A 288,358-nucleotide genomic window follows, 5' to 3' on the forward strand; every position below is an offset into this window, starting at 1 on the left:
ATATATATATATATATATAGGCCATCCTTGATCGATAGACTAATGTGGTTGGAGGAATTAGCAGATGCTGAGCTTGCCTCTCGTGGCCTGACTGAATTAGCACTTGCACTCGATATGTACTACCTCACTTCAGTGCATAATCCCACATGAGATGCTTGACTGTATAGTACCATCACAGACTTCTGATGCAACTGATTTCTCAAATGTACACAACCACAACAAATGTACAGATCTTAATTTTATGCTCTCCAGTCTTTAGTTATTTTCATAAATATATCTAACTTCCGTACATTAACATCAAATAATTGTTCCAAACAGGAAATTAACATATTCAATACTAAATATTGAGATACCTGATTGAAAGTGATTAGAATGTATACACTTATTGAATGTCAAGGAATAGTTTACCCAAAAATGAAAATTATCTCATCATTAACTTACGCTCGTACCATCCCAGATGTGTATGACTTTCTTTCATCTGCTGAACACAAATTAAGATTTTTAGAAGAATATTTCAGCTCTGTAGGTCCATACAATGCACATGAATGGTGACCAGAACTTTGAAGCTCCAAAATCCACATAAGGGTAACATAAAAGTAATTCATACGACTCCAGTGGTTAAATCAATGTCTTCTGAAGCGATACGATAGGTGTGGGTGAGAAACAGATCAATATTTTAGTCCTTTTTTACTATAAATTCTCCTCCATGCACAGTCAATCTCCACTTCAGTTTCACTTTCATTTTCTTCTTGTGTTTTTGGTGATTCACAGTCTTAACGCATTTTGCCCCCTACTGGGCAGAGAGGATAATTTATGATAAAAATGAGGTGTGATCTGTTTCTCACCCACACCTATCATATCATGTTGAAACACATGGATTTAACCACTGGAGTCATATGGATTACATTTATGCTCCCTTTATGTGGATTGTGGAGCTACAATAGTTTGGCATACATTCACTTCCATTGTGAGGGCCTACAGAGCTGAAATATTCTTCTTAATTTGTGTTCTGCAGTAGAAAGAAAGTCATACAAATCTGGGATGCCAGGAGGGTGAGTAAATCATGAGAGAATTTTCATTTTTGGGTGAACTATCCCTTTAAGCAATAATGAGAAACATTTGGTTACCCAGAGCTACATTCCAAGAAGTAAACAACAACAAAAAAAAAACAAACAAACTGGTAAGCACATGTATAACTACATATATGAAGCCTTGACTTGACAACCCCAAAAGCATGTCATTCAAGTTTATAGTCCTGAGGAGAAATTAAGCCTGAATGCGGCCAAATCCAGCAGGCAGCTATGTAATGGGCAGCGCCACAATACGTATATAGACAACTGTTATTTGGAAAATTATCAACTACTTTGGTCTTTAGACCACCACATTTAAATTCTTACAGGCTGCTTTTACCAACAATACAGTAATAGACAAATAGATAGATAGATAGATAGATAGATAGATAGATAGATAGATAGATAGATAGATAGATAGATAGATGAGGATATTAAAGCCATATCTTTAAGCAAGGTACCACCATATAGTTTACTTTAATAGAGTTAGACAATCTGCAACAGTAGTTACTTTTTCAGTTTTTCTGTCTATCTGTCTATCTATCTATCTATCTATCTATCTATCTATCTATCTATCTGTCTGTCTGTCTGTCTGTCTGTCTTTAATAGGGGGTTGGTGAAATTGTTTATTGAATGAGAGAATCATTTTTCATTTGCACAGTGTCTGAACTCTGAAGGTCATTACATTATTTGTGCTGGTCATAAAGTCATTTAATTCCACAATGTACCTGTGGGCAACTTGGGTGACACCTTATTATGCAATGCAATGACATTTAAAACAAAATAAAAAGAGTCAGTGCCCAGACACAGGCGGTTTGAGAAATGTTGTACTATGATTAGAATGAAAGTTAGATAACTTGCTGATTGAATGACCAACTGTTTATTATTGTTATAATTTATTTGATTTATTTTATATGCTGTAATATTCCAAAATATAATAACATGTATGCTTGACCTTTCATTGAAACCTGCACATTTTATGTGCAATAATGTAACTTCATACATTTTACAAAGCCATGAATGCTGTTTATGGTCAACCCTCTTGAGTTTGTGTTGTAGTTAAGTGATTTCCAGTAACCCTAAATGCCCAGCATTGCAATTTTGCAGTGTTTTTTCCCAAATTCAACCCAAAACAAAATATGCATAACATATAATTTTTATAATAAGTGGCTTCCTAAAAACACTTTCAATGAGGAGACTTTTTCTCATCATTATAAATATGTGTGTCCCTGAGGGTTCAGTTCTGTTTTTCAAGAACAATAGCAACTGTTTTCCGTTTACAAGTGAATAATTTCATGACCATAGTAACAATCTTATTAAGGAAGGAAAACATTTCTGGCCACGTTTGGTATCATTGAAGGGGTGCTCTGCTTGAACCTTAATGATAGGGTTGTGATAGTACATTAAACATACAGCAAAAAGGTAGGGAAGCACGCTGTTCAAAATACATAGTATAGCCTTATCTAAATACAGTCACCATTTCCTGTTTAAAAGTTCAACTGACAAAAGAGGGCCTTTGAAAATGGTGGGAAGACCAGCTATCTCTGAAGTGCCTAATGCAAAATAGTGCAGCTAACAGTTTCAGGGTGCCATGGAATCAGATACAACAACAGCTCAGTATACTGAGGATAGTGTCTGATCAACTTACCCACTTATCCGTCTTATGGATAACAAACGGCTTCAGGTCACCTTGAGCAATGATTTACCCAAAGAGGCCCTCAGATACACTTATAGTTCTATGATTTTCTTTAAGTAAAATTTGTAAGAAAGTTAACTAATTAATATGTATTTGGGTCTTGTGTTCATTTTATGTAAAAAGCCTGTAGGGCTTTATTCTTTGCCAATTATTCTATACAGGAAGTCAAGTATAAAGGCTTGCTACCATAATAATAATTCCAGCACAAAAAAATCTTAATAACTGATGAATCTGGGTACAGTGTAATAACCTTAAGACACACACTGGAGGAAAGAATGATCAGAGGTTAGGCAATATTAGTTGACCCTTTAGGGCTTTGAATTTAGTTTTTGCAGTTAAAGGTATAATTCACCCAAAAATTAACAGTCTGCCATCATTTATTCAACCTCATGTTGTTCCAAACCATATGACTTACTTTATTCCAAGGAACACAAAAGGAGATATTAAGCAAAACGACAGCCTCAGTCACTATTCACTTTCACTGAATGGAACAAAAATGCATTGAAAGTTTTCTGTAATGATTTCAATGTTTTTAATGTGTCTGCTGTGTCTGTAGAAATGGTGTGTTTTTGCAGTTGTGTTTCCAAATATACTCTGCGTACACACGAGTACAAACGAGACTTGTTTGGTGCAAGCATTTGGTACAACGCTACAACGCTGTTTTTAATGTATTAATTTTTGTTTATGTGTGTAACAGAAGGATATAAAATTTCAGATTTAGCCTAATCTTCGAATCCTCATTGCTAATTATCTACACAGTAGAGTGTACTGCTCCCCAAAGACTGTAGAAATAGGCATCGGTCAGTGAGGGACAGAGTCAGTGAACAAGAAGATCAAGGGAATAATGCCCTGCAGTGTATTTACTGCACCGAAGACAGAAAGGTCTGCAGACAACAGAAGGCTACAAACCTCACTATGAGTTTGAACCCATCATTAATGGGTCTCTTGCGAGATGTTCAAAGGGCTGACCATGTAAACAGAAGTCAAGATATTATAACATACAATAAGCCTATCAGTATCACTAGCCTATAGTTCACAGCAATCCATTCTGCAATCATGTTCTTGCAATCCGTCTGCACTATTTTTAATTATTGGACTAGGTAAACATGAATCATGATTCACTGCTTATAGACTTCTGTTGGGTTCAAAAAATTTCAACTTTAAAAAACTTTGAACTTTGAAAAATTATTATTTTCAATTATAATATTAGGAAATTATTTATGACAAATACAGTTTTTAAGTCATTATTTATAATTAATTGTACAAAAATAATTAAATAAATTGACTGTCCTAATATACATTGTAGCAACTTGCTATATGTAATTCGTTTTGGAATTTCCTGTGTTCCTCCACCATTATATATATGGAATTAGTGACTTTGTGACAGGGTATATTTACAGCTGCCAGCATTCATCACTAATAGATGCATAATGGTTAGCTCATGACTTTAAGCTTATGCCTGCATCATTCTCCAGCCATTAATGAAAGAAATTTAGCTCAATAAGGGAATTAACAAGTAATTTGGAGAATATTAAAAGGATTAATGTTTACCTTCGATCAAAGTCTTCGGACAGCGATGAGTTGATCGGAACGTAAGATTAATTCTTACTGTAATACTACTTTTGTGGCCATTGAAAATAATATCACAAATAGATTGAAATACTGTTTATTAGCATGCAGCTTTTAAGATCGACAGATTTCTAGGGACCGATATGATCAAATACATAGCAACTTCTCTTTGAACACAAATAAGACTTTATTAACTAATTATCTACAACATACAGTAAAACTAAGCTAACACAAATAGACAAACATAAACACAGGTTGATGAGTGAGTTTTAACAGAAGATGAATGGAAATGATCTGTAACAGAAAAAAATGAACTTTATGGAGTCTACAGACCATGCCTTCAGAACCATCAATACTTAATTTAGTATGCCTCGATTTGAGATCGGGTTACCCAATTATCTAATAAAACACAAGCCCTTTCAGTGAAAGTTTGGAGGTTTGTACTTGTGTAAGTTGGGTTGTGTTGCTTTGGTTCTTTGGCTGGGTCTGTAGTCTTTGTTTGTTCCGTTGATGTTTTGGAATTCTGTTGAAGATTATGGATGCCGGATGGGTGATGGAATGACCAGGCGGAGACCCGGAAGTGAGGACTCCCACAAGGGAGAACTCAGGACTCCCTGGAAAAGAAATCAACAGTGTGAGTAAGAAGAAGAGCTTCAGGAAGAGTTGTTAAGGCTGGTCTTTTAACCCATTCTGTTTGGTCAAACCCTGAAGAGGCTCTAAGCCAATCAGAGTCAGCTTTTGAGATAGCGTGCAGTCATCTCTCTCCTTCCCTCAAGATAATTAATTTACAACCCTTTGTTTTCTGTTTCACACTCAAAATGTTTCTATTTTAGTAATGAACTTTATATCTTAAGTACAACAGAATATATCAAGAAAATGAATTAACCCAACATTCTTCTCATGGAAAGACAAACCTTTACCAATCAGACACAATATATTTGCTCTGAATAATAGTTAACTAACTATTTCAACATGGATAATACAAGATTAAAAATCATAATCATCAGTTTGTCAGTTGTAAAAGTGATTGCAAGTCATAACACATATTTTAAAGGTTACAGTCAGGTTAAACTTTGTGAGTTTCCCACACTTTTGCATGTCCATACAGTACACATGGTTGTGTATTTGTTCAGTGTAAAATGATCATAACACAAGTCTTATGATTGTGTCAAAGTTCATAGCTTGTGTCGAAGTCCATAGCTTAAGCTGACATATCCTACTTAGATGTGTTATACAAAATTCAAATATAAGTTCAGTCTGTGGACTTGGGAAGTGGGAATGAGAAAATCAATCTGTTTCTCCCACTGATATGGGGAGCACTTTCTGGTAACACTTTAGAATAATGGTCCGTCATTAATAGGTAATTATGCAGGAACTAATACAGGATTAATGAATAGTACTACATTAACACTTTAGTTACTACTATTAACTAATATGGAAACATGATTAACCAATCAGTAAGTAATAGTGAACTGATGACTGAGGTAGTTCACTGTTAGATAATCAATAATTACTGAATTTTATCTGCCTCATTGAGAACTATCTACTAACTATGGCTAATTTAAACTACTATATTTTATAACTACTATTTAATTACTAATCAAAACATTAACATGTGTCTAAAATGTGAATGATTATATTGTTATTGTGAAGAAGATCATGCATGGGTTCTTTGTTGGAATTAATTTATGAATGTAACAGGTCGCTAAATCAAGGCTACAGTGTCTAGTAGAGTATCATAGTCAAGGATGTAACCAAATATTCAGGATTGATCCACGATCATAGTCAGCTTACTTTTCAGAAATATAGGGATGTATGTGCCCAACCTGTGTATTCCTTGGGATATCTCTTCTGTTCATTAAAAATGATTAAATTCTGCATGTTTGATATTGCTGAAGGTCTTTTTTTAAATAATTCTGGTAACCCATAAGTAATGATTCAAGTGTTACCACATTAGTATGAAGGAATTACTAATGATCTGGACCATTATTCTAAAGTGAGGGACATGGTAACGCATTATTAATTAATGAGATCTTACTGTTTCCTTCCTTGGGAGTTAAAGGTTATCTGGACCATTATTCTAAAGTGAAAACACATTATAAACCATTAATTGTAACTGAGGTGTTACTTGTCAGTTAGTAATGAATACTCAAGTGTTTGTTCCCACATGTTATTCATTTAATCAAACAGATCAAACAAACATTCACAGACATTCAAAAAAACAATTCTGGCATTGAATTATGAATCATTGAATTAAAAATCATTGCATTATGAATCATTTAAATAATTGAACATAATTGCTTAGGCTATAAACCTTTAGCAGGATATTGCTTTTAATTGCTGGTGCTCACGGTTACTACATGTTTTAAAAGTCTTATATCTTAACATAAAGTAAAATAATAAAATGATGTGTCCAAAGGACAAGTGTGTTGATCTCCACAAGACTTCAACAGATAACAGAGAGAAAACCGGCATGCAGCATGAGGCTGATTCCACATGTGTACTTCTGCCCTTGACAGCCCACTCTGTAAATACGTACAGTTCTTGTCAAATTAATTTGACATGTTTCTTCCTTTGCCTATGTTCGGTATGAACAGAACAGAAAGTATGTTAATGTTTACCACGTGCAGGCAGATTGACGGGAGGGTAGAGCAAAATCGCACTCGATCGTCTTTCAGTTTCAGCACGAGCAGTGAATATGGCAAACCCTGATTGGATTAGAAGCTTGATGGACGTGACACTCATTCTTTCCTTTAAGTTACGCAGAAAAAAAAAGCATTTTACATCAAATTAAACACTTCTTGTAATATTAATCTACAGAATCTATGAATAAAAAGTTTTTAAAAATGTTTTGTAAAAAAAAAAAAAAAAAAAAAAAATGTATTAATTAATTAATAATGCGTTACCATGACCCTCAATTTTTGTACGATACCTTCGTGTTTATGTGGTAACACTTCACTCATTACTTATGGGTTACCAGAATTATTAAAAAAAGACCTCCAGCAATACCTGCCAAAGTTAATAATTTGTAATGAACATAGATATCCCAAGGAATACACATGTTGGGCACATACGTCTGTAAGCTGACTATGATACTCTACCAGACACTGTAGCCATGATTTAGCGAGCTGTTACATTCATAAATTAATTCCCACAAAGAACACACGTCAGGTGCATGTTTCTCTGAAGGCGCATTTCATGATCATGTTCACAATAAAAACATAATCATTCACATTTTAGACACTGTTTATGTTTTGATTAATAATTAACAAATAGTTATTTTAAATTAGCCATAGTTAGTAGATAGTTCTCAATGAGGAAAATCAAATTCAGTAATTAGTGATTACCTAACAGTGAACTACCTCAGTCATCAGTTCACTATTACTTACTGATTGGTTAATTAGTTTCCATATTAGTCAATAGTAGTAACTAAAGTGTTAATGTAGTACTACTCATTAATCCTGTATTAATTCCTGCATAATTACCTATTAATGACGGACCATTATTCTGAAGTGTTTCTTTGTTCAGAACCCCAAGTTTTAGTGCGGTGTTTGCAGAAGATGGTCAACAGGAAAGATGTCTCATGCCCTCTTATTAGTCAAATATTTTAAGTGTAGCAAATTGGTTATATCCGAGAACAAAGAATGTCTTGGTTCTGAAATTTCCATGGCAACCATGGGGGAGTTTCTTCAGCAAATGTCCTTATCAGCCATGTGATGAGTTGGGAGTTTATTTGATTAACAACAAAGACAATAGAGTTTTGTTGTGCTTCCTCCGATCTACCTTTGTTTTCAAGGCAGTTAACATTAGCCAGATGTGCGCTTTAATTTACGCCATGTTGTCCTAGACGTTATGGAGCTCAGGGGGTCCATCCCACTGGGGAGTCTGCTTTAGCTCTGTTTGTCGTATGGAATGCATTTCTGCATGGCTGCTCAGATCCAGCAACATATAACATTTAAATGTAACATCTATGCTTAGATCTAATATTTGTTTTTACTCACAGTGTTATTTTAAATAAAATAAAAAAAATCACAATATTGTTTAATACATTTTGAGATAAATGTTGAATAATTGGGAAGTTATATACTATTTACTATTTGTTTATGGATTTTTTTTATTTTTATTTACTTTGCAATGTGAATAACTTTCCAGTCAGCTAAATGTATAGTTCTTTTGTGATTAGAACTGTGCAAGTTGTATTTGAAAACATGACAAGCTTTCTATAAAAGATTTAAAGCTGTCAAGACAAAGAAAAGTTCTGGAAAGAGGTGCGATTTGTTTGGAATGGACGGATAATTTATTGACATTTGCCAGAAACCTTTACTGTGTAACTTAAAGGGGTCATGACATGCTTTTTTATTATTTTAAAATGTTGCTTGAGGTTCACTTATAAATGTAGTAAATTATTATTATTATTATTTTTTTTTATTTTTATTTTTTATTTTTTGCACAAAAACAGTCATATAATAGAAAACATGATTATATCCTCTCTCAATCTCACCCTCTGTCAGAAACGTTATGTTTTGGTGCTGCTTCTCCTTTAAGACTTGACAGGAAACTCCAACTGTTATAATTGGCTCTCTGCTCTTGTCTGACCTGCTCTCTCCTTGTCATCTCACTGATCACCACTACTGGGTGGAGCTATGGAGGTGATAAGGTGAAGTCAGCGTTGATGTGTTGTTGTGGAGGTGGTCAGATGTAAATTTCTACCACAGTGTGACTTCAAAATGTAGAGGAAGTAAAGAACAAGTCATTTTGGCAGCTTGGTTTAAATTTTTTTTTTTTTTTTTATTGTATTTTTTGCAGTGAGGAGGAAGTTTTTAGTTCTGAAACTTACAGTATGTTTTTACAGTACAATGACCTCTTATATGTCAAAAGATCAAGGAAAGTTTGATTCCTCGTGTAATGACCCCTTTAAATCCTTTCCACCAAACAAAGTTTTTGTTCATGAAATTTTCAGTGGCAGAGCAAAAGTCAAGTCAGGACATGTGTGGGTTTGTATACATTTACTGCTACACTGGAACAAGGAAACTAATCTAAATAACAGATGGCTTTTACCTTGATGATGTCTCCATAATGATAAAACATTCTCTGTTTAAACTGTGGGTGGACAAAACAATTTTCCATTTAGGGAATAATAATGTAAGGTTATAGAAAGGGTGACTTTCATATACCTTGATAGTCTTAAGAAGATTACCAAAGATATAAACACTAAAATGTTGACTAATGGGGGTAAATAATAGGCAAAACATAACTGTCATTATGTTGAGCTGATAGACACTGAGCTCCATTTAGTAGAAAGATATTCTGGATGCCTGATTACTTACGCCAGGTGCTGCAGTTGATGAATTTAATAATGCTTTGCTTCAACGGTGCATGTCATCCCATAAAATGAAAGACAATCTTACAGCTAGACTTTTCAGATATTCAAAAGGAAATGTGAGTGGGGCTTGCAAACCTCGCCACCATGATGATTACACTAATTATGGTTAACCTTTTTGTAGCCGGTGGCCTGCAAATAACCACACTGGACACAAAACTATTTTGGGGGAGTTTTATCTGACAGCTGTTAAAAAAAGACAAGAAAAAGTGGTAACTGGGGTGATATTTGAAAAATGAATTACAAAAAATGGAATACAGAACTGAAATACAGTAATGATATACGGTAGAGGCTAAAGTCAAAAGAAAATATAAACAGGGCATTAGCCTACAAATATGCTTCAGCATGCATCACCTTAACATATGCTTATAACATCCACAGCATTTTATGCATTTAAGTACTTGCTTAAATCACTCAAAGCATTCTATGCATTTAACACATGCTTAAACAGTCACATTATTTTACTTATTTTTTACCAGGCTTTTAGGACATGTATTGCTGTTTAAAACAATAGAATTCTCATTACACAAGTTCTCATTACACATGTTTTCACATATGACATGTATTACAGTTATTCACTAAACTGGAAAACATTCTGGGCTATAAATCATGAAATGAGATATGATTACTACCAAATAACCCAGTCATTACATGTGTGCACAGAACGTGGTCAAACTCCACACATGCAATCCATATGCATCCCTCAAAAATGATCCACAACAAACACTCAATCTTAACATACGACACTTGTGAACACATTTTAAATGCAATTTATAAGCATTTTGTGGAAAATTTGATATATATATATATACAGTACTGTGCAAAAGTTTTATTCACTTTTGAAATATGTTGCATATTGAGGATGTCTTCAAAACTAATGCCAGAAATAGTTTGCATTGATCAGTTAACATCATACAAATCCCAGTAAACAACAACAACAACAAAAAAGGCTAAATCAATATTTGGTGTGACTACCTTTGCCTTCAAAACAGCCCCAACTCTCCTAGGTACACCTGGACACAGTTTGTTTTGGTTGCTGGCAGATAGGATGCTCCAAGCTTCTTGGAGAATTCACCACAGTTCTTCAATCTATTTAGGCTGGCTCAATTGCTTCTGTCTCTTCATGTAATCCCAGACTGACTCAATGTTCAGTGGGGGTCTCTGTGGAGGCCATGACATCTGTTGCAGGACTCCCTGTTCTTCTGTATATATATATATATATATATATATATATATACAGGATAGATAGATAGATAGATAGATAGATAGATAGATAGATAGATAGATAGATAGATGACAGACTGACTGACTGGCTGATTGATTGATTGATTGATTGATTGATTTTAAAAATGTATTAATGTATGTTGAAATAAACATTAAATAAGATTAATACACGCTGTAAAAAGTAATGTTAATCACGTTAGTTCGTGTTAACTAATGTTAACAAATGGAACTTTATAGTAAAGTGTTATCACTAAAATGAATAGACTCATTGCCACATGATTTATATTAATAAAACAAACTGTCATAGTTGTGGACAACAACGGCTTTTGGTTTGTCTCAGTGATGTTCAAAAGTCTGAGACCACATCGAAAAGCTGACATTAAAAGTTTAATTTAAACCTGGAAATAAATAGAAAGGTTTACGATTTTGAAACATTTTTAAACAAATAAACATTATGATGTAAAACGAAGAAGAAATAGACATTTCTAGGTCACTAATCAAATGTTGGCAAATTTGTGACACTGGCCATGTTAACTCATTGCACAAAAGGTCAGATTTGCTTGCTTCCGTTGAAGCACACAAGATGCTCTTTGGAATATTCTCAGATCATGCTGGATAAAATGGATCTTGAGGTTTTGCACAAATTTGTGGAGTCCGAGCTCGAGTACATGCTATCACTAAAACAAAAGGAGGACATACCAAATACCAAAAATTACATTTTATATAAAAATTATGTATTATTTTTTATAATTAGTACTTTTATCATTTTATATTTAATTAACATAAAAATATGCAGTACTAATTGACTCATTTTGTTCTTCCATTAAAATAATTTGTAATGAAAACATTTGTAGGAAAATAGAGAAATGTTTTCTCTTTACTTTTGGACCCCACTGTAATTTCCTTTTTTAATATTATTATTATTATTTTTTTTTTTTCAAATTCCCTTAAAACAGAGTTTGTTTACAATTACTACATTTTTACCATGATCAGCTCTGTAATTAGAGATTGTTTGAGCATTCAGAACAACCTCAAGTTCAAGTAAATGTCATTTCCACTCAAAGAAAAAAAGCCTATTGACACATTTTATCATAAGCACATTTTTCCCATAAACCAGACATCTCATTCCTCTTGTATGTGCTGGACTTAGACGGGAAGTCCAAAGAGGTCACAGTCCTGGCAGAAAAGTCAATGCTGGGGCACAACGCCAGCAGGCCAGAATAAAATGCTCTTGTGAGATTAAAAACTGCCCAAGGAAATACAGATTACATTTTTAATAATTAAAATCGTGAAAAAGTAAAAGATATTGTGAGCAGTTACAGCACCTGCAATATTTCCCTTGTGCACTGCATTCATAATCTAATGCCTACCTAAATTCTTGATATTTTAACAAATATGTTGATGGACAAATCAGCTTTCCAGATACAAATATACAAATCAATCCACTTTAATTACAACTGATACATGTGTTTGCTGTCGTTCTCCCTCAAAGCTGCACTGAGAGTTTTCACTCACAGTTTTTTTAGTAGAGCATGTCTGTCTTACATGAGTCTTCAGGTAGTGCTCAGCCACAGCCAAAAGAGAGCAACTTCAGAATCTTATTACTGAGCTGTATCAAGGTTGTGGTCTTCTGTGATGAGTGATGTGCTGTCCTGTAACTCAGTTAGATGAGACACAGTCTAAAGATTTTTTTTTCCTCTTCGTTAATCATTTTCTAATTCAGTTTATTAATCTGCAAAGACATCCTGAGCTGTTAGACTGGAGAATACTTATTATTCAATACACCTGAGGTAAGTGACAGGGCCTGTAATAAGATTCTCACTCAATGCTTTTGCTGTGCCATACTAAACAGCACAGGCCACAGCAGAGTAACTCTCTAGAACAAAAGCATGTAAAAGAATCAAGAGATGTGATTAAATTAAGTTGATTCGAGATTGATGCTCTAGATGGCGGATGACGGATTTCTCAATTGCCCTATTGATGCCGTTACAGCCTCACAAAAGTTAGAGACCTGAATTATGTATCTGTTTTAATGGCATGGCCATTAAAGTTTTTATCACTCTATAACATGCATGTGAATTAGCTGGACCAGTCAGATAAAATCAGTTTAGCTTAAGATGCAACTTTTATAATATTTTATTCCAATAGACTCTCATAATGATACATCCCTCTATTGCGATTTTTTACCCGCACCACCAAAATATCCTCCTTGGTTTGTTGCCTGTGTAACGGAAGCCAGCTGGTATGTGATAGCTGTGCTGTATGTGTAAACCTCACTCCCCTGGCCTCAAGAGGTGCACTAGCGACTGACACTAGAGGCTGTAGCCTTTAGCTTCCTTGTTAGCGCGCCTGCCTCCCATGCTGGCTGACACCAGTCCGAATTCCGCTCTGAGCTGGTCGAGCAGGACCGGTTACACCTGCATCACTAAAACATTTCCTTTTTGTTTAGGAGATTTATACCTTTCATTCAAGTAGATAGGATCAGTATTTGAATGCCAATTGCCTACTACATAGAATGCCTGTTACATAGAAAATAGCTGTCTGGGGGAATTGTTAAAATGACCAACTAGTGAACTGGCTAGCCTTAAAGGGACTTTGCTTCTATTTAAATACTTCTTGGAGGGGTGTTATTCCTTGTTTTGGAGTTTATTTGAAGTTGAGCTTAAGGTATTAAGAGTCTGCCTTCTGGGTTTAAGGTGTTGACAGGTGCTTTTTCCTTTTAAGTGGCTCGTTATCAGAACAGACATTTTGTTCATGGTCTTAAAGGGATAGTTCACCCAAAAAAGAAAATTCTCTCATTATTTACTCACCCTCATGCCATCCCAGATATGTTTGACTTTCTTTCTTCTAAAGAGCACAAATTATGATTTTTAGAATAATTTTTCAGCTCTGTAGGTCCATACAATGCATTTGAATGGGTGCCAAAATTTTTACGCTGCAAAAAACACATAAAGGCATCTTAAAAGTAATCCATACGACTCCAGTATTTTAATCCACATTTTCAGTAGTGATATGGTAGGTGTAGGTGAGAAACAGATCAATATTTAAGTCATTTTTTGCTTGAAATTCTTCTCCCTGCCCAGTAGGTGGTGGTATGCACTAAAAGCTGCCAGGTCAGCATATTTGAGCAAACTCATAGAAAATAACCACAACAATAATAGGTGTTTCAGTACTGTGGCTAAATTGGTTAGGAATAAAGCCTCAACTGAACCAGATATTCCATTGCAGCACAAGAATAATGACTTCATGAATTTCTTTACTGAAAAAATGTTAATAATCAGAAATAAAATTGGAATTTTGTAATCATCTGTCATAGTACCTCAGAAAACAGTGTCTCATAATTTTCCTCATGTGCAACTTCAATTCCTTCGCTGTCATAGGTCATGAAGAGCTAACAAAACTTATCGAAACATCAAAAGCCACAACATGTATGTTAGATCCAATACCAACTAAACTCTTAAAAGAGGTATTCTCTGTAATCTCAGAACCTCTTCTTAATATTATTAACTCCTCACTATCCTTTGGACATGTCCCAAGAAACTTTAAAATGACAGTTATCAAACCGCTTATAAAGAAGCCACAACTTGACCCTGGAGAACTGGCTAGTTATAGACCAATTTCAAATCTCCTGTTTATGTCAAAAATACTAGAAAATGTAGTATCCTCCCAACTATGTTCATTTCTACAGAGAAATAGTACATATGAATAATTTCAGTCAGGATTTAGGCCCCATCACAGTACAGAGACTGCACTTATCAGTGTTACAAATGACTTGCTCTTATCACCAGATTGCTGCTGCATTTCACTTCTAGTGCTTTTAGATCTTAGTGCTGCATTCGACACAATAGATCACAACATTCTCTTGAATAGGCTGGAGAATAATGTTGGCATTTGTGGACTTGCATTAGCATGGTTTAGGTCCTATTTAGCAGACCGCTACCACTTTGTCTGTGTAAATGAGGAATTGTCAAACCAAACAAAATTAAAGTATGGAGTGCCACAGGGATCAGTTTAGGGCCTCTGCTTTTCTTCTTGTATATGCTTCTCCTGGGAGATATTATCAGGAATTGTGGAATAAGTTTCCACTGTTATGCCAACGATACTGAACTTTATATTTCTTCAAAACCTGATGAAATTTCACAATTCTCCAAATTAGCATATCAATGAAATAAAAGATTGGATGTCCAGAAATTTCCTTCTACTCAATTCCGACAAAACAGAGGTACTAATTATTGGCCCCAAAACCTCTAAAAACAAGCCGCTAAAATATCATTTGACTCTTGATGAATGTACTGTTACATCGTCTTCAACAGCGAAGAACTTAGGTGTTATATTTGATACCAGTCTGTCCTTTGAAAATCAAATTACCTATGTTTGTAGAACAGCATTCTTCCACCTAAGAAATATTGCTAAATTGGTTCAAAATGCAGCAGCCAGATTGTGGACTAGAACCAAGGAATATGATCATATTAGCCCCATTTCATCGTTGTTACATCGAAACGATGTGTGTTGTGAAAGTGCTATACAAATAAAAATGACTTGACTTGACTATGCATGAAGAATGTGATTCAACAAATACACGAGAAGAAGAATGTAAAAGTGATCTGTTTCTCACCCACAACTATCATATCGCTTCTGAAGATATTTATTTAACCACTGGAGTCTTATGGATTACTTTTATGCTGACTTAAATGATTTTTGGAGCTTCAAAATTCTGGCACCCATTCCTTGCATTGTATGGACCAAAAGAGCTGAGAAATTCTTCTAAAAAAGCTTCATTTGAGTTCAGCAGATGAAAGAAAGTCATACACATCTGGAATGACATAAGGATGAGTAAATGATGAGAGAATTTTCATTTTTGGGTGAACTATTCCTTTAAACTGGCTCCACACTAGCAGATTTTTCCAGTGATTTTCAGGTATGAGCTTCATTAACATAATCTACGGCCAGGCGGCTGGAGACTAAGTGCTCATTAGCGTCTCTCAGCTGGAGGTCTTTCATCACTTGACCGTCAGGACTACCTGATGAGTTAATAGTTACAGCAATGGAAAAGCACATCAAAACTGTAAGAATCGTGTGTTCTTGTCAAGTGACCAATGAACTTCTTCTGAAGAACTGAAAAGACATCTGAATGTTTTCATTGCACTCAGCTGCATATCATCACAAACACTGATTGCAATACTCTTTTCCTGCCTTTTTTCCTACACTAAAATGTCATCAGAAAGCGGATACACAGTCTGTTTTTATTTAACGTCATTTCTTTACTCACTGAAACCTACAAATGTACATATGCATTCTACAGCAAGCCTTGATATGATAAATACACATTTTTGCACTTTCACAAGGTATGTTACTACATGAATCGCACACCTGGCTCTTTTGGAGCATTTCTTTCAGAATCTGGTGCATTTTCTTCCTTGGTTCGGTTTGTATGGGCATACAGGTGCATCTCAATAAATTAGAATGTCGTGGAAAAGTTCATTTATTTCAGTAATTCAACTCAAATTGTGAAACTCATGTATTAAATAAATTCAATGCACACTGACTGAAGTAGTTTAAGTCTTTGGTTCTTTTAATTGTGATGATTTTGGCTCACATTTAACAAAAACCCACCAATTCACTATCTCAAAATATTAGAATATGGTGACATGCCAATCAGCTAATCAACTCAAAACACCTGCAAAGATTTCCTGAGCCTTCAAAATGGTCTCTCAGTTTGGTTCACTAGGCTACACAATCATGGGGAAGACTGCTGATCTGACAGTTGTCCAGAAGACAATCATTGACACCCTTCACAAGGAGGGTAAGCCACAAACATTCATTGCCAAAGAAGCTGGCTGTTCACAGAGTGCTGTATCCAAGCATGTTAACAGAAAGTTGAGTGGAAGGAAAAAGTGTGGAAGAAAAAGATGCACAACCAACCGAGAGAACCGCAGCCTTATGAGGATTGTCAAGCAAAATCGATTCAAGAATTTGGGTGAACTTCACAAGGAATGGACTGAGGCTGGGGTCAAGGCATCAAGAGCCAGCACACACAGACGTGTCAAGGAATTTGGCTACAGTTGTCGTATTCCTCTTGTTACGCCTCTGACGTTGTCTGTGGTTCAGGAGTGGCTTACCTGGGCTAAGGAGAAGAAGAACTGGACTGTTGCCCAGTGGTCCAAAGTCCTCTTTTCAGATGAGAGCAAGTTTTGTATTTCATTTGGAAACCAAGGTCCTAGAGTCTGGAGGAAGGGTGGAGAAGCTCATAGCCCAAGTTGCTTGAAGTTCAGTGTTAAGTTTCCACAGTCTGTGATGATTTGGGGTGCAATGTCATCTGCTGGTGTTGGTCCATTGTGTTTTTTGAAAACCAAAGTCACTGCACCCGTTTACCAAGAAATTTTGGAGCACTTCATGCTTCCTTCTGCTGACCAGCTTTTTAAAGATGCTGATTTCATTTTCCAGCAGGATTTGGCACCTGCCCACACTGCCAAAAGCACCAAAAGCTGGTTAAACGACCATGGTGTTGGTGTGCTTGACTGGCCAGCAAACTCACCAGACCTGAACCCCATAGAGAATCTATGGGGTATTGTCAAGAGGAAAATGAAAAACAAGAGACCAAAAAATGCAGATGAGCTGAAGGCCACTGTCAAAGAAACCTGCGCTTCCATACCACCTCAGCAGTGCCACAAACTGATCACCTCCATGCCACGCCGAATTGAGGCAGTAATTAAAGCAAAAGGAGCCCCTACCAAGTATTGAGTACATATACAGTAAATGAACATACTTTCCAGAAGGCCAACAATTCACTAAAAATGTTTTTTTTTATTGGTCTTATGATGTATTCTAATTTTTTGAGATAGTGAATTGGTGGGTTTTTGTTAAATGTGAGCCAAAATCATCACAATTAAAAGAACCAAAGACTTAAACTACTTCAGTCTGTGTGCATTGAATTTATTTAATACACGAGTTTCACAATTTGAGTTGAATTACTGAAATAAATGAACTTGTGCATGACATTCTAATTTATTGAGATGCACCTGTATATGAACATGGCAATCACACTCAGATCCACACCAAAAAAATCCGTCCGAGACCACCTGGATGAGGTGGTCTCAGTCCGATCGCAAACAAACTCTGTCCCTATAAAAACAATCAATAATAAACAATATCCCTATAAAAACCTTGAACATCAGCATCAAAACATGGTTATAGCCTTTTGGTAACTATATCAGATATAGTTGCACTGTATATCTTCTTTACCATGCAGTGACGTTTTGCATAACTGTGATATAAACAATACTCTAATATTTGTTCCCGTTGACATGTATTTTTACAGGTATATCATTTCAATTGATATTATGATGTATAGGCTAAATCTTCTAAACAAAGAAAATGCAACATTGTAACTATTTTAGCTCCTGTTTCAGAACAAATCAAGCAAGCTACAGGTCTGAAAATGCCCTAAATCATTCTATTACAACTTTTTATGCTTAAGCAGTACTCCTGTTGTAATTTCGGCTAGCTCCATGTTACAGGGAATAACCTGTTTATGATATTTCCCCCTTTCTTGCTACATATCTCACTTGAAATGGTGAATGTTAAAAGAAATGCATTATGCTATTGTCTCTGATGGTATTGTAAAAAAATATAATAATGATAAAAAAAATGCCGTAACATAACAGAATGGCACCAAAAATGAAAGTTGTTTTAGAGGTGGAGATATTACATTTTGATAAATGGATTTAAAGACAAATTTTAAATTTTAGGAGCATTTAATCCAGCTGCTCCTGATAAGAAATAGAGACTGCCCTCAATTCTGGTTGAAAAATGGTATTTTTAAACTGAACCTGATGCATCATGACAGAATCTCTCCATCATCTGTGACATTCTGCCAAGGTTAAGAATTTTGTTTACGAGTCAAATTAATAATGCCACAGTTCTCATCGTTTCTGTCATTTTATAGCCACTCACTCAATTTATAAAACTAGAGATGAAGTTGGAAATTCGACAAGAAGCAGACAGACCTCTCTTTCTTTGTAGATTGGATAGCAAAAGCCTCAGATAAGCTCGTCACATTCATTTTCCATTTGTTTTCCACAGTCTTCTTTTCAAATTGTTAAAGCTGAAGTGTGTGACTTTTTCACTGTTAAAATATTTTCTCCTAGCCCAGCATAATATGCAGAGACAACTGTAAGATTGTAGGATGATTTGCTTGACAACTTTAAGTACTATGTCTCAGCACTCAATCAATAGCATGAGTTTGGTGCAGGACTGTCTGTTTGTTCAACCAATGGCAGATGGGGGGAGTATTCGGAAGAAGGCTGTTTGAAAACAATTTTTTATTTTAGCAATTCCGTTTGGTGCTAGTGGCTAAGAAATTACATGCTTTAACCGTAAATTTGAAGTGTGTATTTTCTGCCCCACTAGTGGCACCAAACGGAATTGCAAAAATAATTGATATTTAAACTCGTAAAGCTTCTATTCTTAATAATTATATTTTATATTGGGGTTCTCTTTTAATGTAAACAATATAGCAAAATAACCTTTTGGTGTATTATCATTCATTTAATCTCAAGGGTGACGTAGCATTTACATAGCAAATGACTTCCTCAAACAGTTTATTGATTAAATATTTGATTAAATATTTTTGGATGTTTACCAGCTAATGCGGCATGTAATGTAATATAATGCTCCTGCACCTTTTATATACATCTACTGCCCTGTAAAACAGTTTTGTTGCTTTATACTTTTACTCCTGAAACATTTACTCCTTTCATTGGCTTACCAGTATAGACTGATTGTGTGGGGCTCAACCACTCACATTTACAGTAAGTGCTTGATTAATGCATGACAATATATTGAATGTGGACCACTTACCATATACTGTATACAAACTCATTCTCTGTGAGATGCATTAAATTTGCATTTGTGCAGATTATCCTGAGACTATGCAAAAAGACTCTTCCTCACCTTTAGTATATATCAGGCAGCAGTGAGCTGCATATTTTGCTGCAGCAACAACAACAACAACAATAATAATAATAATAATTATTATTATTATTATTATTATTATTATTATTATTATTATTGCTGGGACCATTCTTGGATTTTAGTCTCAGTCTCTTAACAGATGTGCTGTGCCACTCTAGGTAAATACTGTATGTCGCCTTTGCCAGGATCCACCAGTGATTAAAGGAAGGAGAAAGCTTTATATAACCAACTTTTTAATGATTGGTGATTCAAAGTGAAATATCATAAAATATAGCGTACTACTTATAGTTTATATTAAAATAAATTATGAAGGCTAAGTTCAGAACTTCTTACTTCTATTCTACTTATGCTTATAATGCAGTACATATATGCCAGAAAAGAGTAGTGTGGTAGTATCCAAGAGGGCTGAGACTAAACTCTGCTGTCAGCTAGATCTCCTGCAGGATTGTGTACCATCAGAGTTTACTTTATTCTGCTCCACTGAATAATCTGATTTGCATGTTGTGTTGAAATACACCCATTCCAAACAGAGATGTTTATTGCTCCAGACAAAATAAGCAAGATGGATGTTGGTGCGGCATTCCATATGAGGACTAGTCTCTACAGACATAATATTTTTTATACTGTACGAACTATAGATTCTATCCCCTAACCCTGCCCCTAAACCTAACCCTCACAAAAAAAACTTTCTGCATTTTAACATTTTCAAAAAAGCATCGTTTAGTATGTTTTTTTAAGCGATTTGAATTATGGGGACACTAGAAATGTCCTCATAAACCACATTTATAGCATAATACCCTTTTAACTGCCAGTTTGTAACCTAAAAAAATTTCCTCATAAACAACCCAAACCCACCCGCCCGCGCGTGCGCGCGCACGCGCACACACACACACACACACACACACACACACACACACACACCTGTATCTGATATTTACCCGTTTCTTGCTACATACTGTATCTGACTTGAAATGGTGAATGTTAAAAGAAATGCATTGTGCTATTGTCTCTGATGGTTTTGTAACAAAAAAATAAAATAAATAAAAAATTTAAAAAAATAAAAATTGGCATAACATAACAGAATGGCACCAAACATGAAAGCTGTTTTAGAGGTGGAGATATTACATTTTGATAAATGGTTTTAAAGACAAACATGAATAACATGCATGGATAAATTTTGCACAATATGACCAACATGCATTAAGGAAGTAAGAAGGTTCAAGTTTGATTTCATGTTGCAAATATAGTGTTTTAGGCCTGTACATTAAGATTTTCCAATTAAAAACTCAATCATTAAAGGTGCACTCGGTTTTATTTATGTTGTCTTGGACTTACACAGACACCCAGGGGCCTGGATGCAGCATCATTCAAACGCAAACGTTCTCAGTTATAGATGCCATTGTAGAAATTCACAGTAAGCCATGATTAATTTAACTGACAAGTGAAAAATTCTAATAACAGGGCGGTTCCTGAGATTAAGATTATGTAATCCTAACATTGCAGGCCCAATGAGGGGATCCTCTCCATGTAAAATAAAACAGCTTTTAGAATGTTACTGATAAGACTGGAGCCTTAATCTCATGTGAGTCATCATGATTATATACACGTTTCAAAATCACAATTACTTTCTTTAGGTGTAAAACTTTTTTAATGAGGAAACAATTGCTGAGTGCACCTTTTAATGTGCAGGTGCTGGACCTGGCTGGACGTTTTGGTAAAACGCTAAATTCATAATTGATTGGAATGAGGCTCATTTGATATGTTTAAATGGAAGTCTTAAATCTTTTGCAAGGTTCAAGCATGGCAGATAAGCAATAGCCAAGCCCTTGATAAAAAAATAAAAAAAAATGCAATAAGCAATTTATGCATTAACAGATCTCGTTTTGCGTATTCGGGTTTGTTGACATGCCTTTGGAGGGTTGGGTTTTAGAGAGAGGGCATCTGGTTGTAGTTGTCAAAGTGGTGGAAGTTAGATAAAAAGGCTAAAATCACTTTCAACGCCATTAAACATCAATTCAAAAATGGTCAGAAAGTAATTTAAAGACTACAGATTGTAAAGCGAATATCTAAGTTCTGATGTGAAAATCCACAATCTCAATGTTTTGAGCAATGTGCATTTGGAGGAATTGGATTTTAGAGTATATCATTGCATTTACTCATCTTATCTGACCTTCCTGGGGTCTCTGTAACAGAGAGAGAGAGAGAGAGAGAATAATAGATAGAGATACTGTACAACATAATTCCCTGTCATTATAAATGTCATTGCAGCATGTCCTTACTGTTCATTAAGACATCTCTGTTTGCCATTCTATTTAAGTTAAATATTAAGACACACAGAAGGGAAAAAAACACTGTATATTAAGGATTAACTGAACTCAAAGCATCCATAAAAGCAGCAGGTCCAAAGCCTGATGCTGTGCTGTCTGCCTGGATGGAGCTCCCTGTCACTCTGCAGGACGTCTGCATTGGCCTGTAGAAAAATAGACCAGATAAAATAGACAGTTCAGCTGTAGGGCTTAAACAAGGATTGCAAGGTATGCATCTGTACGACTCTGCAGTCATTTATTTTTATTCCAAAGTGTACTGGATGTTAGAGCCCAATGAAGTTTAATGGACTTTATGGACTTTATGCATGGGCATGCTTTTAGTCATCTCAAATTGGAGAGATTATAGTACTAGAGTTTTAAAAGAAGCATGTAATTGGCCATTCCTTGTGTAAACAAGTCTCTAACCCAGGAGACGCTTTGACCTCAATTACTGCCATGTTCCATCCGTGAAGAGAGTGGGCAGTCCTTGCTGGTTTTTCTGTGTCACTCCCTCAAAGACTTGAGCTGGTAACTGTTTTCCTGACGAGATCACATTCTGGCACATTTTAGTGCTGGTTCCTTGCATGCTAAATGAAACACAAAGGTGATGAAGCTTATCTTGGGTCATCAACAGCAAATTCGTCCCTGTTGGTCATCTAAGTGAGCCTTGCAAAATTAGATTGCTAAAAATGATATCCTGACTTTTGCCTGGCAGTTCACCAAAGCCCCTGCAGGTATAGCCTATTCCCAGTGGGCTTCAAACGTAGCACAGAAATGTTTTTTTAAGACAGAATATATTTCTGGGAGGGAGGATGTTCAAGAAAACAGGCTATGAAGGCCATTACGATAACCAGCATATAGATGAATGGTACTTGTTCCTGCCCTGTGTGTGAGAGAATATGCAGCAAAGCTTTTTGAGGAACTGTGAAAAAATACTTATCGCAATGTTTTCATCTTACCACCTACAGATGCACCTGCTTGGCATATTGCTAAAACCATTTGCTGTATGGAGAAAAATAAGATCGCCTTCTAAAGGCTTACCAAGCAGTCATAAAGTCATTTTCTTTTTAATTGTACTGTACATTGACACCTGAGTGAGCCATCACTGCAGTGCTTTGTTGAAAATATTCAGAACTTACAGAAATATTTCTGTAATAACAGAAATATTACTCACAGTTTAGTTTGTGTCATTTTGCAGCTTTCAACTGCAGAATTAGTAATATGTCTATACTCAAAGTCCCAGTGTGTTAATTTACACTTAGGGGTGTTTGGATCTCATATTACTGTAGCATACCAACATCGGCTCACATTATTTAACGGCATGTTCAGAAACCCATTTAACTTTTATTACTTTTATCGCTATGTTAGAGTTAGTTTGGATATTTTTTTTCTTGTACTAACTAACTACCGGAGTGCAAATAGCATCTAACACTGTGTGTACTCAGTGCAAGGAAGATGCTTTATGTTGCTTTATATTGCCGTGTGTTTCACAAGATTTGCAGAGAGTCAGGACCCAAACGCAGAGTGAAAAAACTAAAAGATTTATTTATACAAAAATAAACAAAACCAAACAAAAACTACCCCGTAAGGGGGAAAAACACAATCCAGGCTTGGAGCCCACTGAAGCTGGGCTGCGGCGAACGAGCTGGGTACAGGACCAACCAGAACCGACTAGGAACAGGGACACTAACAACACCGACGTGGACATGAAACAAGACGAACTGGCACTGGACAGCACACATGAAGAGACTAAAATAGGGAAGGAAATCAAACAGGTTAAATGGCAGGGCAGGTGTAACAAAAGAACTAATAATGGGCAAACAAGGAGGCGGGGTATCATGCAAGACTGAGAGACATGTGGCAATACAGAAACAAAACAAAGCCACATGCTCTCACAAGACACAGACACCCGAATGGCACGAGCGCATATCGCCAAGACAACAGGCAACATGCGCTCATGCCAACTGACAGATAAGACGAGAGAATGCATGGCAACGCTAACAAAGCAGTGCCATGCATTCTCACACTAGACAAAGCCTGAGCATACATCGCGAGGCCAACACCATGCGATGCACACAACAGATGACAAAACGAGACAGGACAACTGTGCAAGAGTTCGGCCACACACGAACCTGACACCTCAGACCCAAGTGACCAAACCTCAGCACAACATGAAGACAGCTCACGACCCGGGTGCGCAGCGCAACACGAGCGCAATGCAAAATGCGTCCGTGGTCACGAGAGACAGACATAAATGACTGACTTGAGTGCACACCACCAAAATGACATAAGTGCAATGCACTCACGCCAATAACAGACAGAATATGGAGTATGCATGTCCGGATCCCGACACCAACCAAAACCGAACCAGACAGGGAAGTCAGGATCCAGACACCATGCTCCGAACATGAAACATGAGGACAACCGAAGCTGTGCGCTCACACAAAGATAGAAAACTAAACACAAGACAGACATAGAACAATGATGTCACGGTCCTGCCACACAAAAACCCAGACTGACAGAGTGACAGGACCGTGACAATGTGGGGTCTATTAGTGCAAATAGCCTCTGCCTTTATAAAATGGATAATTCCGACTTTGAAATCTGATCGGATGAGCCACATTTGAAGGTGTTGTAACATGACTATAAACGCACAACTGTGACTATACATTGATTCTACATTAATTTGCAACTAATACATTGCTTGCGATTGCCAAAAAATGTAGGGCCTATTAGTTGCTACGTTGTTTGGCAACCGCAAACAGCCTAAAGTTAGGCAAATTCACGATATGATGGTGGTAGAATTGTTTATTCCAATAATTATTAATGTATTTATATACATTTACATTTAGTCATTAAACAGATGCTTTTATCCAAAGCGACACACAAATGAGGAACATAAGGGTAGCCAAGTGGAGAAATTTCATGTAATTTAACTCATCATAAAATGGACGTGTCCCCTTTAAGAACTGGAATTTTGCGACACCTGCTTTCCAGCACTCTCTCATGTTAGAAACGTGAGAACATTGTGCAAGAGAGCTTCAGCTTCGGTTTTGTTCATATGTTAATAATTAATTGGGTAGATATACAATTTTACACAAAATGTTAAATTGCACAAGAGTCATATGTTAAAGTTGAGTGTTTGTTGTGGGTTATTTTTGAAGGATGCATATGGATTTCATGTGTGGAGTTTGACCACTTTTTGGTGCACATGCAAGGACTGTATTTGTAAATTTTGAATTCATCATATCTTATTTAATAACTTATAGTCCAGAGTGTTTTTCTATTAAGTGAACATGTGTAATGACAATTTTATTGTTTTAAACTGTTATACATGTCCTTAAAGCCTGGTTAAAAACACATAAAATGCTTTGAGTGATTTAATCATGTGTTAAATGCATAACATACTATGAATGTTTAAGTATGTGTTAAATGCATAGAATGCTGTGAGTGATTTAAGCAAGTACTCAAATGTATAAAATGCTAGGAATGATATAAGCATGTATTAAGGTGATGTATGCTGAAGCATACATGTGGGCCAATGCCCTGTTTGTATTTTAATTTGACATTAGCCTCAACCGTATTTCATTTTCTGTATTTCATTTTCCGTATTTCGTTGAACCATATTTCATTTTTGTATTTAATTTCCGCTCTCTCTCTCTCGTTTTTTTTTTTTTTTTTTTTTTTTTTAAACATATACGCCCCATCGACCGCTGTTTTTTTCTTTCTTTTCAGCAGCTGTCAGAATAAAACCCCAAAAATATATTTTTGGACATAGAACTGGAGGAGTGAATTGAAGTATAAGGGTGCGGTTCCTTTGGCTGTCCATTCAAAGTCTTGAATTTGATGTGGACAGCTACAGGTGTACAGCCTTTTTGTGGATTATTATTTTGATGTACATCAGTCTTTCAGACAAAAAAAAAAAAAAACTCCACCTGCAAAAAGTTAAAATTCAAGCAACAGTTCAACAAATCACAGAGCTTAGCAAACTCCTTAAATCTTAACTCTCTTATGTTAATCATTAGCAACATGACTTCATCCTTTCTTTCCTCCTAATTAACCACACGTTTGTTACTGTGTGCCCATGCCTCAGTCTTGCTCTGGTTTGCTGTGGGTAGAAGCAATAGTGAGGTTTGAAATTCAGAGCCAGTCTGACCAAACTGTGATCGCCTTATCAGTCGACCATTTTTAATGGGATTTTCTGCTCTACCCACCAGTGCTGTTTTGCTGTACTGTCTTTGTGTCTCAACAGCTGCTAACATACAAAGTTTGTACCTTGAGAAAGAGAAAAGATTGAAGCAAACAACACAGTTCAGGCAGGTTCTTGGTCCCCACCATATCTTGCTGCATAAACAGGCAAGGCCTATAAGTTCAGGTGGTGACATAAGGTGGCATGCAATATATTTAGAAATTTCTCATTCTCATATGCACTGATTGCAGCAAAGCATCTTATAAAGGATTATTTGATAAATAATAAATTATTGTTCAGTTACAGGTTTTATTCTGACTGTGTTATTAAATGTATGCTTACAAGGTAAAGCAAAAGTTTAATGAATGCTCAGACTGCTTGTTACTGAGATAATGTAGTGCATTGTTAACTCATCTCATGATAGGCAACCCATTTGGGCTCACTAATAATTTTTCCAATTTGAAATAAAAATACAGTTCTGAAACTGAACAGGCATCAAAGATAACTATCAAGTCTAGCTGGATAGCTGCATGTAAAGTACAGTAAATTAATAGAAAAGTTAAAAGTAATCAAAATAATTTAAGTTAACAAAAATATAACTTGTTTGATGATGTCACGTAATAAGTGTACATGCCTATCATTAAGAATAAAGAGTACATTTACTTACCTTTCTGGACATCAAAACACCAGACTTCTTTCTTGACAGACATGTGCTCCACTAGGATCTCAAGTTACCATGGCTACCAAGTAAACTTAATGTTGAGAAAAAAAAAAAAGAAAAATGTCAGTGCATTATGTGGATTATGTTGGTAATGACAGATACATTAAGGGACAGGTATAAATTAAAGGAAATAAAGAACAAAATCCAGATGTACACTTACAATTTGCTAATAATATGCTAGCTTAAACAAAGTTTAATTAAAATACAATAAAACTTTTCTTTTTTTTTTTTACATTTAAATATGGCATTATATTTGAAACTCAGGGTTGGGGACAGCACCAAAACAGGCATTTTCTACCATAAAACACAAATCTTACAAAAACAGCTAGATCTGTCTGTGTCTAAACTGACTATGGACATTTAAAATAGTTGTGTGAAATGTGTTTTTCCTAGAAAATACATCCCAGGGACAGAAATATGCCTGTAATCTGAGAATGTATTCTGTATATGTGTAACATACTCAGACTCGAGGATGATGTTTGAACCCAAGCAGGTATTTATTGACACACAAATAAACACAGCAGGTAAGTGATGATGTGACAGTACTGGGTTGCAATGGTGATAGTTTACGTGATGAAGACTAATGCTGATAGAGATAGTGACTTTCCTTGGTGGAGGGTTTGCAACAATGAAGCTTGTGTTGAGGAGATGGACACTGGAGAGGAAACATTTGGAGTAGACGAGCCACTTGCGAGGTGGGGAATCATGACGGCATTTACCGCTGGAAATACAGGTAAGGGAGTCTGTACACAAAGTTGAATGGAAGGGGAGTAAGGTTTATATAGAGTGGTTGATTGATGCAATGATTGGAGGCAGGTGCAGGTGATCAGTACTCAGGAGAGTGAGAGGGTTGAGTGAAATTGGTAGGTGGGTCAGAAGGATCCGTGACAATATGCAGTTTAAGATACAGTATGTATTTTTATTTCAAATAGGAAAAATTATTAGACAGCCTGTGATGAACAGAAATATGATGCAGTGTGTGCATTTTTGCTTTGATTATTTGCATGCAACAAATGCAATTTATTTATTTACTTTCATTTCCAAACCATATTTTCAGATTGGGTGGGCCTGTTGTTAATCTTTGTGGACCTTGGACTTTATATGGCTTTAATTGCTTATGAAATCTTATGCCTACTCATCTTTGGAATAATGCTATTGTGTAAAAAAAAAATAAAAAAATCCTCCTTTGAAGATCATCTGCACTTCCTCATTTCAGGCACAAATTTCATTATTATGGTATCATTTTAAAATTATGCTGCAAATTGCTCCAAAAACAGACAAGCACAGACAAACAAAGAGACAAAGTCCCATACAAAACGCACAAAACCTATTACGGTTTGGGGCCCCCAAGTGGTTGAAGGGCCCTGGGCACATACAGTACTTGTTGCAGCAAACAGGTCTTTTAAATAATTACCAACATAACATTTACTTCATTATTGCTTATTTAATCACTCATGTTTGATTAAAGGCTCTCTAATGCACAAGGAATATTCATGCATTTGATCCCAATGTGCAGAGATTACTTTGAGTACTGATATGCTCACTAAAATCTTTAATACCTGTCTCTCTTCATTTGCTATTCACAATATTTCATTTTAGATCTGGCCCATTTTGTAAATACTGACAGGATTGGGAACAATGAGTTCAAGGATTGTTAAATTAGTTGCTATGAATAGATTAATTATTCTCCATTTCCAAATAGCACAAAATTGTATGTTTAATGACTGGTCGAAAAGAATCCTCCTGCATCAAAAGATATGGGCTTAATTGGAAAAAAGTTTGTTTGAAAGGTTGGTTGAAAAGAGGTTGTTTGATGTGCTTGTTTAGCTTTCATTGCAGTGAATACCTGTCCCTGTTTACATCTGTTCGTCAGATCTTAGTGAGTTCATGAAAAGATAGGAGACTGAAAATGATTATGAATCTTGCTTTAGAGGTATATTCAGGACTTCTGGCCAGCAAGCAGTTTTCAAAGTATTAATTCCAGCCAAGTATGTCCAAGCACACAGTATAAGCCTTTTATATACTGTGATAAGGCTTCGAGTTCCTAAGCGCTGCGTAAATATAGATTATAGTATTCAATGTTCTATGAATGGATTAATGTCCACATTAATCCTTAGTTGTCCTGAAAATCTATACAGTATTTTGTTCCATTGTTTTAAGTATTCCATCCAAGCATACACTCCAAATCTCCTCAAAACACCAGTTTTAGCCATGCAGGGTCATGGTCAGTAGGGGTGTAACTATATGTATCTTTACACAGCCAAGTGTATGGGTGGAGCCCACGCATGAAAATTCTGGAGCCCCATGAATTCAAGAGTCATAATGCACATTCTTTGCATTAAATCCTTACATTCACATGCGCTTAGTGGTATAATTTTAGCCCATTTTATTATTTATTTTTTCCTCTGTAAAGCTTTTGTTCTTGGGATTATCTAATGGACTATAAAAAGCAAGCATCTCTGAAGGAAAGTATTTCATGGCTTGCAGCTAGATAACTAGGCTATGTATAAGTGTCTTCATTAGAGAGAGTGAATTATCTTTAAAAAGGCTTATTGTACAAAATGATTGATAGCTTTCAGATTCTTAGATGTGATCTCTGTATACCTGCTCTCTTGTATGAGGTGTAAGTCCTGACATAAAGTACAGATGATGCTTCCTCAATCATTCAAGTTCATTCCTTATATGATATACCTCCTATATTAGAGGGATATAGTAGACATGGAAGTATGTACACAATGAACTGTGAGATATGTGTGATATGCAATTTAAGATGATGTTTCAATGTTATTATTATTTTCTTTTCATTTTATAGCATTTCATATAGATTCATTCATTTTTAAGTTTCTGAGGACAATCCTGTAAATTTAACCTGAAAGGACAGTGGTTACATTCACATTTTGTCATTTTGGTGCTCAGAGATTCATATTTCCAAGGTTTACCTCTGAATATTGTAATCAGTGTGATTAAAGCAGTGTTTCTCTTGTACACTTTTACAATGATATTAATTAATCTACAGCTCCAGCATTTTATGTTCACTCTTAGCCAGCCAAAACAAATGTCTTAAACCTTCCTTACACTTTGTCCCTGCACCGCTTGGCTGCAACTGAGCTAAAAAAATCAGCATGATCTCTTTGTGAAAGCTCCTTTTGTAATGCTGTGGCACTATTCTCCCTGGATTCTGTGTCTCCCACCTGAGCATGCCACACATCAGCTTTTCAATGACAGATGATGGGAGGCCTTTTTATAGTACTGTTGGCCATTTTGTAATGATGATGGATCTGTCCATGTGCAGGCCTATCACTTTGAAAGTGTCACATAACTGTTGAACTGCTTATTAACTTGCAACCCAAAGACCAAATGAACAGATACATTTTATGACTACATATGTGGGTCAAATATACAATTAGTTGCATATCTTTAAAAAAAAAACTACTTGTTTTGTGAAAGAAAATACATTTGAACTATAATTGAGAGTTTGTTTGTTAATGTGCATGTGACCGTGCTTACCTTTAGTTTGGGGGCAAATTTGTCCTCAGGTTGTAGCTAAATCTGAATTTGGGGGACATCCTCAATACAAGTCATATATATATATTTATACACAAAACCGTGGCATGATTGTTGATACCAGTTGTATTTTGAGTATTTCTGTAACTGCTGATCTCCTGGGATTTTCATGCACAACAGTCTCTAGAGTGTAAAGGGAATGGTGCGAAAAACTAAAAACATCCAACGAGCGGCAGTTCTGTGGGTGAAAACGGCTTGATAATGACAGAGGTCAGAGGAGAATGGCCAGACTGGTCCAAGCTGACAGGAAGGTGACAGTAACCCAAATAAACATGTGTTACAACAGTGCTATGTAGAAAAGCATTTATGAACATACAACACGTTGAAGGTGGATTGGCTACAGCACAAAAGACACCTCCAGGTACCACTACTGTCAGCTTAGAACAGGAAACTGAGGCTGCAGTATGCACAGGCTCACCAAAACTGGACAGTAGACGATTGGAAAAACATCGCCTGGTCTGACAAATCTGGATTTCTGCTGATGTACACAAATGGTAGGCCCACTAGAGTCTCATTTTTCTGTTCTTGGCAGAAAGAAGTGGAACCTAACATGGCCTGCTGTTGTAGCCCATCCGCCTCAAGGTTCGACATGTGCATTCTAAGATGTTATTCTGCTCACTACAATTGTACAGTGGGGTTATCTGAATTACCTTAGCCTTTCTGTCAGCTTGAACCAGTCTGGATATTCTCCGTCATCAACAAGGCATTTTTGTCCACAGAACTGCCGCTCATTGGTTGTTTTTTGTTTTTCACACCATTCTCTATACACTCTAGAGACTTGTGCGTGAAAATCCCAGGATATCAGCAGTTACAGAAATACTCAAACCAGCCCGTCTGGCACCAACAATCATGCCATGGTCTAATGGTGTTTTCACACTTGAATCCTCTTTAAAAGAACCAAACTCAAACCGCTTTAAGTGGACCAAAATGTGGACTGAGTGAAAAAGGACCCAGTTCTCTTTGCGTTCACACTGTATGAGACATTGTAAGTGGGCTCAGATCTCTTTTTGGTCCACTTTACCAGTTACGGGGTCTCAGTCCTTTTGCATTCACACTCACTCCGTGTCATTTGTGGGACCGAGCCCTCTTTAAAAATATAGTATTGTCAGGATTTAGGACTTCTTGTTCTTTGTTTTAGCCACTTGATGGCCTCAGTGGTCTCTCTTATGTTGTATTTTCCCTGTGTGTCATTATCATTATTGCTGTCACTTGTCTTGTTCCCCTGTGTGTATTTAAGTGGGTTTATTCCCTAGCTTCAGTGCTTGGTATTTTGTTCATTCGAAGACAAGCTTCCTTTGTTACTGTTCCTGTATTTTTGCCCTGTGGATTTTTCAATGCAAGTTCTCTCTGTGGATTATATTTTTTCTCTGTTGGATTATTTCTGTGGATATATATGATTACTCGTTGCCCTACTTCTCTTTTGGATTATATTTTTGTTTTTTACCTACTTGGATTTTATTAATAAAATTGCAAGTAGGGTTTATTGCCTTTCCTATGGTTACTGGTAGTGTATCTGGCTTCTGCGCTGCTGACATGGGCTAAAGCACCGGCCTGACAAGTATTTATTGTAATTATTAAGGTTATATTTAATGTTAAGAGTACAAATAGCTCTACATATTAACTTATAAGATAGAATAAACATGTTTAATGCTCTAAAAATGAATAAGCAGTATAAGAATGTGTCTGTTCAATAAAACTTATTGATGTTTGGTATCAATATTATGTAATTCTGTGTTATTACATTGTTATATACATTGAAAGAGAAAAGTAATGCAACATGCATTGTACTTTTAAATTAAAAAAAAAGGCTGGACACTGGATTTTCAATTGTAGTAAATTAGTCTTATTGATGACAAACAATAAGATTAATCACACTTTTATATTTAATCTACTGACAGCCTCGGGTTACTTCCATTCATTGAATACAATAAATATTCCATTCATCTGTCTTTCAAGGTGTCCGGTTAAACCCTCAAATATTAATTTGCACAGAACACTAAAAAAAAAAAAACCTTTTTGAGTTCGTTTCGTGTGAGGTTTACAATAGTTTTAATATGCTTCTCCCTCTATCATTTATCCATAGATGCAAAACAAGCGGCTCTTCTTCTCTCCCGTGCTCGTGTTATCAATTCCTGAGTATGGGAACTTTTAGGGCCAAATGCCTGATGTGAATGGGAAAATCAGGCGAGCCCAGCGCACTTTTTGTTCACAATGCACATTATTAGCGAACCGAACCACAGGCTACAAGCGAACTGTCCTCATACCACCTCCCGAGATGGTCTCAGCTCGGTTCGCTTTAAAGGGGTCAGATCGTTTGGAGCGTTCACACATGGGTGCTTTCACACTGGCAGCTTAGTTCGAAACAGAGCACGGTTCGCATGAAAAATTGGTAATGTGAAAGCTGTCATGCGGACCGGGGAGCGCACCGCGGTACCGAACCCGTAGGAGGTGGTCTGAGATCGGTTGCAATGGAACTGTAGCGTGATTCGCATGAATAACAGAAAGCAACTCAATCTCGTGTGCGCACTCCTTCAGGAAGTAACGTAACCTGCGCATGCGTTTTTCATACCTGAAAGTCCCAAAAAAGTAATGACACCACAATGACATACAAGTACAATCAACACTATAAATATGATCTATCTTATAAATACATTTACGTTTATGCATTTGGTAGACACTTTTATCCAAAGCAACTTACAGTGCACTTATAACAGGGACAATCCCCCTGGAGCAACCTGGAGTTAAGTGCCTTGCTCAAAGACACAACAGTGGTAGCTGTGGGGATTGAACCAACAACCTTCTACTTACTAGTTCAGTGCTTTAGTCCACTACACTGCCACCATAATTATAAATATAGGGTATAATAGGAGATGACAGTGGTAATAACTTCACCTTGGACACGAGCGTAAGCATGCAGTGTAAACAAAGTTGCAAATGAATTCCTTGCAATCAGATGTCTCCTCAAAAAACGCTGTTTGCCAGAGGCAGCAAGCTGCCTTCCCCTGGACATCTGATGAGTTACGCCATGAAGTGCACATATACTTAGTTGTTGTTCACTCTGCTGTGCATAATGGCACCAAAATAACAAACAACAACAAAAAAAAAAGTATGATGTTGTGTTCTCCATGCGTGTTTGTGATGACGTAAGATGAACGCAAATGGACCGGGGTTCGATAGAATCAAGTGAGTGTGAAACCAGACCAACGCGCTCGGAATCGGACCGCAGCAAATGTGCCCAGTGTGAAAGCCCCATGGGCCAAATATCCCGAGAACCGTACACAGACCTCTTAAATGGACCAAGTGCAAAAACACCCTAAATCACTGAGATCACATTTGTTTTCTTCCCCATTCTGATGGTTGATGTGAACATTAACTGAAGCTCCTGACTCATAATTGCATGATTTTATACATTATACTACTACCAGTTCTAAAAGTAAAATGGCAATTTTCTTTTAGGGGAACGATCCAGGTTAAAGTTAGACGATACTTGTATTTAGAAAAAAAAAAAGAAAAAAAAAAAAGTTGACATGAAAATATATAACTAATGGAGTAATTTGAGGACCACGTCTTTTTATCAGACTTTTTATCAGACTATATATATATATATATATATATATATATATATATATATATATATATATATATATATATATATATATATATATATATATATATATATATATATATATATATATATATATATATATATATATATATATATATATATATATATATATATATATATATATATATATATAAATTACTCCGTTAGTTATATATATATATATATATATATATATATATATATATATATATATATATATATATATATATATACACACACACACACACACATATATATATATATATATATATATATATATATATATATATATATATATATATATATATATATATATTTATGTATATAAAATAAATAAATGGACGCCCAGTTGCACATTTGCATTTAACATCTGTAGTTGGTTACTGCAAAGAGCAATATTACATTTATTTTTTATTTTTTTACATAACTTTATAAAATTTTTATAATTTATTTTTAAATAGCCTATTATTGGTCAAAAATAAATAATAAAAGTCGTGTCTATTCTGAATTAAAAATGTAAATTACCACATATATTTATACAGTATCTAAGAAATGCAGCAGTAAGACATAGGGAGTTTGTTTGATTGAGTTGGGACTTTGCAGTTAATTTATAGCGGACAGGAGAGAAACGATCACTTGCATTCTTGGGGCACGCATCACCCAGTCTGGCCCTTTAAACCTCCAGCTGGTTGGCGCGACTCCTGCGGTGGCATTTAACGGAGTGGGCTGACGTCACTAAACTTTTCCAGTGGCGTGTGTGTGTGTGTTTGTGTGTGGATTATGAGAGAGTGAGTGTGTGGAAGACAGTCCACTGCTCAGGACGGGCAAAGGATTCCTGTTGTTTCGATAAGTGCGCTCGGAAAGTAAACGCTTTGAGTCAAGACTGAGAACATCGTGGATTGTTTTTGTACATCTCTTCCCTGTGGAAAAGAAACTTCAAGCCCTGAAAAGTGAGTGCATCCTTGTATAAAAGTTTCTGCAATTTATTTTTCATTTCTGTTTGTTAGATTCCCTAAAACAGTTTTAAGGAATGGCGAAAACGGCGTTTGTTTATTGAAATGAACTGTCACTGTATGTTTCGTAACGATGGAATGTGCACGAGCAGGTTCATCATTTTGCCATCATGGATGCAAGAATGCCAGGCGGGAAGTCTCTCTGCTCTTCTACTTTGAGGTTGAAGAAATATTAACAAGTGGATTAGGTGTTGTTTGAGATGTCTAGCGTTTCATAGGTTTAAAAATGCCGGGGAAAAATGGATTAACTGGTGCGTCAGACAACTGTACAGTTCTGGTGTTTACATCCAGACTGATAGGCTACTATGTCGCGGTTGTCAAGTAAGCTAGTATTGATGCAATGGACCATTGGTTTAAAATGCACCATTGGTTTAAAACTGGGTTTCCATCCAACCACCAACCCACCCACCCACCGATACACAGTTTTGTTTTCTATAGCTTGCAGAAAGGTTTGATGCCCTGTGGTTAGTTCAGCTTCTCATTGTTGAAATCCCTCTGTTTGGCCATGTGGCACCCCTGGGAAGGACTGGCACAGTCTGTCCGTGGATACCTCTCTAGGACATTTCCAGTCTGTAATCTGCATTACAATGCCTTTTCCTTTTGTAAGAGCCTGCAGATTTACAGGACAGTCTTGAGAAAAGCAAACTGATCACTGAATCTTAGAAAGTCCTCGACCGTTGCAAACATATCTGATATTCTGCAAATATTGGGCTTCAGTGAATTCCTCCTGCCATGCATTCTCTGTCTGCTCAGTCATTTGTGCATCAAGAGGTGTTGATGTGTGACTTTTTGATATATGTATTTGGTCAGTGTGTTTAATGAGTGGAAGAAAAATTGCTGCAAGGCAGTGTGCTTTTAATAGCTTGAATGTGCTTTTAATAGCTTGAAATTCACTATCATATATTTTTTAAGGACACGAAAATCAGTTTGAACACAGTACATATTTTGAACTTTATTTCAAATTTCCAAATTTAATGTAAGATAATGATAGCAGAACATGCAGTTACACCCCACCTCCAACCCCACACACAATTATAAACATGCAGTTATATCCTTGCCTTTGAATAATAAACAGAAATAAAGCATGGAATATATATATATATATATATATATATATATATATTCATCTCATTTTTAGCCCATTTTAGCAATATAATGGTTCTGATCTATTTGATTTGCCCTCACGTGAAGACGTACTTTTCATGGCTCTCTTTCTCGTGTGTGTGTGTGTGTGTGTGTGTGTACATATGCCACAGTGCAGTGTTTTGTTTGTGTGATGGAACGTATTATCCAGAGATATAGTTGTCCTAAATTTATGTGTAATGATACATTTCCTTTCAGCCTGAAACATTTAAAATATTTTGCTATTGATTGGATTTGATGTATTGCTGACGAATGCATGTTTATATAATATGTATACACACACACACACACACGCACGCACACACACACACACACACATTTTATTTAAATTTTGAATGTTTGAATGAGACTCCAAAGCACCTTTAAATTACAAATGCCTGATTTTGATCATTATTCAAGAGATATTCCTTTTGATATAAATTTCATGAAAGAGTTGATAAGTACTATATGTTTTATGCTTGAAAGCACTGTTTTTAAAATCTGCTCAATAATGGGACAAAGTTTATAAAAGTGTGCATGCAGTTCATTTTCAATGATTTGCTGATTTGCAAGTTTCATAGCTTCAAAGAAGTGAAGGTTATCAATGTTGACACACACACACACACACACACACACACTCTAACTTAGCTAAAGTAAGTCTAAAGGCATCTTTACACAAGTTAATCCTGCTCTGTGCCTGCTTAAAATTCTGTGTAAAGACGCAATGCAGCATAAAAGCAGTCTAAATTAAGCCTGCTCTACCCCACCTCAGAGCAACCTTAAACTTTTTAACCACCACCACTGCATAAACACACACATAAGCCTTGCAGTCAGAGTGGCATATTAAAAATCATGAGAAAAAGGATCAAATTAAAGATCTGTTAATTGGCCTAACACATCTTTTAATATAAAACAACAACATTTGTAATTGCATCACAAATTGATTATTTCTTGGGTGCTCTTCTCTCCTGTCCTTCCCTCTCTTTCATGATGTAATGCTTAGCAGATGCTTTTAGCAGTAATATCGTACTTGAGTATTCAACTTGTCAAACCCACTACTATTCATGACATAACTCTACACTTGATTTTATCAATTAATAAAGAAAAAAAATTCTCTGTGTGCATATAGTCTTAGCATATGCAAGACAGTAGTTCAGTTGAAAGAGATAACTAGAAGCGGACAGTTCACACTATGTCTGTTTAGAATGCAATGGATACTTGCGTTATGTTATGAATTGCGGTCTGACACATTTTGAAACGCACAAAAAATGAACTTGTGTAGATGGAAGCGCATGCGTTCACATACTCGTGTAAAATTTTAGCCTAATTAAAATAAAAACAAAAACAGTAGAAATCAAAAGGTTCTAAATGCTTAGATGACCAAAATAGCTCTCCAACTATCCAATGTAAAAAAAAAAAAAAAAAAAAGAAAAGCAACTGCCTGCACATACGTAATTACATAAAATATTAATTAATTGAAATTATGCTGTAAACTAACTTCACAATTGTGGATGATGACTGTGTACATCAGCCACCACCAAAGACCATTTCTGACCCAGGAAAAACCCTGAAACTCTAAATAATTGCGAATGAGAGCATGCATTGAGAAAAATGAGGCAAACATCCAGTGACCTCATTACTGGTACAGACAGTGAATTGTTTGAATATAATGGCACTGTCATGAGTGGCATACATTTTTACTCCATCATACTTTTTTACAACTACAATGACTTGATCAAATCCAGAATGGAGAAAAACAAAATGTTAGAAGTGCAAATTTGCATGAATTGCAGAAACTATCATCCTAGTTATTATTAAAGGAATAGTTAACCCAAAAATGAAAATTCTCATTTCATCTCATTCATCATTTACTCACCCTCATGCCATCCCAGATGTGTATGACTTTCTTCTGCTGAACACAATCGAAGATTTTTAGAAGAATATCTCAGCTCTGTAGGTCCATACAATGCAAGTGAATGAGTGCCAACATTTTTAAGCTCCAAGATTAACATAAGGGCAACATAAAAGTAATCCAGACGACTCTGGTGGTTAAATCCATATCTTCTGAAGCGATATGATAGGTGTGGCTGAGAAACAGATTAATATTTAATTCATTTTTTTTTTTACAATAAATTCTCCCTGCTCTGTCAATCTCCACTTTAATTTCACTTTCGCATTCTTCTTCTTCTTTTTTGGTGATTCACATCCTACATACCTGTCATCCCCTACTGGGCAGGGAGGAGAATTTATGATAAAAAATGACTTAAATATTGATCTGTTTCTCACCCACAACTATCATATTATGTCTGAACACATGGATTTAACCACTGGAGTCAAATGGATTAGTTTTATGCTGCCTTAATGTAGATTTTGGAGCTTCAAGAAATTGGCACCCATTTACTTGCATTGTATGGACCTACAGAGCTGAAATATTCTTCTAAAAATCTTCATTTGTGTTCTGCAGAAGAAAGAAAGTCATGCACATATCTGGGATGCCAGGAGGTTGAGTAAATCATGATTGAGATCCCTCGAAATTTTCATTTCATATTGGGTTAACTATCGCTTTAAATGTGTGGTTTTAGCTTTTCTCTTGTATTTTCAGAAAATTGGATTAACTCACCCTTTAATTTTTTCCATTTCGATTTTCCACTGAACATTGGAAATTGCAGACTCTGTGACACATTTGTTTTCATTGCATTTTTTTCTATAAATCCATCATGTCTTAATAAGGTTGTTACGTTTAACGACCTCAGAGGAAATGCACCCCTGAGGAAAAACTGGATGTATTTTTGGTGATCATTATGGCCACAGAAGTGTTCTAATTTTGTTGTGGCTCTTATCAAATGACTATGGAGGTTTGAATTTCCTGACCTCCAGCACTTGGTTGTACCTCTGAACTTTTGGAGGCCATAAGACATTGCTCAAGGGAGGAAAATCTTATTACATCGGAGGCTATAGGTGCCCCACTGTTTGGAAGTTCAGGATTTATACTACTTTGAGATTGCTAACCACTAGGGACTGTTTATTCTGCACCTTTTGTCCCTTAAAATACTGTGTCTAAAAAAACTTTTAATTTGACTGATAATCATTTTATTTGTTTTTTATAAAGATGGAAACATACATACACTTCCTCTCTGTGTGTTGGAGTTAAACGAGAGCACCTGGTAGTTTGTAAATTAGTTTGTAAACCTTTCTTCCATGTACTTTCCACCTAAATTGACAAGTGATGTTTTGCTGACATTTCCCAAAGAGCAACTTCGCCAACAGTCTGCGTTTGACCTTATTGCTGTGAATAAAAATACAATGGTTCCCTTTTTTCCACTAATAGCAGTATTTATTATTTGCCATATAAAAATAACTGGAGTTTTTAAATGAAAGGGTTAGGTCATCCAAAAATGAAATTTCTGTCATTTACTCACCCTCATGTTGTTCCAATGTAATTGTTTTTTGCACCCTGAGTCATCATTTACTTTCATGAATCTTTTTTTTTCTCTCCATACTATGAAAATTAATGGTGACTAAGGCTGTCAGTCCCAAACATTCTACCAAAAATCTTCTTTTGTGTTTCACGGAATAAGATTATACATGTTTGGAACAAAATGAAGGTGAGTAAATGATGATAGAATTTTTCATTTTGGAGTGAACTGATCCTTAAATTTTATGAAACATCTAGATTAACAGATTATATTTTTTTTACCATCCAGTGCCTGTCTGCGGTCACATTAATGAAGCTCCCATTAGAGTTTAGTTTTCTAAAGAAGTTCTTTAAAAAGAATAAGTAGCCTACTATATATTATTTTAAATTTGCAGTATCGTTCCCATTGCAATTCCAAGATCTCTACATTTTTTTTAAACAAAACCCTTGGTTTTTAAGTATAATTAACTTGATTTAAAGTTGTTTTTGTGGTTGCCCTAATCAGTATGTGCCAGGTTGTTACCCAGCTAGATCCATAAAATCATTGTCATTAAACCCAATGGGATTTATTTTTCACCATTGACAACACCAGTGGAACAGGATTTGCACCAATTTTATGCAGCTGTTGATGCCCGGTCTTGAGATGTCAACACGAAGTAATTTACCTTCACTGTTTTAATGCATTATAGAGATGATGGGTGCACCTTTAGATGCCATTATTGTGATGCATGGCAGCTTAGTCCATCCAATTTTATGTTATATATTGATTTAGATTGTTTCGAGTCATAGGCTAATTTCTATCCTATTTAATCATTTTACAGCATGTTTAATGTGTCCATACAGATAGTCGTCTTAAGGCAGGTGCTTTTCAGTGCATGAAACTGGTTCCTAAAATGGAACAATTCACATTATTAGCAACCATGTACAGGTATCTCTAGAAGAACATGAAATTTCCAGTCATTTTATCACCTCTCTTAACCCGACTCTGCATAATTCACATGGCACTGTGATTTTACCTGAGTGCCTTTTCAGTGCCACATAATTTTTAATAACCAGTGAATCCATTATCATGTCTGATGTCATGCTAACAATAAAAGGCCAGATTCCATAAAAGCACCGCTGATTGGTTCACAGTGCTGAGATGTACACTTGTTGCCAGAGAGGTTCTAATTTACATTTTTGAAAGTGCCTTTTTAAATTGAGCCTTTTGCATAAGCAAGCACGCCATTTTAGTGTTTGATTAAGGTCAAGTTGAAGTAAAAAAAATTTTTTTTGTGTGAAACACAATCTGTAAAGGGTTTATGAATTGTGTGAGCTTAAAAGGGATAGTTTACCCAAAAATGAAAATTGTCATTATTTACTCACCATCAAATTGTTTCAAACCAGTATGACTTTCTGTCTTCTGTGGAACAAAAGGAGATGTTAGAAAGAATGTTAGGAACTATCCTCATTCTTGCAGTCCCTAATTCCATAATAATGACAGCCTCAGTCACATTCACTTTCATTGTATGGAAAAAAAGATGCAATTGAAGCAAATGTTGATTGAGGGTGTCACTTGGTCTGTTGTCTCTTTTTTTACTCCACAGAGGAAAGCAAGTCATACAGGTTTGGATAAACATGAGGGTAAGTAAATGATGACTGAATTTTCATTTTTGGGTGAACTGTCCCTTTAAAGGTATAGTTCACCCAAAAATAAAAATTCTCTAATCATTTACTCACCCTCATGCCATCTCAGATGTGTATGACTTTCTTCTGCAGAACACAAATTAGGATTTTTAGAAGAATATTTAATCCCTGTTGGTCCTCACAATGCAAGTGAATGGGTGCCAACATTTTGAAACTCCAAAATCCAAATAAAGGGAGCATAAAAGTAATCCATATGACTCCAGTGGCTAAATCTATGTGTTCAGACACAATATGATAGGTGTGGGTGAGAAACAGATCAATATTTAAGTCATTTTTTGTCATAAATTCTCCTCCCTACCCATTAGGGGGTGATATGCAAGAAGGATGAGAAAGTGAAAGTAAAGTGGAAATTGACTGAGGAGATCTGTTGATCTGTTTCTCACCCACACCTATCATATCGCTTCAGAATATGTGGATTTAACCACCAGAGTTGTCTGGAGTACTTTTATTCTGTCCTTATGTGGATTTTGGAGCTTCCGAATTTTGGCACCCATTTACTTACATTGTATGGACCTACAGAGCTGAGAAATACTTCTAAAAATATTTGATTGCCTTCAGCAGAACTCACACACACCTGGAATGGCATGAGGGTGAGTAAATGACGAGAGAATTTCCATGTTTGAGTGATCTATTACTTTAAATGAAACACCGATATACAGAAGATCTTCCCCAATGCTTTTAAGTGTAGGATATACCATGTCCTGGAATGTTATAAATAGTGCATAAATATAATTGGTTGAACTACAAGAGGCCTGTACATTTGACACCTATTATCAGACAGCAATCAGCCTGTTACTGGCTGTTCTCTCAATGCCAAAGTGTTTAGTGCTGCATGGTCTTTTACTACCTTTTGACACAGGTTATATGCTGTCAGAAAATCAGATCACTTATTGCCTATGGAATTCTCGTTTCTTTATTGCAGTGTCAAGATAAAGAAACCCATCACCACCCACTGTTGCTTTCATCTCTCTTCCGACCCTGTGTTCTTTTTAGATGGCCTGGCTTGGTCTCTCTTCTTTTGTTTTGTGAGCCAGGACATCATTCAATATACCTTGGTTTCTCTTTGTGAAACAGGTTGGAAACATGGTTTGAAAAGCAGTACATGCTTAAGCTTGGATAATAGACATGGATCATGGAATTTAGGCTAATGATTTTTTCCTCTCTCCCAGTATCAAGGTCAAAGAAATATTTCCTTACAAGGTCGGCATTTTCTGACGGTGTTTGAAAGATACTAAATGAGAGCAGAGGACGAAAAGGACCCATGACTGCAAAATTTATTTTTTATTTATTCATTTATTTATTTTGTTTGTTTTGTCTTTGTTATATTTTGTTTTTGTTATCTCTTTTTTCTTTCTGTCATACTCTAATTAAATTTTGTAAGAGACTTGATAACTTCAGTGTTGTTGACTGTGTAACTGGTCCTGCTCGACCTGCTCCTAGCAGGATTCGAACCAGCATCAGCCGGCATGGGAGGCGGGCGCGTTAACGAGGAGGCAAAAGGCTACAGCCTCTAGCATCAGTTGCTAGTGCACCTCTTGTGGCCAGGGGCCGGATTCATGAAAATGTTCTTAAGAAAAAAAATTAAGAAAGATCTTAGGATAAATTATAAGAAGTTAGTAAGAACGTTCCTAAGTGCAGTTCTTGAAAAATTCTTAAGAAATTCTCAAAGATTTTCTTAAAAACATCTTAAAGGGGTCATGAATTGGAAAATCAAACTTGCCATGATATCTTGACATATGAGTTCATAGCACTATAAAAACATACTGTAAATTTCAGAACCGAAAATTCTTCGTTAGTCCAAAAAAAGGCTTTATTGAAACCAAGGTGCCAAAATGGCTTGTCCTCTACTTCCTCCTCACTAATACGTCATATTGAGGCATTACATCAGCACAGGCCAGCCCCTTCATAAACAGATCAATGCCTACTTTATCATCGACACTGCTTAGGCCCGCCCACCGGTCTTGCGGTTAGATTAGAGCGGTGAGATTATTTTTGGAGCAACAGGAGGTGTCACGATGGCCACGAAGATGTGAAAACGTTGCAGTGCCAGGTTGTGGGAAACTAGATCGCTTGCATTTGCTTCGTAAGGATCCCAACTTTAAGAAAGAGTGGCTGACGTTTATTTTTAATGAAGTCCCGGATCATGTCGGTAAGAACGTGTTTGTTTGCTCGCTTCATTTTACCGAAGTTTCTTTCACAAACAAGACACAGTTCGAAGCAGGCTTTGCAGAGAGACTTAAATTAAAAGTTGATGCAGTGCCAACTACATTGGACCCGACAGTGATGTCGCAACAAACACCGATCCATGTTAATTGTTTTGCTTCGTATGTTACAGACTGTTAGATGTGTACTGAGTATTTGATTTTGATCCTAGTGATTTTAGATGCTCGTGTATTAGTTTTAATGCACAGGGATCTCTAAGCAGCATATATTTTCTTGTTCTTCTGGCATGATGGCACAATTGCCACAGATGCACCTAAAGAGTATTGATATCAGTATATTTAGACAATCTCTTTCCTTTTTAATGAAAACATGACTCATTGAAATGAACAACATATGCGTTTGTCACTAAACTGAATATATGATAAAAGATGATTATATGACGAACGACATTGCGACAAATACCGGTGAATGTATCATGTATACGTTTACATGTTGCACAGTAAGTGTATCCTTTCACAGTTATAAATGTGATAGCACCATGTATTTACACTTTATTTGGTACTGTCATGCGTTACTCAGCATTTGTAAAACACGGAAATGTTTCACCGTTGAAAAATGCCCTAACTATGTAACATGATACACACCGTTGTGTCGCGTCTTGGTTTAAACAAGAATAAAAGTAATACCTGTTACACAAATAAACAAGTAAATTGCAGTGATTACTTACCACACTGTCACAGACTGCAGTATCTGTGGTGTTTGTGTAGGGGGTTAATTCGGGATCAGACTCTGGCTCAAACATATATGGATGAATTCCTCCGGTTGTCATTTTTTTAACCATCCGAAGTTTTCAAAACAACCCCACAGGCGCGTAATGGCGGGGGCGTTTACACTTATCCACATGCAAAGATGTTACCCAATCACAGCAGTGGGTGTTTACACTGAAGTCTTCAAGAACACACGCCCCAAAAATCAGAGGCACAAAATCTAGATAGAAAATGACCAATTTTTCCTAAATTATGACTACTTTTAATGAAAAAATCACACTAACATTATAAGTGGACCTCAAGGATCATTATAAAATAAAATAAAATAAAATAAAAATCCAATTCATGACACCTTTAAGAATAAAAAGACAGGCTTTGACATTGTCTGATCAGCCTGCTCATGGGCTTGCCTTGTCTAATGGCCTACAACAAATTCAGTACTTCAACACTGGTAAAACGTAACAATATATTTATCTATTAACCTTTTTTTTCTTTTTTTTACATTTACATTTATGCATTTAGCAGACGCTTTTATTCAAAGCAACTTACAGTGCACCTATTACAGGGACAATCCCCCCGGAGCAACCTGGAGATAAGTGCCTTGCTCAAGGACACAATGGTGGTGGCTGTGGGGATTGAACCAACAACCTTCAGTCCCCAAAGTTATGTGCTTTAGCCCACTACACCACCACAACACCAGTTTTTAAGTAGCAAGCACCTCGCAATCATTTTTTTGAATGTAAACTGCATGAGATGTGTTAGTTTCACGACACTACCCGTCATAGGAGAATTTACTTGCTGTTAACCATTTGATAACTTTTAATTTGACATGGAGGAAAAGAAAAGAAACAAAAACTTCAGTAGACAAGAGCTGAGGAAATTACTGCAAGGAAAAAGTTCTCCTTGGGAAGCTTGATAATAATATCACGTCGGAAATTACGAGGCGGGTAAATGGGAAAGGGTGGCAGAGGCTGTCTCCGCTGTGGCCAACTTCGATAGGGATGTGGATGAGGGGGTGAAAAAGAAAGTCTCAACTCTCTAATGTTATAATTATTATGTTTCTGTGAACTCTAAAGATTGCGGAGAGACCTATATGCAGAACATCCGTTTGAATTAGCATGATTGGTCACCACATTAATAAGCTTCAAACATTTATTGTTTGAATTTGGTGATGACATTTACATGGTTTACAAGCTGAAAATAAAAATATAATTAAACACATAACAGTCAAAAACGTTTTTTTGGTCTAAAATAAAATTTCTACGTAAACAGCCCATTGCGACTTCAGACTCGACATGATAAACGCAGTAAATTCATTAAACATCTTACCTTTTAGAATTGAAGACAACTGTGAGGTTATCCTAACTTTAAGATTTTATTTATGACGCTATTTAAGAAAAAAAAAATCGAGAATTTGAATGCTTAAGAACAATCTTAAGAAAAAAGATAAAAACTTTAAGAAGTTTATTTGGGAATACAAAATATTCTTAAATTTTCTTAAGTTACAAATTAAGAAGAAAATGGTAGTTAAGAAGAAATTTCTTTTTAAGAACATTTCGTGAATCCGGCCCCAGGGGAGTGAGGTTTACACATACCGCACAGCTATCTTGTAACAGCTGGCTCACGTTACACTAGTATAAAACTGGATATGTTTAAAGAAGGTGTTCTCTGTAGGCATGTCGAAGTCGTATAATTTTCTGAATGCAGAACCACATTTAAAAAATACATACTGCATGGAGATTTTCAAAATAATTTCTAGAAGTAGCCGCCTTTGTCATTTTCTCATTTTGTGCAATTGATTTTTTTTCTTAATTTCCAAAATAATGCTCTAAGAAAATCTTGAAAGATTCTTCATGTTCCAGTCAATACTGTAGATTTCAAAACTGTAGAGTCGTGCTATGATTATTTGCTGAATGTCCTGTATTCTCCAAAGGTGCACATTTAGCCCATTGATGCTCATATGAAGCAATTCAATAAATGCAATTTACAGATAAATCCTGTTCTTATTGAACAACCCTATTATTATTTAACTGGTCTCCCAGCCTGACCAGCAGACAAGTATCCCAGACCAGCCTTCAGCATTCTAACTGAAAAGGAAACTTCTGAATAGCCGATTTGGAACACTGCACCAACATCTTCAAGTCATGTTGGAATTACCGTAATTACGAGATTCCGACTTGTAAAAAGCAGTCATGTCTTCAATAACAACTTTCGAGGTCCGAGGACGTGAACAGCTCCGAGTAGAATCTCTGAGTTGCCACTGTATAGCGTCTACATAGCATGGAACAAAATATTGGGTAAAATAGTCAATAATTAATTAGATGGAGATATTTATAAATATTTCCATCTTATTATGTAAGATATAATATACATTTAAAATATAAATTAAAATATTTTTGAATTGATTTCAATATGTAAGTTTGTTGTTAGCATGTCGCTAAGGTAACAATGCTATATTTTATTCCATCTACACACAAAATGCATAGCATGGAAAAAATATTGGGTAGAATAGTCAATATTTAATTAGATGGAATTAAGTGTTGTATATTATACATACTGCAGATTCCTCACTAGGTTTTGGAACAGACCCATTAACAGCATTTTTTTAAATATATATATATATATTTTTTTTATGATATTATTTTCTGTTGTATGTTACAACTAATGTTTGAACCCTTTGGTATTATGCACCTAATCTCTCCCACCAGTTGTAGATCTTTGCACTCTCATGTTTTGACCTTGAGTGTTTTCTGCAGCCGTGGAGACTCACAGCAACTGTTAGACATCTTGGCAGCCTCTGGTTTTATCTTGTACTTTATAAGCTGTGGTGCGCTTTTCACTTATTGCCAGCCAGGGCTATGTGGCTCTCATTATCATCCTCTTCATCTGTCAGAGCTCTACCAGTGTCTAGATAAAAGACTGTGATTGATGTTAATAATTCTGTTCATGTGATCTTGCAACTATTGCCCAGCACATGTCTTTAGCTCTAGCAACACAGTGAGGTGACCTTAGTTCTCAGTTAGTTCTTAGTTCTTAGATCTTAGTTCTCTTAGTTAAGGTGACCACACAAAAATTGTATTATGTCTCTCTGATTACTTTTTAAATGACTGTGGTCATGTTGCACAGATTATTACATGTTGATATAATTAAGGCAGAGGCTATTTGCACAAAGTTCAAATAGCAATAGTAGTTATTTACACGAAGTGTAAATAGCAACCAAAGCATCTTCTTTGCACTAAGTGTAAATAGCACCTGCCACACAGCGCAGCTGTTTGAACTCAATTAGTCTGGTGGAAACACTGAAATTGTACCCCCAAGTGTCACTTCAGTGGCGTGGTGCATGTATTCAGATGCTGTGGATGTGTTTTTCTCTTGCGGATGACATGGGTTTGACTCCCCCTTTTGCCCATGTTTTTCCAATTCTGTTTCCTGTCTCCACGCTGTAATGTGGTGTTTATATAGTAACCATGTTTAATTGTGTGGTTAGAGTTACATTGTGATACTATGGTCACTGTAGTAAAACCATGAATCATTTTTGTAAGATAAGGTTAGGGTTAGGTTTGGGGGAAGGGGTTGGTGTAGGATGTCTGTGGGACTCTAAATAAACACAATAAACATGCTGTAGTGATGCCCCTATACTGTATGTTAGTATTTAATTAGGGGTGTAAATAGCATCTAACACTATTTGGACCTAGTGCAAATAGTCACTCTTTATAATTAAAGGTGCAGTGGGTCATTTTAATGCCTAGTGGAAGCAAACAGAAAACTAGGGGAAAAGGCAGACCTAAAAAGTGGAATATGCGACCATCCTCCATAGCGTACTCGCTCCAATGTTTATCTCTTACGCTGTCGCCAACTGATGTATTTGTTACCTACACTTAAGCACCACAGTGGAAAAAGAAACTGTAACCATGCAAACTGGCCTGGATCAGCACAGTGTGGCATAGTTTCGCAACAGCTGGCACAATTTGTGCCAGCAGCCTGATATCCTGTAGCTCTCACCTGGTTACCTACCGAAGCTAAGCAGGGTTGAGCCTGGTCATTACCTTGATGGGAGACCTCCTAGGGAAGAATAAGGTTGCTGCTGGAAGAGGTGTTAGTGAGGCTAACAGAAGGTGCTCACCCTGTGGTCTGTGTGGGTCCTAACTCCCCAGTACAGTGACGGAGACACTGTACTGTCAAAAAAGGCACCATCTTTGGATGAGGCATTAAACCGAGGTCCTGACTCTCTGTGATCATTAAAAAACCCAGGGCACTTATTGTAAAGAGTAGGTGTATAACCCCGGGGTCCTGGCCAAATTCTCCCCATTGGACCTTATCAGTCTTGGCCTCCTAATAATCCAAATCCATTAATTGGCTGTATCTCTCTACTCTCTCCTCTCCAGCAGCAGCTGGTGTGTGGTGAGTGTACTGGCACTGCACTTGAGGAGAGTCCCCTGTACATAATGTAAAGTGTGTATGATCTTCTAAGAGTACACTCAAAAAGTGAAAACCGCTATATAAGTCTGTCTGTCCATCCATCCATTCATCCATCCAGTGGAAAAGCGGCTTTTGGCTCAACCAACCCCTACAATTCTGTGATTGTTCTAAATCCCTAATGTTATAATTAAAAAAAAAAAAAAAATTTACTCACTCAATGTCATTGTTGTTCCAAAGCCATATGACTCAGCGGAATTTGTGAACAGTCGTTGCATCTACTTAAACATTGAATTGTGATTAGTCTGGTTTTCTTTTCATAGGCCTATACCATTTATAGTCACCTTTACACTGCACAAAGATTATGTATAGAGATACGGCAGAAATAGTAAGCATAGTATGATAGTAAGCAATTTCAAAAATAGTATGTTGATTTTTCTGTGCAGCTGACTGCATTCTGAGTGTCATGACAATGGCATTACAGCTTTGAAGCAGCATTTTATTTATAAGCAGTTCCAAAGCAGAGAACTAAGTTTACCAGAAAAAAGTTTATAATTGCTTAGCAATGCTCAGATTTACTCCATCACTTTATGGCATACATGGACATCTACTTAAGTGCTAGTTCAGAATAATTGTGCAAACTGTAACAAGTCTGGTGCCATTAATACACATAAGTGAACTCTTCTCAGTTAAAGGAATAGTTCACCCAAAAATGAAAATTTGCTGATAATTTACTCACACTCAGGCCATCCAAGACGTATCTGAGTTTCTTTCTTCATCAAAATAGAATTTAAGATTTTTTAGGATTTCATTTCAGGCCTCCTCCTTTAAACAATGTAAGTGAATGTAGCTCGTTGGTAAGGTCACACGTGGAGGAGGAGGCAGGAAGCGTGTCATTGTTTACAAGAGAAACTTGCAAAGAGCACAGACCAAGTGCCGTTCACAAACCAAAACAGTCCAAAACAATTTCAAAACAATATAAAATAAAAAATAATTTCCAAATAATAATAAAAAATAAAAAATAAATAAAACAATTACCGCAGTAAACAACCATCCTTTATTTCGGAGCAATGCCGTTGCGTTATCTACTTGTGCTTTTTCTTTAGCAGAAATATATAGGCTATATGACTGTCAGGAATTCAAGCCACACAAGTTGTAGTTAGTGAAACCAAGTGCGAGAGCATTCTGAGATTCACAGGATATACACAGTGAGATCAATGGTACAGGTGATATCTCACAGAAGAGAAGCTTCACAAACTGAAGGGAGTGAATTGAGTGCAGGTGCGGTGAATTAGAAATTGGGTGATGAGGAGCGGAGCGCTGAGAGAGGTGCAGAGCCCGAGGGAGGCATGACAATGACAAAGTTTTCACGCATACCTGAGTTTGCTGGATAAACAGCACGGGCACAGCCAATGAATTCAGATATCGACCCTTTGTTTCTTTTGATGGTCTGAATCCCCGGGTAAAATATTCACTGCACACCCTCCAATATTTGAGAGAATGTAGGGGTGTACTGATATCCAGGTTCAGCGTGATAAGTCAGAACTTCAATCGCTCATGATCATGTATAGGCAATTGATGAAAAGTTTATGTTTATCCCGGCGTGCATTGTCTTTGGGGTTTCTGTAGGTTGAAGCATCCAGGATACACACGCCAAATGACTATTTTGAACAATACACTTATACAAATACAAATCTACACAAAGACAATAAAATGTTTACACAGCGCTCCTCTTGTAAACAATGACGCACTTCCTGACTCCTCCTCCACGTGACGCGTGACCTTACCAACGAGCTTATGTCATCTCTCTCATGAGCGCATGTCACAGAGATGTACGGAAGCTAACATTTGTTGTTAAAAGTATATAACTATTGTTTTGTTTCTAAAAATAATCAATAGTTTGGGTTCAGAAGAACTTTATTTGTCGACTGGAGTTGTGTGGATTGGAGTTGTGTGGATTTGATGCACACTAAATATGCATTGTGGACCGTCAAAAAATGGAGTACGTTCACTTGCATTATTTAAAAGAGGAGGCCTGAAATGAAATCCTAAAAGTCTTAAATTCTGTTTTGAAGAAGAAAGAAACTCAGATACATCTTGGATGGCCTGAGTAAATTATCAGCAAATGTTCATTTTTGGGTGAACTATTCCTTTAATTTTCAAGTGGATTCCTTATCTTGTCTGTGTCAGCTCTGTCTCTGTCTTTTCATCTCTTGGTGTCGTTTCTTTCTTTGCCATGTGATTTATATATTGATTTCAGAATTATGCAGTCTGTGCCCTTGCCTGTCTTTGTAGTTTATACCAGAGTATTTTGAGGAATGCGGTAGGATAAAAAGAGTGCTCATCTCATGTGTTGTTTGTGCTTGAGCCTTTATGCTGAATCTCACCATGAATCTAGACCTTTTTGGTACATCAAAAAGTGAGAGTGAGGGACAGATTCACTAAACATATTTAAAAAACACGAGTAATATTAAAGAAAAATGTACATTAAAGAAATATAAATAGTATTGTCATTGCCAACTGCTTGTCATCAGCAGTCTCCTTGGTGATCATGATTTCAAGCTCGATTACACTTCCTAGAGTCATCTAGTGTTCTGAGCATGTGTCAAGCACTAGGAAGTGTAATCAAGCTTGATGTCATGATTGTGCCTAGAGACTGTAATGGCAAGATGTACAGTGAAAAATAGTTATATTTTGGTCTGTTCTCACCCAGAATCTTTTGGGTCACTTCTGAGATTTAACCACTGGAGTCTTATGGATTACTTTTATGCTGTTTTTTTTTTTTTTTTTGCTTATGAGCTTCAATGCTTTGGTCACCATTCACTTGCATTGTATGGATGTTCAGAGCTGAGATATTCTTCTAAAAATCTTAATTTGTGTTCTGCAGAAGAAGGAAATACATACATATTTGGCATGGCATGGGGGTGAATAAATGATGAAAGAATTTTCCTTTTTAGGTGAACATTTCCTTGAATCAAGCTGAAACAATGAAGACCTGTGGGTGCAGTTCATTCTTAGTGAATTCCCCCTTGAGGGTCTTCATATGTAAATCAGAACTGGTTTTATGGAATATGGTGTCGGTTCTATAGCATGTTATGAAAAGTAACTTATGAAAAGAGCTGTATCTGGACCAGTAGACTCCTGTATACACCGCTGAATTTTGGACATATTCAGAAAATAACTGGCCGGGAGTGTCAAATTCCAAAGATATCAGATTTATATACCATTTTGGATGTATAGTGACTGACGATTCCTTCCGTGTTATGGCCATTTTATTGCCATGGTAAGTAATCCCCTTAAATTGTCTGTTACACCTGAGTTACATTTGCATTTCTCTTATGGATTACTTCTAGATGAAATGGTCACACCTATTATTTCAAACTGGATTCGCTGCCCTTAAACTTAACCTACCCCTAAATCTTGACAACTATTGGCCCAATTCATGCATTGGCTTTAATTCTATTGGTTAAACATAACATTTTGCTCAACCCAATCCCAAACAGCATTTAGCTTATGCCTCTTAAGACTTTAATCAATGTTGATACAACATAAAGGATGTGATATAATCATATAACCAATAATTTGGTTTAAATGTCTTTTATTGAAATAAAACATCTGAAACACAGTGTGAAGCTTCAATTTGCTGTTGTCTGACTCTGTGCCACTTGCCATTACACGAAAATGATTAGTCCCAGTATAGTGTTGGTCTTCATCAATTCTGGTTGCTATTATTATTTACTACTTTGTCATTTAGCTTGCGCTTTTATCCAGAGCAACTTGCAGTACACAGACAGTAAACCTGGAGTAACCTGGGGTTAAGTGCCTTGCTCAAGGGCATAATGGTGACAAGCACAACGCATTTATTGATCATCCCTAGTGGGCAATTAATCTACAACCTTTCAGTTACTAGCTGATATATTTAACCTCTATGCCATAACACCAGTATTAGTGCACACTTAAAAGGATAGTTCACTCCAAAATGAAAATTCTGTCATCATTTACTCACTCTAAGTATGTTGTTCCAAAATCTGTGTGACTTTCTTTCTTAGAACACAAAAGGAAGATGAACTAACCCTTTTAGATCAAATAAATAATTATTTTCCACTAGTTACAGACCCAAATTAATATAATTACTGCTCTAATTGATCTTAACTGAGCCTTTCACATCAAATAATTTACTTAAGGAAATTAATCTTTTCTAACTAAATTAAGACCAAGCATATTTGGAGTAACAAAATTGGGAAATATTACATGCTGTTTATGCAATTCATTGCCTTAAAATCAGCTTGACAAAGTTGCCTTCAGCAAGAATTATACCAAAGGGCTTTTTCTAAGGCAAAACATCACAGGAGATGTGGGTGATGAGAAGAGGCCATGCACTGGTGTCAGGACTGTCTTTCTGGAAAACTAAAATGCCACTCTTGGGAAAAAAAAAGAAAAGAAAAAACATGAAGGAATCAATTTGGAAAATTTAGATTATAAATGAATCACTTGTCAAATTGAAATAAGAAAACACACTCAAGATTATTTTTGTACAATTAAAAATATTTAAGTGATGTTTAAAAATTTTTTACATTCACAATTTTTTAACTTTTAAATTGCATAAAAAAAAAGCATTTGTCAAATGCTTTTATTTACTAATTGAGTTAAAATGCCATTAAATGGTTCACACATAGTTCAAAGTATGTCTACTTATTTTTCCATTTGAAAATTATTTATTTATATTTTTATTTTGAATTAATACATTTATAATTGATTCCTTTCTAATGTTCCTTATAATTGTGGCACTAATAGTCCTCCTTGTCTTTCGTTGGTAATGTGGTCATTTTGATGATTTTTTTAATGTGGAGAAAATATGAGAGGTCTTAATATCTCAAGATTGATAGCCCTAGCACTACAGAATATTGCAATGCTTGTGTTTCAAAGTGCACAGTAACACAAGATAAAGAACCTTTCGGAGAAATGACCCTCGGCTACAATTTTTTCTTTTCACTAGTTCCCATTGAGCAAAGTGACATCTGAATTAAGAAAATGGTTAAACACCTGGTGTGCATGTAAAACAGAAATTATTATAGATTCACACATCTGAGTGGTTGATTTACACAAGTTAATATATTTGGTTGCCAGGACCCTATGTACAGTATGTGAGAAATTGCTCTAATGCAAGCTTTATAAGGCTTTTAGTAATAATAGACATGATTTCTAGGTGAATGACCTTCAACACACTTCAAATGGAGTCGAATACAGGTGACAATGATTTATTTATTTATTTATTTTAAAGGCTTTTCTGTTGGAAAGGATATTTATAGATGTTAGAGTTGCACTGGATTTGCCAAATGAATCTGAATAATTTGCATTTTCCCTTCCGTTTGGTGAACACTTGCTGTGAATGAGCAGACAGACATACAGCAGAAGGGATTTAACAGAGCCCATTTCGGCTTATCTGTAGGGACATAAAGTGAATTATTTACATTCTTTGTGCTAACCCGGGTTCACTTGCACTCTAAACGTAAACTGTACCACTGAGCTAGTGCATCATAATAATTTTTATTATATTTTTGTCTTTGGTCATGCCCAATCTTACCTAGGGTTCCAAGAAAGTCAGGACTGCCACTGGTGCCCGTGCCCCCTCCAAAAGATAGGTGTATGACACCTCTGCACTCATATGAATAATTTCAGAGTGCCAAGAGAAAGGATAATCAGGATTTTCCAGACAATGAAGGTAGATCATTCTCTAAATGAGAGAAAATAGAAAAGAGTATTCCAAGCCTTTGATGGCTACATTTTTTTGCTTTTATTCCTAAAGGACCTTAATTACTTTAACAATTCCTTTACATTCTATCTGTGAAGAATTATTTTTTTATTATTCTTATCTGATGGATGAGAGAAACCCACCTTAGGTGAAATGCTGCAATTCAGGTACGGTTTAATCAATAACGTGAATGTCCCTGTCTTTAGCTGTGCATTTTCAGCCAGAGGTCTCCCTGCATGTCTGCGGCTCAGGGTTGAAGCCTGATTAATTCCATTCTGCTTCCTTGGAATTACTGCTCAACTTAACCTGACTCAGTTGACACATGAAATCAATTATTCTAACTGGGTCAGGCAAGTAATGCAGCCCCTACCTCTGTTGCCATCCTCCCTCTTTCTCTGCACTCTAGAGTTATTAGCTTTGACTTGAAAAGAACAATAATAGAGTAGGGCCTCTTGGAATATTAAGGTTCAGACTGATTTGTTTCCCTCTCAGTCTGAAGCTGTTTACAGTCAGACAACTCCATATTGTGCTTCTAAAGAATATCACAGTGGGGGGATGGTTGTTCGGATCTGTTGACCTATGATTTTAACAAGCATTTGTAACTGGTTTAATAGATGGAAAGGTTGTGTCTGGTTCTTGGAAGCTTGGCTCCAGCAGCTCCCAGAGTTTTCTACTGGAGACTCTGTGACTGGGTTTGAGGCTCTTATCTTCCCATGGCAGAACATTGGCATTGAAAATGTGGAAGAAATGTGGCCTGGAGCTCTTAGTAGGGTTAAAGGGCTGTACTTTGTCCATCATCCATTAGAGGAAGAAAGGTGGATTTGAAATCCCTTTAAAGTAGTTTGAATAAAAACATGTTTTTCATTTAAAACCTTATGGCAGTTCTGACCTTTCTTTAACTTTATTTTTTATTTTCTTATTTATTAATTTTTTTTCAAAAGTTTGGCACTTCTTAACCTTTTTACAGAAGCAAGTGGCGAGTTCATCATCCACTGAATCCATTAGTTTCCTTTCAAGAGTTTGCTGGAAGTCTAGTCCACTGAACATGAATTATGGATTTTTTTTCCTGTTAAAATAATTTCTCCTATCCTATCTCAAAATGCAGAGACAACTATAAGTAATAAATTTTTTGCATAATTAGTGACGACGAGTTCACCTGGAAAATGGAGCTCACACGTGCTCATACGCCCAACAACAGTAACCGCTTTGGCCACTGATGGCAGTGTTTTGCATTTCTGTAAGCAAAGACTGATTTCAGCTTAAGAAAAGTCAACCTACTGTTTCAGATTTTACTGTGAGATCAGTCTGCAACCAATAGCATGAGTTTGGGGCAGGATTATCTGTTTTTTCAACTAATGGCAGGTGGGGGAGTTTTTGGAAAACCTGATTGACAACAATCATTTTTTGTTCAATTCTATTTGCTGTCCATAGAGGCCCAGAAATTACACACTTCAGCTTTAAAATTACTACTTTTAACACAGCATGTGGCAAGGCCATCATTCACTGAATCGGTTCTTTTCAAGTGTTTGCACAAAGCCTTGTCCATTTTAAAAGGTCGGAAAGACGATTTGCCTCTGCCCAAAATGTCACATATTTCTTTCTGTTCATAAGTATAGATATCTTGAAGTGCCAGAGATTCTTGATCTCTTTGCAAAAGTGCTGATATCTTCAAGTAGAAATTTTATAAAAGGCTCTCTCAACATTCTGTTTGTGTTTGAAAAGCCCTCAGATGACTTCATGGGAAAGTAAATGAAGACATATCCTATGGCCTATACTGCTGAAGACAGCAGAAAGACCAATCTGTCTGGAACAGTCCTCAGGGCAGTACCTGTATCATAGCAGGGAGGCCTGTCATTCAGTCTTCTCCCCTTTCAGCCATTTCATGTGCCTTCTTGACCTGTAGACCTTGTTAACACCTGGTATTAAAGGCATAGTTCACCCAAAAATGAAAATTCTCTCATCATTTCCTCACCCCCATATTAATCCATATCTTCAGAAGTGATATGATAGGTGTGGGTGAGAAACACATCAATTATTTTAAATTTTTTCAAAACTTTTATTTATTTATTTTTTTGATCTTATTATAAATTCTTCTCTCTACCCAGTAGGGGGACAGTATGCATAAAGAATGTGAATTACCAAAAACACAAGAAGAAGAATGTGAAAGTTGAAGTGGAGATTGACTGAGCAGGGAGGAGAATTTTTAGTAAAAAAGGACAAAATAATTGATCTGTTTCTCACCCACACCTATCATATCGCTTCTGAAGATATTGATTTAACCACTGAAGTCGTATGGATTACTTTTATGCTGACTTATGTGATTTTTTTTTTTTGGAGCTTAAAATTTTTGCCACCAATTCACTTGCGGTATATGGACCAAAAGAGCTGAGAAATCCTTCTAAATATTTTCATTTGAGTTCAGCAGTTGAATGAAAGTCATATACATCTGGGATGACATAAGGGTTAGTAAATGATGAGAGAATTTTCATTTTTGGGTGAACTATTCCTTTAAGATGAGTTTTGGGTGATCTGATCACAAGTGGTCAATACTAAATAAAGGTGAAAACGGGCTCTTAAATGCTTTGTGATCGGATCACAAAAACCTTATACAAAGTTAGCCAAAAACGCAAGTGACAACATCACATTTGAGGTGTAAACACTATTCGTCTTAAAAGCATTCCAGACAGCAGTATAATGCAGCCCCTCCCCTGTCAATCAACCAGTGTGCCTGCGAAAAACAAGAGTTTAAACTTGCTGTTTATAAGCGGCTTTAAAGGAAATAACCACCCAATCAGAAAATTTCTAAAAGTGGATTAATACACAAGCATGAGAACTTCACGGATCTTTTTCAGTGTGTCTGGTATCAACACGCAGGGACACAGATGACAAGCACACACATCTGAAGCTCAGGTTAAAACAGAAAATCTACATTAACGGATAATTGTACATCCAGAGAAACAAAGCGCCTTTTTTTTTTTTTTTTTTTTTTGCTTTCTTTGTATTTTCTCTCTTTGTTGCACTTTAACATCATGCAGTAACACAGTCGCATAGTGATTGATGCATGCCGTCATGAAATCAGAGACCCTCCCCTCGAAGTCATCATAGGAGACACATTTAGGCAACCAGGTGCAAACAGCGATGTGTCTCGCCTGACCACATATGATCGGATCACTCGAGATGCATCTTAATACCAGGAGAAAACAGGTTCATAGAGATGTCCTGTTTGTTTTTAGCGGCCCAATGTTTTAGTGGCATGAGTTTGGGAAAGACCACCTGTTTGACCGAACCCTAGCGGTGGAAATGTTTGAAATTTGTATGAAATGCGTCACTAGTGGTGTAGAAATTACACAGTTCACATTTAATCTAAAGGAACCCGGAAGTAACCCACTTCCCTCACTTAGAGACATGCAGTCTCTGTAACTTTAAGTTCTCTACATAAAGGCTTCAACTCTGTGTGTTGTGGCTTGCACTTTCTTATTTTTTTTGTATGAGTTGGATGTACATATTTTGAATTTAGGATTATGGTTGGTCTCAAAAATCCTAATCGCAACAATGATTCTCCACTGGTATTTTCTTTAATTAGTCAAGAAAAGGTAATTTACTGTAGCGGCTCAGCTAACTTCTGTGGATTACTGTAATTGTTCAGTGCTGGGTGGATTACTTGTGAATTGTAATCAGGTATCGATTACAAATTACATAACACAAAATGCAATCAGTAATGTAATCTTGTAGATTACATTTTGGGGTAATCTAATATGATTACGTTTGGATTACTTTCAACCTAATTCAATTATATTTTATGTCACATGCATTTGAGTAGGATAATAATGTTAACATAAAAGTTCAAAGAGGAAGGAAGTGTTTTCCATTCTTTATTACTAGCAAAAAAGAGCCTCACAAAAAGAGCTCCTTTTGACATTTTAAAAAAGTACATTAAACATTACATAAATTAAATAAACAATAAATCTAACAGCAATGACAGTGCATGGCCAAAGTTTATATATCAAAACACTGAGACATCAAGTTCATTTTAAGTGCATTAAACAATAGCAACATATCGTAAATTAATTACCATAAAACCAACAGCAGTGACGTTGCTAGGTCAAAGCTTTCATCTAAAAACACTGAAACACTTTTAACCCTTACTGCTTGATGATAGTCCATTACCTATTCCACAGCTGAGATGCAAGATATTTTCTTTTGAACAGCAATAATATTCTAAAAGAGAAGAATATTTTAAAACAACAGATTTCCACCGAGTCACGCGAGGAATAATTGTGTCAAGTTTTATGTAACTTTTCATGAAGTGGACTCCATCAGCAGCAACAGTAGAGCGATGGGCTTTGTTCCATATTTCTGCACATTTTGTAGTTGAACTATCATGTACCCTGCGGGCAGGACCCTTAGAGATGGCATCCACTAGATCCTTTGAAGCAGTTAAGTTCAATATGTGAGCTGCACACCACTGGTATATTTTAATTCTTAAAAATGAAATGATCTCTATAGATCTAGTGGTTAAATGCTGAGGTAGACCGCTCCATCTTCACCTGGCTGGCTAGTAGCGGGTATCAGTTCTGAGTGCAATACACACAACCCTCCCCCTCCCGCTCTCTTCCAAAAACACTCGAAGACTTACTGAATGTATATTAGCGATGTGCTGATTTAGAATGAAAAATGTAAAAGATTTAAAAAAAAGAGAGAGAATGATTAGGATGATCAATAAATGAACAATTTACTGCCATTGCCTTGATAATATGCAATCATGTAATCTATAAAAAGTAACTGTAATCCATTTATGAGTATTTTAAAATGTAATTTGATCAAATTACAAGTACTTGATTTTTGTAATCTGATTACATAATCCAGATTACATGAAATCCATTACTACCCAGCACTGTTAATGTTAAACATGCTCGGTCTCTCATATTCTTTCTTATGAAAAACCTTCTGCCCTTTCCCAAGAGATCTTCATTTCAGGTGGATGTGTATGGTTTCACCAAATGTGTGGGGAATGTTGGGTTTCTGTGGACAGGAAGTAAAAATGGTTTGGTCAACAAGTCACAGTTGTATTGTTTTGCATTCTTCTGGATTCTTACAGTATGTGCACACTATTGTTTGCCTGTCTTGAGGTTAATGTGTAATTAAGAACATATATACTGTGTGTGTGTGTGTGTGTGTGTGTGTGTGTGTGTTTTAATCATATATATTTTAATTATATAGACTGTGGCCAAAAGTTTGGAATAATGTACAGATTTTGCTGTTTCAGAAGGGAATTGGTACTTTAATTCACCAAATTGGCATTCAACTGATCACAAAACTTGCCATTATATCAAACACAGTTGAAAGCTATTTGGTTTGTTAAATGAAGCTTAACATTGTCTTTGTGTTTGTTTTTGAGTTGCCACAGTATGCAATAGACTGGCATGTCTTAAAGTCAATATTTTGTCAAAAATGGCAAAAAAGAAACGGCTTTCTCTAGAAACTCGTCAGTCAATCATTGTTTTGAGGAATGAAGGCTATACAATGCTTGAAATTGCCAAAAAAACTAAAGATTTCATACAAAAGTGTACATTTCAGTCTTCAAAGACAAAGGACAGCTGGCTCTAACAAGGACAGAAAGAGATGTGGAAGGCCAGATGTTCAACTAAACAAGAGGATAAGTACATCAGAGTCTCTAGTTTGAGAAATAGATGCCTCACATGTCCTCAGCTGACAGCTTCATTGAATTCTACCCGCTCAACACCAGTTTCGTGTACAACAGTAAAGAGAAGACTCATGGATGCAGGCCTTATGGGAAGAATTGCAAAGAAAAAGCCACTTTTGAAGCAGAAATAAAAAAGAAAAGGTTAGAGTGGGCAAAGAAACACAGACGTTGGACAACAGATAATTGGAAAAGAGTGTTATGGATCTTAACCCCATTGAGCTTTTGTGGGATCAGTTAGACTGTAAAGTGTGTGAGAAGTGCTCGAAAAGACAGACACATCTATGGCAAGTGCTACAGGAAGTGTGGGGTGAAATGTCACCTGAGTATCTGGACAAACTGACAGCTAGAATGCCAAGGATCTGCAAAGCTGTCATTGCTGCATGTGGAGGATTTTTGGATGAGAAATCTTTGAAGTAGTTTAAGAAGTTCTGAACATTTTTTTCAAATTGTAATAGTTATTAATGTCCTGACTATACATTGTGATCAGTTGAATGCCACTTTGTTGAATAAAAGTACCAATTTCTTTCCATAAGAGCAAAATCTGTACATTATTCCAAACTTTTGACCGCCAGTGTATATATAGATTTCCTGAACATTGTTCCGCCCCCAAACTGACACCTTTGGTTGAGGCAATGTTGCGATGTCAGTCTGGGGTGCAATTTCTGTATAACAACGTAACTCACTGCTTAACTACCATAGTATGATGCATAGTTTGAGAAATTAACTAGTTAGTCACACACGGTCGAACCACGTTGGTTAGAGCTGTCGTTAATGACATTACGCGATGAGTAGAGTAATAATTTATTTGGAGATTGAATGGATGTCAAATCATATCACGTTTTCATGGACACCAGAAAGTCATTTATTGCAAAAAAGCTGCTTAAGACACGAAAGCAGCATCTGTGCTTGTATACACTGTGTAATCAGCATTCTTAACCCCCATATACAGTACATGTGGCTCGGTAAGTTTCGCCTTTTACGTCATACTCCGGGGTTCCCCCGGTGCATTTGAGCACATACAGTACACACATGTGTGCTTTTCAAAAAACTAAAAGAACAGCACTTATGTGCTTAAAGGGCCACATAAGCCGCGACCTCCGAGAGAAACCTAGGTGTGTTTAATCGCTTTCTCTTAATCCCTTTATTGCCGTATGGAAACTGGCCACACAAGCATGATGTTTCAGAACGCTGCTTTCTGCAGAAGCCATGGTTGGGATGATCGAACAAATGGAGCAATGTTTTGATAGTGCCACAGAGCAATAGCTTGTGCACTTTTCAGGGAAATTATATTACATACAATTACATAAAAATGTATTTATGTAATTTACTTATAGTTAGTATAATTAAAATGACACTTTTCAGTGCAAACTTTGAAATATTCAGTTACATTTTTAATGAGATGACTGTTTTAAAAGAATTATCAACAGCAAATTTTATTGCATATAGTGGTGTTGGGCTTGGCTTGAAGTTTTGAAATATCTTGGTGTTTGTTGCTGAGGAGATTTATGCATAACTTAAGGAGAAAATATATTAAACATTTTCTCACTTGGGGTGCGAGTTGCCTGCTTTGCTCTCAAGACCATGAAATCCCATCTCAGGCTTAATTATGGCTTTTATGTTGTTCGTGGTAATGTACTTTCTGACTCAAGCTTCTGGTAGTTACACGATGCCCCCACAGTTTACTGCCATGCTGTATACTGTCATAGATTTATTTGTCACCTATCAGACAATTTGGATCTTGCTTAGATTAGATTAAGACTTTACCCTATTACGCTGCATTGAGTCGTACTGTTACTTTTAGACCATATATCATGCATGTGCCAAAGTTGTTTTAGAATTTTAACATTGAAAAAATGACACACATCAGCTAGAATTTAAGAATTACCAAAGTATTGTCTAGGCTGTTTTCCTAAGAACAAATTGAGGTCTGTGTCCAACGTAACATTTAACATTGCTTGCGAGTCCATTTTCATTATCTGGGTTACACATGACCTCTTGTTACGTGATGCATTAGATCTTTTTTGCCAGTTATTTTTCTTTTATGGACCCTTTGGGATAAACACAGAGCTTGTTTGTAGTTGGCAATGTTTGTCTTCACAACGGCTGCACTATTTGATTATCTTCTACATGTGGTGTCTTCAGTGTTGTGGCCCATAAAGCTACTTCTTTGCACTGATAACAACATAAAAAGTTGTTTTCATGTCATGCACTTTGTTGAAGTGATGCAAACGTTCAGTTTTACTAGGTTTTGTCCATGGTGGCTAGGACAATGCAGTGTTGCCATTTTCAGCATCGGTTGTGAAATAGCATTTTAAGTTAGTCTTTTATGTTGCATAATTTTTTCAGCGATGTGGCATCTGAAATGAAATGTGTTATTCTGCATGTTTGTCCCATGGGAAATATGTGCCATCAACTTTTGAATATGACAAATTCTGGCCTATATCTGCCATCACCACAGTCAGGAGCAATACTGCTGCCATTCACACTTCCAATTTTATCACTGAAATGGTGTTTAAACTAGTGTCAATTTCAGCCACAAATAAAAGGTAATGCAATATCATAAAAGGAAATGCTACTATGATCAATCAGAAAGGGATAGAAAATGCCATTACATCTGCTGAAAGGTCCCTCCAGTGTTTGCAACACAAGATCTGTCTGTGGTTCCACAGCAAACTGTCTCTAATTGGCAATTAGGTCTCCTTGGTGCAGTGTTTACAGAACCTAAATTCCTCTCTCATTAGTGTTAATGGCTTTCAAATGCAGAATATTCCCATCTGTGGTCTAAATAGAAATGTTTGTTAGGAAGAGAGTGGGTAACACGTTGGTTTTAGTGTTTGGAATCAGCAGAGTCCTGGCAATACGATATTATGTCCATACAATAATATTGTGATTCTTTGTTTGGTGTATTGTGATTCAGAATTGTGACAGACTTTATTGGACTTTGCTGCTATGCACAATGAGTACAGATGTTCCTGTTTAACTGTATATAAAACATATATAGCAAAGGCAGGTCAGTGTCATAAAATAAATAAATAAATAAAAATAAAAAAGGGAGGTAATTGCATACCTTGGTTCCAGCATGTTTATCATAACACAAAAACCCTGTATGGGGTGGATATGAAAGCATGGGCAGCAATATGGTTGGGCCACCAGGGCATAAGCCTAGGGCTGGGCAGTTTTTTTTTTTTTTTATTTATTTTTTTATTTTCCTGATTAATTTGAATTTCCATTTTGACACAATTTTTTTTAGATTTTTAAATTGAGGAATTGAAATTATGTATAAAAACATTGCAAACACTACAGATACGTTGTAAATATACCAAAGGCTGAATAAGGAAGAGAGAGAGAGAGAGAGAGAGAGAGAGAGAGAGAAAAAACTCTCTGCTCAAATTGGAAAGCCAAAAAACTTATGGTATACAAGTTTCATATGTTCATGGCACCATCTGGATCTATTTAAATTGTGACGTCATCTTACCATAAGTTCCAGAGACCCAACGAAAAAAGTTTGACAATTTCCCTTTTTTAAATGTCAATATAGTGTTTGGTGCATAAAATACATATGATAAAAATAATATTTCATTAATATTGTATTTGATGTGCTGAATTGAATTGTGATACATTTCAGTCTATATTTATAGACCAAGGAGAGGAAGTTGTCATGGCCAAACTCTCAAAAATTTGGTATCACTGAAAAGCACAAGGAATCCTCTGATAATGCCCCAAAATGTACCACTGTATGTATGGGCTAAGAAAAACTTAAATAACAAATGTTCTATACAAAAATGAATTGCTGGGCCTTAGAGGGATAATGACCTTTAAAGCCTAATGTATCAAATATGATAAATCTTTTTTTTTATTTTATTTTATTTTTTTTTTTTTTTTTAATAGTTTTTCTAATGGTACTAAAAACAGTTAAATGTCAAAAAATTTGAATTGTCTGAGAATTATTTCATATGTCAGGGATTAAGGAAGAATTATTTAGAAATGGGAAATTCAATTCTTATTGGATTTACTGACCTCTGCAGACTTTTTAGAGACATAAATGCAATCCAATTATTGATCCTAACTAAATTTTAAATAAAAAATCTGAACAAACAAGAAATGTGATGGCATACTTCATTCATTTATTCTTCTAATTCCACTTATTACAACAAAACTTGTGTATCTTTAACTGCACATTGTTATATGAACAAGTCAGTAAATGCACTGCTTGATTAAAGTCTCACAGGTCTGAAGTAACTTTACATAAGTTACAGTTTCAGAGACCGTCTAGACTGTGTCATGTAGTCCAAGGTTGTACTTAAGGCTTGTTAGACTTCAACAGCTCTTATTTCATTTCGAGTTGGACATTCATAACTTTCGCATCAGTGTACAATTAACACTAGCCTATACCAGACTATACCAGAAGCGTCATATGTTTCGCACTGTAGATTCAAAAGAACCAGCTCATTAGAAATATTCATTTGTGAATCTGACTATAGCGGAAGAGCTGCATGTTTTGTGCAAAAGATTCAAAAGAACCGGCTCAAAAGAGTCATTCGTTCTGGTATCAATGCTATAGACCTAGTAGGGGGCAGCGCTGCTGCTGAAATGCACTGCTGGAAACACTGTCAGAGTATTTTTGTACAGTGTGTTCCATCCGCATCAGTGGAAAATTTCACGTAGGGGAAACCTTAACGGAACTGCAAGTCATATAGATCAAACGCTTCTGGTATTTTTTAAAGAATCGAATGGGTTCTGAACAAGAACCGGATCTCGGTTCTCAACCCTTCTTGATTTCTTGAATGAATTAGGTTAATTCAGTTTCCCTGGAAAATACTGCTTCAGACTAGGGTGGGACACTGAATAATAGCTGAAGAAAAATCATATGTTGATATTTTTCAGCCTTTTGTTGATATATGATATATATTCCATCTACTGTATATGTTCAATACTCAATATTTATAGATTTCCTCAGAAGAACCATTATTGTGACAGACAAACAATGTTGCCAGGAAGTTCAAATCCTTTAAGAATTAAAATACAGTAAAAATCTAGTCACAAACAAACAAGGAATGTTTTCTATAGTTTTTCTACTAATGCACACAAGAACTAAAATGTTCTAATTTTCATTAATATGCACCAATATAACAAGACATAATAATAAACAACAATACTGGCCATCATTTACTTTTAACTTAAAGATTTTTATAAATGAATTGTCACTTTGAGACTTCTGTGAACATTTCTGAGTGATGACGCACATTGAATATTTCGAAACTGGCAGTTAATCTTACAAAACTTTCAAAGTCATGAAACAAAGAATAATCATGAAACTAGTACAAAGACATAGTCTTTAGAAAACCTAATGGCCAAATAAAATGAATGAAAAGTATTGTGGTATTAACAAAGTTGCTTTATTTTTATATTGAGAACAATTAAGAGAACAAACCCTTAAAACACAAGTCACAAAGTTCTAAGTAGAGCTCAACATTTAATTTAAATAAAATCAAAATTGCGATATGACGTAGTGTGATTTATTAAACCGCAAGGGCTGCAATTGAATAAATACATAGTCTATGCACGCTGCATGCTGTGCTTACTGTATGTGCTCAGGTCTGTTCTCTGTTACACATTCACAAAGCACACGTGAGGCTAATGAGCTGAGCTCATTTTTGAAATTCCAAATATGCTTGGCCGCTAAAAGTTACTATTTAAATCTAAATATTTAAACTACATCAACATTTATTCATATAGCAGACGCTTTTATCAAAAGTGACTTACAAAATGAGGAAGGATACAACATAAGCAATAAATCTTAAGGAGACAGTAACACGAAAAGTGTTGCATGACAAATTTTCAATTGCATTAGAAAAGTACTAGCCAAGACAGAGATTACAGTGCAACAAGCATGTTTTTATTGTATTTGTATATTTTTGGTGTCGATTTTTAAAGACAGAGAGGAAGTCAGCTTCACGGAGGGATTTGGGAAGGTTGTTCCACCATCGGTACAGTGCAGCCAAAAGTCTGGTAAAGTGATTTGGTGCCTCTATGTGTTGGTATCACAAGATGTTGCTCATTTGCAGACTGCAGCCTTCTGGTGGGAATGTAGCTCTGCAGTAATGCTTGTAGGTAAGCTGGCGCAGACCAAGTGACTGTTCTGTATCCCCGCATCAGAGCCTTGAACTTGATACGTGCAGCAACTGGCAGCCATTGACCAGGAGGGGTGTAAAATGCGCTGTCTTGGGTTCGTTGAAGACTAGCCGTGCTGCTGCATTCTGTATCATTTGCAGAGGCCTGATTACACATGCAGGAGGGCCAGCTAAAAGAGCATTACAGTAATCCCATCTAGATATGACAAGAGACTGAACAAGGAGTTGTGTGGCATGTTCAGAGAGAAAGGGTCTTATCATCTTGATGTAGAATGCAAATCTACAGTACATGATCGAGCTGTTTTTGAGTTGTGATCGATGAAGTTGAGTTGACCCCTAGGTTTCTGACCATTTTGGATGGTGTTATTGTAGTTGAACCCAGCTCAACATTGATGTTGTGCTCAACAGCAGGGCTGACTAGAAACTCGAGGAGCTCGGTCTTTTTAGGTTGAGTTGAAGGTGGTGTTCCTTCATCCAGGCCGAGATGTCTGCCAGGCAGGCCGAAATCTGAGCAGTCACCGTGGGGTTGTCAGGCTGGAAAGACAGTGGTAAGAAAACCTGTGTGCATGAATAATGGGTCCAAGTGATGTTGTGTATGTAGAGAAGAGAAGTAGGCCAAGCACTGAGCCCTGAGGTACCCCAGTAAGTAGCTGATATGACTGGATTTGTGGACTGAAGAGTGGATGAGAGCATTTCTCTGCAGTAAAAGGCAATTGTCAACTCAACTACAAACAAACTTCACCCTTCTGTGTTCTGTCAAAATAAAAGCTTCTGCCAAAATAAAGGCTTAAGTTTTAAACCAGACCGCATATCTATGTTGCATGCAAGTGTAAATTAGTACATGAAATTAATACATACATATGCTGCTGTTTTATTATAATAATAATAGTAATGATGATGATGATGATGATGATGATATACAAAATATATTTCCTTAATAATTTCTTCATAATAACTTGTTATTGTGTTCCAAAAAATAATAATGAAAAGTGGGCTGAGATTCTATCACAAAGTGGACAAATACAAGTACACAGTGAACAGATACATTGTGAAGGTTATGTGAATCATATTGCAGTTCAAATCACAATCGTAATATTTGTCCAAAAAATCTCATATAGATTTTTTGTCCAAATCGTACGGCCCTAATTATAAACATATTGTTATTAAAATATGGGATCAATTTTAAGAGGGTTAAACTTGAAGGAACCATTGCAAACATCCTCTAGCTAACAATACAAGCTGACAGCCCTCAAAATCTCATAGTCCGTAACTCACTCTCCAGCAAGGTCATATACTGTGGTCCATCTGCTCTGAAAAAAAAAACGGAATTACAGCTGGTTCACTCTATCAAGCTCAGTGTACCTGCGCAACACAGCCAATGGATCATGATCAAGTGTACTTGGAGCAACAAAATACCCAGCAACTAGAGATGGGGTGGGGATCCATTTTTGAAAGTATGATAATATTTAAACTCACAATATTGATATCCTAACAACAAGAATCAATATTTTAGGAACATTTTTCACATTATACATTTTCACACTATATTAGTGCAATAATAATAATAAAAAATTGTCCACCACTTATAGCAAGTGCCTACACACTTATTTCTATGAAATGAAAATGCACTCTCAGAAGGGGGTAAGAATAAACATATATATATATATATATATATATATATATATATATATATATATATATATACTATATGTGTGTATATATATATATATATATATATATATATATATATATATATATATGTATATATATATATATATATATATATATGTATATAATATACTATATGTATATATATATATATATATGTATATATACATATATGTGTATATATATATGTATATATATATATATATGTATATATATATATATATATATATATATATGTATATATATATATATGTATATATATATATATGTATATATATATATATGTATATATATATATATATATATGTATATATATATATATATATATATATATATATATATATATATATATATATATATATATATATATATATACTATATGTATGTATATATATATATATATATACTATATGTATGTATATATATATATATATATACTATATGTATGTATATATATATATATATATATACTATATGTATATATATATATATATATATATATATATATATATATATATATATATACTATATGTGTATATATATATATATATATATATATACTATATGTATGTATATATATATATATATATATATACTATATGTATATATATATATATATATATATATATATATATATATATATATATATATAGTATATATATATATATATATATACTATATGTGTATATATATATATATATATATATATATGTATATATATATATATATACATATGTGTATATATATATATATATATATATATATATATATATACATATATGTATATATATATATATATATATATATATATATATATATATATATATATATATATATATATATATATATATGTATATATATATATATATATATATATATATATATATATATATATATATATATGTATGTATATATGTGTATGTATGTGTGTGTGTATATATATATATATATATATATAGATATACTATACTATGTACTTCATAATGAATGTTTAAATGTTACATCTGTAATATGTAATTTATATACTAAATCTTGATATATTACTAAAACTAAAAGGTCCCACAAACTTTTGTCTCAGCCTCGGATACACCTGAAGATCAGGTACTGCATGCTTTTAAACATGTACTTTAAAAATATGAAACAAAAAAAAAAAACAAAAAACTATATTGTCCCTTTTGGCTTTCCGTAGTATGCATATTATGCACAATTTTCAGTTTTATATAATTGATTCGTCAGGTGTTTTAAGATAGTTAAGAAGATAGCAGGCTGTAAATAGACTAGGTCACTTGAACTCATGCGTTTTTGCTGATAGGATTGTTATCCAATCATGAAAAGGCTAATGAAGATCGGATTTAGATCTTTTTGGCGGTGACACATTGATGTGGCCAAGTGCATATAGAAAATGTTTATTCAATCGGATAGCAATCCGGTCAGTAAAAACGCATGTAGTGAATTGTAAAACCCCCCAAAAAGACCAAGTGTAAATGGCCTCCAAGTGTGATGACCTCCGGAGTTTGTTTGAGATGCATTCCATTCGAAACGTGGTCAAGTGTAAATGCATCTGAACTGGTTCCATTCTTTAAAATACTGGAATCGTTTGATCTTCATGACTTTCTGTCCCGTTAACAGTTCTCCTACGTGTAATTTTCCGCCGATGCGTATGGAACACGGTACTAAAATATTATATTGTTTCTAGCAGCACATTTCAGAGGCAGCGCTGCCCCCTACTGGGTATTCACACAGTGCTACCAGTGTGTTCTCATTCCCGAGCGAATGACTCTTACGAGCCGACTCTTTTTAATCTACTGCACGAAACATGCAGCTCTTTCGGTATAGTCAGATTTCCAAACAAATATCTCAAATGAGCCGGTTCTTTTAAATCTACAGCGTGAAACATATGACGCTTCTGGTATAGTCTGGTATAGGCTAGTATTAATCTTACTGATGCGTATATTTTGAATGTCCAACTCGAAATGAAATAAGAGCTGTTGAAGTCTCAAAAGCCTTAAGTACAACATTAGACTACATGACACAGCGTTTATGTCTCTAAAAAGTCTGCAGAGGGCAGTAAATCCTATATGAATCTAATTTCTCATTTCCAAATAATTCCTCTAAATTATTAAAAGAATAAAAGAACTACTGGAATTTTACTGGAACCGTTAAGGAACCGGAATCGATAAATTCCTTATGATTCCCATCCCTTGCATCAAGCATTCAGTTTATATGATGCATATCCACACAGGCAATTTTAAAAGCTCAAATGTTTATTGAAAGAAATCACAGCAGTGTCAGCTATTCAAAGCAAACATTACCTACTTTATATTGAGTGTGTGGGCTATTTAAGTTAAATGAATGGGGGACTTCATTTCAAGCTAGCTATAGGCAGAATGTGTTGAGAGGTCAGCTAGATTTTCTTGCTCTCAGGTGCAATAATTTGTAAGTGTATCATTGAGACAGTATGCTACATTTCCTGCTTATGGTCCATGAGTGGTGGTTGCAAAACACATGTTCTGGATTGAAGTACAAACAGCTGAGGCCTTTGCTTGAAGACCATCATGTGCTTACTCCAGAAGGTCATGCTTTGGTGGTTTTGGTGAAGGACCTAGGGATGTGGGAAAGAAAGTTCCAAATGACCCCTTTAGTAACATTTAGTAACACCCCTTTTATAAACATTAATCTTTTGTGAAAAGCGTTCATTGGGTCTGTTCCAAAACCTAGTGAGCTGCTTAGCTATCTCCTGCTTACATAGGCAGCTGACTTAATTGGCAGCAACTCCACTGCCGGATGTTTCATAGACGTTTTGTAGACTTTTTGTCGGGCTTCTCAACTTTTAGTTTAACATTTGACGATCCACCCTTGGAAACTCTCTTATTATGAAACAGTCAGGCTTTTCTGTAGCAAAGTGGCTCTGATAGTCCTGAATGATCTGTAAATTGTTCTTTTTAGGGCTCCTTTTGTGTGAAACCAGATGAGTGACTAGAAACATATCGAGAAACATCAATAGACTCTGGCCTTTCAGACTGTCAGGAATAATCGTGGTGAACTACCTTAAACCCCCAATTATTAAAGTGTGTGGACAACCCTTTCTTTGTTGATCTCACCTTTTGTATGACAACAAGCTCTGTTCTATTTATTTTAATTGTTTCTGTGTTGGTTGCCTCTGTTTCTTGAATCAGCATCAAATGTCAAATGCTGACCTATTGAAATCGCTCTATTGCTCGACCTCAGTGTTGTGCTATTTGTTAATTGTATGGTTTGCCTTGAAGAGTGCTTGCTTCTGTAATTATGGTTGATCAATCTGGTCTTTAAATGCATGAATAGTAGGGTCTGTTCGAAAATCTAGCCTATAGTGAGCTGCCTTGTTGTCTTCGGCCTTCATAGGCAGCTTTCTGTCAGCATGCTAACTAAAATAGAACTTCATAAGTGGTGGATTTGGAACACTCTAGGCTGGCAGCAACTCATTATACAAGTAGCGCTTGTCACGTAAAGCATATTACAATTTATTTCAATTGAGTTTGCCGTTAGCATGTTGCTAAGCTGACAGTGTGATACTCTAAGCATAAAAATGCACAACACACAAATATTGTTTGAAATAAAACAATTATGCTGCCTACCTTCTGTTTTGAACAGCCTTTGTTTTGCGAGTACAACAATTAAAATGTTGCCTATATAAGCAGCTCACTAGTAAGAACAGAGCTGTATTGTACCCTTTTTTTCTGCCATGATTAGATGCAGATACGAGTACATTCTTGGTAAAGGAAGACTAGTAAATATAAAAATAGAAATACAGACTTGTACCTCAGCTTGCTTCTCTATCCTTCTGACTTTGAACAAGATGTGCTCTTTTTTCCCAGCCAAGATCTCTCAGTTCCTTAGTTACAGTCACAGTTAAAAGTCTCTGCATTCACATAAGGGAAATCTGGAGATGTCCTAAATATTGTAAATATTGCAACTTCATGCACCACACTGTGAATATCAAGGCCCCTCCTTGACTTGTGTAATTTACCCAGTTTGTTGTTTAGATGCAAATGTCTCAGAGGGTATGACATTTGAGGTTAGGGGTTGGGTTGCAGTTAAGTGTAATAAAATTCATTTTATAAATTGGAAGAGGACAGCTGTTGTAAAATTCAGATAAATGCACACGTGACCACAAATTCTTTATTAATTCAGCAAGTTGAGGCATTGCTTAGCAACCATAAAAAATCCTCCAGTAAGGCTAACGAACTGTATTACTTAGTTATTGGTGAAATAATTCTTTACTGCACTTATTAACATTAATTAGGGGTGGGTAAATATATTGATTTTTCGATGCATCGTGATCTTCATTTGAACGATATCGATTCATAAATCCCAAGATCAAACATTTACTCTGGAGCACAACCCTCCACTTCAGTGTGAGGAAATCACTTGCATTTCCAACCAATTTCACGCTATGCGGCTAAAATGTATATATTTGGCAACTGGACAGGTAAATGTTTAGATATCTCTCACCAGTAATTGTGTAGTGTAGTGGTAGAGCATTCAGCAGTGAAAACTTTGCACTGCATGTTGAGAGTAAAAGTTGTTCCATGTAATGCGTGTCTAAAGATGAGAACCACGCGACCCATTTGTCATTGAATAATGTCTCTTTTAATGTCCTTTCTGTTTTCAACTGTCATTTGTTGATCAAAAACAACAAAATATGAACAGTTAATTCTAATCATGCATTGCACAGATGAGATAAAGCCGTTCGAGTCTCTCGTTAACATTTGCTCATTTACAGATGCTTTTTACAGAAATGTTGGTTTTGTTATAGAGACAGTACCGGTTTTAGCACGTGTTCAACAAATCAGTGTAAATACTTGTAAATAGTACAAATTATGCAATTAAACAATAAACATGTAACAAAAAATTATAGATTAAATATAATTTGTTATTTATTGATTGAATATGGATTTGATTCGGATCTGTAAAAGCCAGAATGTAACCAAAATTATGAAAAACTAATAAAATTTTATATTTTCGCACCTAGTTAGAAGGTCCCCTGTATAATTAACATCATTAGCTGGAAAATAAATTATTTCATATATAAGCAAAAGGGAAATTTTTACTGAAATATACTCATATGGATCGATATGAAATTGAGAGCTTGTGAACCTGAATCAAATCGGGTTATCTGTATCAATACCCAGCCTTAATATTAATAAATTTAACTGTTTATTAGGGTACCAAGAACCGGTTCTTTTTTTCTTCTTCTATCTTTTTTTTTTTTTTTTTTTAAATACTAACCTAAAGATTTTCATGACTTTAGGTTAATACTTCTGTACATGACTTCGGTAAATGGTTCTCAAATGAGCATTCTTCTGCCAATACGGTCGGAAAACCGTACTAACATACACAGATAGTGTTCCCTGCACTACCATTCAGTGGTTACTGCAACACCGCTATTGAATCAGCAGCATGAAACATACAGTGCATCCGGAAAGTATTCAGAGCGCTTCACTTTTTCCACATTTTGTAATGTTACAGCCTTGTTCCAGAATGGATTAAATTAATTATTTTCCTCAAAATTCTACAAACAATACCCCATAATGACAATGTGAAAGAAGTTTGTTTGAAATCTTTGCAAATTTATAAATTTAAAAAAAAAATTAAAAAAAAATAAATAAAAAAATCACATGTACATAAGTATTCACAGCCTTTGCCATGACACTCAAAATTGAGCTCAGGTGCATCCTGTTTCCACTGATCATCCTTGAGATGTTTCTACAACTTGATTGGAGTCCACCTGTGGTAAATTCAGTTGATTGGACATGATTTGGAAAGGCACACACCTGTCTATATAAGGTCCCACAGTTAACAGAGCATGTCAGAGCACAAACCAAGCCATGAAGTCCAAGGAATTGTCTGTAGACCTCCAAGACAGGATTGTATCGAGGCACAGATCTGGGGAAGGGTACAGAAAAATTTCTGCAGCATTGAAGGTCCCAATGAGCACAGTGGCCTCCATCATCCTTAAATGGAAGAAGTTTGGAACCACCAGGACTCTTCCTAGAGCTGGCCGCCCGGCCAAACTGAGCGATCGGGGGAGAAGGGCCTTAGTTAGGGAGGTGACCAAGAACCCGATGGTCACTCTGACAGAGCTCCAGCGTTTCTCTGTGGAGAGAGGAGAACCTTCCAGAAGAACAACCATCTCTGCAGCACTCCACCAATCAGGCCTGTATGGTAGAGTGGCCAGACGGAAGCCACTCCTCAGTAAAAGGCACATGACAGCCCACCTGGAGTTTGCCAAATGGCGCCTGAAGGACTCTCAGACCATGAGAAACAAAGATTGAACTCTTTGGCCTGAATGGCAAGTGTCATGTCTGGAGGAAACCAGGCACCGCTCATCACCTGGCCAATACCATACCTACAATGAAGCATGGTGGTAGCAGCATCATGCTGTAGGGATGTTTTTCAGCGGCAGGAACTGGGAGACTAGTTAGGATGGAGGGAAAGATGAATGCAGCAATGTACAGAGACAGCCTTGATGAAAACCTGCTCCAGAGCACTCTGGACCTCAGACTGGGGTGAAGGTTCATCTTCCAACAGGACAACGACCCTAAGCACACAGCCAAGATAACAAAGGAGTGGCTACGGGACAACTCTGTGAATGTCCTTGAGTGGCCCAGCCAGAGCCCAGACTTGAACCCGATTGAACATCTCTGGAGAGATCTGAAAATGGCTGTGCATCGACGCTCCCCATCCAACCTGATGGAGCTTGAGAGGTCCTGCAAAGAAGAATGGGAGAAACTGCCCAAAAATAGGTGTGCCAAGCTTGTAGCATCATACTCAAAAAGACTTGAGGCTGTAATTGGTGCCAAAGGTGCTTGAAGTATTGAGCAAAGGCTGTGAATACTTATGTACATGTGATTTTTTTTTTTTTTTTTTTTTTTTTTTTTTATAAATTTGCAAAGATTTCAAACAAACTTCTTTCACATTGTCATTATGGGGTATTGTTTGTAGAATTTTGAGGAAAATATTGAATTTAATCCATTTTGGAATAAGGCTGTAACATAACAAAATGTGGAAAAAGTGAAGCGCTGTGAATACTTTCCGGATGCACTGTATGAAGTCTGATTAACGAAAGAATGACTCTTACAATATGTTCTAGTTCTTTTGAATCTACATGAGAATTACAAACTTTTCAGATCTACTAACTGCTTTATTCCACCACTATATACAATCATCCGCAATACTCCTTAATACTGTGTAATGCTATTATAATTTGTAATCAAGCTCATTGTACACATAGGCTATATGTTTAAAACCAATAAATCCAAAGCAATGACACACAGCTGTTGTTCCTTGTCTAATTAAGAACCTGCCTACAGAATAGAAAAATAAATAAATAATAATATGTGTATGCTCTCTGGGAACTTAGAGGATACACAAAATCAAAGAATCACAAAGAAAAAGTCAAATTTATGATACAAAATGAAGAAATTGAGGAGATTAAGGAATTACAATTTTTAGACATATTTTTAGACATCATCCTAGATCCACAACTTACTTTTGACAAGAATCTAAAGAATATATCAAAGATGGTAAAGCCTAACCTAAATTGTTTTTAACTCATTATACAGTTTATTACTATAGAGACGGCACAGCTTTTTCTGCACACAGTGATCTTATCTCACATTCTATACTGTATTACATCATGGACCCAAGCAAGTGAATCTGTAATCAGTTTAATCGCATCTCTGTGTAATCAGGCTTTAAAAATTCTGGATAGAAAATCAAATTGTTGGCATCATTGTCACATTTCTTAAAAAGCATAGATTGCTAAGTTTGACAAATTTAATACTTGTCATATATGAAGTTGCTTTTTAAATGCTTGCACAATAAAGCCCCATAGATTTAGGCAAGATGGTAACAGAACCACTAGAAGCATTGAAAATGGTAACTGCAGAATTTATTTTAGGAGAACTATTAATGGACAAAAGGCTTTTTGTGTAAAAGGCTCTCAGCTTTGGAATACATTACCAAATGAAATAAAACTGATACAAGATTGAAAGTATTTTATAATAATAGTTAAGTGTTGCCTCGAATCAAATCAGACTTGCACTCACTCATAATCTAGTCTATTTTTATTTTTATTTTATTGTATTTTGCATGTGTTATTTCTATTTATGTGTTGGTTTTTAACTGTTTGTTGTATGTGTGCGTGTGTGTGTACGTGCGTGTGTGTGTGTGCATGTATGTGTGTGCATGTGTGCACGCTTGTGTGTTTTAAAGTCTCTTCTAGGGACTTCTAGGGCAACTTAGCAAGTGCTATAATCTCTATGTGCATGTTTTTAGTCTTTTAACTAAAATTGTTTTTTTGGATTGTCCCTTTACAATTAAACTCATACATACATACATACTTCATGTCACTGTTGCAGCTGACCCGTCAACAATACATTTTTTTGTTTGGATCGAAAAAAAAAAAAAAAAATGCTTAAATTGCTTAAAACCACTCAAACACATATTACTCCCATAGACTCTCATTGAAAAAAGTAAGAACTTGTCAGAGAAATGGCGGACGGCAACAGCTGCTAAGATAGGATTGGTCAGAAACACAAAAGGCGGGGCATAGCAAAGGGACAATTTTAAACATTTCTTGCCAGTGTTGTCCAGGTGTGTGTAATAGTATAATTACTCATGGACCTCTTGAAGGTTATGGTTTGAACTGCAGAATAAGTACTTTTTCCACGAAATGGAAAATGGCTAAGTCTTAAACTCTTCACTCTCCCCTCCCCACATCTGTCTACACAAGGCGGAGGGAATGAGATTATGGAAAGCAAAACAAGTTCAAGGATAATAAAGCAAAAGATTCCTTTTAAAATATTCTCAGAACTGATGATGCCAAGACTAACACAGTCCCACCCAGACCACTCTACCTCTGCATAGAGTTAAGAAAGAAGCTATACTTTCTCGTTATTTTTTTCTATATGAGCTGAACATCTTCATGTCTGCTCTCTGCCGAGTGTCCTGGTCATCTGTAACAGTTGTGAAATGTTGAACAAGGCAAAGGTGTCAGATTTCAGTAAAGCATAGCACACTTAACTGCCAAAATCCACTGTCTTGCACTCAAGTTGCTCTGTGGCTGATGTACGAAGCAGCATTTTTGTGGTCAATTTTTCTTTTTCTTTTCTTTTCTTTTTTTTTTTTGTGTGTGTGTGTGTTCAGTTTTTTTCTTGTGTTCAGCAAGTTTTCAGTCTGTTAATGTCTTTATGTGAACTTCTATCATTCATGTTTTGTTTTTAGTTTTTTTTTTGGGGGGGGGGGGGGCTTTATGAACACTGACCAATACCACTGTATTGAAAGGTTGAACAGTTAAAATACTGTATGTTGTGAACTTTCATTAAAGTATCTAATTGATGACTATTCTTCATACTTGTCAGCTGATAAGTATGCTTTAGTAAAGAGGATTTAACTAATCTAATTACTCCGACAGCTAAAATAATTTGCCCCATATAACAGTGAAAACTCTTCACTAATATTAGCAATTATGCTAGTTAGCAATTACATTATCACTTTTAAGTGTGCTTTTATTTGAAATACAGCAGATTAATATAATTTTTGGTATTAATGGCCCCAATTACTGTTACAGTCGCTCCTGTAATGGGGACAATTGTAACACTGATTTCTTTTATTAAATTAAATATTTTGATCAAGCCTTTTTCAATGTAAACAATTTAATGGTACCATTATAGTTGCCACATACTGTATATATGTTTCCCATACCAAAAATGTCAGTTAGATTTGCACTTGTTTGGAAGTTATGAAGGAAAATGGAAAAAAATGCCCCCATTCACCCCCTAAAAAATCTAAATATTTGCCTCCCTACGCAAAACTACATATGTCTGTCATTCCCTCTCTCTGTCCTTTTTATTTTCTTGTTTTTTCTTTTCTTTCAAGAGGTTGTCTGCCACTCTTGAGACATCTCGTTGAGTGTGCAAACCCACCGCCCCTTTCACTTCAATGCTGCACATAACCCCATCTGGCCCACAGCTGAAAACTATTAAACACTGCTGGAACTTCCTCCTTAGTATCCCAGTTTGTGTGAAAGCGAGTAAGTCGCCTGGCTCTGCATTTCACCCATCTTTCTGTGCTTGTCTTAAAGTGCTCTCCATCGGCATTCTCATTTGGCTCGCATTGGGTGGAATACACTGGCTGGTGGTGTGGAATCTCTCCTTATTGTTGGTAAGAATGTTGGCCTTTTTCATGTAGAGAGGTCTGACAGAAAGGGCAAGAGTGTTTACTTTAGAGCATGCTCCGAGTTCAGCGGAGAATAACAACTGATCCATGTAAGGAATGCCGTGAGTTGGATTAATAAACATGATTGTTGTAGAATGTTTGCTTTTTGAGCTCAGTGAATATGATTCCATAGGAAACAAATGAAAGTTTTATTCAGTTTTGTGCTTCTCAGAGTTATGGTTTGGTGGTGATGCATATTTTTGTTGTAAATGTTGACTGAGTCTGCTCAGATATTGGTCATATCTTTGGAATTCTCATCAGCTTTGAACAGCCTTAACTTTTGTCTTTTTGGGGGGTTGTAGATGTTTGAATGTTTAAATATTTTAGTTCATCCTAAACTGCTACATTCTTTTCTTATAAAGTGCCTTAGAGCATTTGGAGTATTTGAATTTTGAGCATTGTTAACAAAGAAATTATAATGAGAAAATGGGGCACTTTTTTTGAAAGTTCCAAATATTACGAAAATGTGAATGTTAGGTGTCCCTCTAACATTACAACGTTATATTTTCAGTTTATTGTAGATACATATTATTTATACCACAAGTCTGTTGAATGCTTGATTTTGATTGGTTGACAGATGTTCTAAGTATGCAATTATTTTCTTTGAAGTAGTTCCAGGTCTTGAACGCATAACAGTTCCATATCACTTCGCAAAATTATTTCTGTTATTTCAAAGAGCAGTACAGGTTACCACAGCAAAATAACCATACAAAACAACGACATATAAGTAAATCGGATAAGAACGGCAATCAATGTCTATCGTATCTTAAATTTATTTCAATTTCCGTTGAAAAGTGCCCTTGCGCTCCCTCAATCCCTCCCTCTCTCTCTTTTTCGCTCTCGTCTCACGCACACTGACAAACATACACAGACACACATAGACACTCGAGTCGTGACCAACACGCAGAGTCTTTATGTAAACGCATCCCCGCGACTTTATCAATTCATCAGTTTCTATATTGTCCTTTTATAACTAAATAGCTTTTAATATCTTTGGAAAGCAGCACCCTCCCCTCCCCCTCTCTTTCACACTCACCCTCTTACACACATGGACACACACACACACACGCATACACATACTCGCAAGCCGGACACATGCCATGATGTCATCTGACCCCTGCAACTTAACTAAACAGTTGTGTAGCAAAGGGAAAGATGTAACTGCTGACGAGAGCCGCAGCAAACTAGAGATAATCCCACACATCTCTCTCTCTCTCTCTCTCTCTCTCTCTCTCACACACACACACACACACACCCCGTCACACAATACCTTATTACTCCAGTAAGTGCTTAGAAGTGCATGTCTCCGTTGCTTGTGCTGTACAAAAGCAAGATGCTGAATACAGGGCAGAACAAAGTAGTTCCATTCACAAGAGAGTTTTAGGGACAAAAAGCTGTCTTAAGATGTGGTAACCATGGTGTAAGTGGAATAAATGACCTTGAATTATTGAAAAATTTTGCACAAAAAATGGCTCTGCTGTGCATCGTGGCCGAATTACCAATTATTTTTCAATAATTCAATGGTCTGTCATGAATTATTCCTTACTTAAATTGTATTTTTATTTTATTTATTTATTTATTTATTTATTGGTAAAAAACCAGTGTCTGTTTTGTGTTTGAATAGTTATTAGAATTGTTTTCTTAGATTTCGACATTTCCTAACAGTCGGTTCCAAAAGTTATTATTTTTTATTGAAACCAACGTTTAAGTTTTTTTCCCCCCTAAAACTATGCACACTGAAAACCCAGATAAGTTCTACTACTTTAAGTTTCAAAACTTAAAAGTCTAAAGTGTGGATAACTTGTTTTTCTGAAGGACTATAAATTTAAAACTTTGATTTTACTCTAATCAAAATATGTTTACAAATTTATTAATTTTAATTAACTACAATTCAAAGTTTAAAGTACTGCAAACTTAACTGAAATCTGAACTGAAATCATGAATATATTTTGTATTAAGTTAATTATTTAAAGTCATTTTATTTTACTTAATACTTAAAGTATATATTTTTTTTCTGTAACTTAAAGGTGGTAGTAATGTTACTTAAAATTTTTGTGGCAACTGATTGCCTTGTTTTTTTTTTAAGTTTCCCTAACTTAAAAATTAATATTTTGCAACTTAAACATAATAATTTTACAACAAAAAAAGACAACTACATACATTAAACATATCCTGAAAATGTAATGTAAAAAGACAAGGAGTACAATATTGATAAAACATGAGGCACAACATGAACATTTGACAGGCAAGCAAGCAACCAACTCAGTCATAAATCTAAAGAGTAACATGAAGGCATGCTGACAAGAGACACAACGCATTGTCTAATTTTCGTGAGAGCGCTAATTTTAAGGGCAATATTCAGCGCTGGTGGGCATGGGTGGGAGTGTTTGCGCTATCTATTGCTGTATGCGCGCAAACTGTGGGTGTAGCCTATTGTATATTTATCAAGTGGCGCAAAGCACAATTGACTATTTAAATTGCGCTAAGACATTGCAGCGGCACCTCTATTCTCAGTGCAAAGTCAAAACTTAGTTCATGCACTTGCAGTTTGGAGATTCGATAAGCAGGTGTTAATAAAGTTCAGGTGTCTCAAACTCTGAAAATAAAGTGAAACATCAAATTATGTCCCTGACAATCAATGTTGTAGCCATTTTATGAAAAATCTTTATGAGATTTGTGTTAAACGTTCTATCTTGTATTGGTATTTTTCTGCCTGTTGTCGTTGAGTGATTTTTAAGTCACTTCAAAAGGGGCCGGTGGAAGAAGTGGGAGAGGGTAAAATTACAATGATTTGACCACTTCGCTATTTTACTAATTTTTTAGTTTAGCTTGAAATGTATCTTGCATTTTAGAAGTATTTTTGGTCTTAGTTTTTTGTTTCAATAAATACATTTAATTTTTAAAGCAAAATCAGCTGGTAAACGTGAAATAGGTGAAGAAAAAAAAAATATCCCTCGATCCATAACCTAACCTGAAAGGCTGATACAATCACTGTTAATAGGCTACTAGCCATGTGTCAGTAGATCAGTTTAATTAATAATACCTGCATTCTCTATCATTTAACTGAGCCTACATTCAAGTCATACAGAGAACCAGAGTTTCCATGTGTATAAAAGGAGCATGCCACTACAAATATGCCAGACATTCAACAAGGATGCAGTTACTGCTCAAAATTCTAATTCATTGCATACAGCCCATTTACACTACCAAATTCTTATGAATATGCTGTCTTTGTTTATACGGTTGGTGCTTGACAGCAAATATACTATATCATTGGATGGTGATGGTGCAATTGGAGAAGAACCTCAGAATTAAATTGCACTTGACCCAGCCCATTATCTCTTTGCACGGCCAAACCCACTTGCGCCTAGACTTAGCGCATGCTTGTACAAAAATACCAAAACTTAATGGCCACTTCGACTGCGTATGATATATCACATAGCGATTGGTGCTCTATAAATATGGCTCCATTGGAGCCATTTTTTGCCTTTTAATCCAGCAGACAGGACCTAGACAACCTCAAACGTGAAAATATTGGTGGCCATAGCTGGCTCACCGAACAGCCATTATATATTACTGTGCCAGGTTCTCAGATATACCTTAGCTGGAGTTTACTTTGAGGATCCTAAATATTATCTGCAGAACTATGCAACTCCGCATAAAGGAATGTCTCAGGCTCTTCCCTGTGGGACAGAGTGACCAGCACGGAAGTGATAAAGGAAGAACAAACACAACTGCTGTCAGTCAGGCAGGCGGACGGCACAGCCAGGTGTTTGCCCAGGTGTGACTGGCCAACAGGTCATATTGCTTAGCAGAGTAGCTGAGAATGATTGGGCATCACACTTACAGAGTTTATTTTTGTTCTTTGTGGAATGTTTTTTTTTTATTTATTTTTTTATCACAAAACATGAAATAATCTTGGTGGTTTTCCTGCGAAGCTCTGGAGCAAATGTGTTAATGGGATAGTTCACCCAAAAATAAAAAATCTATCTTAAGTTACTCACCTTCATATTGTTTCAAACCTGTATGACTTTCTTTCTTCCATGAAACACAACAGGAAATGTATGGGAAAATGACAGCCTCAGTCACCATTCAGTTTCATTGTATGGAAAAAAGTTTCAATGAAAGTGAATGGTGACTAAGCTACAATTCTGTCTAACATCTCCTTTTGTGTTACACACCAACTTGGAACAACATAAGGGTAAATAAATGATGACAGAATGTTTCAGTAAAATTTTGAATTTCAGTAAAAAATGAAAATTCTAGGAAAAAAAAAAAAAAGTGGATGGGGACCTGGAACAACTTGGACATTCTGCTAGATAACTCCATCGGCATTCAACGTGAGAAAGTCATATGGATGTGGAATGACATGAGGTGAGAAAATAATGACAGAATTTTCCCTTTTGGGTGAATTATCCCTTTAATAGGTGGAACATTGACTGTAAATTTGATTCTTACTGTGTCTGCCTTTTTTCAGAATAATTTTCTGAAATATGTAAGAATTCCTAATGATTAATGAATTTTTTTCAAAGTTGTTCCAGTTCATGGCCTATTTAGGCTGTTGGCTGTTGGCAGGCGTGACACTGCAAACTCTGGGCTTTACCTGCTCAGTCAGAGATGACAACTGTCCTTGTACTGTACATTTGACACTGCATGGTTCTTTATGACAGCTCAATTGATTGTGAATAAAGAAACACAAGTGCTTTGTCTTGGCCTTTTTCTTCAGCCCCTTTGCTGTTACACTTGGCAATTCTAACTGTCTTAGTCTGCCATGCTGAAGCCTGTTTGCGTTGGTCTCTTGGGGGCTTATAAAACTTAAATATATTTGTATACCTGTATCTTTTATTTAATGTTTTCATTGATGGCATGTATAAATTATGTCACTGGTTGTCTTTCTTAGGAAAAAAAGAAGAATTGTTGGATTCATACTGCTTCAGTATCTAGTGGGTATAATTTAGTTATTAATTTCTGTTTAGAAAGGTAATTCAGTGAAACATCCGCTTGCATGTGAATTTGGCTCTTTTGCCTTTCTGTGAATCATGCATATGAGGTGAGGTGGCTCAAAGTTGTCTTGTTGTCAAGTTGTCCAATTCAGATTTGTGGTTTCATTTTAATTCAGATTTTTGAGTTCTCATTTGTCACAGGAACAGCACAACCCTCAATACAAAAACTTCCTTTTGTGGATATGCCTACCCAATAATCTGCCTTTTTTTCCCGTCAGATATTGTGATCATGTAAATAGTAAGTAGAGGCGTGGTTTGGTTCAGATTGAAAAATTAAATAAAATGAAAAAATAAATAAAAATAATAAATAAATAAGTAAAAATGAAGTATTGATGTTGTCTTTTTCATGGAACTGTAAATCACAATCTTCTCTGCCAAGATGTCATTCCAAAATTTTATAATTTACTGCTTTCCTTCAGTGAAGTACCACAACCTTCTCATGAAAACAAGCCATAAATATTGTAGACATTGCTTTTTGTGACACTGCTTATTTTGTAAGATGCTTTACAAAAGGATTCATTTAAATCATTCTGGGATATATAGAAGTAGTTCTAAAACAATGGCATCTAAAGTGAGCTTTGACTATTTGAACTCAGTCTAAGTAAAAAGCACTTAATGGGATGCTTGTCTGCATTTAAACAAGAGTTTTTTCTGTACTTGCAAAAATTTAGTTGCCAAACCTCAAACCTGGACAGAAATGTGACAATTAAACCGTTTAGCATCAAGGCCACTCAGTCAGTCAAAACAGAATGAGTAGTGCACATTTATATTCTCTAGTTGCGAATAGCAATAAAAGTACTATGTTCTCTTGTTTTCTCTTTACAATTTGCCATGGACATGTTTAGCTCCACAATATATTCTGTAAGTTCACAAAATATCATCATAACATAATACAGACTATACTGTATTTTTCCTACGCATGTTGAGTTAACATAACTGCTATTTAATCTAGAGTTAAAACCACTGACAATAGAAGTGTGTGACTTCACTTAAGTTGCTCTAAAATAAAAGTCGTGAAACATCATTTTCAACCCATTTTCAACCCATTTTACTTCCGCAAATTGACATATTTTTAAATGAAACAGAGTATTCAACAAGAAAAAAATGTAAGGCAGGACTTGATTTTATCCATCACAATTGATTGGATTGTAAAAAAAAAAAAAAAACTGTCACTAAATGACAAGTGGTTGGAGAGGTGTCGAAAAGTAAGAGGGATTCGAGACGTCAGCCTACTAAGAAAGTTGTTTCAGAGGCGGGTTCTTACATTTTGATGAAAGATCACAAAGTCACATTTTTTTTGGACCAACGTGCACAGATGAATCATGCACCAAAAAATGAGAAGAGAAAACCCCGCAGAAAGCAAGAGTTGTGAAAATTATATGTGACCTTTTTACAGCTTTAATACAGTGCATGCTATTAAGGAGACTGTACGTCTATCCCACACAGCCTCATTTTCATTCCTGTCAAAAATTAAATATGGTGCTACTCTGGGTCTAGGTCTGTACCTCTATGAAAAATTGTCCAAGAGTTTTATTGTCTTCTCAACATCAGTTAAATCAGTAATGCACACACAGACCCCTGGGGGAGATCTGTCTCTCTCGCTATATCTCTTCTTTCTTTTCTTTCATGCTTTTGCAATAGGCCTGCACGTTGAGGTTAATGTTTGATTAGTTTGTGTCATAGCCTGTGTGAATCATTGGTTAAGCTTACCACCTGATGTGCGACATTTGCCTGAGATGGAAGCTTAGGAACTAGAAGTTCTATTAGACTTCTCCCTATTAGAGACTATTAACTTTCCCATTTGTTTCTGCACCTTGTTGAACTTCACTGACTCTGTCAGTCTGTAACCTCCAAAAATTCACATTCAAATATTTAAACCATAAAGGGTATATTTAATTGTGGTTGTCAGCAATGTGTGTTTTGTTTTGTTTTAAGTGGCCAATATTAATAGCTAGATTAAACCTTATTTTTATTTGTTTTTTTTTGTTGTTTTTTTTACACAATATACACTCAAAATGTACATAATACACACACACACACACACACACACACACATATATACTTATACATACATATATATATATATATACAGTTGTGCTCAAAAGTTTGCATACCCTGGCAGAAATTGTGACATTTTGGCATTGATTTTGAAAATATGACTGATCATGCAAAAAAATTGTATTTAAGGATAGTGATCATATGAAGCCATTTATTATCACATAGTTGTTTGGCTCCTTTTTAAATCATAATGGTAACAGAAATCACCCAAATGGCCCTGATCAAAAGTTTACATACCCTTGAATGTTTGGCCTTGTTACAGACACACAAGGTGACACACACAGGTTTAAATGGCAATTAAAGGTTAATTTCCCACACCTGTGGCTTTTTAAATTGCAATTAGTGTCTGTGGATAAATAGTCAATGAGTTTGTTAGCTCTCACGTGGATGCACTGAGCAGAAAGATACTGAGCCATGGGTAGCAGAAAAGAACTGTCAAAAAACCTGCGTAACAAGGTAATGGAACTTTATAAAGATGGAAAAGGATATAAAAAGATATCCAAAGCCTTGAAAATGCCAGTCAGTACTGTTCAATCACTTATTAAGAAGTGGAAAATTCGGGGATCTCTTGATACCAAGCCAAGGTCAGGTAGACCAAGAAAGATTTCAGCCACAACTGCCAGAAGAATTGTTCGGGATACAAAGAAAAACCCACAGGTAACTTCAGGAGAAATACAGGCTGCTCTGGAAAAAGACGGTGTGGTTGTTTCAAGGAGCCCAATACGACGATACTTGAACAAAAATTAACTGCATGGTCAAGTTGCCAGGAAGAAGCCTTTACTGCACCAATACCACAAAAAAGCCTGGTTACAATATGCCTGACAACACCTTGACACGCCTCACAGCTTCTGGCACACTGTAATTAGGAGTGACGAGACCAAAAATGGAGCTTTATGGTCACAACCATAAGCGCTATGTTTGGAGACGGGTCAACAAGGCCTATAGTGAAAATACCACCATCCCGACTGTGAAGAATGTTGGTGGCTCACTGATGTTTTGGGGGAGTGTGAGCTCTAAATGCACGGGGAGTCTTGTGAAAATTGATGGCAAGATGACTGCAGCATGTTATCAGAAAATACTGGCAGACAATTTGCATTCTTCTGCACGAAAGCTGCGCATGGGACGCTCTTGGACTTTCCAGCACGACAATGACCCTAAGCACAAGGCCAAGTTGACCCTCCAGTGGTTACAGCAGAAAAAGGTGAAGGTTCTGGAGTGGCCATCACAGTGTCCTGACCTTAATATCATCGAGCCACTCTGGGGAGATCTCAAATGTGCGGTTCATGCAGGACGACCAAAGACTTTGCATGTCCTGGAGGCATTTTGCCAAGACGAATGGGCAGCTATACCACCTGCAAGAATTTGGGGCCTCATAGACAACTATTACAAAAGACTGCACGCTGTCATTGATGCTAAAGGGGGCAATACACAGTATTAAGAACTAAGGGTATGCAGACTTTTGAACAGGCGTCATTTCATTTTTTAATTTGTTGCCATGCTTTGTTTTATGATTGTGCCATTCTGTTATAACCTGCAGTTGAATATGAATCCCATAAGAAATAAAAGAAATGTGTTTTGCCTGCTCACTCATGTTTTCTTTAAAAATGGTACATATATTACCAATTCTCCAACGGTATGCAAACTTTTGAGCACAACTATATGTATGTGTGTGTGTGTGTGTGTGTGTGTGTGTGTGTGTGTGTGTATGTATATATATATTTAAAAAAAAAGAAAAGAAAACTAAAGTACTATAGTAATCAGGAGGGAAATTTAACAATCTTAAATTGTAAATATTACAGGTACCTGGTGATATACCAAATACCAGCAAAGCCAGCAAATGTGTGTGTGTGTGTGTATATATATATATATATATATATATATATATATATATATATACATTTGCTGGCTTTGCTGGTATTTGGTATATCACCAGGTACCTGTAATATTTACAATTTAAGATTGTTAAATTTCCCTCCTGATTACTATAGTACTTTAGTTTTCTTTTCTTTTTTTTTTCCACAAAGTATTTTTTATTTTATTTTATTTTTTTAAACACGTGGACAGATTTCTTAAATGCAGTGAGCTAAATTTCCATATCCGCTCTCTTTCAACCAGGTAGAGGTGGCACATTCCAAGAAATCGCAAGTGAGACGGGAGCGTTTTCAAGCATGAACCGGGCATTTAACAGGAAAAAAGGTATGTGTATTGTACCAGCTCTTGCCTTTTTTTTTCCCTCTGTCTGTCAGCTCTATAGTATGTGCTACAGTATGTTTAACAAGAAGTCCTTCTATAACTTTACCATTCAAACTATCCCTGTCTGTCTCCCTCTCTCACACTCAGTCATCTCTCTCTCTCTTATATTCTTTCTCTCTCTACCTGTATTTGTTCCTCTACATCTCCCATCTCTCCCATGTCTGTCATTTGACTTTGAGCAGACAGCCTGTATGTAGCACCACCTGTCCCACCCTTCTTTCCTAAATGAATTAATGGGCTTTTGATGTGATCAGCCCTACCTGGCAAATCTAAGTTCCCAGATGGCAGGGAAAGCACCAGTAATATTTCTGTGTTAGAAAACTCATGTTGCCCTGTCTGACTTGCTTTTGAAGATATAGATTATAATTGAAAATGGTATCTAGTGCTTTCCCAGATAAAGCTCTTGGACATGATGGATGACACAGTGATGTTTGGAGGTATGTTCTCAGATGAATTCAGGGTTAAACGATAAGGAATTTAGATTTGTGCTTGCCCTGCCAATATTTTCACTGACCCCACCATAAAATAATATTTTTTTAGGGCTAAAATTTTTCATCAAATAATGAAATGGCATGCCGATTATTAAATCACAATTAATCATATAAAAATATTTGCTGTGATAGGCCCCCAAATAATGATAATTAAAAATAAATTATATATAGAATAATAATTCAGATAATTATGTATATACATATTTATTTTACTGTGTTTTTATTTATTTTACAGTAATTTACATTATTGTTCCCAAATCATTGAACTTAAAAAAATATTTCACACAAAAATGAAAATTATCTCATCATTTACTCACCCTCATGCCATCCCAAATGTGTATGACTTTATTTCTTCTGCAGAACACAAACAAAGATTTTTAGAAAATTATCTCAGCTCTGTAAGTCCATATGATGCAAGTGAATGGTGACCAAAACTTTGAAGGTCCAAAGAGTGCATAAAGGCAAATAAAAGTAATCCATATGACTCCAGTGGTTTAATCAACGTCTTCTGAAGCGATACAATCGATTTTGGGTGAGAACAGACCAAAATATAACTAGATTTTCGTGACATGCAATCTCCTTGGTGATGTTGGGCCTCATGTATTCAGACAGAAGACAAAGGCAGGCCTAACACAGTCGTAAAAACCTAACTCAAGCCCCCACATACCAAGTCGTAAATCTTACTGATAAAAATCGTGCCAAAATCAAACAATGGGAGTCCAAAACAGACTACAAATCCCATGAAGCCTTGCTCACTAAAGGATCGAACTCTCAACTCCTATTGGATGAGGCACACAACAGAACGTCCCTCAAACCATGACATCATCAGGAGTAGAAATACCTCTGAATGCTTCCGGGATTTGCTTCCAGCAACTTTGTTCACCGTGTATAGACGTAGCTCATCGCTGCTCTCAGGTGCAACCTCGTGGCACAAGGAAGTAACGTCCGACTTGAAACTGTGGCCATACAATCTCCATCTTGCTGGACGAGTTGAGATTACTCTGTGTTCATCCAAACACTCTAACGGATCCGAAGGAGACCGCCGAGCAATCCGCATCTTCATCCATTTGCCTGCAGGAGTGAAGAGATTAAAGATTTCTCTTCCAACTTCAATCAAGTCGACACCATCTGAGTGCCAGCCCACCGAGAATCAGCAGCCATACCGTTCGCCAACAGAGCGAGGAAACGGCCTCCCGTCATCACCCGAGCCTCAAGGAACCGGGTCGGAGTTAAAGGACGGATGAACACACATTCTATGTCCTCATACGATTCGAGTAAGAGGTTTACGTCTGGGCAGAGATAGAATATTATAGTGTGTTATTCTTGTGTTTCAAGGTTTTTGCTTGTATAGTTTACGGACCACCATGTCCGCTCATTATTAATGCTCAGGGTATTAATTATCACTAATTTGATTTGCTGTATTGTGGTCCAACCAAATTGGACTGTTGTGCATTTTTGCCATCGCGGGTGAGACAGCAACTGAGTTCATCCATTAAAGAGTCAAAGAACATGGAACGGTTTACGAGCCGTCCACCACGTCTCTGAGTAATAAACTAACAGCTGCTTTCTCTCCTACGATCGCTAAATCGGCTTTGGGGCCATCACTTAACTCTCTCTCTCTCTCTCTCTCTCTCTCTCTCTCTCTCTCTCTACTCTCTCTCTCTCTCTCTCGTACTAACCACACACACACACACACACACACACACACACACACACACACACCTTATGTGTTATAGGATTATTTTAGTTTCTATATCTAATCATATCACTGTTTAGTTTGTAGTTGTAAGTCGGAAGTTCATTGACTGCATTGTATTAATTATTAATTGATATTGCTGCATAAATAAACTTTATTATATTACAAAGAGAAGTGTTTTGGTTTGTTTTGCATACACCTGTGTCATGCAGACGGGATGTCAGTGCTCGGATTCAAGCCTTCATTCATTGTTTTTTTCCACGAAAATCGATATTCTTCGGATGTCGATTTTCCTAAGAAAACAATCTAATATTGAGACTGTTTTACTATCTGGTTGTTAGTCCCTGATTCCAGGGTGGTGCCCCGTCAATGTTAATCCTTATTAATATTCTATTGATTTTTGATAATTGATAATTATCTTTGATGATTGTTGAATTTGAATGATCAATAAGCTAGTGTTCATTTTAATTAATGTTTCATCGATGTTAACAATTAACGATTATCTTTGATAATTGTTGATTTAAAGGATTAAAAAAAGCTAACATTGATTCTCATCAATGTTCTATTGAACTTAATAATTAATAATTGTCTTTGATAATTATTAATTATTGCTAATAACCAAACTTGCTCCTAAACGTAGCACACTACATTTACTGGAGCCCCATATGAGGTTTTAATGAGTTAGATTCAATTGATTAATTTAAATATTAATTAATAATTAAAGAAATAATTATTAATTATTTCTGATAGTAACACTGATCTAAACAACCAGTAAAGCCCTACAGTGATCATGATTTCAAGCTTGATTACACTTTCTTGCGCATCTAGTGCTCTGTGCATGCTTCAAGCCCTAGGAAGTGTAATTAAGCTTGAAATCATGATCACCAAGGAGACTGCATGTCACAAATTCATAAACACACTTCTGCTTGAAAATGATTATCAGTCCATTCTAACTGATGCTTCCAAGACTTTCAAGATTAAAAGTTTGCAACGCAGACTTTTAAACAGTAACAGCCCAGTAGAGCCCTGAAATGTAACGCATCTGATTTTTTACATGAATGAAAGTGTTAGTATAGGGATTCACTATACCATTTTTATAGATTGCATACTGATATTTGTATTTTTTATTATACTGTGATTTTTATTTATTTATTTATTTATTTGTAGTTTTTTTTTTTTTTTAGATTTGACAGTATCATGTTTAATAATTTCATGAACTGTTTACACCACCGTTAATAACAAAAATACAATATAGCTAATCACCAAGGCATCATAAAATCAGACAACATTTTTTACCATTATGTTTTTTTCAATCCTCTGAAATTTTGTTCTGCTGCTGATGCTTCTTCATATTGCAACATTTATTTAATGAGCATTCTATGTATGTTGCATAGTATCCATTTTTGGTATAGAAGCCTTTAACGAGTACTTGCATTTTATCCGGTGCTGCTACCACTGTTGGTGCATCCTTTGTGTATTACACTGCAAATGAGTTATCATTGCTCATTTACCCAGGAGAAGTTGGAACCTGATTTCATAAAGAGGTTAGGCATAACAGAGTCATTATTTTGGCACAGAACAGAGCAAAGCTCTTGTGGCCACAACACATTTCCCTCTACTGCCTTGCATGGATGTTCCTGCTGTCACTACTGCCTCTATTCTGGCACACAGGACAGTTTTGTTTGAGTGTGAAGAACACCAAAAGCCCATCTGTCTGAAACACAGCACTACATTTTTCTACCGACACAAAAAGGTCTATCCAGGCCACTTATGAACAGTACCAACATTTACCAGAGACAAACAGCAATTATCTAATGGCCATACATTCATTAAACAGCAGTGACTGTGTGTGTGTGGTGATGTGATGCTACAGAAGATTCACAGAGAGTTTCTCATAAAGTCTGACTAATGCTGTCCTGCGTTGAAATTAGGTAGGTGATTCATCATTGGTCAGTAAGGTACTGTTAATATGTCTTTGATGATTTTGGATCCTATAAGCTCATAAATGTATCTTTTTGCAGTGTTCATGGACAATAATTTGTCTCAAAGCTTAGTCAAATAAAGTAAACTAGAAAATGTATGTTCCTAAAGACAAAAAAATAAAAATAAAAATTTGAATTTTGAAGGTTAGTCAGTCAGAAAAGGCTGAAGGTCTATGCCAAGTTTGGTGGATGTAGCTGGAAACTTTGATTTTAGTCCAGCCAACATTATAATGCTTTGATTTGAGTTATCTGCTGCAAAAAACTGTAATTACATGTAAAGCTACAGGTTAAATTTAGTTACTCAACAGGTACAGACTATTAGTTTCAAAACTAGATCATTGACAATCCATAAAGCCCAAATGGAGAAGCATACTGTTTTTGTGATGACAACGAACTTATTGGACCCAGATTTTTTTCCAGGTTTATGTATCCAATTACCAGTCTCAGAACATTAAATAGCAACAGTGCCTGTTATTTAGAGCATAATAAAGCATGATCAGCTTGAATTGGCTGAATAGGACAAAAGATTGCCCAGTCGTTAAAGTTTGACTAATGAATTAGCGTATTCTTTGATTTGATTTCTGTATCTTTTTTTTTTTTTAAACATGTTTTTAAGCACAGTAATTATTGCATTTAAAGAGTGTGGTTGGTCAATCAGTGACGATCTAGTATTCCCAGAACATTTCGCAGTATTCTGTAAATAACCTCGGCCAAAGTATACAAGATTCCACTTCTTAATTACATATTGCTGGTTGTAGTCCCAACTTTTTTTGTTCTTTAAGTTTTCCAGCAACATGCTCAGAAGAAATGTCTGAACATGCCATCATCTTATTGCCAATACCTCCAAGCTTCCATAATGCATAACTGGAGATAACAGAATGCCCTGCGATTCTGGATAAACATGTTAATCTGTCTATAATGAAAAATCGACCAGGTGATTAAAAGAAGTTGCGGTCCAGGTTATGCAAGCCTGCATTCAACACTTCACCTACTTTTATTGTAATACAACACAAAGGATTAGTACCCAGGGCATCTCTTTGCTGTTTGTTAAAGTGGCCTGTAGTAGCATCTCTATTTTATAGATCATTCCTATCTTTTTCATGCTATAATGTCTTCTTAGTGCCATTCAGAGCTCAATGAATAAAACCAGTCAGGTGTAAAATTAGATGATGGATTCTTGAATTCCTTGGAAGCCCTTATAGAGCCATCCTACTGAATGTTGAGATGTTCTGATTTGAAAGGAATTTGCTCTGAGACTTTCATTATCATTGATTGTTGGATTTTAATCTGGGAAACTACAACAATATTTGGCTACTCTTAGTTTGCCTTATTAAAATAAAGCCAAAAGTCATGGGAGGCTTAAAACCCTCAACCAAGGGAAAATCAGTGTAACACATACCGTCAAGTGGCTAATTGCTTTTATAAAATTGGCAGCATCAGCAATATGATTAAATTAATTAATAAATGAACATTACATTTATATAGCGCTTTTCTGACACTACACTCAAAGCGCTTTACACAGTGAACAGGGGACTCTCCTCAACCACCACAAGACACCAACGTTCAATAAATCTGTAATTGTCTGGGAAAAAAAAAAAAAACACACCGGTAGTTCATAAGTTTAACGGTGGGCTATTAATGGTTGCCATACAACATTGCAACTTGATGCATTAAAGAAGTATTTCAGTTTCAATGCAAGTTATGCTTAATCGACAGCATTTGTGGCATAACGTTGATTACCACAAAAAAAAAAAAAAAAAAAAATATATATATATATATATATATATATATATATATATATATATATATATATATATATTTATTTTTATTTGTCTTTCCTTTTCCTCCTTTTCACAGTGAGGCACCTACAATGGAAGAGAATGGGGCCAATTTTCTGAGGGTTTAAAGGCAGAGATTTGAAGCTTATAATTCTAAAAAATCTTACATTAATTCTTCTACATTAAAACTTGTGTATCATTTGTGCTGTATAGTTCAAAAATAAAAATAAATAAATATCAAAATAAAAAATGTAACAATGCTTGCTTTGACGCAGACCACAACTGTGTGGTTGTCAGCAATGTGTGTTTTGTTTTGTTTTAAGTGGCCAATATTAATAGCTAATATTATCCACTGGTCAGTGATTGTGTGACATTGTGTTTTGACTAGTTTCATTTTTTTTAGGAGCATCTGCTGTTTTTATATTCTGTTTATTTTTAGTAGTTACATTACAAGCAGAAATGCAACAAAAGACACATCTTTTTACAATTTATAAATTCTGGGCTTTTACTTGATATATATTTGGTATGTGAGTGACATAATATTTGTTGTATTCTACTCGAGAACTTTCCAATCTGTACAATGCTTTGACCATATATTTGACAGTATTGTGTACAGTAAATAATCGTATTTCATAAGTTATGAAATCGGAACACTTCTAATTTTTCAGCAGATTTAAAAAACCAACTATTAAGAGTTGTTTATTTTGCCTGTATGCATTGTAATGATTCTAACCTTTAACATGACACCCGTTGTGTGTGTTGGTCAAGCGAGACGTTATTTATTAATTTGATAAACTTTTATTCAGCATGAAGCATCAAAAAATTCCACAATTTGTATTTGTTATTATTTAAGCGACTAAAAAGCAAGCATACAGTCTATGCCTAATTTATTTTCTCTCTGCATGGCAGGCAACATGCATAATAAATATGTACCTAAATACTTCATACTTTGATGACCTCGTTTTTAATGCTACAAGAAATTAATAAATACTTTTGAATCCACAAATTGCATTGCCTTTGTTTATTAATGAAATGTATACTTATTTCAGAAATTAAGTCTTTTTCTGTCAATACAATAGTATTTTGGCTGTGTACTCGCAGAACAACACAGACACACCAGTGCAGAAATTTAAATGCAAACCGCCGCAATGGGGAGCCTACAGCGCAATGTTCGACGTAGAAGTATAAACCGGCATTAAGTGCCTTACTGTAACCCAGATTTTTGCAGGAAGGACAAGTCCAAATTAATATTTGTGGTATTCATCATTGTGCCACAAATTCTGTTGATTGAGCTTAACTTGATTTGACCTTGATATTCCATTAATAGAATCTGTGGTCACATTTGTGCATTCACCAGCATTTTACAACAATATCGATCAAGGCTCATCTAATCAGAATTTAGAATCTGAGCTTTTTGTTTAATAATTAGAAATTCACAGCCGTTCAATGTACAAACGAGTAAACATTCAATGCTTTCTGTCATGACCTTTCAAAAAAAAAAAAAAAAAATTCCTTTGTTATTGCACATCCTCCATTTATATTATTTACTATTCTAAAAATAGAAGAACAAACAATGCATTTCTCTTGACATTTTGTGATCAGCTTTAGCTTCAGCATCACTGTGATCACTAAGAAACACCTACCATTCTGAGACTGTGCACACAGGCATATTGTGACATTTTGAGGTGTACGCTCTTCATTTGACCTATGAATCACATGCACCCTATGAGAAATCTCAGCGGCAGGGACACTATGTCCTGACAGTTAGTGGAAGAAGAAAACAGGCACATTTTCAATAAGCAATGGATTTATGAGAGTGAGAGTGATCAGAATACAAACTTCATTGGCTTGATCCTAGATAATTAACATTACAGCTCATGGACAGGTTCCATCTATAACTTGATTCAGGACTTTAGTATCTTGGCTAATCGGTGCAGTTTGAAGTGTTAAGAAACTCTATAGGAGAAATGAATTTACTGGGGTCTGTTGCTCTGTTGAAATAGCTAAACAAAACTCTTCTACAAACCTCCATTAAATCTCATTGTTGTCTATGAAACACAATTGACATTTTAAAGAGATCACATACTATATAGAATCGTATATCGAATGGTTGAATTGTATATTTGCATTAATGTCAACAACTATAAAGTTCTCAGTAATGGATCCTCGACTTTTTGTCACCATTTTGATGTTTACTGCTGCTACTAAGATTGTGTATATTACGAAATTGAAAATCAGTAAAGGCACCATCAATACCACAATGACTGGAGTGACAACACAATCAACACTAGATTCAAACACATTCAAACTGGTATTTTATAATAAAGATGGCAGAGGCAGCTGATAGAGGTGCTCAGAGTAAATCTCGAATAAAACCAGAGATCTACATGGCTGTTGATTGCAAAATTATTGTGGAAGATGAATTTTTAAACTTCCTCGTTTTTAAAATGAAGACTCTAAGACGATATTATTCTACTGACTGTGAACCACTTTGGGTCGGAGTGGATTGAGAGCTCTAAGAAAGTTATTTTTGAACTCTGCTCAAGCTCAACTCAACGCTTTGTAGCACAAAAAGGACTGCAAGATGTAAATAACATTAAGATTTGTTTGAAATTACTTAACGAGGTTTGTGAAAACATCCCTCGCTTTGTCTCATTATTTAGACGAACTTCCGCCTGTGACTTTCAACAGCCTTGACATTTCTTGCCTGCTTCGGAAAATGTAACAATTAAGCACAGACATTACTACTATGAAACAGGCTATATCTGTACAGACAAATATCTGCAAAGATCTTTGTATGGTAACAGCGGATATAAATCAACGCTTGTACGTGATTGAGCAAACTGGTTCAAGCAGAGGATGTGCACCCATTTCCCAGGTTAGTGTGGAAGCTCCGAGCCGGCGTGGCGAGGTCCTTGTAGCCTCGGTCTTCAAGCAACCTGGTCAGGGAGGAGGCCCAAAGTCGGGGGTCTGGAGAGTGTAGCTCGGATGCTTGGAGCCTCGGTCCTGGGTGCCGGCGCAGCGGAGGGAGCCCCGAACGTGGAGTGGAATAGCAACGCAGCAATGTCACCTGTGAAGGAGGGCCGCCATCTAAAACATGTCACTGGAAATGCTATTATACAGTCCAAACCCCGTCTGAATCCTCCCAGAGAGAAGAAGCCAAGCGGCATTGTTGGAACTAGTGCTGGGGGAAACATACAAGTTATAAAGACTAGGCTGGTGAGTATTTTCGCTACAAAATTCTTGCCCAATTTAGACTCAGAGACACTGGCTAATTATCTGAAAGACAAACTCCACCGTGATGTAATTTGTCAAAAGATAGACACTGCTCAAAGTCGGTATAGCTCCTTTAAAGTAACCGCTGAGTGCAATGAGGAGGGCGAAATGTATGAGCCACAGCTCTGGCCAGAAGGGATCTTTGTACGTCATTTTTATGAGGCACGCAAACCCAGGACTACTGGACAGTGGATGTAGAAACACTTATAGCCACAAGGAATTTGCGTGTGTCTGAGGCTGGGGGCGTCTGCTGCACTGAAGTTATGATTGTGGTTTATGAATATTAGAGTTAGAATATTAGAGTAGATTTGTTGTGGGTGACATGAATGCTGAAATCGCAGATAATAACTCCCTATTTGGTCAACATTTAATCCAATTTTGTCAAGATAGAAACTTGATTCTTTCTAGCAAAGTACTGTTGCCAGTAGATAGCTATACATATACCACTGAAGCATGGCATACAACATCTTGGCTGGATCACTGTATATGTACGACTGATGCTCATGATTGTCTAATGAAAGTTGAGATCTTGTATGATCTGGCCACAACAGACCACATACCTGTCTCTACCTGAGTTGATCAGTTATGATAACCATGAACAAAGTGGAAAATTAGATTGGGCAAGACTTACAGAAGATGATCTCTGCCAATACAATTCACTGACTTATAACAGTTTAAGTAATACTGATATACTGCTTGATGCTATTATGTGTGGCAACATTAACTGTAAGAACCAAAAACATAATAGTGATCTATGTATAATATATGATAAAATAGTGAATTGTCTAAATAATGGTAGTAGATCATTCTGCCAAAAAAGGGCTAAACAACATAATTTCAGGGCAGGATGGAATTAATATGTGTCTGAACTCTGGGTTTTAGCAGGAAAAGCTAGGCATGGTCCAGAGTGTGAACACAAGAAACATGCAAATGCTAGATTTAAGTATGCTGTTCGCTTCATCAAAAGAAATGAGCTGGCCATGAGGGCAAACTCAGTGGCCAAAAAATTCCATCTAGTATTGATGGGGTTACTGGGGCTGAGAGTATTGCCGAACTATGGAGAAAACATTATAGGGATATTTTTAATTGTGTTAAGAGTGATTCATTTAATGTTGGTGTTCTTAACAATGATGGTGTGGTTATTAGACCTGATAAAGAGTGCTATGCCATTGAGAAATTGGCAGTGATCAAAGCATGTGGCCCTGACCAAGTAACAGCAGAACATCTGAAGGATGCTAGCCAGAGAATCTCAGTGTTACTTGTTATGTGTTTTTCTGGATTGTTAATGCATGGCATACTACCTGACTCTGTTATCTGTTTTATTAATGCCAGTAGTCAAAGACAAAACTGGTAAAATATCCAGCATAGAAAATTGCAGGCCCATTGCCATGGCTAGCATACTTTCAAAAGTATTAGAACGAATTATTTTGGATAGGCTTCAAGAATACATAACCACTGACAATCAATTTGGTTTTAAAAGTAAACATGGCACAGATTTGTGCATATATGCACTGAAGGAAATTGTAAGTATAAAATACATAACACTACAATATTTATGTGTTTCCTGGATGTGTCTAAAGCTTTTGACTGAATGAATCATGGCAAATTCTTTATGAAACCACAAGAGCGAGGGGTTTCCCCATATTTGATAAGGATTTTGCATTGTTGGTATTTGCATCAAACCTTGCAAACCAGAAGCAGTATATCTGCACCCTTCCTTGTGACCAGTGGTGTCCGACAAGGTGGAATATTGTCACCTGTTCTTTTTAATTTGTATATGGATGATCTTTCTAAAAATTTAAAGAGTAGACTGGATGTATGGTGGGAGAGTCTTAAACATTTGATGTACGCTGATGACTTAGTCATTCTGTCTCCTTATAGTGCTGGATTACAGCAACTGATTAGAGTCTGCTCAAGCTTTGGTGTGCACTATGACATTAAATTTAATTCTAAAAAGAGTATTGTCATGATAGCTAAAACCAAGGAGGATCAGAATCAAAATTTTCCCTCATTCTATATGGCAGACCAAGTGCTAAATGTGGTGAACAAAGTAAAATATTTGGGTCACATCATCAGAAACGATCTATGTGATGATGATGATTTGTAGCACCAATGTTGCAAACTGTATGCACAAGCAAATATGCTGGCACGCAGATTTCATATGTGTACAGATGATGTCAAAATAGCCCTTTTTAGAGCCTATTGTACTTCACTTTATACAGCCCACTTGTGTTACAGGTATAGTAAAGCAAATGTGAAAAAGTTTCAGGTGGCATTTAATGATGCATTTAGAATTTTGCTCAAGTTCCCAAGATGGACAAGTGCAAGCCATATGTTTGTGACTAACAATGTTCTCACCTTTTATGCTGTGTTGAGGAATTGTATGTATAACTTTGTGTCGATTAATTGATTCTAAAAATTTAATCATAATGGCCTTAATTGACCCCACATTAAGTGACACAAGGTATTCCTCTTGTTTTTGGAAACATTGGAACAAAAGCCTGAATGTGTTTTAATCACTGTTAATTTTAATGATTACATTTTTGTGTTGTTGTCTACGTGCTGTTTGTTTTTTTTTATTTTTTTTTTAATTTTTTTTTTTATTATTATTATTAATTGATATGGACCTATGTGTCTGAAATAAAAAGTAATGAAATGAATTAATTAATACAATGGTGGAATTAATTATCACATAGTCTTCCAGAAAAAAATCATATATATATATATATACATAACACACATACAACAGTTAGGTCCGGTCCTCGAATCTGATTGTACTAGAGATGTTACATGAGTACTGATGGTCCCACTCCATCAGCACTCGGACGCTTCACTGTGTGTATCACTCCGCTTGTGTTCGTGCCATTCTAAACTAAAGTGTTAGAGCAGTGCAGATGTGAAGTGAGTTAGTGTCACTCAGTGTTTATATTCAAAAGCTCTCTGTGATCGCTCGTATTACTACTACACTGCTAAAGCTAGGAAATAGCTTTAAACAGCTTTAAACTAACAACTTCAGCATTAAGACTCATCACAGCTGAGAGGCGCTTACCTCTTACTGGACTTTCCACATTGGAGAGGACAAAATGGCGGAGGAGATTGCTGTTTCTATAGTGAAAGACTCTTGCGCACCGGCTACTGTGAAATAGGGAGGAATACCCCGACTTGGATGGCTCTTTTTCCACTGAGAAAATAGGATGCATTTCACCAAAATGACATTATCTTCAGAAAGCTGACTAACAGACAACAGCATCATCAACAGGTGATCGCACATGCGCTCTCTCTCTCTCTCTCTCACTCACTCACTCACTCACTCACACACACACACACACACACACACACACACACACACACACACACACACACACACACTTGTTTCTCCAATAACTTGTTAGAAACAGCCCAAGCCTTTATTTTAGTTCTAAAGTGAAATTTTTTAAATGCTAACAAAGGCTTGGACGCATAATTTGGTTTGAACAAGCAACGGCAGATTCTGATCCATCTGATCCAACTACTAGAAAGTAGTTCCATGCACAAATGCGTGTTTTTTTTGACCGTACTCAATTTTTCCTCATTTGTTTGTAATTTACTTGTTCATTGAACTGTTGTATATAAGCAATATCACACTTGCAGTCGTGCTATATGGCCCTAAATCAGCACTGCTGTGATTACCTACGGCCGAGTCACAGCAGTGCTGATGTAGGGCCATATAGCACTCTTGCTCATGTGATATTGCTTAAATATATATATTTACAGTATATATACAGTATACATTCAGTATGTACAATGTAAATAGTCAACCAGAGAAATTTAATAAAAAGTGGAATCCAATTTTAAGAATAGTGAAGTTCATTATGTGAACCTTAAAATGGGAATGGATAGTATACCATATATGTAGTATATAGATAGATGTATAGATGTAACTTATTTATCCCCCATAGGAGAAATTTAGTTTGACACAGCAGCAGCATCAGTGCTGAGCATTTGTCAGAATTATTGCTGAAGTATTTTATTGCTATTAATGAGCTGTTTACTTTGTGTGTGTGTGTGTGTGTGTGTGTGTGTGTGTGTGTGTGTGTGTGTGTGTGTGTGTGTGTGTGTGTTAACTTTTTAACTCTCTCATGTTTGCTCTGTATAATGTAGGCCTATCTAAATGGGTAAGGAAGAGTTTTTATTGTATTAATGTTATGGTGTAATGGATATGGCTAAATAAATAAATAATAATAAAAAGAGATTACATTTGTAATTTTATATTTATTTTCAATTTCATGACCTCTGAGTCAGAGTCATTAACATTTCAGATCAGTAAATAAATAAATAAAATAAAACTTTCATTGGGTTTTCTTTTTCTAAAGATTTACAATTAATTGTTGAGCACTCTGTTTAATTAAAATTGACCAGTGCTCTCTTGAAATACCAACAGAATGCTCAGGGTTCTAAGTTTCAATCTATATCATACAAATTAATTGGAAATTAATTGGTCATTGTTGTCTTGTAAATGGCTTGATGGCTATTGTCCAGAATACCGTTGCGTAACACTCGGTCAAAAGCTTCACATTTGTTGTGCATTAAAGCAGATTTTAAATAAATTATTAGAGTGTGAAGAGTTATAATTGTTATTGAAGAGTTATAAGAGTTATAAATACTCCATTCACACCCATTGAAACGCAACCGAACACGGGAGACTGTTAATGCAAGCTCATGCGAAGAAATTTCACAAACAAAAGTTGTAGTAACTTTGACCTTCGAATTCAGATGACAAGAAGGTGTGTGACCAATATACAGTTGTGCTCAAAAGTTTGCACACCCTTGGAGAATTGGTAATATATGTACCATTTTTAAAGAAAACATGAGTAAGCAGGCAAAACACATTTCTTTTATTTCTTATGGGATTCATATTCAACTGTAGGTTATAACAGAAAGGCACAATCATAAAACAAAAGCCTGTTCAAAAGTCTCCATACCCTTAGTTCTTAATACTGTGTATTGCCCCCTTTAGCATCAATGACAGCGTGCAGTCTTTTGTAATAGTTGTCTATGAGGCCCCAAATTCTTGCAGGTGGTATAGCTGCCCATTCATCTTGGCAAAATGCCTCCAGGTCATGCAAAGTCTTTGGTCGTCTTGCATGAACCGCACATTTGAGATCTCCCCAGAGTGGCTCGATGATATTAAGGTCAGGAGACTGTGATGGCCACTCCAGAACCTTCAACTTTTTCTGCTGTAACCACTGGAGGGTCAACTTGGCCTTGTGCTTAGGGTCATTGTCATGCTGGAAAGTCCAAGAGCGTCCCAAGCGCAGCTTTCGTGCAGAAGAATGCAAATTGTCTGCCAGTATTTTCTGATAACATGCTGCATTCATCTTGCCATCAATTTTCACAAGATTCCCCGTGCCTTTAGAGCTCACACACCCCCAAAACATCAGTGAGCCACCACCATGCTTCACAGTGGGGATGGTATTCTTTTCACTATAGGGCTTGTTGACCCCTCTCCAAACATAGCGCTTATGGTTGTGACCATAAAGCTCTATTTTGATCTCATCAATACAAATTACAGTGTGCCAGAAGCTGTGAGGCGTGTCAAGGTGTTGTCAGGCATATTGTAACCGGGCTTTTTTGTGGCATATTGCAACTCGACCATGCAGCTCATTTTTGTTTAAGTATCGTCGTATTGGGCTCCTTGAAACAATCACACCGTCTTTTTCCAGAGCAGCCTGTATTTCTCCTGAGGTTACCTGTGGGTTTTTCTTTGTATCCCGAACAATTCTTCTGGCAGTTGTGGATGAAATCTTTCTTGGTCTACCTGACCTTGGCTTGGTATCAAGAGATCCCCGAATTTTCCACTTCTAATAAGTGATTGAACAGTACTGACTGGCATTTTCAAGGCTTTGCAAATCTTTTTATATCCTTTTCCATCTTTATATAGTTCCATTACCTTGTTATGCAGGTCTTTTGACAGTTCTTTTCTGCTCCCCATGGCTCAGTATCTAGCCTGCTCAGTGCATCCACGTGAGAGCTAACAAACTCATTGACTATTTATACACGGGCACTAATTGCAATTTAAAACCTGTGTGTGTCACCTTGTGTGTCTGTAACAAGGCCAAACATTCAAGGGTATGTAAACTTTTGATCAGGGCCATTTGGGTGATTTCTGTTATCATTATGAATTAAAAAGGAGCCAAACAACTATGTGATGATAAATGGCTTCATATGATCACTATCCTTAAATGAAAGAATTTTTTTTTTTTATTATTATTTATTTATTTTTATTTATTTTTTGCATGATCAGTCATATTTTCAAATCAATGCCAAAATTTCACAATTTCTGCCAAGGTATGCAAAACTTTTGAGCACAACTGTAAGATCAGAACGTCACACACTGACCTCTTGGAGCAATACAAAGAATACATTTTTCAATGCTGTTTTTTTTTTTTTTTTTTTAAGCAAAGTGAGTAGATAGTTTATTTGATCACTTTGAATATAATATTATTTGTGATATATTATTTATTAAAACAAGAGGGACCTCAAGTGTGACATCATATCCTGTCTGTTGTGGTGTCCGAAATAATTGTGCATGTTTGAGTCCTAGTGTTACTGGGGCTGAAATTGGTCTGTGCACTATGCATATATACAGCATGTTTATATAATTATTATTTTTTTTTTACTTTGAAGACTTTAAATATTTGCTTGGTTATCGCTAAAGCTCACTTGAATTTGTTTTAGATCATTAGATGTGACATTATGGTGCCTTGGAAGCTCTGAAACCAGTATCCGTATGAGGTACCTTCATACTTGAACGCTGTCCTTTAATACATTGACTAACTGGGCATCGAGGCAGCAAGACAGTTGCCTTGGGTTTCAAACACAGCCATGGTGTGACCACCTCTGTTAATGAACTCAGGGTGTTGATGCAGAGTGAAACAGCAGGCGAACAGTATGTCGTGACTCGTGTGGCTTGTTTGTCACACTTAGGGCTTGCAGTTTCCAAGCTGTCACACAGGCAAAGGCATGGCTGTCTCTTCTGTCCATCAAAACTGCCCCGCCTGTCTGAACTCCTTGGAGGCCAGTCTCAGCTATTCGACTTCTGACGAGTCTGTTTGATCTACAGTGCAGCTTTAGCTGCAAGACTTCTTGTCTACAGGCATTTGGCTGTTAATGTCTTTGAAATTATTTAACCGTCACACCAGGACTTTAAAGGAAAATTCTATCATCATTTACTCGCCCTCTATGAGCCTGTGAATGGAGATAACAGCATCATGGTAAAATGACACTATAGCGGAACTTGAAATAAATGCTAATTGCAAAGCTGCATGCTTTTCTCTCTCAACTTTAAGTGATTTTCCAGCAGTGTTGTTCCATGAAATGCAAACCCCATTCTTTGAAATGTGTTGTAATGTTTGACAAGATTGTCTAAAAAGGGGAACATTTTTTTTTTTTCTTTTTTTTTTTTTTCATTCTTTGTATAAAAACACAGACTCCTTGTAGACTGGTTGCCAATAAACAGATTCTTTCTTAGTTCATAAAGCACCTTATTAGGTTAATAATGTTCTGTCTCTTTCTAGATAAATCATGGATGCACACTCCAGAAGCACTGGCTAAGCATTTTATAGCGTACAATGCCAAGGTATGTGTTATGAACCTCTTTTTCCATAAAACATTTTACTGTGTGATTTACTGTTATGCTGGTTTACCTAAAAGGATAGTTCACCCAAAAATGAAAATTGTGACATTATCTGCTTACCCTCTTGCTGTTCCAAATCCATATGACTTCCTTCTGTAGAAAAAAAGGGAGATGTTAGACAGAATGTGAGTGTGAAAGACTGACAGGCTCAGACATCATTAACTTTCACTTTTTTTCCCCCATACAAGTGGATAGTGACTGAGGCATTCTGCCATAAACATTCTACCTGTCACAATTAAATTTTATGGGTGAACAATCCCTTTAACACTTAATTTTTTTACATGTAGACTACAAAAAAAGAAAAAAGAAAAAAAAAGAAACGTAACTATATAAATATGAAATCTTTATTTTAAAGGTGATATAATTTTCTGGCTTACATATACTGTATATATGTAAGCCGTTTGTAGGTTAATGTCCCTAAAAAGAACACTGTGGCTTTTTTTTTTTTTCACAAATCTAAACACTGCTCTGTTTGATTGGGTATCCGAACAGCCCAAATTAAAACAATGACTTAACCAATGGTGTTAGTTTGGGTTGGGCCTGTCTGTTAATGACCAATGGGAGATGGGGGGAGTGTTCAGGAAACCTATTTGAAAAGTAATTTTTGCAGTTCTGTTGGTGACACTAGTGGCACAGAAATGACAAACTTCACCTTTAAGGAACAATATTTGTTAAAGTACAAAGGTGATGATAAACTTATTTATTACATAGGTATGTTGCATCTTTGTGTTAAGAATAAGAATTAGAAATGACATAACTTGCACAAAGTGCTTAGAGTCAATATGAAATGAATAAAATACCAGAATGGAGCTAGGTGATTTGAAGGGAGTGGTTGAAAAATTAGAGGCATTCATGCGTCAGCTGTAAAAATTTAAAAGTCGAGCAAGTAGTTACATTTTGATAAGAGGTTACAAAGAAATACTTTAAGTATCTTAAGTAATGCACACCAGGGATTCATGATGCACAATATAACAACAGGGATGTGCATTAGGACATCAAATAGGGTAAATTTCCATGTTGACTTTAATGCTTAGAAGCATGAACACTGTAACCTTACCTATACAAAAAACAAATTTCCAGAGGTCTTAAAAATACATTCTAAATGGATGGATCAATGATGTAGGAAATGTTGGTTTTTGCGAATGTATACGGATTAAAGTGCTCGTGTACCTCCATCATTATGTAGGGAAATTTATAATGGAATTAGTCGCATTCGACAACCATTATAAGAAAGATAAATTATAAATAATGTATTATTTGTCTGAATAAAATTCTACACTATTAAAATCTTAATATAACGTCTCGTTGAATCTGCTCACAAATTCTGTTGTAAGGAATTTGCTTTAATAAGGGAATTATGATTAATTCTCTTATTGGAGTAATATTATTCTCATGGCTTATTGAAAATTATATCACAAATATTATAGGCATAGCTTTAGGGCCAGATCTTTGAAAAAAAATCAAGTGACAAGATTATTTATCAAAATATACCACAGTCAAATTAACCTTTGAATACAAACAAGACTTTATTGCTAATATAAACATAAAAACTAATCTAACACATACAAACATGAAACAGGTTGGTGAGTAAAGTGAACAGAGTAGCTTGACTAGAATTGATCTATACAGAGAAAATGAACTTTACTGAGTCTGTAGACAATGCCTTGAGAACCATTGATTCTTAATTCAGTCTAACTCAATTTGGAATCAGGTAACTCAAATTATATTAAAGAGACCACCAGTACTTTCAGCAAAGTGTGTGGATGTACTTGCATTTCCTTGTGTTGCTTGGTTCTTTGTCTTGTTGTAGAAAGTTCTGGTGGTTCCATCAATGTTTTGGACCTCTGTTAAGATCGTGGATAGTTTGTTGTCTGTTGCGATGATGAGGCAGGGCTTTGAAGCGAGGCCTTCCGCATGGAGATCCCTGTCATGTGTGTGGGTTGTAGCGCAGTGAAGAGAAGGGTTTCCTCGGAGCTTTACTCTGAGCCTTCCTGGATTTCTACATTGCATGGAACTTGAGGGGCACCGGGGCGAGGCTGCAAGCCATGAGGGCAAGAGCGTGGAGGATGCAGAGTTGCAGAGGATGTGGAAGCATGGAGCAAGAGAAGAACTTAACTCCGTGGTACCAAAGTTTTGAGTGTAGACCGTCCACACCCCAAAGGTGTCCTGAGCCAGTCAGAAGTAACTTTTTGGAGTCACATGGTAATTTGTCTGTCCTTTTCAAAGTTGATTTACAATTCTTTGTGTAAAGAATTCTTAAAAATTCCTGTTCGAAATAGTTCATTTTAACCATACATTTTATATCTTGGATACAACTGAATATTTCAAAAATTAATTAACATAAACATTCCTGAAATGCTGAAAAAATCTCAACGATAGTAAACATGATGTGCTTTATCATGAATAGTTACCATTCTTAGTAAAATTACATAACACAAGATTAAAGATTATAATCATCGATTTGTCAATGATAAGTGATTACAAATCACTACACATATTTTAAAGGGTACATCAGGCTTTAATCATTAATTTGTCAGTTATAAGTGATTACAGGTCATAACATAATTTTTAGAATTATCTAGCAAGGCTAGGTATTGTGTACATTTTGGGCAAAGCACATAGATTCTGTGCATTTAGAGGATTAACTCAGTGAAGTACTGTGACTTGGTGTGAAATGTTCCTGGATTAAGATGAGAGACTTATTATTAGAATCATGCAAACATGAGGGTCTCACACGGAAGCCTGCTTTAGCTCTGTGTCTTGATAATTAATTTTTTAGCATGTGACACAGGAAATGTCTCATTTTTAAGTGTTCGTGTGTTACTAAATGAATGAAACAAAGGGAATTCTTTTTTAGCTGCTGTTCGCAGAATAATTATCAGATGTCTCAGGATCTCCTGATCAGTTTAATTCAAGTGTAGCGAATTGGTTTGTATCGAAGGATAAAAGGAGTGTGTGTTAGCTTTTCCTGGGGTTTGCAGGGAGTATGTTCTCTGGACAAGTCTCTTTTGTTCATTTTATTGACCAGATGTGGTTCATCTCATTTAGCTGGGCCATGCCAGACTTAAGGATGCCATTTTGTCAGTCTCTAAGTTTTATGGCTTTGATGAATTCCAGGGTTAAAAGGTTGGGTTTTCTGGATTCAAGACATTTTGCATAGCAATTGTTTGTTCTTCTGCACCGAATATACTACAATGAAAACACTATATCAGTTTTCCCTTAAAGACAATGAATTTGTTTGTGTCCCTTTGGCTATTCATCAAACATCTTGTGAGAAAGAACATCTCTTATATGCTGTCAGTGCTGTTTTACGCTCTGGTTCACCAGAGTCATTTTCTGTTCTGGGCTGAGAACCTGTCTGCTTCAAGGCAGCGCTTCTAGGATGTCTTAATGAATCCTTAACAAAAACAAAACTGTTTTGATTGTCTGAGCTGCTAAAGTTTCATCTGTGTTCACTGTCTTTGGTTATGAGAAGAGCAAGAGACAAAGGGGTACCAGTACTTCAGTACAAAGTTGATACTAAAATCAAATCAATGTATCAGTCCTACTTTATAAAATATGTATTGAACGATTATGTACAATCACTAAAATGCATTCAATACAATGTATTTATTGTGTAACTACATGCTGTTCTTTCAAGATTCACATCTGTTGCTACTGAGGTTGAGGTACGGGTAGGCTTAGGGTTAGGGTTTAAGGTAATGGTTGGGCTAGGGTTAAGGTTAAGGTTAGCAGTGTACCTACAGATGTAATTAAATGCATGTTCTTTCAATGTTAGTACAATGCAACAACAAGTGTGTAAATAAAAATTATATTGTATCAAATCTTAACTACATAGGAGTTAAAGACACCTCATATAAAATGGGTCCAATACAACAATAAAAACAGTATTTTTCAGGCTGGTACATCAAATATGCATACAAATTCTTGAGTAAACAAACAGGCGACTGGCTTTTTTTTACTTAAAAATAGAAACAATACTGAGCATTGTGATGCCTTTATCAAAAAGCTGGTTGGCTCTTAAGGTGGGACCACAGCCATCATATTTAGCATTTTGATCTCTCCCATTTATTTATATTCAAGTGGTCTGTCTCATCCTCTTATAATGTCTCTGTGTTAAAGGGATATTTCACCCCAAAAAAAACCCCAAAAAAGTCTTTATCTGTGAAATACCCAAAGCAGAGTGACAGCCTGAGTCACAATTTACTTTAATTGTAAGAAAATAAAAAAGATCCAATGAAAGTGAATAGCGGCTGAGGCTACCATGTGTCTCCTTTTGTTTTCCATGGAGGAAAGAAAGCCATTCGAGTTTGGTTGCGAACTGTTTACTTGAATATCTACTTGGAAAAACCAATACTTAATAATTACTTATCTGAAAAATACATTAATGCTACATGCTGTTGTGCTAACTAAATTGGTTAATATGTATAATTAACTTTTTTCAAATGAGTGTGTTCAATACCATATTTAGTTTTGCTGTGGTATCAAAATTGGTATCAGGAATCTTGAAATTTCACTGTTACTGGTATCAACCACTAAAATGTTGGTATTGTTACAACCCTACTGCCAGTGTAGCAGGTGATAGATGAGCAAAGGCTGTTTGTCTGTGACAAAAAAAAAAAAAAAAAAAGCCTCGGAACAGACCAGTGGGGTACAGTAATCAGGAACAAGACACTCTCCACCTAGTGTAATGTAGTGTATCTATCACTGCTACCTCACTCTGTGTCCTACCATATTCATTTGCCCTTGAGTGTGGACAGCATCCATCATCACTACGTGCTGCAGACACATTTTATGGAGTCCTATTTATTTTAACTCAAGTTTCAAAATAATGTAATTATTTTCCCCAGAGGAGATTCTCAAATAAAACCCATAAAATTTCACATGTAAGCTGTCTGTGAAATGATTAGTGCTAATCATAAGTCCATTAGTCTCTATGCTGCTTTCGGGGAAAAAAATCAGACCAACAGTAATGGCAGAGACACATTAATTAGAGTTGTGAAATCCAAGAGCAAGGCAGCATTGTATTGATATTCCTCTATCATCCCCTAAATATACGTACTAAACTTTTGCAGTTGATTCAACCCAATGATCTTAATGTACAGACTCCATTCAAACTTTTTGTAGATCATTCCAGCTTGAGATGTGCCATTTATTTTTGGTTTTGTAAGCTAGAAATTTGAAGGCATAGTTTACCCATAAAATAAAATAGTCAACCCTCATGTTGTTCCAAACCCTTACTTTTCTTTTTTTGGCAGAATGTTAGTGACTGACAACCTTAGTCACCATTAACTTTCAGTACATCTTTTTTTACATTCTATGGAAGTGAATGTTGAATGAGGCTGTCAGTCCCTAACATCTCCCTTCATATGGGGATGTCAAAAAAAGTCATATGATGCATTTCATTTTTGGGTGAACAATCCCTTTAAGATTAAAGTTTGCAAATCTCCCACAGACTTACATTAAAAGGTAACTAACACACTGTTGCAATTAATCACCTTTCTTACATATATTTGCATACTTAATTATGATTGGTATTTTTTTCTTACACATTTATTCGCATCTACTGTACAGCCTACTTTATACTGCAAAGACAGTATTGTGTCACTGCATGTTGATTGTCTTGCACAGCTGACAGAAAACCAGATGTGTGCTGTGTTTCATGACAACAGCAAAGCAGCTCTGAAGTAGCATTTAATTCGCACTGAGCTGAAGCCTATAAGATTACATACCTCAACACTATTCCTTTGCTACCTTGCACACACAAATGTACTTAGATTGATGTCACTTGAGCACAGAATAGCGTGAAAAAAGAGAAAAACATTTTTGGTGAAGACTGTAAATCGGTCAGGCAAGAAAAACAGTCTGGGAATCTTTAATTACTGTCAAATTACTGTTAATTATTGTAGTCATTTAAAAACAGTAGCCACTAGAGAGATAATGGCAAGGTGTAGGACCTTAGGCTATGTTTTAAGATATTCTACACCTATTTTAAACCAGTCAGCACTTGTAGACAGACACTTGACCACATGGAATGGGTAAAGGTTTATAGCTCCATCTGTTGGAAAGTAAATGTTGTAGTGTTGGTAAGGGTTGGTACCTTTTTTTTTTTTTTTTTTTTTTTTTTGTGTCCAGAAGGGTAGGACTTGTAATGTTTTTTACAAAGTTATTTTAACCTTTCAATGATTTTAATTATTAAGATTTCAAAGTGATATGTGTATAAATTGTATGTTCATTTTATTCAATTTATTGGGCTTTGGTAGTTGTACCACATTCTCATGAACATCCTGCAGTTTGTTTGCAAAACCCTGGGAGACCATGATAATTAGGTTTATATTCTAAATGAGCTCAAATTAGGTCCAGATTAAACTGAGAGAATGTTCTTAGCGATCATCAAAGCTTTTTTTTTTTTTAATGAATTTTAAATTATTTGGTAACACTTTACATTACAATAAGGTTCTATAACATTAGTAAACAATGATGAATACTTGTTCAGCATTTGTTAATCTTAGTTAGTGCTAATTTCAACATATACTAATTTTTTTTTTTTTAATTAAAAGTTGTATTTGTTAACATCAGTTAATGCACTTTGAACTAACATGAACTAACAATAAACAATTGTATTTTTATAAATGCTGTAAATATATATATATATATATATATATATATATATATATATATATATATATATATATATTGTTAATTGTCTGTTCTTGATACCTTATGCATTTACTAATGTTAAAAACTGGAACCTTACAATAAAGTGTTACCAATTATTTTTAGACTGTTGTCATTTTTTGTTGTCAATTACATTATACTACAAACAAATTAAAATATTATTTCTCGTTTATGGCCACACAATGTGATTTTCTTGTTTCACTCACAGTTTCTGGGGAATACAGAGGTTGATCAACCCAAAGGTACAGAAGTTGTGAAAGATGCTGTCAGAAAGCTCAAGGTAAGTTACTGTAGCTTCACAGCTTTTAAGAGAGTGTAGTGCAATGTAAACACTCTCCAACTGTTTTCAGATTACCTGTTTAGTGATGCATGGTGATCTTTTGCAACCCTGTACTTTAAAGGTTTTAAGCTTTGATAAAATAGAAAATACAATAGCAAGTGATGAATGCTATTTAGAGATTTAAGAAGATTAATTTAAAATAATAAAATGCATTGCATAAACATGTTTATTCAACATATTCATTATATACAGTGTTAGTTCTGGTTCTCTAATTTGATTGGACAAGTGATGCTCTGAGGGTGCTGATTTTTAGTATAATTGGGACTGTTCACTATTTGTATCACACTGCAGTCTGTGTGTTGCTCGGTGACAGACAACATTTGATCCTACTTTGTTTTGGGAAAAAATCAGAAGCATTTTTGTTATCAAATAACAAAATAATTGGCTATATTGTGTCTAAAATTTAATGTATTCACTATTAATATAATGTAATATGATAAATAAAATGCTATTGCTTAAATACTTAAATATTGATCTCTCTCTCTCTCTCTCTCTCTCTCTCTCTCTCTCTCACTCCGCCCACCCCCACCTTTCTCCTCTACAGTTTCAGAGGCACATTAAGAAGTCAGAAGGGCAGAAGATCCCAAAAGTGGAATTACAAATCTCTATCTATGGAGTGAAAATATTAGATCCTAAATCAAAAGTATTTGCATATCCTAACAAATAAAAACAGAACATACTTGTTATCATTTACTCACCCTCATATCATTCCAAACCACTATGACTTTCTTACGTGGAACAAAAAGGAATCTTTGAAGAATATCCTGGCTGCTCTTTTTCTTATAATTTTAAGTAAATGAGGATGAATGTCAAGCACCAAAACTACCAAAATAAAGCACCATAAAAATATCGAAAAATTGGTTCTTACAAGTTGTGTACTACTTTTCAAATCTTCTGAAGCCATACAATAGTTTTGTGTGACAAACAGACCAAATTTAAAAAATTTAAAGACTTTTTAATTCACCTTTTGAAAGAGAGAAATCTTAGGGGTTTGGAAGTATATAAGGATGAGGAAATTATGACATCATTTATATTTTTGGGTAAAAACCTTTAAATTGAACCACTTGGGAACTTTAGCAATATATATTTAAAGGGCTGGCATTTTGTCCTCTTTTTGTTTTTTATTCACAGGAAGTACATTACAACTGTCAGTTACACCGGATATCCTTCTGTGCAGATGATAAAACAGACAAAAGGATATTCACGTTCATTTGCAAAGATTCAGAATCCAACAAACATCTCTGCTATGTGTTTGACAGTGAAAAATGTGTAAGACAACAGATATGTCACAATATTTCTAAGTCTGTGTTATGAAATCTGTCAATGATTCTGTGACTCTTAAAATTATTTTTCAGGCACTTTTAAATTAATTAGACACCCAAACAGCGATAATATATGGCTCAGAAAACAAATGGCCAAACAAAACGCTGCTGATGATGTTCCTTAGAAAATGATTTGTCATTTCTGTTGATTCCAGGCAGAGGAGATAACTTTGACCATTGGCCAAGCATTTGACTTGGCATACAAGAAGTTTCTGGAATCCGGGGGAAAAGATGTAGAGACAAGGAAACAGATAGGAGGCCTGCAGAAAAGAGTAAGCATGATATACAGTTACAGCTTCCACGGAAAACCATTCTTTAGAGAAGAAACAATAGTGAACAATGACTCATAAGTTTGTGTATGATGGATCAAAATCTATCTTCACAGATTCAAGATCTTGAAGCTGAAAATTCAGAGTTGAAGAAGCAGTTACAAGTCTTAGAGGAGCAACTAATGATTGCTCAAGTTCCTCCTGTAAGTACTTCCTCATAAGGACTTCCTGTTGGTAAAATGCACCTACAGTAATTGCTATCCACCATTCTGTAAATTAGCTATAGTACATGCAAAACCAACATGATAGCTAAACCTCTCAACAATGAGCTTGTCCAAATAATTAAAAAAAATACTTAAATAAAACTCTAAATTATAACATATTTGAGTAGTTTATCCAAACCTGCAACCTATGTTGTTGTTGTGGTTTTTCAATGGAGCACAAAAGGAGACATTTTTAACACTTTTCACACAGCTACTTTCCATACAATAATACAAAATGACAGAAGAAGCCTATAAAGAATCATGAAAGTAGCTCATACGAATCAAAGCAAAGAACGATTCGTTCAAGAATCAGACTAAATCGGTTCTTGAGTTCAAATAATGACAGAATTTCTGGGTGAACTTTTCCTTTAAACTCTTGAAAAAAACACCAGCATTGACTGTCTGATCTCTCCACAGCTTCTTCATATTAACTCTTCTAATGAGGCGTATATGCTTCAGAGACCCTCCTCTCTCTTCTGGTGTCACAATGTGACATCGTTCTCTTGTCTCGAAATCTCTTCTGTTACACTAACGCCAATGAGCTCACCTGACTCTAACCTTTCTGCTGGTCTTCTGACTCCTCCACCTGCTAAACCAGCTCTGTCAAAACCTTCCAGTGGAGACAGCATTCTTCACCCTCCTGTAAAGCATTACTCTGTTTACTCTTCTTCTGTTTGTGGTATTGATTGTTTGTCTTTCAGTGGTATCTGCTCCTAAGTTTTACCCTCACATTTTCATGGAGATTTTTTACAGTGCTTTCAAGGCAGCACTGTATTGATATTCCTCAAACATTCTGGTTAGGGATTGTTATAAACAGAGACTATTTAGCAGAGACGGGCCACTCCTGTTTAAATGAAAGGGAGAAATTGAAACGCCCAGCCAAGAAGCTCTAGCACCCAATGGTCAACGGATGTAGAAAGGAAGTCCCACCTTACAGGTAAAAGAGCCAATCACCTTTTAGATACAGACATTGCCTGTCAATCAGCTCACTAATGCGCATGCACATTAGCAAACCAAGCCGGGAAAATTGCGTGTTTTAGCGTAATATGAGGAAAGGAAGCACAATTTATGATTCCAATATTATCACATTTTATTGCTGATTTGAAAAATGTTCTTTGATCGTAATCATGACCAACCCTTTTTGAGATTTTGGTCTTTCCCCATTCAAGTAGATAGGAGCTGCACTGGCATGACTGGAAATAGCCTCCCAAGAGCATTCCAAAGATGGCCGACAGTGGACTGACTTGCTAGAAAGACTTCGTTATAAACCCCTAACCCTAAGTATTAATCTTCTGTAATTTAAGGTGCTGTATGCAATTTGTTTCATGGAAAACTATGCAAAAAATGTTTTTACTCCCTTAAAGATATGAATGAAATAAGTGTCCTGAGATATCTCACCGGTCTCTGTGACAGCTGTATACTTTGTAAACATAAAAAAACAACAAAAAAAAAAAAACATGTCCGTGGACATTGAGGCTTTTCACCTGTCAATCATTTTGCTCGTTCTCATTTGAAGCTGATCATTGAGGCTATAGATTCATAATGTTTGTCAGTTGAGGGTGCTATTGTGCCACTGTTGAACTTGACAGCCACAGGAACAAACAATGCTGCTCTATTGCTCGGTTTTGGTCTCAAAATTATCTTTGGAGGGCGGGTTTTGTAATGAGGGGGCGTGGCTAAATCAACGGCTCAGTCACGTGAAAGCTTCAACACTGTAATCGCTTACAGCACCTTTAGTTCAGCCTGAGTCGCTTATACAAACTCCATTCAAACTTTTGTAGATAATTTCAGGAGTAGGTGTGCTGTATTTTTTTGGTTTTGTATACTTTTAAAAGGAAATCTCGCTTTGACTTAAATTGATAGAATGTTCATTCATTCAAAATGCAGCCAATAATGATGCCATCATCATCATAATATTTGGATACAGAATTATGATTGGTCTTCTTTCTTAATTCTGTTTTTACACTGATTTGTGATTGGTCTTGTTTTTCTTTGCATATAATGTATTTAACCATTTAAAGCTGCCGTTACACTGCATAGTGATTAAATGTTGATCAGTGTGTACAGCTGACTGAAAACAAGATGCGTGCTGAGTGTCATGACAATGGCAGAGAGGCTCTGATGCAGCATATTATTTACACAGAACCAAAGTAAAAACCTAAGATTACCTCTTTTCTGCCTTGCAAGCACTGGTATTTTTGGGGGAAATGAAATCTAGTTTTAATGGTCATATCTCCAGTAGACAAATGTGTAGTGGTAATATTATGAATTATCTTATTAAGCTGTTCATGCTTTTTAAGTAGAAAAAAATAATTAAAAAAGGATTCCAAGATGTCTGTTATAATTTTTGTAAACACACTTCTTAAAAAGAGCAGATTTACATTCATTCGAAATCATAAACTTCTCAAAGACATCTGCTGAATGTCCTCTTGACAGCCCACATAAAACTTCTTATTACAGATGAACAAACATTCTGTGATATCTATTCCAGATGAAAACACATCAAATAGACATATTTGTGCTGTACGTGTGCTGGGATTTGAAGGCTTTAGAAGGCTCATGGACTTTGCACATTATTGACATTTGCAGGGAAACAGCATATCCTCAAAGACGCCGACGGACATATTTGACATGGTTCCATTTTCTCCAATGACCCCACTGGTTCCTTTACCAGCAAGTAATGGCTCAGCCCCTCCAACCCCAGCAAGGCCTACAGAGATGAGTATGTTTTTCTTTCTCTGATACTGTACCTGAGGTAGTGAAATGCCGGCATATGTGGCTATAAGATCAGGTTGTTTTTAAATGCAGTGACATTGTGAAATTCATTTAGCTTTCATATGTTTTTGAAGTTAACATCTGTAGCCTATAAAATAAACGAGAGCTCATTTTTTCAGCTGTTTCTTGAATGCTGAGATGGTATCAGCAGGTCATGTGGAGGTTGGAAGCTCATTCCACCACAGAGAAACAGAGAGAGTGAATGATTGTGAAATGGACTTTGTGCCTCTTTGCGACAGGACCACTAGGCGCCGCTCGCTCATTGACCACAGAGAGCGAGTTGGGACATAGACCTGGGGGAGTGAATTGAAGTAAGAAGGTGCTTTTCCATTGGCTGTCCTGAAGGCCAGAGTCAAAGCCTTGAATTTGATGTGGGCAGCTACTGGCAGCCATTGGAATGATATCAAGAGTGGGGTAACGTGCGCCCTCTTTGGCTGATTAAAGACCAGAAATGCTGCAGCATTCTGAACCATCTGCAGTGACTTAATCGTGCTAGCTGGCAGACCGGCCAACAGGGCATTACAAAAGTCCTGTCCTGAAATGACCAGAGTTTGGATCAGGAGCTGTGTAGCACATTCAGACTGGAAAGGTCTGATTTTCCTGATGTTGTAAAGCGCAAACCCGCAAGACCGGGTGGTTGTTGAGACATTGGCAGTGAAGTTAATTTGGTTATCCACCACCACTCTACGTTCCAGGCTGTCCTGGTTGATGTTAGCATAGTTGAACCAAGATGAATGGAGAGGTTGTGGTCAACAGACGGGTTGGCTGGGATCACAAGAAATTCTGTCTTGGCAATGTTGAGCTGTAGGTTACGTTCCTTCATCCAGGCCGAGATCTCCGAGAGGCAGGCAGAAATACAAGCTGAGACGGTGGGGTCGTCAGGCTGGAATGACAGGTAGAGCTGTGGATCATCTGCGTAGCAGTGGTAGGAGAAACCATGTGCCTTAATGATAGGAGTGATGTAGTGAAAATTACTATGTAATCTCAACTCAAATACATTATGAAGAGAGAACCTAATTGAATTGGGTAAACCCAACAAAATTAGACGTCAAAGTAACTTAAATAATCTTTTAATTCTTTATATACTAGCAAGTGACAGTGAATGTTAGCATACTACATGGTGGTGGGAAGCACTTCAGAGTGCAGCTTAGTAACTATGCTATGGTTAGCACAGCTATTGCGTAGTAAAAAGAGCAATAAGTATCATGCAGCACACGTTCCTGTCCTCATCTTAATTACAAGCTCCTCTTCACCATAATGGGAACCCCGAAAACTCTTCTAAATCTCAACATATTAAAACATTAAACACTAATAAGTATCCTGTGCAAGGCATGCTGGGAACTAGAAATCCCCTGCCCAGTTTCAGTTAAAAAAAAAAAAAAAAAAAAAAAAAATCCTGCATGTTGTCCCAACACATCTCTTAAATTAAAGGGATAGTTCACCCAAAAATGAAAATTCTCTTAGCATTTACTCACCCTCATGCTATCCCATATATATATGACTTACTTTCTTCTGCAGGACACAAATTATGATTTTTAGAAGAATATTTCAGCTCTGTAGGTGCATACAATGCAAGTGAATGGGTACCAAAATTGTGATGCTCCAAAAAGCACATAAAGGCATCATAAAAGTAATCCACACGACTCCGGTGGTTTAATCCATATCTTCAGAAGTGATATGATAGGTGTGGGTGAGAAACAGATCAATATTTAAGTCCTTTTTTGCTAGAAATTCTTCTCCCTGCCCAGTAGGTGGTGATATGCATGAAGAATGTGAATCACCAAAAACACTAGAAGAAGAATGTGAAAGTGGACGTTAAAGTGGAGATGGACTGAGCAGGGAGGAGAATTTATAATAAAAAAGGACTTAAATATTGATCTGTTTTTCACCTACACCTATCATATCGCTTCTGAAGACATTGATTTAACCACTGGAATCTTATGGATTACTTTTATGCTGATTTGTGTGGTTTTTTTATTTTTTATTTTTTTTATTTTTTTTATTTTTTTTTTTAGCTTTAAAATTTTGGTACCCATTCACTTGCATTGTATGGACCAAAAGAGCTGGAATTTTTTGGAATTCTTCCAAAAAGCTTCATTTGAGTTCAGCAGATGTAAGAAAGTCATACACATCTGGGATGGCATAAGGATGAGTAAATTATATGAGAATTTTCATTTTTGGATGAACTATTTTTTTTAAGTTGGTTACATGTATTTTTTTTAGTAATATGAACAAGGGAAAATTCAGTAAACATTTTTGAGTAGTTTATGGTTGAAGTTAGTTTGTGTGTTTCTTTATTGTTTTGGCTTGGCTCACCTCTAAATTTGGTGCTTCCAAATGGTGATAAAATAAAAAGACAAACTAAAGGATTATGGTATACATGTTGGTATGTTGTGCACTTACACCATGTCCTAACCTAGTGGAATGCAATAAGATTTCAGCAACAAGCAATTGCTTTGTCCACACTGAACACAATAATATGACTCAATGTGACAATCACAGCAAATCAGAACACATTTGATGTTTAATTAACAATTATTTGGAGTGGTATTTTGGACCAATTAGATTTTACAGTGGGCGGTGCTACCCCGTGCAATGCAGCAGAAATAGAATCCAAGTGATCAACAAAATATCCTGTCGCCCATCTCTTGGTTGTGGCTGGTTAGGACAAATACTCAGATTAACATGGAAGAGGTGGTTAGGACATGGCTTTACCATTGATGTAAAAGTAGATGATCGCAAACCATGTTTTTCTCTCTTACTGAATGATTTTAAAGATGTTATGGTACAAAGTTTCTCAAAATATATTTTTTTTAATTTTTTTATTTTTTTTCTTCTTCTTCTTAAGGAAGAGACCTGTTCGGCGCAGAACCATTTGACCCTTTCACCTGTGGGGCAGCTGACTTCCCCCCCGACATCCAGTCCAAGCTGGACGAGATGCAGGTGACTGCATGTCTGTGAATAATTTGAAAATGAGCAGCTAATGGAGCTGACGGTATGCACTGCTGCAGTGGTGAAGACTCGCTAAGGAAATGTACTAAACTCCTATTGTTCTCGTACTATAACTCCAGAAATTGTAGACTGATTTTCACCTATTTTTTATGCTTCATCTGATAACTGCGCTCATGACTCCAGCACAACTGATCAGTTAAAATATTTCAATTATTTGTGTCAATATTCGGCTCAGTTGCCCCTGTCAAAATGAAAACTAAGTCAGAAGTAAATAAATCCCCTTGGATAAACGATGATATTTGCATTTTAAGTAGAAAGTGTAGGAAGGCAGGACGTGCCTGAAAATCAACCAAACTTCATGTTCACTTTGAGCGCATGAAGGATCTCTTAGACGGTTAAAGCTGCTAGAACTGTGTATTTTTCTGAACTAATAACTACTTACTGCCATAAAGTTAGGTTTTTATTTAATACAGTTAATAATTTGATCAACCCTGTGTCTAGTGCTGCTTGTTGTCCAGTAAATTGTAGCACATTTTTATATTTTTTTGTTAATAAGGTCTCTAACATACACTACCATTCAAAAGTTTAGGGTCACTTACTCATTCTTTAATTTTTTATTTTTTTTTCACATTTTAGAATAATAGTAAAGTCATCACAACTATGGAATAATAGAAATGGAAATATGGGAATTATGTTGTGACTAAAAAGAAACCCAATTAAATCAAAACTATGTTATATTTTAGCATCTTCAAAGTGGCCACACATTGCCTTGATTTTGCAGAAATGTACTCTTGGCATTTTCTCAACCAACTTCTAGAGGTATCACCCTGGGATGCTTTTTAAACAGTATTGAAGGAGTTCCTATCTATGCTGGGCACTTATTGGCTGCTTTTCTTAATTATTCGGTCCAAGTCATCCATTTAAAAAAAAAAAAAAAATTTAAATACAATTTTAGTTTTGTAATTAAATAAATTAATATGTTGGCACAATTATATTTTTGTCTACAAAACTAATTTCAAACATTTAAGCATACGCCTTCAGATCAAAAGGTTTTTAAGGTCATGAGAAACATTTCAGACAAGTGACCCCAAACTTTTGAACGGTAGTGTAAGGGCATCAATTATTCCTCCATTACCGTGTGTGGAAAACTCGAGTTATAGGGAGAGTTTGTTGGATTCTTTCTCACCTATTTCAGAGCAGGATCTCTGTAAAATTTTACATCAGTTGAAACCATCAAGTTGCCATACAGATGTTGTTCAATTAAGACTTTTCAAGGAAGTTGTTGGAACTTTAGGCCCTTCTTTGCTGTCTATAGTAAATAGCTCGCTTGTGTCAGGATGTGTCCCAGAGGAGTTAAAGTCTGTGATAGTTCATTAGATCCTTCTGTTACAAAAAACTATAGACCAATCTCAAAATGACCTTTCATCTCTAAAATAATAGAGAAAGCAGTAGCTAAACAACTGTTGGATGATAGGAGCTAAGGGTAACAATACTTTTGAGAAATTTCAGTCAGGATATAGAGAAAATCACAGTACATAAATTGCCCTTCTTAGGGTGACCAGTGATTTATTGATGATGGAGGATGCTGAAGAGTGCTCCATTTTAGTGTTGCTTGATAACTTCAGCATTTGATATAGTTGACCATTCAGTTTTAATTGATAAATTGAAGAGATGGGTGGGAATATCTGGGGTGGCTTTAGACTGGTTTGTTTCCTTCTTGATGAATAGGAAAGCTGTAGTGTGTGTTGGAAATGAGATGTCCTCCTCTTCAAAAATGAATTGTGGTGTTCAGTAAGGATCCCTATTAGGGCCAATATTGTTTTCACTTTACTGTATATACCACCGCTTTTTTCTGTGAATTGAAAATACAACATTAATTTTCATTGCTATGAAGATGACCTGCAATTGTATTTGTCATTGAATCCCAATGATCTGACTAATTTAAATGTTCTTCAAGCTTGTATAGTAGATATAACAAATTGGATGGCATGTAATTTCCTTCAGTTAAGAAGTTGTTATAATCAGCCATGATGCTAAAAAAGTCAGATTGAGTAAGCACTTAATCAGGTGATCCCAAATATTCAGCAGGTGGTGAGAAATTTGGGTGTCTATTTTGATACTCATTTACATTTTGAATACTATGTCAGGAAGTTAGTTCAATCTTGTTTTTATCAGTTAATGAACATTTCCAAGGTGAGACAGGTCTTGCATTTCAAGGATACATAGAAGCTCACACATGCTTTTATTGAGTCTCGCCTTGATTATTGTAATGCACTGTTTTCAGTTTTAAAGCACGGCTACAATCAGTGCAAAATGCTGCAGCTCCACCTTTGACACAAACAAGGTCTTTTAATCATATTACTCCAGTTTTAGCTCCTTGGCGTTACCAATTCATTTTAGGGTTAATTTTAAAATTTTATTAATTACACTACCACACCTGGAGTTCGCTAGTTCGAATCCCAGGGCGTGCTGAGTGACTCCAGCCAGGTCTCCTAAGCAACCAAATTGGCCCGGTTGCTAGAGAGGGTAGAGTCACATGGGGCAACCACCTCGTGGGCGCGTGGTGAGTTGAGCGTGGTTGCCGCGGTGGATGGCATGAAGCCTCCACATGCGCTATGTCTCCGTGACAACGCGCTCAACAAGCCACGTGATAAGAAGGTTGACGATCTCAGACGCGGAGGCAACTGGGATTCATCCTCCGCCACCCGGACTGAGGCGAATCACTACGCGACCAGGAGGATTTAAAAGCACATTGGGAACTGGGCATTCCAAACTGGGAGAAAAAGGGGAAAAATTATATTTTATCAATTACATATAATGAATGACATGAGTTGGTGTCTGAATATTTAGCTGGTGCCCTGGGATATTAGATCTGCTGAATCTGTGTGTTTTTAAGTCTCGTTTAAAAACTCATTTGTTTAGACTTGCTTTTATTACTATGTGAAGAAAATCTTGCACACATAACAGTAAATTAATCATTTACAGTATATGATTTGTTCTTGAACTAACAACCCCACTTGTCTGTCTTTTTGCCCTCTTTCTGCTTGCAGAGGCAGAGATGGTTTGTACTTTCTGAACAGTTGTTTTCTTTATTTCCGACAGAATCTCTTAGGTGTATTTTGCCATGCTTTTTTGTTTTAAGGATCTCCACAGTATAATTATTTATTTAAAGCCATGTGTCTGCCATTTCCTTCTGCCCTATAGCCTAAAAGCATTTTTACTTAACAATCAAATCTGTATAAAAGTTCACCAAGATTGTTGTCCTGTATTTTAAATATAATCTTTTCATTTTATAGATATTTGTGCAATAGATGTGCAGTAATACTAAAATCAGTTGTTTTTCCTGTTTTTTTTTATTTATTTTTTTTTGCTTTTTTTTTTTAGGAGGGGTTCAAAATGGGACTGACAGTAGAGGGCACTGTCTTTTCCCTTGATCCACTAGATGGTCGCTGCTGATGTCAAGAAGATTGTCACATTCATGTTAAACCATTTGTATTAAAGTGCCAAACTTGGGTTTACAGTTAAAATGTCAATGTCTTATCTTGCGTTTAAAAAATAAAAAAAAAAAAAATATATATATTTTTTTTTTTATCTATTTGCATTTGAATTTGGTTTACAAAATTATATTAAAAAATAAGAAGCAGTAGATCACTATTTTTGTAAGAACTAAAACTGAAATAGTAATGGAGTTTTAACACCCCTTGCTTGTACAAGCAATGTAATTACTATGTAAGAAAATGTAAAATGTAAGAAAGTATTTCCAATCGCACACACAAGTTTCACAACCATTATCAAACATCGCATACAACAAAAAAAAAATAAATTCAAATCTATATGGCAGATAGTAATTCATTGTATAATGTCATGCTACAACTCTTAAAACTCTATTGTTATTTCCCTTTCCATTATTTTGTATATATATTTTTAACACTTAATGCATTACCATATGTAAGACATGGGATAAATAACTCCTTTTATATTAAAAACAGGTCACATGTAAAATTATGATATTGTTTTTGTTTATTGCAATGGATTCATGAAAGTATTTTTTAACTTAACAGCAGTGCCATAAATTGCAGGATAAGACTATTTCCACATTAACCTGTACTTGTATTGCTGTTAATTTTATATTATCTATTTTAGTATACTCTTGCACAAGGAAGCACTTTGTAAGAGCTCTGTTCAAGTATTATTGTTAATTCACTTTGTAAGCATTATTTTAACCTTTGTTGTTGTAGTCATTAAAAGGAAACTGTATAGATTCTGTGTAATTTGTTTTATAACATGCCTTTCTAAAACCTTCACCTTTATTAAATAAGAGACACCTTTTTTGGCAAATTCAGCAAATCTCCACCAACATGCTGTAGTGTTGAAGTAATTTATTAAGATTGGAAAATAATATATTGAAAGTACATTATAAAGGAATTGTAAAATTACAGTAAAATCATCACGTAGTTCAAATATATTCCTGTTTTGTTACACTTTTTTCCCCCCACACTTTCATGACTGTCTAAATATTTTTTTCATATGTAACTGTGTGTGTGTGTGTGTGTGTGTGTGTGTGTGTCTAAAATGCATGCTCTTAAACATAAGTATAATGCTTGAAATGTTATGTTTGTCACTTTCTTATGTTTCTTGATTTATTTTTTTAAATGTCAGAGAATATTATAGCTTTGCCAAGTGTACTGCACTTGTCTCAATTAAAAGTACGTCCTTCTGAAGAGAGCAACATCTTGGAGCATGTTACCCCATTCTTTTTTTTGGTAGGATGCTGTTTCCCATCCTTTGAATGTTTAACAAAATGTAAGCAGTCTTCATAGTAGTACTGCATCAAGATCATGCCATTTTTTCAATCAGTGCAACTGTTGTGGAAGCTCTCTACAATTGTTTCCTGTCTGGATTACATCTCTACAAAGTAGAATTCCATAACAAAATTAAAACTGGCACAATCAAAAGCTCCCATGTTTTTAGATTTTTTTTTTTTTTTTTTTTTCTAAATAATGCTATTATTCATTATGAAATATTACATTAAAAAAAGCACAAAAATGTGTTTTGAACAAGTACTATTCCTGCCATGTCTCATTATTTACTCAAAGCAAAACATAGCAACTAAAAACATTAACAAATCCTGACAATTCATAAATAAATCACTCTTAGTAACCCAGCATTTGTTGACAAGAACTTAAGTCTAAAACACATAGAAAACCTAAAGGCCAAGCAATATCGTACAAATGTTTTAAAAATATGTCCAAAGCAGCAAATCTATCAATGGTGCATTCATTATCCTTTTATTATGTAAAATATATATTTTCATGCTTAAAAGGCAAGAAAAGAAACATATGCATCTGCATAAGTCAATAAAGAAAAGAAAGCGAAAGGAATATATTTTCTGTTGATTCAATAAAATGGGAAACTGTAATATGCATTTTTAATTTGCAAAGCAAATACATGAGATTAGCTTTAAAGCCATACCAAATGGCTTAAAAGAGTTATAAAATGCTAATCAGATAAAAGAAAGAAAGAAAGAAAGAAAGACAAGTGCAAGAATTATAGGTATCTATATAGGTACCTGCATGCTTTAGAAAATATGACACCCTAAAGAGTGTCAATACTGTTTCCTGCACCTCCATTTCACTACATTGTGCCTTATACCTTTACAAAAGACTTTAAAATATGAAACTAATATATATCATGGAAGGGTTATTACTCTTTGATCTACTGCAATGTAATTGTGGAAAACATTGAAGAAAAAGAAACAAAAATGCACCTTTTATTAATTGTATTATGAAATATTGTTAATTTTATTTGCATTTCCTTATCCTTATTTGTACCTTCTGATGGGAGAAATACAATTCACACAACTTATTAGTATTTATGTACAGCAAGTCTGTTGTCAGTATTTGCCAGTTTATAGAAACGAGGTAGCTTGCACTAATGAATCAATGATTGCATCTTTAATTGTCAATTAGGTTGAGGAGTAATTACAAAGTGAATGTATCAGAGTAGAGATATTAGTTTTAGGAGTGGTGTTTTTCAAGAGAAACAAGACAAACTCATCAGAATGTAAACTTCTTCTATAGCACCATTTTTGTTTTAAAGGGAAAAAAAGAATAATAACATACTGTAACAAAAACAGGCAAATCCAAATTTTTATAGTAACCAGTGTTGGTACAGTTGGTACAGTATTGGTTACTGTGTTACTTTGAAGCAATGGCCATTATCATTTAAAACAGCAGTTGATGGATAGTTCTGTATAAAAATTCAGTTAAATTGAATTTCTTATTTCAATAGATCAATTGGTTAAAAAAATAAAAAAATACTTTGGACCAGTTGTTTTCTGAAACTCTTAGAAGGCACAATAAATATCTTCCTACAGGGCCAGAATAGTCCAAAGCTCTGTATGTACAAGGCTGATCTTGTCAGCAGTCACTTTAAAAGTCTGATGATTCTCTTCAATGCATTGATTTTACAAGAAGCACACAGGCCCAATATCAGTGCCAAACTCCTGATCTGAGCCTCCAATGTCCACAGGTGCAATATCCACAATAGGTAGCCTTGCTGTTTTCTGGGTCCTATATTCAAATACTGTCTTGCCCCACTTACCATCTGCTTGCTGTGAAGAGAAAAACATAGTTTAGGTAAGTATTGGTGGTCTTCAGTATTATAAAAACCTTTACATCTCTGGCATACCTTATGGACCCTGAAGGAAGATTTCTATAATTGCCTATATGTGTGCTTTAGTGTGTGTTTTTTTTTCAGTATATGTGTGGTAATCAACATTTTATACTCACTGGAGTTTTGTGTTGTTAGCTTAGCAACATGCTAATGCCAAACACTATTGAAATCAATTGTGAGCAGAATCTCATGTGCACTTCGCAAAATGAGCGCAATATTTGAGCATTGTAAACCGGAAACTTATGAGATTCAATTTCAGTTAGGATGCTGCCTCGGTAGGGAGCTTCTAATGTTGTCAGCAGACAGCAAGGCAGCTTGCATTGTTGTGGTATAGAGCATGTGCCTTTATTTTAGAAAGGATGTATTGCAATATACATACCGAGCAGCTGTCCTCAAGGACCGTGTATCTGAAGCGGTTGTTCCCCTCAGCTTTGAGCTCGACATCATTTGAAGCTTTGAGGATGACTGCTTTCTTGAGGTTTCCAGTTGATTCGTCCTTGTAGCCCACAGTGTTTTTGCAGTGGTAAGTGATCGTTTGTGAGGCCTCTTTGGAGAGCAGACGGATGAAAGTCATCTGAACCGTGACAGTGTTGGCTGGCTGGTCTTTATTTCCGTAAGTGAACTTCACAAAGAAAGACAAACAAATGGATATATAACTGCCACATACAGTTTTATTATTTTGTTTTATATATGGCCCTACAAAGGCAAAGTGCATACTATACATTTTGTAAAAATTGTGTTATGACTAAAACTGGGCCCTTAAACTATGTCTGTCTTGTGACAAAAAGGTTTGGCTCAACTATGCTCAGATTGAGAGTACTCAAAGTGTGAACATTGCAGTAACTACAAAATCTACACTTAAACCAAGTAACTTTGAGCCAGTTTTGGCATAGTTAATGCATTTTGGCTTTGTAGGGCAGTGTAGTAGATACATCTATTGCTTCTTGTCATTCAGTGTTGTTTTGCTTTGAAAGTACTTTTGCACCAATGGAACTTACATAGTTTACATTAATAAATGGGCATTCACACTGATTTCTAGTGACAAAACAACCAGAAATAGATAGTTTTCAATGAGAGTTTGGGTTGCTGATTTGAGGAAATATGAGCCACAGAGATTGTTAGCAAAGTTGAGTAAAATTCATGTTTATGCAAATGAGGAGCGTTGCAATGCGGTGACTACCATTGGGAATGCAGACGGCGAAACACATATGATCCGCCGCCTGATGCAGTTGGATATAGCAGTTGAGTAAGAGCGCCTACTAGGAACAAACAGCACAGGGACTCGCCTCCAGAAATGTAATCGCAATTTAATTAGTGTGAACATTCTTTAAACCAAATCGGAAGAGCAGCTACCACATGCTTACATAGGCTCCACCATTCATGTTGGCTCCAAACCACACAGGTTTATTTCCTGGGGAACTCCACCATGCCTTTCGGGGGATGCTGGGAGTGATTGCAGAGATACATGTTTCTCCTGTATCCAAATTACAATGTACTTTAATGGCATCCTCTGCACTGCCCTGGTTTGGATCCACCCAGTATTCGCCTTCAATGTAGAGATGAAAAATGAGATTAATGAGATCCTTAATCAAGATATCAGCTAAAGTTAGCCTGTACAAACCTCTAAACTGAACTTACCACTCTTTTTTTGAGGGTAACATTGTCTCAAGTCCTCACAAGTTCTAGCAGGATGCTTCCTACTACCATCGGGGCTACGCATGCTATCGATCTGGCTGCTCAGAGCCTTCAAAGTAGCCTGAACTCCAGGGTCAGCCTGGAACAGGCCTGTTGAGTTACTATTGGGAAGAGCCTCATCCTCACTGAACTCTGGGGGAGGAGGACCAGCATCATAGTCTTGAGGCCCACCAAAGAGATCTTCCAAAGCCGCAGTGGGTGGACCAGGAGATCCAGGAGGGCCAGGAGGACCAGGCTCTCCAGGAGGTCCCTAATTGTAAGATGATGACACAAAAATATGTAGTTATCTTAAATTGAATTAGCGATTAATAGTATGTGAGATTGCATGACAGTTTAACTTGCCTCTGGCCCAATGTCACCACTGACTCCTCTTGAACCAGGAGGGCCCATAGGTCCAGGCTGTCCAATGTACCCTTCTTTTCCTGGTGGCCCAATGGGCCCAGGAGGTCCCTATGAGATAATTGATTGAACAGATGTCAACCACACTTTGGTTTGACTACTTGTAAATAACTTACATTAAACAAGTTTAATGCGTACCCTTTGCCCACTTGGACCGACAATGCCTGGGGCTCCCTGTTCACCAGTTGTGCCCTAAAAATTAAATAAAAATATAAATGGCTATGACCAATTATATATTGCTTGATATTTTAAATATATCAATAAAATCCTGGGTGCAGACAATGATGCAGGCTTTGAAATAACCTTTCTCCAAGAGTCAAGAGTTTTTAGGTTTAAAACTTACAGGTGGTCCAGGAAGACCTTGTAAGCCTGCAAATCCCCGATGACCTTTCTGCCCTCTCTCTCCATGGTCACCCACATCTCCTTTATCCCCTCTTGGTCCTTGCGGTCCCTTAAATAGGCGGTTGGAAATGAGGGAGCAGTTGTGTTGTTGTTTTTACCAGCAACCATAAGGTAAATGAAATATTTCCAATGTGCCATGTTGTTTTATGAAATCATAAGTATCTTACTGTGAGTCCTCGTTTTCCAGCAGGACCTGGAGGGCCAGCAGGCCCATTTGAACCCTGCCAAGGCGTGTGAAGAAAATATATTGCTTTAAACATTCTATCTTATTCTAACCTTAGAGGAATATTCCGGGTTCAATATAAGTTAAGCTCAATCGACATTGACAACATTTGTGGCATAAAAAAAAGCAAAAATGGAGGTTACAGTGGTTACAACAGAATTGAATGGGGCCATTTTGTGGAGGGTTTAATGGCAGAAATGTGATGCTTATAATCCTATAAAAGCACATATTCGTCTGTTAAAACTTGTGTATTATTTGAGCTGTAAAGTTGTTTAAATCATAATTTTTTTACAGTGGTTTTAGGGTTTACAGTGTTATGTCCTCATGGTAATGACGTTAGTAAGCACTTTTATCAAACTAAAATCATGTTAACATGCATAATGTTTACATCTTGTGGATATACTTTTAAAACAGTGAGTAAAACAGATTGGCCCCATTAACTTCCATTGTAAGTGCCTTACTGTAACCCAGATTTTATATGTTTTTTTTGTTGTTTTTTTTATGAAGACACGAGAAGTCAAAATTAAATGTTTGTGGAATCAACATTATGCCACAACTGCTTTCAAGTAAGATTAACTTGTACTGAACTGGTAATATTCCTTTAACTAAAAAGAATAGAAAATCTGAAATGTGAGACTTACAGGCTCTCCTCTCCTTCCAACCCCACCAGTTGCACCAACAGGACCAAGGGGACCTGGTGCTCCTGTAGGTCCAAGCAAACCCTCTGGTCCTGGATCTCCTCGATCACCCTTTTTAAAAAAAAAAAAAAAGCAACTTCATTAGATTAGCAAAAACAGCTTAAGGTGACGACATTGGTCATTTGATGTTTTTGGTTCTCACCCGGACTCCTATGACACCTTCCTTTCCTGGTGGGCCATCAGATCCAGCGGGTCCCTAATGATCAAAATCATATTTTGTTTTCCCATTGCATCAGGAAATATGTCAGTACATGTTTTCATTGTGCCAATAAGCTCTATTCTGTACTATTGTAATTATATTGCAGTTATATTAATCATTTGAATATCATTATAATGTATATCAATAATTGTAATAATTTTACATCAGGTCCAGGATCACCCCGAGGTCCGTTAGCACCAGGCACCCCAACTGGGCCAGGAGGTCCTTTGTCTCCTGAAGACCCTGGTGTGCCTTGTTTTCCCGGAGGACCCTACATGCAAGAATCAAGAGCAGGCATATTAGAGGAGCAAAGTTTTCAGATGTCATTTAGTGTATGCACCTGAGGCAATGCACAATTTCTATTCAATATTTCAGTATGTTTAAATGAATCATTTTAATTCTAATTGTCTTGTATTGGATACTAACAGCTGGTCCGGGGAGTCCTGGCATTCCACGTTCTCCTCTTTGACCTGGAAGGCCTACAATTCCTCTCTGCCCTGTTGTTCCAGCAGGACCTGGTGGACCATCAGGCCCCTGAAGGAGATAACTGTTAAAATTCTTTTTCTTGTTTTTACACTTGGTATTTCAGCTGAGAAAAGCATGGTGCACCTACCGGTGGTCCATCTTCTCCAGAATCTCCTTTGTCTCCTGGGCTTCCAGCAGGGCCAGGTGGACCTCTCTCTCCCTGACGTCCAGGAGGTCCATGGTCTCCTCGAAGACCAGGTGGACCTTCTTTTCCTGGAAGACCAAGTGGACCAGGCTCACCAAGAGGACCCTTAGAAAACAAAGATTTAATTGTTTGAAAAAGTTTTAGAATTTTCATAAATTCTTATTTGGAATTGTGAACTTGACCATCTGCAGTTCATGCAACATACTTACAGTTGGACCAGGTGGGCCAACTCTTCCAGCAGATCCAGGGAAACCTGTTGGGCCCTAAACATTGAGGCTTGTTAATAGAGCAATCATAAAACACTTTAATTGTATTATCTGTTATTGCATCTATACTTACAGGGGCCCCCTGTGTTCCTCTCCCTCCCTTTGGTCCAGCCACACCAGTTTTACCCTATTTTAAAGCATATCAGAAAGAGATTAGTAACTTACAAGTACCTTCACAGCATCTTCTGGAAACCAATCTGACATATTTATTATCACCTGTGACCCTGGAGGACCAGCCAGCCCTTGAGGACCAGGAGATCCAGCATCACCCTTTTGTCCAGGCTCCCCCGGTGGTCCTTTCACGCCAGGCTGACCATCAGGACCCTGTGATTTTTCAAGTGCACCAGGTTCAGAACCAGTAGAACCAGCTTACTCAAAGAACTAAAGTAGTTTTTGTTTGCACATTTATTGCATATAATGTCAAACAACTGTGAGATTCTACTTACAGGTGGTCCAGCAAAGCCTACAGCACCAGTTGGCCCAGGTTCACCACGGGCTCCCTGAAGGTTAGGACAAATATTTGTCATTAAATCAACACATTTATTACTATTAAAATAGTGTATGCTTTTGTATTTAGATTTCAAACATCAGCTCACTGGCATCGCTCTTGATCCTTGAGGTCCAGGTGGTCCCTTAGGGCCTGGTTCTCCCTGTGGAAGAATTATGTTAGAATTGTGTGGACTTCAGAAAATTATATAAAGTTATTTTTACAAATGTGTATGTACCTTTTCACCACTTGGGCCATGGGGTCCAGTAGGGCCAACAGGGCCTGTTAAACCCTACATAAGTAAGACAAAACTAAAGTATGAGATTTTCATGCATATCAAGCATGACCTAGAGAGAGAATAATTTGGTCTGCTGCATCTGCAGACCTGTATAAACAAGTTTAATGAACACTTTCAATTCAAGTTTAGGCTTCTGTTTCAAGCGTGGGAAACGTCCAGCCTCAGGGCCATATAAGGCCCACAAGACCATTTTACTCAGCCTGCTAGACCATTTGAGATAAAATTTGAAAAGCAAAAAATGGCCTTGATTCCATTAATTGTAAATAAATAAATAAATAATGATTAAAAATAATTTCAAATAATAACAACACTAAAAATAGAAAAATAGAAAGACCTTTAAAAAAATAAAAAATAAAAGAATATCTATCTATCTATCTATCTATCTATCTATATATATATATATATATTGCAATTAGTGTCTGTGTATAAATAGTCAATGAGTTTGTTAGCTCTCACGTGGATGCACTGAGCAGTAGATACTGAGCCATGGGGAGCAGAAAAGAACTGTCAAAAGACCTGTGTAACAAGGTAATGGAACTTTATAAAGATGGAAAAGGATATAAAAAGATATCCAAAGCCTTGAAAATGCCAGTCAGTAACCGGGCTTTTTTGTGGCATTGGCGCAGTAAAGGCTTCTTTCTGGGAACTCGACCATGCAGCTCATTTTTGTTCAAGTATCGTCGTATTGTGCTCCTTGAAACAACCACACCGTCTTTTTCCAGAGCAATCTGTATTTCTCCTGAGGTTACCTATGGATTTTCTTTGTATCCTGAACAATTCTTCTGGCAGTTGTGGCTGAAATCTTTCTTGGTCTACCTGACCTTGGCTTGTTATCAAGAGATCCCCGAATTTTCCACTTCTTAATAAGTGACTGAACAGTACTGACTGGCATTTTCAAGGCTTTGGATATCTTTTTATATCCTTTTCTATCTTTATAAAGTTCCATTACCTTGTTACGCAGGTCTTTTGACAGTTCTTTTCTACTCCCCATGGCTCAGTATCTAGCCTGCTCAGTGCATCCACGTGAGAGCTAACAAACTCATTGACTATTTATACACAGACACTAATTGCAATTTAAAAAGCCACAGGTGTGGGAAATTAACCTTTAATTGCCATTTAAACCTGTGTGTGTCACCTTGTGTGTCTGTAACAAGGCCAAATATTCAAGGGTATGTAAACTTTTGATCAGGGCCATTTGGGTGATTTCTGTTACCATTATGATTTAAAAAGGAGCCAAACAACTATGTGATAATAAATGGCTTCATATGATCACTATCCTTAAATAAAAGACAGTTTTTTTTGCATGATCAGTCATATTTTCAAAATCAATGCCAAAATTTCACAATTTCTACCAGGGTATTCAAACTTTTGAGCACAACTGTATATATATATATATATATATATATATATATATATATATATATATATATATATATATATATATATATATATACAGTATATTGGTGTATTAGCACATAACAGAATGTTATTATTTGCAGGCCCGCAAATAATTTTGTAAATACTCGAATTGCCCTTAATAAGAAAAAGGTTCCCCACTCATGTTCTATTTTCTCAATATGCAAATGTATTCATTCCAAATACTTGGTTTAATTTTATCTGCATTCTCCGTTTGCCAACTACTAACAAGTCAAAGTTGCTTGGTTTAAGCTGAATAGTGACGTTTCTTTTTCTCACAAAATGTCATCTACATTGAGATAATTTATTTTGTAAAAGATAGATTTACAATAGATTTGTGTAAAACTGTAATGATATGGATATATTTACCCTTGCACCATCACTTCCTGGAGTGCCTTCTGATCCTTTCTCACCAAGAGCTCCCTAAATGTGTGTAAAAGATTCATTTAATGTCAGATGATAATAACAGAAGTATCCTTGTACAGTATATACTGTGAATCAAACAGCTTTACTACTCACTCTCTCTCCTTTTGGACCAGGTGGACCAGAGATCCCTCTTTCACCTGGCATTCCCTGCAGACCAGGAGGGCCTGGATCACCCAATGTACCCGGAGGCCCAGGGCTGCCCTATGGATCATTTAGAAGAATGTTCAATTAAAGTTTTAAAATTGTTACTAAGAAATCCTATGGATTGCATACTGTAGATTACCTGATTAAGTGGCTTATTATTTCAGACAAAATACAGTAGTCATTAAAGGAATGTTCTCTGTCCTGAGTACAAGTTAAGATCATATTTGGCATGCTGTTGATTATCACTGCAAATAATTTCAAATCCTTTATCTTCATTTTGTAAAAACAAGCACAAATTTTGTATACAGTAATGAACTTACAATGGAAGTCTATGGGGAAATGCATTCTGGAGGGTTTAGAACACATTTTGAAGCTGCTTATTCCCTATCTGTAACTCACTTGACGTTGTGTCGATGTAGTGACACTAGGGGTCGCACTTGGGAGCCCCAAACACCTCTGATATTTGAGAAAAGGCCAATGAGAATTGGCGAGTGGAATTTGCATGCCACTCCCCTGGACATACGGGAATAAAAGGAGCCGGCTTGCAACCACTCATTCAGATTTGTTCTTCGGAGCCGAGCAGTGACGATGAACTCCACTGCCATTCCATTCACCTCTGGTGAAACAAAGTGTTGTACGCTGTTGGATATACAGCGCATTGCAGCGTGTTCTCCCCCTCTTGCACGGATAATTGCAGAGAACACCCCTGGGCGCTTCGGCAGCTACACTAAAAGAGTATATTGAAAGAGTATTTCCTCTAAAAGAGCACTTATGGAAAGTGTCTTTTTAAAGATGCCTTTCCGTTTGTGTGTAGTTCCTGGATGCGGTCGCTATCTCTCCACCACTGACGGCCTTGATCGCTGCCTCACGTGTATGGACTGTAGCCACGCTGAGACAGCGTTCGTGGATGGTTCATGCTCTCACTGCGTGAGCATGACCATGGCAACGTTGCGGTCGTGGCTTTCCTTCTTCAGAGGAAAAGCCACTCCAGCCGCTTCCCACCTCTGTCCTTATGCCTAAGGGCACAAGACCGCGACAGTTAGTGCTGGGGGCGATTTGGGGACCCCAATGGGAGCGGTTCTGCCGGGTGAACCCCCACGGACCTCCCATTCCCCATACGCTCGTTTGACCCTGTCGAGTTCTGGGATGAGGCAGGCGGCTTGCCCCAGGGTGAGTTTAATGTCTCATTCGGGGCTCGGGAGCAGGATGAGCTCTCGATCACAGCATCGGAGAGTGGGCTGGTACGGTTGGATGCGGAGGACTCAGCTGAGTTCCCTCCTTCGGGTGTGCCCAGTCTGAGGCTGACACGGAGCTGACGGCCATGCTTGCCCGGGCTGCTGCGAGCGTCAGGCTCGAGTGGAACCCTCCACCCTGCCCTGAGCCCTCGCGGATTGATGACTGGTTCCTGGGCTCAGAGCGCCGCTCACAGCCATGCCCCGCCACAGTTCCGTTCTTCCAGGAGGTGCATGCGGAACTCACAAAGTCGTTGCAGGCACCCTTTACTGCCCGGACCCGGCCTCTGAGTTCCTCCGCTCTCACTACCCTCAAGCCACGGTTGTGACAAGCCACGAGGATGCTCAGCCTCCTCCCCCGATGCTGACCGGTCCTATGGTGGGTATGCGGAGCAAGGTAAGTGCTCTAGCATTTCTCTTAGCACAGCCTAGGGTTCGGGATGCGAGGCTCCTCGATGTGGCAGTTCCTGCTCCGCCCCGCCGCGAGGCCTCATCTGCAGGTACGTCAAACACGATTGTCCCCATGGTGCCCCTTGCTCGGAGTTTGGAGGCGTGGCTAGCGCTCTCCAACCCGTCGCGCTGGCTGGCCAGGACGATCTGACTCGGCTACGCGATTCAGTTCGCCAGGCGCCTGCCCAGGTTTAATGGCGTCCGTTTCACCTCGGTAGGAGGTGTGGATGCTGCTGTCCTGCATGCAGAAATCGCAGTCCTTCTAGAGAAGGACGCGATAGAGCCTGTCCCTCCAGTCGAGAAAAAGAAGGGGTTCTACAGCCCCTACTTCATCGTGCCAAAGAAAGGCAGTGGGTTGCGGCCAATCTTGAACCTGTGAGCGCTGAATCAGGCCCTGCAGTCTCTTGTTCAAGATGCTGACACAGAAGCGCATTCTGTCTTGCATCCGGCATCAAGATTGGTTCACGGCGGTAGACCTGAATGACGCATACATTCATGTTTCAGTTTTGCCTCGACACAGACTGTTTCTTTGGTTTGCTTTCGAGGGCTGGACATATCAGTACAAGGCCCTCCCCTTCGGTCTGTCCCTGTCGCCTCGTTTCTTTACGAAAGTCGCAGAGGCAACCCTTGCTCCACTAAGGGAAGTGGGCCTCCGCATCCTCAATTATCTCGACGACTGGCTGATTCTAGCTCACTCTCGAAATGTATTGTGTGCACACAGGAACCTGGTGCTCAGACATCTCAGCCGATTGTGGCTTCAGGTCAACTGGGAAAAGAGCAAGCTCTCCCTGGTGCAGAGCATCTCTTTTCTCGGAATGGAGTTGGACTCGGTCGCTATGATAGCATGCCTCACGAACGAGCATGCTCAGTTGGTGCTGAACTGCCTGAAGTCATTCAGGGGAAGAGCAGCGGTTCCACTGACACAATTTCAGAAACTCCTGGGGCATATGGCGTCCTCGGCAGCGTTTACGCTGCTCGGGTTGATGCATATGAGACCGCTTCAGATTCAAGTCCCGAGATGGGCATGGTGCCGCGGTACACATCGCGTGGCCATCACGCCGATCTATCGCCGCACGTTCAGCCCTTGGATGGACCTTGCATTTCTGCAGGCAGGGGTTCCCTTAGAACAAGTGTCCAGGTGTGTCATTGTCATGACAGACACCTCCAAGTTAGGCTGGGGTGCCATTTGCAACGAGAACTGCGTTGGCATATCAACTGCCTCGAGTTGCTGGTGGTATTGCTGGCTCTGTGTAGGCTTCAGTTGCTGATCCAGGGCAAGCATGTGTTGGTCCAGATGGACAACATGGGGTACATAAACTGCCAAGGCAGTTTACACTCACATCGCATGTCGCAAATCGCGACATTTTGCAACTTGCGACATTTCCTCCTTTGGAGTTAGCAGCGACTGAATTCGTTGCGGGCCACTCACATCCCGGGCGAACTGAACCGCACAGCGGACGTGCTGTCGCGGCAAGTGATGCTCAGGGGAGAGTGGAGAATCCACCCCCAGGTGGTTCAGCTGATTTGGAATCGATTCGGCGAAGCACAGGTACACCTGTTTGCTTCCCGGGAGTCCTCCCACTGCCTGCTGTGGCACTCCCTCGCCAAGGCCCCCCTTGGCACAGACGCGCTGGCACACAGCTGGCCCAGGGTCTGTGCAAGTATGTGTTTCCCCCAGTGAGCCTGCTTGCACAGACTTTGTGCAAGGTCAGGGAGGATGAAGAACAGGTCATGTTGGTAGCACTGTACTGGCCCACCCAGACTTGGTTCTCGGAGCTCACGCTCCTCGCAACAGTCCCTCCTTGGCGAGTTTCCCTGAGGAAGGACCTCCTTTCTCAGGGACGGGGCAAAATTTGGCACCCGCGCCCAGACCTCTGGAATCTCCATGTCTGGCCCCTGGATGGGACGCATATTGGTGTTCTTCATGAGGTGAAGACCCCCTGAGATTCACAGTCGGTTCGGTGCTTTCCTTCCTGCAGGAGAGGTTGAAGGGGAAGCTGTCCCCCTCCACCTTGAAGGTGTATGTGGCCGCTATAGTGGCACACCATGATGCGGTGGACGGTAAGTCCTTGGGGAAGCACGACCTGATCATCAGGTTCCTTGGAGGTGCTAGGAGGTTGAATCCTCCTAGGCCGTGCCTCATTCCCTCGTGGGATATCTCTGTGGTCCTGCTGGGCATATGGAGAGCCCCATTTGAGCCTCTGGAGTCAGTCAAGCTAAAGGTCCTCTCATTGAAGACAGCCCTCCTGACTGCGCTCACTTCCATCAAGAGGGTTGGGGACCTGCAGGCGTTCTCTGTCTGCAATACGTGCCTAGAGTTCGATCCAGCATACTCTCACGTGATCCTGAGATCCCGGCCGGGCTATGTGCCCAAGGTTCCCACTACCCCTTTTAGGGACCAGGTGGTGAGCCTGCAAGCGCTGCCCCAGGAGGAGGCAGACCCAGCCTTGTCATAGCTGTGTCCGGTGCGCACTTTGCATATCTACTTGGACCGCATGGAGAGCTTTAGATGCTCCGAGCAGCTCTTTGTCTGTTTTGGGGGACAGCGGAAGGGGAAGGCTGTCTCCAAACAGAGGATTGCCCACTGGATCATGCCCATTGCTTTGGCATACCAGGCCCAGGGCTCTCCGTCCTCCCTGGGAGTACGAGCACACTCCACTAGGAGTGTGGCATCCTCCTGGGCCTTGGCAAATGGCGCCTCTCTAGCAGACATCTGTAAAGCAGCAGGCTGGGCGACACCCAATACCTTTGCAAGATTTTATAATCTCTGGGTTGAGCCTGTTTCATCCCGTGTGTTGGCAGGTACGAACTGGTAAGTATGCGGGCAGCTGGCCGGGTGTACCGCTTGCACACAGTGCTTTTTCCCTCCCTGAGGGGAAAATGTGTGCTTTTTTGCCCCCACGTGAGTTCCCGGGTATGGTGAACCCTGGATGTCTTTCCTCCTCAACCCTGTAGCAGGCGAATTTGGTGGAGAAATTTGATGCCAGGCCCAGTGCTTGTGTTAGTATGTTAGTTGGTTGCCTGTGGGTAATCCCATGTGACGTATTTTCCACGGTACGGTTTCCCTGATGGCAAAATCGTGTCTTCTTTTGGGCAGAGCCTGCCCTGCCACCAGTCGCCGCATTTGTAGAGTTCCTCCCTTCCGGGTAGGACCTACCGCGGGGGCTTCTTTCCACATGTGGTACTTCCGGTTGGTAAGTCCATGTGACATATTCTCCACATGTTAACCTCCCCTTCGGGCAGGATGTGGACTCCGTGGTGTCTTTTGCCCGTGGAGAAAAGAACACCTTCCCCGATGTGAATACATCTAGCCCCAGCTGAATGATTTTTCATTTTTGTGGGAGAAAAAGAAGAGAAAAAGGCACGGCCTGTTCCCATTTGTAAGTACGTATTGTCGTCCCCCCCCCCCCTTGGGGTACGAGGGACCATGCGACGATCGTCGGGCATTGGGAAGGTTACGTGGAGGCCGAGTGCACTTGCTACTAGGGAAGCAGTGGCCTGCCTGGTCCTGCACCGCCGATCCATGTAACACAGTTCAGCTGGTTGTGGCGTTTTGTATAGGGAACCCTAGAGTCACTACATCGACACAATGTTGAGAGAGTGATCGATAGGGAACATCTTGGTTACTGTTGTAACCTCTGTTCCCTGATGAAGGGAAGGAGACATTGTGTCCCTCTTGCCACAACACTGAACTACCTGCTGAAATGGCCGGGACTCTGTCTCAGCTCCTTAGCATAAACCTGAATGAGTGGTTGCAAGCCGGCTCCTTTTATACCCGTATGTCCGGGGGAGTGGCATGCAAATTCCACCTGCCAATTCTCATTGGCCTTTTCTCAAATATCAGCGGTGTTTGGGGCTCCCAAGCACGACCCCTAGTGTCATTACATTGACACAACGTTTCAATATAACCAAGACGTTTTAGGCTGTTCACACAAACACAATTTTGCATCCGTCCGCACTGTTTTTCAATAGTTATTTCTTTGTAAACTTCTTTGACTGTTGTGCCTCTTCTTGCTGTTATTTCAGCATCTCGCTCAGGAGCGCAGCATTGTTTAGATGCTGTGTCAGGTTAAAAAGAACTCACTAAAAACACATCTCATGACACGTGTTCTGTTCTACAGTATTTGTTGTACTGCGTCGGTGTGAACAGAACACGTTCGGTCTGAACAGACCCTTTATGCACTTCATATTAAAACTGAAGTATGTAACTTTTTAGTGTTAAAATACATCCTTCTATCCCAGCTTAATGTGCAGAGACAACTACAAGTCATTCAGAGGTTCATTTTCTCAAAACTGTAAACGCTTTTTCTCTGTGGCACTATAAAATTACTGTTTAGAGCGACCCATCCCAACAACGTTATTCAACCAATGGCGTTGGGGGCGGGACTATCTGATGGTTCAAACAACAGCAGACAGGGGGCATATTCGGAAAGCTGTTTTGAGAACATTGTTTATTTCCGTTCAGTGGCGCTAGTGTCGCAGAAATTATATAAAGTACTTCAGCTTTAATGCTTCCATATAGCAATGTGTGATTTGACCTAGTCTAAATCATCCCTTTAACAGTAGGACTACTGTTCCAAGGCAGATGAAATTCTAGTTATAGTTTACTTCCTGTAGGTGAATATTGTTTCTGGTATCCTTGCGCTTTGGACCCCATGGACTTGTACGGTATGGATCAAAACATCATACATCTATGCAAATATCTTCATTTGTGTTCCATAGAAAAAAAGAAAGTCATAAGAGTATGAGATGGCGTTATGGAGAGTAAATAATGATATAATTTTTGGGTGAACTATACCTTTAAGTCTTGTTTGAGTACTTTTGAAACAGTGTATAGTCTAATGCTTATCCCGATGCAATGCCTTAGAATTCCATTTTACATGCATTACTGTAAACAACAAGATTCTTGCTTGTTTTTACAAACTGAGGGACATATCACAGATGCTGTCTACAAAGATTAATTTGTATTGAACACAGAATATTCCTTTAACACCTAAAACCAAAGTGCTTATTATGAACTAATTTAAATGGATTGCACATTATTCCTATATCAAAGTACTAATGATAAACACTTAAACAACTTTTCAGTTCTACCTTTGGGCCATCAGAACCAGGTGCTCCAGGAATACCTTTAGCTCCAGGCAGACCAGGAGGGCCAAGCTCTCCTCTCTCTCCCGGAATTCCACGTTCACCCTGTTAAATGAGTTGACTGACCATTAGAGACACATTTTGAGAACAACATTTTACATTAGTGATTTAGAGAAAAAAAAAAATGGATCTCACCCGTGGTCCAATTTGGCCTACTGGGCCACCCTCACCAGGTATACCCTAAACAATGAGAAATTCCTGATTAGCATTTTCTGGCATCAGGAGAACATTTGTTACCTGTCTCAAATATTTTTCAAGGAATACTGTATGTGGATTGATGTTTGTTGAAGTCACAAAGTTGTCAGTGAACGTCAAATGATCGTACCTGATCACCAGCTTTCCCTCCCTCTCCAGGAGCACCTGCTGGTCCTGGCAATCCCTGAAAAACAAGAAAGAGGACTGATATTACAACAGAGCCAAATCACAGTAAAGAGAATTTTCAATGATTAAATAGTTATTAATAAAGCACCTGGAAACCGTGCATTCCAGGAGGACCCTGTTCACCTCTCTCACCCGCTGAACCCTGAAAATCAAGAAATAAATCCCTTGATAACTTGTGCTCTACTTGTACTTAGGCTTCGTGCAGAAGGACATCAAAAAATCAAATTTTTTTATGTATCCGACTCAGATTTGTGTAGTTGTTTGTAGTCTAAATAGCAAAATAAATAAATAAAACTGAAAGACTATTTATTTATTTTTTTACAAACCCCGTACAAAACACACAGGCATAATATGTGTCTTGAAATCTGATTCAAATCAATGTGTTTCAGTCTAAACGGACAGATTCGATTTTAATTAAAAAATGTTTTTGTCATTTTGGATGCGAAATGAGTGTAATGTAATACACAAAGCGTAGTAGTGTCTACAGCTGTCTAAACTAATTATTTTTTGCTCCCATGTGACATTTTCTATGTACTGGTTGGTGAGTAAATGGATTCGGACATAACATATGCATGAATGTGTAAATACTCTCTAAATGTCTCTGACACTTATCAGTTCCCACCCTTTTTGACCAATTAATTTTCATGACTTTTCCATGACCTTTCCAGGTGCTTGTGCTTACTTGATATAGATTATTTTGAGATTGACTTACTAATGGAACATTTAGACCATTTAGACTTTTTAGATTTTATTAATTTCCATCATTTTTCCAGGACTGAAAAGCAAAATTTTTAAATTCCCCGGTGTCCTGGCCAAATTACCCCCATTGGCCATTCTCAATCATGGCCACCTAATAATCCCCATCCATTAATTGGCTGTATCTCTCTACTCTCTCCTCTCCACCAACAGCTGGTGTGTGGTGAGCGTACTGGTGCACTATGGCTGCCATTGCATCATCTATGTGGATGCTGCACACTGGTGGTGGTTGAGGAGAGTCCCCTGGTTGCTATGTGAAGTGCTTTGAGTGTAGTGTCAGAAAAGCGTTATATAAGTGTAACGTTTATTCAGTCATTCATGTAGATATACCAGATATAAAATGACAGAGCAGACAGCTCTGCACAGATTTGGGTGCAGTATGAACAAATAGCAGTTCAACACAAAAGTTCAATATTAACAAATGTTTCAGAGCTAAAGAGACAAAGTAGCACACTTACAGGTGGACCTGGTGGACCAGCTGGGCCTACTTCTCCATCTTTCCCAGATGGGCCCTACAAAGAAGGCCAAGGTTGAAGGGTACAGTTAAATTTAATTTAGAATTACATTTTGACATTGCCGCCACAATGTTAGGGTGTTGTGGGTGGTTGCCTGGGTAGGTGCATTACTATGTGTTTGCAATGATCTAAGAGTGTTTTTTAGCATGTTGCTATGTGGTTTCTAGGATATTGTTATGTGAATGCTAGAATGCTCTTGTTTTTAGAAATGGCTTGGGTCCCACTTTCAATCTACGTCTATCGATTTCTTTTTGTTTTTTGGGGTTTTTGTTTGTCCGGCAGTAGAAAATCCTGTCTGATTGCTTAGAAAAATAATAAAACACCACTCCTCAATAAGTTGCATGGTTTGAGGTACCATTAATGTCCATAAAACAAACAGTGTAGGACAAGTTATGTACCAAATTTGACTACTTACACAAAATATTGGCAAGCACCACTAATTACTAGGAGCAATATGAAATGTTCAAATGCTGTTACTCACCCTCTGCCCAGGAACTCCTGCAGATCCCTGCTCACCTGCCTTTCCTGGGTCTCCCTTAAGTGGTGTTAAAATTGTTTATGAGTATGCAGGTTATAAACTTATAAACTAAAAAAAAACTATATAAATATACAGTATGCATCCTACTCACATTAAAACCCTTTGGACCTATTAAACCCATTGGTCCTGCTGGACCTCTTGTTCCAGTTGAACCCGCAGGCCCTGGGCGCCCATCCTCACCTGGAGCACCCTGTAGAAGGTGAATACTAAAATGACTTACATTGTCTTTACTATTGACTGGAACGACAGAAAAACATCAAAAACAAATTGTACCAGTGGTCCTGGCTTTCCTTCAGCACCCTGAACTCCAGGTGTACCTGTCAAACCCTGAGAAAACAAAAGAAAATTGCTTAGAGAGGTATTTAAAGGAGGAAGCAAAGTGAAGCACTATGATAAAGATTCAAGGGATAATCAAAAATCATTTTCCTTTACCCTTGCGCCTGGTAGACCTGGTTCACCTGTTCTCCCTGGATCTCCAGTAGAGCCTTTCGGGCCAAGAGTACCTGTGATTCCACGGTCACCTTGTGCACCCTTAGATTAATATGAACAAAAGGAAATTATTTACGGTTATCAGTGGTGGCCGGCCAGTAGAGGACGCTAGGGCGCTAGGCTGCCGCCCCCGAGCCACACACACACAAAATAATAATAATAATAATAAATTATATAAATTGATATAATATGATAGAAAATCATCTGTGCAAAATATATGCTTTCCCTACATGTCCCCCCTCTGCCTGTCCGCCTGTCTCAAGTTCAGCTCTGGGGTGATAGAGAGGATCGCCCACAGGAGACAGGTATATGTAGCAATTTAGCCAATTGCTGATTCAAGATATGAACATATTCAAGGTAGGACATAAAATTTTGCCAATCAGCGTCCTCACATCTAATCCGAAAATGCCGATTATTTTATTGCCCAAAAAGAGCCACTGCTAAAGTCAGGACTAGTCTGTAGGGGCGCCATTTTAACTACATGACAATGGCGAGCGCAATTATCACTGCTTCCAGACCCAACCCTAACTCCGAAAAATCTCTCTTCCAAAGTCTGTTTGAGAGGAGAACTTTGGTGGAAAAATTAGAGGTGAAAGAGCTGGGCCCAGATCAACCTGACCTCGCAATCAGACAGCAGGCTAGCAAAAAAGAGAAGCCATACATGTGAGGCTTCTCTCGTAGCTGGTACACCAGAAAGGCCTGGCTATGTGGGAGTGCTTATGCTAATGCACAATTTTGCTTTCCATACTTGCTTTTTAAAACAACGGAGACAGGTCCAGCATGGACAGTTACGGGAGTGAGAGATATGAAGCACCTGTCTGAGAAAGTGAGGAAACACGATTTTAGTGCGCGACCAGGGCACACATGGATAATTCTGTCAAGATAGCCATATTGGGAAGAGTTAACATCGCTACGCAGCTCGCACAAGATGACCTCCTAAAGTGTTTCCAGATCATCAGAGACTCTGGGAACTTTGATCCGCAACTGTCAGAGAGGCTAGGGGCTTTGTGAAGATGCTTGAAGACGAGGCTTTCTGTTTTTTCCTGGCATTGTTCCACAAGATCATGCCAAATGTAGACATGCTGTTCAACCAGCTGCAGAAAAGGATCATCGACCCTGTCTGCATTAAAGCACTTGTCCAGAGGTTCACAGACAGCATGCTAACGATCAGGTAAATAACTATATTTACTATTGGCTGATAAAACTGTTGTTGATAGAAAGATGAGTTGCTCACTTCCAGCAGTCTGTAAAAGCCTAAATGTGCCTTGCAATCAATGTGAATGATTGTCATAGAGAACATCACCTTATTTTTTATTTATTAACTTTATTTTTTGGACCAGGACCTCCATTCTCTCTCTGTGTAGGGACAGTGCATGTGACCAGCAGCACCAGCCCATAAAGCGACGGAGGATGCTGGGACCAGGAGAACAATAGAGGCTGGCTACAGTGGTAAAAAATAAAAAAAATAAAACAGACACAGGATGGCATATTACCACAGCTGACTTTGGTCAAATGATGCAGCAGGCTGTCTGCAATTTAAATTTGTATTCATATTTTTGTTCACTCCGTAGATTCCAGGTTTATGACAGAGCAGTCACAAGCAGCATGATGATTTTTTGTCATGAATTCAGTGTATAAGGCATCCTCACATGTAACAGAAAATAGGTGGTTTATTTATTGACATGCCCCTGTAGAACTTGTTTGGTTGGGGAAACCAATAGCAAGTTAAAGATCAGGAGAAGTATATATACTGTAAAGTGCAATTAAGAATACTGGTGTTAAAACCTTAGTAATCATATAATTGACTTGGACATAGGCACGTGTTCAGTCATAATCGCTTTCATCAAAATAGCTTTATTGTAAATTTAAGCTGATGATGTACATTTTACAGGTATGTGATACCATCCAGATGCATGCCAAGGAGCAGTTCTCCTTCACCCAGAACCTCATCAGCGCAACACTGTTGTATGGAGAGTTGTTCCCATAACACAGTGTGAAGTTCACTGATACAGCACTTGAAACAACAGTAGAGGCGTACTTTATGCTGAACAAGGCCATGCACAAAACAGAACTGTCCCTCATCTATGAGAACAGTGAGTTCAAGGCTAGCAGTGGTGCAGTACATCTGTACCAGTTTTACATGGAGAACAGCCTTCAGATTACTTTCTCAGAGACTGTCAGTCTTCTCAAGATCCTTATCACCACACCCATGACAACAGCAGAATCAGAGAGGTGCTTCTCTACTTTGAAGAGGATCAAGACCTTCCTGAGAAACACCATGACACAGGATCGCCTTAATGCTCTGGCTATGCTTTCCATGGAGAAGAAACTTGTCAGGGACATTCCTGAATTCAATAAGAAAGTCATTGAGAAGTTTGCCACTCAGAAGGATCAAAGAGCAAAATTCCTGTACAAATAAGCTGTCAGGAAAACATGCAGGTTTTTTTACCACATTGAGTTTTCTTGTACATAGTTGTCCTCAGTCTCATTTGTTTAACTTGGTCATGGAGGCATCACCATTTAATTGAGACCGGTAAATTAATTCCTCAAAGCTGTTTAATGAATAACCAGGTGTCAATCAGATGTACTCAAACTTTGACTGGTAATGTACATTTGTTCATGTTGAGCCCCAGTGTGTTGTTTTTGTGTATAGTTGACATTTTTAAATAAATCTCAAATAATTCCATGTGTAAGAGGTCAGTTGACATTTACAAGATTGTTTACTATTTTGAATAGTTCCTTCTCTTAAAGGGACAGTTCACCCAAAAATGACAATTCTGTCATCATTCACTCACCTTAATGTTGTTCCAAACCTGCATGACTTTCTTTCTTCTGCAAAACACAAAAGAAGATATTTTGAGAAATGTCTCAATGTTTTTTTGTTTTGTTTTTTGTCAATGAGCACCAGTGTTGTTTGGTTACCAACATTCTTCAAAATATCTTCTTTTGTGTTCCACAGAAGAGATAAATTCATACAGGTTTGGAACAACATGAGGGTGAGTGAATGATGACAGAACTGTAATTTTTGGGTGAACTATCCCTTTAAATGTTTTTAATAAACTTTTTCTTTAACTTTCACTGTTTTGCATTAAATCCTACTGGGATGGTTTCTGAAATTGTTGTATGTGGTACAGCCCTATCTAGAAAATTTTCCACCAGCTACCACTGCCAGTTACTATAATTTTGCTGAGTAGGACATGTTTGTGGATTAACATCTTTTGCTTGTTCTGGAACAACATTCCAGTTACACTAAAATAGCTCTAAATGTAACCATGGACTACACCTAAAACCAGAGGAAAAACACAGTCTGATAAGAATGTTATTCGAGACCCAACCTCATCCTAAAGCTTAATGCTAAACCTTAGCTGAGCAATTATAAGGATTGTAACGCTACACATGGCAGCTTTAGAAATGGAAGTCCTTCCGTACAGTTAAAAGAACCAATCACCTTTTTTGAAAGGTGACACCTGTCTGTTTACTGGACAATGTATATGCACATTAGCTGGGCCAGCCTGAAAATAAATAAATAAATAAATAAATAATATATATATATATATATACAGTTCTGCTCAAAAGTTTGCATACCCTTGGATAATTGGTAATATATGTACCATTTTTAAAGAAAACATGAGTGAGCAGGCAAAACACATTTCTTTTATTTCTTATGGGATTCATATTCAACTGTAGGTTATAACAAAATTGCACAATCATAAAACAAAACATGGCAACAAAGAAAAAAATGAAATGACCAAAAGTCTGCATACCCTTAGTTCTTCATACTGTGTATTGCCCCTTTTAGCATCAATGACAGCGTGCAGTCTTTTGTAATAGTTGTCTATGAGGCCCCAAATTCTTGCAGGTGGTACAGCTGCCCATTCATCTTGGCAAAATGCCTCCAGGTCATGCAAAGTCTTTGGCTGTCTTGCATGAACCGCATGTTTGGGATCTCCCCAGAGTGGCTCGATGATATTAAGGTCAGGAGACTGTGATGGCCACTCCAGAACCTTCAACTTTTTCTGCTGTAACCACTGGAGGGTCAACTTGGCCTTGTGCTTAGGGTCATTGTCATGCTGGAAAGTCCAAGAGCGTCCCATGCGCAGCTTTCGTGCAGAAGAATGCAAATTGTCTGCCAGTATTTTCTGATAACATGCTGCGGTCATCTTGCCATCAATTTTCACAAGATTCCCCGTGCCTTTAGAGCTCACACACCCCCAAAACATCAGTGAGCCACCACCATACTTCACATTTGGGATGGTATTCTTTTCACTATAGGCCTTGTTGACACCTCTCCAAACATAGCGCTTATGGTTGTGACCATAAAACTCTATTTTGGTCTCGTCACTCCAAATTACAGTGTGCCAGAAGCTGTGAGGCATGTCAAGGTGTTGTTGGGCATATTGTAACCGGGCTTTTTTTGTGGCATTGGCGCAGTAAAGGCTTCTTTCTGGCAACTCGACCATGCAGCTCATTTTTGTTCAAGTATCGTCGTATTGTGCTCCTTGAAACAACCACACCGTCTTTTTCCAGAGCAGCCTGTATTTCTCCTGAGGTTACCTGTGGGTTTTTCTTTGTATCCTGAACAATTCTTCTGGCAGTTGTGGCTGAAATCTTTCTTTGTCTACCTGACATTGGCTTGGTATCAAGAGATCCCTGAATTTTCCACTTCTTAATAAGTGATTGAACAGTACTGACTGGCATTTTCAAGTCTTTGGATATCTTTTTATATCCTTTTCCATCTTTATAAAGTTCCATTACCTTGTTACGCAGGTCTTTTGATATTTCTTTTCTGCTCCCCATGGCTCAGTATCTAGCCTGCTCAGTGCATCCACGTGAGCGCTAACAAACTCATTGACTATTTATACACAGACACTAACTGCAATTTTAAAAGCCACAGGCATGGGAAATTAACCTTTAATTGCCATTTAAACCTGTGTGTGTCACCTTGTGTGTCTGTATATATAAATATATATATATATATATATATACAGTATATATTATTAATTTTTTTTCTTCTTCTTTTTCAGCTATTGAGGTACAATTTCTGATACCACTGTTGTCATATTTTATATATATTAAACTTATAAATGTTATTTTGACCAGCAGTTTTGGAGATTTTAGTTTTTCTTCATTAAAGCAGATCAGAGCTGTATTTGCAAGACTACAAACTAACTTCCAGGAGGCGTTACGTATATGGCCACAGAGTCTCCTGCCTTGTCTTAAAGGGACTTTGACCTAACCATAAAATATGATTGGTTGATAGGAAAGGTGTTTCATAACCAACAAGAAATGTTGATGCAGGAACATGTCCTACTTGGCAAATTCATGCTTACCATCATTTAATTATTCTACTAATTAACACTTTGCATTTAGATTAACTCTCATACTACCTTTGGACCCTGTAAGCCATCTTGACCTGGGAAGCCACGGTTTCCAGGAGCCCCCTAAATTAGACAACACAACCCATGAATAATGTAGGCATTTTTTGCAATTACATACATTTCTCTCTGATGTTGCAAAGATAATGGAAAGAAAACTCAACTTACTCTCTCACCAACAGGTCCAGGTGGGCCAACAGAGCCGGGGTCTCCTCTGGGTCCACGTTTTCCCTCCTCTCCCTGAGGTCCAATTACTCCCTGTGATCCTGGTGGGCCCTACAACAAAGAGATGCATTACACAAGAAGGTAATGTATGTAATTTGGATTTCATTACACTTTCACTTCCACATTACACTTTCTCTTATACCAGCTTAAAGGAATAGTTCACCCAAAAATGAAAATTCTCTCGTCATTTACTCACCTTCGTGTAATCCCAGATGTGTATGACTTTCTTCCATCTGCTGAAAACAAGAATATTTTTAGAATATCTTAGCTTTGTAGGTCCATAAAATGCAAGTGAATGGGTGCCAAAATTTTGAAGCTCCAAAATCCACATAAGAGCAACATAAAAGTACTCCAGACGACTCTGGTGGTTAAATCCATCTTTTCTGAAGTTAAATGTTCTGAAGTGATATGTTAAGTTCTTTTCACTTCACTTTCTCCTTCTTTTTTGGTGATTCACATTCTTTGTGCATATTGATCTATTTCTCACCCACACCTCTAATATTTACATTTACATTTACATGTATTCATTTGGCAGACGCTTTTATCCAAAGCGACTTACAAGAGAGGAAAACATAAGGGAATCATCTTAGGAGACAGTGGTATGAAAAGTGCTGTATTACAAAGTATCACTAGCATCATAATAGTATTCAAAACAGAATAAAGTGCAACAGAATTTTTTATTTTATTTATTTATTTATTTTTTTCCATGTCTGAACACATGGATTTAACCACTGGAGTCATATGGATTACTTTTAAGCTCCCTTTATGTGGATTTTGGAGCTTCAAAATTGTGGCACCCATTCACTTGCATTGTATGGACCTACAGAGCTGAAATATTCTTCTAAAAATCATAATTTGTGTTCTGCAGACGAGTCATACACATCTGTGATGTCAGGAAGGTGAGTAAATCATGAGAGAATGTTCATTTTTGGGTGAACTATACCTTTAATATGCAACAACAATTATAAGTAAGCAAATTGTAGGTTAATTCCCATGAAAACTGTAAACGCTATGGCTCTGAGGTGCTTTCAAAACATTGGTTTGTTTTTCATGAGCATCCCAACCAGTCTGACACAGCAACATTAGCTCAACAAATGGCTTGAGTTTGGGGCTGGACTATCTGTTTTTCTGACCAATGGCATACAGGGAGGAAAACCTGTTTGAAAATGACTATTTTGCAATTCAATTTGGTGATGCTAGTGTTGCAAAAATTGCATACTTCCTCTTTCAGGCTGTCATCCTGCAAATGTTGAAAATGATGAAACAATTTTCATTTTTAGGTGAACTATACCTTTCCCCTTATCCCTGTAAACCCAACTAAGATGAATAAGCCTTATTCAGTCAATACTTACAGGTTCTCCTTTAGGTCCAGCCTCTCCTTTAAATCCAGGAACACCTACATCTCCCTGAACAAAACAACAAAACAAACCAGATGGCTGGTGGTCAGTTGTGTTTTGCAGATCCTGTTTTTAATGGTTATTTAAAGGTGCTGTAAGTGATTTTTTTCATGGAAAAGTATGCAAAAAATGTTCTACTCCCTTAAAGATATTAATGAAATAAGTGTCCTGAGATATCTCACCAGTCTCTGTGACAGCTGTAGACTTTATAAACAGCAAACAAATTCCGTAGACATTGACGCTTTTCACTTGTCAATCATTTTGCTCGTTCTCATGTGTCCTATTTAAAGCGGATCAATGAGGCTATGATTCATAATGTTTGTCAGTTGAGGGTGCTATTGAGCCACTGTTGAATTTGACAGCCACAGGAACAAACAATGCTGCTCTTTTGCTTTGTTTTGGTCTCAAAATTATCTCTGGAGAGTGGGGTTTTGGGAGGAGGGGGCTCAGCCATGTGAAAGCTTCAGAACACTAAAATCGCTTAAAGCACCTTTAATCCCTATGATATATTGGACAAGAACATTTTCAGATAAACATTTTAAGGCACAAATAAAATAAATGAACAAGCATATTTTACATTATGATATTTTACAATATATGAACTTAACACATCTGTTATGTCTCTATGTATCTCTTTCACTAACACAAGTCAAACTTTTAATCAAATAAAAAGTTGGAAATACCATATCAGCAACAAATTAACTTATGACTTTACCGCTTACGTTGCACTTGTGTTCTACGAACAATAATTTTATCATCACTCATAAACTCCACCCGGTACTGAATATTAAAGTATCAATCAGTATTTCACCCAATCATTACACAATCTTCAATCCATAAGTCCTTATCTAATAACATGAGAGCCAAAATTCCACTAAGAAGGTATTACCCCTTGACCTTTGATCCCAGGTTGTCCAGTGCTTCCCTGAGGTCCTGGTGGGCCAGGTGGGCCAAGCAGACCTATAGGGCCCTGAGGACCTGCATTTCCCTAGAGAAAATAATATATTGTTAATTGCTTATGATTTTTACTGCATGTGTAATCCAATGAAAATGTTTTATGCAAATTGCCTTTTACATACCACTGAGCCTTTGGAACCAGGACCACCATCAGTTCCCATAGTCCCCTGCAAAGTTTGAAATTATGTTCAGTTTGCATCAAACAACGAATTGACTTCATTGCATGGTCATAAATGCTGAATCATTGATATACAAAGTGAGATTCAAACATACTGTATTGCCAGTTGGTCCAGGTATGCCTTGATGTCCAGTCTCTCCTCTTTGTCCCTGTTGTCCCTCTGGACCCCTCACACCTGTGGGTCCTGGTTGACCCTGCAAACCAAGTATAAATATAATATCAACAATCAACATGGAAATCACCAGGTTTGAAGTTCAGCTCAATTATGATATGAAACTATATAAGGGTATGACTGGTAACTATTTACTTTAAAGGACACTTCACCCAAAAATGAAAATTCTGTCATAACTCACCAACATGTTTCTCCAAACCCCTATGACTTTCTTTCTTCCATGGGGCATAATAGAAGAAGTTAGGTAGAATGACAACATTAGCCACCATTCATTTTCATTGTATCTTCATTACATATAGTGAAAGTGAATGGTGACTGAGGCTAACATTCTGCCTAACATCTCCTTTTGTGTTGCACGGAGGACAGAAAGTCATATAATTTTGGAACAGCATACGGGTGAGTAAATGATGACTAAATTGTAATTTTTTGGTGAACTTTAATATACAGTATAAAACACATACATACATTTGTTTTTAGTACTCACCTTCATACCTGGAGTTCCAGGATACCCTGGGGGACCACTGATTCCCAAAGGACCCTAAAAACAATTAAAAGTTTAAATGTCAGTATCATAAGATTTGAATTTTGTTTGGTAATCCACATGTTGTTATCCTTTTGTTAACTAACAATGTCTTACCATTGGACCTGGTTTACCAACATTTCCTTGAGCACCACGTGTACCCTGAAATACAAGAGAAAAAAGATAAGTAATCATAGTAAAAATAACAATTGCAATAACAAGAGCAATGCTATAACTGTACTGTTTTTGTACTCACCGGTGTCCCACTCGGACCTGGGCGTCCCCTTTCTCCTGGCATTCCCCTTGGACCCTGCATTTAGCAGTATTAATTTTGCTCAGTGTTCTTAGCCTTACAAATCTCTACTTTAATTTACTACTTTCACTTATATTGTAAAGTTAATTTTTCAATTTTAATACCTTTGTATTGTATACTTACCATAGGGCCAGGGGCACCCATTGCACCAGATCCACCAGATTCACCCTAGAATAAAGTATAAAAGCAAATAATGTATCTATGAAGATACTGTAATAAGAATAATTAATTTCATGTTTAATTAAATCTCTTTTTGTTATAATAAATGGATAAACATATTTTAAGTTCTTAAGTACAGTTTTGCTCTCTTAAGGCTTTGTCCATACTAATGGCTAAGATCTTAAGTCTAAAGTTAAGTTTTTTAACAAGTTATTTAAGTGACTTTTAGTCAAAATTTTATAAAACAAAAAGAACCTTTGATCCCACAGCTCCATGCTCTCCTTTAAGACCAGCTGGACCTTGATGTCCCTAAATTATGAAAGGATGTGATGGTTATTTTGGTAGACTTCAAATCAAAGCTCAAAAGAAATGATGGCAATGCAATAGGAATAACATTTTGCACTGGTAATCTTTTTGTTTAATAATATAAAACTGATGTATAAACTCAGCAACAATGTTAAACAATGTTTTCCATGCTTGTTCAATGAACCATAAACAATTAATGAACATGCACCTGTGGAATGGTCGTTAAGACACTAACAGCTTACAGACAGTTGGCAATTAAAGTCACAGTTATAAAAACTTAGAACACTAAAGAGACCTTTCTACTGACTCTGAAAAACACCAATAGAAAGATGCCCAGGGTCCCTGCTCATCTGTGTGAACGTGCCTTAGGCATGCTGCATGGAGGCATGAGGACAGCAATGTGGCCAGGGCAATAAATTGCAATGTCCATACTGTGAGACGCCTATGACAGCGCTACAGGGAGACAGGAAGGACAGCTGATCGTCCTCACAGTGGCAGACCACGTGTAACAACACCTGCACAGTATCGGTACATCCGAAAATCACACCTGCGGGACAGGTACAAGATGGCAGAGTGCTCAGACTGTCTGCAATAGGCTGAGAGAGGCTGGACTGAGGGCTTGTAGGCCTTTTGTGAGCCAGGTCCTTACCAGACATCACTGGCAACAACGTCATCTATGGGCACAAACCCACCTTCACTGACGAGTCACGGTTTTGTGTCACCAGGGGTGATGGTCGGACTCGCGATTATCATCAAAGGAATGAGCATTACACCAAGGCCTGTACTCTGGAGCGGGATCGATTTGGAGGTGGAGGGTCCGTCATGGTCTGGGACGGTGTGTCACAGCATCATTGGACTGAGCTTGTTGTCATTGCAGGCAATCTCAACGCTGTGCGTTACAGGGAAGACATCCTCCTCCCTCATGTGGTACCCTTCCTGCAGACTCATCCTGACATGACCCTCCAGCATGACAATGCCACCAACCATACTGCTCATTCTGTGCATGATTTCCTGTAAGACAGAAATGTCAGTGTTCTGCCATGGCCAGCGAAGAGCGCGGATCTCAATCCCATTGAGCACGTCTAGGACCTGTTAGATCGGAGGGTGAGGGCTAAGGCCATTCCCTCCAGAAATGTCCTGGAACTTGCAAGTGCCTTGATGGAAGAGTGGGGTAACTTCTCACAGCAAGAACTGGCAAATCTGGTGCAGTCCATGAGGAGGAGATGCACTGCAGTACTTAATGCAGCTGGTGGCCACACCAGATACTGACTGTTACTTTTGATTTTGACTCCCCCTTTGTTCAGGGACACATTATTCCATTTCTGTTAGACACATGTCTGTGAAACCTGTTCAGATTATGTCTTAGTTGTTGAATCTTTTTATATTCATACAAATATTTACACATGTTAAGTTTGCTGAAAATAGAAGCAGCTGAAAGTGAGAGGACATTTCTTTTTTGCTCTGTTTATTTGTAAGTAATTCAAAATCCAAGATGCTTTGAAAATTCAAGCAACTTCAATAAGAGGGACACAGCACATTGTAAAGATCTTCTGAGAATGAATCTCTTACACTTGACAAGAGAGGGAGATGATATAAAAAGAGCAACATATTCAGATGATTTTAGTGCTATATTCAAATCTTTCTAATTTAATACAAACATTTTCATAGAAAATTATATTATCATCATAACAGTTTGTGTAAAAAGATGTACATGAATTTCTAACTATTTGGGTTGACCCCCTTTGCTTTAATGACAGGATGCACTCGAGTTAAAATGGACTGCACAAATTTGTGCAAAACCTGCTGATCCATGTTATCCCAGCATGGTTTGAGAATGTTCCAAAGAGCATCTTGTGTGCTTCAATGGAAGCAAGAAAATCTGACCTTTTGTACAAAGGAGTTAACATGGTCAATGCCACAAATTTGCTTAGATTTGATTATTCATTTACTCACTCTGTGGCCCTTTAAGCCTGGGGGGCCCGGCGTCCCTGGAAACCCTCTTGCTCCCTGAACACAAAAGTTATTCCGAATTTAGAAATGCAATCAGCATTCAATTATAAAGCTGTCAAAGAAGAAAATATCAATTATTACCTGTGATCCAGGAAATCCCATTTCTCCTGCACTTCCTGCAGTCCCTGCTTCTCCCTATGACAACAAACCAACTCTATTTTAAATTCTATTGAATTTCCCCATATTGTGTGTGTGTGTGTGTGTGTGTGTGTGTGTGTGTGTGTGTGTGTGTGTGTGTGTGTGTGTGTGGCTAAGGGAATATCCATGATGAATGGAGACTATAAAGGAGTGTGTACTCACATCTTCACCAGGCTTTCCTGGAGGACCCTCTGGTCCCCTTGGGCCAGAGCCACCCTACACAAAGCAGAACAGTAATCACCAAAAGATGAACAAAACAAAAAAACAATGATGCATTATTCAGATGAGGTGATCTTTCAGTTACAAAACAACAAATTCCCACCGGAATCATTTCTATGCCTTGGATTTATTTTAGACCCAATTTATTTAGGCCCAATTTACAGTATTGATGAGGGTAATTCAGCTTTTAATCATTCTCATTCCCTCATACCAAGTCATGGCTTTGGAGGATAGAATTCATTTTTGTGAATTCTACCCTCCAAATTGAATTTCCAAAATAAATATATTTTGAAATAGCTGTTGGGTGTAAAAAACCCTTTAAAAAAAACAAAAAAAACATCTCTGGTAAGTTAAATGTTTTGAAACTTTTACAATGTCAAAATGATGTTAAAAACAGTGGAAATGTTCAATAGCTTTTGTGTAGCCAAGATTTTAAGGGTGTGTTCACACTTGGCAGGTTTGGTTAAATTAAAATGAACTCTGGTGCGATTGCTCTGTTAGTGCGTTTCATTTGAACAAGTGTGAACGCTGCCATCCGAACCTTGATGTGCACCAAACAAGTGGTCCCCCTGAATAGTGGGTCTTGGTCTGCTTCCAAATGAACTCTGATGCGGTTTGATTGATATATGAATGCAACATGGACCAAAGACGTCTAAACGGACCAATAACAGGAAGTAATTTGCCTTTAATACTGACCTCAAGCATACCTGGTTCTTCTCATCATTGGAGCTATGATTGCCCATTACAGTTCGGTACAGGCATCGGAACCACCGTCAGCCATCCTTGCAGCATATCTTTGTTTGTGTGTGTAACGGAGGAATTCCTGGCGCTGTTTTGACTCCTTTACACGTTTTATTAGCTCTTCGTTTGTTCTCAGCTGGTAAAAATACCACCATATATACACATAAATCCAACGAGCGCATTTAGCCCAGTAGCCAGCATTGTTTTGGATGTTCGGCAAGTTCCGTTGCAAAATATACATCATAAAAGCTGTCCAATCAGGTTGTGACCTTATCCCTATGCCTTTTGTTTGGAATCTTTAGGTTCGGTGTTAAAAATGCCAGTTGCTAAGCGAACCAGGACTAAATGTATCATTTTCTTTTTTGGTCCAGACCAAGAGAACCAAGAGAACTGAACTATAAGTGTGAACACACCCTAAGATATGTGCCTATACAGAAAATGTGACAACAAGACCCGTTCTCTCCTACAGGGGTGGCCTGGCCTTAGGGAGCACCGGTGTTTTCTCGGTGGGCCGCTGGGTAATTTGGGCCGCCCCGCTACTGCGCAAGTATTGGCCTGTCTTACAGGCGATATTGGCAGCCGCCCTGGGCTCCAACATACCCGCACAGACCTCATGACAAAGAGAACATTTTATGAACTCTACAAGACAAGTCAATACATCAGCTTTTATTTTGAAATAATGTAATGGCTTTTATTTTGAAATCACTAACACATCAGAGCACATATCCATATGAATGCCTCAACTCCGTAGTGGATCTCATTATTTGACATACAAATCACAATAATGGTGACAACCAAAAACAACATACCTATGATTATAAGATGAGCTCTGAATAATCAATAAATGACAAATAACTGCAAGTAACAACAAACACAATAACAGCTGCATATATAAAATCTGCAAACAGCAAAACTATGAGCAGTACATAGTCCTTTGCATAATTTATTCATACCACAAAGCATTTCTGGGAGCTGAAGCACGGATTGCTGAACAATGCTCACCCCTATCCACCTTTTTCCTGACTTCTTCATGGGCGGTGCTATTACGGCGAGCTACATCCTCTCGGATGCTCCGTACTTCTGCTTAGTTGTTGTTATTGTACGCTAGAGCTAGACAAACCTTACTGGTGATGCAGATCATCGGAGGCTCTTGAGGAATATGTGCTGTTAAAGGATGTTATAACAACTACAGATGGCTTAAAAAATTACTGGAAGATGAATGTTACAACAATAAACCCACCCAAAAGCTGTCAATGCCTGAAACTTTGAGTCGCACCAGATGCAATAAGCAGAGGTTGCATTAACATAATTCTCCGTCATTTGCCTATTTTTTTTTTTTATAAACACTGATGGATAATTCCTCCTTAAAAAGCGTCCGGTCGGATTCAGATTCCCAGATTTGTCCATTTTCATACTGAAGTGCTTTCTATCATCATCAACATACATTGTGAGTGCAACAAGAAACCCAGTGAAATCTAGCGCATCATAAATGTGAATTCTCTGTGTGTGATTGTGTGCTTATTTATTCAGCGATTGCCGTCGAAAGTGTCCATACACAAATTTAGTGAGAAAGGGATTTATGTAAAGTAAACAGGGAGTGTTCTATTGTTTCTGACTGTCCTTAGTGAATATTTCAGTGCTTGGCAATGTGAATAAGGTGCAAACCGGAAGTCTGTAGCATCCGCGTTGGGAGTACGCACTAAGCATAATGGGTAATTTTCGCCGCCCGTGAAAATCGTGGATAAACATGCAGAAAATAAACCATGAAAAAGATTACTTTGTGGCTATTTGAGTCTTTGAGGTCTTACTTTCTTTAAAGGATAGCAGAAACAGCGCTTGTCATTGAATAATCTGGGGAAGGAATTAAAACACTGCAGATATAAAGATGCAACAAACTCACAGAGAGTGAAAATATGAGCAATTAATCTGCAAAATATATGCAAAGATCTACATTTTAAGAGGTATGTTTATTTTTATTTATTTATTTTTACATATATTTATATTTGTATTTTTATATATGTACATATTCTGGCCAAATTTGTTTTCACTGATATTTTAAAATAAACATTTACACATAGCTATGTGAGTAATTAACATGAGATTTTAAGCATTGTCATTAGCGTCCTGCTGTGTGACACTTTCTTCTACTAATTATTTTAAACAACATTTTATGATCTGGTATAGCTATTCAGTATATACAGTACATATACAATATATTATTATTATACTTGTTGTTTCCACAACCTCATATTAACGAAGACAATAGTTTATTTGCACTTCTAGAAAAAAGTTGAAAGGTGATTAAGATCTTTAAAAACTTTGAAGAAATGCTGACTTGTCACAGCACCTAAAATACACACTTTCCCTTGTATGTTCATGTACATTTTAACCTAACATCTGTATGTTGGAAAAAACGTTTTCAGACGTGTTATTTATCTGATCTATAAAGTACTCATTTTTAGTGCTTTCTCTAAAAAAAATCCACTTATTTACAGTGGTTTTATATGTTTAAAAAACTATTTAAATTTTTGCACTGTGGGGCCCATTGTCATGACAAGCAATCAATAGAAATGTATTTTTTTCAACACAAAAATTTGAAATTGAGCTGGAAAATGAAATCAATGAGCCGGTGTGTTATGGTGTGGTGTGTTGCGGGCCGGGTTTGGTGGGCCACCCTGGGCCAGAAAGTCCAGGTCCACTTTTTAGTTCAAGTCCACCCCTGCTCTTCTATATCAAATAATATGCAAAAAATGTCATTTTCTTTGGTTTTGTGAACAAGGAGAAGTGTTTGCTAAAGGTTACAGTTTCTACTTCTAAAAGATAACTTGGCAAATTACACCAATGAACAGTGAGAAAATAAAAGTTTTGAGTACATTTGAGTACAACCACTACAACAATTTCATTTCTTTGAGAATGAAAATGGCCTCAGATGTGGTTTTCCTTTATAATGAGTACAAAAAAAAGGTGCCTGCAGTATGTGAAAAACTGCCAGTTTTTGTGTTCATCCTGGTTGATATTTGGTTTGAAATAAAGAGCTTGGGGCAGACACGCTCCAGTAAAATATGGAGTGTTCAGAGACAGTTAGTTGTGTTTTCTCACCATTGGCCCAGGATCTCCAACGTCACCAGGAGGTCCTTGTGGTCCTGGCACCCCCTAAAGGAAATTGTATGAATTTGAAATATGTAAATGCTAGAAGAAATATACATTTGAATATTTTGTCTAATATGTACACGTTATATTTATATATGTAATATACTTACTGGTGCTCCATTAGGCCCAGGTGGCCCCCTTGCTCCTGCCTCGCCCTATAAAAAAAAAAAAAAAAACTTTGATACTTGACCAAATTATGCAACGTACTTATTAAAGGGATAGTTCACCCAAAAATTATGAAATTATGATGATCCAAACCTGTATGACTTTCCTTATTTTGTGGAACACAAAGAGGCAGAATGTAGGCAGAATGTAAGGGACTGACAGCCTCAGTCACCATTCACGGTCATTAAATCTTTTTTTCCGAACAATGAAAGTGAACTGTGACTGAGGCTCTCATTCTGCCCAACATCTCCTTTTGTGTTCCACTTTCAAAGAAAGTCCCACGATTTTGGAACAACATGAGTAAATAATGACATAATTATCATTTTTGGTGGGTGTACTATTCCTTGAATATTTTTCTCTGTAATCAATGTTTAGGATCTCATTTTGAGTCAGATAAAGAATAGAATTATTGTTCTTTTGATTAAAAGGCTGAACAAGCTTTGCTAACCCGAACTCCAGGCATCATAGCATGCTGAGCTCCTGATTTGTCATCAAATCCCCCAGCCATATGTGAAGACAGCTGACCCTAGGTAATAAAGGACATGGGAAACAACAAACTGTTATATGATTGCACAATATAATGTTTGAGACAATTTCAGAGTTATTGAAATATTTATAATTCCTTTGTTGTTGCTGCATAGTTCATTTCTATGACTGGAAAGCTAACAGTTCAGAGTAAGCAACAGCTTTAGTCTCAGATAGCTTTTTTTTTAATCATTTTAAATTAGACAACCTGATGTAGCAGTCAGTGGTGGAGCTTGCATTTTTGGTATGTGGGTGCAAGTGAGTAGCCTGGGTTAGGTATGAGGTCCAGAAATTGTGTAAAGCAAAATGGAAAATTAATGGAAAATGGCTCAAAATTGTGACACATTTATTTATTTATTTAGCTATATAACTACATTATATCACTATATATGTCAAAGCCTTATCTGCTTACTTGGCCATGGGATCATGGCACCACTGAAGCTCCACTATACGGAAGAGTATGAAACTTGAACTGAAAGCTTCAGATACAACCAGTGTTCATTCATGGTAATGTGGAAGTAGGTAAAGTGGAAGAGTAGGCTATAAGTATTTGGGACAATCTTTGTTAGACTAATATTTGAGCATAAAGGCTTTTAAAAAAAATCACAGCAAAGATTATAGTTCATTAATCGAAATCATTCTATTTCTTTTTTATACATAGGTTTTCATCCCTTTCAGTTAAAAACAAGAACCGCCATTAAGCCAAAGTTAAGCAGTGTTCAAAAATCATTTGTGGGCGACTGCGTAGCCTAACCTAATTCTATGAGCAGCTGGTGATAAAAGGGACTCATAAAGTCTTATTGGAGATGACACACATCCTTTCCACTCTGAATCTGAGCTGTTGCCTCTAGGGCAGTGCCTATGTAGTGTTTCAATTTTGTGTTATCACCAAATCATGCTGGTGATACTGACTCCTGGGGAATGTCCAGGGGGCCCTGGCTCTCCCGGCTGTCCAGGAATACCAGGCTCGCCATCATATCCTGGAGGACCTCTCAGACCCTACGAAAACATCAAAATAAAAAATAACATAACATTACAATAAGACTGCAATTATATTAATCACATTCTGAAATGTATATGCAATTTTCTTACAGGTCGACCTTTAGGTCCACTATCCCCTCGAAACCCTGGCGCTCCTGGAGGTCCCTGTATGATCAAATACCATAGTTAAGGTAAATAAAAAGAGTCTTGATAGAATTCACTCGTAAATGCACACAATTATTGAATCTGTTTTGCAAGTTGTTGTCATTTTTAGAAGTTGTTCAGATTAGTGGATGAGTTAATGTCAGTGTTGGAGGTTATGGTTGCTAGAAATTAAGTTAAAATAAAGACCAAACCAGCTACAGGTATAGGGAGAAAGTCACATGGGTTTAGAACAATAAAATGTGAGTAAATTATGACAGAATTTTTATTTTTGTGTGAACTATCCCTTTAAGGAAATCCACAGAACTTTGCTCTGTCCCCATCTAGTGTCCAAGACATCCAAAAAATGTATAAATAAAAATACTGTACATGTAGTAATGTGAAAGATGTGATGAATTACATAGAGCACAGCTTACTGATTTCTTTTATCATATTGTATAATTGGGCCAGTATGATTCATCAATTTATTTGCATTAATCAGGCCTTTTAAAGTGCTGTAAAAAAAATCAGACATTTGGCTAATTTGCGCCATTGTGCTAACTTTCAACCACATGCCCTTTCTCAAGAACACCACCCTCCAAGCCATGTCAGTCAACCTGATGTACGCAATGACAAACACACAAAATCATTCACATGTGGAAAGCCTTTCTGGTTGGCTGGTTTTCTGATGACCAAGGCTAAAAATGGCAAGCATCTCCACTGATTCTTGACTCGCTTGAGTATAGGCCTGACACAGACAGAGATTTCTTAGGACACCTTTTTCTTTTAGGTCATAGGGACTTTTTGCATGCTATTCATAAAAAATTCTTGCAGCACCTTTAAGTAAGACATTTTAAAATGAAGTCAAAGAAAGAAAGCTCACCATTGGTCCAGGACGACCTCTTATTCCAACGACCTGAATTCAGATTAGAATCAGATTAGAATTAATTGCAAACTAAAAAAAACATGCAGTATATTATTATACAGATATATCCGTATTGTCTTGATTGTCAATTGTAAGATAAATGGTTATTCCAACATACATTTGGGACTTCACCAGGTTCTCCTTTCTGACCCTGAATAAAAGAATAGCACAATTCTGAGCAGAAGTCACTGGATTTATAAATGTTTATATACTTTTAGGAATATCCTGAACATTGGAAGGGCTAGAGTGATAATATATAGCTTACCTTGGCAATTCTGCCCCCTAAAATAAAAATAAAAAATAAAAAAGACCAGAAATCACTGCTGTTATGATTAAATATCAAACACTACACAGTCACATGAGGATGCTAAATGAATATTCATTTGTTTTGAAGGTTTTTTTAAGGTGCTCTTCCTCACCTGGTCTGCCATTGCCACCAACATCTGTTGTGTCAGTCTGGCAAACAGGACAGCACTCTCCATCTGGGATGACTACCTTTTCACAGTTAGACACTTCATCACATTGCACCTCATCGCACAAGATGGTCCCGCTGTCACAAACACAGATTCTGCACGGCTCGGGTTTCCAGATGTCTCGGTTTGTGTACACCTGCCCATTTTCTATGCAGCTCAGCTCATCCTCTACAGGCAAAAAGGTAATAATGTGTATAATTCATTGTAGTAGAAAACATTTTTTAATTATTCATTAAAATGCCAAAAGCATCATATTTAGCAGTATGTAAATGTGTCCCACATTTTGTGCACAACCCTGTTACCGCATGATTCCATCTCTATTACTAAAGTAACATAATTTGGACCCTGTCTACAGCATGGTAGGCAAACAAATAATTATTCAGTTTTCTAAATTTTTACACAAATTGTAGTTCTGACAGCATTCGTCAAGCTTGACCATTCAACCCTGTTAGTCAAGTTACTGAAAGAGAAATTAACAAATAGATATCTTAATTTATTATTTTATGGTAAATATACAGTAAGTTTATCAATTACTACAAACCAACACTGCTAGTCGGTAATGAGCCATATACTGTATAAATTAAGGCTACATTTTTAACCCTTTTACTCATTCTGAAATAGTGTTTTTAAGCTACAGGTGCATCTCAATAAATTAGAATGTCGTGGAAAAGTTCATTTATTTCAGTAATTCAACTCAAATTGTGAAACTCGTGTATTAAATAAATTCAATGCACACAGACTGAAGTAGTTTAAGTCTTTGGTTCTTTTAATTGTGATGATTTTGGCTCACATTTAACAAAAACCCACCAATTCACTATCTCAAAAAATTAGAATACATCATAAGACCAATAAAAAAAACATTTTTAGTGAATTGTTGGCCTTCTGGAAAGTATGTTCATTTACTGTATATGTACTCAATACTTGGTAGGGGCTCCTTTTGCTTTAATTACTGCCTCAATTCGGCGTGGCATGGAGGTGATCAGTTTGTGGCACTGCTGAGGTGGTATGGAAGCCCAGGTTTCTTTGACAGTGGCCTTCAGCTCATCTGCATTTTTTGGTCTCTTGTTTCTCATTTTCCTCTTGACAATACCCCATAGATTCTCTATAGATTCTCTATGGAGTTCAGGTCTGGTGAGTTTGCTGGCCAGTCAAGCACACCAACACCATGGTCATTTAACCAACTTTTGGTGCTTTTGGCAGTGTGGGCAGGTGCCAAATCCTGCTGGAAAATGAAATCAGCATCTTTAAAAAGCTGGTCAGCAGAAGGAAGCATGAAGTGCTCCAAAATTTCTTGGTAAACGGGTGCAGTGACTTTGGTTTTCAAAAAACACAATGGACCAACACCAGCAGATGACATTGCACCCCAAATCATCACAGACTGTGGAAACTTAACACTGGACTTCAAGCAACTTGGGCTATGAGCTTCTCCACCCTTCCTCCAGACTCTAGGACCTTGGTTTCCAAATGAAATACAAAACTTGCTCTCATCTGAAAAAGAGGACTTTGGACCACTGGGCAACAGTCCAGTTCTTCTTCTCCTTAGCCCAGGTAAGATGCCTCTGACGTTGTCTGTGGTTCAGGAGTGGCTTAACAAGAGGAATACAACAACTATAGCCAAATTCCTTGACACGTCTGTGTGTGGTGGCTCTTGATGCCTTGACCCCAGCCTCAGTCCATTCCTTGTGAAGTTCACCCAAATTCTTGAATCGATTTTGCTTGACAATCATAAGGCTGCGGTTCTCTCGGTTGGTTGTGCATCTTTTTCTTCCACACTTTTTCCTCCACTCAACTTTCTGTTAACATGCTTGAATACAGCACTCTGTGAACAGCCAGCTTCTTTGGCAATGAATGTTTGTGGCTTACCCTCCTTGTGAAGGGTGTCAATGATTGTCTTCTGGACAACTGTCAGATCAGCAGTCTTCCCCATGATTTTGTAGCCTATTGAACCAAACTGAGAGACCATTTTGAAGGCTCAGGAAACCTGTGCAGGTGTTTTGAGTTGATTAGCTGATTGGCATGTCACCATATTCTAATATTTTGAGATAGTGAGTTGGTGGGTTTTTGTTAAATGTGAGCCAAAATCATCACAATTAAAAGAACCAAAGACTTAAACTACTTCAGTCTGTGTGCATTGAATTTATTTAATACACGAGTTTCACAATTTGAGTTGAATTACTGAAATAAATGAACTTTTCCACAACATTCTAATTTATTGAGATGCACCTGTATTTATTTGTTATCTGTCTATCATTATTATTTGATAAATACATGTATTCTTATATGTCTCACTTGTTATTTTTATCTTTTAAATGGAGTTTTTAACAAACGTTTGGGAGGAGCATGTTCATTTAATCCAACCAATCAGCACCGGAGTAAGCATATATAATCTGCGGTTTACCTCCGTCCTACGACAGTTCTTCCAGCATTTGGCCCCGCCCACTTACTCACGTCATATCCATGCGACAGATGACCTACTTGCCCTCATCAGATAAGCTCACGTTTTCAACAGAGCTGCTATTGTTTCTGCCGTGTCTTTCTTTCTAATCTTTCTTCAACGAAGCAGACCCCGGCGTTGAAGCTGCTCCACAAGCGGCCAATTCTTCGCTGTTTACCTGTAATACAGCTCAATATGGCTGTATACAGGTCCTCTCATCTTAACTTCCACCCTGAGCAGTGCCTCCACGATTGGACGCGGCCCCTGCTTCACATCACTTGAGCTCTATCACAGCTTTAATTTGAGGCAAGGGAATCAAAGATCAGTATTGATTTAAAACTTCTCAACACATTCCAGTTTCAAAAACCGGTTCTCCCACTCAGGCGTTTAATTCCTCTCAGCCCTGATTACCTCGCTGTGCAGCCTGTTTTAGGGATGGGTTACATTCAGAAGCGATCATCCCTATGCCCTATTCCCTTCGAAGATTTTTCAATCCACTGTGAGGCTAAATGGTGTGGGGCTTCTGGAAATCACCTTTTAAGCCTTTTTTTTTTTGCTCTGTTCAAAGTTATTTCAACATGACTATTATGATTGTTCTCCCTTCAAATGTCATTTGGATGGTGATTTATTCCATTCGGAAGGCAGGGCCAATCACGCAACCTCCTTTAAAATGGCCGCTACTCTAAATTAAACCAGAGCTAAATTTTAGCAAGAGCTCGCTGCCACAGCAGCATCCGATCTGACCAGGCTACAGCTTCCTATGGCTGCATACAGCTTTTGTGCGGACAGACACGAGCCGAGTTCACCTCTTTAAGCGGTGTATCGCTTTCAGCATCTCAACTTCATTCCGCAATGTGTCTCGCATCCTCGCAGCATTTGCGATCACCTTGCCACGCAGCAAGCGCTTTCTGCAAACTTTACTTGAATTATAGACCATTGTATGACTTTCTCTCCTTCTGCAGACCAGGACGAATGTTTCACTCAGGTGAAATCAATCCATCACTTTAATCTCACAGGAAAATCTTCTCTATTTTGTCACATGTTGTCGGTTATATTTTAAGGCTATTCTAAATGATTGGATCATAGACTCTTAAGAAGCTTTACCTCAGAACCTATTTTTTGTATCTATGTCTACCTTTTAAAATGACTCATCAAATCGGTTATAATTCAGCGCTCCACATAATCTTAAAGTAACGTTGAAATCAGCACCGGATGATTTAGCCTCGCATTTTGCTTTTATCCTCCGAATATTTCAGTTATTGGGTAGAATGTATTACAGGCTATAATGTAAAAGCTGTATTCATTCAATGCTACTGCAAATGGTGTCCATAGTATATTTTTAAATCCAATTCTCAGGCACAAACTCCCATCATAGTCATAACGAGATGAGTCATCTTGTCCCGATAGAATACATAAATAATTGAACTACTCGTATTACATTCAGAGAATAATCTACTGAACTCCAAACCATACCTATAAGCTAAATAATATAAGACCACGGACAGTCATCCAAGTAGTTTAGTTTCAAGTGCCTTCTAATTCAATGACAAATCACCACTTTAATACGCAAGTATGTATCATGATCGCTTCACAAATGATCCATAAATGTAATCCAACAAATTAAGTGCATCTCTGCATCCTCTGCCCCTGCTTACAATTGTAAGGAAATGAGAATACTATCTTTCCACTACTGCTCATGCACTTCTATTACACAACTGTTTAAATGTTATTCCCTCTATGGCTGGCCCGCAGGTCTCCAATGGCTATTATTTAAGCCTAAGTAAGAAAAACTAAGTTAATAACTGCAAATCAGTATGGTGTCCTTGACCTACTTACTAGATTTCTTCACCCTTGATTGCTTGCAGACCATTGAATTTAGCACTGCTTCTCTACCAATAATAAGTAGTAATTATTATAGAAATCATAAGTGTCCATTGCCTTCCCCCAAAGTGTCCAGAGATTCTTCGGCCTCATTCGTTAATGGTTCAAATACTAATCTACTACTGCAGCAGTATTGTAACATGATTCCGCCGAAAGGCTTTCGTCTTTGCTTTACTGCAACCGTAATGAGCCCCAACTTTGCAACTGCTAATCCCCTTTTCCTCCAACGCATATGTACTACCCCGGTATCTCACTGCAAATCCTCTCAGGCAGTGCGTAAAGGCTGGCGACACTGCAAACAGTGTTCCTGCTACTTCCTTTTACTGACGATTTGAAGAAAAGAAAAATGTAGTTTCAAGTATTTTGTACACTATTAGAGGAAATTGCCATATATGGCAGGTTTTGTTTGACAGTGAAGTTGTAATAATGTGTGTCATGCCTTGCAACTAGTCCAGAATTAATATTGTGTTGTATATTAATGAACAGCTGTTGCAAACACATTCATGGTTGCAACAATTCAGTTTGCAGGTGTAGCAGCACCTAAAGTATACACCAGGTGGCACCCTTGAGCTTCCTTCATCACTTAGAATCTTCACCCTGAAGTGGAGGGGTAAAAATTCTAACTAACTTTTTTTATTAACACACTTAATATAAAATAAATATACATTTATTTTAATCTAGCCAAGTATTTTGTGATTACCAAATACTTTGTTATAGAAGTAACGAAGGTAAGATGTTAAATTGTGACCACTCATAACTAAACTACATTAAATTATTTTTGCACTGTACAAATAAAGATTATCACATTGATTCTGGGAAACAGATCAAATCTGACTGCACCTCAAATAGCTAATGGGGAGATATAACCTTTAAATTCTAAATCTGAACATGCCAAAGTAAGACAGTCAATCTATTCTAATGAATAACTGCTGTATATGCATGAAACGGATGTCAATGTCAACTTTATTTATATAGCACTAATAAAACATTTGTTGACCAAAGTGCTTTACAGTCAAATACAAAAATGAAAATTAAAAGACATAGGGCACATCAACCCTCTATTTTATTTTTTGTATTTTTTTGTATTAGGAGAGTGAATAAATTGTTTATCTATTTGACCTGAAGGAATGAATGTGTCATGGAGACATGCCAAGAAACAGACAGATCATTTCCAAATGGTCAAATGGTCACTGACATGTTGAAGAACATTCCAGAGAACATGCTAGTTTATATTGAACCTAACTTCAGACCAACAACAATGAAAACTTCAATGGCCCCAAATGTACTGTATATACACTTAAACAAACCAAATACATAACATGTAATTACATTGTACCACAAAATATCAACTATTTTGGCATTTATTTTTAAAAACGGACAGCACATGCACACTTTTCAAGCAAACCATTTTGCTTACAAAAAAAAAAAAAAAAAAAAAAAAAAAAAAAAACTACTTTCTAAACAATATATATACTGTTTCAAAAAGTATTTGGACTTTCTCGATTCCAAGTTTTCTGAAACATGTCCACAGTTAGATTAACTGCAGCTGTGGTTTCTCTGCTCGGACACCTGTGTGAATTTGAGCAGAAGTGACTTCATACATCCACTAAAATGGCCTTTGGAACAGTTGATTGGATGCAATTATGAAAATGGCTGACAAAAGAGAAGTTAGTTCTTGGAAAAGGTTTAGCATTATTTGTTTGCAGATCCAGCTAGGTTACTAGGATATATAGGATAGATCAAGTGTCAAATAAGTTTTGTGGGCAACAGCATATAAATGTGTACCACAGTAGAAGAGCATTGTAGCTTATGTTTAAAAAAAAAAAAAAGAAAACAAAAAAAGCATGTAAAGGGATTGTGATAAAAATGAAAATCCTGTCATTATTTACTCACACTCATGTTGTTCCAAACCTATATGACTTTCTTTACTCCTTGGAACACAAAAGAAGTCGGCAGAATGTTAGCCCATAGCACATTCACTTTAATTTCATTAAAAAAAAAAGAAATATATATATATATGCAGTGAAAGTGAATGGTGACTGAGGCTAACATTCTGGCTAACATCTCCTTTTGTGTTCCACAGAAAAAAATTAATTATACAGGTTTGCAACAACATGAGGGTGATAAATATGATGACAGAAAATTCATATTTTGGTGAACTGTCTCTCTAATATTACTTTGACGCAGTCGTCAATAGCATTTGACATAATTCAGAGAAAAACAAAAAAATTAAAAAATAAAAAAATAAATTCCAAACTACAGTTTTAAACTGGACAGAATAAACATCTAGGTTAATAAAATGGTCATCCTTATCTCATTATAAATTACATGACATGGCTACATTTTTGCAAAATTACATTATGTGGTTCATGACACTATGCAACTGCAGCAGTTTTAAAATGTTAGTTAAATGTTTTCCCAAAACAGAGGTTAATGCTTAACAAAACTGATATCAGCCGATAGTACCATAAGTAGCAAATGTGATATTAAAAACAAATGAATTTTTTTTAGAGTTTTAAATATACAATACAGACCTCCCTAACCTAAACCTAACTGATAGTGTCATAAAAGCAAATGTTAGATGAAAAACGCAATTGCTGAAGCAACCGCGTCATTTTGTGGTGCTTAAGACACTTAGTTTCACGTGTTGACTCATGTGTTCAGCGAGACTTATACACCAGTCCTTTACATCGCAAGTGCACGCCTCTATCAGTTGAGCAATATCGGTCAATTTGATTGCATGAACAAGCTTGTAAATGTAGTAGATTACATAATGCACACGTTAAAATGTATTGCCTTACAAGTTGTGCGCTATAGTAAAAGTGTTTCAATGTCATAAGATAGCATTGTGTGAGGAACAGAAAACAGAGCAAAAAGTGCTTATGAACTGATAATCTGCCATTTTACTTGTGACTTGTGTGAAAGGAAATACAATTCATTGTATTCAATGCTCTTGTGTTCATATCACCAGGAAACTGCTGTGCAACGTGTCATGTAAATATAATTTAGCAAAAATGTAGGTAAAGAATCGTGATTCTGAGACCAAGTTAAAATGGTACAAAGTTAGAATTATTTGACAATAGAGCTGTAAATGTCTATTTCCCTGTGAGTATTATATTTCATAGAGAAGGTGTGTGAGTCATTACAAATTTATGGGAAGGGAACTATGGTTCACAAGCCACCCCTGAAAACCTCACCATCAGAGGTGAAGAGAAAGCTCACTCTTTCCTCCAGTTAGCTAATTCAGTGCAGACTCCGCTCTTTCTACAGCTATGCTTTAAATCCCCAGTGATGATGATGGCAAAAGCATGGGCCCTTTTGTGGACTTCTGACATACATTTTCCACCAGTCTGGCCTGACTTGACCACACTGAACATGCTCAGCATTATTCTATGTCAGCTCATCTGTGGTTCCCTCCCTCACGTTTCCCAAATGCCCAGGCTTCCCTATAAGAGTCTCTAGAATAACAATGGGTAGTTTCTTCTTCACAATTTACATCTCCACAAAGAGACAACATAGTGGGGAATTAACTGTAATATAAATCACATTAATTTTCCCTTGGTTTATGTGGAAACACTCATACACTGTAAAATGTAATAAGTTTACTTTTTTAAAAAAAGTGAGGAAACCAATTGCCTTAAAAAAAAAAATCAAATAAATATACTTATTTGGTTCAAGTAAAGTGGACTGTTCCTAGTTCACTTTAATTGAGCCAAATAAGTACATTTGCTTAGATTTTTTTAAGGTGATCGGTTTACATGCTTTTTTAAAGTAAGGATAACTAATTTGATTTTACAGTGTAACTTTGTTGTTGGAACAAGTCCATATGGGTTAGAAAATGACCTTATGGAAACAATGACTCATTTGAGTCTGTCTTTCCAATGGGAAGTATAGATGTGTTTCTGTGTGAGAGGGTAGTATGTGATTCAATAAATGCATGATTTTACTCTGTACACCAAAAATACTAATTTGATTTTGTGAAAATTTTGAGAACTTTATGCTGTTTACTGCATTCAACTTTAAAGGGGCTTTTTTCCAGCTTTTTAAGCATCAACAACACAAATAAATCCGGTGTCTCAGCCCTTTGACCTCTTTTGTAATTAACCGATAGTGTTCTCCCCAGTTCACACACAACTCCCTCTTTTTGAAGAAGGATCTGTGTCAAAAAGGGATGTCAGTGTAATTCAGATTGTCACTCCCGACAGACAGACCTCAAAGTGACTGTAAAAACCCATGATTACCCCAAGCCTTGATTTTATGTACTTGCAGCATCCCTTTACTGAGATACAAATATGAGGATCTTTAAATAAAGTGTCATGCTTATTTTAGTCTAGGAAACTTGGTTTCCTAAGGTTTGGACATGTCTTTCACATTCTTTTCCAAACAAGCTTGTGTTTTGATGCTGTGCGCTGAGCTTGGCTCAGAATTCTTTTTTTTTTTTTTACACTGTATAATTTGATTGCCACATCACCCTGTACTCTAATACTCTTCTAACACAGGTGTTCCTGATTCAAAAAATTATTCAGATTTTTATCCTATTCATTCCAACTTTGCATGTGATTAACATATATTCTCTGCTATTATATACATTGTCAATGTGAAAAACTATATAAAACCATTTTAAACTAAGAGCTGTCCTAGTTTAAGTGATGAGCAAAAAAAAGTTTCTGTTGGCTTTTGTGTCCATGAGCACATTAATGGTTCCCACATACACTATATTGCCAAAAGTATTCGCTCACCCATCTAAATAATTGAATTCAGGTGTTCCAATCACTTCCATGGCCACAGGTGTATAAAATGAAGCACCTAGGCATGCAGACTGCTTCTACAAACATTTGTGAAAGAATGGGCCGCTCTCAGGAGCTCAGTGAATTCCAGCGTGGTACTGTGATAGGATGCCACCTGTGCAACAAGTCCAGTCGTGAAATTTCCTCGCTACTAAATATTCCACAGTCAACTGTCAGTGGTATTATAACAAAGTGGAAGCGATTGGGAATGACAGCAACTCAACCACGAAGTGGTAGGCCACGTAAAATGACAGAGCGGGGTCAGCGGAGGTCGTCAACTTTCTGCAGAGTCAATCGCTACAGACCTCCAAAGTTCATGTGGCCTTCAGATTAGCTCAAGAACAGTGTGTAGAGAGCTTCATGGAATGGGTTTCCATGGCTGAGCAGCTGCATCCAAGCCATACATCACCAAGTGCAATGCAAAGCGTCGGATGCAGTGGTGTAAAGCACGCCGCCACTGGACTCTAGAGCAGTGGAGACGCGTTCTCTGGAGTGACGAATCATGCTTCTCCATCTGGCAATCTGATGGACGAGTCTGGGTTTGGCGGTTGCCTGGAGAACGGTACTTGTCTGACTGCATTGTGCCAACTGTGAAGTTTGGTGGAGGGGGGATTATGGTGTGGGGTTGTTTTTCAGGAGCTGGGCTTGGTCCCTTAGTTCCAGTGAAAGGAACTCTGAATGCTTCAGCATACCAAGAGATTTTGGACAATTCCATGCTCCCAACTTTGTGGGAACAGTTTGGAGATGGCCCCTTCCTGTTCCAACATGACTGCGCACCAGTGCACAAAGCAAGAACCATAAAGACATGGATGAGCGAGTTTGGTGTGGAAGAACTTGACTGGCCTGCACAGAGTCCTGTCCTCAACCCGATAGAGCACCTTTGGGATGAATTAGAGCGAAGACTGCGAGCCAGGCCTTCTCGTCCAACATCAATGTCTGACCTCACAAATGCGCTTCTGGAAGAATGGTCAAAAATTCCCATAAACACACTCCTAAACCTTGTGGAAAGCCTTCCCAGAAGAGTTGAAGCTGTTATAGCTGCAAAGGGTGGGCCAACGTCATATTAAACCCTATGGATTAAGAATGGGATGTCACTTAAGTTCATATGCGTCTAAAGGCAGATGAGCGAATACTTTTGGCAATATAGTGTATCTCCCCAGTCATGTAAACTGCACTGTGGTTTCACTTTGTGGCATTTTGGTGCCATGAAACTTGGCCTCAATCACAATTGCATTGCTTTTACCACGTCTATGATATCATGTAATTTATGGTGTCATAAGACACTTGGCCAGTGACGGAGCTTTCCAGTATGAAGAGGTCAGTGTGAACCTATGCTCACAGATAAAGAACTTCACACGGACGGAACTGCACACTATCTAACATGAATATGTCTGAGATCATAAATATCATAAAGCACAGTCTACGCAACTAATGTCTACAGCATCTACATATGTTGCCAGTGGTGTGTGCAGGGACAACAGCATCCTAGATCCTTTTAAACAATTTTCAACCTACAGTAATTCTGTTTGTACTGAGGTCATCCCAAGGGCATATACAGCTGTCTGTGCATAACAATGTGACATTCCAGGATTCACCAACTTGCATTAATATTCACACAACTCCTGCACTTTCATACAAACTCTGTATACTGTATATGTTCATTTGTTGAAAGGCAAAAGTTTCTGTAATTGGATGAGTGTCAGATATTTCATTTATGCAGGCCTTTAACCAATCACATTCTTGACTGAGATCAACAAAACCTCCTTTTATGCATGTTTAAGAGTGAAACGTAGAAAGAAAAGAAAGAAAGAGAGAGTGAGGGCTAAAAGAATAAATAACTAAACTAATTAATTAATTAATTAAAGGGAAATTGTTTAAAGTTAAATTATTTGTCCTTAAAACAATGTAAAACACTTTTTTTTTTCCCCCCCAGGCAATGGATTCTAACCATTTTCTTTCTCATGTGTCATGTGAGGAACAACCCCACTCACTCTTTCCAGGATCAGAAACATCCCTCCCTGATGTTTCTCTGTGTTGCAGTTTCCTCCTCTTTGCTTTGTTTGGATGTTTTGAGAGCTCACAGAGCTTCCACAGCTGGTCTGTCATGACTCTAGCTTATATTACACTGTTTTGGATGGAGAACCTTGAGGCATCAGCAGAGATGTTTTGTATAAACATATATTCCATGTGACCCCACACTGTGGTATTCCACTTCAGATCATCCTCTTCCCTTTTTCTCTTTCTACCTTGATATAACTTGAAAGGTTAGTTCACCCAGAAATACATAATACAAATACCATCCCAAACTCGTTTGACTCTTTCTTCTGCAGAACACAAACAAAGGTTATTCTGAAGAATATTTTGAAATGTTTTTGTCCATACAGTGTAATTCAATGGGGACCAAAACTTTTAAGTGTCAGTTCATAAAAGCAGAATAAAAGTAATCCATGTGATTTGGGTGGTTAATCCATGTTTTCTAAAGTGATATGATGTGATGGGTGAGAAACAGATCCTCAAGTCTTTATTCATTATAAATCTTGACATCTGGCCCAATTGTAACACAGTGATTCAGGACGGTGATGCTTTGACGCTGCATGCAGTTGCCAGGTCCTCAATCCTGGTATAATTGTACTTCAATAAGACCTTCAATGTACCGCGGTACATTCAAAAGTATTTAAATGCAATTTCATATGTATTTAAATGTATTCACTTGCATTTAAACAGTTGTTTAAATAGGTTGTTAAAATAGCTCCTAATTTATCTACTCAATAATGTATTCTCATCCATACTGGAATAAAATCAAACAACTAATACAGGGATCCCACATTCATGGAAACCTGGAAATTTAAGGGAATTTTATAATTGTGACCTGCAGGCCAGGCAAAGTCATAGAAATAAAATAGCAAATGTCATGGAAATTAGATTTTTTGTAATTTTTTTTTATGCTTTGCTCTAAACAGAGGTGTAAATTAATGAATTACAAATACACTTCTTACTGTAATTTAATAGGTTTTCTCAGGAATTGTAGTTTTTAAGTAATTTAAAAATTGTATACTTTTACTTAAGTACATTCTTTTACTGTAAAGCTGCACTGCTGAAGATTTTTTGGTTAAAATGATCAAAATGGCATTATTGATTGAGTAAATAAAAAAAGATGATTTGTATTTTGAGCTGTCAGGTCGGATTTGGCGCGAAATCACAGGTTTATGTCGTTTATCCTTACATCATAACGTCATGTCCGTAAACACAGAAAAGATGTACCGGCTGTCGTGTTCCGGTATGGAAACTACGCTGTTCAGAAGAGCAGTGCCAAAACACAACTCACCTAAAGTGTTCTTCCGCTAATTGCTTGCAAATTTAAGTTTCAACCACAGATGTCGCTGGAGAGCACAAAGTTCTGTAGTGCAGCTTTAAGTGCTGTAGCTGCACTTTTAGTGTGCTATTTTCACTTCGACTGTGTTCGCTAAATACATCCCTGTCCTGATTTTTTATTTTTTTTATTTTATCCATCTACGTGATTGCCTACAAAAAGTCTTGTGACTCCTGTCAAATCAAATCACACATTGGCAGCTGCTAGCACCAACTGCTATTGATGTGGAGGATAATGCCTCAAGCAGCAGTACAACAACGGAACATCCATGGCCGCACATTAAAAGGCTTTCTGCGACGAAGACCAATTGCTTGATCGTGTCATGTGAGTTTAGTTTGCTCAGGTCAGTCGAGATATCAGCATTAATTCTACCTCTAACTTGAAGAAACAGTGAATTTAATTTTCCTGCTTACTAGATTCACTGTATCTATATTGGGCTGCTGTGAGAGATTTATGCAATGCAATGGGACTGGGTGATAAAACTATTTCAATATTTATTGAGAAAAAAATCCTTGATATCAATGATAAACTTTTGAGTAATTTTCGATATTTAGTCTATATTTTACATCTAGACCAGGGGTGCTCATTATGTTGATCGCGATAGCAAGACAACCACTGGTTGATCACGATAAAATTCAAAAGATTTAGTTTTTATTTCTTTGCTTCTGCAAGCGCGCGCTGTTTGACTGACAGGAGGCTTATGTGTGTGCACGCTTTACATGTGTGGTCAAAAACACTACCGCCAAAATGCCCATCTTGGCGAGGTATTAATGTAAACAAAGTCAATTATGTCTAAAGTGAAAGTCAGGCAAAAAGTGGATTTGTATCAAAATATCGGACTTGAAATGTAACTGTAACCTAAAAGACCTGCCGTTGTCTAGTATGTCATTAATAGGCTATTAATCAAACAACAATAACAAGAAAACCATACACTGCTCTTGGCTGGATAACTTTAGTAGCTTTAAAAAAGTATTAATATATTATAATCAAACAGTGATTTTTTTTTTTTATATTAATATATATATGCATAACATTGTATCTCAAAAGGAATACATTGTGGCCCTCCATGTTCTACTTAAAGCCCCATGTGGCCCCTGTACCAAAAAACTTTGCCCAACCCTGCTCCCACCCCTCCTTTACAAGTTAAAATGGTGATCAAGTCATTTTTATTTGTATAGCGCTTTTCACAGCACACATCGTTTCAAAGCAGCTTTACAGAAAATCATGCATTAACCAGGTTTTCCACTCTTTTCAAGGCACACATTTCCGGGACATTTTAATGCACACAACAAGTGTAATATTTGAGCAAAAACACATGCGACTATTTAAAAAAAATAAAATTGTTTTTTGTTTTTTGGTGTTTCTGTGTGTTTTTGATGGGAGTCTCTCACCTCCAGATAAGCAGTTTGCTCCATGGCCCAGTGTGATTATTAATCCCTGTAAAGCTGTGATCCAATTAAATAAATACATAGATAAGTGATGTATTTTAAAAGTTGGCAGTCAAAAATAAAACTGGTGGAGGGTACCTAGGCTATATTTTTTATTTTTCTGACAGCCATAAGAGGGAATGTGAATTACAGTATATGCTACATTTTAAAATTGCATTATACAGTGTTTATTATAAGGGGGCATAGCATTCACAACTCAATACTCACTTCAGGTACTTTTTCTCTACTCACACTACATTTTTAGAGAAGTAACAGTACTTTTACTTGAGTGTGATTTTTTTAGGACTCTTTCCACACCTGCCTCTTAAATATTTAATCTGCAACAAATTGTGGTGCAATCTCTTTAATATGGTTTTAAAATAAATCATTATTCAGTAATCACACACAACTGAAAAAGTCATGGAAAGTCATGAATTAAATAGTGTGGGAACCCTGACTAATATACAGACAGCCTTTACACACAGGATTGACTAGTGTTCTGTAATAAATCATGAAAACAGATTTGTTCTTATCTAAGCCCTTGTTTCCTATTCCTGTGATATGATCTGATAGGATTTATACATTAAAGAAAACATTTTATTCATGTTTTGTTAGTCCCATGATTAAACTGCTCAAATAAAAAAAAGGTCAACGTAACCTGAGAATGTTGTGTGGGCATTGTGCTAGAACTCCCTGTTTCCTGTGACCCATGGCTAAGTGACTGTTTCCAAACTCAAAGTAGCAAATAGGAGAACAACAGACTCCTCACTGATTAGGTGTGAAATAAACAAGTGAGCTTAGAGTCTTGACCTACAGAGTGCCTAAAGCACAGTGAATGCTGCTGTACTGTATAAAGAAGAGATGATTTGCCTAAGCTTCTGATTATACAGCACTCCTCCTCAAAGCTGTTGAATAACTTCTCTGAGTAGTCATCAGCAGCTGCTTTAAAAGCACTGTTATGTGAGAATACTGGTCCGAATGCAAGGTATTAGCTTCAGGTTCATTTCAGCACATCTATTTGTTGACCCCATAATATACCATGAAATACATCACAGTTTAGAAATCCATCACAATTATCATAAACTGTCATAAACATATCCCAGACTGTCTGTATCCTGACAGATTAGTTTAGAGAAATTGATGTTCATTAGTATCATTCCCAAGCCTTTCAACAATATATTTAAATTAATTAAACTTTTGTCATAATTTACTCACCATCATGTCATTCCAAATCTGTATGACATTCTTCTGTAGAACACAAAAGGAATTATTTGGAGTAATGTCCATGCTGCTCTTTTCCATTCAATAAAAGTGGATGGGAACCAGAAAGAGCTGTGTTCATCGTTTGCTTTTATTGTATGAAAAAGTGAATCTTGGACATATAAAATAACGTATTTCGTGTTCCACGGAAGAAAGTCAGGTTTGCAATGACACAAGGGTGAGTAAATGATGATTTTAATTTCTGGGTGAATTAAAAATATTAAAATGTAAAGACAAGTAAGGAGAGTTAGATTTACTCCAGCCATTCAGAGGCAGCAGGGAATTATATCATTGTCATTGAAATGAAATCATTGAAATGCCACTGTGAGAGATTATCTGCTGTGAAGATTTAAAAAAAAATATTACAAGGTGAAATGTTTCCCTCTCATGAATGTTTTGTCAGGTTTTAAGCTCTTGAAGCATGTCAGAGCAGAGTTCTGTGGATCACACTTTCATTGGCAATATTGATCTATTAGTTACATAAGGCTAAAGGAATAGTTCACCCAAAAATGAAAATTCTCTCATAATTTTCTCCTCATGCCGTCCCAGATGTGTATGACTAATTTCTTCTGCTGAACACAAACAAAGATTTTTAGAAGAATATTTAACTCTGTATGTCTATGTCTAGGTAAATATCTGCCTTCAGAAGCAATATGATATGTGTGGGTGAGAAACAGATCAATATTTAAGTCTTTTTTTATTATAAATTCTCCTCCCTGCCCAATAAGTGGCAATATGCATGAAAAATGTGAATTGCCAAAGACACAAAACAAGAATGTGAAATTGAAAGTGGCGATTTATTGTAAAAAAAAAAAAAAAAAAAAAGAAAAAACATTTATCTGTTTCTCACCCACACTTTTAATATCACTTCTGAATATATGGATTTAACCACTGGAGTTGTATGGATTACTTTTATGCTGCCTTGATGTGCTTTTGGAGCTTCACAATTTTGCTACCCATTCACTTGCATTGTGAGGACCTACAGATCTGAGATATTCTACTAAAAATCTTAATTTGTGTTCAGCTGAAGAAAGAAAATCATACACATCTGGTATGTCATGAGGGCGAGTAAATGAAGGGCATAGTGGGGTTCAAAAGTCTGACACTACATTGCAAATCTGAGATTGTGTACATTCAAATCTTTAAAAACAGAATGTTTCAGAATTTTGACAAATGATTTAACCCTGTTATGGTATGTGGTAATTTTTGACTGAAATACATTTTAAAAATATAATAAAAATGGTTTCATTGATCGACCATTGGAAATGAATGCGAAAGACCAAAAAACAGAGCATTTTTTTTTTTTTTTATCTATCAAATACAATCAATAAATCAGCCACAATGCTGAAAAAAAAAAAAAAAAAAAAACAGACAGAAATTACAGGGTGAGACTCTAAAACAGGGCTCTTCAACTACTTTCTTGCTGGGGCCAGATTATCGAGATGAAAACATGGCAGGGGCCAAAACTTTTTCCGTATTTATCTTAGCTAACACCTTCATCGCAAGTAACATGTTACTTAAAAAACACCATTAATACTGTGCATTTATTCATATTAAAACAGTCACAGGGTATACTGTATATTGAATTATAATTTTTTTAAGGTCTGGCTATAAATTCCTTTCTGTGGAAGAACAAACATGATTTATACTCTTAACTAACAAATAATTTTTGATCAACTATACTTTGAAAAACAACAACAACAACAAAAACATAATTATCATTTTAACATTTTAGGGCTATTGTTTTCAAATTATTAAAACTGAGGAGAAACATTTCGACCTGCTAAAGCCCTCTCACAATATCAACCCACATATGAAACTATGGTCATATAAAAATGTCATGTTTACATAAGATTGCATTTAAATATAATTTTCTTTTTGGAAAAAAAAGTTATAATTTTTTTCCAAGCCCTACAGACCCTGAAATGATGAGTCAGAGGGCCAGACAAAGATGATTGGCGGGCTGGATTTGGCCCACGGGCCGCCAGTTGACTAGCCCTGCCCTAAAACATCCTCAGTGCAAAACATCCACATCCACTCACACACAAACACACTTACACAAACACAAGAATGAGTGAGACGTTAACACAGCGCTTTTTTTTTTTTTTTTTACAGTTGTCAAATAAAACAAATAAATCAGCCACAATGCTAAACGCAAACACTCAGAAATGAAGGGTTTAGACCAGAGATGCCCAAACAAGGGCCCTCGGGCCGATGACCTTTGATTTGGCCCGCCTTGAAGTATATGACAAGAGTGACAAAAAAATCAAATAAAAAAAAAACAATGCTATTAACGCAGCTTGCAGAGTAATGTTTTTTTTTTTTTTTTTTTTTTGCTGTTTTTTTTATAATGAAATTATAAAAGAGAGGAACCAGGGCAACTTTAATATTTTAATATAAAACAGTTTGCAGAGCCTGAAATTTGGCACGGGATTGTGGCTATTGTGCACAATTGTAATAATTCGTGCAATTTCCATGTTCACTTTACAGTGCAGCTGCAAATTAGTCTCTATATTAGTAAGCACACTTTTATTCACTTTGCAGTGCAGCTGCAAATTAGTCTCTATATTAGTTAACTAATGAACAAATCAAATCAATAAACTCGTTTTTGTATCGAACTGTAATTCCAGAAGCTGCACAAGTAAATCTGCTCTGTCTCTCACTTTCTCACACTCTCTCTTGCAGCTGTCAGCAGTGTCAGAAATGTAAGCGTGCACAGTGAGAAAGTGCTTTGTAGCATAGATACTGAACTTAAGATGTTACAGATGTATAAACCTTTCTAAACCTGTTAATTCAACATGTAAATGGTGTTATACCACGTCTCCATAAGCGAGCAACACAATAAAACTATATAGTTCCTATTTATAATCAACAAAGCTGTAAATATTGCAAGTGCGTGACGGCGAACGTCTTTCAAATCTTGGCGCTCCCTCATTATTCATAATGCAGCACATTTGCAAGAAAGACTGTATAAATACTGTAAAGTACCAGCTGGTGAAGAGAGACACTTAAACACCTGTTACATCTCTCATCTCCATCTCTAATTCCATCCAGGATCAGAAATTAACGGAGGCTCTGGTAAAAAAAAAAAAAAAAAAAAGAAATCCCCCTGCAATCTGATATAGTTCCAAATGAATATATCCATCGCGTTTTTCATTTGAATTTTCGCTGAACATTTTTTGTCGTGCCGTCCATTGCACAGACGAGCACTCCACTTCTCGCGCTTTGCATCAGTTCAGTGTCATGCTCACGCGCTAAAATTATCAAATTCTACAATGTAGGTAATAATAATATTAACAAAAATAATTCTGGATGTGTTAAATAGCCTTGATGTTAAATAAAACATTATTAATGATCCAATAATAAATTTACAGAACATTAACCACTTCATATCTCTGACTAATGTTCATTGTTTTACTAAATTGGCTTGAAGGAGTTGCTAATTTTTTTATAAGCTCCTCATTCCAAAATCATTTTTTTACTATAGATAGTTTAAAATTGCAATTGTTTTGAAAATGTTTACTCTGATTCTTCTGTTTTACACTCTAATTGAATTTTCAGAATTTTGCTGTCCATTTCTGTTCCTTGATGTTCATTTTCTTGGCATTATTATGTATTAACTTTGAGTTATTACATTTTTATGTTTGAAATAAATTGTTGGTAGAAAAATGCTTATTTTGTGTCTTCTCTTTGTTATACCATGGTCAGGTCTGATGACAAGCAAAATGGCATAAACTGCAAAAACTGAAACATCAAATACATTTTAAAATGCTAAACTTTGACAAATAATAGTTTGATCATGTCTAAATATATACCTAAATGCATATCTCGTGATTAAATATTAAATTAGGTTACAACAAGCCATCAACAAGCCATCAGACATCATACAATTTTAAAATTTACATGTAAATAAGATCCAAATAGCATAAAATCCCAAAAGAAATGCAAATATTATTGTTCTTCCTTTAGAGAAGATATTCTTTTTATCATTATCTACATAAAAAAGGGTTACACATCTAAACCTTCCGGTCACAAATGACAACGAATACCAAAGGAATGTGCCATTTTTGAATACCATAGGAGAGTTAATTCTGCACTGTTTGTCAAAGATAATCACATCTATGACAGTAGTCATGTTAACTCCTTTGTACAAAAAGTCATATTTCCTTACTTCCATTGAACCACACAAAATGCTCACTAGCCCATTCTCAAATAAGTTTGGGATAACATGGCTCGTCATCAGATCATGGGTTTTGTGAAGTTTTGTGGAGTCTATGCCAACTGAAGTGCATGCTGTCATTAAAGCAAAAGGGGGACATAACAAATGAGAAATTCTGAAATTCATGTACATCATTGTTATGTAGATATAATTTGTAATGTAAAGTTTTGCTCTGGTCTCAGACTTATGGACCCCTGTACATGAAGTACATGTACATTTCACTGATTCAAAGACCTTTTTACACCTGACTGTAATCATTTCAGGGATTTCTTGATTTTTTAGATTCAAGATGGCATGCAGTTACTGTATGGAATTAATTTATGTAATTGGGTTAATATTTACAATAAGAAATTGAACACTGAATATACAAATGGCTTAGCAAGTCAAAGAGCAAGTGCCAAACTCCAAAAGTGGGCACGCTGTCAATAAACAGTTATTTGGTATCACTCCTTGATTTCCATTTTGAGAGCCTCTTCAAACTACAGTTATAAGGATACTGTTTTATCCAATTGGGCTTTCTAATATATCTCTGACATTTGCAAACTGAAACATGACTGACACATGGCTTCTCAGGCTCTTTTTCAAGCGCAATTCGAATTCAATCTGTGACCATGACTCAATAAACAGTGCAAACATTTCCATATAAATTGGGCTGACTCAGTTATTTTGCTTGTGAATGTATGAAGTGCAAAAAAGTCCTTTGTGTGGAAAAGCACAATGTGTTCTGCTAATGAGATTATTTTGGTTTCTCAGACTGTGGCTGACTATGCCGGTTGCTTTCTAAAAGCGTACTGACTGAAGCTGAACAACAAAGACTGCAATAAGTATAAGAACAATTATTTTAACAGCATTTATCAAATATACTATTGTTTATGTTAGTCCATGATAGTTTATAATGCATTAACTATTATTAATGTACACTCCACTAAATTACTATATATATATATATATATATATATATATATATATATATATATATATATATATATTCACACACATATACACTACCGGTCAAAAGTTTTGAAACACTTGACCGAAATGTTTCCCATGATCTTAAAAATCTTTTGATCTGAAGGCGTATGCTTAAATGTTTGAAATTAGTTTTGTAGACAAAAATATAATTGTGCCACCATATTAATTTATTTCATTATAAATCTACAATTTAATACAAAAATAAATAAATAAAAAAGTTTTTGAAATTGATGACTTGGACCAAATAATAAAGAAAAGCAGCCAACATAATTCCCATAGTTCAATTTATGTTATTCCATAGTTTTAATGACTTTACTATTATTCTAAAATGTGAAAAAAAAATAATATATATATAAATAAATAAATAATAATAATAATTATATATATATATAGATATAAAATAAAGAATGGGTAAGTGTTCCAAAACTTTTGACCGGTAGTGTATATATATATACACCACACACACACACACACACACACACAACTTTAAATGTTCAAAATGTATTAGTATATGCATATGATCTTAACAAAGATCAATAATACTATAAAAGTAACTCATGTTAATGTATACAACATTATTGTAAAGAGGTACTCAGAGTTAACTTTACTGTGATAGACCACAAACATGTTGGGATGCTTGCCATTCAAAATCAAGTCAAATTAAATCTGATTTACCCTGCATCACCCTCAATTCCTTTCTAGCCTGTATGGCATCTGTTTCATTTTTAGCACAATGTCAAAAGTGATGTGGAATATTTGAGTTGTATCATTTGTTCTATGTTGCACTGATCTTATGACCTGAATCCAAAGCCTATGTAATTTCATCTTGTCATAATATTGAGTTTTTCATGTCATCACATTCTCCTTTCAGGATTTTGTTTCTTGAGAACATTCAGCAGACTCTGGACAAATAAAGCCCTAATAGAGCAGTAAACCACATTTTCCTTATTTTCAATTTTTCTCATGAAATCACAAAGAACATTACACCCACAAAATGACTTATAAAGTTCAACGTTCACAAACCTTAGCATCTGCTGCTGTATTCATGTACTGTATTACATATAATCAAATAAAAATTTAATTAGCTTATACTAAATAATTTATTACATTAATACATTGTTGTAACAGCAATTACAAAAATAAATAAATATGTGAAATAACAAAGATAGAAACAACGATGGTAATCATCATCATTAGATATTATACTGTAGCTTTGAAGGGTAATGTGAGAAGCTTGTGAATTGTATGGCTGTAAGGTATAGTTATAGACAAAAGGAATCAGTTGTGTTAAATTAGTCACCCTTTCCATATTCCACAGCCGCACAACAGAGATGGAAAACTGGGTTACCTCTTTCCAGATCTGACTATGACTGATGCTTCAGTTTGATCAAAGACATTGGTTTTAGACTTGGTACGCTCTAATAACAAAAATACATTTTGCAATTGAGCACATATCTGGCCTTACACTGCAAAAAATAAATACAATAAAATAAATAAATAAATAAATTCATAATCAGTATTTTGGCCTTGTTTTCCAGTAAAAATATCTAAACATCCTAAAAAACAAACTGAAAAAACAAACTGAATTTACTTAAGAAACTAAAACCTATGTTATAATGACTTGCTTTCAGAGAACTTATTGTTTTAATATATATTAGTCATGCCGACTCTCTGAAAGATGTTAATGAGCTCATGTTAATGTGGGTGTGACATATTGATAGGACATTGGTCTTGGCGGACTAGATCTATTTAATGCTGCTGCTGCTGAAGAGCAAGTACAGAGGCTTGCTACTGCTAGAAAATACAAACACACACTGAGTTAGCATGTGTACCTGCTGCTGCACATATAAACAAACACAATGCAAGCTGCATCAAGCATGTACGACATGCTGCTGCACAAATAGACATTACAAACCATCATCATGTAGCAGATCTAAAAGCTGCTACATGGCTGGAAACTAAAGTATGTATGGAAGCTGGGGTGGAGGTGGGTTTCAGAGAAAAACTCTTGCAGCATGTTGCAAAGTTACCAGTTTATCAGCAAAACTGAGCCATTTAAATGTCAGTCAAAGAGAGAGACTGAAGTTGATTGGCTACATGATAACAAGTCAGAGGACCAATCAGCTTATACCAATTGAGCCGATTGCCTTAAATGTGCACTCAGTAATTTTTTCCTCATTAAAAAAGTTTTACTCTTAAAGAAATGAATTTAAATTTTGAATCATATGTATAAAATCATGACCACTCACATGAGATGAGGACTTCAGTCATATCAGTAACCTTATAAATCTGTTATAAAATTGTACATGTGGCACAACGAAGAATCACCTGACCAGCTGAATACTCCTCACTTAATCTCAGTAACCATCTTCTTGTTATTGGACACTTTCACTCTTGGATTAAATTAATCATGGCTGACTGTGAATAGCGAATTTCTACAATGGCATCTGTAACTGAAAACTATTGATTTGGAATGATGCTACATCCATGCCACTAGGTGTCCCTGTAAGTCCAAGATGAAACAAACAATAAGTTACTGAGTGCAGCTTTAACATGTCACATGTGAGCGAGCCGATTGGCTAACAGATAACATGTCAAAGAACCTTTCTGCTTGCACCACATAGAGTTGCAAATTAAATTTGGTCATATCCCCACCCCCCCTGTTTTAAGCATACATGTAACAACATTTATTGAGAATTATGCTTAAAAACTATATGGGGTAAAAAATGAAAAAATACAATTGATTCAATATTAAAAACTCTTTCAAGTCTTTTTATGTCTTATTTGTCTTACCTTCAGTGCTGGGAAAGCTACTAAAATTATCTAGCAGAGCTACCAACTACTCAACAGAAGAATTAGCTAAGCTAAGCTAAAAGCTACACCTGAGAGAAAGTAACAAGTTACACCACAAGCTAAAGGCCAAAAGTAGCTTACTACATTTAAGCTACTTCATTTTTTTCCAACCAGATGCAAAGAGCATACTGTCATAGACAAAACATCTAAAATGTATTCACGTAATGATTATCTTAGCCATGGTACAGTATAGTACAGTAGTGCAATACAGTACAAGTATAAAGTATGATGCAATTTAAAATGTATGTGCATGTAAAAAAAAAAAAAAAGTAAATTCATATTCTACCTATACAAACCCACATGTTTAAGATGCAAGTCCACAATTTTTACTTTTTTTTTTTTTCATATTTATACTACTACCTGTATAATCCCATTTGAAAATAATTTATTTGCACATTCCTATTACAACTAATGTTTATATTATTTTTTATCTTATATAGTTATTCTGTGTCTAGCTGTTAAATTTCTGTATGTACTGGAAGCTTTCCTTGTGTGTGTGTGTGTAGGGGGGGGGGGGGGGGGGGGCATGTTTAAGTGGTTTACAAGGACTTTTTTTTAGGTTACAAACTGATAATTACAAGGGTATTATGTTATAAATGTGGTTTATGAGGACATTTCTAGTGTCCCCATAATTCAAATCGCTTAAAAAACATACTAACGATGTTTTATTGAAAATGTAAAAATGCAGAAAGTTTTTTGTGAGGGTTAGTTTTAGGGGTAGGGTTAGGGTTAGGGAATAGAATCTCTATGTCTATGGAGAGTCCTCATAATGATAGCTGCACCAACATGAGTGTGTGTGTGTGTGTGTGTGTGTGTGTGTGTGTGTGTGTGTGTACACATGGGCAATAATACTAAATATCTGATGGAAACAGATGGTAATACCATGGTACTCTGATATACAACTACCATATTTATGAAACATTCTATATTCATATGGTTCTTTAAAGTACTTCAACAAATACTATGGTACTATAATAGTAATTTGATGCATGATTCCTATCCACCTTGTTTCTGAACGCAGACGTGTTCCACAATTCACCTGTTTTGAATTTCCGGTCTCCAGTGTTTTCGCTTGCGTATATTTTAAACGGGTAATGTGATGTTCAAAGTGTTAAATTTGTAAACATTTTCAAAAACATGTGGCTTTAAAGTGCCAATACTTAGAGTCAAAACTGTTTTTTTTTTCTTTTCTTTTTGACAGTGTCTCTCCTGAGTATATAGATGTCATGAAGCAATGATCCGAGGTCAGTTATGTTGATATCATTAACTACTTCGAGTTATGACAGCCAAAAACTGCACAAGTTGAGCCTGAATACATTGTTTCTCTAGACTAGAAAAAAAAAAAAACAGGCAATTAGAACATTAGCTGTGTCCCAAACAACACACTATACACTATGCACTTACAAAATACACTATGCACTCAGCCATGTAATGTATGTATTTTCAAAGTGTAGTATCATCCCAAATGGAACACTTAACGGTTTTTTACTACACTGAAACTTTTGTCATTTAACATCTGACGGAAGTGACGTTTCAAACCCAAGCATTGTGTTGCCGCTAGCTTTAGCATGCTATCCACCCTCAGTTCAACACTTATATCAGTAATATACATATTCACATAGCATGGTATGATGGTAGTGAAGTGTTTAACTCACTTTTGTAAGGTGCTGTCTTCACAGAAGTTTCGCTAGTTATTATATTCTCCATTATTTGCCAGATAATGTACTGATTAAACTAGATACGTAAAGTTTGTCAAGACAAACTATAATGTTGGTCTGACAAAAACTTTTTTTGCCAGATCACCATCACTGCCGGTGACTCCTCCCCTTCCGCTATGTACTGCAAGCCATGTGCACTGAATGCACGAAGTGTCCAAGGCCCTGTCCCAATATCCCCACTTGCAGTTTTTGGTCTTGCCTACTTACCCACTTGTCTTACGTGTTTCCAGTGTTTGGCCACTAGTGTGCAAGTAGATGTGAAGACTGCAAATGTGTATGACTTTTGATTGCACGTTGGGACACTTGTAGACTTAAAGATGTTGGTGCTGGTTGCGACAGCTGTTTTTGTCTTTTCACTCAACTGAAGACTGATTGTTTTTGGTAGCAGTGACTTTTATACCCTAATTAAAATAATAACTGATAATTTTACCCATCTTTTCATTTATTAATACACTACTGGTTGTTGGAATTGTATTGTGCTGTAGAAAATTTGTAAGTAAACATTTTTATAATGTTTTTATTGTGTGAAAATAATGGTAAAGTTAATTATTTTTATTCATTTTGATTTTCAATACTTTGCACATTAAAACATGTTTAACTGTAAAATTGTGTCATCCATAACTGCTGTAAAATATGAAATATAAGCAATTTCTTTCTACTTTGTTTCCCAATACACTGCATAAAACTTAATTTAAATATGAGAAAGAACCTGTGGTAGTAGTTGATAAATGTTTTTTTTTAAAACAACATTTAATAGACCGCATATTGTATGCCACACTGGCTGATAAATGACCAAAATGCCCAGCAGTATTAGGCAAGAACAAACAAAATAAGGTGATTACTGGGTGAGAATGATAACAAAGAGATATATAAATATACACAGAAATAATATTTTATAATTATGATGCTGCAATTAAGTCGTCCTAAACACGTTATATAATGTTGAATACTTTCATCTATACTAAAATAAATATATGCTTCACTTACGTTTCACTATCTGATTATAATAAATAACTTATGTTGAAAAGCTTTCCTTGACGTCATCATGGCGAAAATACACTGATCGCTCTTGTAGGCGGGTTGTGAGCTCCTGAACTTGATGAACTCTGGGATACACTTAGCCTGAAAGACCGCTCCGAAGCGATATTCGTGCTAGAATGGATTTAGTGCGGGTTAAGTGCAATGAACTTTGGCATGTTTTAGACATGGGACAGTCTTGAGCACTTACTTCCTGTCAGGTGCACGTGCACTCAAGTGGCCAAGACCGCAAGTGTGGGTACTGGGACAGGGCCCATCATTCCACACTCAGTTTTGATGGTTGGTATACTCGTAGTACACTTCTTTTTTGTTGCATTTTCAGTGCAAGCATACCACTCACAGGGTTGGGAGGGTTACTTCTGAAATGTATTCCACTACAGATTACAGAATACATGCTGTAAAATGTAATTTGTTGGATTACTTCTTCAGCACTGGTAGATTTTTTCACTTGTTTTGACTTTAAAAACTCTGCCAGTACAGTAAGACAAAATACATGTTAAAAATACATTCTCTGAAAAACCTAAATATCTTATGCAGTGTTGTTTCTAAAACAAGATAAATCAAATTGATCTTGTTTTAAGGATTTTTAGATATTTTTACATGAAAACAATAAAAAAATTATCATCAAGAATACAATTTTTGCCCTAATATCAAAGGTCTTACTAGAAAAAAAGAAATTATGATCCAACGTGAATTTTCTTGATAAAAAAATATGATCGTGCCTGGTAACGTGCATTTAAAATGGCTAGAAATAGCATTTTAGCTTAGCGTAAAGCTCACAATTTACACAAGGTTTATTTCTATTTCTTCTGCTCCAAAGTTACTTCAAACTTACATCTCTGTCTGCTCGTATGAATGTAACACATCATAAGAAAGTGTTTCACCGCTGTTCAAATGCACTTTGGATCGCATCATTTATATGTATAAATGTTTTCCATCTGAAAGGACTAAATATTAAATGAAACAAATGACAATAAAATGCAAAGTAATCTCTAAATACTTTTTGAATGTAACTGTATTCTAATTACCAATGATTTAAATTGTAACTGTTGTGGAATACAGTTACTTATATTTTGTATTTGAAATACGTAATCCCGTAACATGTATTCCGTTACTCCCCAACCCTGACTACTCGCACTACTTACGCTTCAAAATGATGTAAAATAGTGCAGAAGTGTGCTGTTTGGGATGCACCTAAAGTCTTTTTAGCAAGTCAGTTCACTTGGCGGCCATCTTTGGAATGCTCCCGGGGAGCAATTTTTTTCTATGTAAACAAGTGGCATGCCAGTGCAGCTCCTGTCTACTTGAATTAGGAAAGACCAAAATCTCCAAAACGGTTAGTCAAGATTACGATCAAAGAACATATTTCAAATTAACAGTAAAATCTGACAACACTGGTATCATAAATTGTGCTTCTTTACCTCAGATTATGCTAAAAAATCAAATTTTCCGGCTTGTACAGCTATTGCGCATGCACGTTCTCAAGTTGATTGACAGGTGATGTATGTATCTAAAAGCTGATTGGCTCTTTTACCTGTAAGGCAGGACTTCCGTTCTACATCCGTTGACCGGTCCAGTTTCTCCCATTCATTTTAATAGAAGTGACCCGTCTCTGCTAAAAAGTCTCTGATTAGAATTATCATGGCGCCGCCCCAGTGGTTGCTCAGGAAAACGTCATGGTTACTGGTGTAACCTCCGTTCCCTGATGGAGGGAACGAGACGTTGGTCCCCTAGTGTCACTACATCGACACCAACGTCGAGTGAGTGACAGATAGGGAACTGTGGATACCATTGCATTGACATGGTGCTCCCAGGTAATGGTACATGTCCAAAAACCATGGTAATGCCATGGTATTTCTTTATATGTTTTCTGTACATGGTATTTCTTCTGTACATCTCTGTGACGTGCGCTCATAAGAGGGATGACGTAAGCTCATTGGTAAGGTCACATGGAGGAGGAGTCAGGAAGCTCCATTGTTTACATAGTTTTTTTTATTATTATTATTTGGAAATTATTTTTATTTCATTTTATATTGTTTTGAAATTGTTTTGGACTGTTTTGTTTTGTGAACGGCGCTTGGTCTGTGCTAGTTTCTCTTGTAAACAATGACGCGCTTCCTGACTCCTCCTCCATGTGACGCGTGACCTTACCAATGAGCTTACGTCATCCCTCTTATGAGCGCACGTCACAGAGATGTACAGAAGCGAACATTTGTAGTTAAAAAGTATGTAAGTATTGTTTTGTTTCTCAAAATAATCAATTGTTTGCATTCAGAAGAACTTTATTTGTCGACTGGATTCGTGTGGATTATTTTGATGCACCCTAAATATGCATTTTAGACTGTCAAAAAATGGAGGACGTTCACTTGCATTGTTTAGAGGAGGCGGCCTGAAATGAAATCCTAAAAGTCTTAAATTCTGTTTTGATGAAGAAAAAAAACTCAGATACATCTTAGATGGCCTGAGGGTGAGTAAATTATAAGCAAATTTTCATTTTTGGGTGAACTATTCCTTTAAGCCTCCCCAGGGCCCTGGGCTAGCTCATGAATATTAATTAGGTCACGTGATCTACAGCTCTACACAGGTTAACTAACCAATATTCATGAGCCACACCCCTAAACATTCGCTCATGACCCAGAGAGTTGCAGACTACTAACAGACAATACTTGATCACAAAAGTCTTGCCAATGACACATATGTCGATGCTTGTCCAATAAAGAACAAATAGTATATAAATCAGCCCTTGAATGGCCGTTAGTATGAATGTAATAATTTTGTTTAGACTGCGGAATACATACAAAAATAGCTCACGCCAGTGAGGAAAGATAAACTGACCATGCGATCATGTTAAAACTACTAAAACAGTCAAACAGAGATCTACATAAAATTAAATGACACTCACCACTATCACCAAACCATTTAAAGTGCCCTCTACATGGTCTTCTTAAAAACAAGCCCTCAAATAAGTCTTTGAACCCCATACAGGGGATACTTGTGCTCTGTTTACAATGTCACCATAAAGTTCAGTCTGTTACAATTCAATGACGTTCACAGCTGATTTTGATTAGGCTGATCTCCGAAAACAAACTCTCTCTGGTTTAAGGGTGAATTAAGTTCTAAGCGCTAAGAGTATGGAGCCAATTCAGACCAGTAATGCATAGAAATCCTCATGTGATTTTTTTCCAATGTTAAAATAATGTCTCTTATCGCAAAGACATTATAGCCTATAGTAAGTAAGCCATTTGTAGGTTGATTTCCCCTGAAGAATGTAAACACTGGCTCTGCAGTGCTTTCAAATCTTTGTTCCCTTAGTTTGAGTGACATCAACTTCTGGCTCAACCAATTGCATGACTTTGGGGCGGGAGTACCTGTAATACACTGTTTAGCTGTGAATTTACTCGTTTTTGCAAACAATAGCAGACTAAGAGTGGCAAGAGAGTTCAGGAAAACTGTTTAGAATACCCCCCTAGTGGTGGGCCCCTGGGCTGCAGCCCATGTTGCCCATTGGGTTAATGCGGCCCTGACTACTAGTGTAGTTCAAACAGACAGTCATTGGACTAAAATGCTATATAGACCAAATCCAGATGTTTTCCAGACCAATGGGACCAGCTGTGCAAACTTATGAAGCTTATGACCCATCTCAAGGGGAGTTTTCATCATTTCTCCCACTGCCAACCTCTGCATTCTCTACACAGTCATGCTTGGCATCTGTATCATCCTCTTTGCTTCCTGATCATGTAAAACTGCCAAAAGACTATTGGAATGTTTTTCAGTGCATCTTGTATACATGAGACAGAAGAATGGCTTGCTTTTATGGAGAGGTTTTTTTATTTTACACATGACGATCAAAATAGACAATAACATTTATAGGAATTGTTCAACCATCCATTCTGTATTAATTTACTCACCCTCATGGTTCCAAACCCATATAACTTACTTTCTTAAGGAGAACCCAAAAGCAGATGTTATAAGAAATATCCCGAAGCATGTATGATCCGTTTTTTGTTTTGTTTTTTTGCTTTAAAGGCACACTCATTTTTTGATTATATCGTTTTGGACTTACTCTGACACCTAGAGGCATGGATGCAGCATCAATCAAACAAAAATAGTTTTCAATTACCGATGCCATTGTAGAAATTTACTTTTCACAGTCAGCCATTATTTAATTTAATCCATGAGTGAAACTGTCCAATCCAGGCAGTTACTAAGATTAAGCAAGTGGTATTTGGCTGGCCATGCGATCCAAACATGGCAGCCCCCGTGAGGAGACCCTCTCTATGTAGAATAAAACAGCTTTTATAAGGTTACTGATATGACAGGAGTCTTCATCTCATGTGAGTGCTCATGATTTTATACATGTTTGAAAAATTACTAATCATTTCTTTGGAAGTACAACTTTTTTTTAATGAGGAAAAAATACCGAGTGTACCTTTAAATTCCACAATCCATTCCATGTTATTATTAAGACGAAACAGGATATTGATTATAACATCTCCTTTTTTTTTTTTTTTTTTTGCATAAGAAATCAAGTCATATGGGTCATAACAGCACAAGGGTACATTTTGACAAAATTTTCATTTTTAGATGAACTATTCATTTAATTGAGCTATACAGCTGCAGAATAAATACATTTATCCCCATTTTCCATGTCCTCCAATCTTTGTTGTTCAAAGACACCGTGTGACTTACATCAGCTACATGACTTCCTCCAAAATCAAGTTTTTAGCCAACATTTGTTTTAATATTTTACAAATACTGCCAAAGCAACTAGTTGAACATCTGGAAGACATCCTCCTGATTTGCATTTGCTGACTGCAATAATTTACTTTACAAGTAGTTCCCATGGAGAATTCCCGAGAGCACACACTGAACATTAAAAATCCATCCTCTTAATTATTTATTCCATAGAGGCATCCAGAGCCATTTTTGCTGGAGTTCAAAGATGCTATGAATTGCACAATAAAGGTTATCTACTTAAATGTAAATGTTAGTCTCTCTCTTTCTCTCTCTCTCCCTCTCTTTCTCCCTCCCTGCCTCTTTGTGTCAGGACCAAGGAGGCATGTAATCAAGTCATAGCTCAAAAATGCAGCACATGTTTTCCATCAGCACACAAGCTGTGGACCTGGTCGAATGCACATATTTGGATATTTAGCTTTGCATAGAGAAATTACACTTTGTGTTGTAATGTAATTGATGTGGAAACAATGACTGGAACCCATTAGGGGAAAAGTGCAGCTATTTTACCATCTGCAGTGTAGTCTCGTGAAAAAAGTACAGAAAAGTAGAATAGCACAGAGGCTGCACAAATTCACTTAAAAAAAAAAAAAATCAAAATTAATAGGTATAATGCTAGAAAGACAGTCTTAAGGTTTGGTTTTGGTCAGAGCAAAATTATAATGTTTCTCATTTTAATGTTAAAAAGTCAAATAAATTGAATTGTTTAACAATATTTTAAGTAATATCCACTTTATACAAAATAGGGGGGGGGGGGTTCTGTAGAACTGATCCATGTGAAAATGCTCACAGTCTCTAAACATGCATTTCTGGGTCACATGGAGCCTCAATAAGCAAATGAAGAACTGGAAAACATCACTTGAACTTCATGTTGTGTGTGCTGGCATACATCTGTGTGAAAGGACAGTGTGTGCAAGAAACTCCAAGTTAATAAGTCTTTTTCTATTTGAAAGACAAAGAAATACGAACATCTTTTTGTTTCTTTGTTTGTCTAGTGTAATTTTCTTTTCTTTACATTGCATAAATGTTACCGTTGTTGTCACACTTTTCAGAAAGAAACATGCTTTCAGTTATTCACTTTAGCCAGCTTCCAACCAAATCTATGTAATACCAGCCATTTCTTCTAAATTTCTAAAATGTTCAAGTGAGAAACTTGAACATTACAATCAATCAGACTTGATTTGAGAGCATTTTCATAATTCAGTAAGCATACAGTGTCACTCTTTACTTAAAAAAAGCAGAGAATTCAAGGCTGCTGCATTTTGTCTTATTTAAACATACAACGTGTAAGAATAGTCATTATTTTTCATTCCCTAGCCTTTAGCGACAGATGCTTCCAGTAGAACAGTCAATAAATCACTAATAATTGAACTCTTTGCTTAAACATGTTTGAATGGTCTTTTTTTAAACAGAAGATCTAGACAAGCTAGCTGGACCAGAAGCCGGAGACAATTTATATAAAAACACAAGTGTCACAAAATAGAAACTTCATGAGGCATACGCATTTGATTACCTGCAAAACTACTTGTTTGAGTCTTGCTTGTTGGACCTTTTCAAACAGACAAACATGCACTTTAGTAGGCACATTCATGGTAACCTGTTTACACCAACTATAGCACATGGTTTAAAAGAAACACACATTAAAGCAAACAAAGTTCCTACGTATCAGGCCAAAAGCCATCAGTACACATGCACTAAATGGTGTGGTAACTATTCTAGTTCCAAAAAATTTAAACAATGACTCTCTTTGAAGTGGAACTAAATTATCAGTATGTATTTTTGCTCTATTATTAGGGAGGATGCTATATACCTCTGTTTAGTTATTATATTAGTTTACGTTTTAATAATATTATAATTTGCCACAAGGTGACGCACTGCTTGTGGACCTCAATGAGATTAGTTTGAATCCAACAATATTCATAGGTAAAGCATGTTGTTCAGCACATACTGTTTATAGAAATCTACTAAACATTGTTCACAATATAACTTGAGATACTTGAGTGCTGGGGTAAAAAAAAAAAGAGTATGTCTTGTGACATCATTTATGGAAAAATATACGTCTCGTGTTTGAAACGATCTAAAACAGCACAACTGAGATAATATAGCTCAGGTGTTTCTCGGCTGGGCGTTTTTCTCTTCCCTGCATGTTCGGATTCAGTGCCTCCCTCATAATATCCTCACACGTCTGCTCTGCATTAGGATGCAAGATGTGTTCCTTCAGAGACATGTAATTGCAGCGCTAGGGTTGAAAACGATTCAGCAGATGTGAGAGGAGGATATTAATGTGGGTAGATAACAATTCTAATGGTGCATGGTAAAGAGTTAACGCTGCCACATCCTCGTATGTTACAAGTCTCCAAGTGGCATCTCCATTAAACACATTCTAGTATGGTGACCACATGGCATAATTATTTGTATGCAGGTACTTGCTCATTCAAAAGCATTGAAAAATCTCCAACTTATGCATCACTATACAACATCAATAAAAAAGGGTTGGACCAATTAAGCTAAATTTTTTCCGCAACTGACTACAATTAAGCAGTTTTAATTAAATTATTGTGCATACAATTCATATTCACTTGGGATGCAATCATATTGTAAAAAATTGTTACTGTAGCTCAACAGAGCCTGGTGCCAGCAACGACAAGATTGTTGGTTCGAATTACCTGGGAATGCTTGGACGGATAAAAGTATCCCTTGAAATCACAGTTAGTCACTTTGGATAAAAGCGTCAATGTCAGCATAAATTTAAAAAGTTTAAGAAGTTAGTTTTTCCTAACTAAACCTCTTCTGTATAATACCGGACCACTCCCATGTTTTTACACCAAGACCAAAAGCTATCAGCTTAAGCATCAGCACAATTAGCTTTTTAAATAAACAATAACTTACCACCATCGTCATCCTGGCATTTCACAAGTTGTACAAAAGCCACAGATAAAGCCAGAAACAGGACAGTCCTAGAAGGCACAAAGCTCATCATGCCTATATCAAAGACATGAGCTGTTCTTGTGTGAAAAGTAAAGGGAAGAGGAAGGGAGAAAAAAAAAAAAGTGTCCGGGTTATCGCTGCACCATGAAGACAGACTGAGGCTTTTTCCTGCTCAGAGCAGCAATCAGACCCAGCCCCACATTCTGCTGCCTCTTTTTTAAACAGCCCTTACTAAGAAGAATGCTGCCAACCCTAATTTTCCTCCCCCTTTTGTCAGTGCTCTCTCATAAGCATTCACTAACAGACAATTCTGTAGCTCTGTAGAATTACACCCCTGTTCACATTGCTGTTATTTGGAGTTATGTTGTGCGTTGCTAATATTTCATACTGTAACAGTAATTCTTTTTTACATGATTGTTCACTGACAACTTTAGAATCCATTTGGCCTTTCTTGGTGAAGTTGCTAAGCAGGACAGTAAACTGGCTTATGACAGTCTTAACTGCACTAACTTTATAGCTGTTGCTGATAGGCTCTTTTTTTAAAAAAGAGAACAAGAAAAAAGTTTATATCCCATTTGTCTTGGGTTTCAAATGACAGATTTAAAGCCCTAGTATAAAAACAAGAAAGAAAGATGAAAGGTGAACCTTGTTTTTTTTTTGACGATTGACGATGTTTGGAAAAGCATACTACCATACGTCATGGTTACTTGCGTAACCTCCATTCCCTGATGGAGGGAACAAGATGTTGTGTCGATGTAGTGACACTAGGGGTCACTCTTGGGAGCCCGAGACACCTCTGGTCTTTGATAAAAGGCCAATGAAAACTGGCAAGTGGTATTTGCATGCCACTCCCCCGGACATACGGGTATAAAAGGAGCTGGTATCCAACCACTCATTCAGGTTTTATGCTGAGGAGCCTTTCAGCGGGTAGTTCAGCATTGTGGCAGGAGGGACACAACGTCTCGTTCCCTCCATCAGGGAACAGAGGTTATGCAAGTAACCATGACGTTCCCTATCTGTCACTCACTCGACGTTGTGTCAATGTAGTGACACTAGGGGTCCCTATACGAAACGCCACAACTGGCTGAACTGTGTTACATGAACTGGTCGACACATAACCTCCCCCAACATAGTTATGAATGTCGAACGGCCCTTTGGGGACAAGTCGACTACCCAAAAGTGCAGTCTTCAAGGAGAGTGCCTTAAGCTCAGCTGACTGCAAAGGATCAAAGGGGGGACTCTCTGTAGACCCTGAAGAACTACAGAGAGTTCCCATGAGGGAACGAGGCGCGGTCTAGAGGGATTCATCCTCCTGGCACCTCTTAGGAACCTGATGATCAGGTCGTGCTACCCTAAGGACTTACCATCGACTGCATCATGGTGTGCTGCTATGGCGGAAATGTACACCTTCAAGGTGGAAGGGGACAGCCTCCCTTCCAACCTCTCCTGCAGGAAGGAAAGCACTGATCCGAGTGCGCATCTCTGGGGGTCTTCCCATCGTGAAGAACACCACTTAGCGAACAGATGCCACTTAAAGGCATACAGGCACCTCGTACAGGGGGCCCTAGCCTGAGTGATCATGTCTAACACCGCAGGTGGTAGAACGCTTAGGTCTTCTGCATCCCGTCCAGGGGCCAGACATGGAGATTCCAGAGGTCTGGTTGCAGGTGCCAGATGGTGCCCCATCCCTGAGAAAGAAGGTCCTTCCTCAGGGGAATTCGCCGGGGGGGGGGGGGCTGTCACGAGGAGCGTGAGGTCCGAGAACCACGTCTGGGTGGTCCAGTAGGGTTCTACCAGGACGACCTGCTCCTCGTCCTCCCTGACTGTGCACAGGCTCTGTGCAAGTAGGCTCACTGGGGTAAATGCATATTTGCGCATGCCAGGGGGCCAGCTGTGTGCCAGCGCATTTATACCGGGGGCGGATTTGTGCCACAGCTGGGCGCTCAGGGGCGGGAGACCGCCGCTGGAGCGCCAAACCTGCCAAATAAAGTGGTGGACGGTGGTCATGATGATGGCCTTGCACACCGGATACATGACCCAGGGAACAAGGAAACCGCTCTTGCTGAACTCTTGAGTACTGCAGCCACTTGGGCATGCAGCGCAATTAAATGCAAAGGTAACAAAAAGATTCTCCTCCCGTCCTTTGACCGGGGGATGGAGAGGTCTGCTTACCAGCTCCAGAGCAGCGGGTTTCGTCGTCCCTGGGTCGCCCGTCTCAAGGGCGCTTTGAAGCCTTTCACGGGTTCTTGGTGGCCGCGAGACGGGTGGCGTCTGCTTCCTGTGGTGGGCTCCACGCTGGGGCCGGGCCGAAGGGGCGGGCCGCGGTGGGGCCGGTGCAGTCACCACAGGGAAACGCCCTTGGCAACGAGCAGACGGGGTGCGGGATCTTGAGCCACGCTGGGGCAGGATATGCTGGATAGCCTCCGTCTACTGCTCCACCGTCGAGAACTGCTGGGCAAAGTCCTTGACGGTGTCGCCGAATAGGCCAGCCTGGGAGATGGAGGCAGCAAGGAACCGTGTCCTGTCAGCCTCACCCATCTCGACCAGGTTGAGCCAAAGATGGTGCTCCTGGACCACTAAGGTGGTGACCTCCGTCACTCGGAGAGCGAGGTCGGGCGCCGAGCGCAGTTCCTGCATCAATCCCGGGGTGGAACTACCCTCGTGCAGTTCCTTTAGCGCCTTGGCGGATTTGCAGGAGAGCCATGGCGTGCAGGGCGGAGGCAGCTTGTCCAGTGGAAAGCATGTCATCATCTCCACGTCAGCCTGTGACTGGGCAATCATCCCCAAAGGGAGGAGCCCAGCTGAGGCTTCCGCATCCAACTGGACGAGCCCACTCTCCAATGCTGCGCTCGAGAGCTCATCACTTTCGCGGGATCCGAATAAGAGGTCGAACTTGCCGTGAGACGAGCCGGCGGACTCATCCGGAAGCCTGATCGGGGCAGACAAGCATGCTGGGGGAATGGGAGGTCCGCGGGGGGATACCCGGTGGAGGCGGTCCCATTGGGGTCCCCAAATCACCCCAGTGCTAGCCGCGCTGGCCTCATACCCGTGGGTAAAAGGACCGAGGTGGGGAGCCTCTGGGGTGGCTTTCTTTCTTACGAAGGCGAGCCGCGACCGTATGGTTGCCATGGACATGTCCTCGCAATGAGTACATGACCATCACGAACACTGTCTCTGCGTGAGCAGTGCCCAGGCACGAAAGACAGTGATCGTGACCGAGAGATAATGAGTGCAACCAGGAATAACACAAAATCGGAAAAGCATCTTTAATAAGACGCATCTTTAAAAAGACGTTCTGTGTGTGCCACTCTTTTAGAGAAATATACTCTTTTAGAGAAATAGCCCAGGGGCATTCTCTGCAGTGCACCAATGCAGAGGAGGGAGAAGCCGCTGAAATGCGCCATCAGATCCAGCAGAGGTGAATGAACAGTCGTGGGAATTCAGCTCAGTGAGCATGACCGTTTGCCTCCGAAGAGAAAATCTGAATGAGTGGTTGCATACCAGCTCCTTTTATACCCGTATGTCCAGGGGAGTGGCATGCAAATACCACTCGCCAATTTTCATTGGCCTTTTATCAAAGACCAGAGGTGTCTCGGGCTCCCAAGAGTGACCCCTAGTGTCACTACATCGACACAACGTCGAGTGAGTGACAGATAGGAAACTAGTCTTACCCACCACATTTTCAAAAATGTGCAGTATACAACAGATCGCACAATGCAGCTTGCTTAAACTTGACCTTCCATTTTCTGTGTCATTGATGAACCTGAAGTATCTGTTGCGAATCTCATGATTTTAATTTCTCTTTCTTGACTTGGTATTTGACTGAACTGCCAAAGGTTAAGAAATTTTTACACAATATTGGGATTACTGTAAAAATGGCAAGATGATTATATGCTGCTCGCTGAATTAAACATGCAAATTGATGAGTGTGGAATAATGCTTACTGTTGCATTTACTATTTTTTTATTTTATTTTTATTTTTTTTACTTGGGATCCAAAGATCCAGGTCCACCAAAGAATAATACCACAATACAGTCAAGTCATGTCAAGTCATTTTTATTTCAAAGCAGTATTACTGAAAATCCTGCTTTAACAGAAAATTAAACTGTAATATTTATAAAGTCTTAGAGTCATCATTGTGTAGTTTGATTAAATATGATTGAAAACTGTGTATTAAAATAAATAATAATTGTATTTAGAGCCGCAGTGAGCAAGTTGAAGGCGACTGTGGCAAGGAACAGTCTAAAACAAATTTGAATTTATTAACTTAAAACTGGATTATATAACTAAACTCAATTTTTGCAATAACAAACAATAAATTAACAATACATTAACAAAAATTAACTATACAAATTGACAATAAATGACTATAAATAACAATAAATAACTATATACAATGGGACACAACTGCAAAATACTAATTTTTGCCATTTAATGCATGACAACGAAAAAACACCCTCTAGCCAGGTAGCTGGCTTACATTCATCTCTTACCAGTGGTCTAGCTACGTTTCTCCTCCTCTTCCTTTTTCTTTTTTTCACTTCTGACTTGTGGGTGTGCTTCATGATGTCGAAAAACCCTTTGAGTGTGTAACAGCTACAACTCTCTCCTTGCAGTTACATTCTCCCTTCCCTCTCGGACCACAATGGGCCCCCTATAAATGTCTAATTGAGCCATAACAGCTGTCTTGAGACCAAAGTATACTTCGGGTGTCTGCGTTGCGGATTGCTCTGCGCACAGTATGTGTGACGCAAATTGCGCCATCAGCACTCGCCGCCTAGATTTTCTTGACCCGCACACGTGGTCCTCGGGTGTGTGCATCGCTGAAGCCTGCACATGCTATTGACTGTACTAAAAGAGTATCACAAAGAAGTTGAAGTGGGCATGCGTCAAACGCTTTCGTATTCGCTCACGGTCAGTGAGCGTATACTCACAAAGGCAATGCGGTCGACCAGGCGTGAGCCGTTCTGGAATGCGCAAAAACTAAGTATACCTGGGCCTTTAGTCTTACTCACAGCTTTTAATAGGCCTATATATATATATATATATATATATATATATATATATATATATATATATATATATATATATATATATATATATATATATATATAATAAAAAAATGGAATGGAATAGATGTGTTTTCAGTTGGTTCTTGAATGTTGAGATGTTTGGAAGCTCATTCCACCACAGAGGAACAGAGAAATTAAGTGATCGTGAAATGGACTTTGTGCCTCTTTGCGATGGGACCATCAGGTGCCGCTCAATCATTGACCACAGAGAACGAGTCGGGACATAGACATGGTGGAAATTAAGTATGAGGGTGCTATTGCATGCCATTGCAGTCCTGATGGCCAGAGTCAAAGCCTTGAATTTGATGCGGGCAGCTACAGGTTGCCAGTGGAGTAAACACAAAAGGGGGGTGACATGAGCCCTCTTTGGCTGATTGATGACCAGACGCACTGCTGCTTCTGAACCATCTGCAGTGGCTTAATCATGCTAGCTGGGAGGCCGGCTATATAATATATATATATATATATATATATATATATATATATATATATATATATATAAAATACAAAATTTTAAAAAACTTGCTTTCCAGAGCCCCCTGGTGGCTCGGGCGCCCTAAGCGGCAGCTTATACTGATTTTATAGCAATTTAAAATTGATGTCCATTCTGTGTTGTCTCATTGACAGGGGACATAAGGCTAGACAACAGAATTGACTAAACATTCCCCTTGCTGGACAGAGATCTTCCACAGTTCCACTGGCTTGTCCAGTTCCACATTTTATTGAGCGTATATCTCACATGCTGGACACATTTGTATGTTCCAATGAATTCCCTCATGAACAAAAACATTTTTATGAAAAATTATCTAGGCCATCCATGTGGTTTGGCTGAATGCTTTATCTGCCTCTATAGAAAGTGTCAGGTTTTGCTCTTTTTACAGTAAGAAAGAAAGAAAGAAAGAAAGAAAGATTATTGTTAGGTCAGGCCTGCACTTTTTAGCAAATCAGAAAATGTAGCCAATTAGAGAACACCCTCTGCCTCAGTGCGTTCTTTCGGTTTGCATACATCTGGTTGGCTGACATAAATTTGAAGGTTTGAAGAGAGGTTGGGAGGTTAAAGGGATAGAGGCAGTCTAATTCACTAAAGCCAACCAAGACAGCCAGGAACATGGGAGTGGTGGTTGATGACCAGCTTAATTTCACCGGCCACATCTCATCAATTGCCTGGTTTTGCAGGTTCACGCTTTACAAAATCAGGAAAATCAGACCTTTCCTGTTTGAACATGCTGCACAGCTCCTGGTCCAAGCTCTGGTCATTTCAAGACTTGTCTGCTGTAACACTCTGTTGGCCGGCCTCCCGGCTAGCATGATTAAGCCACTGCAGATGGTCCAGAATGCAGCAGCGCATCTGGTCATCAATCAGCCAAAGAGGGCTCATGTCACCCCCCTTTTGTGTTTACTCCACTGGCTACCTGTAGCTGCCCGCATCAAATTCAAGGCTTTGACTCTGGCCATCAGGACTGCAATGGCATGCAATAGCACCCTCATACTTAATTTCCACCATGTCTATGTCCCGACTCGTTCTCTGCGGTCAATGATCGAGCGGCACCTGATGGTCCCATCGCAAAGAGGCTCAAAGTCCATTTCACGATCACTTAATTTCTCTGTTCCTCTGTGGTGGAATGAGCTTCCAAACATCTCAACATTCAAGAACCAACTGAAAACACATCTATTCCATGAGCACATAACCAATCCACACTAATTACACTTACTTTTTAATAATTAATAAAAATAAAAAAAAATTCTCCAGATACTCTGATAACTTGGCAGTGCAGTAATGCAGATACTGTTGACTTTTGTTTGACAAATTGCTTGCCATGTTCCTCATTTGTAAGTCGCTTTGGATAAAAGTGTCTACTAAATGACTAAATCTAAATGTAGTTCAGGGGCTAACTAGCAGAAGTTAGCAAAACTGCTGAAACCCTAAAATATATAAATATTCCTGCCAATAAAACTAAGGCTTTCTGGAAAATAAATAAATAAATTACTTATACAGGTATACTGTAGAAACAGTCTGATTCTTTGATTTGTCCTGTAACTGTTTATAGTAGAAGAATAGCACTTATATGATTAATACACTGTTTATATGAACGTACATAGACATTTGTATGAATTCACAGACTAAGTGAACATTACAATGAAAGATATCTGTTTTCACTACTGATTAGCTGCTCCTTACTACTCCCATCTCATCTGAACATCTTTGGCAGACAGCGCAGTTCTGGAACACAGCTGAGGTTGAATTTGAATGAGTCATGTTTTGACTAATTTGAACTTGTTGCCAAACCAAATGTGTATAAATAACTAGCATATTCATGTGGAAATGGATTCTAAATGTCAAATGGGCAGGGGTGTAAAGTAACGAATTTCAAATACTCACGTTACTGTAATAAGTAGTTTTTCCCAGGAATTGTACTTTTTTTAAGTAGTTTACAAATGGTATATTTTACTTTTACTTTAGTAAATTTTAAGTACTGTAACTGTACTTTTACTGCGCTATTTTCCCACTGTCTGTGTTTGCTACTTCCCTGTCCTGATTTTATTTTTATCTATCAACATGATTGGCTAGGGAGAGTCTCCTGACTCCCGTCAAATCAAATCACATGTAAAAAACTCGAACAGCAGCTGTAGATCTGGCACCAACTGTGGAGGACGCTTCAAGCACATTTCAACACCTGAACATCAAGGCTGTACCTGAAAGGGCTTTTCACAGTGAAAAAGGCCAGTTGCATGATTGTGTCATGTGAGTTTAACTTGCTCAAGCAGATATCAGCATTAATCCTGCCTCTAATTTGAAGAAACATATCGAGGTAAATTTCATATTTCTGCTTACTAAAATCTGTGTCTATAACATAGCCTGTAATTTAACTATCTATCACTGAGATTATTGGGCTGCTGTGAGAGATTAATGCAATGTTATCAATAGGGCTGGGCAATAAAATGATCTAGATGTTTATCGGAAAAAAGAGAGATGTCCTCGATCAAACTTTTGAGTAATTTTCTATATTTAGCCTATGTTACACATCTAGAACAGGGGTGTTCATTACAATGATTGTGATAGCAAGAGCACCACTGGTTGGTTGATCTAGATGAAATATAAAAGATTGACTTTTTATTTTCTGACATCTGTAGCTGTGTGCTGTTTGATTGACAGGCGGCTAATGTTTGAGCACTATTGTGGGTACGCGGCTAAACGATCAAATACACTTCATAATTCCGCCAGTCCCCGTCTTGGTGAGGATTTAATATAAACGCAGTTGTTTATGTCTAAAGTGAACTTAAACAGTGGGACAAAAAGCGTTTTTGCATCAAAATGTTGGACTTGAAGTGTACGTGTAACCGAATTGAGCACTGTCTAGCAGGCTATGTCATATAAAGGCTATTAATCAAACAACGATAACAAGGAAACAAGAAAATCACTCACTACTTTTGGCTGAATAACTTGAGTAGCTTTAAAAGTATTAATGTAATAGAATAAAACAGTGACATTTTTAATAATAATATTTTTTAATAATATTGTTAGTTTTTTTAATAATACCGACCTCTGATGTAGAGAGTGTGTTAATTTGTATAATAAATTACCAGGAAAGTAGAGATGATAAAATAATTTATAATTATGCTTAGCCTTTATAAAGATAGAAAAGTATCAACCCTTGTAGAGCAATACTTCAGGCAGAATATTCCATCAGTCACAAATACACTTCAGAAAATTGTGCATCATGCATGAGAATGAGAACACAACTATTTCTTAGCTTAAAAGATACAAGAACTAAATCAGTGTTGAACATTGTATCTCAAAAGGAGGACAATGTGGCCCCCCATGTGTTACTTAAAGAAATAATTCACCCAAAAATGAAAATTGGCATCCTCATGTCATCCCAAATGTGTATGACTTTCTTTCTTCAGAAGAACCCAAATTAAGATTTTTAGAAGAATATTTCAGCTCTGTAGGTCCATTCAATGTAAGTGAAGGGGTGCCAAAATTCTGAAGCTCCAAAAAGCAGCATAAAAGTAATACATACGACTCCAGTGGTTTAATCCATGTCTTTAGAATTGATATGACAGGTGTGGGTGAGAAACAGATCAATATTTAAGAAAGAATTCTCTGCTAGAAATTCTTCTCTCTGCCCAGTAGGTGGCGACGTGCAAGAAGAATGTGAATCACCAAAAACACAAAAAGAACAATGTGAAATTTAAAGTGGAGATTGACTGAGCAGGGAGGAGAATTAATAATAAAAAAGGAATTAAATATTGATCTGTTTCTCACCACATCTATCATATCGCTTCTGAAGACATGGATTAAACCACTGGAGGCACATGGATTAGACTACTTTTATGCTGATTTATGTGATTTGTGGAGCTTCAATATTTTAGCACCGATTCACTTTCATTGTATGGACCAAAAAAGCGGAGATATTCTTCTAAAAATCTTTGTTTGTGTTCTGCAGAAGAAAGAAAGTCATACACATCCAGGATGGCATGAGGGTGAGTAAATGATGAGAGAATTTTAATTTTTGGGTGAACTATTCCTTTTTAAGCGTGATGTAGCCCCTGTACCAAACAACGTTTCCCATGCCTGCTCTACCTCCTCTATTGTGCAGGACATGACGTGCCAAGTGATCCTGCTTATTTAGCATTTTTTTGCATTCCTTGCATTGTTTGAACATGTTTTATGCACAACAATAATGCTCTGTTGGCATTAAGGGAAATTTAGACCCTACAAATAAACTGATTTTAATGTAACTATTTCACACATTACGATTTAAAATGGTGATCAGTGTATTGAAAATATTTTTTTAATCTTTTCATTTCTGTTATCATGTCTCCATTTTCTTTTTTTGGAATCAGATTCATGTAGTGTTTATCATAGATAAGTGATGTATTTTAAAAGTTGGCATGCATTGTTCATTATAATGGGGCAAAGGTTTTGCAACTCGGTACTCAATACTCACTACTCATGAGTACTTTTCAGCTACTCTTTTACTCTTACTTGAGTAGTTTTTAGGACAGCTACTTTTACTCTACTCACGCTACATTTTTTGGGACTTAACAGTACTTCTACTTGAGTATGATTTTTCAGTACTCTTTCCACCCCTGCATATGGGGTATATGTAATATGAATCTTCCTACAAGAAAGGTTTTGTAGATGCAAGACAAATGTACTGAAAATATTTTTCTCTTTTGGGAGTTAACCATCTGTTGCTTTAAATATGAAAATATCCTGAATAAGGTGGACAAGAGGCTAGCATTCAAAATAATGCTTGACCGATTTTGTATTTGAATCCTCCTCTGTCTTTTACTTTAAATACATTAAAACTTCTTAGGAAAAGGGGAGGAAACAGCTGTAAGCCATGTTCTTCAGGCAGTCAATGATTTACTCTCTTTCTCCTATGCTAGTCTGGCACAGAGGAGCAAAGGAGGGTAGCAGAGTTGGGGGGTGGGGTCGGAGGGAGGCTGAGTGGAAAGACATCTCTGCTCATGTAGCCCAGCCCATAAATGGAGAGAACAAAACTATAACATTGCTTGCAAGAAGTAATATTCTCACTCTAAAGACAGGAATGGGAGGCCTTTTTGACATTGCAACAAAAGACTGCCAAGAATTGGGTCATCAGAGAATGTAGCTTAGAGGAAAGTAAAAGCTGTAGGGGTAGATATTAGAATTGATTATAGTGCTTTCCTAGCTTGCCTGTGCTCATGTATGGCTGCTCTGTATGTCTAAGGCCTATTTTACACCACACACGTAAGCAGTGTGTATTTATTTCGGCATTCATATTAACAGGTTACAGCATTCACACTACCACATTAGCTGTGTTGTGCTGCTTTCCAGCACCACTAAAATTCTTATGACAGACATCACAGTCTTGGTTTGCCTTTACCACATAATGATTGGTTGCTGCCTGGCATTTTTTGTCACATACAGTGGGGTGAATGCTTTTGGTTCAGTGTGTTTTGTGCAGGCAATAGAATACAGTAAGAATACAATGTAGGGGGGGAGTCGTGTGGCGCCATGCGAGGTTCGGACGTGTGAACGGCAAGCTCTGCACACTTTGCTAGTTTTAATACTTTTTGTGTCATAAACTGTTGAGATTCGATACACCCTGTTTCATAACTGTTCGATGAAGACAATATGTCAAAGAATTCAAAATCCTAGGGCTCTGGAGACATTAAAATACACTTATGTGTTCAAGCTGATACCCCTGACAAGGCCACAGACCAGGGACTCAATTTGGCCAGTGAGGTGAAAGAGATTCAGCGTCAACTGTTGAACATGACAGCAATGCTGATGAAGGTTGTTGCTGACTTGGTTGATCTTGCTGTTATACGTTGATCGATCACTGCCATGGAGACAAAATTCACTGAGTTGGTTACAAGAATGGGGGACGTCAAGAAACGCATCAATTATCTGGAGTCATCGGAGAGGAAATTAGCTGCTAACCCGCTAGCGACCAAGACAGACTTGGAGCACATTTGGGAAAAGTTGGAAGACCTTGAAAACCGTAACCGGCGAAACAACATCTGAATTGTTGGAATTCCTGAGGACAAAGAAGGCTGAGATATGGTGAAATTCCTACACGAGCTCTTCCCGAGTTTGCTCGACATAACAGGCCATAAGCTGGAAATTCTGCTTCGAGTTCTGACTTGGAGATCCGCTGAGGGAGACAGGCCCCGATCAGTTCTGGCCAAATTTCTGAGATCATCCGATAAAGATCTCGTGTTACACGAGGCAAAGTGTAAAGGAAGGCTTTCTTGGAAGAACCACAGCATTTTCTTGTTTCCAGACTTTGCAAATTCGACAAGAGAGAAACCTGATCGATTCAAGGAATGCAAGAAACTCTTACATCAACGGAAGGTCGCTTTTGCTCTGATGTTCCCAGCCAAATTGAGAATCACTGATTGAAATACAGATATACCACTATTTTGTCATGGAAGGTGGAGTTTTGGCTATTCAGGGCAAGACAGTCATACTTTGAGTTACTTTTTCTACCATTCCCTCAGTGAAATCTGCTGGTGGTGAAATATTTACCTTGGCCATTGATATTAATAATGCTTTTAAGGAGTTCTATCTTGATCTCTATAGCTCCACGTCTTCGTCTACTGATGAAGATATTAGAAATTTTGTGAAACCATTAGAACTCCCTAAACTGACGGCTGAGCAAAAATATTCTCTTGATTCTGAGATAAACTTGGAGGAGCTTGGCATGGTAATTAAGGCCTTGCATACAGGCAAGGCTCCAGGGCCAGACAGCTTTGCCACTGAATTTTTTAGATCTTATGCTACAGAGCTGGCTCCACTTTTGTTAGACGTTTATACGGAATCATTAAAGAATGGAAAGATTCTGCCAACCATGACAAAAGCCCGGATCAGTCTGATTATTAAAAAGGACAAAGATCCAAATGAGTGTAAGAGTTACCATCCAAATTCCCTGATCCAGCTAGACGTAAAAATATTGTCAAAAATTCTGGCTAACCGATTAAGTAAAGTTATGACATCTCTTATACATATAGATCAGGAAGGGTTTATTCAGGGCTGTAGCTCTTCTGATAACATTAGGTGTTTCATCAATACCATGTGGTTAGTGGTGAATGATCAGACTCCGGTGTCTGCCATCTCACTTGATGCCGAAAAGCGTTTGATATGGTAGAATGGGATTATCTTTTTAAGATTTTGGAAATATACAGGTTCAGGTATACTTTTATTGGATGGATTAAGCGATGTGGGCAGTTGGGCTTCATTACATTTATCTATGATTGGGAAGGTTAATCTTATTAAAATTAATTGTATTCCAAAATGTAACTACTTGCTACATTCTCTCCCTGTAGATGTCACCCTCTCTTATTTCAAGAAATTTGATAGCATAGCGAAGTCCTTAATTTGTAATGGTAAGCGTCCTAGATTACATTTTAATAAGTTACATAGGCCGATTGACAAAGGTGTGCTAGGCCTACCCAAGATTTGTTTTATTATTATGCATTTGGTCTCAGACATTTGGCTCATTGGTCAATGAGCCAAATGAGCCAAATGATTCAATACAAAAGCCCCTCCCTAGTTTTGTATTGGTGGCTCAGCGGTTAAGGCTCCGGGTTACTGATCAGAAGGTTGGGGGTTCAAGCCCCAGCACTGCCAAGATGCCACTGTTGGGCTCTTGTGCAAGGCCCTTGACCCTATCTGCTCCAGGGGCACTGTATCATGGCTGACCCTGCACTCTGACCCCAGCATAGCTGGGATATGTGAAAAAAAAGAATTTCACTGTATATGTGCAAATGTATAATGTGTGATAAAATTAATTATTACTGCTTTTGTATTACTCCCTGCTAATTCAGAGTCTGGGGGATGGAGCTTTAACTTCTATCAAGAGATTATGGGAGAAAGATTTAAACTTGGTATTGGAGGAAGGAGTGTGGGTTAGGATTCTAAAAAATGTCAAGTCTGTATCTAGACATGCAAGGGTTCGCCTTATGCAATTCAAGATTTTACACAGATTCTATTGGACCCCCTCTAGATTGTATAGGCTTGGTTTTAAAGACACCCACCTGCTGGCGATGCCAATCAGAAGATGGAGACACAACCCATGTTTTTTGGTGGTGTGTTAAGATCCAAGAATTTTGGTTGAAGGTTCAGAGTTTTATATGTGACATTTTGGGCACTCAGATTTCATTCTGCCCCAGACTCTGTATTTTGGGTGGTGGGGCGGTCATAAATTTGGGGATAAACACATAAAAAATTGGGTTCTGAACAGTATTATGATTGGCAGGCAAATTATTTTAAGGGGATGGAAGTCGGATGGAGTGCCCTTATTTACGGAGTGGTGTGCGGAGATGGGATGCTTTCGAGGAGATGTCAAGCAGAAGGCTGGGGGTTCGGAATTTGTTTGATGGGAAGTGGGGCAATTACTTAGTGTTTCTGGGGGACTCTCGGGGAGGGGCTGTGGAGAGAGATATTTAGTTTTAATTATATAATATATGATTATTATATTTTCTTTTTTTTTCTTTTTTTTTTTTTTTTGTGTGTGTGTATTCTATTTGTGACCACAGGGGTGTTTGTTGGGGGTCAGGGTGGGGTTGCTTATTGGGGAGGGGTATTGGGGGGCTGGGGTGTTAAATGTTAAATGTTGATTCAATGTATAAATGTTGTGTTTTTTTATTTGTTATATGTCTTTAAATCAATAAAAATGTTAATTGAAAAAAAAAGTATACAATGTATGTTGCTGCTTCAACAATTATAATAAATTATTCATTAGGATTCACATGTAAAACCTGGAAATATCAGGGGGTTTTAAATTATGTTTTCCAGGGCCGGAGAAGTCATGGAAATTAATAACATCTAAAAATTATAAACATTTCTACAGTGAAGAAACATTTTCTAGTTTTGCTCTGCTGTCAAATATTTAATCACTTTAGATACTCTTGTGAATTTTATTTTGTGCAGATCTTGACAAAAGTCAAAATTTGCTTGCAAGCCATATTTATGATTGACTTTTGGGCAACTTGTTCTCTTGATATAGGTTAATTAGTGAATTGGTTTGAATCAAAATGATTTAAAAAAAATTCTTATCCAGTAATCACCATGAATGGAAGGTGACTGAAAAGTCATGGAAATTCACTGATCAAAAAGTGTGGGAACCCTGATTAATTAAGGTTTTCCTTCAGGTATTAGTGTTGGGTGACCAAGGTTTGCATTTTTTTAGTGTATCTAATTCATACCTCTTTAAATGAAATGATAGTAGTCTGTATAAAGAAAAACTGAAATATATTGAAAAATGCAGGTTCTTTATTATGCCCAGCAGGAGTTGAATGCTTTAGGCTGTAATTTATATTTATTTATTTTTTATTTTTTTATGATGAAAGACATTGAAAATGGTGACAAATGTTGAACTCTTAATTGCACCATCCTCTAAAAAACAGTGACTGATTTATACAAAGGAATGCCTTGTCTAGAAAATAGCCAAATTCATACAAGTACTGACTTGTTCCCACTTTCCCTAAGTAAATAGGCATAAATGATGGAAGCACTGAAGATGATAAGTGGTGTACTCATTCTTCCTTGGGAAGTGCAGGTCTTGGCAGAGTAGCTCAAAGATTCAGCAGAAGAATACTTAGAAGAAAAAGAAAATCTATACTTTCTAGCTCTTTGTTTAAAAAAATAAAAATAAAATAAAAATCCTCACTATTTTGTTTCTGTTTTCCAAAGGTCAAAAAAATTTATAAAATAAAATAAAAATATGTGCCCTATTATCTTTATGAAAATCTAAAAACAATTACTCTGTACACAGTTTAACCAAGAAAGGAAAAGTTTTAATAGTACACGATTACATTACAATGACAGCTGACATTTCCTTCTAAAAGTCTTAAAATAAACTGGGGAAAAGAATGGTTATGATCCTATTACAAAGACACAAACAAGAGTCACGGCAAAATGCTTTGTTTTCATGCTTTTTTCATGTGGTCATGTGCAGTAGATTAAGTAATTTCTCACTTGAACAATCCATTGATTTGTCAGAAAGTGATTATCTTAACTCTAATGCCACAAAGATGCAAGTTTGGAAAACCAAAATGTACCCAAGCTTCTTCATTTGCTACGCACAATATTAAGTGCCACTGAGTAAGCAAGTTAACCACGGTTATGTGGTAATCGATTACACTCTTTCCCAGGCTACATCTTATACTGTATATGAGCTATTATACAGTACAATGGATAGATATGATAATAATTTATAATGAATTTTTAATTATGAAAGCAGTGACAACTGAAGTTTTTTACTGATTTTGATGTTAGACACTAATGTGATATAACGGGCTGAAAGGAATACAGAGGCAAAGTCATTTGCAGTGTTAAAGATGCATATTCCACAAATGCCTTATATTAAAGGAATAGTTCACACAAAAATGAAAATTCTCTCATAATTTACTCACCCTCATGCCATCCAAGGTGTGTATGACTGTCTTTCTTCAGCAGAACACAAATGAAGATTTTTAAAAGAATATTTCAGCTCTGTAGGTCCATAAAATGCAAGTCAATGTGTGCCAAATTTTTGAAGCTCCAAAAAGTACATAAAGCCATCATAAAAATAATCCATACGATTCCAGTGGTCTAACTAATGTCTTCTGAAGCGAAACGCTGTGTGTAAGAAATAAATCAATATGAAAAAAACATTTTTACTGAAAATGTCCGCTTCCTGCCAGCTTGAGGCTTGTACGTTGACGAGGGTGGAGTTTAAACTGCCTCTGGCGTGACATAAGTGTGTAAGCCTCCTCTGCATATATATTCATTCGTAGATCCCGTATTAGCAGCTGCTTCTATGGACCGTGGTACTTTTTCGACACAGAAGGAGTTGATGCAGCGGTTTGAGCAAGGAGCTCGGTCTGAAACATCTCCTCCACTCACTCACTTGCATTAAAAACCGATTCAAACAGCTCACCTTGTTCACCGTTCCAAGATGGCGCCACAGTTGACATATTCAAACCTGCCGAATGTGGCATCAACGTATGTATGATCGTCTATGCTCAACTGTTGTAAACAACACTGCTCTTTCATTTTTTACGTGTTTTCATGCATCAGTTCTTGTGTGAACTTTCCGACGCGCTTGACCTTGACCCTTGTAAATGTTTTGTAAAAAAAAAGTTTTAAATATTGATCCATTGCTTTCACCTTGGTCCATTAGCTTTGAAATAACCTACTCTCAAGCCACATTCAAATAAAGCCATAAGACAAGCCTCTTCATGATCCACCTACTTTTGACCTTACAGTGACCTCATAAAATACTTCTTTAAAAAAAAAAAATTCCCACACACCTATATACCCTGTACTTGTTGTCTTGACTTGTACTTAAGTTCTGTAGCTTCTGGACTATACATTATTTTATTGTTTGTTTGCAAGATATTATCTGCTAAAAACATTCATGTAATTGAAATTGTACATCATGATGTAAGTACACGATGGCCGCCTCAGTGTGGAGAGCTTCTATTGTTCTGTTATTTTTGTTTGTTTGTCCAGCGTTCAGTAATCTTTTTTCAATCAGTTTTACCAGAGACGAACTGCTGAACATTCGACAGCATACACCAGTCAATATTTTCCCAGATTTTGAATATTCGGACGTTTTGTTTGACATTCTAGTTGGAGGCGCGGCTGTGTTGTTTAAACGCGATAGGAGACGCAGGCGAGGGAGACGAGCAGGCGCGCTGGTCAGGCTCTGTCGGCATGGCTTTCGAACAATGCTGCCAAGCATTCATCTAGCAAATCTCCGCTCTCTCCCTAACAAAACGGACGAACTACATCTCCTCACCCGCACAAACAAGGACTTTTCAAACTCTGCTGCCTTGTGCTTCACAGAAACCTGGCTGAGTGAAGCCATACCGGACAGCGCGTTACATCTGCCGGGCTTTAAGCTGTTCAGAGCGGATCGCATCGTGGAGTTAACGGGGGAAACGAGAGGTGGTGGAACATGCTTTTACATCAATGAAAGTTGGTGTACAGATGTAACAACGTTAAAGAGGATGTGCTGTCCTAATTTGGAAGCGCTCTTTATTAACTGTAAGCCTTTCTACTCACTGCGGGAGTTTTCCTCGTTTATCCTAGTGAGTGTGTATATCGCGCCAAACGCGTGTTTGAACACAGCGCTGCAACAGCTGGCTGATCAAATCACAGACACAGAACAACAAAACCCGGACTCAGTTATTATTATTCTTGGGGATTTTAACAAAGCAAAGCTCACATGTGAACTGCCCAAATACAAACAGCACATCACATGCCCAACCAGAGACAGAAATATACTGGATCACTGCTACACAACAATAAAGGATGCATATCGCTCTGTTCCTAGAGCAGCTTTGGGACTATCTGATCACTGTCTGGTTCATCTTCTTCCAACCTACAGACAGAAATTAAAATCTGCTAAGCCTGTATTAAGTACTGTAAAGATGTGGACCAATGAAGCAGAGCTGGAACTACAAGCCTGCTTTGACTGCACTGATTGGAGTGTTTTTGAGGCTGCAGACACCAATCTGGACGAGCTCACAGATACTGTTACATCATATATTAGTTTTTGTGAGGATATGTGCATTCCTACTAGGACTTATTTAACATTTAACAATGACAAACCATGGTTTACAGCAGAACTCAGGCAGCTTCATCAGACCAAAGAGGATGCTTACAGAGTTGGGGATAAAGTCTTGTACAATCAGGCCAGGAACACACTGAATAAGGGTATCAGAGTGGCTAAAATAAGATATTCTGAGAAGCTGAAAAACAAGTTTTCAGCTAACGACCCTGCATCAGTGTGGAGTGGCATGAAACAACTTACGAATTACAGGACTCCTGCCCCCAACCCTGTGGTGGACCAACAACTGGCTGACGACCTGAATGTGTTCTACTGTAGATTTGAAAGGCCCAATCTCACACCCCACACCCAATCTGACCTTCACTTCACACAAACACCAACACCTCCTGTAACCCCCCTCCTCCCCCCTCCTGCTACTCAACCTGCACTTAAGATCTGTGAAGATGATGTGAGCCGCGTCTTTCGACAGCAAAGGATAAGGAAAGCACAGGGCCCAGATGGCGTTTCACCTGCATGTCTTAGATCCTGTGCTAACCAGCTGGCCCCCATTTTCACACAGATCTCCAATAGATCACTGGAGAAGTGTGAAGTCCCATGCTCCTCCAACTGTTCCACTATCATCCCCATCCCAAAGTAACCAGTGGAGTCATTCAGGTTCCTGGGCACTACCATCTCACAGGACCTGAAATGGGAGACCCACATTGACTCCATTGTGAAAAAGGCCCAGCAGAGGTTGTACTTCCTTCGCCAGCTGAGGAAATTCAACCTGCCACAGGTGCTGCTGATACAGTTTTACTCAGCAGTCACTGAGTCTGTCCTCTGCACTTCAATAACTGTCTGGTTTGGTTCAGCTACGAAATCAGACATCAGAAGACTACAAAGGACAGTTCGGACTGCTGAGAGGATTATTGGTATTTTTTATTATTATGATCTATATCTTGCTGCTGTTTTTATATTGTTTTAGTATGGTTGTACACTGGAAGCTCCTGTCACCATGACAAATTCCTTGTATGTGTAAGCATACTTGGCAATAAAGCTCATTCTGATTCTGATTGTGATTCTGATTCTTCTGATTCTGAAATAAAACAGTACCTTCTTGCCAAGACATGCTGGCAGTGCTGTTTGATTAACTTTGATCAAGCTTGCTTGTGTTCCTCAGCATATGCTCACAGAGAATGGAATTAATTAATTAGGTTTAGATCTCAAAGGAAACAGCTGCCAAACACAGCTATAAACATATTTTTCCAGCCAGTGCTTCAATATAAAATGAAGTTGTCCTCTTGAATGGCAGCCCCACCACCCAAAATCCCCAAATCTGCTTTTTGGACATACATTTGATGTGCATTTTGCTTTGTAATTTTTTATACTGTCCTTTCAAGCAAAAATCTTATGTTTGTATGTATGTACACTAAAGAGAAATAAATGATTAAAGATAGGTTAGGGAAAGATAATACTGTATTTATAATTTATTGAACAGGTATTTACTTTTGAAGAAAAGCATTGTAAAACAAGGATCTTTATTACTTCTGCATACTTTTTCTTTTTTGGGGGGGGGGGATTTTTCCCCTTTTTCTCCCAATTTGGAATGCCCAATTTCCAATGCACTCTAAGTCCTCGTGGTCACATAGTGATTTACCTCAGTCTGGGTGGCGGAGGATGAATCCCAGTTGCCTCCGCATCTGAGACAGTCAACCTGCGCATCTTATCACATGGCTTGTTGAGCGCGTTGCCACGGAGACATAGCGCATGTGGAGACTTCATGCCATCCACCGCAGCAACCATGCTCACTTCACCAAGCGCCCCACCGAGAACAAACCACATTATAGCGACCACGAGGAGGTTACCCCATGTGACTCTACCATCCCTAGCAACCGGGCCAATTTGGTTACTTACGAGACCTGGCTGGAGTCACTCAGCATGCCCTGGGATTCATACTAGCGAACTAGCGAACTCCAGGGGTGGTAGCCAGCGTATTTTACCACTGAGCTACCCAGGCCCCTACTTCTGCATACTTGAGGATTTCAATAAACCACTAACCTTAGGTATTAAACTTCACCTCTTAACTCAACATGAGAGCACAAATTGTGTGACAGTGGTGAGGTGCTTTTATTTTCTATGCAGTCGGATTTGCGATTTTTGTTCCTTTCTTTGTAACATGAAACATATCCTCGTGACCAAAGCTTTATGTTAGTCCTAAAAATTTAATTTTAGTATTGACAGATTTCAGTAACTACCTGTCACATATTCCCTGTTTTTTGTATTGACTTATGTTGAAATTCTTGTGTAGTCGTTCCCGAGACTATTCCTCCAGCGGCTCGGCCCGCTTCTCCAGAGACTATTCCCCAAGCAGCTCGGCCCGCTTCTCCAGAGACTATTCCCCCAGCGGCTCCGCCGCCTAACCCAGTCCCTGTCCTGTGGCATTCTCCCAGGCCTCCTGACCCTGTCTCGGCCCTGCGGCTGCCTGCCAGGCCTCCTGATCCAGTCCCTACCCGGAGGTGGTCTTCTGGATCTCCTGGTCACCCACCTGATTTGCTCTGGTCGCCTTGGTCTCCTGGCCGTCCGCCTGATCTGCTCTGGTCTCCTGGCCACCCGCCTGATCTGCTCTGGTCTACTTGGTCCTCCAAGCCTGCAGCGTCGCCCTGGCTCTCCATCCCTCCGGCTCCACCTTGGTTTCAAGCCTCCCTGACTTTGCCTTGTTCCTCTGCTCCCCTTGTGCCCCTTTGAACTACCTGTTTTCCCCCACACCCCATGGACACTATTTTTTATTTTTATTTTTATTTTTTTTTTTTGGAGCATCTGGAATCCGCTCCTTAAAAGGAGGGCTCTGTCACATTCCCTGTCTTTTGTATTGAGTAATTCTTGTTTAGTTCCTGTTAGTTTTTGTAGTCTCTTTGTAGTTTCATTTTTTTATATTGGTTTTCCCCTGATTGTTTCCACAGGTGCTCCCTTGTTTGCCCCGTGTATGTAAGCCCTTGTTTTTCCTTGTTTCCTCTGTCAGTCTTTGCATGTATTATGCCTTACTCTGTACGTTTTGTTCCCCATGTTTTGTTTCATTATGTTCTGAGTTATCTGGTTTTCTTTCTTTTTATTAAAGACACTGCATTTAGATCCTCCATTCTCTCCTGACTCGTTACACTACCTGTAGTAATGTAACAGCAAAAAGGCTTCTTCCTCCTTGAAACCTCCCACATACTATGCCTGCTTGCTGACACTAACTATTTCTGCACATGGTGGAGATCCCCAGACAAAGCTGTGATGATCCCTCTAAGAACAAACCTTGGATCATGTTTTCCTGCTAAAGTCATCTTAAAGGAAGCATAAACAAACAAAGGAAACATAAAAATTTGAATATCCAAGTTGAAGTTACAGTTGTTTCCTAAAAATTTATAGTTTAAGTGTGTAATTTCTATGCCTCTTGCGACAAAACAGAATTGCCAAAAATAATGACCGTTTTCAAACCGGCTTTCCACACTCTCCCCATCTGCAATTGGTCGAATACAGGATTATTTATAGTTGCCTCTGCATAGTAAGCTGGAATAGTATTTTAACATTGAATAAATTATAAAGATCAACATTAGAAAATTGGACTATAGTATATTTTGACCTAGGTCTCATTATTGACTGATAACTTTGATCCTATGATTTGTGATTCATCAGTTCCCCAGGGTTTGTTTCCCGAATCATGTTGCCTCCACATGTGGGTAGGGAAGCTTCTATTAGATATGGTTGTCTATTTTGTCCATGTGTGAACATTCTGCAAGGCGTGTGAGAAAGTTTCCACATTCATAGGATAGTTTATGCCCTCAACAATATTCCTCAGTTTCATGTTGAGTATTATTGAAATTTTCCTCTTTGAACCAGAGGTTTGTTTCAGCATCTCCAGAAACACCAACAACTGTTTATCTAAGCTCTGACTCTTATAGAATCTCTAGAAATTATCTTAATTATAATCTTCTAGAAATTGTATACACAATTATCATCAAAGCTATAAAGCTGCTTAAAGGTTCAGTGTTGATTCGAGTATTCTCTAATCTTCCCACAAATTCTCGAATCTTCTCTCAACTAAACTGAAGGCCTACGTATTTGCACCAGATGTATTTCATCATGACTCAATGTTTTTTCTGCCGCAAGTGTTGGTAATATATGATTTTACATGTTTTTTTTTTTTTATCATTGCTTATTTTTTTTCTCATTAATGTATTCTGGAATATCGTATATAATTTTATTTTACTTGATTTGAGCTTCACTAATATATATATATTTTTTAAGCAGGGGCGGTACTAGGGTCAGTGGACATTCGGGGCTTAACCCAGACATCTGTGGATATGCGGCCATCCTTTGATGAAATATCAGAATATAATACACTTTATAATAAAAACCTGAATACATCTATGATGTGTCATTTATATAGTAAACTAAAAAAGTCTCACTAACTTTTTTCTCAGATATGCTCGAAGATCAGAAATTGCATATTTTTAACATCAATACTTTCAAATGCGATAAAACCCCCCACTATTTTGTCCCTTTCGGCTTTACGTAGTTTGACACACATTGTCTACAGCTGTATACAGTTTTCATTGATTCATTGGGTGCTTAAGTTAATTTACAAGAAAGCAGGTTGTAAACAGGCTAAATAGGTACTAGAGATGCATTGTGCATACATATTGCATTGTGTCTTAATAAATAGTTTTGCTAAACACGCAAATGTCCTGGCTCTTGACTTTAAAGTTAGCAAATTCCTCGAGTACATCTTTATATATTACTCTTTGTTTTCTGGGTTAGAAATCTAAATATTTGGTGCTTACTGCATCTGGATGGACCAACTCAACACAGTTTCCAAGACACAGCTGCAATCGCATGCCTCAAACTCTTCTTGCATACGCACACAAAGGCTACATGAGAGTTGTAAAGCAGCTGCTGACAAGACAGCTCATGGGTACTGAACTGAGTTTGTATTTGGTGTTGTCAATACCATAGAAAGACAGGAATCATTCATTTATATACAGTATATTACCCTAACTTTAAAAAGTAATGTTAAAATAATAAAATGTAATATGTTTTCATATCAACTTGATACCCAAGCACTGGTGATCAAAACATTCTGGGCTTTATGGAAAACATTCGTGGCTTAAGCCCCGGTAGCCCAGCCCTAGAGCTGCCCATGTTTTTAAGCATGTTATGTCTGCATAACCCTAAGATTTAGCCCTATCTTTCTTGGCCATCTTGCTGGGGTATTCCTTCCATTTGCTTTTGTCCTTCAGTTATAGTTTAATGATGATTAATACCCCTAGAACAGACTACCACACTGGCAAAACACATGGATCTTTAAAAGATCTCTCTCTTGCTCTCTCTAGAAAAAGTTGCCAACAATGTTCAAAGTAAATAGGACACAAGTTCTTGTTTACTGTGAGACTAAATACATTTAGGTGCAGCAGGAAAATTTGAGATATTCAGTGTCTGGTATTTGTAGTCACCCCTATGTTTGTTTGAGTTTAACATGTAGGGTTGCCAGATTTCAACCTGAAAAATATTCTGCAAATAAAACAACGGCCAGGGAGAACCTGGAATCTTCTAATAAACATTACCTTATTCCAATGAAGCTTCGAACAATGGAGACCATATTTTTCCATTACGCATTTTCTTCTCAGCCTTTTCCATTTTGAACACTCAACAAAACTTGCTTTCCATTTAATATTGGGATCATCAGTGTGTAAACAGTATATGAATAATTCTATATGCTAAAATAATATCACTTAAACAAATTTGCCATTTCACGGTCACTGTCTTAGCACACTTTTTAGTAATGTCTTAAGCAATCATGTATTATAATGGTTTTTTATGGTAGAGAAAACGCTTAACATGAAATAGTGTAGGCTATTTCTCCTTAGATCTCAGTGTCGCATTTTGGCAGTATAGTGTTTATCACAAGAGAAATGTAAGAAAATCACATGAAGCGTTTTAACTACACATGTACTTTACTTTTGTATTAAAAGTGCAGAGTCTCTCTCTCTCTTCCAGAACGAGCACTGACATATGCAGTCAAATGTAATGCCATGAATAGATAGTTGTGTGGTATTTTGAAATCACAATGGTGGGAAACAATTATTATGCACTCAATTGCTATATTTGTGACAAAGTATTTTATTGGAAAAAACAACAAAAGACAAGTGCAGATTGTCATTGATTTCACTTGATCTTTCCCCAAGCTGCTTCTGTCAAATGTAGTGTCCACATAAAGCAACAGCTGATATCTCACACAACTCATGCTAAAGATGTCTGTATTTCAAGTCTATTTCTCTCGATGTGTGAAATGTTCTCAGCAGTTTGGGTGTGTAATGGCAAAATATGGGACAAACAGCATCCCATATGGATTCAATACGGAGCGCAATTTTGTTCGCTAAAATACGGGACAATTCCTTATTAAATGGGATGGTTGTCAACCCTAGCTACATGCAATGCTAACCGGGCCGGCATATTTATTGCTTAAAGGTGAGAGGGCTTTAGAATAAACTAGGAAAAACATAAGATGGCCCTACTTATAATGTTGTAAACTCTATTAAGTGCTTAGCAAACGAAAAGGGGGAAGGATGCTTTTGGGTTTAGTGCTCCTTACTTACAAACCACAAATGAAATAGTTTTTTCTTGGTCAGGGGAAATGATTCGCGACTACTGGAAAATGTTAGCAAACACAAGATGGCTAAATAATTGACTCACTGCTGAGATATCTTGGGGGGAGGATGGTGGTCTTCTGCTTTAATTTGGGGCTTAGATATATGTTTACTTTCCAGACAGTTTGGCCTGGAGGCTCCAGATGGGGAGTGCCATGGAGAGCATGATTTTCCAGAGCTTCGTAAAACAGGGAGAGGTGAGGGCAGAGGTGACACATCTATGCTGAATCCATAGAAATGCTCTCTCTGGGGGGCAGGAATCTACCAATGAACAAAATATAATGATTTTGTCTTCTTTCTTTTTTTTTTTTTTTTCCTGTATAGAGGTCCACACACATGGTTTTGGAAGAATGTGTGCTTCCCAAGGTAGACAAAATAGTGCATCACACACTTAGACACACACACACAAGAGTTATGACTTACAGGTCAGTCTCAGAACATAAACCACATTTTCTGAACCTGGGTTTGCTGGTTTGCTCATCTGAGCAAAGGAAATGTATGGCTCTCTCCATGTGGACCAACCTAAAATGTCACCAATCCAATGCTCTCCAATGCAATCCAGTTCTCATTAATCAGGAAATATTTGTTAAGATAAATACAAGAGTTGTTATTGGCCAGATAAGATTGCTCTTGTGAGGAATTTGACTTGACAGAACAAGGAATTTTACATTGATTAAATAATTAGACAGAACTGGAATTCTGGTGGAATACCACAGCTAAGCTTATATGTTACTGGTCATTACTGAAAAGCCAGTGTATGTCATAAGGGAATGTTATTTTTTTTATTTTATTTTATTTTATTTTATTTATTTTTTTTGTCCCAATGTACATTGGCACACAACACATTTTCTAACTTATATTTTTTGAGAAATTCCTGGGCATATAGTCTTTAAGTGAACAGTCTTCACTGTGAGATTCAGATGTCAGGGTCACATCTCCACAGACAACATGGTCAGTAAGTCTTAAAAGATTAGGACCTTACAGCAAAAACATCCTAACTTTAGAATCTTTTTAGTCACCACACTGATTTCGCCTACAAATGTAGAACTTGTCAGATCTTAACTTCAAACTTCACTTTCTGTAACACATCCTCTGGAACAGCATTTGTTTTTAATGTTGTACAACAGTCATGCTGCTGATGTCATGTTTAATGGAAAAGACTATCCACCTCCAACAACAGCCATGCCCCTTACCCTTCCCCCACCATCAACTCCCACCACACTTCCATTGCAGGAATGTATGGTTTACTGCAGATCGTCTCCCTGCCTGTCCCATTGGTGTAGGGGTGTGATTGATCCCTAAGTTAAAAAGCAAAAATAGACAGTGATAGCCTTATTTAGAAATCCATGGTAGAACACCAGCATTTGCCAGTTTTCTTTTGGGAAAACAAAGATGACAGCTTTAAATACAAATTGTTTTTTTAATTTTCCTTTGCAAAATATCCAATGTCAAGTGCCCTGATGTCACAATATTGTTAACCTGACAACTTGACACTCTTTGATTACAGCTCTTGCAATTGATGCTTACATTATGCGTGTCTCTGCAAAAACATAGTCAATATTCATTTCTTTATGTGACTGATTAATTGCAAGACAAGAATAAAAGATAGCCCCAAGCGAGTTTTATTTCAAATAGCTTTTAGTTGAGTAATGACAGCCAAGCACAGCATTATTTTGTGTCCCTGCTCGGTCATTGTTCAAGCGTGTTAAAACTGTTTGCTTTGCTAGTAAGGTAGCGAGTGAGGTAGCATATTACAAGTGTGTTGCTACTTGCCTGCTTTTTGAGTTATGTACCCTCAATTCAGCATGAAGTTCCTGGAAGAATGAAATGTCAAACCATTGTTCACTGAACACACACAAAAAAAATGCATTTACATAACTTTTTCTTGATTTACATACTTTTTCAACAACCAAGAATTGAGATGTGGTCTCCCAAGCAGTACTTGGCACATCAAGAAGTTATGTATTTCTCTGCATGTGTTTATGGATCTACAGTGTAAGCCTTCATTCCTAATCCTGGGAAAACTATATTTATTCTCCTCTGATAGCAAACACCATTGGATATTGAAGCCAACCTTAGTTTGAAACACAGACATAATGAGAAATGCAGATGTAAAGCAGTCTCCATAGTCTGGGGGGTTGTTGTAAAGGAAGTTGGGGCTTTGGAGCATAAAAGGAAAATGCTAGAGCCATGATAAATAGGAGATGTTTGACCTCAGTGCCCTGTTTTCCACATCGGCTACGCATTGCCCACCTAACTGCACTGTTTTTTGGAAGAAGTGAGAGCTTGCTGTTGGCATGAGTGTTGTTTAAATGCAATCATACAGATCTGAAAATGAACTAAAAATATATTTTAATATGTACTGACCATAAAGTAGTTTAGCATAGCAATAATGTTCACACCAATTTCAATTTATTTCAGAGTAATATTAAACAGGACCATTGCTTGAAGCCATCATTATAATTACAGTGATAATGCATCTTTAAATTCCTTCTGTTCACTAACTTCCATCAAAATCACACAGGAGTCCTTTGCAAGACTTGTCCAATTTTTTTCCTTTCCAGCCTTAAAGAGATTTCATCATCATTTACTCACCCTCATGTTATTCCAAACCTGTATGACTGTCTTTCCTATGTGGAACACACAAGGAGATGTAAGGTAGAATGTTCATCTCAATCAGTTACATTGTGTGGAGAAAAAAAGGTAACATTAATTCAAATTAAATGGTAGCATTCTGCATAACGTCTCCTTTTGTTTTCTAAAGAAAAAAAAAGTCATACAGCTTTGGAACAATGTGAGGGTGAGTAAATGATAACAGAATTTTCATTTTTGGGTGAACTATCCCTTTTTAATGACAGAGATTTTAGAATAGTTACTATTCACACTCTGTAATTATAAAAACCCACAACAAACAGGGATAGTGAAAGAGGAGACAGATTTGTGTCACTGCAGAACAAAGAGTATTTATTCAGATCCTCTAATATTTCTCTCAGCCATCCTCCCATGAAAACACGTCTGGTTAGGTGTTTATTCAGGGGTTCTTTCTATTGCCATGCTCATAAAGTGCAGACCTGTCAAGCCTGAATGTGCAGACTTGATATATAGCTTACATGTGTAAAAATAAAACACTTGTACACTGTCAGACACCTACACGCTGCTGTTGTTTATGGAAACAACAGGATGCACACAAATCTTAAACCCATGCCAACATTGTTGTAGAACAACTTTGGTGATCCAAGTTCAATCTGCCAGAAAACGAGAGAAGTGCTATCAAAACCAGAATAAACACAGCATATACAGTATATAAGATAAAGTATTAAAGTATTAAAAAAATAAATAAAAGTTAATAATGGATTTATGGTTTACTATCAATTGTGAAGAGACTGAATGGGTTAAACATGTTCTTCTCAGGGTTGTGGTATTGCCATTTGCTGTTTGAGGGTGCTGCAGTATGTGAACTCTTGGGATTGGAATTTGGCCTGACTTTATGCAGATGTTGTTTGTGTTGCAACACAATGTTCCTATTGTTTTTATTTTTTTCCCCAAGCATTTTGTTTTTGAAACTTTTGCATTCATGTTGGTGAGATCACATTTGCACAAATATTAGATGTCTCTGTAAGTTTGAAGGCGAGATCTCTGTTAATTTGTCTTAACGTTTAAAGAGATCTTTCATGCAAAAATGAACATTTTGGCATCATCTGTATGACTTTCTTTCTTCCATGGAACACAGATGATGTTTGGCAGAATGTTCAGATAATACAGTATATATATATATATATATATATATATATATATATATATATATATGTAATATGACATGCCATTCTAAATCCACTGCATTTTTACACTAGAGATGCAACTACAGTGAGACGCTCAAATGTCTGTCTGAAGCATAAGTACATACACAAAATATTAAAAAAGCACTGTAAAAAAATGCTGGGTTATTTTTTCAACCCAAACGCTGGGTTGGGCCTGTTGGGTCATTTTATTGGGTTATTTTCTCTGTTTGATAGTTTTGTGTAACCCAGCTGCTGGGTTAGTGGCTTGGTCATTTTCACTGACAGCTGAAACTATACACCCTCTCCCCATCCTGATGTGACAACCCACCGGTGGCATCAGAACAACCCAGCTGATGAGTTACCTGATGCAGGCTTTTTGGATCGTCTTCAGTAGTTAGCGGTTCTCAGCGCGGACATATTGGAGGATTTATTCGGTGAAATAAGGTTTGAGTCAGTGTTTTTATCTAAAATATCATTACTGTACACCAGAAAATGCAAAGATACCTTTCCATAATCAGAACTGGACAGCTCATTAATAGACAAGTATGATATAAGTATTATATTAATATATAAGTCATATATACTTGTAGTATTTGTAGTATTTTAAAGATTCAGGTATTGCAAATTAAATGCAAAATGTAGCAAAATTAGCTGCAAAAATAAAGGGCATCTTTTGGAGCACTTGCTTCTGTTTCACACATGACAATAAAAGACTGAGCACAAGCTGGTCCTTGGATAAATAATTTAATCAATGACAATAATGCCAGTTGTGCATGTGCACAATACATTTTTTACTCTGTGCTTGTGCATTGTAGGATTTAAATTGATCCAAGTGTTTTGACTACGTTCACCAAAATTCGTTCAGATGATTTAATGATTCATTTAGTGACCATTTCTGATGTCTTGTGTGAAATGAGTTAGTCACTGAATCAATGATCAAAAGAAAATTTTAATCCTTTAAAATGTGTATATCTAAATACCTACACAGAGACTTTAGTAGAGGTTTTATGCATGACAAGAACAAAGCAAATCTATCATTTCCCTACAGTTTGTGAGCTGCTGAGCATGACTGTTATCAAAAGACAACAATAATAGTCTTATATTATCATGAGTTTCAATAACGTCCATACGTTTTCATGTCTAAAAAAGTGTGTCTACATATCTATTGACTTCAGTAAAATGCATGTGTTCTAAGAAAACAGCAGATCTATCTTTTTTCTTACAGTTTGTCGACTGCACGCCAACATAGAGGTAAAAAATAGGAGCTGATATTAAAAACAGCTTTACATATTTAACACAGATCTAGTAATCTGCTTAAATTGGCAAAACAACCCGATCAACTATTACCTCACAAACATAATGTAAAAAGCATAACTTAATGAAGACTCATGCACTGATATAAACTCCACTTACAATGTGTGCTTAAAAGAAGGATTGTCCTTGTTTTGTTTTTTCTGCAGTGCATTTCACGTAATGCTGAATCAAGAATGATACGCCATTAAATAACTCTCGTTTGTGTGTTCCTCATCTCTAGATTATTAATTTAGATCAACACCAGTGCCAATAAAAAACCTGGATTAATGAGCATTGTTGAAAGCAACTTTGTAGAAATGAACAGAGCCGTGTTGATTAGACAGTCTGACTGACGACTTATTACGTAAGGGTTGTTTCGGCTCATGAAACTCACCTGTGATTGGCTGGATTGTTGCTCAATCAGCCCAAAGTAACAAAACGCAAAGAATACTGTATACAAATCCACCATTTGGACTAGGTATGGGTTTAGCTTGGAAAAGTGTGGGGGACCGAATTACATTTTTTAAAGAGTGCTGTGGACGTGTCACCCACGTCCCCCATGGCTGCCAACGTGATTAATTTAGTTAATACCCTTTATCACCCTGTCTACACTGGACACGAGTGGTGAGTTGCTGATACGAAGGCGTCACGGACTTCTGGGCTTCAACACACCGCTCAACGCAAGCATCATGCGGAGCTTTGTCCAACACATGAAAAGCATTGGTGTGCATGTTAAACATTGAAAGCATATTTGAGTTTAGAGTAGAAAAAACCATCAAATATAAAATCAAAGTCTGAGTTTTTCTTTGTACTTTAAAACAATCACCAGTGTGGCAAACACTTGTGTGAAAAATCACAAACTGGTGCAAATTTCAACCTGTTATGGCACAGAAACATTTACATTTATTAACCATGCTTCCAGTATTCTGATGACTGTTAGAGTGCTAACATTATGGGTTGATATATTTCTTTAACCTTTTTGCTTTTCTTTCTTATTGTCTTTTTGTAGCTTGGAACAAATATTGTGGAGTACCTCCAGCAGGCTGAGATGTCAAGGCCTTATTCCCCTACATCCTACACTCAGTAAAAAAGGCCTGCACATAGATAATTTTGAAGTCTTATTTTCATTTTATACATTGTAATCATTCCTTACATAAAGAGTTTTCTAGTAATTGACAAATTATAAGTAACATTTAAAGAGACAGTTTACCCAAAAATGAAAATACTCTCATCATTTACTCACTATCATGCCATCCCAGAACTTACTTTCTTCTGCAGAACACAAATGACAATTTTTAGAAGAATATCTAAGCTCTTTAGGTCCAAAAAACAAATAATTTTAGAAGCAGAATAAAGGCATACACATCTGGGATGAGGGTGAGTAAATGAGAGATTTTTTCATTTTTGGGTGAACTATCCTTCTAATAATACAATGGGTGTTTAATGTTTTTAATAATTTATAATTTTATAATACACACATATACAGTGACATTTTTTTTTTTCACATATCACAGCTAAGCTGGGGTCAGAGCACAGGGTCAGCCATGATATGGTGCCCCTGGAGCAGATAGGGTCAAGGGCCTTGCTCAAGGGCCCAACAGTGGCATCTTGGCAGTGCTGGGGCTTTGAACCCCCAACCTTCTGATCAGTAACCCAGAGCCTTAACTGCTGAGCCACCTTCTACATGCTGTTTATTAAAACATTTGTAAAATAGTTTAAATGTACTTATTGCACATATTCATCCAAAAATAAAGGAACTACAATATTTACACATTTGTTTATGGTGTGATTTATTTTACAGTATTTTTTAATTTGTATAGATTCATATTAAATCTATTAGGGCAAATCTATTAGACTTTATTTTTATTACAACTGTGAAAGTTGAAGTTATAGGTTTTTAAATGTGCTTAGGCTATTCGTTATTTTGTAACAAATACTATAGTGTAATTATTTATTTATTTTAATAAGACTATCTTCATTAGCCTAATCACAGTATTGTGGAGCCACCCACGGTCTTACCTGTGGTGGTTATGGCCTCATCATTGCAAATGCCACTGTTAAACAGTGGTAGAACAATGGCAAATTTAATGACGGGATTAAAACTTCCATTAATTATGGAATTTGCAGTCTGACATGGCAACACTCCTAGAGGAAGTGATGAAATAGATGTTGATGCCCACCCATGGGTTTGCTTTACTTTGCTTAAATGAGTTCACATTTACTATATAGCGTGCTGTTCAAATTTGTTCATAATGTATAAACAAATTATACATCTTTATAATATGTCAACATTATTAACTCTTTTTTTGACTAGACTATATAGTATATGTGAACTAATTTAAGCAAAGTGACATCAGTTCTGGGAGGGGGGGCATGCACATCAACAGGCTAAAAATTGTTTTACAAAGTTGTGTTTTTATTTATTTATTTATCCACCCAAAAACAAACATGCTGCCACCATTACTCACACATACATTGTTTCCAACTTTTATGCAATGAAAGTGAATGGTGACTGAGGCTAACAGAGATATTGTACCTAACATCTCCTTTTGTGTCCCATTAAAGAAAGAAAGTCATACGGGTTTGAAACAAAATTAGGGTGAGCAAATGATGACAGAATTTTTATTTTTGGTTGAACTATCCCCCTGAGATTGTAGCTTAAAGTCAATGCATGCTCTGATGATAATCAGTTTGCATACTTTGGCAATCCAAAAAGACTCTGTCTGAAATTGTACAATTTACATTGAAAGTAAAACAGTCACTGCATTTCAATGTCTTCTAAACCCCCTCTCCCTCCTCTGTCTGGATCTGCTCTGAATCTTGGCACAGACATGGATTACATCACATTTGGCATGCTGGGGAGTTTAAGGAGTTTTACATGCAATGCACTTGGTTTTGAAAAACATTTTTTTTTATCAAGTCTGTGCACAAAATTGTCAGCTCTCTGCATGTTAGGGTCTCACTTAATAGCTTATTTGATCTCTTATTGTTTTGCAAATGCATCTGTAATGGTTACTGCAATTATTTTCAACTCCTCTGCAAATTGTGCCACAAAACAGGCAAATAGACCATACTGTCATTTCTCCCCACCAGATCACCTTTCTTGTACATACAATCATTATTTGTTCACCTCTTCTCTCCAAGTTACAGCTGATTACAAGTACATTTAAGTTCAAGAAAAGTGCATTCAACCGCTTTGTTCAAATCGTTGTATTAGAGAGCCACCTAGCGACCTTAATGTGCAAAGATGTTTAATTTTATGATTTAAACAGAGTTCATCTGTTTGAATTGTTTAATTGCATATGTGTGCACAGTTTAGGATGCAAAAAAATTAACTGTATGCTGTGTTTTAATAACACAGGCATCTAGAAAAAATCATGCAAACCTTTAGTACCATTTCATCTGCTGGGTCCTAAATTGTGTATATTTGTATCCACATTGCAGTTGCTGTAAGCCATTTTAGCGTTCTGAAGCTTTCACGTGACTGAGCCGTTGAATTATCCACGCCCCCTCATTCCAAAACCCCGCCCTCCAAAGATAATTTTGAGACCAAAACCGAGCAAAAGAGCAGCATTGTTTGTTCCTGCAGCTGTCAAATTCAACAGTGGCCCAATAGCGCCCTCAACTGACAAACATTATGAATCATAGCCTCAATGATCTTTCAAATAAGAACGAGCAAAATGATTGACAGGTGAAAAGCATCAATGTCTGCAGTCCACAAACACATTTTTTGTTTGCTGTTTACAAAGTCTACAGCTGTCGCAGATACCGGTGAGATATCTCAGGACACTTTTTTCATTAATATCTTTTGGATTTTTTATATTTATTTATTTATTTATTTATTTATTTATTTTGCATACTTTTCCATGAAAACATCGCTTACAGCACCTTTAAGGATGCACAGCTTCACTTAAAAGGTACAGTGTCATTGCTTTCCAAATGACAGTACTGCCCAGAAGCAGACATCTATCTAAATATGAATAAATGAATTCATCTGGCAAACTGTAATATAGCTGTATCTTTTTGGACTACATCATTTATAGACCTCATATGAAATAGTTATGATAGGTGATCTTAAAATGTTTATAAGACTGTTTATGCATTTATATATTATTTATTATTGAAATCCAACATCAAAACTACAGACACAGCCCTTAATCTTCTGCAGCAGTTTCTATGAAAATCTGGTTTTGTGATGAATTGGAAGAGATAAGAGATGGAGATATGGAGACAGAAGTTAGTGCTTTTCAAATGCGGAGGGTCACCCATTGACAAAATCAAGTGTTCGATCAACCGACCGAACGTCTTAGGCTGCGTCCTCCATTTGTCGGCCGCATACGTCATCGAGGCTTATATTTATATATATATATATATATATATATATATATATATATATATATATATATATATATATATATATATTTATCTATTGTCAATGCCTTTTATGTATATGCACTTACATTTATACAATTGTTAATCTTTTTTGCATTCCCAATAAAAAATATAAAATAAAATATAAAAATTTAATGAGACAGCCTCGATGACATATGCGGCCGACAAATGCGACCTACGGAGGACGCGTCCTTCCAAACAAGACACAGCCTTGTGCTTTGAGCGTCGTCTTACATGGCGGATGACCCACGTGACGACCTGACGTGACGTCAATGTCTTGAAATTAGTTTGTTCTTTACTAGGTAAGGGTCCAAGCTGTTGTTTAAAGACTACAAATGGACAATACAGGCACTAGATATAGATATTTTATACATAAAACAATACTCAACCATTTTTCCTGCATCCTGCTGTACTTCCCTCAATAAGCATTCAGAGAAAGGTGTTGTAGGCTATTCTAAGTCATTCTGAGTGATGAACTGATAGCTATAAAAACATTTACCAAGTTACCATGACTTTCTCTGATAATTTTGAAAGAAACTTACATACCATATTCCATGACAAGGATCTAAAGTTCTGTTTTCATTTTTCAAAGGCAACGTGTGTGTGTGTGTGTGTGTGTAATTGTGAGTTTGTGTTTGTGCTTGAGAGTGTGTGAGTGTGTTACTTAAAGAGAGCAAACATACTGTACATACATGCATACCTACATACAAACCAAGTCTTAATTCATGTCTTTCTATTTTTTCATATTTATTATTCACACATATATAATTTATATATAATCATTTTTTACACATTTTTCATATTGTTATTTGTCAAATTGTTTAATTTTATGTAGTGTGCTATATTGTCTCACAGGTTAGAGATAAAGTGTTTCAATTTCAAGGTCTTCAATGTCATGGAACGATGTTGTGAAGAAGTAATTGTCCATTGACTTTGCAAGGTATAGTAACACTTGTTGAATTAGTGCTGGTCAGACTGAGCATTGAGAAAGATGCAATTAAGATTATTCAATAAACTCTTCTCATTTTTACCATCACTTCGTCTCCTGCCTTCTTCTGTATTCCCCTGCTGATTCTTGGGCTGGTAGGAGAGTAAGTTAACATAACAAGCTGTTGATGTTGACTGGTTTTGGATATCAGACAGAACTCTGATATATGGATATCTTCTGACGGAGAGAGAGGTCTTGTGTACACTGTATCTAACATGCATTTTCACTGCCTCTCATGTTTTCATATTCTAAGCATATCATTGAACACTGCACATGGCAACACATCTCTGTCTATAGGCTATATACATAGGCAGTGGGTGAACGAATTGCAGGGTAAGAGTACATACAATAAAATTAAGTAAATAAATAAATAATATGTAAAATACAAATAAATTTTTTCCCATCTGAATCCCATACAGTAACTAATTTCAATATTTTCAAATTGCAGGTTCTGCCTACTGTACAATGTTCACACTCCATACAAAACACTCCAAATTAATAAACTGTTGATTATTGTTATTTGTACAGACACCAGTATTCATATTGATAATTATACATCTCAAATTGATGCCCATCAATCCATCATTCCTTATATATTCAGTCTCTTTATTAGGGCTGGGTATCACCAGGCACCTCACAATACAATACGTATCACCATATGTCACATTTCGATATATCACGATACATCACAATATCATGATTAAATTCAGTTGTGATTCACAAGCTCTTGATTAAATTCTAATTAATTTGGGTATATTTCAGTTATAATGTCCATATTTGCTCATATATGAAAGAAATTAGGAATGCCACTCTTATTTAGACAATCTGCTTCATCTTTATAGAACTGTTGGACATGATATAAATACACTAAACAATTGAATACAAATATTGATACTGGAATTGATACAATAACATGAGAAAAAGTATCACGATATATTGATATTTGATTGTATTTGCACAGCCGTACCCTTTACCCGCTTTCCAGGAATTCTAGAGAATCTCTAGATGATGTCATGTGCAGCTTTAAAAGAGCATTTAGAGCCCTCTTTCACAGTTTATCGGCCAGACAACCTTTCCTTCTCCTGGATCTCTTTCTTCTGAGCCCCTGAAGTTTTGTCTGTAAAACATATTCATACATTCCCCCATTGTCTGTTGTCTTCATTGGTTACATTTATGTAAACTTTTCTATTCTAAGTATATATTTTTAGATTCTAAAAAAAAAAAAAAAAAAAAAAAAACCTGTATATGGAAGTATCTTGTTTTACCAACAAAGGCTCACTTTTCAAGGTTAATTCTCTGTTTCAGTATTATTGAACAAATTACTGTAACAAATTGACGCCATCTTCTGGACACTCAAATGTACTACATTATTATTATTTAAAGTAAGGTAAACTACTATATCAAACTTGTAAGTCATAAATGGTATAAAATTAAGATAAATTATCAGATAAAATATTATCAACTTGTCAGTTTATATATAAGGAAAATATCTGAAGCTTTCTATTAAATCTTATATTATTGCCTTCTTAGGATAAATTGGTTTTGCAATGTTCCTTACTTGTAAGTTGCTTTAACTTACAAGTAAATGTAGAAAAAATGGTCCTTGCTAGTACAGTACTGTGCAAAAGTTTTAGGCACTTAAGATGTTTCACAAAAACATTTGTCTTAAGATGGTTATTTATATATTCAGCTTTAGTGTGTCAATAGGAAAAATACATTTTATACTCCCAAACATTACTTTTGCAAATAGAAAAGATTAGAATAAAAGAACAGGGCACTCTGCAAGACATGGCATTGCCCCCACCGAGCCCCCCACTGAACATCGAGTCAGTCTGGGATTACACGAAGAGACAGAAGCAATTGAGACAGCCTAAATACAGTATGTCTGGGGGTTCCCCACGTGTTTCAGTTAATAAAAAGGAGAAAGAAGTGCGGATCAAAACTCTGGCAGCAGTAGTTATTTATTTTCTTATTCCTAAGCATCTAGGCGAACTCTACGCTAACGCTCGGTGGAGAAAATTAATGGGGAATGTCTCGTGCTTTTCCGTAGATGCTCGGTCATTCCCGTGAGTGTTTGAGCCGGCATGTCTGGAGCGCTCGTTGCCGTGGTTCACTCATTCAGACCTCTTGAGCTTAGATGATTAAAATGTCTTAACAGGACTTAATTTATTAGCAAATTAGCCGTCAAATCAGTCCCATAGTTTGTTAATAAAGAAGCCGCTGCTGCAGTATTACACTTTATATAACTTTAATACACATAAATTGCTAAATCAGCCACTATCAAACGTGGACTAGTTGGAGGATACAGTTGAAGCATACGAAGATAAATGAAGGTAAGAAAAACAGAAACATGTTACTACTTGTCTTCACACGTAGACAACACGTTGGAAAGACGATCGGTTACTCGCACCTCTGACCAGACGCCATAGGTACACGTTAGCATCGCGTAAGCACATGCAGGAACGCGACATATGATTTTATTCAAAATATCTCTAATTTAGTTTTGGCTCATTGTTTGTACGTCGCTGAAATGTAAATTAACAAACATAATTTAGGATTTAAGATATTTTATAATATTAAGAATATTTTATTCTACAATTTATTTTTTAGAGTTTTTAAAGCATGTGAAATTTGAAAACAAGTGCAATCTTAATTAATTACAGTTTAGCCTGTCTGTGCGCACACTCTTCTAGGTAAAGAAATCAGATTCAGCTTATTGTAGGCCTAAAATTAGAATGCTTAGAGTTGTTTTTAATAAACCTTATCACTTTGACAATCATGAGGTTCATTTGTGAAAGATTATGTCATTTAGTAATTTTATTAAGATTCATTCGGTGTCAATATTTCTCTAGTTCTTGAAATAAAAGATCATGCTTAAATTTATTCACTTTTTATTAGTTTGTAGTTATGTATTTGATATTATGTATTTATATGTTGTTATGTACTTTTAATATATATATATATAATATACACACACACACACATACATACAGTACTGTGCAGAAGTTTTAGGGACTTGTGAAAAATGTTGTATAGTGAGGATGTCTTCAAAAATGGTAAATGGTCTGCACTTATATAGCGCTTTTTTAACCTTAGCGGATCCAAAGCGCTTTACACTGTGACTCATTCATCCATTCACGCACACACTCACACACCAATGATGGCAGAGCTGCCATGCAAGGCGCTAGCCTGCCATTGGGAGTAACTTGGGGTTCAGTGTCTTGCCCAGTGACACTTTGGCATGTGGAGTCATGTGGGCCAGGAATCAAACTGCCAACCCGCTCTACCACCTGAGCTACAAATAGTTTTCATTTATCAGTTAACATCATACAAAGTCCAGTAAAGATAAAAAAAAAGCTAAAGCAATATTTGCTGTGGTCACCTTTGCCTTTAAAACAGCCCCAATTCTCCTAGGTACACCTGGACACAGTTTTTCTTGGTTGTTGGCATATAGGATGTACCAAGCTTCTTGGAGAGTTCACCACAGTTCTTCTATCTACTGTAAGCACTCAAAACCCCAGTGCGCATGCACACTCACCATCTACGGCAAGCCCCGATGGGAAAATGTACTGCACACACACATATACACAGTACAGTGGAAAGACACTCAATGTTACAACAATTAAACTAAATTCAAAATTAAGTCTGTTACATATGCCCCCCTTCCAGAATAAACATCCTTGTTTACATTCAAGAACAATAAACCTTATAAACAGACATAAACCATCCACAGCTGTGTAAAGTGAAACACAATATACAAATAATAACATACAATGTACAGTATACAATACACACAATATAGAATACACATTATACAATACAAATAGTATATATAGTATATATAAAATGTACAGTAGGTTGTATTGTACTGTTATGACATTCAGGCTGTCGGTTGATAGTCAGTTGTTGTTAAGAGAGAATATAATATATGACAGTCCAGTGTGAGATAATAAGATTAATAAAGTGCAGTGCTGATGTATATTGATCATGAGAGATCAAGAGTTCAAAAGTCTGATTGCTTGGGGGAAGAAGCTGTCATGAAGTCGGCTGGTGTCCTGATGCTGTGATTCCGCCTGCCTGATGGTAACTGTGAGGGCAGCCCATGGCACGGGTGGCTGGAGTCTCTGATGATCTTCCGAGCTTTTTTCACACACCGCCTGGTATATATCCCCTGCATCTGTCTTAGATAGATGGATCATCTCCAATGTGGCAGTGCCATCTACAAATGTGATCTTAGTTTTTGCAGATGAAGAAAGTTCTTGCCTGTCCTTCATCCACTGAATCTTAATTGGTTGAAATCCACGCACATGCATCCGAGGGTTAGTGTTTCACCCTCAGCCACAGTCACTGGCTGTGAGGCAAGTCAAAGCTTGGTGGTACTTTTTGCTCTGCATTCAGAAAATACATAATTATGACCCTTTTATAAATTTTATATTTAAAGAGTAAATCTCCTGGCCATCTTTATGCCATTTCACAAGAGTCTTTGGGCTTCCCGCATATGTGCATTCAAGTATCAGCGATTTGCCCATTTCAACATAGAGGTTCTTTAGCTTCTTGACAAAGTGTGCAGCCTCTGAATCAAAGAAGTCATGTAAGACATATGAGACAAAAAGCTGTCACAAATATGCAAGAATCAATTTGTCATATGTCTAATATAAATCTGACCTTTTACAAACAAATTCACAGGGCAATTGTCCTTCCCTGCATCATTAATGATCTGGCCAGCATGAGATTTGTCAATGTTGTAGAGTTCCAGAATTGCAGTATCTCCTCTTAAAGCAATCTCACAGCTTCTCCCAGACACTGTTTCCTTACTGCCCCGAACCACTTCAGTTTCACTGGGGCACTTCCTTTAACGGTTGCTGTAAAGATAACATTTGTACCCGGGAGTGCTTCCACCGGCTGAGGTGTGGTCACAAAAGACGGAGGTTCTACAGTAAATATGACAATGAAAAGCTTGTGAAATGTGTCTCAGGACTTGTCAACTTTAAATCAAACGATTTACATCTGCAATTACAGTGTAAGTTCATAAAATAATGCTAATTCTTTTGTCATTTACTCACAATAATATCATTCAAACCCATATGACCTTCTTCCGTGGAACACAAAAGGAGATGTTGGGAAGAATGGTCTTGGTCACCATTCTCTTTCATTGCATGGAAAAAAGATCAGATGAAAGTGAATGGTGACAAAGGCTGTCAGCCCCCAACATTTGAATCTCCTTTTGTCTTCCACAGAAGAAAAAAAAAAGTCATACAAGTTTGGAACAACTTAAGGGTGAATAAATAAATAATTTTCATATTAGGATCAATTCCACAACAAAAAAAGATAAATTTTACACTGAAACACTAACCTTTAACAACTAGGGAAGCATATGTCTCTGCAACCCCTGCACAGTTTACTGCTTTACATTTGAATGTGCTCGAGTCTGAAAGTTTTAAAGTTGGCACTTTCAATGTGCAAGTATTCTAAGCAAATGTAATCTCATAGTTTGGCCCACTTTTGATCTCCTCATCGCTGTGGTACCAAGAGATGGTGAGAGGTGCAAACCCTTTACATTCCATTTCAGTTGCTTTTCCAACAATAATCTGCATGTCCTTCAGTTTTCGTGAGAATGAAGGAGGGACGATTTTGTCTGTTTGACAAAAAACATTCAACTTTTAACTAAATACAAAATCACAAGCAATTCGAAAAAAATTAAAAAATAAAAATATTTATACCTGAATATTTAGCATTACTGACCTAAAACAGTTAGGTGCATTTTGCAGCTATCACTGCCAACTTCATTCTTGATCTCAAATGTGTATTCTCCAGTATCACTTATTTCTGTTGAAAGATCTTATGACTAGAGAGCATTTTTGAGAAGCTGATTTTGTATTTCTTGCCTGAAGACAGTTCCATGCCATCCTTGTACCATTTTGGTTGAAGCTCTGGTGTTCCAGATACAGTGCACTCTAAGGCTGCGTTGTCACCAGCAGTGACACTGTTTGACTCTGTCTTATCCACAATTGCTGCAGGTTCTAAAAATGTAGAAGCATTAAATGTAGGTTGAAAGTTAACTGTAAAACTTAAATGTAGGTTACCTAAATGTATGTGGCCTTTAACAGATTCTTACAAACCTGAGACAGTTAGGTTAGCTGTGCATTCCGTAACACCAGCATCATTTTTGAGCTGGCAGGTATATTTTCCAGCAGTTGTAGAGTCAGCTTTAAAGATCCTTAGGGTGATTTGACTATTCTCAAATATAATTTTTCTGTTGTCACCATCTCTGAGAATGTAGTCTTTATCTTGAACCCAAGACACTGTCATAGGCTGAGAGCCTTTGACTGTAGCCATCACAATCACCTCCTCACCAGAGATGGCTATTGTATTGGACAATTTCTTCACAAAGGCTGGTGGCCCTGAATAGCAGGAAGGCATGTGTAAGCCAAAGGAAACCCTTTTCTTTGTAAATAACATTGTTTATTGATTCAAAAAGAAAGCACAACAGAGAAAAACACAACATATACACACCGAATCAACATTTAACTTTTAACACTCATTAACATCCCTCCCCAAACACCAACCCCACCCTACCCCAAAGAACACCCCTGTGGTCACATAAAATAATACACACACACAAACAATAAAAAAAATAAAAAATTATAAAAAAATATATATATAATAAATATACATAATTAAACTAAACATCTCCCTCCTCATCCTTTCCCCTAGAGTCCTCCAAAACTGCCAAATACCTACCCCACTTCCTGAAAAATAAGTCCTCCCGCCCCAGCCTTCCATCTATCATCCTCTCATAAGCCGCCACCCTGCCCATCTCCGCACACCACTCTGGAAATGGTGGCGCTCCGTCTGACTTCCATCCCCTTAAAATAATTTGTCTACCAATCATCACGCTAGTCAGAACCCAATTTTTTTTATATATTTGTCACCCGAATTTATAACTTCCCCATCGCCCAAGATGCAAAGTCTGGGGCAAAGTAAAATTTGAATGTCACGCAAATAATTCTGAATCTTTAACCAAAAATCTTGGATCTTAACGCATCCCCAATAAACATGGGCTATGTCTCCAACTTCTGATTGGCATCGCCAGCATGTGGGTGTGTCTTTAAGACCAAGCCTGTATAATCTAGAGGGGGTCCAAAAAAGTCTTTGTAAAATCTTAAATTGCATAAGACGAACCCTTGCATCTCTAGAAGCAGACTTTACATTTTTCAGAATCTTAGTCCACACTCCATCCTCCAATACCAAATTCAAATCTTTCTCCCATAATTTCTTAATAGAAGTTAAAGCTCCATCCCCCATACTCTGAATTAACAGGGAGTAGTACACTGATGCCTCATGACCTTTTCCAAAACCGCAATCTCTCCCAAAGCATCTGGCACAATTGTAAATACCTATAAAACTGAGGTCTGGGGATCCCAAAATGTTGGACCAAGTTTTCAAACGATCTCAACACACCACTTTCATATAGGTCACCGAGTGTAGCAACCCCCTTCACAATCCACTCTGGCCAACAGAAAGGGGACTTGCCAATACACAATCTTGGGTTCTGCCATATGCTTGAGGCAACATTTAATAAGTGTCCAATTTAAACAATCTGGACACTTTAGTCCATACCGAGTGTAAATTCTAAATAACGGGGTGTAACTTAACTTTTCCAATTAGTTTGATAGAGATGCTTTGTAACGGTGAAATAGGGGCAAGAACTGCCTGTTCAATAACAAACCAGGGAGGGGCTCTTTCAGGTGGAAGCGACCAATGAGCCAAATGTCTGAGACTGAACGCATAGTAATAAAACAAAATCTTGGGTAGGCCTAGCCCACCTTTGTCAATCGGCCTATGTAACTTATTAAAATGCAATCTGGGACATTTACCATTCCAAATGAAGGATTTCGCTATGCTATCGAATTGCTTGAAATAAGAGAGGGGGACATCTACAGGTAGGGACTGTAGCAGGTAGTTACATTTTGGAATACAATTCATTTTAATAACATTAACCTTCCCAATCATAGATAAATGTAATGAATCCCACCTGCCCACATCGCTCAAAAATCTTTTTATTAAAGGGTCAAAATTGACACTAACTAAATCAGACAAATTTGCTGGAAGTAAAATCTCCAAATACTTAATGTCCTGTTTGGGCCATTGGAAGGCGCCCGGCTGGAAAGCTGTTACTGGACAGTACGCTGTCAGAGCCAAAGCTTTGGATTTAGACTTAGACTTTGTATCCTGAGAACTTGGAAAAGGAATTAATAATTCTGTGGAGGCAAGGCATAGATCTAGTAGGTTCAGAGACAAATAATAAAATATCATCTGCGTAAAGCAGAAGTTTATTCGCCACACCTCCCGCCACCACCCCTGGAAAATCATCCTCCTTTCTTATCGTGGCTGCTAATGGTTCCAGGGCAAGACAGAACAATAAAGGGGAAAGAGGGCAGCCCTGCCGAGTTCCCCTATCCAAAGTAAAATAATCTGAAATTAATCCATTTGTTTGTACCGCTGCTACAGGGTGTCTATAAAGTAACTTAATCCATCCAATAAAAGTATTTCCGAACCCATACATTTCCAAAACCTTAAAAAGATAATCCCATTCTACCATATCAAACGCCTTTTCGGTGTCAAGTGAGATGGCAGCGACCGGAGACTGATAATTTGCCACTGACCACATAATATTGATGAGACGCCTGATGTTATCAGAAGAGCTACGCTCCGAATAAACCCCACCTGATCTATATGTATAAGAGATGTCATAACTTTACTTAATCGATTAGCCAGAATACAATATTTGACAATATTTTTACTTCTAGTTGGATCAGGGAGATTGGACGGTAACTTTTACACTCACTTGGATCTTTGTCTTTTTTAAGAATCAGACTGATCCGGGCTTGTGTCATGGTTGGTGGAAGCTTTCCATTCTTTAATGATTCAGTATAAACTTCTAACAAAAGTGGAGCCAGTTCTGTAGCATAAGATCTAAAAAATTCAGCTGCAAAATCATTGCCAGTAGGTAGGGACTTAATTACCTCATCAAGCTCCTCCAAGGTTATCTCAGAATCAAGAAAGTTTTTTTGCTCAATCGTCAGTTTAGGAAGTTCTAATGGTTCCACAAAGTTTCTAATATCTTCATCAGTAGACGAAGACGTGGAACTATAAAGATCAATATAGAACTCTTTAAAGGCATTATTAATATCAATGGCTGAATTAAAATTTTTTGGGAATGATAGAAAGAGACTCTCTCTGCTTTATATCTAGCCAAAAGCTTCCTTGCTTTGTCACCCGACTCAAAGTATAACTGTCTTGCCCCGAATAACCAAAACTCCACTTTCCGTGACAAAATAGTATTATATCTGTATTTCAATTGGGTCAATTCTCTGAGGCCATCAGCTGACATACGGCGCTTCAGCTCTGCCTCTGCACTTTTAATATTCTCTTCCAACTCCACAAGTTCTCGTGCATTGGATTTTTTGATGAATGAGGCATACTGTATGATCCAACCCCTAAGAAGCGCCTGACGTGCCTCCCAAGCCACGCCCACAGAGGATACCAAGGACCAGTTGGTCTCCATATAAACATTGATTTCAGTCTTTAACATTTGTTGGAAATCAGGATTTTGCAAAAGGGACACATTAAGGCGCCAACTATATGATTTATTTTTCTCTATATGTGGCATCACTTCTAAACTCACCAGGGCGTGATCTGAGACTAAAATGTTTCCAATTGAGCAATCCACAACAGATAAAATAAGGGATTTGGATATATAAAAAAAAAAAATCTATTCTAGAATAAATCTTATGGACTGATGAAAAAAATGTATAGTCCCTACCAGATGGGTTCAAAAGTCTCCAAATATCCATAAGACCAAGATTTGTACACATCCTGTGAAGCATCAATGTTGCTCTAGGGGGCTTACACACTTTTGCTTCACTATGATCAAGGGCTGAGTCCATCAAAAGATTAAAGTCTCCTCCCAATATTATATCATGAGGGGTGCCAGCGGCTTGCAACATCCCTTCAAGATCTATAAAAAAGCCTTGATCATCAGTGTTAGGTGTGTAAATATTAGCCAAAATCAGTCTTTGCCCTTGAATTTCAACTAACACAATAATGACTCTTCCTAATTTATCTTTAGTCTGTTTGAGACATTTGAATTGTAGATGTTTATTAATCAATATAATGACTCCCTTGCTCTTACTTGAGCCAGCACTAAAAAAAACATGTCCACCCCATATCTTCCCAAATTTTTCAGCTTCCTGCGGGGAGAGATGTGTTTCTTGAAGAAACACTATATCATATTTCTTACGTTTAAGAAAAGAAATAACCTTCCTTCTTTTTATGGGGTGCCCCAACCCATTTACATTCCATGTGGAGAGAGATAGTACACTCATATTAACAACTGACATATTGATATAATAAAAAAATAAAAAAATTGTGTGTGAAAAACAAAATTATACAGACCACATTCCCCATTAGTGAAACAATCAACCACCGAACATCCCCCCGAACAAAACAAACAGAAAAAAGAACAACAGCGCCAACCGGCGTCAATCCCTCTAAACGCAAAAGGTCCGTGAACACCCACGAGTCCCCACGACAACAATTTTGCCTCACAAATTACATAACAGAAAATACTTTGTAAAATAAACCCATCAAATAGGAAGAATGAACACAAAGAATGTGTTGATTCATTCACAGAACTGTCTCAATGGTGTGATCATCCACAAAACAAATTCCAGCTGATATAAAACCATTCAGATTCCTCGGTTGACAAACAAATGTTCAGTGAGCCAGCTGTTATGAGTGCAGCAGATGACGTAATCATTCCAATGTCTCGTAAAAAAAAACTCAACAAAACAAACTACAGTCAGCAGGAGGAATAAGCACGAAGAACGAACAGATTAATCCACAGCTGTTCCAAAGGAGTGTTATTCAATAGAACAAGCTCCAGCCGCTAGGCGGAACCAATACAAAAAGAAAAAAACCCAGCATCCCTGTTCCCCGGATGGTCAAGTCAATTCACTTGGAGGCTGCATAAACGTATATACCATGACTTGCACAATCTGTCAACTTTATAAAAGACATCCTTTGTGTGAGCATGTAGATATTTTGCAGTCATCCGTAATGTCCACTCTCAATCTGTCTGGGAACTTCAATGCAAATGTAATCTTTCATCAGTGCAAAAGTTTCTTTAAGGAAAAGTGTTATTCACAAAACAAGCTCCAGCCACTAGGCGGAGCCAACGCAAAAATCCTAAATGTCTCCCAGCTTCCTCAAGAGTAAGTACAGTGAGTCAGGCCCACTCACATGAGAAACATCCAATGGTTTACTCAGACATTGATTCTATAAAAGATATTGCCTGTTTTGGACATGTAAATACTTTGCGACCGACCTTCGTTTATATTCTCAGTTTGGCAGGAAACATCAGAGCAAACGAGATCTTTTTCTGATGTAAGAGTTTCTTGCATTCCTTGAACCGATCGCATTTCTCTCTTTTCGAACTCGCAAAGTCCGGGAACAAGAAAATATTATGGTTCTTCCAAGAAAGCTTCCCTTTGCTCCTGGCGCAACACAAGATCTTTATCGGATGATCTCAGAAATCTGGCCAGAATCAATCTGGGCCTATCTCCCTCAGCAGATCTGTGAGCCGGCACTCTGTGAGCGCGCTCGATTTCCAGCTTGTGGCCTGTTATGTCGAGCAGACTCGGGAAAAACTCATCTAGGAATTTCACCATATCTCTGCCCTCAGGAATTCCAACAATTCGAACGTTATTCCTGCGGCTTCTATTCTCAAGATCTTCGAGCTTTTCAAGATGTTCCAAATCAACTTTGGTCGCGGATGGATTAGCGGTTAATTCCCTCTCCGAAGATTCCAGAAAATCTATTCGTTTTTCAACATCAGTCACTCTTGTACCTAACCTAATCGATCGACGTATTACAGCGAGATCCTCCAAGTCAGCAAGAATCTTTGTCAACATCACCGACATGTTGGACAACTGACGCTGGATCTCCTCTCCCGCCGCGCGGTCCCCAAGTCTGTAGGCCTGTCGGGGCTTTCATCCTGAACACGTAAGTGTCTTTTAATGTCTCCAGAGCCCGAGGATTTTGACTTCTTTGCCATGTTTTGCAAGAAAGGACAAATGTGTAACTGTGTATTTCAAAATTCACCAGATTATAACATGAAAATAATCAAAAATTCAGCGAAGTGCGCAGACCTCGTCGCTCACACGTCTGCTCCTTGCATGGCGTCACGTGACCAGCTCAGGAAACCCTTTTCTAATATATCTAAAATATCGAATACTTTGACCTGCTATCTTACTAACCTCTTAGCTTTACTGTGCCCTGGCAGGAATCACTTCCTACATTATTGGATGCTTTGCATTCATATTCCCCTGCATCTGATGCCTCCAGTCTAAGGATGTGGATGGTTGCCGAGCATCCCTCAGACACAAATTTATACTTCCTACTTTCCTTCAACTGTTTTTTATCTTTATACCAGCTTATCTCAAAAGGCGCTGAGCCTTTCAGCTCACAGTTAAGACTGACATCTCCCCTTTAGTCCCTCAACTGGTGTTGGCACTTTGTGGAAAGTAAGTGGCTCTACAAAAACAGATTTCAAATAAAAAAAAGAGAACTTGCGTAGATTGAATTTTATATGAAAATCAATCAACAGATCATTACTAATTAATAAATCTTCCGAAACATCTGTTACAGGTATAAAACTGGTAAATGAAAGATCTATCAACTGTCTAACCTTTGACTGTGAGTGTGGTGCTGCAACTCTTAGTTCCTGCATCATTCTGGGCTTCACAGGTATACACACCATTATCCTCAAAGCTTGACTTGAAAATTTCAAGGACTGCTACAGAGTCATCAAAAGTCATTCTCAAGTTGTCACCATCACTGGGTAAGGCATCATTTTTGTACCAGCTAATTTTCAGAGGAGCTGTGCCAGTAACATTGCATTCAAGCTGAAGTGGCTCTCAAATTAGACATGTTATCCCAATGATGTACATGCAACATAAAAAGGAGGACTGAGGATGACTTCATAAAAATGCAAGCTGAAATGATGGCTGAAAGGGAGTGAAGCATAATGAAGAAAACTGATGAGGTAAGATGATGGTGAAAAGCAGACAGACAATTCACATGAACGAGACTAGAGCATGCAAATGGTAAAACACAATAAAAGAATGACTATGATGAACGTTGATAAGGGTACTTAAAAAAGGTCCAACCTTTTACCAACAAGGTTGTGATGCATTTAGCGGTTCCAGCATCATTGTTGATTTGGCAAGAGTAAATTCCCCTGTGCACAATTCCGACGGCAAAAAAGTCTAGGAAGCACGAGAAGCCTTTCAGGCCAGTAAAACAGGAAGGTCCACAGAGAAGCTCAGTGTCATATTTGAACCATTACACAGTGAAGGGAGGTATTCCCTTAAAGGTACTCTTAAAGCGAACAGTGGTATTTGGAATGATCGCCTGTGATTCTGGAACTAGCACAAAGCCTGGTGGCTCTAAATCATTAATGGGAAAGAAACATAAATACATCTGTTAAGAAACTGGCACCCATCTTAGATTTGATGTATGTATGTAAGAATGAAATGTACTAGTACGACTTTGGCCATCTGAACTTTCACCCTCAGTGTTCCACTACATTCACAACTTCCTGCTTTGTAAGTTTGCAAGTGTATGTTCCTGTGTCTGCTTTTTCTAAAGACTCGATTTCCATAGACATGCTATTGTCATCCTGAAGCAGTTTATGCTTGGTTCTTCCTGACAGTTTTGTTCCATCTTTCACCCACTCCACAGTTATGGGGAGCGAGCCTGATATTTTGCATCCGATTTGAATATTTGTGCCCAAGATTTCCTCCATCTCCATCAGAGGTTTGACAAAGGATGGGGGAATTATTCGCTCTGTTTGCAAGACAAAGAAAAGTGAAAATCATAAATATCCATATAATTCATTTAATTGTGTCTAATTATTCTATTTATTATAATTGAACACTAACCTAGGACATTCAAAGTCACTTTGCACTGGCAGGCACTAATGTGGTTGAAACCTCAAACTCATAAGTTCCTTTGTCCTTCAGTTGGACAGACTGAATCTTAAGTTGGCTAACATTATTGACAAAGCTCAGGCTATGCTGTCTTGATGGTACCACTTCCTTGCCATCTCTACTCCATTTCAATTTCAGCTCAGGAGAGCCGATGACTTCGCACTCAAAACTAACTAGATCTCCAGCGGTGACATTAATCACATCTGGCTTCTCAGTTATCTTGGGTGGTTCTGGAGATAACATAACATAAATATATTTATAATAGCAAGATTTTAGGATTGGCAGTTCCAATAAGCACTTGCAAAAATAACCAACTTTGCACAAAAAGGGTTGCAAAACACTTCTCTTGCCCTGCCTCATTTACAGCCTGGCAGGTGTATTTTCCACTGTGGGTGGACTCAGACACAGGTATTCTCAAAGTGGCAATATTGTTCTCAAAGGTCCTCTCAATGTTAGGATCCTCCAAGATCCAGTTTTCATCTTTTTGCCATTGTATTAACAGAGGTGAAGAACCTCTTACAACTCAGCACTTAAACTCAGCCACCTTTCCAAGAACTGTGACAACATTCTCAATCCTCTCCACAAACGATGAGGGCTCTGATAGGATGTGCAAAAATGTTTAAGAATGTGAAAAAAATCAAATGATAAACATGTAAAACTGATATTAAACATAGGTCAAAGCTAACCTTGGATGCTGAGTGTAGTCTGACTTGAACAACTCCCGACTTCATTTGCAACAATGCATTGATACTCTCCAATATCTAAAGCATCACATTCCTGTACATCGAGAGTCATTACAGAGCCATTCTTCTGCAAAACTACATGCTTAAGACTTGATTTAATGTCCTTTAAATCCTTTTGCCAGGTGACCTCAAAAGGTACATGACATTCAAAATATGCATTTGAGCCATTAACAATCTCAAGAGGACTCAATGGCTTGACAAGAACTGGTGGATCTGAAAGAGGGAAAACGCTTGAAATAAAAACGGAAAAAATCCGCTTTCTGGGCAAGAATCATGCTAATCACTGAAACATATATTAAATTCACAAGGAACTAACCTTTCACTCTTAGCACAGAGTGAAAGGTTAGTTCCTGTGTCTTTGATATCACTACTGCTTATCTCAAGCCGAGCCACAGAATCGACAAAAGTAATTTTATGCTTGTCACTTGGACTTATTTCATTCCCATCTTTGAACCAGTATGTATCTATCTCTGGAGTGCCCGTAATGTGGCATTCGAAAACTATCAATTGGTCAGGTTTTACAACTGACATTTTGAATCTGGGGGGTTCTGTAAAGATGTACAAGAAAATAAAAACGTATTGAATCATTTAACAAAGGTTTATGAAAAGAAATAATTTATTAAAAAATAATTTTGTTGAAAACCTTTGACGAAAAGTGTTGCTTGGCAAACATCAGATCCAACATTATTACTTATTTCACAGACATAATCTCCAGAGTCTGAGAGCTTAGCGAAAAAAAGCTCAAATGAGCTGGAAGAGTCACTTTTGTGAACTGAACAGTCAATTCCTGATGAAACTTCTTTCTTATCTTTAAACCACTTAATGGTCAGTGGTGGTGTTCCAGACACAAGCACATTAAACTTCACTCTGGATCCATCTTGTGATTCAGGCCTCTCAATGATTGAAGGAGGTTCTGTATATAAGAACAAATGCAAATTTGGGAAGGCTTTTTTATTCTACACAATACAAATGCATATTATACATTTCTGTCCTACTTCATTTCCTACAATGCACTGATATTTTCCAGCATTTTACATTTACCACATCTAGGCAAAGCTGCTAAACATATTTACACTTCAGCTGAAATAAGTCTAACAAAGAATGCAATGATGGGCTAATAGAGTTAAAAGTACTGTAACTGCACAACTCACAACTTTACAAACTAACAAATTAAATCATCATTCACAAAACAATCAAGTACTAACCTTTAACTTTCAGTGTGCCTGAATTCTGGATGGTGCCTGCTCGGGTTTTTAGCAATGCAAGTGTAATTGCCACTGTTTGAGCTATCAAGATGACTGATATCCAAAGATGCTGCATTCTCAAAGAACATGCATTTGTATTTCTCATCTGTCTGCATCTTATTTTCCTTGAACCAAGTGACAGTTATGGGAAGAGACCCAGAGACCAGACACTCCAGTTGAGCAAATGATCCTTTAATACTCTTCATTGCCTTCAATGTTCTTGTGAAAGAAGGTTTCATTATTTGATCTGTTACATTAAGAGGAAAATAAGACAACATTTCAAAGGTTGATCTAAAATGAATTCCTACAAAGCAATAAATGGAATTTTGGCATGTTTTTCCTGTCTAACATACTAACCTAAAACAGTCGCGACTGCCTCACATGTGCTGCTTCCAGCATCATTTGAAACCTTGAAGATATATTCACATCATTCTTCTCCATAGAGAGGATTTTTAATGTAGAGCTTGTATCAGTGCTCTGTACTTTGTATTTTTTGCCAGATGCCAGCTCCTTGCCATCCTTTAGCCATTTTGCTTGAAGAACTTTAGAGCCAGAGTACCTGCACTCTAGAGTGGCAGGATCACCTACTGTGACACTGATAGACTTGGCTTGCTCTGTGATGTTTGCAGGCTCTGCAACTACATTAAAGCATGAATGAAAAACAGCTATTATCTGGACAAAACTGAATCCTGAAAAAACTATGGATCAAAGAAACTATGAAATAAAGACATATAATTGTTTAATACTAATTTACGTATTTATAATGACACACCTTTTACCACCAATTCTGCTGTGCATTTCTGACTACCAGCTTCATTCTGAACTTGGCAAGTATACTTTCCACCAAATGTGTACCACTGCAGTCCGAAGTCATCTGAACATGCTCGGATTCTTTGATCTCATGGTCATCTTTCATCCAAGAGAAAGTCATAGGCAATGACCCTTTCAGAACACACTTTAAGGATACCTCACCACCAAGAAGGACATTTGTGTTGTTTATCTTCTGCACAAATGATGGTGGCTCTAATTGAAGAACATAAATTGAAGATGTTATTGGCATAATGTTCACATGCAGCACTGTACCTCTAGTTGACAAATGAAATTCAAGAATTCCCTGTTCTCACCAACCTTTCATTGTTACATGAAAATCACACAAGGTCTGTCCTACTTCATTTCCTACAATGCACTGATATTTTCCAGCATCTCCAGGATCTAATTTCAGAATCTGAAGAGTCACTACATCATTTGTCAGGCTTATGATCTGCCTTCTATCATTTCGGATCTGCTTTGAGTCTTTGAAACAGGATATCTCAAAGGGAACAGAGCCTGAAACAGTTCCCTCCAACACAACATCTGTGCCTTTAACAATTTCTTTGGATTCAATGGGTTTCACGAATGCAGGAGGTTCTAAGATAAGAAAGCACTAATTAGGTCATGAAGAACTGCTTTAATCAACAGGAAATGTCCTTAACATCTTTGGAAAATGAATAGTTTACTTTGAACAAACCTCTGTCTGTAACCAAGCAGCTGCATCTATCGCTGCCAGCATCGCTTGATGCATGGCAAATATAATCTCCACTGTCTTCAACACAGCAATTGAAAATCTTTAGTGTAGCAACTGAGTTGGTGAAGGTCATTTGGTATTTATCATTTGAGATGATTTCTGTCTCATTCTTAAACCATCTAGTGCCGATCTCTGGGCTGCCAGTCACTTTACATTCCAAAGTTGCAAGACTCCCATTCATTACAAGTTTAGTCAAATCAAGCTTCATCACAATTTTTGGAGGTTCTAAAAAAGAGGATACAAAATAATATAAATCAACTGAAGAATCATGTTGCAAAAAAAAAAAAATAAAAATAAAAAAAAATAAGGTATACGAATAAGGTAGCCGTGCATGAAACGTTTCCAGCATCATTAGCCACTTTGCATGTGTATTTGGCAGATTGAGATGGTTTCACAGAGTGCAGCTCAAGTGAACTTGAGTTGGCATCTTTCTTGATTAAACAAGTTCCTCCAGTTAACATTTCTTTGTCTTCTCTGAACCATTTAATAATAAAAGGTGCTGTCCCAGTGAAAGCAGCTTTTAGGACAGCTGGTCAAGGTGAAGACTGGGGGTTCTAAATTTAGTTTGAGGGGGTGGGGGGAAGAGCTCAGTTTAATAACCAAATGTATGTTCAAGTCAACTGCAAAGAAATACAAAATATATACATATTTTCAAACCATAAAATTGGATCTTTAGCAAACCTTTAACAGAAACCGTTCCACTTGTTTCACTGTGTCCTGCAGAATTAGTTGCTTGGCACGTGAAAACCCCAGCATCTGATGTCTCTAAATCTGTTATTTTCAGTAAGGCAGTGCCTTCATGTAGTTCAGTTTGATATTTTGTTCCAGTTGTAACGTCCTTGCCCTACTTGAACCAAGATATTGTTATGGGTTGGGATCCTGACACCTTGCATTCAATTTGAATACTGGCCCCAACATTACCATCTACATTTTTAAGTGTTTTTGTGAAACTTGGGGGTACAATTTTATCTGCTCAAAAGTAGTTTTTGATAAAATAATTAAAATAATAATAAAATATAAAAACACTTAAAAAATGTAAATGTTATGGAAAAAAGCAAGAGGAATAAGGAAAAGACTAACCAAGAATGACGACTGAGCAAGAGGACTGCTCTTTTCCAACCCAGTTAGAAACTTCAACTGTGTATTCACTGTGTATTCACAGTTATCTCCTCTCTCTTCTGAGAGGATTTTTAAGACTGCTACATTGTCTTTGAAGGAGATTTTGTATTTTCGACTCCCCGTCAACTCTTTGCCATCTCTGAACCATTTTATTTTGAGATCTTGACTTCCTGCAACAGTGCACTCAAGATCACACTGATGGATGATGGTTTCTCAAGAAACCTAGCTGGTTCTTTAACAAAAAAAAAAAAAAAAAAAAATTCTAAAGCACTAAATAATAAATATCATCTATTGAAACATTGTGATATTGCTTTAGTTTCATTCTAACCTTGAACTGATATAGTGGCCTCGCATTTTTGCATTCCAGCCTCGTTCTTGGCTTGACAAGTATAATTTCCTTCATGGTTTATGCCGACATTTGCTATTGCCAGAATAACAATATTGTTTTCAAAAGATGTAGAAATGTTAGGGTCATCATCTCTGAGTATCTCAGAATCCTTGAACCACTTGACAGTGATAGGTGCAGAGCCCTTAAGAGTTCCCTGTAGTTTCACTGTGCTGCCTAAAACTCCAGTTTTGTTCTCAACTTTTTTTTACAAAGGATGGTGGGTCTGTGTGAAAGAAGAAATACTGAAACCTATATATGTCCATATTAAACAAAACAACCTATAAGAAATAATTTTCTTAAGATTTTTATTGATCATACAAACCTTTCAACTTGGCCACTGCTTTGGTAGTTACTTTACCTTCGTCATTGATAATGCAGCATTGGTAATCTCCAACATCTGCACTTTCAAATGTTTTGATTTCCAGATACGCAACTGTGTCCTTAGAGACAATACTGTACTTCTTATCAGAGAATACTGGGGTTTTATTCTTAAACCAGGTCACTTCAAAAGGAGCTGTGCCTGTAACTTCACATACAAGCTGGGCTTGCGCACCCCTTGACTACCTCCACCATTTGCAACACTTTTTTGATGGCAGGAGGTTCTAAGAATGGAGCAATAATATTTAAGACTGCTCTGCAATCTCAAACAATAAAAGAGTAATACATGAAGAAGAATCTTGAATGTTACCTTTCACAGTTACTTGAGTGCAGCAGCTTTCGTAACCAGACTCATTCATCACTTCACAAGTGTAATTTCCACTGTCATACTCAGATAAGTCAATAATCTCAAGAGTGGCTTGACTGCCTTTGAAAGTGATTGTGTTTTTCAGAGGAACTAAGCAGTTTATCTGTCAAAAACCAAGTAACATGGAGTTCAGGTGATCCTGTCACTGATATTCCTTGTTTCCATAAGATCTTAGGCTCCAGCCTTTTAACAAAGACTGGAGGTTCTAAGGTTTAAATGTGAATAGTAAACAGTTTGATTTGAGGTCCAAGGGACAAGTGAAAGAATAGTGAAAAGAAAACAATTAAGTTGCAATACTTCTTAACAAATAAGAGAGCAATGCAAATACAGTTATCTGCTCACACTGAAACACATTAACACCCTGTAATGCAGATTTTTTTAAAATACTGCATTGAACAATGGTATTAATCTCAAAGTCTTACCTTGCACTGTTACAACTATAGAGCAACTGCTGCTTCCTGCATCATTTGCAGCAGTACAGGTATATGTTCCTGTATCTTTGAGTTTAGCCTTTGGAATCTCAAGACAGGCCATTTTTTCCTCAAAAGACAGTTTACAATCCATTATATTATGGAGTTGTTTGCCATCCCTCATCCAGATGATGGCTACACCAGTGTCTTCATCTACCTGACACTCAAGACGTAGTGAGTTTCCAACAGCAAAAGTGGTTGACTCAAAAGTCTTCACAAAACTGGGTTTGTCCACAACCCTCAGTTCAGTGCAGCATGTAGCTGTACCAACACAGTTTGAAGCTTTGCAAAGGTATGTTCCCTTATCACTTTGCTTCAGATTCAAGATTTCAAGAAAATACTTGTTCTTTTCAGAGGATGCTCTGCAGTGATCATCAAGAGATATTGCAATATTGTCTTTATGTCATTAAACATTCATTGGAGCAGAACCAGAAATAACACACTTGAATTTTGCCTGCTTGGCCACAAATAAAGTCATCATATCAGGCTTTGATGCAAATTCTGGTGGGAACACCTCTATAGAAACAAAGTCAGAGTAGAAAAAGGCATCAATAACTTGGGCAATACAGTTAAGAACAAAATACACAGGATGCCAATGGCAATCAAGTCCATATGTGCCCACACTTCAGAGATAGACATTTCAAAAGAAGCAAACAGACAATAATAAAATTAAAGGTATAGCTTTCTTACCTGTCACATTCAGTTCAGTAGAGCAGCTGTCACTTTCATGATGGTTTGAAGCTCTGCAGGTAAATTCTCAACTGTCAGCCACTGATGGAACCAAGAGCTCCAGGGATGAGGTGTGATGATAATAGTCTCAGACCAGACTTGAACCATTTGAAGGTCACACCTGGAGCCTCTTCAGTCTCACATTCAAACTTTGCAGGGCTGCCAACGCTGACCTCCAGATTTTGGATTTTCTACCTGAAAATGGGTGGCACTGAATTGTGCAAATAAAAGGAAAGCAAATTAGTACACTATGTTTAAATTGTCTGTTGACATGTCATAAAATTAGTATACAAAAAAGAAACCACTGACTGGCACTTTCACCTGAACATCTGAAATGTTGTAAGGAAACTAAAGTTAATCAATTAGTAATACATAAATTCAAGTACATCTTATCCATCTATAATCTGTATATCTGCAGAACAAGAGTGAAAAAAAAGTGCCAATTATTGTGGTAATTTTCATGAAGGAGTGCAAACTTTTTCCATGAGTGACTGTGAAGGGTAATGGCTCTCTCGCTATGATGGAGGGAAAAAAACAGATCAATGAAGGATGAACTATGGCAGCACTTCATTTATATTATCAATTCCCAAAAGTGAATGAAATAAAAAAAGTGCACAATATTGCAGAGTGAGGAAGGAGATGAACATTGGAATGATACTGAAAGAACCAGCGGGTTAAGACTTGATGTGAAGAAGTGGATACATGCTAAAGTTTCAGTGGTGGGAAATGGCATGAAGAGAAAAAACATTAAGAAGGTATCTTCAAGTGAAACAAGGATATTTTCTATTAGTTGGTGTAAGGATACAGAGAAAGCATGTCTTTTATGATATATTTAGTGATGAACGCCAAGAGTTATTCATGTGTGGTATGGGATGACAAAATAATCCTGTAAATCCAACCTCTTGAGGTCACAGTTAGGTGGGAGGAAGTTGAAGACTTGCCCGCTTCCCCTACAGCCTCACAGGTGTATTCTCCTTGATGAACCTTCATAACTTTGTTGATTACTAGTGTGTAAGTGTCATGGTCTTTTGAACACTTGAACTCTTTGCCAGATTTAATTGATTTTCCATTTAAAAGCCATTTCACTTTCTTTACATATCTTATATTCAAAACAAATTTCACCTCAGTATGCTCCTCCAAAGAGGTTTCAAAAACTGGGTAACCCTCTCTAACTTCTCTTTCTAATTTCATAATTGCTTCAGTTATATATTCCTCCCTTTGCTCTTTCTGAAAGTTGACAGCAGTAGATTGTTCTGTTGGAACAGGACCCAGGACCAGTTCAGTTGTCATACTTGCAGCAACTACATCTCTCTCATGGCCTTTCACCATCACAGATCTGGTCTCCTGCCGCTCAACCTGGATGAACTGTTGGATCTCAATTTTTGATTCAGTGACCATATGAATTTTTGATTGTTGCACAACAGCTTTCTCCTCGGCTGTCACAGACTGAAAAGAGGTTTTGGATTCAGTTTTTAAAGCTGCAGACTGTGACATCGGAGTTGTAAAAGGCTCTACGTTTTCTGTCAAACTTACAGATGAAAGCATTTCTTTTGAGGAAGCTGTGCTGACCTGTAATTTTTGCGGTCTGTCAATATGCATCGTGCCTGGCTGCTCAGAGGTCAAAACCTGCTGCTCTCGACAGACAATGGAATAGAAAGAAGCTTGAAGTTCACTCCTGAGATCAGCAGTCTGAGGATACTCTCCTTCAAAAGCAATTGTAATTTCAACTGTGGCACTTGCACTCGTAACAAGATATGTGAACATGATATATTTGGGTTCTCTCCTTTCTTTTACCTCATGAATTTGAACAGCTCCTAAACTCTGCACCACATCTGCCAGGATTAATGGTTGGTCAAGAGCCACAGCAGTTGTGAGTGTACTTTTCAATTGATGCTTTATGTCCAATGTGTGTGGTTTTGGAACTGGAATAACAAAAGTGAGCTCTTTGGGTAGAGTGTGGCTCCCTCTTGACTCTGACACTAAAAGAGCACCCATTCTCTGCTCTATGACGATTGCTGTGGTTGTTTCAGATTTTGTAAAATCCTGAGAATGCTCACCTTTGATAACATGCTTTTCCTCCATTAATACAGACTGTCTAACAGACTGTCCCTCCTGAATTTGGACAGAAAAATCTTGTTCTGTGGCTTCCAGAGCCACACTGCTCTCTGTTGAGATTGGCTTTTCTTCAATATGAATTGATTCTGATGGGATTTTAGGTTCTGCTTTGCTTTGAGACTGATATTTCTCAATTGTTCCTATATTCTCTTTGTGTCCCTCCTCTATATCATGACTCTCTAGCACAGATGGTACATGCACAATATTCCAGTGATCTTCCTTCTGAAAAATGGCACGCTGCTGTTTAATGTCACTCACAAATGGAGTTTCCTTCGGTAACGGCACTGGTTCTAAAAAGACTTGAAGAATCATTTTGGATTTGGGTTCTTTTCTTAATTCAGACTGGACACCTGTTACAGTTACATCAAGATCTTTATAATAAGCTGCCATATGCCCTCTTTTCTCCTCTGTGCTTGCAACATGTTGGCGGGCTTTCTCCTGTTTGTGCATTGTCATCTGTTGGTCTGGCCTTTCTATTGAGACTATCCCTTCTTTTGACAAAGCATTTTCCAAATAAATTGCCTGAAAGTGAAAAGGGGCAAGAGCTTCCTTACTGGGCTGTATGGCAAGTGTTGTTTCTTGTGCTGAAAACTGAGACAATCTCTGGTTGCTGCGCATCCACTGACATTGTATGCAAAAGAATGTGACTTTTCTCTGGATTGGCTTTCTCTGGGCTTGGTTTCTCACTGCTGAATCTGCCTTCAGTTGGAAGAACATCCTGGTCTTCAATGACCTGTAAATGCAGAACTTGTTCCTGCTCTCTCTCAAACCCGTCTTATCAGCTTGGAGCTGAATTTTTTCCTCCGCAACAAAAGCTGATTTTAATTCACTGTCTTTGGCTAGAGATGCTGTGTCCTCAATTGGTCTGTTCATAGATAACTTCAGTTTTTTTGATAAGGTTTGGGTAGTCTCATTAACTGAAAGGACAGCTGGTTTTGATGGTTCTTTTAACAATGAATGAAAGGTAGAGTCTGGTGTTGACAGTTCTTTAGAGTGGCCCTCTGTGATTTGTTGTTTCTCAGTTGAAACTGCACTGTAAAGAATTTTAACTCCTTCTTTAACTTTGTAGCCCTTTTCCTGCTGTGTATGCGGTATAATCTGTGAATCCTCTTTTACAATTTGGAATTTTGTCTCAACTTGGTGACTTGACATTAGATACTTAGGCTTAGGAGCTGCCTTGATCTGTTCTGTTTTGTTAGTTGGTAACTGGTTCTGGCTGGGTTGGAGCAGAAATTACTCTTTCTTGAACTTCATGAGACTCCAACACTGTAGCTTGATGAGTTATTTGCTCCTTTTGCATAGTTGCAGCAGAAATATCTAAGTCATGCAAAGTGTCAACCTGCTCACTTGCTACTGTTTGTCTATCTTCTGTGCCAATGGTATATATCACCTGATGGCCTCCCCGCAGACTAGCAGGCAGGCTAACACTGTACAAGTGAGATTCAGTGGCTTCCTCAGTAATGGAAACCTTATAAGCTTTTTGCTCTTGAACTAATTGTTGTTGATGAAATTCAGAAACTTTTTTGTGGAACACAATCACCTCAGCACTGCAGCTTGCCTCCCCAAAGGGATTGACAGCCTTGCATTTGTAGAGTCCACTGTCTCTCTGTTGAATGCCATTTATGGTAAGGAAGCCAGAGCCATCTGGGTTACTTACAATAGAACAGTTTTGGCTTGACTTAATTTGTTAACTACCCTTAAACCACTTAATATCAGGGAGTGGAGTACCAGTAACTATATACTGAAATGTTACCTTACTGCCCCCTGCACACTGCACAGGTTGGATTTGTGTGGTGAAGCATGGTGGTTGATCTGGTATTTTAAACATTTGTTCCACCCATTTTTCTGCTACTGATAAATCACTCACTTGTACCTTTAACATTGTCTTGCAGGTGGTTTGGCCAAATCTGTTACTAGCGGTACAAGAGTACTCACCCTCATACTCTTTCTTTACTTCAGTAATTATTAAAGTGCACTCATCTCTTTCTTCAACAAACTTATAAACTGATGAAGAAGTGATAACCTTTCCATTATGGAACCACTGAACCTTTGGCTTTGGGAAACCAAATATTGTAACAGTAAATCTAACTGAGTCGCCGACAGTAACTTCAGCAGGCATAAGCTTGGATTCAAATATAGGTTTTTCCTTTTTCCTTTCTAATGAACTTGAAAACCATTTTGGCTCTGGCTTGAGTTCAAGTGTTTTAGATTTTTCAGTTAATTGCAGGGATGTACTGAAGGTTTCTTCTTCTTCAGTCCTCACAGTCAAGCTAGAAAATTCTGTATGAAAATAATGGGAGTAAAGATTCACCAAAATATTCACATGAAGTACAAGGAAAGATAAAGATGGTGGACAAGCAGAATTAGTCAAGAAGCAGACATTATAATGCCCTTAAGAGATTAAAAAGAAAGTGCAATATGAGGCTAAACATTTTCATCATAATTTTATTTACTTTTCATGTACATTGAATTACAATAAATGGGTAGAACAGCACCTTTGCACTTGAAATTATGGCACATTGGCTGGTTTGAATAGCTGACCTTTGTATAACTCAAATGAACTACCTTAAATGAAACAGTAGGGCATAAAAATGAGGAAATATTGTAGATGCAAGCTATAATTATTATTATTATAATAGGTTTCATTTCGTAACCCTAACTACTACTATTTTTTGTTTTAATATTTTTATTTTATTTACAACTTGTTAAATATTTAACATGCCATCTTTAGAAAAATACGATCGAACTATACAACAAAAATGTTAAAATTCATATCTATAAAGCTATGCTGACTTTTTAAAACTGTATAGGACCTTTTATCATTATACAGTATCTCTTTTAATGCAGAAACTTGAGTAAGGAAAATTTAGACTCTTCTGGAAGAATTAAAAATCCTAATTTTTAAATCCTAAATCAAATCAAAATTGATTTGTCCTTACTATATTTCTGATCACACAGTTAACAATCAAATAAAATTAAGGAAAAAAACAAACACAAAAGGAGTCCAATAAAACTCTCATGCAGTTGAATTTAAAGAAAAGAAAATCCTGTGTCTAGTATTTATAATTTGACATATCTAAAATCTATTACACTGGGCATGCATTTAGAAGAAAGCATAATTTTATCTTTCAAATCAGTGCTTGAAAGCCTCAGAAAATCTGTTGGTAGACATTTGTAATGGTTATATTTCATTACCAAATGTATAAGTGGGTTTCTCAAGGCAAGCCATTACAAGCCTAATGTAACATTGCTTCTGTATTTAACTAAACAATAGTATAACTTGTGATAGATAATTCCAGTATACACCAAAAAAATAAATAAAAAATAAAACTGTAAAATCTTAATCTTAAACCTCAAAGTGGAGCATGAAGGCAGGCTCAATAAATTAGGGATCAATAACTAAAAAAATATACCACTGAACAAAAGAGCTGAATGCATGTTGAGCAATGTTTCTATACATAAATTTCACAATAATTTACAATTGTAATACATTACATCTATCAAAAGTAAACAAAACAACAAACCTGTCTGACATTGTTTCATCAACCACACTTTTAAACTTCTGTCAAATTAAAACACCTTTAACAATGAAGTTGTTTCGGTATAACCAGCTTTGTTTTGGATAATACATTTGAATTCACCAGCATCACAGTGAGTTACATTTGTTATAAGCAGATTGAAATGCCCTGATGCTTTTTCCTGGATAATATATCTAGCATTTTTCACAGGAGCACCATCTTTGTGCCACTCTGCTGTAGGGTTTGGCTTACCACTCACTAAGCATTGAAGCATCACAGGTGTACCTACAGCTGCAGTGACATTTTGCAACGGGATTATACATTTAGGGGGGATTTCAGTGACCTGAAAATGAAAACTACAAGTGTTTGTTGATTTACCTTTGAATTCTATTTTATCATCTTTTGAGGGTTCAGCAAAGACATCAAAGTTTATACTAACATATTTCTCTCCTTGCTCACTTGTCTCATTATCGGTAACAGCGACAAGTCTAACTGCTTTCTGAGACTCATCGGCTTCCTGTTGGAACTCAAATTCAAGCTCTATCTCTGATGTTTGTTCACCATCAAATGATGAATTCCCAACAACCAAGTCAAACTTCTGAGGCTGAATTTTTGCACTGCCAAGAGAAACTGCAGTTAATTCTCTTCCCCTTGTCTTACCTGAGAATGATTGAGGGTTCATAACCATAAGCGATGCCCTACAAAGGGTTTCACCAACAACATTAATGGCTCGACATGTATATATGCCACTGTCATGTGTGTTGGCTTTGAGAATCTTTAGAAAATGATTGTCACCATCTGAGGAATGGATGTACTTTTTCTTATCCATGGGAATTTTCATGTTGCCTTTGTGCCATGAAACTATTGGCGAGGGAATACCCATTAAGGAGCATTCAAACATTACATTTGTGTTTTCGGGTGTTTCAATGTCATAAATGGGGTTTATAAAACGTGGTGGCATTTCAGTAACTTCAAAAGCTATTTTTAAATCATCACTTTCTTGAGTTATGAAATCCACAGCACCTTCTTCAAACATACTTGGCAGAACATCAAGGGATATGATCATACTTTTGTTGTCAGCTGTGTACTCTGGGATGGTGACAATCTTTACCTGTCTTTCAAACTCCTTCACCTCATTCTCATCTAACTCAACTTCTAACAAGATTTCTTGAGGAGAGGGAGACCTTGAAGGATCCTCGTCCTCCTCAACATCAAACTCAATGACATGTTGATGAGTAACAGCAGGAGGGGGTAGTATCTGCCTTGCTTCCTGGGATATTACAACAACTAAAGCAACACTCTTTGCCTCACCAACATAATTAAGAGCCTCACAGATATATTCCCCTTGGTCAGCTTTTGTGATATTCCTAATTTCCAGGGCAATGTTATCACCATCTCTTTCTGTGCTAGTCCTCTCATCTGCCTCAAGCTCAGTTTTGTTTCTAAACCATTTCACCTCTGGCGTGGGTAGTCCAAAAACTTCAGCACAAAACCGTAAGGAATCACCTTCAAAAACTCGCCTTTTTGTAAGTGGCTTAAGGAAAGCTGGAGGGATTCCCTGGACTTTTTCCTGAAGTGTACCTATACCTAGCAAACCACGTCCCTCTGGAAGAATCATGCCCTCATCAATATTAAACACAGGGGGAGTCGTTTCAATACCCTCATCATCTGGAGAACTGAGGAACTTAGCTAGGGAGTAAAAACCTTCACTGGAGCTTGTTGAGGGTCTCTTAAGTCCCTCAGGGGAAAATGGATACTCAGGAGGTGTAGTAACACCCCCTGGAGTCTCTGAAGGGGTATGGAAAGACTCTGGTGACTTCTGAATTTGAGAAATTTCTGTGGATGAAGCTGGTGTGTAAAACTGTTCTATTTCTGCCATCTCCTCACTGAATGTGCTACCTACTTCAATGGACATTTCTGATTCCGGCGACAGAGGCCTTCCCCAATCCGACGGAGGGTTATAGTAGTCATAAACAGCACTGAAAGTAACTTCTTCTTCCTCAAGTTTGGAAACACCAGCAGCCCCTAGCTTAGCAGCTTTTTTCAGTTGCTGCTGATACTGTGAATCCTCAGACAAAGTGTTATAAACTGAGTCAGCTTGTAATTCTCTGTTGACCTCAACTTTGGGTTTTACACTAACTGGTCTTTCCATATCTGATGCTTTCATTACAACACTCTTTATATCAACTGGACAAACTTCATCATGTGGCATGTCCTCAGTTTCAGTTTGTGATCTTTGAATGCTTATGGTACTCATTGGTGGTGCCTTGGTTTCTGAAATGAAAGTTTCTTGAGCAGAGATATCAATTTCACTCCCAACAAGGTGACGATCACTTTGTCTAACAAATGCCTCCTCCTTTGTAATTCTTTGCTCAACTGTGCTCTCAGAGACTGTATTAGGGCTGGCAGAACTGTCTTTTTGGCTAATAATTTTCTCTGGCAATCTAGCCTGGGGTCTGACTAAAGGTGGTGATTGTTGGACCCCTGTAACATTTGCTAAGGATACAAAATGGTGCGAGTCAAATAATGTTGCTTCCACAAAAGACATTTTCTCCTCTGGCTTTTCTTGAAAAGTGTATTGTGTGTTATCCAGACCTGCCTCTATAACATCTGAGGGAGTCCTTAAGGGGAATGTCTTAGCTGCAGCCAAAGTAGGATTTGCTTTGAACTCTTTCATGGAAGTTGTTTGTTCCTTTCCATATTGCTCAGGTTCAAGAGCAACCTCAGGAATATCTTCAACAGGAAAATAATACTCATCCCTTGGCTGTGTTATTGTCTCAACAAGCTCACCTATGGCAGTTGTTGGGGTTTCAAATGCTTGTTTTAGTTTTGATACTTTAACCTCTGCGCCAGATGACTGCAAACCACTACCTGTTATGACCAGCATGTCTGATGTTGGTTTCTTAACGCGCCTGAGTTTGGGAGCATCCTCCTGTGTGCCATAAAGTTCATCTGTTTTGCCAAAATCCTGAAAATCAGCAGGACTTACTGAAGTGAAATGATAATCACTTTTAAGAGTGATTTCTCGGGATGGTATGGAAGAACTTGGCAAAGACTTTTTTCTAACTATAGTTGCTTCTGAAGATAATTCAGCAGATTTTGTTTGGTGGTTCACTTCTGACATGGCAATGGATGAAAATCCAGAGTCCAGAGTTGTGGAATCAAAAGAAACATCAGCAAAACTTTCAACCTGTCCGAGTTTGTTAGATGCAATACATCTATATGTTCCAGCATCAACATATGTGAAATTCTCAATGTAAAGTCTGTATCTTTTGTCTTGTACCTCAAGTCTATATTTGCTGGTATTAAGATCAAGGGAAATGCCATAATGGGACCATGTGGCTTCGGGTACTGGTTCACCACTTATGATGCATTCAAGCATAGCGGTCTGGCCCTCTAAAGCACTTATGTTCTCCAGCTCTCTAATAACCTGGGGAGCCTCACCAACAACATCAAAAGAAAATCTGAACTTATGCTTTACAGTTTGAGAGGTGCTATCGTCAACCGGAGACTCTGAGACTTTCTTAATGGGCTCATATGTATCTTTAGCCTCATCAACAATTTCGAACACAGGCGTTGGAGCAGTTATTCTGATTTCAACTGGTGAGGAGTGAATGGAAGAGTCTGAAGTCCAAGGTATGTGGATGACTGCCTGAGGTACCTGTAATGTGTATTTGCTGTCTAGCACAGGGGTCATTAGTGACTTAAGTTCTTCCTCTATCATTTCTTCTTCAGTTAATGCTGTCTCATCTGTTACTTTAACTTCTTGGGGAGGCTCAAAACTGGTTCTTGTCTGATCATCACTGTTTACTTTAAAATTGCAACATGTACTTGCTTTTCCATGTTTGTTTGCAATATTACAAGTGATGACACCTTGATGGTCAATGGTTGGATAATAAATGGTCAGTGTTGATGACGTTGCTTTGGTACGAACATCAAAATCTGGGTCTCGCATTATAGGCTCCCCATCTTTAAGCCATGCAACAGATGGTTGGGGATCTCCATGGAACTGGCAACTTAGTTCAGTCATTTCACCTCTCTTTACCTCAACATCTGACATTAATGTTTTCACAAAGACAGGCGCTCCCAGTTTTAATACACTCTTAGACATTTTCCTTTCAGTGGGAGCAATACAGGTGATTTCTTGAATTGAGAGTATTTTCTGATGCTCCGTTACATCAGGTTCCTTTTTAGACAACGTCACAGCTTTTACATTACCATGATGCCACTGAGCTACATCTTCACCAGCCAAATACTGCTTTTCAGCACCTTCAGTCACATCTGTAGTGTTTTTATCAGCCACATAGCCTTCAAGTGTTCTACGTGACTGAAGTGCTGGTGTTGGTAAACCAGTGGACATCAACGTATTCTCCGGTGTTAAAGCAGAAGACTGTACATGCTCTGCTATGGTCCAATTAGATTCTAATACTACACTTTCTTCTTGTTCAATTAGAACATCCTGCTGCCATTTTTTAATGCGTTTTGCGAGAGCCTCCTCCTCACTGACAAAATAGTCACTTTCTGTCCTTAACTTCTCACTATCAGCCTCAGGAATGCTTTGAATTTGCGTATGCGTTTTAGAAATATCTTTTACATAGGACTGAGAAGAAATATCACTTAAGAACCTATCTTTTGCTGTTCTCTGTGGTGACAACCTACTCGTCTCTTCCAACTCAATATCTTTGTGTACTGCTCTTTCTAAAGCACTCTCCATCACACCACCCCAGTCAGAGTCCAGTTCAACAGTCTGTGTTTGCTCAGTCAGTACATCCTGTTGCCATTTCATTATACGTTGGGTAAAAGCCTCTTTTTCACTCACAAAGTGTTCACTCTCACTCTTCAGCTCATTTATTCTTTCTCTCGATAAATGCAACTCACTCTCTGCTGAGCATTCTCGTGAACATTTTGGTGGGGATCTTGGAATTTTTGAAAATGAGGAATCCCTTTGAGCTTTTATAGTAGCTGCTTCTTTGTGAGCTTTACCAACAGATTCATGAGTATAAGAGTCTTTTTGCTCTAACCACTGAGGCACAACTGTCTCTGCCTGACTAATTTGCATATCCTGTTGCCATTTTCGAATGCGCTGAGCTAAGAACTGATCGTCAGTCTCCAAGCACTCACTTTCCAGGTTTTTCTCAAGAATGTTCTCCACAGACATAGCTCTCTGTTCTAATTTATGTACAAGAACATTCTTACTTTCATGTTGCAGGCCATCATCACAAAGAAATATTTCTTTCATTGGCTTCACTGCCTTTGCTCTTAAAGACTCTTTGTCTTGAGGCTCCTTATGTGATGGGATGATCTCCTTTGTATTGCTTTCTTGTTTGGAAGCTTCTCCTGCTTCTAACCATTGCAATACATATGGTTCCTTTGCTTTAATTTGTGCCTCTTCATTCCACTCCACATCCTGTTGCAATTTTTGAATGTGCTGAGCTAAGAACTGATTGTCACTCTCTAAGCACTCACTCTCCTGGTTTTTCTCAAGGATGTTCTCCACAGACACAGCTCTCTGTTCTAACTCCTGTACAGGAACCTTTTTACTTACATGTTGCAGACCATCATCACCAATCATTTTTTCTTTCATTGACTTCACTGTTTTTGCTCTTGACAACTTTTTATCTCTTGGTTCCTCATGAGATGGGCTTCTTATCTGTTTTGTATTGCTCATTTGTTTGGAAGCTTCTCCTGCCTCTAACCATTGCAACACAAATGGTTCCTTTGCCTTGACCTGTGCCTCCTCATCCCACTGGCCAAGACTATCATCAACTTTGTGCACTAAAGTATGATATTCTATCTCCTTTTCTGACTCCTCTTTGGATACGATCCTTTGATCCCTCAGTGTGTCAGATAAATCAACTTCAGTGCCTTTTCTTAAACCTTTCTCTAGAGGAAGTTCACCCTTTATCATTTGCAGAGCCCTAGATCTTGACTGAGGTTCAAAGGAGTGTCTGACTCTTCGCTCAGTTGATTGAGAGCTAAGTCCAGTGATTCTTTCCAGTCTACTCTGAAATTCTGCTGAACCGCTGGCACTTTCACCTTGCTCACCAGTGCGAACAACATGCTGAAGTTCAGGCAAAGTGGAGGGCTTTACTCTGAGTCTCTCAACATAATCTGTGGAACAAGGCTCACTTGTAACCGATTCCACCTCAAACTCAGATGAAGACATTGTAGATATAGAGAGTCTCTTTTTCTTCTTGACAGCCTTTTGTAAGAGACTCAGTTTAGCTTTAACCTCTCCATGAAGGCTGTCTGTGTCACTAAATCTATCACTGTACCTGTCACTACACCTGTCACTGAATTTATCACTAAACCGGTCACTGTATCGGTCACGTCCTGTGAATCTGTCACAGTATATATCACTGTAACGATCATTGAAACTCTCGTACCTCTCATACATTGGAGGTGGTGAACGTGCACGTTCTGATGCCGTTTCAAACTTGCTCTCCTTTTCTGAAGTTCTCGATGGGGATGCAGTTCTAAAATACATGGTGCGGAACAGAGAGTTTTTTGATCTATAACGGCCCTTTATTTGACCTTTACTTATTTTATCAAATGGAGAGCCAACACATCTTAGGTCTACTCGAAATTTTCTCTCCTTGGCTGAATCGGCTAATGAATCTGAGCTTGAGTGGGCTTTGTTTGAATGTCTGGCATAACTTAAATAATTTACATCTTGTTCTTCCCTCAGTGATACAAGAAGTGATGCTGTGGATTCAGCAGATCCTTCAGTATTAATTGCCATGACTTTGTAGCTGCCTGAGTCTTTTTCCTTAATCCCCTCAATTGTTAAACTTGTTGAGTACATGTGCATTTTACTTACTATATGTATTTTACGATGGTGCTCCTTCTGTATTTGTCTGTTATTATGAAACCATAATATTGTTGGAGCAGGCATTGCAACTAGCTTGCACCTAAAAGCTGCAGTCTCACCCTCCAAAACAGATTGAAATTTCAACTTTTTGGTGAAGGATGGTTTAATGTTTTCAGATGGGGCTACAAGACCATGATCTACACTTTCTTCCGGGTCTGACAATGCACCATATTGCTGTCCTCCTTTTTCAATGTATTCAGTTCCTTCATTATAAAACAACTCTGAAAAAAAGGAAGACAAATTTCAACAAAATGCCCAGGTTGCTAAAGAAACTGAAATATATTTCAAATAGAAAATTAATAGAAATATTAAAGCATGCATCAAGTCACAAAGCCATAAAAAAAACAAAAACAAATTCACTCACCATATTTGTTCGAATAAACGCAAGACTTGATTCTTTTTTAAGATTCTGACATGAAATTCGCTTGATGTTTTGTTCCTTCTTCTGTGGACAGTTCTTCAAAGCATAAATTTCTCTCAAAGCATTAATACGAATCCAAATAACACTGATCTGGTTCGAAAAAGAGCCTCTTGTGTTTTTAACTTGATATATATAAATATCCTAAAATATTCCTTACCTGACTTGCAGAATGATGAATAAACGCCCTTTCTAATCCTTAGAATGACGGAAATCTTTCATAAATTAACTGTAGAGAAACATCACTCTCTATTGATTAAAAAAAGAGCGTGGTCATTAAAACAGCTCTAGATTTCTTTGAGAAGGCGTTTATTCGAACTAATATAGTATACAGGTATAACCATGTTATTTAAAAAAGCAAACAACATTAATCACATACTGCTATCTGCAAGCCAGTCTAAGAAATATTTGCAGGAAGGTGTTCCAGATGCAAGAAACGTAAGAAGCATTTAAAAGATGTGGCTACTCCCATATCTTTTAAAGTATAATTTCCTGTGGTCTGGAACCTTTAAAGGACCAATCATCCTGCACCTTTTATTTTTAGAAAAATGTTCTTCATGCTTTTCAAGTGGAATAGATAGATGCAAAACCCCACTTTGCAAAAGTGCTTCACACTTTTCAATCAAATTGCTTGCTATTCAGAAACACTTGATTTCAACCATACACATATTGACATTTGAAAGTGTTCCCATTAAAGAGGCATGCATGCATTTTGTACAAACAGTCATTACCTGACAATATGCTCAAAATGTTAAAGTCAATAGTTTATAAAGAAACATCATTATTAAAAGGAGGAACTGTAAACTGATCTTACCTTTGACTTCTTCCTCGATTTTTGCTTCAATCTCCTCTCGTACATTTGTGACTGTAAAATAGAGTAATGTGAGAGGAAACATGAGTGGAGTTATAAGAAATTAACTAAATTTGCCAGTTTTAAGTCTTAGTATCAACATATGATAATATAAAGAACATGGATCATTGAATAAATAATGCAGTTAAGAAAACAAATCAGTTTATCTGTACGTGTTAACAAGATATAAAACGTGAGTTTTAAGGGGAGCATGCATTTGCCAGCCTGACACCAAGAGTGTCCTGCATGTTAAAAGTTCTCCAGAAGCACTGATAACTTTGCATGAGCAAGTGCCTTCTTGTTGAGGGACCACATTTTTCAGGTTTAAGGGGCGGTCACACTACACTTAGCGCTCCATTCACTCCCATTCATACACATTAGAATACGGGAGACTTTGTTGCAGAGTAAAGTTCAAGTTTGGCAAACTCAGACCTGCATATTTGGATGATGAGAAAACGTGGGACCAATAGAAGATTGAAACTTCACACACTGACCTCTTGGCTCAATTCAAAGAATCCATATTTCAAAGCTGTATGTTTTTATTGTTGCTGTGTTGAAGTAAGTAGACAGTATATTCTAACATTTTGAATATAATATTATTTGTGATTTATTACTTATTAATACAAAAAGCTCTCGTACGTGACATCATATCCTGGTCTGTTAAAAATAATTTTCCGTGCTCAAAGCATAGTGTGACCTAGGGATTTATGCAGGGTTTTTTTTATCATTATTATTCTGCTCTTTCTTGTATAATAATTAAACCACAAACCTTAGAGAGAAAAGGTTTTGCTTCTGTTTCAAGAACAGAATTCGGGGGGGGAGTCACGTGATGCCATGCGAGGGTCGGACGTGTGAATGGCGAGCTCTATGCATTTTGCTAGTTTTAATACGGGCCTAGGAGTCGACTTAGTCGGAGAGGTGCGGGAGATGCTGAACATGTCGGCAATGCTGACGAAGGTCGTTGCTGACTTGGAGGATCTGGCTGTGATACATCGATCGATCACCGCCATGGAGGCGAAGTTCACTGATGTTGTTATAAGAGTGGGGGATGTAGAGAAACTGATCGATTACTAGAGTCATCAGAGAGGGAATTATCTGCAACCAAGGTGGATTTGGAGTGTGTCTGGGACAAGTTGGAGGACATGTAAAACCATAGCCGGAGGAATAACGTCCGTATCGTAAGAGTCCCAGAGGGAGTAGAGGTAAAGGATATGGTGAAATTCCTGATTTCTTTCTGAATCTGCTCGACATAGCAAGCTGGAAATCGAGCGAGCTCACAGGGTTCCTGTTCGGCGATCCATGGTGGGAGACAGGCCCCGATCAATTCTGGCCAAATTTCCGAGATCATCCAATAAAGATCTTGTGTTACACGAGGCGAGGGGTAAAGGAAGGCTTTCTTGGAAGAACCACAGCATTTTCTTGTTAAATGAGAAACAGAGAAACATGATCGTTTCAAGGAATGCAAGAAACTTATATCAGTGGAAGGTTGCTTTTGCACTGATATTCCTAGCCAAATTGAGAATATATGCTAAGGATGGCCGTAAAACATTCACATGTCCACAGCAAGCGATGTCCTTCATAAAGTCAATGGAGTGAGTGAGTCATCTTGTTGTACTCACGTTGTAGCCGAGTGGACCGGCTCATTGAACATTCGCTTGACTGAGTCTGCATGCTTTTTTTGTGCTGGTTCTGCCTAACGGCTGGAGTTTATTTTGTAGAGTAACACACCTTCAGGACAGTTTTATGGATGGGTCTGCATGCTCTTTGTGCTTAGTCCGCCTATCGGCTGGAGTTTATTTTGTAGAGTAACACACCTTCAGGACAGTTTTATGGATGAATCTGCACACTCTTTGTGCTTGGTCCATCTATCGGCTGGACTTTATTTTGTGGAGTAAAGCACCTTGGGACAGTTTTATGGATGAATCTAGATGCTCTTGGTGCATATTCCGCTTACTGGCTGGAGTTTGTTTTGTGGAGTATTTCTTGCAAAGTCATTGGAGTGAGTAAGTCATTTGCTTGCACTTATGTTGCAGCCGAGTGGACCAGCTCACTGAACATTCACTTGACTGTTTGGGGAATCTGCATGCTTTTTTTGTGCTGGTTCTGCCTAGTGGCTGGAGTTTATTTTGTAGAGTGTCACACCTTCAGGACAGTTTTATGGATGAATCTATATGCACTTTGTGTTTGTTCCACCTATTGGCTGGAGTTTGTATTATAGATTATCTTTTGCTGTGTAATTCTGCCTCACAAAATTTTTATTGAAACATCAGACTCGAGCAATCTGACGGCAAGATTGTCACGGGGGCTTTCGTAGGCGTGCATGGACTGTTTGAGTTTGGAGGGATGGATGCCAGATGGCGCTGTTATGCACGGGGTTAATGCACACTATAAAAGTTCCAATAAAAAGAAGGAAGCGGGAATCGGGGTGGCAGTCAAGGTAAGTCAAGTTTTAATTGTCTCTCAGTTTCACAGACACAGTCTTTGGCCTTTTAAGCTAGACTGATACAATTCAGCATAATACACTTCAACATCACAACTTAATATACTGTACTTCAGCTTCACTACTTCGCGGTTTCCTTGTTCCCCAATCTCTCCCTCACTGGTGTTCGCGGCGGCCTTTTCAAGCCCATCTCCGTCGTCACTGTAACGAGACACAGGTGTTCTGTATCATTAATCACCAGGTGATGGCCCTTACCGCTTCCTCTCTTCCCAGTTACAGACACATGACCACGTCCCACTCCACATACCCCCACCGCCCGACTCAGGCCCGGGCAACGTCCGACCTGCTAACCTCCCCCAATTCCTGGAGCGGAAATCAGCCACAGCCATCTGCGGCTCCAGCCTGTGGACCACCTTGAATTTGAAAGGCTGAAATGCCAGGTACCAACGAGTGATCTGCGCATTGGTATCCTTCATGCGGTGGAGCCACTGAAGTGGGGCATGATCCGATTGGAGGATGAAGGCCCGCACCACCAGGTAATAGCAGAGGGTTAGGACCGCCCACTTGATGGCAAGACACTCTTTTTCGATCGTGCTGTACTTAGTCTCTCTCAAAGAGAGCTTACGACTAATCCACCCCCTCCTCCTCCTGCGAAAGCACGGCCCCCAACCCTCACTCTGATGCATCCATCTGTAAAATGAAGGGGAGAGAGAAGTTGGGAGCATGTAGGAGCAGCCCGCCACAGAGTGCAGATTTCACTCATAAAAGCCTGTTGGCACGTCCACTGGAATCCACCTTATATCATAAAAATTAGGCACAAACCTTCTGTAATAGCCAGCCAACCCCATAAACTGTCTTACCTCCTTTTTAGACTTGGGAAGTGGGCAGGCTGCTATCGCTGTGGTTTTATCAATTTGGGGTTATACCTGCCCGTGACTCAAGTGGAAGCCCAGACACCGTACTTCCACCTGCCCAATTGCGCACTTTTTCAGGTTTGCTATGAGTCCCGCCCGCCTCAGCGACCTCATCATGGCTCTTAGATGCTGCATATGCCTCTGCCAGTCATTACTGTATATGATAATGTCATCCAAGTAGGCAGCGGTATATGTGGTGTGTGGCCGGAGGATCTTATCCATTAGGCGCTGGAACGTGGCGGGAGCCCCAAACAAACCGAACGGAAGAGTGACGAATTAGTGTAATCCGAACAGTGTGGAAAAGTTTTTCTTGGGATAATGGAGTTAAGGGGATCTGCCAATATCCCTTAGTTAAATCCAGTGTTGAATAAAATTGAGCCGCACCCAACCGATCAAGCAGTCCGTCAATTTGGGGCCTTGGGTACGCATCAAATTTAGACACCATGTTGACTTTCGCATTGAACCGGACTGACCCGTCACTCTTAGGTAAAAGATCAAACGGGCTTGCTCAATCACTGTGCGATTCTTCTATTACCCCCATTTCAAGCATTGCCTCTAATTCATCCCGAATCACCTTTTTCTTGTGCTCGGGGGCAGACTGTGGTGTGTTGGGGCCCTGAATCCACGTCTCCACCTCCATCACTGGACGCCGGTCTTGGGCTCCCCGCAATCCCGACAGACTGGCCCAGGCTTCCCGGCTGCACCCCTGGCAGCGGACACATCAACCTGGGAAGGACGACGGAGAGGGGTAGGGGAGGGGGCTGGCATATAGTGCAGCCCGCGAAGGCGGGGTGCTGGTTTGGGTGGAGGCGGTGGGGCTCCTGGATGCTGGCCAGGGCACAGATGACTTTTTCCAGCGGTGAGGTGTCCATGGCGACCAATCTTTTTCCTTTTCCCGGGTTTTGGCACCAGTGTAAAAGTTCCAATAAAAGGAAGGAAGCGGGAATCGGGGTGGCAGTCCAGGTAAGTCAAGTTTTAATGGTCTCTCAGTTTCACAAACACAGTCTTTGAGCTTTTCAGCTTGACAACAGTTCATACACTTTAGCTTCACAGCATAGTGCACTTCAGCTTCACAACTAAATACACTTCAGCTTCACAACTTAATCTACTTCAGCTTCACTACTTTGTGGTTTCCTTGTTCCCCATTCTCTCTCCCTCACTGGCATTTGTGGCAGCCTTTTCAAGCCCATCTCTGTCATCACTGTAACAAGACACAGGTGTTACGTATCATTAATCACCAAATGATGGTCCTTACCACTTCCTCTCTCCCCAGTGACAGACACATGACCACATCCCCCTCCACATGCACGTTTTGTTCTAAGGGATGTTCGGGTTTTGAGGGTTGCACCAATGTTGGAATGTGGTCTTTATAATCTTGTTTTTGACACACAATCAATTTTTTCTTATATGTCAAAATGTAAAATGTTAATATGAGTGGATTGTCTCTCTCCATGTGGAATGTGAATGGGTTGGGGCACCCCATAAAAAGAAGAAAGGTTATTTCTCTTCTTAAGCATAAGAATTATGATACAGTGTTTCTTCAAGAAACGCACCTTTCTCTGCAGGAAGCTGAAAAATTTGGAAAGATATGGGGTGGGCATCTTTTTTATAGTGCTGGCTCGAGGAAGATCAGGGGAGTCATTATACTGATAAGTAAACATCTACAATTCAAATATCTCAAACAGAGTAAAGATAAATTAGGAAGAGTCATTATTGTTTTAACTAAAATTCAGGGACAAATTTTTATTTTGCTCAATTGGAAACATTTTAGTCTCAGATCACACCCTGTTGTGTTTAGAGGTGTTGCCACATATGGAGAAAAAGAAATAATATAGTTGGTGCTTTAATGTATCCCTTTTGCAAAATCCTGAATTCCAATAAATGCTAAAGGCTGAAATCAGTGTCTATATGGAGACCAACTGATCCTCAGTATCCTCTGTTGGTGTAGCTTGGGAGGCGCTTAAGGTGGTTATTAGGGGCCAGATCATACAGTATGCCTCATTCACCAAAAAATCCAAAGCACAAGAACTCGTGGAATTGGAAGGGAATATTAAAAGTGCCGAGGCAGAGCTGAAGCGCTGAGTGTCGTCTAATGGCCTCAGGGAATTGACCCAATTGAAACACAGATATAATACTATTTTGTCACGGAATGTGGATTTTTGGCTATTCAGGGCAAGACAGTCATACTTTGAGTCAGGGGACAAGGCAGTGAAAATTCTGGCTAGATATATAAAACAGAGAGAGTCTTTTTCTACCATTCCCTCAGTGAAATCTGCTGGTGGTGAAATATTTACCTCTGCCATTGATATTAATAATGCTTTTAAAGAATTCTATCTTAATCTCTAAAATTCCACGTCTTCGTCTACTGATGAGGATATTAGAAAATTTGTGGAACCATTAGAACTTCCTAAACTGATGACTGAGCAAAAAAATTCTCTTGATTCTGAGATAAACTTGGAGGAGCTTGGGGAGGTAATTAAGGCCTTGCCTACAGGCAAGGCTCTGGGGCCAGACGGCTTTGCCCCAGAATTTTTTTAGATCTTATGTTACAGAACTGGCTCCACTTTTGCTAGAAGTTTATATGGAATCATTAAAGAATGGAAAGCTTCCGCCAACCATGACGCAAGCCTGGATCAGTCTGATTCTTAAAGTTAAAGTTACTAATTAAGTTATGACATCTCTTACACATATAGATCAGGTGGGGTTTATTCGGGCTGTAACTCTTCTGATAGTCTGATTCTCATTTATGTCATGTGGGCAGTGGTGAACAATCAGACTCCGGTCACTGCCATCTCACTTGATGCCGAAAAGGCATTTGATATGGTAGAATGGGATTATCTTTAAGATTTTGGAAATGTACAGGTTGGGGAATACCTTTATTGGGTGGATTAAGTTACTTTATAGACACCCGGTAGCGGCGGTTCAAACAAATGGATTCATTTCAGATTATTTTACTCTGGATAGGGGCAACCAGCAGGGTTGCCCTCTTTCCCCCTTATTGTTCTGTCTTGCCCTGGAACCATTAGCAGCCGCAATAAGAAAGGAGGATGATTTTCCAGGGGTGGTGGCTTTACGCAGATTATATTTTATTATTTGTCTCCGACTCTACTAGATCTATGCCTTGCCGCCACAGAATTATTAATTCCTTTTCAAAGTTCTCAGGATACAGAGTGAATTGGTATAAATTTGAAGCTTTGGTGTACTGCCAGCGTATCAGCTTTTCAGCCGGGCACCTTCCAGTGGTCCAACCAGGGCATTAAGTATTTGGGAATTTTATTCCCAGCAAATTTGGGTGATTTAGTTAGAGTTAATTTTGACCCTTTAATAAAAAGGTTTTCGAATGATGGGGGTAGATGGGCTTCATTACATTTATCTATGACTGGGAAGGTTAATGTTAAAATTAATTGTATTCCAAAATTCAACTACCTGCTACAATCTCTCCCTATAGATGTCTCCCTCTCTTATTTCAAGCATAGCGAAGTCCTTCATTTGGAATGGTAAACGTCCCAGATTACATTTCATTAATTTGCATAGTCCGATTGACAAAGGTGCGCTAGGCCTACCCAAGAATTTGCTTTATTATTATGCATTCGGTCTCAGACATTTGACTCATTGGTCGCTTCCACCTGAGAGAGCCCCTCCCTGGTGTTGTATCAAACAGGAATTTCTTGCCCCTATTTCGCCATTGCAAAGCCTTTCTGTCAAACTAACCGGAGAAGTTAAGTTGCACCCTGTTATCTCGCATTTGCACTCGGTCTGGACAAAAGTGTCCAGAGTGCTTAATTCAGACATTCATATGGCTGAACCCAAAATTATGTATTAATAAGTCCCCTTTCTGCTGGACAGAGTGGATTGTAAGGAAGGTTAATACGCTCAGCGACCTATATGAGAGTGGAGTGTTGAGGTCCTTTGAAAATATGGTTCAACATTTTGGGATTCCCAGGTCTCAATTATTTAGGTATTTATTGCTGTGCCATCTGCTCTGTCCTATTTTTGGGAGTAGCATACACCCCCTTAAAGCGTTTAAAAAAAAAATAAAAAATTATATTTTCATTTTATATTGGACCACTGGATGTTTGTAGTGTGTGTGTGTGTGTGTTGGGGGTTGTTCAGGGGTGGGGACATACAATTTGATATAATTTGTGTGTATGTTCTGTTTCTTCAATCCTGTTTTTGAATCAATAAATGTTAATATATAAAATAGAATAGAATTCACTAATTGAGGAAGAACTGTATGTTAAAAAAAGAAAATGTGTTGAGAAATAATACTTAAACTCTTAAACTTAAACTCTTAAACTTTACCAATAAATATTTGAGAGATGCACAAACTATGTCCTTAATTTGGATGACCTAGTTGAATCTGTAGGTACATTGTAGGTATCTTCATGACAACCTTTGAAACTTTAGTTTTGTCCAGTAAACAATAGAATACTGGAATCGGAATGGGATTAATATGGCCGGAAAACATGGATAAGTGACATGGTCTTACATAAACTAACAGCGATTGTCAAAGGTGCTGAACTTTAGTGCCTCTCACAATTAATTTAGCTTATGTCAATGAAGATCTCTCATAAAAGATTATTGCTTGGCCAACTATCATCATGTAGGAGATTTACTGAATGTTCATATGCACAGTCTAAGTATGCCCACAAGCATACAAGAACCTTCCTTTCCAATAAGATTTTATAGACATTCAGTAGCTTGAAGCATCAAGATATTTTACTGCAATATCTGTACATCAAAGACAGTATAATTATATTGGAAAAACTAAAGTAAATACAGTACAATAAAAACCACAGGTGGCTTTCATTAGAGTATGTTATGCAAAACCAAAAATTATAACTAATGGCAGAACAGGATTAAACTTGAACAGGCTTGATCACACTTCGTAGTTATTTAATGACTGGTGAATTTCTCTGCTGGACAAAGTGAGCCTTGTCAAACAACTAAAAGGTTTCATAAAGTGAAGTTAGAGAAGGTGATCAGGGAACTCACTGAGAGGTACTTTAAAAACTTGGAAAGAAAATGATGTGAATCATTACCCATAATTAATTGTGCTCTGTTAATTTAAAAGCCATACTCTCCTTTGATCTCAATTACCTTCTTCGGTTACAGCAAGGCTGGCTGAGCAAGCTTCCTCTCCAGCGATATTGACTGCTTTGCAAGTGTACTGCCCAGCATGCTCAGAGAAAGTATCAACTATGATTAGCGTAGTAGTGTTTGTCATCTCATCGAAATGAAAGACAATATTTTTGGTAGGCTTTATAGGCTGCCGGTCATGGAACCAACTAATCTCTGGTTTTGGCATGCCAGACACACAAGCATGGAATCTGGCCACTTCCCCATGAGTCACCACACAGCTCGCAATAGGTTGAATAAAAGTGGGTCTTTGGCCAATGGGTTCCTTCTGTACAGACTTAACGCTTGTGAAGAGACTGGATGTGGCTTGCGACTGAGACTTGGATGTATAGCCCGCAATTTGCGTTTGTCCTGAAAGGAAGTATTGATTTGTCCTCAACTACTGTCTATAGTGCACACAAGTTATTTTTCTTGTACCAAACTTGTTTTGCTTTCACATTTTTTGGCACAATTATTTTGTATTAACAGCCAAACAACAAACAACAACATTACTGATAAAAGGTGCACTCAGCAAAATTTGTGTAGATATAGCATAACACAAAAAGAGAAGTTTTCTGTCACCAATGTCATTCTCAAAATGTGCTTTTTGCAGCCATTTACATTCCGAGTGAAAGTGTCCGATTACAGGTGAAAACTGAAATAAGTAATATTCGGCTGGTCATATGATCTAAACATGGTGGTGCTCATGAATGTGCGCCTAGCACCATAGTGTATGTAGAATCAAGCTTTTTCTCGAGCACAGGTACATCATTTTAAACATATTTTTTTAAACATACTATTCTACTATTACTATTTCGAAACTGTTTAAATGTTTAACAATTAGCAAAAATGTACTGAGTGCACCTCTAATTTTTATTGTATGCCCTTATTAGTTAAAGCTGAAGTGTGTCATTTCTGCAGCACTAGCGCCACCGAACAAATTGCAAAAATAAAGTTTACAGTCTTCGAGGAAATTAACCATGCATAGTTGTCTCTGCATGTTAAGCTGGGTAAGAAGAAAGTATTTTTAACACAGAATAAGTTACAAACTACAGCTTTAACACCAATGTTATGCTGGTAAGAAGTTTCAACTCACCATCCAGTTTCAAAACAGCAGAGCAAGAGACCATTCCAGAAGAGTTCCGAGCAACACATGTGTACTCGCCCTCATCCTCAGGATAAACTCTGACAATCTCCAGCTGACAGTTCTCATCAAACTGAGAAACTCTGTATATTTCAGACTGCTTGATCTCCTTGTCTTTGAAATACCACTTAATCGCCATATCTAAACATGAGTAAATCAGAGGAATAAGCAGATCATCAATTACTGTATACTGTAAATGTATATTTATTTGATTGTGCATGCCAACGAATGGTAATTGGCCTTACCTTCCCCTGAGACTCGGCACTGGAATCTGGCAAATTCTCCTTCATTGGCAGAAGTGTTACGTAAGGGTGATATGACCACAGGTGGTGATAGTGGTGCTCCAGTATCAGGGGAAACAACTTCTGGAACTGTGGATAAATTGGCATAATAATTGGCATAATAATAAAAGACAGAGGCAGGTCTATGTACTGTAAATTTGTTACCTTTAATTCAGGTGAATTTGTTTTATTATTATTATTATTATTATTATTATTATTATTATTTACTTTACCTTCCACAGTAAGTGCAGCAGAGCTTGTGGCTACTCCATAGTCATTCTTTGCTTCACAGTTGTACTGAGCTGCATCCTCTGGGAAGACCTCTAAGAGCAGCAAGGTGTGCTCATTTCCTTCCCTGAGGAATTTACACTTGAAGCCAGAAGACAGGGCCTGAGAGTTCTTATACCAGGACACCAGGGGCTGAGGAGTTCCTGTCACCTCAACAGAGAAGTGTGCAGGTTTGCCAGCTTCAACAGACAGAGGCTGCATGTGCCTGACGATCTGAGGTGGCTCAGGGACTGAACAATGCAATAAAGAATAAAACATATGCAACATCACAGTACAGAGACAAATTCTATTCAGTATACAGTATAATGTTTATAAAAGCCTCATAAATTACAACCTCACTGATATTTCAAAAGGATAACCTTAACAAGATGTTGTCTTCTGTTAAACAGGATATTTTAATTCTTCTGAAAACTTATCTTGGTATGGCAACTAAAGTTTTCAAGTGTCTTTCTCATGCCAATAGAAGAGGGCTATACTCCCATGTTTAACACCAAAGAAAAAAAAAGAAATCCATAAAAAAAAAAAACTATGGTAATATTCTTTACTCAGTAATCTTTACTCTAGTGTTGTAAATATGTTAATTTACTCGTTACTTCCAAAGCACAATTTTACCCCAATAGTGAAAATCACCATACACTTTCGAGGTATGCATGTACGGCATATTCATGTATATGAATATTGATATAATACTGTATCTCACTGCATAAACATCTTCACAGTCTGGACTAGAAGAGTTCCAAAGCTTTAAGATGACACTCACTGTTGACATGTAGGGTCACCACACTCCTGTTCTTTCCAGCAATGAATGTGTATTGTCCTGCATCACTTCTGTAGGTTTCTGTGATTGTCAGGCGATGGGTTTTTCTAATAGTCACATAGCTGAAATGCTGATCTACAGAGAACTGGATCTCAACTCCATTTCTCAGCCAGCGACCCTCAATGTCATCTTCGCTGACTTCAAATTCAATTGTAGCTCGTTGTCTCTCAAGCACCTAGATTACAAAGATGAATGAACTCATTGTTTATAGACAGATCTTAATTTGTCAATTTTCTAATAATATAGTGATACACGTCACGAAGACAACTTGGAACTTACAGTGATTTCTTTCTCTGCAGGTTCGCTGATACGCACATCCTTGCCCTCAACTGTGAGGTAGGCCTTAGATACGCTAGAGCCAGCAACCACAGAGTATTCACCGGCATCAGACATGCGCACCATTTGGATCATCAGACATTGCACGTGTCTTTCTGTGGAGACTTTGAACCTAAGGGGTGGAGATGATATCTCCATTAGGACACTGCACTTCAAATGTCAAAGAGCAAAACTGTGTATGGATAGGGAAAACCAATAAATATCTGCAGTGCCTTTCAGAAATTTCAAGTTCCTGACCATCTTTCATCCATGTTACCATGACATAAGGCTCAGAGAGTTCACATTCAAAAACGGCCTTCTTCTTCTCAGTAACTTTTATGTCTTTGATGTGCTTGGTGAATTCAATGACACGAGCTTAAATTGATCACAAAAGAAAATTACATGATCAGAACAGAAAGAACATACAAAATATAAATAAGAAGAATAATTTAATAATGGAACAAATTTTACCTTCAACAAACAGTTTTGCTGATGTTTTAGCAGATCCGGCCACAAATTTGTACTCTCCAACATCTCCAAAGTGAATGTTACGGATTGTGAGAGAGTGAGTGAACTGCTTGGTGCGAGTTTGGCATCTATCACTTGATCGGATTTCTACTCCATTCTTCAGCCATTTGTAGGTGATGCCTTCATAGTTGACAGTCACCTCAAATGTGATGGTGTCCTTCTCTTGTGCATTCAGGTCTTTCAGCATAGATGTGATGAGAACAGCTGAGGGAGAGAGATAAAACATTTATTGACTGAATTTTGTCATTTCTGTAAAATTTTTAAAGGCCCCATGAAATCGCTTAACGAGTGCAGTTTTCTGTCCTGTGTTTACGTATTTCCTAAAGAAACCGGAAGTTGGGGTGGGATATATCCAAGGTTTTTTTTTTTTTTTTTTTTGTCAAATATCCAGTAGGCTTTAGTTATGTCAGAGCAACATGATCATACCTATAGTCGGCATGTTATTTCCAAGAGTTCCGGTACCCTAGGATCAGACACATTATTCTGACTCACAGACAAGAGCCATTTCCTATCAGACATTTTTGCATCAGCTCCAGCATGTTTTCCTTCACCTGAGGAATGTTGCATCAGCAGTATGGGAGACCTGGGTTAAAATTTTTCCCCTGTAACATTACATTTTTACTCCACTGATGGTAAGGTTTAGGTTTGGGGAGGAGGGTTCAGCCTGCACAGCTCAAAACAACTTGCTTCAAAACTCACTTTAGGTGCCCCTCCATGGATGTTACTTTTGGTAAATGGAGTTCACACATGCCCATATGCCAAACATTACTTACTGCTTTAGCCACTGGGGGCAGTGTTTCAAATGTCAGTAAGCACAGACTGATTTTAGCTAAAGAAAAGTCAACTACTGTTTCCGATTTTAATGTGAGATTAGTCTGATCAGAGCCATACATCATAAATTGCTACTTGCTCCTTTGCAGGTGTTTCCATTTGCAGATGTTTTTAGGGGAGGGGCATTCTCATTCTAGACAGCATTGGGTTGGACAAAAATAGAAGTGCAACATAAGTCTCTTTTCTTGGAAGAGCAAGACTTTAAATGTGTATTTCAGCCAAAAGTTGATTTTGTTAACTTGTACTGTAGGTGTACACTGGCATTTACATGGCTTAGAAGCTAAGAGACACGGACTACAATTTCTTGCGGTCTTATAATATAAATAAATATGTATTGTATTACTTGTCTGTACTTATAAGCAAATTTGTCTTAATGTATGTCCTTTGTTTGCAACTGCCAAGTCAAATTCCTTGTAAGAGTAATCTTACCTGGCTAATAAAAATCTATTCTATTCTATTCTAAATTCTGGTACCCAAAAATAACAACTACAGAATAGAACTTACGGCTAACTGTCAGTGTGGCAGAGACTCTGTCAGTTCCACACACAAAGGTGTATTCGGCAGAGTCGTCTCTGCTTGTGTTCATGATCTTCAGCTGATGCAGTTTGCCCTGCACCATAATCCTGAACTTTTCGCTCATCTCAATCTCAACTCCGTTTTTCAGCCAGGTGGATGGAACATTGAAATGTGAAACCTCACACTCAAATGTGGCCACATGGGTCTCTGGAACCTCAGTGTTCCTCAGGGGCTTTGTGACTCTCAAAGCTAGAACAACCATTGCATGAAATTAGTGATGTGTATTAGACATCAGTGTGATTAGTTGTAAGATGGTGACATCTTTTAATTTGTACTTACATTCAACATGTAAATAAGCAGTACATTGCAAATGTCCAACTACAGCTGTGTACTCTCCAGCACTGCTTTCCACAACATTCTGAATGACCAACTTGTGTGCTTTCCTTTCTGACATTATTTGAATATCGGCACTAGGTTTTAGCTCTTGGTTTTTTAACAACCATTTAACCGGTATGTCATCGTGGGACAAACTCAGCTCAAATGAAGCAGTTCCATTCAGCAGGGAGGTCACATCTTTTGGCTTTTTCACAATCTTTACAGCTGCAAGAGAAATAAAACGCAAATTAGGATCAAGGATCTTTTTTTTTTTTTTTTTTTTTTTGGGTTTCGTTTCCAGAACAACTTGTTTTTATTTTAGTCAAACAATTAACTTACTTTCAACATTCAGTCTGGCATTAGCAGAGAGTTTTCCAAGTTTGAATCCATAGATTGATTCATCTTGAGAGTTGCAATTCTTGATCTTCAGGGTGTGAACCATACCTTCAACAGTTATCTCATATTTATCACTGGGGACAATTTCTATTCCATTCATGATCCACTGGGATCCTTTCACATCTAAATGTGTGAGTTCAAGACTAAATGCTGCCTCTTGTGTTTCAGTGACTGTTTGGTTCTTCAATGTCTTCTTGATTTTCACAGCTATAAAAGACAAATTTAAAATCAGTTATATGTAATGGAAAATATTATTAGTATGGAAAAGAAATTCAATCCTCAAACTAAAAATGTAAAACGTACTTTCGACCCTTAGGTTGGCAGATGTCTTGGAATTTGCCACTTGATAGGTGTACTCTCCGATATCTTGTGGTCTTGTAATAACAAAGACAAGTCGGCGGACTGCACCTATATCTTCGCTCCTGACATTGTCACTAAAGTCAACAGGGTGGCCACCTTTAAGCCACTTTCCCTCAGAGTTGGGGTTGGCAACCTCACATTCTAGCATAGCAGTTTGGGATTCTGCCACAGTCACATCACAAAGTGGCCTGATTATAGCACCACCTAGTGGAAGAAAAACAACCGTGAGGCAGCATCTGTGTATCTTGCATGTTAAGGTGCCTGCTGAAAAAAAAAAAGACTATATAAACCAGTCTAAGATGATATGCTAGTCTTAACTGGTTAAGAGGGTTTTTGGCCACTTTTCAGCTTGTTAGGCTGGGAGACCATCTTAAACCAGCTAAGACCTGCAAACCAGTTTAGCCACATTTGGAAAAAAAAACAAATACCATACCTGACACAGTAAGTTTTGCACTGGATGTCTTTTCACCCACTGCAAATGCATACTGTCCCTCTTCATCCTTCATGGCATGGATGATGGTGAGGCTATAGCACTTCCCTTTGGATTCAATTTTGTATTTGGCTCCAGCCTTGAGAGGCTGGTTCTTGAAGGTCCAGTAAGCATCTATTCCACTGTGGGATAGTTCTACTTCAAAGGTGACATTCTGAGTTTCAGTGCACACACAGTCCTCCATGTGCTTGATGATGCTGACCTCTGCAAAACAAAAATATGTTAGTTAACAAAGGGAACCCATGACATCTATCTTTAAGCAAACCCAAAGGAAATAAGCATTTCTGTTATCAGAAATCATATTTGTATTTTTTCTACTGACTCTCAACAGACAGTTTACAAGTTGATTCCACTCTGCCAACGACCATCTTATACTGTCCTTCGTCGGAAGCAAAGGTCCTGTTCAAGACCAGTCTCTGTTTGGACCCTTTGGCAACCATCTGGATTCTTTCACTAGGTACAAGGAGCTTTTTATTTTGGTACCATTTCACAGAAGCAACATCAGGGGCAGAGATTTTAGCTTCTAGCACTGCCTTTGTACCCTCAATGGAATGAACATCCTTTAGAGGGGTTACAACTTCAATTGCTGTAAAAAAAAAAAGAAAAACAAAAAGGAAAAATATTACATACAGTGTATGCAATCTTTAAACAGTATTCTAGCTTTTAGAAATTTTTATGCATCACCTTTAAAATCTAACTTACTTTGAATAGTCAGTTTTCCAGTTGTAGAAATGCCTTGAACCGAAACAACATATGAGTACATTCCTGCATCATCTCTGCTGACATTTTCCACCAGAAGTTTGTGGACAAGTCTGTCAATGACAATGTGAACTCTGTCAGTGGCAGAGATAGGCAGACCATTTTTCATCCATGTTCCCTCCACGTTTTCCTGAGAGAATCGCACCTCCAATTGGGCTATATCACCCTCACAGACAGTCAGATCAGAGAGTCCCTGCATCAGAGTTACAGGGCGCACTGAAATGAGAGGAAAGAAGAACATTGTTTACACAAGATTTAACTAAAAAAATTATTTTACTGGAAAAATTATTCACATGGGTACATTTATAGAAGATTATATTCCAATTCTACTTACATTTCATTTTCAGCGTGGCACTTGTTTTCAGATCACCCACTTTGAAAGTATATTTGCCCTGGTCTTCCTTCCTGACATCTTTTACAGATAGGGTGTGTCGGCCACGGCGAGATGACACAACATATTTTAGGCTTGGGGCAATTTCTTTGTTCTCAAAGAACCAGGTGCCTTCAGCATCCTCACGGGACAGTTCACACTCAAACTCTCCAGAGTATGTCTCGGGCACTTCAACGCTTTCCAGATTTTTCACAATTTCCAATGGTGCACCTGTATAACAGATAATATGGTACATTTGACCAAAATTTCAAACTTCAAACTCTAAAAAATTTAAATAAAAAAAGCAACAAATGAAAGGAAAAATGTGATAAGTTTATGCTAACCTTCAACATGAAGTTTGGCAGTAGTTCTTATGTGGTCATCATCAGCTACAACACAAGTGTACTCTGCAATATCTTGCATATTGATTATCAACACAGACAGGAAGTGCACCTTTCTGTCAGAGTGCATTCTGTATTTGTCTCCAGAGAAAATTTCTGCATTGTTCTTCAACCATTTGACCTTGACAAATGGCTCATTTGTCTCACACTCAAAGGTCACCATTGTGTCTTTCTCTTTTGCATAGGCATCCTCTAGAGTTTGGGTAAAAGATATGACTTGCTTGGCTGCAAAAAAATAAAAAATAAACAACAGAGTATTTATTAGATAACCTCACTTAGTAATTGTATGAACAATAATCATAAGAGTAACAAATAATACATACCTTGCACCATCAAGAAGGCATGACTTGAGGCCTCACCAGCTATGTTAATAGCTTTGACCATAATACTAGCAGAGTCCTCAGCCGAGACATCTCTGATCACCAATTCACAAACATGGTCCTCAAGCCAGTACCAATAAACACGATCTGACTTCTCAAGTAAAATTCCATTTTTGAACCACTGGCACTCTGGATTTGGTTTACCAACAAATCTACAACGGAAGCGAACTTCATCAGACTGAGAAACTGTCTGGCTCTGAATTCTTTCCAAGATCTTTGGAGCCTCCATGCTAGGAGAGAGGGCTATTTTCTCAGGTCTAATTGTAGGAATGGTAATTTTGTGTTCTTCCTCCTCTTTCTCCTTTTCAGACTCAGACACCTCTTTGGTCCAGTGCAAAAGATCTTCTTTTCTCTTCTTTAACATGCCTTCATACGCCTCGTCCTTCTTACGAGACTTCATCTCAACAGAGGATATGGCTTCATAATACCCCTCTTCAGTCCTGCGTTTAAATTTGCTTCGCAGCTCTTCCGTCTCTTCTGTAGATCTTTCATGAACAAGTCTTTCCACCTTCTTCAGTCTAACAACCTCTTTTGCTTGTGAAGCCTCTGCAGGTTTATCCACCTTCACAACATCAAAGGATACCCGGCCAGGTTCAGTGCCAGGTGCCTCCGGAGCCTTCATGTCAGGAGCACGGCGCAAAATTGACCTGAAGTCTTCTTTCTGTTGGATTTCAAGCTTTACAGTGTGTTCAGCTGTACCATCTGGGTTCTCAGCCAACACTCTGACATCTCCAGAATCATAGATTTTACAGTCTGTGATTTCCAGGTAGTGAATGCCATCATAGTGCAGTCTGAATCTTTTGCTCTTCCGAATGAGCTGTCCATTGAGGTACCAGTTGACTTTGGGAGTTGGGTAACCAGTCACTCTGCAGCGATATTTCGCTGTTTGCCCCTCAAACACTCGTATGGGTTCTGGGAGCAAGACTATCTCTGGTTTGGACTTCTCAGTCATGTCATTTCTGGTTACTCCAGAGGGTGCACCCTCATGAGCAATTCGCTCCATTTTATCCATTCTTTGTATTTTCCTTCCCTCTGGCAACTGACTCTCCTCTACCAGACTCTTCTCATCCTTCACAATCAACGTTGCGGAGGTCTGGTCAGCACCAAACTTGTTGGTGGCTCTGCAAGTAATGACACCACTATCTCTGGAATAAGCAACTTCATAAACAAGACTGCAATAACCAAACTCATTGATCATGCGCAGCCTGTTAGCAGCTTCAAGTGGCTTGCCATCTTGCAGCCACTCAACAATCATGGTTGGGTCACCAATAGGGGTGAGTCTACACTCAAAGTGCACAGGACCAAATCGCTTCATCCGGACGGAAGTAAGCTTCTTTTTGAAATGTGGCTTCTGTTGCTTTTCCTTGTCATAGAGGTCACCCTCTTCCCATTGTTCCTGGCCATAGCGAAGATGCAGCGGTTCAATCTCTGGTGGAGCAATTTCCTTAGCCTTATATGTCCCTTTGGGAATGATGAGTCTTCTTTCTGGTTCGGGTTCGGTGAACTCTGCCTCAACACTGACTCTGCAGCGGGAGGTATCTCTGCCAGCTTTGTTTATAGCTGTGGCTGTGTACCATGCACTGTCTGAGCCAGAGGTCTGTGGAATCTTGAAATGTGCTTCTCCTTTGGTACCCTCAATTCTGAAATAAGAATTTGAACATTGAACATAGATAAATAACATAAAACAGCTAGCCATAACTCAACAAAATTTTAAATTTGAGAAGCAAATCATTTACTTGATGTGAGGGTATTTTTGAGGAGAGATGATATCACTGTTTTTAAGCCAGACAATGTCAGGAAGGGGGTTTCCAATGGCTTTCACTGCCAACTCAACTAAACTTCCCTGCTTAACACTGATGTTCTTTAGCTTTTCTATGAACTGAGGTCGGACCAAATTTTCCTTTGCTGTAAAAGATAAGACACGTTTATACAATGTGTCACACAAGTCTAGAGCTTAAAACAAATTTCCAGAACAATAAAATGATGTTACCTTCAACAGTGAGAGTCACAGAAACAGTTGTCTTTCCTGCTCTGTTCTGAGCAACTACAATCCACTCTCCAGAATCCTGAGGCATTGCAGGAACTACAATCATTGACTCAGTTCCATCCTCCTTTACCACAATCTTGTGGGTGTAGTCATTGACCACTTGTTGCCCTTTGGTAAAGATAATAATCAAGGAAAAACAATAAAATTTCAGTTTCTATTATGTTTTTTTACACATACACTACCGGTCAGTTTTGAACTGTCAAAGTTTTGAAATGTTGGGCACTTATTGGCTGCTTTTCTTTATTATTTGGTCCAAGTCATCAATTTCAAAACTTTTTAAAAAAAATTAATTTAAAAACTAATTTCAAACATTTAAGCATACGCCTTCAGATCAAAAGATTTTTAAGATCATGAGAAACATTTCAGTCAAGACTGAGAGTGTACATGCAAGCAAGAAAGAAAGCAAACATCAAGAAAGCAGAAAAGAACACATCATTTAGCAATTAAAGGGATAGTTCACACAAAATGTACAATTATGTAATCATTTACTCACCCTCATGTTATTCTAAACCCCTATGACTTTCTTTCCTCCAAGGAACACAAACAGAGATGTGAGGCAAAATGTCAGCCCCAGTCACCATTGACTTTCATTGCATGGAAAAAAAGATGCATAGAAAGTGAATGGTGACTGAGCCCAAAATTCTGCCTTTTGTGTTCAATGGATATGGGTTTGGAATTACATAAATGTGAGTAAATGACATTCAGTTTTGGGAGAAGTATCCCTTTAATGCTGAAAACCACTTACCATTGTGGAACCAGTAGGTGTCAGGCATGGGTCTTCCAACTACTTTCAGATCAAACCTTGCAGTCTGTCCCTCAGAACACCTGAAGGATGATGGCTTCTGTACAAACACAGGCTTATACAGCCACTCCAGTTGGGTCTCATCTGTGTCATCAAGTCTACGAGCAGGAGAACGGCTAACAGACCGTGCAGGAGAACGACCAGGGGAGTAGCTAGTTGAGGGTGCAGACATTGGAGATGAAGACCTAAAAACAGTAAAAACATAACACGTTTCTTTTAACTTGTATTCCTAAACCACAGAAGAGTCAATCCTGTTCACAGAACAGTCAATCCAGGGATAAAGTAAAGTTCATGAATTTCAGTTAGGCAAAGCTTAGTTATGCAAAGTGACACTCACTGTACTCTCCTTACTGCTTCGGCCTGAGGGTAGTAAGGCTGAGCAGCTGCAGTGGACTCCACATAGAGCTTTCCGGAACTGACAGCGTTACTCTTCATATTGCTGGCAAATGCAGTATAGATGCCCTCATCTTCTGGCAGCACCACAGGAAGGCGCAGACTGGCTCTACCATCCTGTAGAAGCTCCATCTGATAGCGCCCTCCATGCCTAATGCGCTTGCCATCTTTATACCAGGCAATCTATTAAACACAAATTATCTGAAATTATTTTACACACAGAAAAGGTAATGAGATACCTTTCTAGAAATGTTGCTGTAAAAAATACTGCCCTTCAATACAATTAGCATTTACCTTTGGTAATGGTTTTCCTTCCATCTTGCAATGGAAAGTGACACCCATTCCTTCCAAAATTCTGTAGCTTTTGACTGGAGTGCTAAATGAGGATCCGACAGCCTCATGCTCGGCAGTATTCATGACCATCTCTTCACCATCTTCAATCACCATCTCTTGGTATGTTATTTTAAGGATGCCGTTTTCAATCTCTTGGATTATTCTTTGCTCGACTGCAGAAATGTGAAACTCCTGAAAATAATGCAATTTATTATTATTTTTTAATGAATCATAAATAAATTATTTCTCAGAATTTCTTGGAGGCATTTATGTATGCAAATTAAAATATAATTTCCCAAAAATGAACATTCTTTTCTAATTTACACTCATGTCGTTCCAAACCCGAATGACTCTCTTATGTGGCTCATGCGTCATATTCCAAGTCTACCGAAGGCATACATGTACGATAGTCCGCATGGACTATTTTTATTTTATTTTATTTTATTTATTTATTTATTTATTTTTGCCGTGGATATTTTGGATCCTTTTTAAAGCTTTAAAGTGAGGCACTATCCACTGCCACTGTATTGTAGAGAACAGGCTGTAATGGAGCAACATTATGGGAGTAGATAATGACAGAATTTCACATTTTAGGACAACTATTCCTCAAAATATCACATAAATCACATTACAAAAATTACTTAAATCCTTAATCATAAAGTCACAAATGTATTTGTTCATACCGTCTCTGAGATGAAGGACTGCATCATTCGTGTTTGTTGAGCCATCCTCCTCTGCATAAGCACTTTTTCATATTCACTTAAAACAACAGGGGGAACATCTGCCACTTTGGATTCCTGTACCACTGTCGTCACTTCCGTTATGTATGTCACATCCTGTTTCTTCATATAGGATTCAAATTCCTCTGTAGAAGCATATCATAATGTTGATAGTTTTTTAATCATAAGTAATTGATTGTTCAGTTCACAGCTTGTTTAATTAGTAATCAAACAAGTTTAGATTTATGAAAAGCCTTTTTAAAAACTGGTCTCTTTCATACACTGTTCATTAATAAGGTTTGTCTCAGTCAAAACTAACCTTCCTCAAGAAGGCTTGTGGAAGCAGAGGCCTCTCCATGTTGGTTCTTAGCGAAGATGGTGTAGTCTCCAGCATCATCAGCAAATGTCATAGAAATCTCCAACTTGCATTGCCCTGTGTCCTTGTTATAGCTAACAATATATCTGTTAAATTGACAGGGAAAGTATGGGCTTACTGTTTTGCTTTAAACAGATCACCTAAATATGAGCTGCACTTGCACAAAATCAAACCTGTATCCAGTAGTGAGTGGAACTCCACTCTTCTTCCAGTAAATATGGGGTTTAGGGCTGCCTCCGATCTGGCACTCAAAGACAACACTGCCACCCTCGACTAGTTTCTGAACCACTGGCTTCTTCACAAAAAATGGAGCTGCAGGGGTTCCAGTGTCTACGGAAACTTGAGACATGGTGTCCTCTTTGGCTTCAATGACAGTCCTTGTTTAAAAGAAAAAACACACAAAATAAGTAATTATTTTAAATAATTAAATAATAAGTTTCCTTTTGGCTATCCCTTTCACTAAATAAGGTCAAAAGCCCTATTCAGATGGAGAGATTTTGTCATTTTTAAGCCCATTCAAATCGAACTTCCATGCTTTTCTCACACAACCTTGGTAAAAACATCAGAGCACATTACCTATTGTTTATCTGTTAATTTTGGGGTCCTCTGAGAAATATACATAATCTCTTCTGGATATTATTATCTGTGATTAAGGTATTGTATTATTTTTTTCACATAATCTCTCCTCATTTATTTTTACCTTCAATGAATGTGAAATTAACAAAAGCTAAATTTCTCATTGCACTGCCTGGTGTATGATCACTATGGATTTAGACCTTTTACCATTTTCTGGGTAAAATAACAGTTTCACTTGAAAGCTTTTAAAAAATAGCAGTGCTGAGAATGGCCATTGTAGTAACTAATGTCTCCTTGCCCTTTTGATTGTGCAACTTACTGTTTCTTCTGAACAGTAATCTCCTCTCTGCTTTCAATCTCCTCAGACACTGTATAGTTGGGGAAAAGGAGTAATACCATTATAAATAAATAAATATTGTTTATTTGTAGTTTTCCATAATTTTTGCACAAGATAAAAAGCTGGGAGGGTATCTTGCTCTTTATGAATTGAGACATCTTTTGTTAAATCATCATAATAATTTAAAATATACAGTATTAAGTTATATACATAAAGTTATATATGTTAACTTTAGTTAACCTAAGAGTTAACATGTATTAACAATGAACAATACTTTTACAGCATTTATTACTCTTGGTTCATGTTCATTTCTATGTTTACATTTCAACATTAAAATTTGTTAACATTAACATAATTGATGCATTTTTTTCTGATTAACATTTTTTATTGATTCATACAATTAACAAAGAAAAGCAAAACATATATTCACAGAATCAACATTTAACCCCCACAATTACCCCTCCCCCTCCCAATCCCCAACCCCACCCTGACCCTCAACATACATCCCTATGGTCACACATGAGTATACACACACACACACACACACAAAATATAATAATCACACATTTAAAACT

General features: G+C 37.5%; 3 protein-coding genes and 1 pseudogene across 6 annotated transcripts in view; 1 reads left to right on the plus strand and 3 right to left on the minus strand.

Moving 5' to 3' along the window:
* Positions 1–34,962: 34,962 nt before the first annotated feature.
* Positions 34,963–124,205, plus strand: LOC127447919 (PTB domain-containing engulfment adapter protein 1). 3 transcript variants are annotated; one of them, XM_051710127.1, is made up of 12 exons: positions 34,963–35,246; positions 87,570–87,650; positions 104,487–104,548; positions 111,492–111,563; positions 112,168–112,266; positions 112,755–112,892; positions 113,101–113,217; positions 113,331–113,417; positions 113,895–114,119; positions 116,067–116,199; positions 119,101–119,195; positions 122,589–124,205. In XM_051710127.1, exons 2-12 carry the CDS (start codon positions 87,623–87,625, stop codon positions 122,658–122,660), a joined length of 1,128 nt encoding a protein of 375 aa, XP_051566087.1. In that variant the 5' UTR covers positions 34,963–35,246; positions 87,570–87,622; the 3' UTR covers positions 122,661–124,205. The 3 variants fall into 3 exon arrangements, with proteins under 3 accessions (XP_051566087.1, XP_051566086.1, XP_051566088.1); XM_051710126.1 differs by lacking the exon at positions 34,963–35,246 and adding an exon at positions 78,145–78,339; XM_051710128.1 differs by lacking the exons at positions 34,963–35,246; positions 113,895–114,119 and adding an exon at positions 78,150–78,339.
* LOC127447904 (collagen alpha-2(V) chain-like) lies at positions 124,169–195,602 on the minus strand. Of its 2 annotated transcripts, XM_051710080.1 has the most exons (54): positions 195,364–195,602; positions 161,728–161,949; positions 161,574–161,590; positions 161,427–161,459; positions 161,267–161,299; positions 160,354–160,407; positions 160,174–160,260; positions 159,185–159,262; positions 158,682–158,726; positions 158,521–158,574; positions 154,624–154,677; positions 154,405–154,458; positions 154,267–154,320; positions 152,263–152,316; positions 151,972–152,016; positions 151,792–151,845; positions 151,653–151,697; positions 151,500–151,553; positions 150,939–151,037; positions 150,788–150,832; positions 150,598–150,696; positions 149,664–149,717; positions 148,255–148,362; positions 148,099–148,152; positions 142,655–142,753; positions 142,496–142,549; positions 142,314–142,412; positions 142,166–142,219; positions 141,628–141,681; positions 140,502–140,555; positions 140,358–140,411; positions 140,168–140,212; positions 139,979–140,077; positions 133,152–133,259; positions 133,002–133,055; positions 131,157–131,210; positions 131,028–131,081; positions 130,878–130,931; positions 130,648–130,755; positions 130,505–130,558; positions 130,375–130,428; positions 130,109–130,270; positions 129,922–130,029; positions 129,659–129,766; positions 129,439–129,492; positions 129,240–129,347; positions 128,543–128,596; positions 128,317–128,424; positions 128,112–128,165; positions 127,917–128,024; positions 127,518–127,824; positions 127,244–127,425; positions 126,259–126,501; positions 124,169–125,817 (listed from the first exon to the last, which is right to left on the minus strand). In XM_051710080.1, exons 1-54 carry the CDS (start codon positions 195,452–195,454, stop codon positions 125,671–125,673), a joined length of 4,482 nt encoding a protein of 1,493 aa, XP_051566040.1. In that variant the 5' UTR covers positions 195,455–195,602; the 3' UTR covers positions 124,169–125,670. The 2 variants fall into 2 exon arrangements, with proteins under 2 accessions (XP_051566040.1, XP_051566041.1); XM_051710081.1 differs by lacking the exons at positions 160,354–160,407; positions 161,267–161,299; positions 161,427–161,459; ... (1 more) ...; positions 161,728–161,949; positions 195,364–195,602 and having other exon boundaries at positions 160,151–160,256.
* A 37,921-nt stretch (positions 195,603–233,523) lies between these two features.
* LOC127448037 (titin-like) lies at positions 233,524–257,355 on the minus strand (annotated as a pseudogene).
* LOC127448038 (titin-like) overlaps positions 256,250–288,358 on the minus strand; it is a 51,537-nt gene continuing 19,428 nt past the window's right edge. Inside the window, exons 13-41 of the mRNA XM_051710299.1 lie at positions 287,766–287,814; positions 287,044–287,247; positions 286,814–286,956; positions 286,459–286,640; positions 285,737–285,967; positions 285,387–285,625; positions 284,993–285,234; positions 284,191–284,355; positions 283,937–284,105; positions 282,144–283,840; positions 281,764–282,045; positions 281,384–281,650; positions 280,993–281,265; positions 280,613–280,876; positions 280,234–280,494; positions 279,744–280,004; positions 279,384–279,647; positions 279,009–279,269; positions 278,658–278,918; positions 277,266–277,526; positions 277,028–277,169; positions 276,759–276,927; positions 276,423–276,654; positions 275,608–275,892; positions 275,339–275,464; positions 275,046–275,234; positions 273,932–274,321; positions 265,442–265,492; positions 256,250–264,430 (exon numbers count right to left, since the gene is read on the minus strand). Coding sequence (XP_051566259.1) covers positions 257,391–264,430; positions 265,442–265,492; positions 273,932–274,321; positions 275,046–275,234; positions 275,339–275,464; positions 275,608–275,892; positions 276,423–276,654; positions 276,759–276,927; positions 277,028–277,169; positions 277,266–277,526; positions 278,658–278,918; positions 279,009–279,269; positions 279,384–279,647; positions 279,744–280,004; positions 280,234–280,494; positions 280,613–280,876; positions 280,993–281,265; positions 281,384–281,650; positions 281,764–282,045; positions 282,144–283,840; positions 283,937–284,105; positions 284,191–284,355; positions 284,993–285,234; positions 285,387–285,625; positions 285,737–285,967; positions 286,459–286,640; positions 286,814–286,956; positions 287,044–287,247; positions 287,766–287,814 — 14,600 coding nt within the window. The 3' untranslated portion in view covers positions 256,250–257,390. The remainder of the gene's footprint in view (positions 264,431–265,441; positions 265,493–273,931; positions 274,322–275,045; positions 275,235–275,338; positions 275,465–275,607; positions 275,893–276,422; positions 276,655–276,758; positions 276,928–277,027; positions 277,170–277,265; positions 277,527–278,657; positions 278,919–279,008; positions 279,270–279,383; positions 279,648–279,743; positions 280,005–280,233; positions 280,495–280,612; positions 280,877–280,992; positions 281,266–281,383; positions 281,651–281,763; positions 282,046–282,143; positions 283,841–283,936; positions 284,106–284,190; positions 284,356–284,992; positions 285,235–285,386; positions 285,626–285,736; positions 285,968–286,458; positions 286,641–286,813; positions 286,957–287,043; positions 287,248–287,765; positions 287,815–288,358) is intronic.

Source organism: Myxocyprinus asiaticus, chromosome 11 (genome assembly GCF_019703515.2).
Source record: "Myxocyprinus asiaticus isolate MX2 ecotype Aquarium Trade chromosome 11, UBuf_Myxa_2, whole genome shotgun sequence".
NCBI lineage: Eukaryota > Metazoa > Chordata > Actinopteri > Cypriniformes > Catostomidae > Myxocyprinus > Myxocyprinus asiaticus.

Excerpts from the sequence above, each read along its gene's own strand:
- LOC127447919 (XM_051710127.1), top strand. The coding sequence starts at position 87,623 with ATGAACCGGGCATTTAACAGGAAAAAAG. Across the intron at positions 112,893-113,100 it reads TGTTTGACAGTGAAAAATGT|GCAGAGGAGATAACTTTGAC; the intron begins GTAAGACAACAG and ends TGTTGATTCCAG. Across the intron at positions 113,218-113,330 it reads TAGGAGGCCTGCAGAAAAGA|ATTCAAGATCTTGAAGCTGA; the intron begins GTAAGCATGATA and ends CTATCTTCACAG.
- LOC127447904 (XM_051710080.1), bottom strand. The coding sequence starts at position 195,454 with ATGATGAGCTTTGTGCCTTCTAGGACTGTCCTGTTTCTGGCTTTATCT. Across the intron at positions 160,408-161,266 it reads GAGGTCGTCCTGGACCAATG|GGACCTCCAGGAGCGCCAGG; the intron begins GTGAGCTTTCTT and ends TTGATCATACAG. Across the intron at positions 133,056-133,151 it reads CTGGTCCAAAAGGAGAGAGA|GGAGCTCTTGGTGAGAAAGG; the intron begins GTGAGTAGTAAA and ends ACACACATTTAG.